Source organism: Ovis aries, chromosome 8, assembly GCF_016772045.2.
Source record: "Ovis aries strain OAR_USU_Benz2616 breed Rambouillet chromosome 8, ARS-UI_Ramb_v3.0, whole genome shotgun sequence".
Lineage (NCBI taxonomy): Eukaryota > Metazoa > Chordata > Mammalia > Artiodactyla > Bovidae > Ovis > Ovis aries.
This window is the reverse complement of record NC_056061.1, coordinates 71085521-71373878: the sequence shown is the minus strand read 5'-3', so window position 1 is coordinate 71373878 and position 288358 is coordinate 71085521. Positions and strand designations below refer to the sequence as shown.

The window sequence follows — 288358 nt, the reverse complement described above, 5'->3', positions numbered from 1 at the left end:
TATCAGGGATCTTAAATTTGAATTCAGAGGCTCTTGCAGAAGGGATATAATACATCATTATCTGCCTCTAAACTCTTGTAGGCCAAATCCCTCACCTTGCTCCCAGAGCTGTTTTTCTGAAACACAGGTCAGCCTGAGTAACTTTCCTCCTCAAAAACCTACACGGTTTCCCACTGCTTTGGGAGTAAATTTCTAGCACAATGTTCCAAATTCTCTATAATATAGCAACGTTTTGTCTCCCTTGGTTCATCACCCAGAGGCTCTCTGAATTAATCATTTACCTCCCTCCAGAGCCTTGCTCAGGCTGTTCCTGTAGCTTGTTTTGACTTCCTCCTTGCTCTGCATTTTAAGATTTGTTAGTCTTCACTCGAACACACCTTCCCCTTGAAGTTTCTATTAACGCTCCAGTGTGAAGGGTCCGGTCCCTCTCTGGAATGTCCAAGCTTTGTCATACTCACGCAGCTGCTACACTGCTTTGTGTGGTTGCTATTTGAACTCTTCCTAAGCTTCCCTGCATTACAATCAGCTTGTTTAATATTTTAAAAATATATATAGTAATTGTTTAAATCTTTGGCTGCACTGAGTCTTCATTCCTTCTCTAGCTGCAGTGAGCAGGGGTTAATCTTTAGTTGAGGTGTGTGGGCTTCTCATTGTGGTGGCCTCTCTTGTTGCAGAGCACAGACTTTAGATGTGTGGGCTTCCGCAGTTGTGACTCACGGCCTTAGTTGCCCCATGGCATGTGGAGTCCTCCTGGACCAGGGATGAAAACCATGTCTCCTGCATTGGCAGGCTGATTCGTAACCAGTGGACCACCAGGGAAGTCCTTTAATACTTCTTTCACTATGGCAGTGATTCTCAAATGTTAGCAAACTTCAGAATTACTTGGTGGGCTTTTTGAAATACAGATCGCTAGGACTCCAGCATTTTTGATTCAGTAGTTCTAGCATGGGACCCAGGAATCCACGTGTTAAATAAGTTCTCTGGTGATACTATTGATAAAAATTTAGTAGGTGTTTTATTAAGATGTTTAGCATTGTGTCTAAGAATATAAATGATCATGGTTTTCACTTACACATATGGAAAAGAATGGACTTTATACAATCTCTAAGAGTTAACAAATTTATGTGTTAGTGTCATCCAAATAGTTCTGATGTGTACTAGGACCTTTGAAACAGGCTGATAAAGCTCATGGTGAACAAAGATCTACCTGTAGGGAATTGAAAGGAAAGTGCAAATTTTCCTCCAAGACTCATGACAATTAAAGTAGTTTCTGTTTTATCCTCCAGGAAATGGGAGCTCAGAAATGTCCCAGAACAGAGGTGTAGCAGGACCTGGGCTCTGTCTGGTCTTAATCTCCCGTGCTCATCTGCTGTGAGTTTCCCCCAGGGCTCAGTGAATAACGAATCCACCTGCGATGCAGGAGACCCAGGAGATGTGGATTTGATCCCTGGGTTGGGAAGATCCCCTGGACGAGGATATGGCAACCCTCTCCAGTATTCTTGCCTGGAAAATCCCATGGACAGAGGAACCTAGCAAGCTACGGTCTATGGGGTCAAACATGACTGAGTGAATGAGTACGTATTGCGTACTCATCTGCTGCGCTTCCAGCTCCCCACCAGAAACAGCACTGCCTTTGAAAGAAAATATTAAAGTCAAGCTCAGGACATGGCGTGAGTGCTCAGTCATTTCAGTCATGTCCGACTCTTTGCAACCCTATGGATTCAGGATCTCAAGCCAAAAAGTCCCTGTTTATTTTAAATGAGTTGTAATGGGTACATATATGGCACCAAGCATGTGTTCTCTTCCCTCTCAATATTCCCTGGAGGCATGGACTCTACTTTTTCATGTCTGCTAAATCAGGACATCCAATTGCCTGGTCATGACCTAAGTCTCAGTGGTATTAACTTTTTCTTTCTATTTTTTGGATAAATGTACACATGACTCTTTTTCTCTCTTTGGGGAAATCTGAGAGATTAGAGCTACTGCCACCCAGAGGTCAGAATAAGTCAGTGAAATTGATGATTTACCAAAGAATGAGTGTATATGTGGATGTAGGGAGCAAAGTTTCATGAGAGAGTTATGAGTTTCTAAACATTATCTGGCTGCTCTCAAAGATTAGGAAAAAAAACCTAGACAGATGTGTTTCCTCTATGACAATCAAATGGGGGTATTCCCGAGCTCAGACAATCTTCTATTGTAGAGGTGGTACAGGTTGGAGGAGGTATGGGGTAGACTTGTCTCTGGAGCAGGAGCTTCAGCATCATCTAGGAACATATTCCAAATATAAGTTCTCAGGGTTCACACCAACATGCTGAACCAGAAATTCTGGGGGTAGTGCCCAGAAATCTGTATTTTAGCAAGCCTTTCAGGTGATTCTGATTCAGGCTAAAGTTTAAGAATAACTGCTAGTGTTTAGCTATCAGTAAATTAGGCTGCCCCCCAAACTATAATTTTTTTTTTTTCAATGACTGTCACCGAGTCATAAGCAAGCTGCACTTTGGGATAAATTCTCTAGATACTCCAAAGTGGTTTTCGATAAGGAAGATCATTTTTGGAGAGATTTTAGGAGAATGTAAAAGCTTATGTATTTTCTCTTGTGTGTTTGTTATTGTAAAATTTTGTTTTCCATTGACTGTGCATTTGAGAACAGACATTTAAATTATAGTATGGAAAAAGGCTTTGCTATGGAAGTTTATAGCTGAAAGTTCACTTGAAATGTTGTCAGATCAAGTCCTTAGAGTTGAGCTAAGAGGCTTAGAAGGTTTCCATGCCTCCCTGAATCTCACAGCACTGTTAATCCTATTGCTTTCTCTCTGTCCTCCATGAGCCACTCTACTTTCACTTGGTTTGTGCATAAGTAAAGGTGATATAAAAATAGTAGTCGTAGTAATGATAAGTAAATAGTACCTTTCATTTACTTTGGCCATCATATACCATACCTCTATAAATCAATGTCTAGATACAATATTTCCATACAATAGTTCAGAATGTCTCTCTCTTTGGGTCTTTATAATGTTTAATTCAATTTTATAATTGTTTTGCAATTATGAACTGTTCTTTGAGACTGAGAACATTTAAGAGTTCTAGTCTTGAAGTAGTCACACACAGTATACATACCTTGTCATTCTGCATCTAATTGTAGAAGACCCCCAGGAACTTTTAGGGTTTCCATAGAGCCTGAATTAAGCATTTCTGCTTAAAGAAGCTCAATTTAAAACTGTGCATGAAGAAATATCCTTCCAATTATTATTTTTAGCTAAAGATTTTCTTTAGAAGACTACTTTGCTTTACCACGAATCCCATATAAATAATCGGCACCTGGTTTTCCCCACCTTCACCTTTGTTGCCCCAAACTCAGCCCTGCAATTGTAAACATGCAGAGTCTAAGGGGTGAATCCTCCAGTTTGCCTTCCATAGACATTCTCCACAAGGTCCCCTGCCCTGCCACCCTCCATTGGCACTGTCAATATTATTGGAGGGAGGGGGCAAGTTCTGGAGACAATTTTTATATGCTTCACTGTACCAGAGTGGCTCAGAGGGTAAAGAATCCGCCTGCAATACAGGAGACACAGGAGACGCGAGTTCAGTCCCTGGGTCAGGAAGATCCCCTGCAGAAGGAAATGGCAACCCATTCCAACATTCTTGGCTGAAAAATCCCATGGACGGAGGAGCCTGGCAGGCTACAGTCAAGGGTCAAAAAGGTTCGGACACAATGGAGTGACTAAGCACACCATAGGTAAGCAGAACATACAACTCACCACTGCGTGCTAGACGTGCAGATGCCACCAAAATTTTATGCACATTTGGAAAGCTGGCTTATTTTAGGATTTTGTTCAGAAATGAGTGCCTGGAGCTTCTGTTTCTGTCTCTCCTCTGTGGCTCTGTCTCTCCGAATGATGAAATTCCCAACCAGCAGCCACAGAGAGCAGATTAGTTTAAAATTTGTTCTAGTAAAGAAGCTGGTCCAATCAAAGTGCCAAAGGACATGCCGCAACAGATTTACAGTTTGCACAATAAATAAAGAGCCAAAGAGCCCGAAGGGAGGCGAGAGCCGAGGATGCCCTGGAGGGCCCAGGACTGAGGCAGCCACAGAGTCAGTCAACACTGAGGCAGTTACAGCGCCAACAACCTCTGTTAGGTACACAGACATTTGGGAATAAGACAGCGGCTTCCCTGGTGGCTCAGAAGGTAAGGAATCTTCCTCCAATGAGAGAGACCCGGGTTCCATCCTTGGGTTGGGAGGACCCCCTGCAGAAGAGAATGGCTACTGACTCCAGTGTTCTCGCCTAGAGAATCCCAAGGACAGAGGAGCCTGGCAGGCTATCGTCCATGGGGTCACAAAGAGTAGGACATGACTGAGTGACTAACACTTGATTCTCATGATAAGGCGGCCCCGGGTAAGCATGGGACACTGTTCCTTAGGTCTTAGTTACTCTAGAATTCACTAGCATAGATGACTGATTGACCACATAAACCACAAAGAAAAATTTGAGATTCATCATGGTTCCAGGCATTTAAATTGGGGTTGATCAGTTAAATGGAGGGGCACACAGACAGTGGGGCTCAGCTGGGAGAAGTACATTGGGTAGGTGTGCCAGTGGGTGGGGTAAATGGCAGGGACAGGAGGACTTAGAAGATCCAAAGCGTGGGTAGAACTTCATGAACTGGGTTTATTTATTTTTTTCTTAATATGCTCTGCAATTTTCTTAACTAATTAAGAAGGAAAGTTCATTACTATCTAGGCTGAAAAAAAATCTGGCCCTATTTTAAATCCTTTTGTGAAAAGCTCAGCATGACCTACGGATGACAAGAGACCACGTAAGATGGGATCTTAAATAAACAGTTAATCCTTTGAAACATGCAAATTATTTTAAAATCTATTGAATCTAGAATATCGTTTTTCAAAAGGGCCTTCTTTTAAGTTGAACCAGCATCTCATAAAATGTCATGAGTTTTGCGGTTGATAAGCTTCAAAACATATGTTTGGGATAATGATGTAGAGCGAATGTGTTCATTATTCATGACAACAGTACACACACCATTTTAATCTTCATTATCCTCTGTAGACAATAGCTAATTTATCTGCAGCAGGACTCTGAGCAGTGCAGTGTTATTTCTGTTATTCAGTAGGCAGAGGGATTAATGCAAGGTGAAAGACCTTGATTCTCCAAGGTCCTATTTCTCAGCACTGATCCAGCAGAAATATCGAAGATAAACTGTTGACTGTCAGCAAACAGAAAGGTAGAATGTTTGCCGGTTTGATTGGAAAGCTGTGCTGGTGTTTACTTACCCTAGAAGGCTTAAATGAAGCAAGAATTTGAAACACTTAAGAGCCCATATGCATTTCTACCTAAATGCTCCAGTTACAATGGCAGACTCTTTGCTACCTGTAGGTTCCCCATGTCCTTCCCTCTAGGGAGACACAGGCAGTTTTGCTTGGCTGTCCTTAGAGCATCCTCTTCTCTTTCTGACTCATTCGAATGGACCTCCTCAAAGTGAGCAATTTCACCATCAGGCAATCTGCAATGCTTTCTCTTTCAGTAGCAAACAACCTTTAGCTATTCTCCCTACGCCTGCCCCCTGTTCCCCCACCTCACATGTGAATCTCTTTTGTCAAGTACATTCACAGCTATGAGAGAACAGCTGGCTAGCTTTCTGGCTTCCTAGGACCAATAAAACTCTACTGCCCTTTCTTGATTTTTTTTTTTTCTGACATTTTTATTCAATTTGCCTAAAAGTAGTTCTGATGAAATTAACCAGAAGTTGATTTTAGAGGATCTGGTAGCGCCAAAGGTTATTTTAAGATGGTGTAACTCTTGATCCTCCATGGTCCTGGATCTTTCTTTTGATGTTTTCCTGTGTTGGTGAATCCAGCCTCAAAATAAGGGGTCTCGAGTAGTTGTGGTAGTTCACACCATTTCACTACTTACTAATTATGCAAATTTGGAAATTTGAGCACATTGTTTTGTTTAAATTTTAGTTTCATCATCTATAAAATAGAAGCCATCCATACAAGGCACTTACATAATACCTATCTCATACCAAGCATTAAAAAATTGTGAACTACTATTTATTATTTGAGAGCAGTTGTAACTTGAGAATTAAATGTACAAAAGAAGTTGGACCTTTTTATCAGGCTAATGGAGTCCTTTGAAGGTTTTTGAAAAATGTTTTTAATTTGTTTTGTTTCTTACTCCTAGAAAGGAAAATAGACCCTTCCTTAAGAACAAAGAAATGGCTTACCTGTGGCTCCCTGGAACCATTTAAATTTTGTTAACAGCAGCAAACCAGCATCTCTCCAGCTTTATGCCCGCTTTGCCTGTTCTTACTCCCTTTTCCAAATTTCCTCTTCAGAAGAACAGCTGACACTTTCCTATATCTTCTTCTCCTCCATATTTCAAAGTCATCCCTCTGGATGATCCTGACCTTTGTCACCATGCTCTTTCTGCCATTTCTTTTGAGTCCACATAGTTTCAGGAAGCTAGACAGAGATAAAAATGAAGCCGATCTGCCCACAGGAGTTTATAACAATGATTAGGAGAGGGGGGCACTGCAGGGGGGAATAGTTCACTTGATCCTAACAAAGGAGAGAAGATCTTCAAAAGAGAGAGTGACTTACATTTAGTTTAATTCTCCTTGGCTTTGCTTCTTTCCCTCTTCAGAACAGTTCTTGTCTGAGTTATTTCTCCTGAGATGGTGTGAGCAGAGGTGCACAAAGATAGCGAAACTTTTATTAACTCTGGCTCAGTCCCAACCACAGAGCAAAAGACTCCTTCAAATCTAGGAAGCAGTCAGTGGTTGGAAAAAGTAGAGATATAAGCACAAGGAGGGGAGGGGAGAAGGACAGTTGGTTATGGACAGGCTGCAGAGAACAAAGCAAAGTCGTCTCAGAGTGGTACCTCTCAGAGCTGTCCAGTCAGAGCCAGGAACCTCGTCCCTTTCCGCACGTGGTGTTTGCTCCCCTGTGACAAGCTGATGGAGTAGCCTATCGGAGAATCTTTTGTAGTCTTTTCCACTCCCAAGTAGAATACAGAAATTGCCATGCTGTTCTCAAATCCAAATCAATAAAAAGGTTGTATGCGAAGTGGACTGAATGCTTCACTGACTGATGATCCACAGTTGGACAGTATATAAGAAAAGTCTGGAGTAAGTGGTTGCTTTGGGAAAGGTGGTTTTCTTGGGAACAGTTCCGATTTGGGGAAATATTTTGGCAGTATCATTTGAATAAAACATTAATAGTTAACACCCACAAAAGTCTCCATAGATGTGTATACAAAGTTTGAAGTAAGCATAGAATTTTCCTGAAGTTCTGATGTCTTCCCCTGTATTTTACTCTTTGTGGTCAAAGAAATAAACAAATGAACAAAATAATCTGCTTGAAAAATGGCTAATCTCATAAAGCATTCTAAAAATATTTACAAAATTAAGACAACTATTGCAGATTCTATCATCTTATATGTCTTTCTTTTCTCATATGTTAACAAAGACACAGTGGAGATATTGACTTGGGGATATTCGGTGTTTCTCTCTGCTTACAAGATCCTGTCTTGATTCTTTCAAAGGCAGAAAATAATTCTTTTAGCTTGATTCTGAGCCCAAGTACCTATATTTACTCTTTTATATGCTCTATAAAATGTTTCTCTTTCTCTTATTCTTTTTGTATGTACATGTAAGGGCCACTTTCTTCTGTGGGAAAAAATAACTCCAGATACAACCCTGAGTCAGTTATTATACGTCTGAAACCCAACGCTGTACCATTTTTACTGATACTGTCAACCGCTTGCCATCTTTATGGTGGCTAATTCCAATTAATGTTTTATCTCCATGAAAACTCAAAGGCATATAAGCCTAGACACTGGCTTTAACTTAAGGCCTTATTTGGTTGATTTTCCTAAGATATCATATAACAAGATTTCCGCTCCTCCTGCCTCCTCCAGTCCCTCTCAGAATAACTGAGAAAGATCTGAAAGCTGAAACAGTGATCACGTTTTGATCAGGTGTAATTTAAATCTTTGTCTGAGTCTGAATGAACATTGGGAAGCAGGAATAGCAGAGTTTACTGTGAGGCTTGGGGAGTGCTGACTTGTTCTCCATAAAAGTGAGAGGGAGTTAATCTTTGTGTTCACTTGAGGACTAATACAGAGAAGCTGGGGTGGGTGATGCTAGGGACATGGGAGCAAGACAAGTGACTTTTAGGCTAGAAATCGCTTTTATTCGATTCTAGATTTTTGGTGAAGAGGCAAAATCAGTCTTTTCCTTTCTTTTAACATCTCTTCAGTCCTTCAGTAAAGTCTGATGCCCACTCAGAAGATTTTTTTGTATAGAAATCAAGGGAAGAGACTGAGACTGGACTCAGCCTTTGGATTAGTGTGGCTCAGGAATCACTGATTCATCTGGGCCAGAAGGCTGGAACCAGGAGTATCCCTTAGAGTGTGAGCCCCAGAAGCAGTTACAGGAATCTTTAAAAAGACAATACATTTTCTCTGGGTTATGGTATAGGAATTGGGGCCAATTTTTACCAACATCTTATTGAGGCAGTGTGACCCCAGAGGGAAACTGATTATGAATCTGCGGCCGTGGGTAGATTTGAAGCCTGATTACTATTAGCTAGCTAATCCAAAGTTAATATAAAGAGGGTAGAGCTTGGTTTTTTCAATGGTAAAATTGGAATAATATTTTTTATAATTCAGTGTCATCAATTGATACTTAAGATGGTTAAATGGAACCTTGTTGAAGAAAGGAATAGTCTCAAAGTAGCACACCCCCCATATTACATTGGAATGTAAGGAAAAATGTATCTTTACAATCGAGAAATTAGAAACAATCTTATAATTGAGATGCATCCAAGAGATCAAACTTAAAATGGCCAATGAGAGTGAATGCGATACAGAGATTTGTGGAAGAACACCCTTGGTTTTGAGAGATGCGTGCTGAAGTAGAGGCAAAGTGTCATGTATAACTTACTTTAAAATGTACCCTATTCTGCACATGTCTGCCATATGTATACATATATGGACACATGGGCTTCCTTTGTGGTTAAGTGGTAAAGAATCCGCCTCCCAATGCAGTAGATGTGGGTTAAGTCTCGGGGTTGAGAAGATACCCTGTAGAAGGAAATGGCAACTCTCTCTAGTTTTCTTGCCTGGGAAATCCCATGGACAGAGGATCCTGGTGGACTAGTTCATGGGGTCATAAAATGTTAGACGTGACTTAGCAACTAAACAACAACATATAGTGTTAGTCACTCAGCCGTGTCCAACTCTGTGACCCCATGTATTGTATAGCCTGCCAGGCTCCACTGTCCATGGGATATTCCAGGCAAGAATACTAGAGTGGGAAGCCATTTCTTTCTCCAGGGCATCTTCCTGACTCAGGGATTGAACCCAGGTCTCCCACATTGCAGCTGGATTCTTTACCACCTGAGCCACCAGGGAAGCCCCTAAACCACAACATATATGCACATAGATAATATGTGTATGTTTGTGTGTGTTTCTCTCTTTCGTAAATATATCAGTCTCTCTCCCTCTCTCTATATATATGTCATATAATACATATATGCTGTGCTAGGCTTAGTCATGTCCAACTCTTTGCGACCCCAGATACTGCAGCCTGCCAGGCTCCTCTGTCCATGGGGATTCTCTAGGCAGGAATACTGGCGTAGGTTGCCATGCCCTCCTCCAGAGGATCTTCCCAACCCAGGGATCGAACCAAGGTCTCCTGCATTGCAGGGGGATTCTTTACTAACTGAGTACCCAGGAAAGTGAAAGAATACTGAAGTGGGTAGCCTATCCCTTCTCCATGAATCTTCCTGACCCAGGAACCATGCTGGGGTCTTCTGCATTGCAGGTGGATTCCTTACTAACTGAGCTGCCAGGGAAGCCCGTAATACATATATACACCTCTCTATATACATATATATCATTCTCTCTATATATATTGCATATTATGTAGATTTAGCATGCAAATTGGGCAAAATGTTAGCAATCGGTGAATATAAGTGAAGAGTATATGTACTTATTTTACTGTTCTCTCAAAACATTTTTCAAAATAAAATGTTAACTGTGTAAATAACTGACGTAAAATACCTAGCATCGCACCAGGCATGTGCTTGTTTTGTATTGATTACCTTTCCCTTTTCTTCCTTTCCCCTCTACTACCCGTGTCCACTTTCCTCCAATTGTGATTAGCCCTCATGATGCTTGTTTAAATAGGTCTAGTTGCATTACCCTAACATGAAAAGTAGTTTCTGAAAAAGCAAAGGCACAAAAAAGGTAGAGTGCTGTAAAAATGCCCGGAGTAGTACTAATTGGCAGCTCCACAAGGTTGTTCTGTTTTCTAAAAGAAGTGTCCCATGGTGCAGCATGTTAAACACTTGGCATAATTAAGAAATCAGTAGTTTAGAAAAAACAAAAGATACTCAGAATATAAACATTTCTCAGTACTGAAATAGACCAAACGTTTTATTTCAGAGTGCTGATTCAGTAATGCAAAACCAAGGTTATCTTTTCTTAGAGCTTTTCTCCCCAAAGTATTACTGATCGGTAGAAATGATGAACATTTATCTGGAAGTTGCCTCAGGGCCCTGAATTATGTGCGCGGTTAATGATATACCGTTGAAAGATATGTCTGCCAAACCCACTGGCCAGCTTCACTAGTGGGTAGTGTTCTGGGGTAGCTTTGCTTTCTCTGTGACAGCTTCATGCCCTTAAAGTTGGAATGGATGTAGGGAGAAAATGGAGTCTGAGTGACCCTTTGGGCCAAGATTCTCTTGAATTCCACTTCTTCTCTTGGCCCCTTTGTAAAATGAGTCCCCAGCCTTTTTAAAAAAAAATAATTCTACCATTAATCCTTAAGCTTCCCTGGGCAAGAGAAGAGAGTGGCAAATCATCTACCACAACTTGTAGAGCAAGGAAACAGGAGGAATCGTGGGGAAATTATTTTCTAAAACCGTGCAGTAAAAGCTCGGTTCTCCTTCTAGTTTTCTTTCACTCCATGTATGCGAAGCAGTATGTGAAATACGGAAAGATGGGAGGAAGAAAAGCATTTAGGGTATAGTTTCTGCTAGCTAAATAATTATGACAGTAACAACAAAAATATATGATTGTGTGACATCACTGTGCTAACTGAAAAATTCAACCCTTGCGTAGGCTGCTATGATTTTATTCATCAAAGTCATCATCATCTTCTTCTTCCTCCTCCTCTGTGTTTATATAATAGAATTCTCGGAAATTGAGGAAGAGAGAAAAAACATTATTTACTGTTTGGGAAAACTAATTATAAGTAACTTCTGAGTGAAATCCATCATACTGAAGACTTTTAAAGACATACTTATGCAAAGGGTGGGACAATTGTCTTCAAAGGGAAGATGTTGCTGGTATGATGAGGAATGAGTTCAGTTCAGTCACTCAGTTGTGTCTGACTCTTTGCAACCCCAGGGACTATAGCACTTCAGGCCTTCCTGTCCATCACCATCTCCTGGAGCTTGCTCAAACTCATGTCCATTGTGTCGGTGATGACATCCAACCATCTCGTCCTCTGTTGCTCTCTTCTCCTCCAGCCTTCAGGCTTTCCCAGCATCAGGGTCTTTTGCAATGAGTTAGTTATTCTCATCAGGTGGCCAAAAGTTTGGAGTTTCAGCTTCAACATCAGTCCTCCCAATGAACACCCAGGACTGATCTCCTTTAGGATGGACTGGTTGGACTCCTTGCAGTCCAAGGGACTCTCAAGAGTCTTCTCCAACACCACAGTTCAAAAGCATCAGTTCTTCAGCGCTCAGCTTTTTATAGTCCAGCTATCACATCCATACATGACTACTGGAAAAACCATAGCTTTGACTAGATGGACTTTGTTGGCAAAGTGACATCTCTGCTTTTCAATATGCTGTCTAGGTTGGTCATAACTTTTCTTCCAAGGAGCAAGTGTCTTTTAATTTCATGGCTGCAGTCACCATCTGCAGTGATTTTGGAGCCCAGAAAAATAAAGTCTGTCACTGTTTCCATTTTTTCCCCATCTATTTGTCATGAAGTGATGGGACTGGATGCCATGATCTTAGTTTTCTGAATGTTGAGCTTTAAGCCTGCTTTTTTTTTTCCACTCTCCTCTTTCACTTTCATCAAGAGGCTCTTTAGTTCTTCTTCACTTTCTGCCATAAGGGTGGTGTCATCTGCATATCTGAGGTTATTGATATTTCTCCCAGCAATCTTGATTCTAGCTTGTGCTTCATCCAGCCCAGCGTTTCTCATGATGTACTCTGCATGTAAGTTAAATAAGCAGGGTGATAATATACAGCCTTGACGTACTCCTTTCCGATTTGGAACCAGTCTGTTGTTCCATGAGAGGGAAGATGAAAAACTAACTCTAGGCAGCAGAATGGTAAAGTAGCAAGAAATATGGCAATCAGGGTTGGAATAAAATGTAAGAGAATGGGAGGACCAGCAGTTGGAAGGCAATGAAGCCTGTAGTCTTAGATTTTAATGGGATTCAGTTCAGTTCAGTTCAGTTGCTCAGTCATGTCCAACTCTTTGAGACTCCATGAGCCACAGCACGCCAGGTCTCCCTGTCCATCAGCAACTCCTGGAGTCCACCCAAGCCCATGTCCATCGAGTCGGCGATGCCATCCAACCATCTCATCCTCTGTCGTCCCCTTCTCCTCCTGCTCTCAATCTTTCCCAGGATCAGGGTCTTTTCCAATGAGTCAGCTTTTCACATCAGGTGGCCAAAGTATTGGAGTTTCAGCTTCAAGAGGCAGGTAAAGAACAACTCTAGTATTCTAAGAAAGCAAATATTGTGATAAAATGATGCTTGGGAAGATGAATTATTTTCAAGTGTTTTGCTACCATTGCATTGCTGACAAAGGTCCATCTAGTCAAAGCTATGGTTTTTCCAGTGGTCATGTATGGATGTGAGAGTTGTACCATAAAGAAAGCAGAGCACCAAAGAATTGATGCTTTTGAACTGTGGTGTTGGAGAAGACCCTTTAGAGTCCCTTGGACTGCAAGGAGATCCATCCCGTCCATCCTAAAGGAAATAAGTCCTAAATATTCACTGGGAATTTTCATTGGGAAGGACTGATGCTGAAATTGAAGCTCCAATACTTTGGCCACTTGATGTGAAGAACTGACTCATTGGAAAAGACCCTGATGCTGGGAAAGACTGAAGGCAGGAGGAGAAGAGAGCAACAGAGGATGAGATGGTTGGATGGCATCACTGAATCAATGGACATGAGTTTGAGCAAGCTTCAGGAGTTGGTGATGGACAGGGAGGACTGAAGTGCTATAGTCCATGGTGTTAAAAGAGTCAGACATGACTGAGCAACTGAACTGTACTGTGGACAGTTGAAACCAGAAGAGGACGAAGGTTCTTAAAACAAAACTAGTTCAATGAAATAAAGATCTTGCTCTGATCAGCTATGCTAAGATCAAAACAGTGAATGTTTTGAGAATACACCTGGCACAAATTGCTCAAGAGGTATGGTTTTGGCTAGACCTTAGGTGTGTGGGAACAAAAGCTGACTATAAAGTATCTAAAGTCAGAAAAGATTCCCTTGGGAGACTGGAAAGAAAGAGGGACCTAAGTGAAAATCAAGCCTGTTGTTAGATGAGAACTGGAAACCAGATTAGCATTAAAATTCGGTGCAAGGAAGATCTTGTCTCTCCCAGCCATCATCTGAAATCTGCTGATCACTGGCTCCCTCTCTCTAGTTCTCTGTGTCTCCAGAGTTACTGTGAAAGAATCTCCTCTCCATCTCAGAGCTCCAGGGCTCCAGACATCCTGTTGTGGTCTCCCATTACCGGGACAGAGCAGTGATCATCAGCTTGCCAATGCATGTGTGTGTTTCTTGCTGTTGCTGTTTCTTCTTGTTTTGTCTCAGAGAATTTCAAATAACACATGATTTAAAAAATTGATGTCATCTCCTTATTGCTGACTTGTATACTCTCCTTGCAAAGAAGGAATCGAGTCATCTGCAGTGTTCTCCCTCAACTCAAATGTGCTGCACGGCACAACCAGTGGGTGTACACACACAGACAAGACGCAGAGGATGCTATGATGGTCTGGAACCATGTCCCTGTCTGGGGCTCCCGTTCTCCTCACAAGGTCCCATAGTTTCCTCTCCCTGCTGTCCAGTATTGTGGGAAGAAAGAAATTCTAGAACCATGTCTTTTAATTTATCTTTTTACTATATATTGTTCTATCAGGACGCCCAAGAACTCCTCATACCATCATATGTGTGTGTGAGTTGTTCAGTCGTGTCTGACTCTTCACAATCCTGTGGACTATAGCCCACCAGGCTCCTCTGTCCATGGGATTCTCTGGGCAACAATACTGGAGTGCGTTGCCATTTCCTTCTCCACATACCATCGTATTATATATTAATCATGAAAATGGCTAAGTCCACAGGGACTTGGGGCTTCCCGGGTGGCTCCGTGGTAAAGAACCTGCCTGCCAGTGCAGGCAACATGGGTTTGGAAATATGCTCTAGAGGAGGAAATGGCAATCCACTTCAGGATTCTTGCCTGGAGAATTCCATGGACAGAGAAGGCTGTCAGACTGCAGTCCATGGGGTCAAAAAGAGGCGGACATGACTGAGGAGACCGAGCAAGACACATGCATAAGGCAGATATGATCCTCCTCCTCACTGTCTTTGTGTTTTGTGTTTTTAATGTTCGTTTGATGGGGACCATTTTTAAAGTCTTCATTGAACTTGTTAAAGTATTGCTTCTGTTTTCAGCTTTGATATTTTGGCTGTGTCATCTGTCATATCATCTTTGTTTCCCTTGGGTATCATATGGCCAATCTTAAATTTCAGAGGCAGCTGGTATACATAACTCAGAACTCTCATTTTTATCATTCCAGGATACCACTGTGGTAGCTGATGTGGTTGTTCTTGAGTCACTAGCCCCAATCCAGCTTTACCAGTGACTGTTCATCCATGCAATTAAAACATAAAGAGAGGGTGGTGGTGGTGGTGGTGCAGGGGCTTCTTCCTTGAGCAGAAGGCTGTGGCCTGAGCAGTTTCTAGTGGTAAAGACTCTGTGTTTCCACTACAGTGGGCATGGGTTCAATCCCTGGTTGGGGAACTAAGATCCTACATGCTTGTGGCAGGGCCAAAGAAAAGAAAAGAAGGGGTCTCTGGGTATGACAAGCCTTATGACCTCTATATGCAAACACCTCCATTCTAGCCAATGTGTGTGCTCACTACAGCCCAAACCTATTTTATGCTTTATGCTTTGGTTTTGGTTTATGCCTTTTCCTCTTTCAGTAGTATCTCTTCACTTTATTGGCCTAAATCCTTCCTATAATTGAAAACTCAATTGAAATTGTCCAAGAAGTCTTCCAAGCTTATCCCACCTGGAGACTGTTGCTATCATATTTTAATTTATGTTCCATTTATTTTGCACACATCATTTACCACTTTCCATAGCTTACTCATGAGTCAATGACTCATCTCCCCAATGACATTATATGCTATTTCAGTCTACATAATAGATATTTAATAAAAGCCTGTTAATTGAGAGTCACTTCAACTAAAATCTCTGGGAGCTCACTGGGGTCTTAATTCTCTCTTGTAAATCAATATCCTGAAGGGCTGCCCCATTCCCCTGAAGTACTAATGTTACAGAAGTGTGTCAAGGACAAAAGCAAGAGTAGAACGCTGTCTGTTAACCAAAGGGAGGGAAGAAGTATCAGAGGAGGCTCTGACAAGGAGATTCAATGACCTTGACTACCTAATTTTAAGGCAGCAAGGATTTTAGGCTCCCAGAATCTATCCCATCTCAAGTAAAGCCACCCGAAACAATGGCACTAGATGGGTGGATTATCAGACTCATTTCCAATAAGATCATGCCATCCTGCAAACAAATATAAAAGAGGAGATTCATGAACTAGAAAATCAATTTAAAATCTATGGGAAAGCCAAAGGCTATCTTGGCTTGACCTTTAGCACACAGTTTATTTCAGACTAAATTTTATTATGGAGGCACATTCCACAATAGGCTTGTAGTGAGGAATAGAATCTAATCAGAGCTGACAGCAGCTCCTAGCCTTAGCAGAACTAACAGTCTGAATGAGAATTTGGCTAGGTGGGAATCGGAAAGGAAAACAGGGTAAGATTATAGACAAGTATCTCCATGAAATCCGAGGAGGGGCTAGCAGGGACACTAGTTACATGGATTAGACTGGCAATGGTTAAAAAGTTAAGTAACTTACTGCACTGAAGACAGGAGCTAAATAAGTGCTGTTTTTGAAGCCTGTCTGTCAGCAAAAATTCAAGTGAGAACAGAAGTAGCTAAAATATATGAATGCAAATCAGAGGAAAAACACCCACAAGACAAAGAAATGGTTTAGGAAAATAATTCTTTGAATTTAAAGGATTAACATGTAAATATTCTACTCTTTCTTTATGGATCCTAAGGAAACAATTTTTAGAACCATTGTGCATGTTTGCTAAAAAAAATTCAAATCTGTGGTTTATTTTTTAGCATTACACTTGATTTGCAAAGAAGACAAAAGTCTTACAATCATTTCACAAAGAGTTAGATATAAAAATATAAAAATGACTTCCTTACAGTTAGGCAATGAGTCAGCATGGGTCCAAGTTTTGGATAGATCTTTTGGCACCAAATCTGGAAGAATGCTTTCAAATTCTAAAATCCTATACAAAATGGATATAATAATTACCAATAGCTTTCTAGGTGCCTAAGTGGTAAAGAGTCTGCCTGTCATTGCAGGGGATGTAAGAGACATGAGTTTGACCCCTGGATCGGGAAGATTCTCTGGAGAAGGAGGAAATAGTACCCTCACTCCAGTATTCTTGCCTGGAAAATTCCATGAACAGAAGAGCCTGGTGGGCAATAGTCTGTGGAGTCGCATAGTCAGACATAACTTAGTGACTTAGCCCAGTGCAGCACAATTACCAATAAAGACCTATTGCTTTTCACGTAGAAAGCACTTTACAAATCATGTTAAATTGATTGTACACAGAGTATTGTTTTTATGTTATTTCTTTCTCTCTTGAATTGTTTTATTATCCTTTTTTCTTTCCTTTTCTTTTTTTAATTTCCCCTCTTGGTAACACTTGTGCATGATATAAATAAAAAGTTCCCCCACTTTTATTACTATAGGCAGTCAATAGTCAGTTTTGTTCACTTCTTATGTATACTTCTAGAGTTAATCTATGCACTGATAAGCATATATGGACAAATAGATTATATATTGCATGTTATTCTGCATTTTGGTTTTGTAATTACATTTGTACCATATGAACTTTTACATAATTATCTGCCTTATCTGTGTTGGATGCCATATAACATTTCATTGTACATATTTATAAGTTAAAGATATATATTTAATTACTCTCTACTGGTGCACATTTAAGTTGCTTCCAATTTTTATTGTTTTTATTTACAGCAGGACTTTAATTACTATATTTGTTCAAAGACATTTTGCATGAGTGGGAGTATATTAGTAGGATCCATTCCTAAAATTAAAACTTTCTGGGTAAAACGGTAGGGTGCATCTGTAATTTTGATGGATATGGCTAAATTGTTCCTTATAGGATTTATACCAACTTATATTCATAACAACAAAGAGTGAGAATTGCCAGTTTTCCCACACTCTGGTCATGAGCATGTTCAGTTCAGTCACTCAGTTGTGTCTGACTCTTTGTGACCCCATGGACTGCAGCACGCCAGGCTTCCCTGTCCATCACCTACTCCTGGAGCTTACTCAAACTCATGTCCATCAAGTTGGTGATGCCATCCAATCATCGCATCCTCTGTCACTCCCTTCTCCTCCTGCCTTCAATCTTTCCCAGCATCAGGATCTTTTCCAATGAGTCTGTTTTTCGCATCAGGTGGCCAAAATATTGGAGTTTCAGTTTCAACATCAATCCTTCTAATGAGTATTCAGGACGGATCTCCTTTAGGATTGACTGGTTGGATCTCTGTGCAGTCCAAGGCACTCTCAAGAGTCTCCTCCAACACCACAGTTCAAAAGCATCAATCTTTTGGTGCTCAGCTTTCTTTATGGTCCAACTCACATCCATGTATGACTACTGGAGCATGTTATTTAAGTTAAAAAAATTCATTGGCAATTTAACCCAGGCAAAATGTTATCTCCATATTTTGTTTTTCACTTTTCTTTTTTCATTTCTTTTCTAGAAGAGCTGCATCATTTAAAAAATATTTTTAATATCTATATTTTAATTTAATTGTTAAATACATTTATTAAAATTTTAACAATTTAACACTTAAAATGTATTCATAATTTACATCTTATTGATATAAAATGTCACATTTGCACTTTACCTGTCATAGTTTTCTCTGAGCTTCTTCATTTTCTCTTCTTAAAGTGGAGAAGTGTATTATCATCAAGGTGGCTTTTATTTAGCACATCACTATATCCTTTGGCAAGCTTATACATCTGTTCCTTTGTTATCTGTCTTTAAATGTCAAAATATTCACGAGTACAATCTATCTGGTTATATTAGCCAATAAATGACTTGATTGGCATCAATGAGGGAAAGTGTCAGAATAAAACTGAGAGTTTCCATGTTTCTCCTTTGAAGATGATTATGAAGTATCATTAGAGTCTTTTTCTTGCAGTGAGCACATTTTGAAAATTCTTTATGTGATTTCAACTTCGAGTTAAACCCAACTCCCCTGTTTCATCTTCGAAATTCTTCTTGAGTCTCAGGAATGGAAAGGAGATAAGATATTTGAATCTTTTAGGAGGTTAGAAAGAAGCCCCGCTAGAGGAGATGACTTTTACTAGGAATGGAATGGACTGCATTTTTAGATACACAAATAAAGTCTATACTATCAATGAAAACCACCCATGTGAGACCTTCTGGTGAATGATTGATGCCATCCGTTATGTCTGCTGAAAACCTCCCTGGGAGTGTGCAAGCTCCATTTCTCTAATCTTATTTCCATGAAAACACCAGCAGAGAGTGACAGCCTACATCTGGCAACACTCGACTGTGTCACATGACTCAACAGAGCAACTCGGAGGTGGGCAAAGGAACTGCACTAGTCTCTGTTGTCAATTTTATTGACAGAAAAATGAGTCATTAAAAAAGGGCATCTGAAATTATAGACCTAATTTAGTTCCTGTGTCTTAACCAGCAATTCAATAAAGCTTGAGAGCAGTTTCCATGTACCTAAGTGGCTGAGTGTACCTGGTTTAAAACCTGTTGAGTCAAGTGCCCCGAAAAGTCATAGATCTGATTTCTGTCCCCTTCTCTAAAACATATTGCCTGCAAACCTGGAAAATATTCAGCCCTCTGCAAGATGGCATCACCTAAGAAGTACAGTGTACACAGCCAATAAATATTTGATGATGTATTTTTGAAAATCATTACTCTTACTCACTTGCATTGCAGAAATCTTGCATTATTGATTCTGACAAAAATAATAATCGGAATTTTAAAGCTATCATTTATATGTAAGTCACCCGAAAGTTAGGGTTTATTCAATGTTTTTTTTTTATTTCATAAATTAGATAAGAAAGATTTAACCTTTGGAACCATATATAAAAGGACAGTCCTTGTTCTAACTTGCTTCGATAGCACTCTTTGAAGTAGAGTGTGACTTTATATGTTCATAGGTTTGGGGAACTTACAAAATTTAATGATCCACTGGGATTTATGTATTGTTTTCAGAATAGAATATTGAAGTCTAATATTTTCAAGGGAAATAATGACATTGACAAGGCATATTCTTATTTAAAGCTTGAAAAGGTAAAGGCAACTAACTGAGTTTAAGAGAAAGAGAAAGAGAGTACTGTAAATGTCTTAAATATTTAGGAATATCTAAATATTTCTTATAACTCAGGGTATTCAATTGAATAAAATTGATGAAGGATAATGTGCAGTTTGTAGTATCTTTTCCTTAGTACTGAATACAGCCTAGTGACTTGCTGTAGCGTTTACAACAGAGAGCACATCCGTGAGTTTGTGGCTGAACTTGAACCTAGAATGAACTTGTAAAAGGCATTGCTGACAAAAGTCGGAGAGGCACCTTAATGGATAATGTGTAGTGTTCCATAGAGTGAGTCACTAGGGTTTCAAGGCAACATCAATTTGGCCATAATATGTTTCCATGGTTTCCACACTTATCACTCTCTATCTTGGTAATGAGCCCCAATAAAATATGACCTGACTGGATTATAGCAATAGGAGAATGTGAAGAACTCTTTTTATAGTTTCCTCTCTTATAAAACACTTGACTGACTCCTTTTGCTAAGGCTATCCTAACTTTCACTGCACATTGTTGTATGAGGTCACCAGCTCTCAGCATTTCAGGAGGATTCTATGTTGCAATCAGATCAATATTGTGTGTCTTGCCTGTGGTCTTAGAAGAAAAATATATCTGCCTAAGAACAAGAGTAAAAACAAATGCTGGACGGGGTGTAAACAAACAAAAATACTCAGTGATGCCAGTGACTATAAAATACATGAAATTTACAAAAATCTGCATCCCTTATGGCTAAGTAACAGAGCTGGCAGGTAAAAGTTTAAAAAAAACCCAACAATCTGCTGTAATATAAATGTTCTTGCAGAGTTGTCTGGAGAATAGACACAGTGCATTCAACTTTCCCCTCATTAGGTGATGAGCAATGCTTAGGTGATGGAACCACGTGGGAGCAATTTGTCATGTGATGGTTTAAAGGTCATGGCATCACCAACTCAATGGACATAAGTGGGAGCAAACTCTGGGAGACAGTGAAGTTCAGGGAAGACTAGCATTAAAGTTGCTCAGTCGTGTCCGACTCTTTGTGACCCCATGGAATATACAGTCCGTGGAATTCTCCAGGCCAGAACACTGGAGTGGGTAGCTGTTCCCTTCTTCAGTGGGAACAGCTTCCCAACCCAGGACAAAGTGCACTACAATTGGGAGGAAGGAGCTTGCTCTCTGTAGTACTGAACCCAATAGGCTCCCTCTCCCACCTCCGTCCTCTCTGCCTCTCTCTTCTCTGGCACTTGGCTTGACTCACTGAAAGTGACAGTGAAAGTCACTCAGTCGTGTTGGACTCTTTGTGAACCCACGGACTATACAGTCCATGGAATTCTAAAGGCCAGAATACTGGAGTAGGTAGCCTTTCCCTTCTCCAGGGGATCTGCCCAACCCAGGGATCGAACCTAGGTCTCCCACATTGCAGGTGGTCTCTTTACCAGCTGAGCACAGGTAAGCCCAAGAATACTGGAGTGGGTAGCCTATCCCTTCTCTAGCGGATCTTCCCAACCCAGGAATCCTACTGGGGTCTCCTACATTGCAGGTGGATTCTTCACCAACTGAGCTACTAGGGAAGCCCCACTTGGCTTGACTTGTACTTGCACTTGACCTGTACTTGGCTTGATTCACTACTGCCTCTCAACTTCCGTTTTTGGATGAGAGGCTTTACTGATAGGCTTTGGGGTGCTTAAAACCCATCAGGTAGGGGAAGTGGCCCTGCTGACAAAGTCAGAGAGTTACCTTAATAAGGAAAGGGGCATGATGGACCTTATCTCAAGCATTTGGCAGCCCAGGTGTACCTGTAGAACACCGAGACAGTGTTGCCTGACAACAGGCATCCTTGTGCTTGGGCAATGATTGCTGCTGACACCCGAGTCATGCCTGAAGAGTCCCTGGCCAAAGGTCATAGACTGTTTCTCCCGAGCTTTGGGAAAGCCCTTCTAGTGACCACTGATGAAAACCACTGGAGACCAAGTTTCTTTTCTTTTTTTTTTTTTTTTCCCAAAGAAAACCAGAGTGAGAGAAAGAGAGTAAGAAATGTCTCTCTGTTCAAGGCTAATTAAATAGGGGTTGCACAGTGACCATGAAAACTCCTATCCATTTTCATGTTCCGATATCTTGGAGACGAGAGGTTAAGAGTCTCAGAATAGAGAGGTCATCTTGTTTGGAAATTCCTCAAATGTTTACATCCGAGTAGAAAGCTCTGGTCGTGACCAAGTTATCTGTTTCATCCCATCGCTAGTGTGTAACCTTGAGTAACTGATTTGCCATCTCTCTGTCATGAGTTCCTTATTTGTAAGATGGAAATAGGAATGATTTCTACAATATTGTCATCATGAAGCTTAAATGAGACAATGCCTCTGATGATGGAGTGTATGATAAAAACCCAATAAATATCACTCAGCAGTATTATGATTTCAGAGGAACAGAAAAGATGTATTTTTTCTAATTACTACATATTTTCTAGCTGTTCTTTGCACAGACTACTTTTATTCAGGAAAAAAATAACCTTCCAGAAGTGCTTTTATATCCCCAGGGGCTATTAAAATGTCTAGTTCTATTATAAAGACTTCTGCTTTAAGCCCAATAGACATGCTCAGAAATGGAATGGACTCCAGGGCAGACGGGGTTTCAGGTTTAATGACATCAGGTACAAGGCAACTCCCACCTTAGGTAAGTTTGAAAATACCCTCTCTGCCCTTCCTAAGCTAAATAGCAAGCCAAAATCAAGCAAGCTACAGAGTCAACAAATAATTTCTGGGCTCATGGGTCTGTTTTCACTAATTCTTTGTTAATTATGTATTATTTATTGAGTTCTATATGTGAAAGTGTAAGATAGATGGCTTTGGGACTGTATGTACCAAATATATCACACATAGTATATTGACCTTCAGCAGCATATGTATAGTAAAAAAAAAAGTCATATTTTAAAATTATCATAATAAAAGTAGGTGTGGAAAGTCTTATGGGAGTTATGTAAACACAGAAGCTCAGAACATTCACTTTTTTCCTATTGAAAATTTTGGATTTTGCTATATAATTATGCTTTGAAGCAAAAGGTACTTAGCGGGGAGAAATGACATAAACAAAGGTGTGGAAATGCTAAACATTATCATGAATAATGAAAACTACTAATTTGCATTTTCTACTGTGTGCTAGGCTAGCAGGTGTGTGTGTGTGTATATATGTGTATATATATATATATATATATATATATATATATATATATATAACCAGCTCCCCTGGTGGCTCAGACGGTAAAGCATCTGCCTGCAATGCGGGAGACCCGGGTTCGATGCCTGGGTCGGGAGGATCCCCTAGAGAAGGAAATGGCAATCCACTCCAGCACTCTTGCCTGGAAAATCCCATGGATGGAGGAGCCTGATAGGCTACAGTCTATGGGGTCACAAAGAGTTGGACACGACTGAGCGACTTCACTTTCACTTTCATATATAAAGTCAAATTCAGATTCTAGAGAGTATGTCTTAGAGTAAGCAAGAGATTAAGCTGCAAAAATAAGCTAGGATAAGAACAGGGTTTCTAATCCTTCAGTGATGCCAGCTCTCCCTAACAGGAATAAAGCAGTTTCTGACCTGGGGTGGACTTCCGGCTGTGGTGCCCAGTGGAAGGTGATCAGGTGTGTGTAGGTCTGGCTTGGTGGGGCAGCTCCTGGGATTCAGCTCTTCACAGCCATCCTATGAGGCAGGTCCTTGTCCACTTTCAGGTGGTGAGAATGAGGCTCACAAGACCTAGGTAACTAGGTCAAGGGCATTTAGACAATTTCAGAATGGGAACGAGTATCCCATACTTGCTTGGCTGACTTCCAATACAAATTCTCAAATACAGGTTGTCCATTCTCAAATACAGGTTGTTATCCTGTGGCCCTGAAACACCTCATATTGTTGATTTTAGAGAGAAAAGCAGAGCCTTTATGCACAGAGATAACTGTAGCAGGTTACAATAAGTGGCAGTGAGCCCAGTATGCTTGGCTTACTTGAACAGCATGTAAATTGTAGAAATGCTAATGGTTATAAATGTGTTAATATTTATTTGCAAGGAGTTATAGAGGTAGCTCTGGAAAACTTGGGAGAGTCCCAGGACCTGAGGATTCAGAATTCATAGGACTGAAAAGTGAAAAGCTTTGAGACCATCTAATTTGATTTTATCAGTAAGGAAACTAAGGCTCAGAGAGATCAGGTGAATTATCAAGATCATATGGACAATGAGTGAGGGAGGTCTAAGTCTCTCTATCATATATTAATTAATTATTGTCTTATGAGGAATTGGCTTACATGATTATGGAGGTTAAGAAGTCTCATGATCTTTCATCTGCAAGCTGGATATCTAGCTTTACATCAGTGGTATAATTTGGTCTGGATATGAAGTTCTGAGAACCATGGGAGCTAATGGTACAAACCACAGTCCAAGGACTAGAGAAGATGAGATGAGATGAGATGTCTCAGCTCGAGAGGGAGGCAGAGAAAAATGATCCTTCATTCTGGGGGTGTTGCAGCCAATTTTGTGTATCTGATATCCAGATCAGAATACTCGTGATACTCAATGCATGGTTCTCCTATGCTCTCCATGCCTGGAGCTGTGTCATTCTGTTTAACACATAAATCCATTTTCTGAAGATTTAGGGACACATGCTATAACACTTTGGGCTTCCTAGATGTTCAGTTCAGTTCAGTTCAGTCACTCAGTCATGTCTGACTCTTTGCGACCATAGGACTGCAGCACGCCAGGCCTCCCTGTCCATCACCAATTGCTGGAGTAACTCAAACTCATGTTCTTTGAGTCGGTGATGCCATCTAACCATCTCATCCTCTGTTGTCCCCTTTTCCTCCCACCTCCAATATTTCCCAGCATCAGGATCTTTTCCAGTGAGTCAGTTCTTTGCATCAGGTGGCCAAAGGATTGGAGTTTCAGCTTCAGCATCAGTCCTTCCAATGAATATTCAGGACTGATTTCCTTTAGGATGGACTGGTTGGGTCTCCTTGCAGTCCAAGGGACTCTCAAGAGTCTTCTCCAACACCACAGTTCAAAAGCATCAATTCTTTGGATCTCGACTTTCTTTATAGTCCAGCTCTCACATTCATACATGACCACTGGAAAAACCATAGCCTTGACTAGACAGGCCTTTTTTGGCAAAGTAATGTCTCTGCTTTTTAATACACTGTCTAGGTTGATCATAACTTTTCTTTCAAGGAGTAAGCGTGTTTTAATTTCATGCTGCAGTCACAATATGCGGTGATTTTGGAGCCCAAAAAAGTAAAGTCTGTCACTGTTTCCATTGCTTCCCCATCTATTCGCCATGAAGTGATGGGACTAGATGCCATGATCTTCGCTTTCTGAATGTTGAGTTTTAAGCCAACTTTTCCACTCTCTTCTTTCATTTTCATCAAGAGGCTCTTTAGTTCTTTTTCACTTTCTACCATGAAGGTGGTGTCATCTGTATATCTGAGGTTATTAATATTGCTCCTAACAGTTTTGATTCCAGCTTGTGCTTCATCCATCCCAGCGTTTCTCGTGATGCACTCTGCATATAAGTTAAATAAGCAGGGTAGACAATATACAGCCTTGACGTACTCCTTTCCCAATTTGGAACCAGTCTGTTGTTCCATGACCAGTTCTAACTGTTGCTTTCTGACCTGCATACAGATTTCTCAAGAGGCAGGTCAGGTGGTCTAGTACTCCCTACTCTTGAAGAATTTTCCACAGTTTGTTGTGATCCACACAGTCAAAGGTTTTGGCATAGTCAGTAAAGCAGAAATAGATGTTTTTCTAGAATTCTCTTGTTTTTTCAATGATCCAACAGATGTTGGCAATTTGATCTCTGGTTCCTCTGCCTTTTCTAAATCCAGCCTGAACATCTGAAAGTTCATAGTTCACGTACTGTTGAAGCCTGATTTGGAGAATTTTGAGCATTACTTTGCTAGCAGGTGAGATGAGTGCAATTGTGTGGTAGTTTGAGCATACTTTGGCATTGCCTTTCTTTGGGATTGGAATGAAAACTGACCTTTTCCAGTCCTGTGGCTACTGCTGAGGTTTTCAAATTTGCTGGCATATTGAGTGCAGCACTTTCACAGCATCATCTTTCAGGATTTGAAATAGCTCAACTAGAATTCCATCACCTCCACTAGCTTTGTTTGTAATGATGCTTCCTAAGGCCTACTTGACTTCGCATTCCAGAATGTCTAGCTCTAGGTGAGTGATCACACCATCGTGATTATCTTGGTCATGAAGATCTTTTTTGTACAGTTTTTCTGTGTATTCTTGCCATCATTTCTTAATATTTTCTGCTTCTGTTAGGTCTATAGCATTTCTGTCCTTTATTCCTAGATGGTGCAGTGGTAAATAATGTGCGTGCTGATGCAGGAGACCTAGGTTTAATCCCTGGGTCTGGAAGATCCCTGGAGGAGGAAATGGCTACCCACTCTAGTATTCTTGCCTGGAAAACTCCATGGACAGAGGAGCCTGGCTGTTACAGACTATAGGTCACACATGACTGAGCATGCACGCATATGGGCTGTAACTCTTTAGAGTCCCTGATGACTGGTACAACTTGAGTAGGTGCCAAGCCCCACTCTGGGGCAGAGGGCAGGGTGTGGAGTGAGGAGCAAGTCCCAGGTGCCCCTCTTGTAACTGTGATTTCTTTCTCATATAATGACTGTGTCCGTGCCAAACTTGGACCTCTGATGGTCAGCTTTTTTCACTGGTCAGCCTCAGGACAGCACAGGATAATGTAGCCAGGAGATACACCACCAGTTCTCATGCAGTTTGTCTGTGTCCTCATTCCACACCAACTGAATGGAAACCAGGAACTCACCTACTCTTCCCAGGAGCTGACCTTGTGCCGCTTTCAGAGGGGCTCCTGTGCATGTTGCTGGGAGGCTCAGGGACACAGAGGTCCAGTCTGTGGAGCATAATCAGGCCCTCAGGCTCCTTCCCACAGACACCTACATTCTAGAGGCCAAGAGTGTCTAGATAGGTGTCTAGCAAAGCCAGAGTCACTGTTTCTAGGCTTTGGATCCCTGCCAGTATCTCTAAACCCAAGTGAATGTGGGATTATGTGTTCATTCTACCTTTCTTAGGCAAAGCAGGTCGTAGAAATTAGTTGATGAAAAGTACCTGGGAGTTTTGCCAAGCTCATTTTTAGTTCATTATGTCATCTATTATTAATACATTATTGCATAATGATCACTTGGTCTGATTTCCTTGCCTTATGTGCAAGGTGGTGGTTTTCCCCATTTGTGCACGTAGACACTCTAACAGAACCATGTTCAAGGCTGAATTTTCAAATCTGATTATTTTAATACTGGGAAATTCTTGCTGATAAATACAGGTCTTTTGGGAAGTTCTTAACTGATTTTGTCATGAGGCTCACATTTCAGAATGTAGAAAAGAGAAAAAGAATATTATCATTGTGAGTTGAGCAACTGGGAAGAAATGCAAGATGAAGTGAAATGGTGAAGAATGTGGGAAAAAGCAACACAATTTCAAAAGAAATGAGATTCTCAAAACATTCTGATGATACAATTTTGGAAGACCTTGATAGCAAGGCTGTTTAAGAAACTAGTGCAGCAGGAGAAGGCTCATTGTCTACCTTTAGGATTTTGACTAGAAAAAGGAAGGACCAGGGCATAACAAAGACAAATTTTTATAGACCTATAAGGGTAAGTGTCCTCTTCGAAAAGAAGGTGTGTCCCTACTTTATTCATCTTCATAACTTCAGGACTTACTGTAATACTAGGGTCTCCAGTACTCTTGCCTGGAAAATTCCATGGACGGAGGAGCCTGGTAGGCTGCAGTCCATGGGGTTGCTAAGAGTTGGACACAACTGAGCATCTTCACTTTCACTCTTCACTTTCATGCATTGGAGAAGGAAATGACAAACCACTCTGGTGTTCTTGCCTGGAGAATCCTAGGGACGGGGGAGCCTCGTAGGCTGCCTTCTATGGGGTCGCACAGAGTCAGACATGACTGAAGCAACTTAGCAGCCGCAGCAGCAGCAAGGTCATTAACATTTCTTTCATTGATTCTGCATTTTGAAGAAATTTTATCTCAGGTTCTTAGATTAAGATGCTGATACGATCTCAGCATCATGGTAGATAATCATAATGAGCTACAGAGAATAAGACAGATGTCAAAAGATGCGAAAATATTGTGGCAGAGACACCTAGTTGACCACCCTAATAGCTAGTTTCCTTTTTCTTTTTTGGTAATGGAACTCATTTCATCTAGGAATGATGCATTCCATAAAGGGCATACAAGTCTCAGCCTGTCTTACAGCTTGCTATCGCCATGTGAGTATATTCTGGCCACAGGAGTATAACAGCCAGTGTTAATGTGCTAATGTGAAATGTAAGAGCCAGTATAAATGTGATTTCTGAGTTGACTGAGATCACTTAGCTGGGGTTTGTGCTCAGTCATTCAGTCATGTCCAACATTTTGAGACCATGGACTACAGCCCATCAGGTTCCTCTGTCCATGGAATTTTTCAGACAAGAAGTACTGGAGTGGGTTGCCATTTCCTATTCCAGGAGATCTTCCTGACCCAGGGATCAAACCCTTGTCTCTTGAGTCTCCAGGATTGGCAAGTGGCTTCTTTACCACTGCACCACCTGGAAAGTCCCTTAGTTGGGGAGAGTGGTCCTTTTGTCTTTTTGCTATTCTAACTACTGCCATCCTGTAGTGATGCCATCTTAGACCTTGAGGGAAGTTAAGTGCTGACAAAAGTGAAGGATAAAAATTGGAACCTGGATTCTTGATGGCTCTGTGGAGCCATCATACCTAACTCTGTTTACTTCTGGATTTCTTTTATTTAAGAGGGGAAAAAAATACTTTTATTTGATTATGATTATGTTATTTCGGAATATCTCTTACACAGCTGACCCTAACTAATAAAATTTCCAGAGACTACAAATGGTTTTCAGAGACTAGAGATGTAAATTCCAGGAAAAACCCTCATGACACATTCAATAATAATAATTCTTGTCAAATTACCTTAAGTTTTTTGGCCTTGTTATCAGAGTAGTAGATTTCACTCAATAACAAAAATTTTGGGAAGACTTACTGCTTACTGTTTTAAATCCCTTACATATATTATCTTTTATAATCATCACAACAGGTACTTTGAAAAACCCCATAAAGCAAATGATGAAACAGAAACAGAGGTTTAGAAAACTGATCCAGTGGAACACAGTTGATGAAGACAAGATACACACTCAAGGAGTCTGAGAATAGAGGCCACTATCTTAGCTCGCTTACTGTACTGTCTTTCAGGGGCAAGACACAGATAACAAGTGAATTTTAATTTTAGTGCGTTGGATACAATCTCATAAAAGCAGGGTGGAGAAATGATAGATTGCCATTTAGATAAATTCAAGATGCCCAGTCAATGTCATTCTGGAAGGAAGTGTCCCGGTCCTTGTCAAGTTGTCTTAATGTACTTCTGTTTAAGAATTTTATTAATGCCTAAGGCCATATCAGGTCTATTTATCAAGTGTGCAAGAACTAGCCTGGAAAGGAGAAGATTCATGAAAACATGGGGGTCTCATCAAATATTTATTTTATAATTTTAGAGTTTTAGCAGCCTCAGAATCACCAGTTTAATGCCTTTCAGGAATGGTAGGGATGCAAAGTGGGTACAGGATCTATGGGGACATTCTTTTGAAATTCTGCAATATTTGACAGTATTCTGATAAGTTATATATTTACCCTTTGACCCAGAAACTCCACTTCTATATTACTAACAAGATGCACTGGTGAAAATGAAAAACAACCAACCAACCAAACAAACAAAAAACCCAAATAAGTTTAAGGACACAAATTCACAAAGCTATACTTTGTACACTGGTTACATACAGCCTAGTTTATTTGATGGCTCAGATGGTAAAGAAACAGCCTGCAATGCAGGAAACCTGGGTTTGATCCCTGGATAGGGAAGATCCTCTGGAGAAAGGCATGGCAACACACTCCAGTATTCTTGCCTGGAGAATTCCACGGACAGAGGAGCCTGGCAGGCTACAGTTCATGGGGTTGCAAAGAGTCAGACACAATTGAGAGACTAATACTTCAGTTAATTTAAGAAATAAAATTGTAAGGAAAAAATAAAAATTAGGTGGGCAGGGGAATCTGTAGATTAAAAGAGACTTAGTCTATTGTAAGCATAGGCTCTCATTTGCTTTCTGATTCAAACAAGTAGAAAGAAAGAGGGGAGAGAGAGTGGGGGGTGGGGAGAATGCACAGGCTGGTGAAATGTGAGCAGTGTATAGTTTAAGATATTTAGGAATTAGTTGTTGTTACAAAGTCACAGTCTGTATATTTTAGAGAAACTGTGATTCATTATGGATAGTTTTATATGATGTTTGGGATTTGCTTCACGCAAATCCAGGGAAGAGGGAAGCTGGGTGAACACAAAGATGAAATAAGATTGATCGCAGGTTGGGGCTATATTTACAGCCTGATGTTAGTTATGAAGGCATTCACTGTTCTGTTACATCAGCTCTTATACATGTTTGAAATTTTTCATAATGTAAAAGTTAAACTATATTTCTCAATTTTAAATAAAATATTTTAATGTGCTAAAACTTTTCCCTCTTGAAATGTACAGATGCAGCTCTTCAAGAAAAGAGACTTGCCAAAAGAGAAAAAAAAGAAATCAAGAGCAAAAACACATTTGATTTGAAGCAGAGCTAAGGAGAAAATTTGGGGGCTCCAGAAAATTATTTTAGTGCTCTTTTTATTTTATGGATGACTTTCAGTCAATGGGCAGTGATGTCAAAGGGAGCATACTGTTTTCTGATTGATTACTTATTGAAGTAATCAATCAAGGTTATACAAAGGTATATTTTGACTCTAAAATAACAAAAAACTTTCCTCCAATTGAGGCTATTGAGAGGAAAATTTTCTCCAGGTTTTGGCTAGCCCAGGTCTGGTTGAATACACAGGTTGAGACTTGTCCACCCGTTAGGGATGCTATAAAGAGAATTCCTGTATCAGCTTGGAGGCTACATTAGATGAATTTGAAGATCCCTTCCTACTTGGTGATGCAATAATTCTATAATGAAATGATCCTTCTTGATTCAACACATAACTCATAACTCTTGCTGGAGGGCTGGCATGTGCTGTGGGGAGCACTGGTTCCTGATCGGAAGGAAAAACACTTGATTTTCAGGTACAGACTGATACAGTCCTTCACAAATCAAAAACTTAAAGACTCAAATTATTAATGTGAATAGCAATTTTAGTCATTTGGGTTTTAATACATATATTTAATTCCTAAAAAGTATAAGGTGTTTGGCCATAGATGAGAAAGACCCTGGTTCAAGTGCTGAGTGCCCAAATGGGTTTGATACCTATGGCTTCTCTTCCCCCTTCCCATAACTTGTTTTACCTGCATGGAAATCTGCTCAGAGACAAAGTTCTATTATTCACCTTGAGTGCCAAGTGTGAGTTGAAAGCAACATGTCACCATTCCCAACCAGTTTTAAAGCTTTATTTCTAACTGGAATAAATATACTTATTTAAAAAATAATTCCTGATAAATCAGGAATGAAAGAGGAAATATTACAACGAATGCCACAGACATATAAAGGATCACAAGAAACTGCTACGAACTATTATGTGCCAGCAAACTAGACAAGCTAGAAGAAATGGAAATTTCTAAGAAATGTAAGGCAAATTTCCTATAAATCTACAAACTTCCAAGGCTGAACAATAATGAAATAGAAAATCTAAACAGAATGATGATTAGTAAACAGATTGAATCAGCAATTAAAAACCTCCCAACAAACAAAAATCCATGAATGAATGGCTTCACTGGTGAATTCTGCCAAGCAGTTGAAGAAGAATTAGTAATAATTCTTCTCAAACTCTTCCAAAAAATAGAAAAGGAAGAAACATTTCCAAATTCATTTTAAGAAGCCAACATTACCCTGATACCAACCATACAAAGATATCACAAAAAAAGGGAAAATTACAGTTCAGTATTCCTGATGTCCACACTTAGCCAAGGTAATCTACAGATTCAATGCAATTTCTATCAATATTCCAATGGTGTTTTTCATAGAATCAGAACAAACAATACTAAGATTTTTATGGAACCACAAAAGACCCCAAAAAGTTAAGGCAATCTTGAAAAAGATGAACAAAACCAGACGTATCACACTGTTTGATTTCAAACTATATTTCAAAGCTATAGTAATTATAAACAATATGATATTGGCATAAAAATAGACACATAAATCAGTGGAACAGAATAGAGACCAGAAATAAATCCATGCATATATGGTCAATTAATTTATGACAAAAAAGTTAAGAATATACAATGAGATATGACAGTCTCTACAATGAATGGTGTTGGGAAGAACGGACAGCCACATACAACAGAATAAAACTGAACCAGTATTTTATACCATACAGAAAAATTAACTCAAAATGGATTAAAGACTTGAACATAAGACCAAAACCATAAAACTCCTAGAATAAAACAGGTGATAAGCTCCTAGACACAGGTCTTAGTGATGACTTTTCAAATCTGACGCTAAAAGCAAAAGCAACAAAAGCAAAAGTTACCCAATGGAACTATATTGAACTAAAGAGCTTCTGCGCAGTAAATGAGATCACCACCAAATAGAAAAGGCAACAATGAATGGGAGGAAGTTATTGCTAATAATATATCTGATGAGGACTAATATCCTAAATATATATATATTTAAAAATACCTCACACAGTTCAATAGCAAAAATCCCCATACAATCTGATTTTTAAAATGGGCAGAAGTTCTGAATAGACATTTTTCCAAAGGAGACATATAGATGGCCAATGGGTACATAAAAAGATGCTTATCATCACTAATTATCAGAGAAATGCAACTCAAAACCTCAATGGACTATATCATCTCACACCTGTTAAAATGGCTATTATCAAAAAGACAAGAAATGACAAGTGTTGGAGAGGGTGTAGAGAAGAGGAAACCTTTGTGCTCTGTTGATGGGAGTGCATATTGGTGCAGCTGATGACAAAAGCTCGCTCCTCTGTGTACTAGTGCCAAAGTGAATCTCAGGGACAGAGTTTTGGGTAAAGTAGAAGAGAACAGCTTTATTGCTTTGCCAGGCAAAGGGGAACACAGTAGGCTCCTATTTTGAAAAAGTATGTGTCCCAATTTGTTAAGGATAGTGAGCAGTTTTCCAGTAATCATTCAAAGAGGGTGTGAAAAGCTTGTGAACATTCTTCTGATGGGTTGGTGGTGAAGTAAGTAGGAGTCAGCATCATCAACTTCAGGTTCCAACTGGTCTGGGGTCTGTAAGCTTGTGGGCAGCATACCATCCTTAATCATTAACTTTTCTTTCTTGTGGCTCAGCTGGTAAAGAATCTGCCTGCAGTACAGGAGACCTGGGTTCGATCCCTGGCTTGGAAAGGTCCCCTGGAGACGAGAAAGTTTACCCACTCCAGTATTCTGACTTGGAGAACTCCATGGACTGTAGAGTCCATGGGGTTGCAAAGAGTCGGACACAACTGAGTGACTTTCGCTTTCTCCCACCTGTAGGAGGTTTCAGTATCTGAAACCTCAAAGATATTGTTGTATATATCTGTTGATGGGGAACCACAGCCTTGTCTCAAGGCTGCACTGCTGTTTCTCTTGACCATTTGATTCCCTCCCTTCCCTAATTAACCACTGCTTGAATCTGCCCATTGAAACTCAGGGGAAGTCATGGAGGCTGAAAGAAGGCTATTTCCTGTAATCAAAAAAATGGGGGATGCAAAGGCTTTGTGCCCAGGAGCCCCCCAGTGTCCTGCTCAGTATCACAGCCACTATGGAAAATATTAGGGAGGATCCTCAAAAAATTAAAGATAGAATTATAGTAAGATCCAGGAATTCCACTTTGAGGTATTTATCTGAAGAAAATAAAAACACTGACTCAAAAGATGTATGTACCTGCCTGTTTATACAGCATTATTTACAATAGCCAAAATATGGGAAGCTACCTGAGTGTTCATCAATAAATAGAGTGGGTAAAGAAGACGTGTGTGTGTATATATATATACGTACATATACACACACAAAATGGACTGTTATTCAGCCATTGAAGTCCTCATTAAAAAATAAATCTTGCCATTTGTAGCAACATGGATGGATCCACAGTGTTTATTTTGCTGCTGCTGCTGCTAAGTCGCTTCAGTTGTGTCCGACTCTGTACGACTCCATAGATGGCAGCCCATCAGGCTCCCCTGTTCCTGGGATTCTCCAGGCAAGAACACTGGAGTGGGTTGCCATTTCCTTCTCCAGTGCATGAAAGTGAAAAGTGAAAGTGTTTATTAGGCTAAATGAAATATCAGAAAAAGACAGCTGTATGATCTCTCCTATATATAGAATCTAAAAAAATAGACAAAAAAAAAAAAAAAAACCAGAAGGTCATATACAAAGAACAGATTGCGTGATATGTGCTATGTGCTATGTGCTAATTTGCTGCAGTCACGTCCAGTTCTTTGCAATTCTATGGACTGTAGCCCACCAGCCTCCTCTGTCTGTGGAGATTCTCCAGGCAAGAATACTGGAGTGGGTTGCCATTTTGCCCCCCAGGTGGTCTTCCTGACCCAGGGATCAAAACCACTTCTCTTATGTCTCCTGAATTGGCAGGTACGTTCTTTACCACTAGCGCCACCTGGGAAGCCCAAATTGGTGGTTGCCAAAAGTAGGGGGTGAGAAGTGAGATAAATGGGTGAAATTTTTTTTTCAGTTTAAATAGAATAAAATTTTATTATTATTTTATTATTATTATTTTTTAACTTTACAATATTGTATTGGTTTTGCCACACATCAACATGAATCTGCCACCCCCCTCCCACCTCCCCCCACACACCATCCCTCCGGGTCATCCCAGTGCACCAGCACCAAGCATCCTGCACCCTGCATGGGACCTAGACTGGTGATTCGTTTCTTATATGATATTATACATGTTTCAATGCCATAAATAGAATAAAATTTTAAATAATAATTAAGAATTCCTCGTGTCAACAAATTAACAGGGTGAGGGTTGAGGTGGATGTTCTGAAATGACACAGTATAACTAATCCAGCTGTTTGGTGATTCCAGAAACTAACCACATGGTCTATATCAGAGATGATCAGGAGTCCTGCTGCTCAGGCTGAAGGTGACTGCCATCCAGGAACTCAGAGTTAGCCTTGGTTGAGGGAAACCTGAATGAATGGTTCAGGGAAAAATAAGTGCTGGACTTCCAAAGATCTCTGAGTCCCTCCTGTCCCTAACATTGCTATTAGCATCTCTTTCTGTAGTTGTCAGTGACACTTTTGCTTATTGATTATGCCAAAGCCTTTGACTGTGTAGATCACAACAAACTGTGGAAAATTCTTCAAGAGACGGGAATACCAGACCACCTTACCTGCCTCCTCAGAAAGCTGTATGCAGGTCAGGAAGCAACAGTTAGAACCAGACATGTAACAAAAGACTGGTTCCAAACAGGAAAAGGAGTACGTCACGGCTGTATATTGTCACCCTGCTTATTTAACTTATACGCAGAGTACATTACACAAAATGCTGGGCTGGGTGAAGCACAAGCTGGAATCAAGATTGTTGGGAGAAATATCAATAACTTCAGATATGCAGATGACACCACACTTATGGTAGAAAGTGAAGAGAAACTAAAGAGCCTCTTGATAAAAGTGAAAGAGGAGAGTGAAAAAGCTGGCTTAAAACTCAACATTCAAAAAATGAAGATCATGGCATCTGGTCCCATCACTTCATGGCAAATAGATGGGGAAACAATGGAAACACTGACAGACTTTATTTTCTTGGGCTCCAAAATCACTGCAGATGGAGACTTCAGCCATGAAATTAAAGATGCTTGCTCCTTGGAAGAAAAGCTATGACCAACCTAGACAGCATATTAAAAATCTGACATTACTTTGCTGACAAAGATCCATCTAGTCAAAGCTATGGTTTTCCTAGGAGTCATGTATGGATGTGAGAGCTGGACTATAAAGAGGGCTGAGCACCAAAGAATTGATGCTTTTGAACTGAGGCGTTGGAGAATACTCTTGAGTGTCCCTTGGACTGCAAAGAGATCAAACCATACAATCCTAAAGGAATCAGTCCTAAATACTCATTGGAAGGACTGATGCTGAAGCTGAAACTCCAGTATTTTGTCCACCTGATGCAAAGAACTGACTCATTGGAAAAGACCTTGATGCTGAGAAAGATTGAAGGCAGGAGGAAAAGGAGATGACAGAGGATGAGATGGTTGGATGGCATCACCAACTCAATAGACATGAGTCTGAGTTAGCTCTGGGAGTTGGTGATGGACAGGGAGGCCTGGAGTGCTGCAGTCCATGGAGTCACAAAGAGTCAGACACGACTGAGCAACTGAACTGAATGGAACTGAACTAAGTGACATGAATCTCAGCTCCATTCTACATGGATTATTTCTGATCTAGTTCTCATAGCCCCTACATTTCAAGAGATAGATATAAAGATCAGATGGATATTACAGGAAAATTGGATTGTTCTGCAGTGAGTGAGATATGAAAAAGCCTTTTCCCAACCAAGCAGTAGACAGAATTGTCATAGTAACTTGTGTTTCAAATAAAGTGGCTCATAGATCAGAGGTGACATTGTCTTTTGTAAAGTGTGAAATTGGTCATTCCGTCGGGCAGAATGAGGATCAAAAAAGGAAAAAGAAAGAATCCACATAGTTTACTGTCTATTTATTATGTTATGATCTGTCTCAATTCAAAAATATCTACCAATAACAGTATCTATAAATACAGTGATAAGAGTCTTCAAAAGGCTACATATTTACTATATTTTCATGCTTGGTCCAGAGCAAATCTGGTTTGAACCTGCAGACAAATCATCTCCAGTTCTAGATTGCTAAAGGGTTGACTTAAAATAGGCACCTGCTAGATTTCCAATGTGCCAGATGAAAATGTCTTGCACTTATTACTCAGTTATATCTCCTCTTTTACACTTGAGACTATATACTGTTGCGCCCTTGACATTGTTTTTCAGTTCACTCCTCCACCTTCCTTAATCATTTTGGCACCTTATGTTCTGCCAAGATCCGTGGTGTCCCAGTCAAGTCTATGACCATTCTAGCACCTTACACTTTAGCATGTAACACTTTGTATTGAAGTTTTATAATATATAAAATATTACATAAAATTTTATACAGATATATAAAAATAATTTTTATCCCTCTGAACATTGTAACTATAACAAACTTTACATTTCCCATACACAGACCATAGTGTTGCACTGCAAAAATTTAAGCATAACCAATATTTGCTGTGACCCAATGTGTGTTGGGGGCAGCTTTTATCTCACTTTCAACCTTCTCACCATCCCTGTCACCTTTAATCCTCCCTAGAGTCTAGTATCTATCAAGGCTATGATGGTAGAAGAGAGCTCTAAAAATGCAATCAGGCTGAAAAGAAGATGCACTTTTAGGAAAATTCATGAGAAAACTGTCAGGGAGCTCTTCTCAGTGCAAAATATCTGCCTATCCCTTTGTCTCTACAGACCAGATCACTTCAAGGGATCCACCCTCTTTGCCAGTGTCTCAACTTTCAAAGGCCTCTCTCCAACAGTAGACCAAATACCCAGTAACTCACCCAGGGGCAGAGGTAAGTAGAGGAAGTCATGATTGTTATTTACTTATTTTTGAAAGGCTATAAAAGGCTTCTAGAAAAGGGTTTGCAGTGTGAAGACTGGGGGTGTTCTCTGTGAAAAAAATGGGGCTCAGTAAGGCCCTTTGACTGTGGATGGAGCTAGAGGGCAGGTTGGAATAAGTAAGAGAAGCTATTTCCAAATTGCCATCATTTTGTGGACTTTGAATGTATTAGTAAATATTATTAAAGATCCTCTCTGATTCCACATAAATGCTTAGCCAGCTAGCAGGTGAATCTTTAAGTCCCACAGCAAGTGGTGAGTGCTGACATTATACTTAGGAATGGTACAATCTCAGGGTCCAGGTGAAGTACAACTTTGGATGAGAAAGGACAGAAAAAGGGAGAGGAGTCATTTCCAGAAGAAGGTGCTGAAGCATGGCTCTGGGCCAATTTGTTGAGAACCAGTTTACTAAAATTAACTTCATGAATGATCTCCTGATTCATGAGGGCTTTGTTTAAGTTTTTTTTTTTTTTTTTTTAGTTTTAGTTTTTTATTTTTTAAATTTTAAAATCTTTAATTCTTACATGCATTCCCAAACATGAACCCCCTCCCACCTCCTCCCCATGCACCAGCCCCAAGCATGCTGCATCCTGCATCAGACATAGACTGGCGATTCAATTCATGATAGTATACATGTTAGAATGGCATTCTCCCAAATCATCCCACCTCTCCTCTCCTCTGAGTCCAAAAGTCCATTATACACATCTGTGTCTCTTTCCCTGTCTTGCATACAGGGTCGTCACTGCCATCTTCCTAAATTCCATATATATGTGTTAGTATACTGTATTGGTGTTTTTCTGGCTTACTTCACTCTGTATAATCGGCTCCAGTTTCATCCATCTCATCAGAACTGATTCAAATGAATTCTTTTAACGGCTGAGTAATACTCCATTGTGTATATGTACCACAGCTTTCTTATCCATTCATCTGCTGATGGACATCTAGGTTGTTTCATGTCCTGGCTATTATAAACAGTGCTGCGATGAACATTGGGGTACATGTGTCTCTTTCAATTCTGGTTTCCTCGGTGTATGCCCAGAAGTGGGATTGCTGGGTCATAAGGTAGTTCTATTTGCAATTTTTAAGGAATCTCCACACTGTTCTCCATAGTGGCTGTACTAGTTTGCATTCCCACCAACAGTGTAGGAGGGTTCCCTTTTTCTCCACACCCTCTCCAGCATTTATTGCTTGTAGATTTTTGGATCGCAGCCATTCTGACTGGTGTGAAGTGGTACCTCATTGTGGTTTTGATTTGCATTTCTCTAATAATGAGTGATGTTGAGCATCTTTTCATGTGTTTGTTAGCCATCCGTATGTCTTCTTTGGAGAAATGTCTATTTAGTTCTTTGGCCCATTTTTTGATTGGGTCGTTTATTTTCTGGAGTTGAGCTGCATAAGTTGCTTGTATATTTTTGAGATTAGTTGTTTGTCAGTTGCTTCATTTGCTATTATTTTCTCCCATTCAGAAGGCTGTCTTTTGACCTTGCTTATATTTTCCTTTGTTGTGCAGAAGCTTTTAATTTTAATTAGGTCTCATTTGTTTATTTTTGCTTTTATTTCCAGCATTCTGGGAGGTGGATCATAGAGGATCCTGCTGTGATTTATGTCTGAGAGTGTTTTGCCTATGTTCTCCTCTAGGAGTTTTATAGTTTCTGATGTATAGTTCCTACCACTACCTCTGCCTCTCCTTGACCCTGCCTCTGAACTTGACCCTGCCTCTCTAACAAAGCAGCCTGGGTAAAACTCAGACAGGGCAAAGGAAAGCACAGCTGATGATAACAACGAAAACTTTTTAAATATTCTCCCAAATTTGGCCAACTGGGCATTTGACAAGCTGTTTTGGATAAACTGCGTTTCAGTGCAAGTTGGTGGTTCAGTCAATGAACTTGCTTCCCCAAAGTAGGATTATTTCTTAATTGTCCCTTTCTTTCCTAGCACGGCTTTCTGTCTCTTCCATATTCAGTTAAAATAAACAGAGATGAGATCTGCGAAGACACGCACACCCAGCTACACACACACGCACACCATGAGATGACACGTGCACGCCTGGATGTACAAACCAGTTATAAAATCTGAGTCCTGAGGTGAAGAAAGACTTCTCAAAGGCCATCGTTTTCCCCACTGCTACCATCTTGCCTGATTGTGATGCAAAAATTGCCAGAATTCTTGTGTTTAGTCTTTCTGACTACGGTGGGATTTTAGTTATTAAAACCGTGTAATCGAATTTAAGAATTATTCCAACCTGGATCCCCAGGCACAGTTCCTGTCTAATTTTCCTGGTTGTGAATCTTTCCTGCTAAGGATCCTTAGTCTCTATCAAAGCATCTATCTATGCAATGTCATCAAGTCTCACGTGTCTTAAAGGCCAGTGTCTCCCACTGCATGTTCCTTGATTATTCAGCCTCTATACACTCCTTTGTTGCTTCCACCAGACCCTAAGTCTGTTGGAAAGGTCCTTCAAGGAAATCTGAGAAATTCAAAAGAAAGTGGCAGAGAAATGCCAGTTAGAAAAAACAACAAAATACTACTAGTAACCTGTATACCTGGCAGAGCATAAAAAGGAACTATATTTGTGTTGGCTCATAATTGTTGGTAAATGTACACATTAGCATCATGTTTCTGGAAGGCATTTGCAAATACACAAACTGAGTGTCTTAATATATCCACTGATCTTCAATTTCTCTTCCAGGATTTTTCCTAAGGAAATACGAATGTACATAAAGAGTATTATCCCAGTGAAATATACCATTGTAAAGCATGGAAATATCTTTAATTTCCATCCCTGTGGGATTAACTGAATATATTAAACTACATTTATATGATATATGATAAAGAATACTATGTAGGTATCAAAAATGATCACAAAAATTAAATAAGGAAAATAATAGATTTTTAACCACCATGTATAATATTATAATGCTTTGTATGATAGCATACACAACATTAAAGGGGAAAAGACAATTAATTCATATACTGAATTAAATGACAGCATTTATCTCTAGGTTAAGGGAATATGGGTGAATTTTATCCTCTTTATTTCTAGACCTATATTTTCCAAACTTTCTACAATTAAGATGTTTTCAATGAAGTAAGCTTGGTTTTGATCTCTTTCTTGTTTTTCTTTAAAAAATAATTTCATGGTTTTCCTATATGGAAATAATTAAGAAAAGAAAGAGATTAAAAAGACGGCTCTAGTTCCCTACTGGAAAGAACTACATAATACCTTTTCTCTCCCTTTTAACCGGTATTTTTTTGTAGAATACAGTATTAAAAAAGATCATGACACATTTGAGGGAAATTTAAAACAAAATGCACGTGCGCACACGCACACATACACGTGTGTGTGCATGTTCACCTTAGGTGGTAAAATAGCAACAAGATGCAACCGATTTCAGAGGAAAATCAACCGATATTCAATTTCCTATTCCTTCTCTAAACTGCCTGATAAGCCCAGTAAATTTGAGAAGCGATGGATTTCCTCTCTCTTTCCTATCAAAAAACAAGTTGTACCTATGTTTTATATTATGTGAATTTTTACCGCAATAAAAAACATTCAAACAAACACACCAAAAAAAAAAAAAAAAGCTGTATTTGACGCAGCAGCACGGTCTGAAGTAAGGCGCTGATAGGACCCCTCTGGCTGCTGGATGAGTGGAGAGAAAACGCTGAGCAAAGCAACATTGCTGCACAGCGCACATCAGGCGCCTTGCTCGCTTGAGATCAGCGCAAGGAGAAGCTGCTTACGGAAGGGTCCTATTATAACTCTTATCATTTGGTCTTTAAAAAAAAAAAATCAGGACAGCCCTTTTTGGAAAACAAACAGGAACACTGAGCTCGTGTCACCGGTTCACAGGCAGCTGACAGCTGTACGCAGCAGCAAGTCAACCAAAAGAGCTACTGAGCCGTTTCCAGGGTTTCATGGGAAGGGGGATGAGTCCCGAGAGTCCGTCCTTCCCCCTGGGGAAATGGGCGGCTGGGTCCCCAGATGCGCCTCTCTCCCGGAGTCAGACCCGCGTCAGCATCGCCAGGGCGGGCGGTCAAGCGGCCCGACCGTGAGCTCTCCCGGTTGCATAACCGTCCCGCGGCGGTCTCCCGCCCGCGCGCTTGTCGGAGGCGCCCCCTGCTGGACAGACAGGAAAATGACGCTCTCGTTGACGTGCCCTCTTCAGTTCAGTTCCGTCGCTCGGTCGTGTCCGCCTCTTTGCGACCCCATGAACTGCAGCACGCCAGGCCTCCCTGTGGACGCCCCCTGGCCCCAGGCTTTCTCCACCTTCAGGAGACCGCGTTTTCTCACTGTGCTCCACCACCAGTGCGTCGACTGCGGAGAAAGAGAAGCGATGAACCTTCATCCCGCAGCACAAACATCCCCTGAAGCATTAGTATCTTGACAGATTCCGTGGGAGGAAGAGGTCATTCTCAGCAGTTTCCTCACAGGGCTTCAGCTCTCGCCTTCAGCTGGAACACTGGAGGACCGAGAGGCCGGGCCTCCCTCTGATAGAGCCTAGAAGGGGCCAGGCAAGATTTCTTAGTGTCCAGGGGAACTTGAACGGGCAGAGTTGCGGCTGAAAACGCCACTCCAATCTGGACAAACTGTCCCTTCTGTCAATCACAAAAGTCTCTCTAGAATTTTAAGCTGTTGCCCTCACCCAGGTATAAGAATATCAGAGGAATTCAGTTTTGCCTCTTAATCATCTCTTTTAAAAGTTTTATGACTACTAACTTGGGTGGGCCGTTGTTCGGGCGCTAAGTTCTGTTGGATTCTTTGCAGCCCCATAGACTGTAGCCTTCCAGGCTTCTCTGTCCATGGGATTCTCCAAGCAAGAATACTGGAGTGGGTTGTCATTTCCTTCCTTCAGGGGATCTTCCTGACCCAGGGATCGAGCCCACGTCTCCTGAGCCTCCTGCATCGCAGGCAGATTCTTCACCGTTGAGCCTCTGTAACAGCACACAATTTCCCATACCCTGTATGCTTTCCCTAGAGGAAGGTGGCATCGTTATTGTTCAGCTGAGCAAAGGCTAATGATATTGTCATCTGCCCTTTGCTCAGCTTGTGATTGACGTGACTCGCCTCTCTCCGCAGCTGTAGCTAAAGTGTGGCTGGGCTGATCAGAGATGGTGGGACCAGCAGGGTTGTGCCAGAGCAAGACTTGGGCCCCCAGAGTACTCTCTGAATTTTTAGGCAATTCTTGCCATTTAATCTTGGTCCAAGTTATTTACGCTCCTGTCTTCTCATAGTTCTCAATCATGACTGCACTTTAGAATCACCCAGGGAGTTTTTAAAAAGCACTGACACTCAGCCCTGAAATGATTTAATTAGACTCTCTGGGAAGTAGAACCAGGGTATCTGTATCATTTTTTTAAGATTCTCAGATGACTACAAGGATCACTAAGGCTGAAAACCACTGCCTTAGTCTATATCTTCCCAGCTTGTAGGACATGGTGTTATACAAAATGGGAACTCAGCAATGTTTGATGAAAGTGAGTGAGTGAGTGAGTGAGTGAATGAAGTCTGAGAAGGGCAAATACAGGTGAATATTCCTTTATGACAAATATGCTAAAATGTTGTGTTTACTGAATTATACGGATAGTAGATCAAACAATAAAGGCAGACCCAAAACCAGGTGTGAAAAGCTCCAAAGACAGGCTTAAGAGGATGGGTCTGGTGGTTAACGCTGAAGAGGAAAGCCCTGAAAGTGTATATTGTCTGTATTTGTCTAGTAAAATCCTCCCTTTCTCCTTGGAGGGTAAGGATGACAGGACAGGAACTTTCTCACTTGTTCGGAAAAGTTTCTAATTTCTCAAATATGTGGGAAATTGGCTCCAATGTATGGAAGATATGAGTGGACTTGGCTTCTCAAGTGAGTGCAAGCAATAGGGGAACATACTAAAAAATTAAGGACAGAATTAAAATTTAGTGGGATTGTGTACTGGTTAAAATTCAGGCAGCAAAGGGTGGGGCAGGTTCATCACTAGAGAAGAGCCAAGTGCTTAAGAAGGAAAATGGGTCTCGGGCTGGACACGGATGGTCCTCAGAAACTACATCTCCAGGCTGGAAGCTGATCAATTTTCCTAAACAACCAAGGCTATTTCTTTTTTTTTTTTTTTTCATTTTTAGATTCTTCATATTCAAAATAGAATTAATAGCTTAGAGTTTCTCTTAAGGGTTGGGGCAGAGCAGTGTGTCTTGCTGCTAAGTAGCTTCAGTCATGTCCGACTCTGCAACCCCAGAGACGGCAGCCCACCAGGCTCCCCCGTCCCTAGGATTCTCCAGGCAAGAACACTGGAGTGGCTTACCATTTCCTTCTCTGCAGTGTGTCTTAAGACTGACTTTAGAATGCTCTGCTTCATAATTCTGAGGAATTCATTCTTTTCCAGAGAATTCCAAATACATCTGGTTTATTTAATGCAATGGAGTTGGTAGGTAAATGGGGAGACTTTTAGGTAAAAGTGGAAGGAAAAAGTTCTCATCCCATTCTGGGATGAGGGAGGGCGCTTTGGTCAGGTCTTGGACACACAAACATTCTCTGGCTTGGCATTCAAGAGCCTTGTCCAGTCTAATCATGACGCGATCCACTGTATAATACAAACGTGAACACTCAAAGCACCTTTTTTCTCCCAGCTTGGGCCTCAGCCAGGCCTGGAAGAGCCAGAGGGACAGCTGAGAACTTTGCAGCCCTCTCACTTGCTAGCTGCTCTTATTTCAAGCCCACTGAGTTTAGGGGAGAATGGATACATATGTATGTGTGGTTGAGTCCTTTCGCTGTTCACCTGAAACTATCACATCATTGTTAACTGACTATACCCCAATACAAAATAAAAAGTTTTAAAAAATAAAATAATATTTAAAAAATTAAAGTCCACTGAGATTGGGTCCAGGGGAATAGATGGATGAATAAGGTTGGGGTGAAGGGTTAGAAGCTGGCACAGTTGTCACCTCTGGTCAACGCTAGATGTTTGAAGCTCTCTTGGGGCATGTTTGTGAGTCTTTGGAGGTCGTTCCTCTGGAGACCCTGACCTGAGCTCCCTAGAAATGGGCAAAGCCTGTTATCTCTCATCCGGCAGTCAGCTGTGACTCCCAGCTCCGTCCCTGGAATGAGGCAGGGGGGACTTGCCCTGCTTAAAAGAGGGGGAACTAGTTTGAAATGAGGTCTGGCCTCTTCTTCCACTCCTGAGGCTTATCACATCACCTCTGACTTCAGTCTTTTCAAACATATTTCAGAATTTAGACCTTACATTCTAGCACATACTTGTCAAACTCTCCTAAGAGTCCCCATAAATCCCCGCTCATTTGGGCTTAAAATATGGGGGCATCCATCCTTTTCCCCATGTTGGAAGGACTCAGGGATCATAATAACTAACTCCAGATATGTTCTCTGGGCACTTCTACCGTAATCTCTTATAAAAGTTGCAAGTGAGATCGAGCACCTCCCTTTAGAATACAGGAATGCTTATCACCTCTTACAGTTTTAAAATATACCTATAAATTCTTTTGGACTTCCCCATTGGCTCAGCAGTAAAGAATCTTCCTGCAGCCTAGGAGCTGCATGAGACATAGGTTTGATCCCTGGGTTGGAAAGATCCCCTGGAGGAGGGCAGAAACCCACTCTGGTATTCTTACCTGGACAATTCCACGGACAGAGGAGCCTGGCAGGGTTGCAAAGAGCAGAAGCAACATAGCATGTCTGCACACATAAATTCTTTTATACTCCTCCCTTTGAGAAATGGAGCCTAGTTCCCCTGCCCTTGGGTATGGGCTGGACTTACTGACTTGTTTCTGGTAAATAAAATAAAGAAGTGATGTTATGAGAATTCCAAGATAAGGTCATAAAAAGGCACTGTGGCTTCCTGCTCACCCTCTTCTTCTCCTTGGATCACTTGTTCTGGGGGAAACCCGCTTCCATATCGCGAGGACATTCACACAACCCTCTGGAGAGGTCTGTGTGGCAAGAAGCTAACCTTCCTGACAATGACCACCTGAGTGAGCCAAGGAATAGGCATCCTCCAGCCCTGGTTGCCTCCAGGAGCAGCTCTCCTCTAAAGATGGAAAAGGTTGGTGGGACCATCTCAGCTGCTTCTCCTAGCAGGTGGGACAGCTTGAAGACGTGCTCTACTCAGTATCTCAGGGTCTCCAGCGGGATGGGGCCCCATGTCCACAGTAGTAACTAGCCCATTTATGGGCTACACTGGCTTCCTCCCCTTCTAGGTCTCACTTTCTCACTCCACTGCCAGTGTTTCCTGAGTCATTTTCCCAGAAGCATTAATTATTTGTACTCAAATTCTGTCTCAGGGTCTGCATGTGAAGAAACCTTAGTTTTGTTTCTTCCACCCCTTTCCTCTTTGTCCCCTCCCCCGGCCCCCATACTCTCTTCCCTTGGAGAAGATGGACTGAACTGATTGGTGAGTTTTAGAGAAGGTGTGGAGAGTGGATATCTCAGCCAAGACTAGGTTGTCTCATCAGAGATAAATGTGTCAAGGTCAGTGTGTGTCCTGTCTTCTTGATGCCCATAGTCTCTGCCGCCAGTGCTCCGATTATCAGGATAGACTCTGCCTTTGCATGGAGTATCTGAGACTTGAGGTTTGCAAGTTCAGTGGGGATTAGATATTTTAGATAACTTGATTGTGGATAATAGATCAGTCTATAATTTTCAATTCAGTCCTCTCTCTAATAAACTACTCTCATTCTCTTTCCCAAATTATTTTAGTATTCAGGAAGGGTAAAAAAGACTGTTTTTTATTTGTGCCCTAAAACTTCAACTCCATGAAAAATATAGAGGGGTGAAATGTCTTACTTAGGAGCATTTTCAAATAACTTGCAAAATTAATTGTAGAACATTATACCAACTAGCTGTTCTTTGTTTATTAAACAAGCTCAATCTTTAGTAAGCCCCCATTGTCAACTGTTTATCTCAGGTAATCAGACCTTTCAAAAGTCTGAAAGGGGAAAACAGTGTGGCAGGAAGCAAGTTTCCATCTAACCCTGCTGTAGGGTTCTAGAATGATGTGGGGATTTTAGCTTCACAAAATGAAATCTCTCTTTGCTTACCGTGAATTTGTTTCTGGCACAGTTGGAACTCCTTAGTCATAAGCTTCTGGGTATTTTCTAGTCAAGATGGTATTTAACATTTACTTTTTAGCTGCATTAAGCTGAATTCCATTGCACCCACACACATCCCTACCATTCCCTAAGAAAAAAATAATTAGAAAATGATAATTTTTTAATAAAAAGGATGTGGCCCACTCAAATTTTAAATTTTTTTTGAGAACAAAAACAAAAAAGGACAGAAGCACACAGTAGAAAGTAGAGCTAAAACTGTGGATGTATCAACTTGCAGGAACAGAAACAGGCATTTTGACTTCTGTAGGATGATGGAAACCAAATATATCCCATAGACCACAGGATGAACCAGAGCCAGGGTCAGGGTGTAAAACTGGTGCCTAGGGTGGTATTCTCCCTCCAATAAAAGGAGACAATGAGTCTGCTCACTGTCAAGTGCTGTGACTTGTCTAAGCTGCACAGGGGGAAGAAGAACACAACCCGTGCTTGAGCCAAGCCACCTATGAGCAAATACGGAAGCCAGAGGTCAACGATCTTTAAAATGCTATATGGATTTAACTGTCTCCCCAGAGCTCCCTTTGCAGTCAAACTCTGCCAGTGGTGATAAATGCTCTAAGAACATTTGCCATTGTGGTCTCCCACTCTAATTTTTAAAGGATGTATTTATTACTACAAGAAAAAAATCAGCCCAGAAGAAATAAGCAGAATTCCAGACAATGCAGCCAGTTTAGAAAAACTGTTAAAGTCTGTTCAGGAAAAGTTGAGCTGTCTGTGTTCATGAGTTTTGTTAGTCTGATAAAATGATGTGTGACAGATAACCTTCATTTATATATCCCTGGGTTTTTTTGACCTTCCCAGGTGGCTCAGTGGTAAAGGATCCACCTGCCAAAGCAGAAGATACGGATTCGAAACCTGGGTGGGAAAGATCCCCTGGATGCAGAAATGGCAACCAACTCCAGTATTCTTGCCTGGGAAAGCCTATGGACAAAGAAGCCTGGCGGGCTTTAGTCCATGGGGTTGCAAAGAGTCAGACATGACTGAGCATGCACAAACCTCCAAGTGTCTTTAAGAAAAGGAAGTCAGTCCCTTTGATTAAAATGATAATTCATACAGGTGGCTGAGGCTATATCAGGAACAATAGTGACAGAGAATTACAAGCCTATTTGTGCTTCTATTTTTAAGAAAAAGAGAATAATTTTGTCCTACAGTTGTGCCATTTCCCCCCTGTAATATGAAAGACCATAGTGAATTTAAAAAACTTAGAAAGTGTATTTTACTTGGTTTGTAATTCCTACATTTGCAAAAAAAGAAAAACGCATAAAATATTTAAAATTTTGGAGAACAAAATTTTAAATGAATGTGGTTTAATGGTAATGAATCTCCCAGCAGTGCAGGAGACCCGTGTTCAGTCCCTGGATCGGGAAGATCCCCTGAAGGAGGATATGGCAACCCACTCTAGTATTCTTGCTTGGAGAATTCCATGGACAGAAGAGCCTGGAGGGCTACAGTCCATGGGGTTGCAAAGAGTTGACTGAGCAACTAACACTTCAATTTCAAGTTTAACTAAATTTATGTGTATTGACATACATACGGCATACATCTGAGTGAAAAAATAATTTTGTAGAATATTTAATAATGACATCATATAAATTCAGTTTTAAAACCATACTGAACATAGGCTAATACTCATATGATCATCACTTATGTCCAAAGAGATTAATGTATCATCTCACAATTTCTTTTCTTGTCCCCTGACAAACTCCCTTTCCTAAAGGTAACAACTATTCTAATACTACAGTTTTGTTTTCAAACATTATATTAATGAAATCACTTAATATTCATTCTGTTATATCTTCATTCTTTTGTTCAACATTGCTTTTATGATATATTTGATTTGGGTTTAATTATTTATTTGGAGGAAAATTCTATGTATAATCTGTTCATTCTGAAGTCGTAGTATATCACATTCTATTAGTTATGATACATTTTGCTTATGTTAGTAACAGTAGTAAAACACCCATAAAGTCTCAGTGGATTAACACAAAGTGTTTATTTTTTGCTCCTGCAAAATGCTCTGCAGGTCAGATGAGATGAATCTCTGGAACTATCTTCCTCTACACACAACTCAGAGACCCAAGCTACTTGGGACTTTTGACCCTGATATTTCAATACATGGCTTCTACACTTGCTACCAACAGGGAAGCAAAGGAGGTGAAATCACAGAGTGCCCGTTTTCTATTCCAGCATGGAAGTGACATATCGGCGCACATCCATTTGTCACAACTAGTCATAAAGCACTTCTCACCTGCCTGAACCTGGAAAGTATCATCTTCTGGATGCCTAACCAAGAGAAGAGAACCAGATAATGGTGGGCACTAATGAAGTCTATCACATATTCCTGATTAAAATAACCTTTTAGATATATCTAACATAAATTATATATTGTAACTATGATAGAAGAATTTTGGCTGTTGTTTGTAATACACTAATGATGGATGAAACTTATTTAAGCAAGAGAGGAAATTCAGCTTCAATAAAGGAAAAAGTGACAAATTTAACTACAAAATATGTTGAAATTATTGTGTATTAAGGAACATAGTAAATAAATTAAAATCTAAACAAATTGAAATGTAAGTAGCAAAAATGTTCCATTAAAATTGTTTGGACAGAGGTTTGTGACACTGTACAGGAGAACAGGGATCAAGACCATCCCCATGGAAAAGAAATGCAAAAAATCAAAATGGCTGAGTACAGAGGTCAAACAAATAGCTGTGAAAAGAAGAGAAGTGAAAAGCAAAGGAGAAAAGGAAAGATACAAGCATCTGAATGCAGAGTTCCAAAGAATAGCAAGGAGAGATAAGAAAGCCTTTCTCAGCAATTGGTGCAAAGAAATAGAGGAAAACAAGAGAATGGGAAAGACTTGAAGAGATCTCTTCAAGAAAATTAAAGATACCAAGGGAACATATGCAAAGATAGGCTCAATAAAGGACAGAAATGGTATGGACCTAAGAGAAGCAGAAGATATTAAAAAGAGGTGGCACGAATACATGAAAGAACTGTACAAAAAAGATCTTCACGACCAAGATAATCACAATGGTGTGATCACTCACCTAGAGCCAGACATCCTGGAATGCAAAGTCAAGTGGGCCTTAGGAAGCATCACTACGAGCAAAGCTAGTGGAGGTGATGGAATTCCAGTTGAGCTCTTTCAGATCCTGAAAGATGATGCTGTGAAAGTGCTGCACTCAATATGCCAGCAAATTTGGAAAACTCAGCAGTGGCCACGGGACCAGAAAAGGTCAGTTTTCATTCCAATCCCAAAGAAAGGCAATGCCAAAGATGCTCAAACTACTGCACAATTGCACTCATCTCACATGCTAGTAAAATCATGCTCAAAATTCTCCAAGCCAGCCTTCAGCAATACGTGAACCGTAAACTTCCAGATGTTCAAGCTGGTTTTAGAAAAGGCAGAGGAACCAGAGATCAAATTGCCAACATCCGCTGGATCATGGAAAAAGCAAGAGAGTTCCAGAAAAACATCTATTTCTGCTTTATTGACTATGCCAAAGCCTTTGACTGTGTGGATCACAAGAAACTGTGGAAAATTCTGAAAGAGATGGGAATACAGACCACCTGACCTGCCTCTTGAGAAACCTATATGCAGGTCAGGAAGCAACAGTTTGAACTGGACATGGAACAACAGACTGTTTCCAAATAGGAAAAGGAGTACGTCAAGGCTGTATATTGTCACCCTGCTTATTTAACGTATATGCAGAGTACATCATGAGAAATGCTGGACTGGAAGAAGCACAAGCTGGAATCAAGATTGCTGGGAGAAATATCAATAACCTCAGATATGCAGATGACACCACCCTTATGGCAGAAAGTGAAGAGGAACTCAAAAGCCTCTTGATGAAAGTGAAAGAGGAGAGTTAAAGGGTTGGCTTAAAGCTCAACATTCAGAAAACGAAGATCATAGCATCTGGTCCCATCACTTCATGGGAAATAGATGGGGAAACAGTGGAAACAGTGTCAGACTTTATTTTGGGGGGCTCCAAAATCACTGCAGATGGTGATTGCTGCCATGAAATTAAAAGATGCTTTCTCCTTGGAAGGAAAGTTATGACCAACCTAGATAGCACATTCAAAAGCAGAGACATTACTTTGCCGACTAAGGTCCGTCTAGTCAAGGCTATGGTTTTTCCAGTGGTCATGTATGGATGTGAGAGTTGGACTGTGAAGAAAGCTGAACACCGAAGAATTGATGCTTTTGAACTGGGGTGTTGGAGGAGACTCTTGAGAGTCCCTTGGACTGCAAGGAGATCCAACCAGTCCATTTTGAAGGAGATCAGCCCTGGGATTTCTTTGGAAGTACTGATGCTAAAGCTGAAACTCCAATACTTTGGCCACCTCATGTGAAGAGTTGACTCATTGGAAAAGACTCTGATACTGGGAGGGATTGGGGGCAGGAGGAGAAGGGGATGACAGAGGATGAGATGGCTGGATGGCATTACCCACTTGATGGACATGAGTTTGAGTAAACTCCGGGAGTTGATGATGGACAGGGAGGCCTGGCATGCTGTGATTCATGGGGTCACAAAGAGCTGGACATGACTGAGCGACTGAATTGAACTGAAGAACATTAAATATGCTTATATATAATGATATGCAAGGTTTTCTATGATTGCTAAGTGAAAAAAGCGAAATTACTGAATATTTTATGTTATTACCTCTGTTTGGCAAAATGATTGGGAATGACACTATGAATAGCGATTGTGTCTGGGCTCATACAGCACACTAATTACTAGTTTTAAGATCCTGAGACAATGCAAAGGATCACATCCCAGCTCCACAACTTACTTTAAAACTTTGGGTAATATAATCTCCTCCTTTTTAGTGTTACATTTTTAAAAAACTTAATATCTAGGATGCTAATTATTCTATTTCACAGGGAGGTTGTTATAATTAAATAAATAGACTAATTGTCAGACAGTATATAAACTACACACTGCAGCTCTTGTATATGTTGTTAGTATCTGTATCATTCAAATTTATTTTAAAATGACCATGTATTAGCTCTGTAAAAATTAGAAGAAATCTGAAACTTGCACTGAACTTTTCGAATAGGTTTTACTATACTACATATGACTGCTCTTTCCTGAATAATTTGAATACATGCATAAATTTGATTAAATCTGAATGTTTATAGGTGCCATCCCTTGATTCCTGTGGCTAGTACTGGCTCCATTTCCACCTTCCTGCTACTGACTGATTGAGATGCTTCTCTAGTTTTTGACTCCTAGATAAAGCAGGTTTTTTCATTTTGAGTACCATAATCAAAAATTTTTATCATCTTTACCTATTTCTCCTATTCATTTGGAGCACTGTAGTTTTAAATAACAAATGAAATATATATATTTTCACTTAAGGTATAAATAGCCACCATTCTTTTGTCCTTACTTCTGTCTTGTTGCTTTTTGTTTTCATTTTTTGAGGGGAGAAGAGACTTTAATGTAGAAACCCTGACTCCATGGTTCCCACTTTTGGGGACTGAAGATTGGGGCTGGGAGAAGTTAGGGAGCTCCTAGCAATGTGATAGCAAACTTTGAGGATTAAGGAAAAGCAAAATCCTAGACTCAGGCTATCTACCCAGTGACAATAGTTTTCAGAAGAGTGTGGTCTATGTATGAAGTATTCCGAGCATGAACAAGCCTTCTTTCCCTTAAATTATAACCAAATGCTTTGTTGTTGTCATTCAGACACTCAGTCGGCCCCATGGACTCTTTGTGATCCCATGGACTACAGCTTGCCAGGCTTCCCTGTCCTTCACTGTCTTCTGAAGTTTGCTCAAACTCGTGTCCATTGAGTTGGTGATGCCATCCAATCATCTTATCCACTGTCGAACCCTTCTCTCCTGCCTTCAATGTTTTCTAGCATCAGACTCTTCCTTTGAGTTAGCTCTTCGCATCAGGTGGCCAAAGTATTGGAGCTTCAGCTTTAGTCCTTCCAATGAATATTCAGAGTTGATTTCCTTTAGGATAGACTGGTTTGATCTCCTTGCTGTCCAAGGGCCCTCAAGAGTCTTCTTCAGCACCACAGTTCAAAAGCATCAACTCTTCAGCACTCATCCTTCTTTATCGCTTGTCTCTTAGCGATTGTGAGGTGGAGGATGGATGGGAGGTTGAAAACTAAAAAAGGTGAAGACTATGACAAAGCTGAGGGAAGGACATTGAATCAGTGTAGATATATAAAGATGTAATTTTTTCCCCTCTGCTTCATTATGAGAAAATTTACATAATGAACTTTAATTTTGTTGGAAATTGAAGCGAATCAGTTTGAAACATCAAACTTCCTTCCCCTGGCCTTCCTTAGTTTTAGGTCATCCCATATTAGGAGTTATTCTGGGTGCTCTATTATTCAGCCTTGTATCTGAGGCTTGGGAATCATTTCACATTTCAGCAGATCTTTAAATGTGGCATCAAGTTATCTCATAATTGACTCGTAGCCACGTGGTGTTTTAACACACAACATTTCAGCCAAATTAAAGTACAGCAGATGGGAAAAGTCACTTGGAAAGGAACACTAGTGAATCAATTTAACTTGCTCTTGGCAAGCTAGGATTAATATACTGATTTCAGATACCTAAGGATTCATTTCAGATCCTTGGTGTTTGGAACATAGGTACGTAGGTTGAAAATCCAAGCAACATGTAATGCTTATTTTGAGCCTGTAAGAAAATCTCCCCATTTCAGCTGGTTCTTTATCATAGTCATCTTGTATCATTGTCACCACCACAGGTATGGAGCTCCTGTTTGAGCATTGCACTGCTTCTCACTGCTTGTGAGATCAGCCAACACTACTGGCATCAGCTTGGTGCTTGTCAACCCTGTTCACAGACAGGAATAAAGCAAGAAAATCAGAACTAGTCAGGACAACTCTAAACAAAGCCCCAAACACAAAGCTCTCAATGGCATAGTCTTCTGCTATAATAGAATGTCCCATTTAGGATATTTGCCCTGATACAATTCACCAGTCTTATTCAGATTTCTGTAGTTTCATTTGTAGTCATCTCTCGGTGTGTATTTATTTTTATGAAATTTTTTCACTTGTATAGCTATATGTGTCTATTACTGTAGCCAAGATGCTGGGTACTTTCCACACAACAAGAGTACCCAGTGTTGCCCTTTTAAAATGAAACCAAGATCCTCTCTCCAAATCCTGGCAACCATGAATTTGTCCTCCACTTCTAAAATGTTGTCATTTCTACAAAGGTATATAAAGGGAATCATATAGTATGTAACTGGGGGATTGTTTTTTTTCACTGATTGTCATTCCCTAGAAATTTATCTGCATCATTGTGTATGTGTTGTTTTCAATTGCTGAGTAGTATAACCATGGTATATGACTAGCACCATTTATTTGCTTAATAATTTACTTATTGAAGTACATTTGGGCTGACTGTAAATTTTGGCTATTGTGAATAAAGTTACTATGAACACTCATGTAAAAGTTTTTGGGTAAAATATAAATTTTCATTTCCTGGGATAAATGCCCAAGAGTTCAACTGCTGGATTATAAGCCTGGGAATTGAAGCACGTCAGTTTGCAACATCATTTCCTTCCCTGCGGCCTTCCTTAGTTTTAGGCCTTTACAGATTAGGAGTTATTCTAGGTGCTTTCTCATTCAGCCTGTAGCTGAGCTTTGAATGATTTCATTTTTTTGAGAAACCACCACATCGTTTGCCAAAGTGGCTGTACCATTTTATATTACTACCATATAAATATATGTGTGATCTAGTTTTTTCTTATCCTCACTGGCATTTGGTGGTGTCAATATTTTTAATTTTAAGCATTCTAATAAACTATACAGTGGTATCTTATTGTGGCTTTACTTTGTGTTTCCCTGATGGTTAATGATGTCAAACAATTTTTGTTGTGTTTATTTGGTATCTCTGTTCTCTTCAGTGATATCTCATGTCATTTGCCCATTTTCTAATTCCTACTGCTGAGTTTTGAGAGTTATTCATATAAATACTAGTTCTTTGTCAGGTATGAGGTTTGCAGATATTTTCTCCCAGTGTGTGGTTCGACTTTTTCTCCTCTTCATATGATGCTTTGCAGAGCAAGTTTTAAATTTTGATGAGGCCCAATTTACTGATTTTTCCCTTTAATGGATTGTAATTTTGATGACAAATCTAAGAATTCTTTGCCAAAGATCCCAAGGATTTTATGTTATGCTTTTCTAAAAGTTTTATGTTTCCAATTCAAATCTATGATCCATTTTGAGTTAAATTCTGTTTGAGGAAAGAGTTTTAGGCTAAGATTCTTTTATCTTTTTCTCTTTTCTTTTTTCTCTTCCTCCTCCTCCTTTTTCTTGTCTATGGATATGCAGTTGCTCTGGCAACATTTATTGTAAGGCTATCTTCTTTCCACTGCACGAGTTTTGCATCCTAGTAAAAAATTAGGTAGGCATACTTGTGTGGGTCTGTTTCCTGGATTCTTTATTCTGTTCCACTGACTTATTGCCTATCATGCTACATATATCATATTGTTTTGATTATAATAGGTCATTAGTTAGCCTTAATATTGGGTGGAGTAATGCCTCCTTTGTCAATGCTATTTTAGCTACCCTAGGGCTTATACCTTAGAGAATCTTTGGTCCCTGGGGACAACAATGCTTCTTTGACCAGGTACCAGCTGAAGCTGGGTTTCTCCTGATGGATCACTTGACCTGCCTCAGTATCTCAGTGAAAAGGGGGAGTTGCAGACCTGGCAAGGAAGCAGAATGCTTTCTCTAGCTGCTTATCTGTGGTAGGGCTACCATTTGATCATCCTTTCCTGTGATGTCAGCTTACCTGATATTTTCAGAAAGATTCCCATTCTAACTGGGAGAACATCAACCTATTTGATTGCCTTCTTTTGCTACTTTCGTGATCAGAAAACAATGAGTCCAGGTGGTCTTCCCTTGTTGTGTGTGCATTAGTTGCTCAGTCATGTCCAAGGACTCGACTCCAAGGAGTGTAGCCTGCCAGATTCCTCAGTTCATGGAATTCTCCAGGCAAGAATATTGGAGTGGGTTGCCTTCCCTTCTCCAGGGAATCTTCCTGACCAAGGGATCTAACCCAGGGATGCAAGGGATCTCTTGCATTGCAGGCAGATTCTCTACCATCTGAGCCATCAGGGGTGGTTTCTTTGTTGTGTGGGGAGGAGAACTATGGCCCTGCTTCTGTGTTCTTCCTGCAGTCCTGGCATCCCAAACCAGCTCACTCTCCTACAGTACTCCAGAAGTCTGCTTTGGTTGTCTCTGCCATCATTTCCAGATTTTATGGGTCAGCTTAGTGGGGAAGACCAAGGATAAGACTGTAAGTCAGTGTCTATCAAATAGATATTTTAAAAAGCAAATAGATAAACAACTGCTTATTTAAATAAAAAAAGATGCTGGTGTGTCAAGAGCAACACTTTGAGCTTTATGCAGAATTAAATAGACATCTCAGAGTTTGGAAAACATGTACCCTATCCCCAATCAACCAATGTTCTTGTGCTTTATTAAAATGCTCAAACTTTTATTCTTTTCTCTTTTTCCTTTGACAAAAATAGAGTCTGGGCTAAATTCCAATTTGAATAAGTATACTGATCTTCCAAATTCCCCTGGCAGTGTAAACCACATGCAGTTTTCTTCGTGTTCTGTCTTTAACTAGTGAAACAAGACGGCTCTGCACACTGAGATAGATGCCGGGTTCCACTGAGAGCTGCCTGGAGATGAAACATCTTTTAATTAATTATCCCACCAGATTTGCAATAACACCAAAGCCCACCAAGATGAGTATTTGAATCAGCACTCTTTCTCTCAAATTGAAACCCTCTTATTTTTCTTGCCATTGTTTTTGAACCTGATTAATGCTTTTATGAAAATAAAGAGATCTGTTTGCTGAAAAAATAAATCATGTTGACATTTTCAAGTGCAACATTTGGATGAATGTATTAGGTCCTGCCAATGAATCTGTACACAATCCAGTTATTTTCCTTCCCACATGATAATTCTGCTGTGGGAAGAGTCTCCAGCACTATGTCATAATTGAACATCTTCCAGTTAAATCTCTTTGCTCTTACTTCCTTCTTTTATAGCAGCTCTGACATCATATAGTAGTTTGTATTAGATGTCATTCTTTTTTTTTTTTTTTTTGAAAGACAGAATCTTATAAAATTAGGGTTGGAAAAGTTTAAAAATTCACAAGATGTCCAACTCAAATCTTTATAAGGAAGATACATTTAAGCTAAACAATTTACACTATATTTAAGAACCTCCAGAGAAGGCACTTTCATGATACCTAGTGCAGACCCATTCTAATATTGAATAGCTTTGCTTCCAAATGAATGTCTCCAAGTTGCCTAGATATAAAGCCATTCTTTAAAGAAAAAATAGTTTGCACTAAAAGAACATATTTAATTATTTTACTATCCCTTATGCTAATTGAAAACTGCAAGTGAATTTCTAGAGCAGTAGTTGTTAGAATTTTATGGGATATAGGCTTCTTTAATAATCTGATGAAGTTGTAGATTTCATCTAAGGAAAATACATATAATTGCAAGAGGCTCAGGAGTCACCTAAAGTCCATCCAAAGTCCCCAGGCTAAAGAACCCTTACTCTGGAATGTAAGTCATTGTTTTTTAAAAACTTCTAAAGTGTATCTTCTAAATTTCAGAATCTAGCTAATTCAGAGAGTAGAACCCCAAATGAGCTTTAAGTGTATGAGTTATCGTCCTTCAGTTATGTATAACAGAAACAAACTCTGGTTAACTTAAGAAGAAAATCGCTGGAGTGATATTTGAATAGCTCATAGTTCTGAAGAAAAACCCAGACCAGAAAAGGTACCAAGTGAGGTAGCAGATACTAATATAATGGACAGTCCTTCAAGATGCTCATGACTCAGCTTTAGCTTTTTTATTGATGCTAACACACACATGCACACACACACACACACACAAACACCAATAGAGGAGATTTGGGGCAGGCAGGAACAAGAAATTAAATGTACATTATAGTATCCACAGGCTCCTAGGAAGATAAGAGTGGAAACTATTGCTATCTCTTATTTTACTGCCTTATTCTATTTTTATTATGGCCACAATTATTCTATTCTCAATAATTTATACCTACTTACAAAATATCTATAGGAATTTTGAGGAACCAGGATACAAACACTGGTCAGTTTTCAAGAAGGACATACTTTCAAGCAGCTACTTCAGATATAGCTAAAGACTATAGTAGACAAGAAGAAATTCAGAGACCTTGGAGCTCAAATGAACAGATAGGTGTTCCTAAAGTGCAAAATCAGACTTGATCAAGGATCTTCTGCACTGTTTGGTGGAGGCTTCACAAGTCTACCCAGAGGAATTTCAGAGTTGATATGATACAGTGATGGGTGTGTCTCCCATTCTTCCCCTTTCATTCACTGCTTATCCTGTGATTCACACTTGTATATACTTGTATATTAGAGTTGTCAACTACGAATTGGCACTTGCCAAGAGCACTGCCAGGTGGCACCAGTGGTAAAGAACCCACCTGCCAATGTAGAGACATGAGATAGAAATTCGCTCTCTGTGTTGGAAGACCCCCCAGAGGAGGAAATGGGAACCCACTCCAGTATTCTTGCCTGGAGAATCCCGTGGATAGAGGAGCCTGGCAGGCTACAATCCATAGGGTCGCACAGAGTTGGACATGACTGAAGTGACTTAGCACAACCAAGAGCTCTTTGGAGTCTCTTTGGAGCAGTCTCTCCTAGCTATCTGAGGTGCTGTCTCCTGGGCTACAGTCCTCATTTTGCCCCAAATAAAACTTAATTCACAGCTCTCAAGTTGTACATCTTTTTTAGTTGACAGAGTTGTGCGAGGGAAAGGGCCAAAAATCGAGTAAAGGGATGCTCTTCTAGCCAAAGTCATCAGTAAAAGGTATATGCTGTCATCAGACTGGAATGTTCTCATTTCAGTTGCATGGATCTGAGCTCTCTGGTTGCTTTAATGGTATATAATTTAAGATCCTATCTGGAGAATGAAGCTGTCTCAACTAGACTATGATACATGTCTCCTGTGAACATTGCAAAATACCATTGTTGACAACCTGCCATCTGGTGTTATCACAGTCTCTTAGTGGTGTAAATCCTTTTTTAAAGCTCTGTAGATCGTATTTTTCAATATTTTCACTTGAAGGCCAATACATTTTTGAAAATGATCATAAGCATTTATATAAGCCTATTTTCACATCAGCTTAATAACCCAGATAATACAAATCTATTCAATATAATCTACTGAGAGCCTACTCTGTGCAGTTCTGTGCTATAAACTGAGGATAATTAAGATGCATAAGATATGACAATTTTAATGAGGCCCTGACACTCAAGTAGACTATAAACCATTACATAACAGAAAAAGTCTTCATACAATGCATTATAAATTATTCTAATGTGACAAACTAGTTAAATAGTAATGAGACAGCTGACGAGATCAAGTTCATTAGCCAGACTGGAAGTATCCAGGGTACTGAAGGGCCAGGGTTATTGAAATGTGCAGATGATAGATGAGCTTCTCATGAGGAATCTTTAGTTACCTTCAGGAAATTTTTAAATCATTTCTGTAAACCACACATGAAACTGTTTGGTTTTCTATTGCTTTCTTCTTCTTTGCCAGGGACGACTAAAATGTTGATAAATGGAAAAGGAAGAATAAATAGAAGTCTGAATGGATCATAAATTGGAAAGTGTCTTTAGATTTCAAGTTGACTATTCTAAAAACTATTTTCATAGAGTGTTACTTTAAAAATTTGATGACTTCCAATGATTTGCCATGGAAATGAGGGTCCTTATACAAACTTAAGCAAAGTTTAAGTCTATTTGCCAAAGGTTGTTTTCCATACATCTTAATGTAAAAATATGCAGACTTTGGGCACATGCTCCTTTAGAAGCAATGAGTTAAAAGTTAGCTGAGTTCATGGAGAAATACATGAAAACTTCAAAGGTCTTTGAAAGAAAAATATATAATCATGATTTTTATTAATCAATGGAATAGTCTTTGATGAAGTTGTATTTAATATAACTTTGACCATTTGCACAAGTTTGACCTAATCTTCTTGGTGAAAGCAGCATGTAAAATATTTTTCAAATCCATAAAATGGTATAAATATGTTAACTAACATAGCCCAATTTCACCCAAGAGCTACAATCATGGTATATATTAGTTAACCTTTTAAAGATTAACTGATAAGCCTTTAGTGAGTGAAATTTGCTCAGTTGCATCGGACTCTTTGTGACCCCATGGACTATGTCCATGGAATTCTCCAGGCCACAACACTGGAGTGGGTAGCCTGTCCCTTTTCCAGGGGATCTTCTGAACCCAGGGAGCAAACCTAGGTCTTCCATATTGCAGGTGGATTTTTTACCAGCTGAGCGGAAGGGAAGCCCAAAGACACTGGAGTGGGTAGCCTATCCCTTCTCTAGCAGATCTTCCCGACCCAGGAATCAAACTGTGGTCTCCTGCATTGCAGGCAGATTCTTTACCAACTGAGCTATCAGGGAAGGTCATAAATATTGATTTATTTGTCTGTGGCAGGTCTTAGCCGCAGCATGCAGGATCTTTAATTGCAGTATCCAGGATCTAGTTCCCTGACCAGGGATGGAACCTGGTCCCCCTGCATTGGGAGTTCAGAATCTTAGCCACTGAACCACCAGGGAAGTCTTTACTATGTAACATAATTTGAGGGCTTCCCTGGTGGCTCAGTTGGTAAAGAATCCACCTGCAGTGCGGGAGAACTGGGTTTGATCCCTGGGCTGGGAAGATCCTCTTTCCTGTGGCTCAGGCGGTAAAGAATCTGCCTGCAGTGTGAGAGACTTGGGTTCAATCCCTGTGTCTGGAAGGTATCCTGGAGAAGGGAATGGAAACTCACTCCAATATTCTAGCCTGGAGAATACCATAGACAGAGTCACTTGGCAGGCTACAGTGCACAGGATCACAAAGAGTGGGACACAACTGAGCGACCAACTACCACTTACTTACTTACATTAATTTGATATAGTTTTCACTATAGCAAACATCATTTTTTATGAGTTCTTTTGTGCCAGTCTAAATATATCAACCACCTACAGTGAATGAAAGAGACAACCATGTGCTATCTGAATTGGTGATTCTGAATCAACAGTTTGATAAACATTGAAAATAAAGATGGTCATTATATTATATACCAGATAGGAAAGTGATTTACAGGTTAGTGAATTTTTATAATTTACAAAGTGTATTAGAAGTGTTGAGCTTATTTGAATAAAGTTAGAATCTTTTAAGGACTTCCCTGGTGGCTCAGGCAGTAAAGCGTCTGTCTGCAATGCAGGAGACCTGAGTTCGATCCTTGGGTCCGGAAGATCCCCTGGAGAAGGAAATGACAATCCACTCCAGTACTATTGCCTGGAAAATCCCATGGACAGAGGAACCTGGTAGGCTACAGTCCACGGGGTTGCAAAGAGTCAGACGCAACTGAGCGACTTCACTTTTGTTTAAAGAATTGTTCAAAGAGAACTGTTTAAAGTTACAGGTTGAATATATGTACCTATGTATATTACATATATACACATACCATATACATGGTAGAGTGATTATACAGGTTCATTTCAAAGCAAATCATATCATTCATGTGGTGATGATGCCATCTGTGCTCATACCAAAACCAAGGATGTTAGCCTTAAGTTCCAGGCACTTGCAAAACCTTCCATATGTAATGAAGCTCTTACAAGAAAACACACCTGTGGCTAGAAACTATTTTATCTAAATTAAGATGAATAAAATCTGTTTTATAATTGAGTAGACAAAAAATACAGTGAATGGAGGCTCAGTCAGTAAAGAATTCACCTGTAATGTGGGAGACCTGGGTCTGATTCCTGGGTTGGGAAGATCCCCTGGAGAAGGGAATGGCAACCCACTCCAGGATTCTTGCCTGGAGAATCCCATGGACAGAGGAGCCTGGTGGGCTACAGGTCATGGGGTAGCAAGAGTGAGATATGATGTAGCAACTAAACCACACAACCACCACAGACAAAAATTATTATAATGATCTTTTTGAAATAAAGTTCTTTTATAATGTTAATTTCAGAAATGTTCTGTAAAGGTCTTTGAAGGTTTTCATTAGGCTGGTATAAATAATCCCACCCGAGATATGGTCCAAGCTAGGGGTTAAGTGTGGTATCAGTGTTTCTCCTTTGAGGTAAGGTTCATTACTGCCTGGCTCTTCCTGCCACATCTCCCCCTGTTTTTCCTTTTTCAAGAGTCAGTGGATGCAAGGATTTCTTTTGAATGAAGAGACACAAGGTAAATATCAGTTACTATATCAGGCTATATGCAGAATTTCACATGCAGAATATATCTTCAATGTGCAAATAGTTTATATTAACAGGGAGCTTGAGACTAAAAATCAATGTTTTATTGTTTTGGAAACTTGATTTCTAGAAGGCAGTTAAAAGTTTTTTGAAGTTAGCAATTTTCTGACCCATTTAAATGAAGGCTATCTTTTGTTACATTTCAAATAACACTTTAGCGGACACTTTGATTTTGCAAATGGAAAAATCACAATTCTATTTTTCAGTGGAGGTGTTGGAGGCACTGAGGAGTTAAATTGCTTTTGTAATGATGTTTCATTATCACCTGAATTGCACCCTGGGGATTTTAACCATTGACTCAGAGTTGAACTTTGGGGGTAATAACTATAGACTCAGAGGCAGGCCTATGACTGCTGAAGAGGAAAACTAAAGCTGTCTTTTCTGCCTTTACAAGAGACCCTGAGAAAGGAAGAGTTTGTTGACCTTGAAGTATTTGGTAGGGGATGGGTTGGTTGTAAAGAGGTAGATAGTAGGAAACTAAGGAGGAAGAGATTAAATGGTAAACCATATACTTTATCAAAGACAACAGCCTAGGGACTGTAGGAGCTATGATACGCCTTATATTAATAGCTCTACCCTGGTTAACTCAGTCAACACTTTGGAACATGTTTGTATGCCCCTGATGGCTCAGCAGGTAAAGAATCCTGCAATGCAGGTGACGTAGGAGACCTGGCTTGATCCCTGGGTTAGGAAGACCCCCTGGAGAAGGGAAAGGCTACCCAATCCAGCACTCTGGCCTGGAGAGTTCCACAGACAGAAGAGCCTGGCGGGCTACAGTCCATGGGGAAAGAGTCAGACATGACTGAGCACAAGGCACATGTATTCTTAGAGAGTTATTTGTTAACTATGATCCACAGATATAACTGTCTTTAGCTTCCTGGCCATCTGCACTGTTTTTCTACATGAGGGTGATCTCAGTATGGAAAACACCACCTCTAGAGAATATTTAGGAAATACCTGAGGGTGGAGGGCATTTCAGATGGTCCCAAAGCAAAGGATGTTAGACATCTTTCAAATTTTTAGAGAGTTTCATGGAACAAAGAATTACCTTTCCTCCTATAAACTATTTGAATGGTCCAACATTCATGTAGTCTAAAGGCAAATTGGTAAACCAAGAACCTAACTTGGTAAGATATGAAAAACCTGAGTATAATTTGTGCAGGTATGAAGTTCACTCTTCAGTGAACTTTAGTGAATTTCAGGAATACAATCATTGTACACAATAAGGGCAGAAAAAGCCTCTTGATGAAAGTGAAAGAGGAGAGTGAAAAAGTTGGTTTAAAGCTCGACATTCAGAAAATGAAGATCTTGGCATCTGGTCCCATCACTTCATGGGAAATAGATGGGGAAACAGTGGAAACAGTGTCAGACTTTAGTTTTTGGGGGCTCCAAAATCACCACAGATGGTGACTGCAGCCATGAAATTAAAAGATGCTTACTCCTTGGGAAAAAAAGTTAGGACCAATCTAGATAGCATATTCAAAAGCAGAGACATTACTTTGCCAATAAAGATCCGTCTAGTCAAGGCTATGGTTTTCCTGTGGTCATGTATGGATATGAGAGTTGGACTGTGAAGAAAGCTGAGCACCAAAGAATTGATGCTTTTGAACTGTGGTGTTGGAGAAGACTCTTGAGAGTCCCTTGGACTGCAAGGAGATCCAACCAGTCCATTCTGAAGGAGATCAACCCTGGGATTTCTTTAGAAGGAATTATGCTAAAGCTGAAACTCCAACACTTTGGCCACCTCATGCTCAGAGTTGACTCATTGGAAAAGACTCTGATGCTGGGAAGGATTGAGGGCAGGAGGAGAAGAGGATGACAGAGGATGAGATGGCTGGATGGCATCACCCACTCAATGGACGTGAGTCTGAGTGAACTCCGGGAGATGGTGATGGGCAGGGAGGCCTGGTGTGCTGCGATTCATGGGGTGGCAGAGTCGAACATGACTGAGGGACTGAACTGAACAGAAACATTGTTATCTTTGAACAGGGTTATTCACTGTTAAGGAAACCGTGTCACTAATGGCAACCTCATTTCAAATATTTGAGTCACAGTTACAAACCATCTGTACATAAGTCTGCAGTTGTAACGGTTGCATTTTCAGTGACTTCAAGTATAGGTATGAACATCAGTAAGGAGTGTCCCATGTACCATATATTTCTAGTGTAGTCTCTCCAAGCATTTATACATTGATATTCATATCTTATTACAAAATATTTTGGTTTTGGTTTTCTTTTATTTTAAAGATTAGGCTGTGTAATTATTTTTATTTATTAAAAATACTCTGTTTAAACTACCATCTTGCCATTTATTCTCTGTTCTTACCAGTTTTAAAATATATTTTTTGATTAATTGAATTATTTTTATTATTTAATTTCAGTAATAACTTATTATCTTTGTTTTATTTTTTATTTAAAGATTTAAAGTTAACAGTATACCATGTGGACTTGTTGGAATCTTCATTCAAATAGTATTCTAACAGTTTGAGTATTATTTAAGACCATCACATTAGTGCATTTTATCTCCCTGTCATTTATGATGATTATATATATGTTCACATATAGTGAAATGAAATGATAACCACAATCAAGTTAATTCATGTATCCATCACCTCACATGGTTACCTTTGTTTTTTTGTTGTTTGGTGAAAACACTTAAGATTTATTCTCTTATCTCTTAGTAAAGTTCAAGTAGGCAATCCAATATTATTAACTATAGTCACCATCTATACATTAGATTCCCCAGAACATATTCATGTTATAATTAAAATTTATATCCTTTTGATCAACACCTTCCTTTTTTTTTTTTATCTTTTGCCTCCCAGCACCTGGTAACCACAGTTTTACTTTCTGATTCTATGAGTTTGGCCATTTTATATTCCACATGTGAGTAAGATTTTGCAGTATTTATTTGCCTTGCTATGTCTAGCATAATGTCTTCTAGGTTCATGTTTTCACAAATGGTAGAATTTCCCTTTCTTTAATGGCTGAAATATACCTATTACATGTATTTTCTTTATCTGCATGTCCTTGTATCTATCTGTCCTTTATCTATCCATCTGTTTATGAACACTTCAGTTGTTTCCTTATTTTAGATATTATGAATAATACGTCAATGAACAAGGGAGATGCAGATATCTCTTTGAGATTGTGATTTTGCGTGTTTTGGGGGAGGATATATACCTCCGAGGTGGCTTATTGGATACCATGGTAGTTTAATTTTTAATTTTTTGGCAGAACCTCCAGAATGTTTTCCATAGTGGTTGTATCAATTTACATCCCAATCAACAACGCACAATGGTGGGGGATCCAGAGTACCATAGCAGCAAAATGAAATATCTAAACATGAGAGTTCTACCTTGAAAACCAAGGTCTATAGAGAATTAGGCAACAGAGGTGTATTGGCAAAAACCGAACCAAGCCAAAACAAAAAACTTTCATGAACCAAGATTATCTTTGAGACAGAGAAATATGGCTGGATGAAAGGCCATATTTGATTATTACAATAGGGGAGGGTATCCTTCATCCATTAAGCTGGGTAAGTTATTCTTTACTATTCATCATACATGGGCTACTTTTATTAGCATTTCATAAGAACAAATCTTTTTAAAATAGTGAGTAAAATCTGTCTAATGCCATATAAGTTATTAAAGGTAATGAGAGGAAAGTGAAGCAAATTATGTTTAGATAGAAAATAAGAACATACCAGACAAGTGTTCATTAATCGGAAGAAAAGTGTTGCATAGTAAAAAGTTTTTAAGTTTCAGAGCTTTGGAGAAATCAGAAATAGAAAAAAAAACAGAAAAGCTCAGAAAAGTAATAGGTTTAAAAATATATCAGAGAAGTAGAGAACAAGGAAGAACAAAGGCAAAGAAAATTTAAAAAATCAAACAAATGACAGCAATAAAAAATATTTGACAAAAGTGATTGATGATTAAAGATACATATTTAATTTATAAGGACCAGATATGCTTGCAGGTGAATTTCATCTAACTTGAAGATAACTTACTACAACTGAGCCTTGAACAATGTGGGGGTTAAGGGCACCAACCTCTACCCATTAAGTAGAAGTAGATTATCACAAAGGTCTTCATCCTCATCATCTTCGCAATGAGCAGCCTGAGGAGAAGGAAGGGGGAAGATTGGTCTTGTGTCAAAGGTGGCAGAGGTGGAGAAGGTGGAAAGGAAGGAGGAAGAAGAGGAGGGGAAGCAGGCACACTCGGTGTAGTGTTACAGAAATACATCATAATTTTTCTGACGTTTTGCTTTTTCATCCCTTTAAAACCTTCTTTATGGTTCCAATCCTTCTTCCACTGTTCCCGCTAGTTTCAGTGGCTGTTATTATAGAAAGGTCCACGTTGTAAAATAAATCAGAAGCCATCTTGAATAATTGGAGACCTTCCACCAGATTGTCTCATTTCAGTTCAGTTCCGGCACTCAGTTATGTCTGACTCTTTGTAACCCCATGGACTGCAGCATGCCAGGCTTCTCTGTCCATCACCAACTTCCAGAGTTCACGCAGACTCATGTCCATTGAGTCAGTGATGCCATCCAACCATTTCATCCTCTGTCATCCCCTTCTTATCCTGCCTTCAATCTTTCCCAGCTTAAGGGTCTTTCCCAATGAGTCAGTTCACATCCGGGCGCCAAAGTATTAGAGTTTCAGCTTCAGCATCAGCCCTTCCAATTAATATTCAGTACTGATTTCCTTTAGGATGGACTGGTTGGATCTCCTTACAGTCCAAGGGACTCTCAAGAGTCTTTTCCAACACCACAATTCAAAACCATCAATTCTTCGGCGCTCAGCCTTCTTGACTGTCCAACTCTTACACTGATACATGACTGCTGGAAAACCCATACCTTTGACTTGATGGACCCTTGTTGGTGAAGTAATGTCTCTGCTTTTTAATATGCTGTCTAGGTTAGTCATAGCTTCTCTTTCAAAGAGCAAGCATCTTTTACTTTCAGCTTGTCTAGTGTCTATCTATTTTCCAGCACTGCTTCTCTGTCTTCTTCCTCATCATCTGGCACAGGTTTGGAAGCTCTCATCTCCTTCAAGTTATCGTCTCTCAGTTCCTCTGGTGTGTTGTCTATTAGCTTCAGAGTTTCTCCAAGATTCTTATCTTCGGACCCTTCACTCTACTCCACCACTTTGCTTTTCTTTTTTTTGCCGTATCCACAATTTCAAGATTTTCTTGATTGACGCCACAGTAAATCCTGTGGAGTCAGGCACACCTTCTGGATCTGGACATAGTTTTCTCCAGTAGAAATTTGTTGCATTGGGTATCACAGCCTTTCCCTATAACAACGATGGCATATTCAATGGTGTAATTTTTCCAGACTTTCATAATGTTCCTTAATTGGTATTCTTTTCCATAGCATTAATAATCCTTTCCCTAGTGTTCTGTGCATAATAAATCTTAAAGTTCCTTATTGTTACCAAGTCTAAGTTAGTACTACTCGCTTCATGACAGGCCAATAAGTTGAGAGACAAGGTACTGGGGCAAGACATAGTGACTTTATTTGAAAAGTCAGCAATCTGAGAGGATGGCGAAATAACGTCTTAAAGAGCCACCTTCACTTGGAGTAGATTCAGGTTCCTTTTATGCTAAGGGGAAAGGGGAAGTGGGAAGGTTCAAGATTAAAGGGTAAAGGCAGATTGTAGGGTTTGGGGAGTCACTTGTCCTCCAAGGGAAGCATAACATTTGTTGGTTCTACTTGCTCATATAGGCAGGATCACAAGGCTCCTGCAAAATGAGGTGTTAGCAGTTATTTTTACTTTATCATTCTTTTCTCTACTTACTTGTAAGGTTTCTAGGCTGAAAGTGAGCTTATCTACACCATGTAACTAATAAGGACAATGGGATGGGAACTTCTCAGAATTTAGTGAGCTATTTGGGCACAAGCAACATTTCTCTGGGGTTTCCCACGTGGTGTTAGTGGTAAAGAACCCATCTGCCAATGCAGGAGATGTAAGAAACATAGGTTTGATCCCTGAGTCAGGAAGATCCCCTGGAGGAGGGAAAATGGCAACCCACTCCAGTATTCCTGCCTGGAGAATCCTATGGACAGAGGAGCCTGGTAGGCTTCATAGGAGTCCATAGGGTTGCAAAGAGTTGGGCATGACTGAAGTGACTTAGCATGCATGCATGCCCAACAATCCTCTAATGTTTGACATTCAGGGTTAAAGTAATAGAATAATTAGGGCTCAAGAATGAGGAATGGAGTTTCAACATGGTATTAGCACTGCTCTTCTTCTGTTACATTATGACCCTCTGATCTAGAGGCAGCAGTAGAGCTGTTGTGTTTAGGGGCAAGTAGGCCATTTGTACCTCTTCCATGCTAAGCTCAAGGGATTCTGGGTGGCCAGGATCATTGTCCAATATGAAAAGAACTTTAAAAGGCAGCCACTAACTGGCAAGGTATTTCCTGACTGACCAATGCAGAGAATGGGTTCCGTTGTCCAGACCTTCCTGTGGTACAATCAAGACTGGCAACTGGTGCTGATCTTTTCATTTCAAGACTTACAAGTTAGCAGCTTTATTGTTAAGGGTTGTTCTGATCATAAACCTGACTGTATTTGCACAGAACGATAGTGTTAGCCTGTTCCTTCCTACTTTAAAGCTTGGCGCTTGCTTCTCTTCCTTACTAGTAAATGTCCTTTGTGGCTTTATTTATTTATTATTTTTTTTCTAGAATAGGCACTTTTGTCTGCATTAAAAACCTGTTCAGTAGGATACTCTTTCAGAAATATTATTCCTGTTCAGAAAGATACCCTTTCTCATTATTTTCTTAATGGCTTTTGGGAAATTGTCTGCTGCCTCTCAGTCAGCAGGAGCTGCTTCTCCTGTAATCTTGACATTTGTTAGGCCAAATCTCTTTCTAAAAATTATCAAACCATTTTTTTGCTGGCATTAAAATTCTCTAGCTTTAGATCCTTCACCTTCCTTTTGCTTTAAGTTGTCACTTAAGGATTTTGCTTTTTCTTGAATAATATTAGAGTGTATAGATATGCCTTAGAGCAATCCTGTGCCCACAGAAAAGCTACACTTTCAATACAAGATAAAATTTTGTATTTCTCACAAAGTGCAAAGTTTTCCCACCTGCTGGCATAGTTCCAGTGATGGCCTCATGATTTCCTTTTCTTTTTCTACTATGGTCCTTATGCTAGATTTATTTATCTTGAAACATTGGGCAATCGCAGAAGCAGACCTCAATCTACAGCACCCATCAAGCAATTCAGCTTTTTCTTGTCATGTCAGGACTTTTCTCTGTGTCTTGGGAACACTTTCAGCATCATCTGTGATCCTTCATATGGGTCCCCTGGTGTTACTCAAGATTTTCAGTATTGCACTGAACACAGTGAAAAATAGTTGAGTACCACAGGAGATCATTTTTTTACTGCCATACGCATTTTACTGGAGAGGTGATTGTTCACAGGGAGATGATTAGCATCGCATGGCGTTTTAAGCAGGTATTTATAACACTTGCGTGGGTGCTAAGTTGTTCCAGTCATGTCTGAATTGGTGTGACCCTGTGGACTGTAGCCTGTCAAGCTCCCGTATTCATGGGCTTCTCCAAGCATGAATACTGGAGTGGCTTCAAAATTATTACAGTAAATACTGCAGATAATTTTACTGAGTTGTGATTTAATGCTACCTCTTTATGTTTGTTTATATTTCTCTTGATTGCTGATGGTACCACATATGATGTTCATGTGTTTGCTTTGATACATTGTAGCTTTTTATAATGAATTTGTGACATTTTCATGGTAGTAAATGATAAAACAGATTACGATCTACATGTATTTTATGCACTCATGACATATCTGGCTTTTAATCTTTTTTTTTTTTATTTCTAGGCTACATAGTTCATCTGTGAACTTTTTAAATTATTGCAAATCTCCAAAATTTTTTTCAAATATATTAAAAAATGATATTTTTGTGTAAGTATGCCTGTACAGTTCAAACCTGTGCTGTTTAAGGGTCAACTTGAATATCCTGATCCATACCCATACATACAGATTTTCCAATAGATAGCTTGTATAGCAAATATCTAAAAACAAAGTAATTAACTGGTTAAATTATGGTATATTTATGCTGTGGAATGTGCTGTGCTGTGCTCTGCCTGGTCACTCAGTCGTGTCCAACCCTTTGTGACCCAGACTATAACCTGCCAGGCTCCTCTGTCCGGTGATTTCCCAGGCAAGAATACTGGGGTGGGTTGCCATGGCCTCCTCCAAGAGATCTTCCCAACCCAGGGATCGAACCCAGGTCTCCTACATTGCAGGTGGATTCTTTATAGTCTGAGTCACCAGGGAAGGCCATACTATGGAATATTGCACAGCAATTAAAAAATAATACATTACTTTTGACTAGATTTTTTATTATATAGTGAGAAAAATCAAGATTTTAAATGTATAATAAAATGTCAATTTATAAAACAAGCCATAATATAACATAAAATATTGATATATAATTATAGGAGATGAGTCAAAAATATGGTAATATCCACACTAGATTATTCCCATAGATTATTTGGGAGGGAAGATTGGTAGATCATAGGGTTATAAAGGGAAGTGTAGGCAAAGAGTAATAGAGAAAACATGCATGTATTTGCATATTTAATTCAGTAAATTTACAATTCATATGTATAAAGAATTGTATACAGAATTATATGTATTCTGTATACATACGCATATAAAGAATTACATTTTTAATAATACTTAAATGAAAAATATAAAACCATCTATTGAGGTGGAAGGGCTTCCTTGGTGGCTCAGAGGTAAAGCAGCTACCCATAACCCAGGAGACCCAGGTTCAATCCTTGGGTTGGGAAGATCCCATGGAGAAGGAAACGCAACCCACTCTAGTATTCTTGCCTGGGAAATCCCACTGACAGAGGAGACTGATGAGCTACTGTCCATGCGATCGCAAAGAGCTGGACATGACTGAGCAGTTGAGCAGACAGGCATTGAAGTGGAACAATTTTGACTGGTTCAAAAATACTGTGGGAGTCTTTTATCACAGAAAGCCATGAATTGGAAATGTGTATTTGGGAAAGTCAGTTTCTAGTGTGTCTCAGTTAAGGCATTCACTATTTTTTGGAAACTAGCATACAAGAACATGTTCTGTGTTACAAAATCTGCAATGCTGGTACACAGAACAAGAGATGAGTGTGATCACATTCTCTATGCCTGGGTTCCTCTGACTCATTATTAAGTGTCCAAACTCCTAACACTCTGAGTTTGTGTTTAACCCACAAATGTTCTTGTCCAATGAAGGAGGTTTGTTGATGTTCTGCTTTGAAAGATTTTTAAAAAGGTACAAGTCTGAAGCAAATAGTTTTATTAAAAGTTTCTTTTAAAGTTTCATTTATTTGGTGAGTTTCTTTCTTTCTTTTTTGAGTGTGCTTTTTCATGCTTGCATCTAGACTCATATATTGTCATCTCTATCCTATTCAATGATTTCAAATCATATTTAAAAAAATTTTCTATTTGAAAGTCTTTAAAATTACAGAAAAACAATAGCCATTTTTCTCCTTGTTGAATTTTTCAAAGACATTACAAGCCTATTCTAGTACTAACTCAAAATGAAGCAAGTCAGGGTGAGACACATACATTTTATTACATTCCAAATATTCTGAGACTATTTTTTATTGAAATTAGAAAATTTTAAACTCAAACAATATCTTTCTGGGAAAAACCAATAAATTAACATCAAAACACAGAAACTACGTCTAAGGTGGGAAAATGTCTATTTTTCAATTGACCTAACCTCTTATTTTTATCAACAGGCAAACTTAGAGATAATGAAAAATAGGTTTTCTTCTCAAGAAGAAAGGTGGTGTTGCGCATGTCCTGGTCACTTTTTCTTCTCTTTCTTTTTTTTGTGTGTGTCGGGAGCTGGGACCTTCTTTTCTGGCTCCACTCTGCTCGCGGCTTCCTCCGCAGCCTGAGCCTCCAGCCTTAGGCGCTCAGCTTCCAGTAATTTGTTCCTATATTCTTCCCGGATGTTAAAGATCTTCTGCCGGGCTTCGTCTAAGGAGTCCTATTCCAAAATGAAACAAAATGAAACGACAAAAACAACAGCATAAACAAAAACAGCACCCAAGTAAATAAGATCCACGGGTAGAGCCTTATTAAGGTTCCAGAAAAAAAACCCAAAAAACAAAACACTACCCTCCCTTTCCTCATGCCAATAGAATCATGTAGGAACTTACTGAAGGAAGATGAAAGTTAGGGTATGATCTCAAATGTTTATTAACGAATAAAACATGAGATAACAAAGAGCACGTGAGGTTTTACAGAATGGTAAATAAAAGCACGAGTAGGAGAAAAATAAAGAGAAAAGTGAAGAAAGAAAGAGATTTTGACAAAGCAACTGCTGCTGCTGCTAAGTCGCTTCAGCCGTGTCCGAATCTGTGCGACCTCATAGAAGGCAGCCCACCAGGCTCCCCCGTCCCTGGGATTCTCCAGGCAAGAACACTGAAGTGGGTTGCCATTCCCCTCTCCAATGCATGAAAGTGAAAAGTGAAAGTGAAGTCGCTCAGTTGAGTCCGACCCTCAGCGACCCCATGGACTGCAGCCCTTCAGGCTCCTCCATCCAAAGCAACTAGCTGCTTTAAATGAGTTTAGATATAATCTGTATAATATATGCAGCCCAGCGTGTCTCTCACAGTAACTGTGCTCAGTAGATGACTAGCTCCCCACACATACTCTGCTGCTGCTGCTGCTAAGTCGCTTCAATCGTGTCCAACTCTGTGCGACCCCAAGGACGGCAGCCCATCAGGCTCCCCCGTCCCTGGGATTCTCCAGGCAAGAACACTGGAGTGGGTTGCCATTTCCTTCTCTAATGCATCAAAGTGAAAAGTGAAAGGGAAGTCGCTCAGTCCTGTCTGACTCTTCGTGACCCCATGGACTGCAGCCTACCAGGCTCCTCCGTCCATGGGATTTTCTAGGCAAGAGTGCTGGAGTAGGGTGCATTACTCTAGCCCTGATAAAATGTCTGAGTTGTACTTGGGGAACTTCCTAATAATACCACTTCTTTTCTTCCTCTTCACTTCTTAAGGTGGATGGTGCCACCAATTTCTGAGCTTTTGAGGGATTCTGTGGAGCAAATTAGACTGATTCTTTGTTGTTGTTGTTTATCTTTTAATTTATTTTTTAATTGGAAGAAAATTGCTTAATAATGTTGTGTTGGTTTCCGCCTTATGACACAAATCAACCATAATAATACATATACCTCCTCCCTTCTGAGCCTCCCTCCCCTCCCCTCATCCCACTTCTCTAGGTTATCACAAACCACCAGGCTGGGCTCCCTCGGTTATGCAGCAGCTTCTCACCAGCTATCTATTTTACGCATGGCAGTGTATATATGTTGACGTTATTTTCTCCATGCCTCCCACTCTCTCCTTCCCCCAGCATGTCCACAGTCCATTCTCTACATCTGTGTCTGCGTTCCTTCCCTGCAAATATGTTCATCGATACCATTTTTCTAGATTCCAGATACATATGTGTCACTATATAATACTTGTTTTTCTCTTTCTGACTTACTTCACTTTGTATGACAGGCTCTAGGTTCACTCTTAAGAGTTTTTGTACAGCTGGTTGAGGATTTGGCTGCCTCAAATCTGTTAATGCCATCTCCCTTCAGCTACGTTCCAAATTCACAGTTGTTTTGCTGTTGTTTTCTCTCCCATTCTGCCCATTTTTGTGGGTAAGTTTCTAGTACTGTATTTAAGAGGGATTTCAGGGAATGAGTAAATTAGATGTATAATTAATTTGCCAATTTTCTGAGAAGTTGGGAATGATTTTTCAAGACTTCTTTCTATCTAGTTAAAATGTGATTCTATGATATCATTTTAATGTTACAAAAGAATCTGTCAACCGTGATCCACGTGTATGCCCTCATACACTCACCCGCATTTCTCCATACATTTCCAGCACTCTATCTTTCTCTTTAAACCTTTCTTCTTGCTCGATATCACGAATGCTAAGGAGTCTGGCCCGATACTGTCGAAACTGGTGGACTTCCTCTGCCTTCTGCATTGCCTGTTGCTGGTTTAGCTCATCTGTTTGCAGCAGAGGCTCAATATTTGTTTTTCTTGATATAAAAAAATCAAAAGAAAACATAAGTCATTTGAGAACTCTGGAATGACCTTTAGCACTCAAATAATTTAAAATCTTATCAACAGAGTAGTGATCTGAATCAAATCAAATATCAGAAACAGAAAGAATAAACCATTATTTTTTCATGGACTAGGCTCCATTTATTAAATCACTAATATTTTAGAAAAATAAATTAGATGTACTATTTGAAGAGGTGTTTGTGGAATTGGTGTTTGAAACTATGAGAATATTTTGTAGGTTTTTTCTTTTTAATTTATAAGCTAGGTTTGAAAGTGTTTGTGCTTTATAAAACATAAATGTGCTTGTACAATTACCTATATTAATCTTATTGTTTGGTTCCTAAGAAAATTCAATCTAATTAAATAACAGTAGCATATATGATGGGGTTTTTCCATAGCTCAACTCATCTTAACCAGGCTACAAATTAAGTCCTTACAGAAAATATTTAAGTCCTTCTATAACTGACTTACTAAAACATTTGCTAAATTTAATATATAAGCTATATATTTCAAAAAATTCAAATGCACTGAAAATATATTAAGCATTTAATTTCAAATTTTCAGTTGTTTAGCAATTGCCTATTGACAATATGTTCAAAATTCTATGAACATAGGTGTCTACATTAATCAAATTTATTAAAACTTACCGTATATATTGATTTATGTCTACACATTCTAATTTCTTTCGAATAAGCTGTGGAGACATTTCCAAAATTGTTGGGGATCGTGAACGAGGTCCTATTTAAAAAAAGAAAAAGTCCTGGGCTTTCAAGAAGGAACCAACAATGACTAAGTAAATGATTGTATGCTGCTGCTGCTGCTGCTAAGTCGCTTCAGTCGTGTTCGACTCTGCGCGACCCTATAGACGGCAGCCCACCAGGCTCCGCCATCCCTGGGATTTGCCAGGCAAGAACACTGGAGTGGGTTGCCATTTCCTTCTCCAATGCATGAAAGTGAAAAGTCAGAGTGAAGTCACTCAGTCTTGTCTGATTCTTTGCAGACCCCATGGACTGCAGCCTACCAGGCTCCTCTGTCCATGGGATTTTCCAGGCAAGAGTACTGGAGTGGGGTGCCGTTGCCTTCTCCAAATGATTGTATATATTATTTAAATTGAAATATGTTGGGCTTACCATGTTTAATGTGATTTAATGACTTTATTGAAGTATAATTATGTTTTATGCTTATCCTCTAGCTGGTGTTACCATACTTGTAGTTAAATAGTGATAACAAAATTAATATAGAAAAAAATGAATATGCTCTACAAGAAGAGTTACAAAATCACTCTATTTTAATTAAATGAAAACAGAGACCAAAGAAGGTCATACTGTGTTACAAAATTTCATTATAAGCAAGTTAAAAAAGTGTGATCTATTCGTGCAAGCTATACTAAGCACTATGGGGGTAGAATACAAAACTGTTTTTAAGACAGTAGCCAGGAAATGGAAACAACTGAAATGTCCAATGGCAATTGAATGATAGAGATGATGTGGTGTGTGTGTGTATATATATATATACACATATATATACACACACACACATATATATACACACACATATATGTATACACCACATCATCTCTATCCATTCAATTGTCATATATATATATATATATATATATATATATATATATATACACACATGGAGAAGGCAATGGCACCCCACTCCAGTACTCTTGCCTGGAAAATCCCATGGATGGAGGAGCCAGGAAGGCTGCAGTCGATGGGATTGCTGAGGGTCGGACACGACTGAGTGACTTCACTTTCACGCATTGGAGAAGGAAATGGCAACCCACTCCAGTGTTCTTGCCTGGAGAATCCCAGGGATGGGGGAGCCTGGTGGGCTGTCGTCTATGGGGTCTCACAGAGTTGGACATGACTGAAATGACTTAGCAGCAGCCTATATATACACACACACAATGGAATATTACTCAGTCATAAAAGGAACATAATTGGGCCATTTGCAGAGATGTGGATGGACCTAGAGTCTGTCATATAGAGTGGAGTAAGTCAGAAAGAGAAAAACAAATATCATTTATTAATGCATATACGTGGAATCTAGAAAAATGGTGCAGATGAACCTATTTCCTACTCCAGAGCAGGAATACGGATGCAGACACCGAGAATGGCTACGCGGACACAGATGGGTAAGGGGAGGGGGTAATGACCTGGGAGATCAGGACTGACATATATCCACTGCCACGTGTAAAATAGACAGTTAGTGACAGCCTGATGTATATATAGCACAGGGGCCCTAGCTTGATGCTCTGGATAATCTAGAGGAGTGGGGTGAAGGGTGGCAGGGAGGTACAAGAGGGAGAGAATACACTTATAAATAGCATAAACATGTAACTGATTCACTTCTTTGGATGGGTGGGAATGCTTTGGGCTATAAGTCTCAGTATACTAAGAGAGCTGCTGCTGCTGCTGCTAAGTCGCTTCAGTCGTGTTCGACTCTGTGCGATCCCATAGATAGCAGCCCACCAGGCTCCCCCGTTCCTGGGATTCTCCAGGCAAGAACACTGGAATGGGTTGCCATTTTCTTCTCCAATGCATGAAAGTGAAAAGTGAAAGTGAAGTCACTCAGTCATGTCCGACCCTCAGCGACCCCATGGACTGCAGCCCACCAGGCTCCTCCGCCCATGGGATTTTCCAGGCAGGAGTACTGGAGTGAGTTGCCATTGCCTTCTCTGGTATTATGAAGCTAATAATAATCAAAACATTATTACTTGACAGTTTCTTAAAAATTTAACCATAATTTTTGACCCCTGTTTGCATAAAATATCCAGGGATGGCAAATCTACATAGACAAAAACACTGAGGCTGGTGGTGGGAATGCAGAGTGACTTTAAGAGGGCACAAAAGAATTTATTTGGATAAAAGGAATATTTTGAAACCATGTTTGGTACTGGTGGCACAACTCTGTAAATTACTAAAAGGTGTTGAATTATACTTTCAAAATGGGTAATTTGAAAGTATGTAAATTACACTTCAGTATTTTTTTTAAAAGAGATTAAATGGTCTGGAAAGGCTGAATGGTTAATATCTTAGTGTGTAAAGTTTCTTTCTTGAATCTATTCTCGTGTGTTCACATGAGTCTGTGGGGGTAAAAAAAAAACAGTTAGTTTTGATTTTCAGTGTTCACTTGTTATACATTATCTACTCTACTGGACTAAAAGATACTTTATCTTTTTTTGTTTTTCTTTGAGAATAATTGCTTTACAATGTTGTCTTAGTTTCTGCTGTACAACAAAGTGAATCAGCTGTATGTTTATACTATTTATATATGTATTCTCTCCCTCTTGTACCTCCCTGCCACCCTCCATCCCACCCCTCTAGATTATCACCAAGCTAATTTCCCTGTGCTATACATCAGGTTGCCACTAACTGTCTATTTTGCTCATGGTAGGGACAGGGGAGCCTCGTGGGCTGCCATCTATGGGGTCGCACGGAGTCGGACGCGACTGAAGTGACTTAGCAGCAGCAGCAGCAGCAGCAGTGGATATATGTCAGTCCTAATCTCCCAGTTCATTCCCCCCTCCCCTTACCCATCTGTGTCGACATGGCCATTCTCTGTGTCTGCATCTGTATTCTTGCTCTGGAAATAGGTTTATCTGTACCATTTTTCTAGATTCCATGCTGCTGCTGCTAAGTTACTTCAGTAGTGTCCGACTCTGTGCGACCCCATAGACGGCAGCCCACCAGGCTCCCCTGTCCCTGGGATTCTCCAGGCAAGAACACTGGAGTGGGTTGCCATTTCCTTCTCCAATGCATCAAAGTGAAAAGTGAAAGTGAAGTCACTCAGTCATGTCTGACTCTTAGCGACCACATGGACTGCAGCCCACCAGGCTCTTCCGTCCATGGGATTTTCCAGGCAAGAGTACTGGAGTGGGGTGCCATTGTCTTCTCTGATTCCAGGTATATGCGTTAATAAATGATATTTGTTTTTCTCTTTCTGACTTACTTCACTCTATATGACAGACTCTAGGTCCATCCATATCTCTGCATATGACCAATTATGTTCCTTTTATGGCTGAGTAATATTCCATTGTATATATGTGTATATACATACCACACCATCTTTATTCATTCATCTGTTATTGGACATTTCAGTTGTTTCCATTTCTTGGCTACTGTCTTAAAACATTTTTATATTCCACCCACATAGTGCTTAGTATAGCTTGAGCAGATAGATCAAGTGCAAGGATAGCTCCCCCTCCCCCCAAAAAGAGAAATTACACTGAATTTATGGGTAAATTTAGGAAGAATTGGTATCTTAGTATATTGAGTCTTCTAGCCCAAAGAATTCCCACCTTCTAACCGCCCCCCCCAAAATACCTCATGTCTAAAGGCAAAGGAGAAACCCCAGTAAGATGGTAGGAGGGGCAAAATCATGTTTAGAATCAAACCCCAAACCCATCAGAGATGCTCAGAAGGCTCAAACAAAACCTTGGGCGCACCAGGATCCTGAGACCCCACAGAGACTGAGCCAGGCTTGTGTTTGAGTCTCTTGCATAGGTACAGGTCAGCAGTGGCCTACCAAAGGGGCAGCGGCTCTGGGTGCAGCTACCTGGTCACACAGGCTGCGGCATAAGCCCTCTTGGAGGAGGTTGCCATTAACTCCACCATAGAGCAGCTGAGCAGACGACCCACAAACAACAGAACAATTATATCAGAGAAATTCTCGCACTGTTAAGAAAGTTCTAGGGCCCACAACAGATTTCCCAAACTAGGGATCTGGCAAAGGAACTGAGAACCCCCAGGGAATTTGATTTTGGAGGCCAGTGGGATTTCATTACAGAAAGTACACAGGACTGGGGAAACAGATGCTGGAGGGCACAAACGAAACCCTGTATGCACCAGGACCCAGGAGAAAGGAGCAGGGACCCCACAAGAGACCAGACTCGCCTGCGAGTGTCCAGGAATCTCTGGCAGAGACATGGGCTGGCAGTGGCCTGCTGCAGGCTCGGGGCACTGAGTGTGGCAGTGAATGCAGGGGACCTTTTGAAGGAGGTTGCCATTATCTTCATTACCTCCACCATAGTTTGGTCTCAGGTCAAACAACAGGGAGGAAACCCCACGCATCAACAGAAAACTGGGTTAAAAATTTAGAGTATGGACCCCATCAGAAAGCTTCCATAAGCCTCTTATTCTCATCCATCAGAGGGCAGACAGACTGAAAACCACAATCACAGAAAACTAACCATCTGATCACATGGGCCACAGCCTTGTCTAACTCAGTGAAACTATGAGCCATGCCATGTAGGGCACCCAAGACAGATGGGTCATGGTGGAGAGCTCTGACAATATGTGGTCCACTGGAGAAGGGAATTGAAAACTACTTCAGTATTCTTGCTTTGAGAACCCCATGAACAGAATGAAAAGGCAAAAACATAGGACACTGAAAGATGAACTCCCAAGGTCAGTAGGTGCCCAATATGCTACTGGAGATCAGTAGAAAAATAACTCCAGAAAGAATGAAGAGATGGAGCCAAAGCAAAAACAAAACACCCAGTTTTGGATGTGACTGGTGATGGAAGTAAAGTCCAATGCTATAAAGAGCAATATTGCATAGGAACCTGGAATCTAGGTCCATGAAGCAAGGCAAATTGGAAGCGGTCAAATAGGAGATGGCAAGAGTGAACATCAACATTTCAGGAATCAGAGAACTAAAATGGACTGGAATGGGTGAATTTAACTCAGATGACCATTATATCTACTACTGTGGGCAAGAATCCCTTAGAAGAAATGGAGTAGCCATAGTCAACAAGAGTCCAAAATGCAGTAATTGGATGCAATCTCAAGAGTGACAGAGTGATCTCTGTTCATTTCCAAAGCAAATCATTCAATATTATAGTAACGTGGCTCAGAGGTTAAAGCATCTGCCTGGAATGCAGGAGACCCAGGTTCGATCCCTGGGTCGGGAAGATCCCCTGGAGAAGGAAATGGCAACCCACTCCAGTACTCTTGCCTGGAGAATCCCATGGAGGGAGGAGCCTGGTAGGCTATAGTCCATGGGGTCGCAAAGAGTCAGACACGACTTCACTTTCACTTTCACTTTCATAGTAATCCAAGTCTATGCCCCTACCAGTAATGCTGAAAAAGCTGAAGTAGAATGGTTCTATGAAGACATACAAGACCTAACATCTTTGGGGGGTATTATAGAACTAACACCCCCAAAGGATGTCCTTTTTATTATAGGGGACTGGAATGCAAAAGTAGGAAGTCAAGAAATACCGGGACTAACAGGCAAATTTGGCCTTGAGTACAGAAGGAAGCAGAGCAAAGGCCACTAGAATTTTGCTGAGAGAACACACTAGTGTTTGCACTAGCAAACACTCTCTTCCAACAACACAAGAGAAGACTCTACACATGACATCACCAGTGGTCAATAACGAAATCAGATTTATTATATTCTTTGCAGCCAATGATGGAGAAGATCTATACATTCAGCAAAAACAAGACCCAGAGCTGACTGTGGCTCAGATCATGAACTCCTTATTGCCAAATTCAGACTTAAACTGAAGAAAATGGGGAAACCACTAAACCATTCAGATATGACCTAAATCAAATCCCTTATGATTATACAGTGGAAGTGAGAAATAGATTTAAGGGCCGAGATCTGATAGATACAGTGCCTGATGAACTATAGACTGAGGTTCGTGACATTGTACAGGAGACAGGGATCAAAACCATCCCCAAGAAAAAGAAATGCTAAAAAGCAAAATGGCTGTCTGAGGAGGCCTTATAAATAGCTGTGAAAAGAAGAGAAGTGGAAAAAAAAAAAGAGAAAATGAAAGATATAAGCATCTGAATGTAGAGTTCCAAAGAATAGCAAGGAGAGATAACAAAGCCTTCCTCAGAGATCAATGCAAAGAAACAGAGGAAAACAATAGAATGGGAATGACTAGAGATCTCTTCAAGAAAACTAGAGATACCAAGGGAACATTTCATGCAAAGATGGTCTCGATAAAGGACAGGAATGGTATGGACCTGACAGAAGCAGAAGATGTTAAAAAGAGGTGGCGAGAATGCACAGAAGAACTGTACAAAAAAGATCTTCACGACCAAGATAATCACAATGGTGTGATCACTCACCTAGAGCCAGACACCCTGGAATGTGAAGTCAAGTGGCCTTCAGAAGGATCACTACAAACAAAGCTAGTGGAGCTGATGGCATTCCAGTTGAGCTATTTCAAATCCTGAAAGATGATGCTATGAAAGTGCTGCACTCAATATGCCAGCAAATTTGAAAACTCAGCAGTGGCCACAGGACTGGAAAAGGTCAGTTTTCATTCTAATCCCAAAGAAAAGCAATGCCAAAGAATGCTCAAACTACCACACAATTGCACTCATCTCACACGCTAGTAAAGTAATGCTCAAAATTCTCCAAGCTAGGCTTCAGCAATACGTGAACCGTGAACTCCCAGACGTTCAAGCTGGTTTTAGAAAAGGCAGAGGAACCAGAGATCAAATTGCCAACATCCACTGGATCATCAAAAAGCAAGAGAGTTCCAGGAAAACATCTATTTCTGCTTTATTGACTATGCCAAAGCCTTTGACTGTGTGGATCAAAATAAACTGTGGAAAATTCTGAAAGAGATGGAAATACCAGACCACCTGACCTGCCTCTTGAGAAACCTATATGCAGGTCAGGAAGCAACAGTTAGAACTGGACATGGACCAACAGACTGGTTCCAAATAGGAAAAGGTATATGTCAAGGCTGTATATTGTCACCCTGCCTATTTAACTTAGTACATCAAGAGAAACGCTATGTTGGATGAAGCACAGGCTGGAATCAAGATTGCCAGGAGAAATATCAATCACTTCAGATATGCAGATGACACTACCCTTATGGCAGAAAGTGAAGAAGAACTAAAGAGCCTCTTGATGAAAGTGAAAGAGGAGAGTGAAAAAGTTGGCCTAAAGCTCAACATTCAGAAAACTAAGATCATAGCATCTGGTCCCATCACTTCATGGGAAATAGATGGGGAAACAGTGGCTGACTTTATTTTTGGGGGCTCCAAAATCACTGCAGATGGTGACTGCAGCCATAAAATTAAAAGATGCTTACTCCTTAGAAGGAAAGTTATGACCAATCTAGACAGACAATGAAAGAGAGATTACTTTGTCAACAAAGGTCCGTCTAGTCAAGGCTATGGTTTTTCCAGTAGTCATGTATGAATGTGAGAGTTGAACTATAAAGAAAGCTGAGGGCCAAAGAATTGATGCTTTTGAACCATAGTGTTGGAGAAGACTCTTGAGAGTCCCTTGGACTGCAAGGAGATCCAACCAGTCCATCCTAAAGGAGATCAGGCCTAAACATTCATTGGAAGGACTGATGTTGAAGCTGAAACTCCAATACTTTGGCCACCTGATGCAAAGAGCTGACTCATTTGAAAATACACTGATTCTGGGAAAGATTGAGGACAGTAGGAGAAGGGGATGACAAAGGATGAGATGTTTGGATGACATCACCGACTCAATGGACATGAGTTTGGTAAGTTTGCATTGTTTTAGGTCACTAAGTTCATGATTATTTTTACAGGGTAGGAAAATGATACAATTAAGTTAATTTGTTTTTATTTTTGTTAAATATTTTACTTAGTTGTACACCTTCAGCATTTTGAAATGTTTCTTAATCAATCTTTTCCATTTTTATCATTGCTTTTTGGGAGAGTCAAGTTTTCACTGTGCCACGCAAAAAATCCCAATCTCCCATTGACCATTTAATCTTGATTTTTACATGTGGTTGTAAAAGTCTCCAGGAATATTGTAAAGTTATTAATTCATAAAAACTTTTTAAAGGGATTATTCATTCATAAATATAATCTGATGCAAAATTTTATAAGCATAAAAAACAATATCATCAAGTTAGTTTTTCATTTTTCAAAAGTATGCCTTTATCAGCAGGATACAAGTGAGAAAAAAAAAGAATACCATACTACAAACCCCAACTTTGCTCCATCAATAAAACAGAAATTCAGTTATGTTTTTCACTTTGTAACATTAAATAAAATATTCCTAAAATATTGGCATCTTATATACAACAGGACTCTTCTAGAAACCAGTGGTTAATAACTTATTTTTTCATTATGGTTGCTCTGTGATCTTAGATTTCTAAAGTTCAAGTGTTTTTCTTAGGAACATATCTACTTTTGTTATATGTATTTTTGGCATTCAAACTTGAATTGTTTCTATGACACCAACTCTGCTCACTTTGATGGGAAAGAAAATGTTTTTGATTAATTAGATGTTTGTGTCCTTTTACATCCTGCCAAATAATATATATTTTACAGAGAGTGTGTAAAGGGGCCAAGAAGGTTAATCTTCATGTTAATCTGTAAAACTGTTGTATCAGAATAAAGTGTATCCGAATAAGGGGCTTCCCAGGTGGCGCAGTGGTAAAGAATCCACCAAACAGTGCAGGATGTAGGAGACATGGGTTTGATTGCTGCATTGGGAAGACCCCTGGAGAAGGAAATGGCAACCTACTCTAGTATTCTTGGGTGGAAAATCCCATGGACAAAGGAACCTGGCAGGCTACAGTCCGTGGGGTCACAAAAGAGTTGGGCACGACTGAGCATGTGTCCACAGAATAAGGTGTAAGAGAGTATGGGCTTGGACCTCCGTAACAGTGTAGGTCAAAGAGAGAGAGAGAGAGAGAGAGAGAGAGAGAGTGTGTGTGTGTGTGTGTGTGTGTGTGTGTGTGCGCGCGTGCGTGCATGTGTGTGCTATCATGTCTACAAACAGGTACTCTATGGGATGAGTCCTGAGAGTATACATTTAGAAATATTTTTATAGCAATTACTCATCACTGGATCATTTTACTGTATCCTATAAAAGTTTCAGTTTGCAACAGAATCAGCAGAAAACTTTTCATTGTAGATAGTAAGAAAATAACCATTTAAAAGGCATGGTGAAGAATGAGTGAGTGAAGTCGCTCAGTTTTGTCCGACTCTGCAACTCCATCGACTGTAGCCTTTCAGGCTCTTCCATCCATGGGATTTTCTAAGCAAAAATACTGGAGTGGATTGCCATTTCCTTCTCCAGGAGATCTTCCTGACCCAGGGATTGAACCCAGGTCTCCTCCATTGTAGGCAGACACCTTACCATCTTGAGCCACCAGGGAAGATCCATTGACTTATTGTAAAGCCTAGAGAAAAGTTTGGGAATAAAGACCAAGGCACTTTCCAAGTCCCCCAGAAATAATAGGGAAGTTGAAAGCCAAGTTGGCAGTCGAACTTGATGATGGCTTGGTGTTGCAAAAAAAAAAAAATGCTTGGATGTGAAATCAATAATGATATTCTTTACATGTCCTCTGACATTATGGAGGAAGTTGTTCTAAGTTACCTATTATATATGAAGATAGTAGCAAGAGTAGGGTAGTATTTAGAGAGTCACAAACAAATGAGTAAATAAATATACATATATGTATATGTATGTTGCTATTTGGGGATTCCCAGGTGGTGCTAGTGGTAAGAACCTGCCTGCCAATGCAGGGGACATAAGAGATGTGGGTTTGATCCCTGAGTTGGGAAGATCCCCCCAAGTAGGGCATGGCAACCTATTTCAGTATTCTTGCCTGGAGGATCCCATGGACAGAGGAGCCTGGTGTGCTATAGTCTACAGGGTTGCAAAGAGTTGGACACAACTGAAGCAACATGGCACGCACATATATTGCTGTTCAGTCGCTAAGTCGTGTCTGACTCTTTTGAGCCCATGGACTGTAGCCCTCCAGGCTCCTCTGTCCATGGAATCCTCCAGGCAAGAATGCTGGAGTGGGTTGCCATTTCCTTCTCCAATGTATGTGTGTATAGTATACAAATGTAAAGCCCAGAGCATGTAAAGCTGTCACAGGGTCTACAATCTCCTATGGGTAAGGTGTCTTCAGGAGTGAGGGCCAATTTGTGATGCCCCACCAGCAGAGGTGGGAGCAACACACAAAGTTCTAGAGAACAGCTAGATAACTGGACCTGTGATTCTCAAGTAGGATTGCTGCTACAGCGGTAGTATCTGGGGTATCCAGCAGAGTTTCAGCGCCATATGATGTACTAGAACCACACAGTACTGCCATATAATGTAGTGGAACCACACATCCCTTTTTGGTGGAAGGGTAAGTAAATTTCTTTTTGATGGTACATAATTAAACTTATTTTATATTAAAATAAAATGATAATAAGACATATTTAACAGTGCTTTGAGGAATTTTTTGCTTGAGGACAGGCTGCTTTGGTTGCTTCCTATATTTTGACTATGGTAAATAGTGCTTCTATGGAACATGTGCATTTGAGGTGCATGTATCTTATTTGAAATAGTGTTTTCATTTTCTTCCATCCCTACTCATTTTTACCTGTCCTCTCTGTTTTTGTGACCCCTCCTTATTACTGCAAACCATACCCTCATAAGGGGTTAATATCTAAAATATATAAACAGCACATACAATTCAATATCAAAAAAATACCAATCTGAATGGACAGAAGACCTGAATATACATTTTTCCAAAGAAGACATACAAATGACAAATAGGCACATTAAAAGATGCTCAACGTGCTAATCATCAGAGAAATGCCAATCAAAACCACAATGAGGTATCACTTCACACCTTTGGAATGACTATTGTCAAAGAGACTATAAATAACAAATATTGGCAAGGGTGTGGAGAAAAGGGAACCCTTGTACACTGCTGGTGAACATGTAAATTGGTGCAGCCACTGTGGAAAACAGTCTGGAGGCTCTTTAAAACACTAAAAATAGAGCTACCATATGATCTACTCCAGGGTATATATCTGAATTCCACTCTTGGGTAGATAGCTGAAGAAAATGAAAACACTATTTCAAAAAAGATACATGCACCTCAAATGCACATGTTCCATAGCACTGCTATTTACCATAGTCAAAATATAGAAGCAACCTGAGCGCCATCAGCTAGGGAATAGATGAATAAGATATGTTGTGTACACACACACACATACACACACACACACACACACACACACACACACACACATATATATTTGGCCATCTGATGCAAACAGCTGATTCATTGGAAAAGACCCTGATGCTGAGAAAGAGGGCAGGAGAGCAGGAGAGCATGGGGTGACAGAGGATGAGATGGTTGGATGGCGTCATTGACTCAAAGGACATGAGTTTGAGCAAACTCCAGGAGATGGTGAAGGACAGGGAAGCCTGGCATCCTGCATTCCATGCAGTTGCAAAGAGCTAAACATGACTTAGCAACTGAATAATCAATCTATCTCTCTCTATATATATATAATATAATGGAATATATTGTATATATATATATCTATCTATATATATATAGTGGAAAAATTTGTGTTAGAATAGAGGAACACAAATATTTAACATTGGTTATAAAAGATGTAGGACACTATAGATAAAGCAAAAAGAATCTATATTTAGTGACAATTGTATATGCTATCACTGCAAAAAGAAATTCTCACTTTTATCTTTAGGTTAATTGTTTATTAATCAGGTCCTTGAGCAGATTACCACTCTAGTAATTAAAATGAAGACCTATGAATCCTGTATACATATTTTTCTGTGTTCAACCTTAGCCATCATATATGTTAAAATAATATCTTTTCCAGAATCTCTATTTCAAAATATGGATTTATCTTACCAATAAGGGCAATACTTACTGATATTTTCCCTCCGTAAGCTCTGATCTCGCTCTTCCTTCCCTGCTGGGGAAGATCCTCCACTTTCACTGTTTGTTGACTTTGCTAGATCCTTCATGCCCTTGCCTGCTTGCCACTTCTTCCACAGCATGCTCCCTGATGGGTACAGACTCTTTGTTATCAAAATTCATGGAACTCTTTTTATCTGACTCTTTTATGGCACTCGAAGATGTTACTACTAAACTTTATATGACATATGCAGCACTAAAAAAAACCTTGCATTCTATGAAATCACACACACAAAAATAACAAGACATATAGAATACATAAATATGTAAAGTTCAAGAATGGGAAAAATTAATTCATTGTGACAGAGATCAGACGAATGGTTTTTTGAGGAAGGAAAAGTCTGGGAAAGAGAATGAAGAGGACTACTGGGATGTTTTGTCGTGATCTGAACAGTGGCTCCTGTGTATACATGTATGTGAAAATACACCAAGCTGTTCAATTAAAATATGTGTCTTTATTAACTGTAGTTTACATGATAAGGTCAGCCTTCTCTGAGCTCTGTTCTCCACTTGGCTTTGTCCTTAACTGGTGGTGAATCCCAGTTTTAGCAAGGAATCCAGCTAAACTAGTTTATTGAGAATCTTCCCACCACTGATATCCAATTAAACTTCTTATCTTCCTCACTTGATATTTAATCAAATTTCTCTTCCCTGACCCTTGATACCTAGCCAAATTCATAGAGGTATTTTTCATTAGTTCCCTGCTTGTTATAAATGTTCGCTCGTTTCTGTTGTGTTCAGAATTGAGTTCAATCTCTCTCCTCCTACAATGTAATGGCTTTCTGGGTAGCCAGGCTTCCCTGTCCTTCACCATCTCCTGGAGTTTGCTCAAACTCATGTCCTTTGAGTCAATGACACCATCCAACCATCTCATACTCTGTCACCCCATGCTCTCCTGCTCTCCTGCCCTCAATCTTTTCTTGAATAAAATCTTCTTTGTCATTTTTAATAAGTATTCAGTGCAGTAAATTTTCTTTTACATAAACTTAACATAACTTTTAAAAACTTAATAATAAAACCTAGAACTTAATAAACAAGGACTGTATTATATTCACCTTTATATTCCTAACATTATATTGAAAAAAAAAAAGTGAAAGTATTAGTCACTCCATCATGTCCAACTCTTTGTGACCCCAAGGACTGTAGCCCACCAGGATCCTCTGTCCATGGGATTCTCCAGGCAAGAATACTGGAGTGGGTTGCCATTCCCTTCTCCAGGGAATCTTCCCAACCCAGAAACTGAACCCAGGTCTCCTGCATTGCAGAAAGATTCTTTACTGTTTGAGCTACGCAGAAAGCCATTACATTAGACTCTACTTATTACAGGAGCGACTACTTTAAGAGTTAGAAATATTTTAATTTTTAGATATATGATATAGGAAGAATAAGGTGACCTTCTGAGTTTTTGTCTCTAAATGCTATAAAATAGGAATAAATAATAAGGTCTACCTCATAGTTGACGTAGGTTAAAGTCAGGTAGTGAACAAAAGCACTTTTTGCCCACCCCAGAAAAACAGGATTAGGATGAAATTCATTGTTTATACTTTTCATATGAAAAGTTACGGAACTTTACTTTTATAACAGTTGAGTTATACTCCTGAAGATGTGCAAGTGGAAAAGCACAATTTGTGAAGTGAATGTCTTTAGCCTCCCTGGACAGTGCAGTGTGGCGGGTAATGAAGAGCACTGTCTGCATGCTGGCTCTGTTTCTCGGTAGCCTGTAAATTTAGAAAATTATTCTGGGTCTGTGTCCTGGTAAGTTGGAAATAATATTATATATCAGTGAGATGATATGAGTATTAGATGAGATAGAGGTAAAGAATCTGTCGGCCAAAGCAGAAGACCCATGTTTGACCCTGGCTAGGGAAGATCCCCTGGAGAAGGAAATGGCAACCCATTCCAGTATTCTTGGCTGGAAAATCCTATGGTCAGAGGGACCTGGTGGGTTACAGTCCATGGGGTCACAAAGAGTTGGACATGACTTAGCAACTAAACAATAGCATAGTATTTCATAATCCCAGACCCAAGCAAGTCACTCAATAAAAGTAGTTAACTTCATTACTATGATTCTTATTGCTATTATTTATTGTTATTGGGATTAAAAAAGTGCCAGATTTATAGTTGTATCCCTGCCTCCAAGTTCATATACTGCTACTTTCTAACCAGACTGCACCCTTATTTCTGGTTTCATCTTTTCTTAAGTGGTGAAAATCATATCTACTTGGGGACAAAGTGAACATCTGCTTGGTAAAAAAAAAAAAAAAAAAAAAGGCTTCAGAACTTATTTTCTTATTGAACAGTCCATGACTTTACAATCCTATAAGGAAATAGATTCTGATTTTTTTTTTCTTTTTAGCAAGCATAACTTGTTGACTAGCTATTAAGAAGTGCAGGTAACGAGCTCCATGCTTGGGGCAGCTGAGACAGGGCCCACTGACCTTCTTCCCCTGCTTTGGTTTGGCTTTCAGACACAGGCACGCACTCAGCATCAGGCGTTTTCCTAATGAACTGGCTGAGATAATGGAGACGAGCCTGGGCAGCCTAAAAGACAGACAGCATCAACACACAGTCCAGGAAACACCATCTCAACAGTACTCGTGATAAGGGGAAATGTCAATGAATATGGCAGTCTGGTCCAAGCCAGCTGTTACGAATCATCAAAGAAAAAAATTCTGAACCGTTCATGATTTTGACAGTGATTTGTGAGAACTAGAGAAGAAGCAGTCCTAAAACTTAAACACTGGGCAAGCCAGCTTAGATCCAGTTGCTGCTGAACTGTTTTCCTCTGCCTCAATAACCCTGAGTTGGGGATATGAAACATATATAATAACAATGTTTCACTATGACAATGACTCATATAAAATAGAGAGAGGAGGAATCATGAAGTACATGTATTTCACAAGGGCAGTGCATGCTTCTTCTTTATCTAAGGCATGTTCAGAATACTTGAAACCATGTATTAGACATTTTTATGCTTTTTTTAGTTGGCAGTGTTAAGGACACAGAGTGTTAATCCCAGATGATGTGTAAGAACAAGGTGACCTAAGGTTTGGGCCGAAAGTGTTACCATAACGTGCTTTGCTTTCACAAGTCATCTGGGTATCCAGATAGTATTAATAACATTTCATAATGTGTCCAAATGTGGTCTTAACATTTAGTTAGTTGATGTCTGACAAAATTTCAGATATTTCCTAAAGTAAAGACTACGTGGTTTCACTAATATGGCTCTTCCTTCAGACCACACCCAGGAATGAAAGGTAAAGGACAATTTTTCAAACTCAGATAACCTTGATTGATCTTCCTGGCTCCGTCATCTCCCAGGCTTGCTTCATGGCTCGGATTTCATCTGTGCGTTCTGTATCTTTTTTCACTTCAAAAAATTCCGCTTCATTGTGCTCAGTGACCAGCCTCAGAATCCAGTAGGGTTTATTTGGGTCTTCTTGTTGAGGGTGGGCAGCGTACATCTGACAAGGCACAGTAAAAAAGTTTGGGTCAGATGCTTTCTTCCTTTCAAGAGGATCTAGATTTTACCTTATGATCCATAATTTTGCTATAAAGTATTTTACCCAAGAGAAATGAAAACATGTACTTGCAAAATGACTTGGAAAAGAACATTTATGATAGCCTCATTCATTACAGCCAGAAAATGGAAAATGATATAAACACCTGTCAATTGATGAATGGATAAACCAACTGTAGTATATTACTTTATTGTTGTTGTTTAGTTGGGAAGTTGTGTCAGACTCTTTGTGACCCTATGAACAGTAGCCCACCAGGCTCCTCTGTCCATGGGATTTCCCAGGCAAGAATACTGGAGTGGCTTGCTATTTCCTTCACCAGGGGATCTTCTCAATCCAGGGATCAAACCTATCTCTCCTGCTAGGAAGGCAGATTCTTTACCACTGAGCCACCTGGAAAGCTCACATGGACTGCTACTTAACATTAAAAAGTAATAAACTATTAATGCACCCCATTGTGTGATTGAAGTTCACACAGACAATATACTGAAATAAAGAAGGTGAACATGGAAGAGTACATCTTGTATGATTCATTTGTATGAAATTCCAGGACAGGCAAAACTTGCATCGGGGAGAGGTGTGGGGATGACAGAATCCACTGTGGAGAGCTTTAGGGGAATTGCTAAGCTTATGGAAATGGGCTATAACCTAAACCTTGACAGAGATATATGGGTTACATGATGAGTGCACTTGGCAAAATTCATCTCACTGAAGTGTATATTTAATATTGCTGTATTTCACTATATGCAAATTTCAACTAAAAACTATAAATAATTCTAAATTCCACTTAGGCTCATTCATACCACCTGTTTACATGAGGGCAGAAATAGTTATTTCCAAGTCCATATATATTGATATACATTTGTTATGAAAGATGACATTTTGATGTCTTGTAGGATCACTTTCATGCACCTTAGGCTGGGAGCTGATTGTCTTAGGGCTTGAAAATGTCTAGAAAATTGAGACTTATGGGTAGCAATCTGGTAGGGAGAGGAGCTTGAATCTGATGTGGTTTCTAGCACTTTCCATAAGCCTGCTGCTGCTGCTGCTGCTGGTAAGTTGCTTCAGTCGTGTCTGACTTGTAGCGACCCCATGGACTGCAGCCTACCAGGCTCCTTCATCCATGGGATTTTCCAGGCAAGAGTACTGGAGTGAGGTGCCATTGCCTTCTCTGCCATAAGACTGAGACAATGGCAATTATCCATATTACATAACGCAGATGGGGAAGTGGAGATTGGGGGCGCCACTGAATAAAGTTTTCATAAGCAGTTTGGTTTTAATGTTACCAAAAAGATCTAGCTTTCTACAATATTCCCTTACTACTCTGATGAAAATTTAAATCTCACAATTGGAAATTCTTTTATTTGTTCTTTCTAAAGCACAGCACATAAGCTCTTGCCATCTTTCATACTGCTTGATAAATAAGTTTTTAAGAAACTTCTCCAGGATAAAGTTTTGATTAGGGAATGGAACACTTTGAAGCACTAAGGGAAGGCCCCATGTCTGTAAGAATTTATGGATTGAATTTAGCTTAATTGCTGTAACTTGGAATAGTTTCGTTGTAGTTGTTAATGATAGGACTATTTTCTCAGAAAATTCAAATCATTGATTGTATATCAGTGAGTGATAAACTGGAGCTACATTTAGAAAAGTTAACACTCAACATTATCTTGAAGTTTCAAGGCAAAAAAAGTGGTTGACTGGAACTTCATCTATATTTTTGAGCCACACAATGTTGCAAGGAACACATTTTGAATAGAAAACATCATCTGATTCTTTCACATTTCAAACATAATTATAATTTGATAGAGAATGTACCATTTTTCTGCATTTTTTAGATGATATTACACTAAAAGGCAACACTTGGACTGTAGAATACAGCTAGTGAGAATGTAAGTAACGTAAATTTAGGAAGAGATTAGCTTCTTCAAATGAAATAAGATCAGTGATCAAATAAATTCAACCTGATTTTGGTGACTAAAGCAAAAATGCAAAGTATATGATGTTTGGTTCATATGTTAATAAATTTTCAAACCACCAACAATATCATACCAAAAGCTATTAAAATCAGCTAGCATGATATTGAGATTCCTAAAGCTTAGTTCATTATTAATGTCATAAAACCCAACTCCCATATGAATTCTGAAAGCAAACATACACTTTGTACTTTGCATGATGGTCTAAACATCATCTTTTTCAGGATTCCCTAGAACTTTTGGGTGTTTGAAAGTTAACTTCATGCTGAATCCCACAATTCCATACTAAACTTGATATATCTTCTGAACAGACTTTCATTTTGGAGAATATGCACGTATTCCTCACAGTTTGGAAAAGAACAGAAGGCTTTCACACATGTCCATTTTTAGTTTTACCCAATCATTAGCTTTCTGAATAAATTTTTTGGACAATATTTTTGCAAGTTTTTCTATTTTTTTCCTTATTTTCTTTCTATGGACTTCAACCCTTTTACCTGAATATTATCCAGCTTTTTGTTTCAGCTTTCATCTGGAGTTAAGTGTTTACACATTATGGGATTGAATCTAAAATAGGTAACAGGAAATAACAGAACATCAAGTATTATGTGGGTTTTTTTCTGTATCTGCAGCACTGTTGATAACTTCAGTTTGGTTTTCAAGAGTGTGTATGTCACAGTGTTTCTTACATCACTCTCATAATGTCCAATGCCCAATATTCAATGTCCTAGGCATGCTAATGGGATGTCTGACCAAAGACATTTACACTCATTCATCGCTAATACTGAGGGGTTAGTTGTAAGCAAACTTCCTTCTTGATGAAGATCATTTTCCAAATGCATGCTTTGCAAAGTAGCCTGGAGCAGCAGATGCAGCTCTGGTGGCCTACCACATCTTATACTGACAGCCTCCCAACTACTAAGAGCTAGTAATAAAAGCTGTTGGCATTATCCCTCTGTTTACCATGGTACCTACTGCAGCTACCTTAAGACTTCTGGGATTTCTTGCTATTCCTATCATCAGTGTGTATCCCATTTTATCCTTAAGAATATTTCCCAAAGTTTGACTATCATAAAATGCTGGGCTCCAATTCATTTGGACGGTTCCAACAATGACATTTTGTGAAAACACATCTTATCTTCATTTTTGACAGGGTTCCTTACATTCACCCAAGGACATATGAAACGATTCCAACATGAAGCTAATATGGTGCTTGTACTTCCACCGCAAATGCAGTCAAAGAACTGATAAACTGGCTGTGTGTGAGTTCAGCTGATTTCCATAATGTCTGATGAGTTGTCACATCCCTTATTCCTCCATCACCAATTGTGCAAAGTCTTCCTTTCACTGGATTCATGTAGCCAAAGTGAAGCCAACATTTTTCTAAATGCAGTCTGAAAAATGCCATCTTCAATTTGTCTCAGCCCTAAAAAATATGGGATAATTCTTTCCTTGGCAGCCACTCCTTTTCCCTCAGGAAATTTCTGAAGATGAAAGTCATTTCTTCAATCCATTAACGCAGAGCTTTGGGTCAGTTGTTCTTAATGCTTGAATGAATGCCCAGGTTCTGTCATTAATACTTATCCTGGCAGTTTTTCTTGTTGAAGAGATAAATGTTTTTTCTGCTCTCCATTTTTGTCTTTGCTCCTAGTCTTGCTTACTTTTAACTGCCTCTTCCTGAAACTGAATCATACTTTAATTTGGTAACGAGTACACCAATATAACTACCTACACTAAAGCTCATCCACCTTCATTGAAATGAGTAAGAGAGTTTGCAGTACTTTGTTTAGTATTAATAGAAACTAGAGGAAGCTCAGGTGACCCACTTGGACTTATAGGCTTGTCCACAGCATATAAAGAAGATTCTGAGTTTAGCTTCTTACAAGTCAGGACACCAGTAACTGAAGAACTGTATTTTCTCTTTTCAGTGTTTCTACTTTCAATTTATGATTTGTCTTGGAAATGTCTATTTCCTTTTTTGGAGACTTTCCCTCTCACCTTTCAGGTATGAATTAATATGATTTGATAAAAGTTAGAATGACTCTCCAAATTTTGTGGTTAAACCATTTGTGCCATGAAAACGACTTTGTTTACTCTTCCTTCATCTTAATACCCTGACTTCTCTTTTCTGCTGATTTAACACTGTTTTTTCAGAGATTTGGCAGTTTGCTTAACATTTACCTGTTTTCATCGGCCACTGTAGGATACTTTTCTTAATATTTGAGAACTTGCCTTATTGAGTTAAACATGAAATCATTTCATTCTGATTGCCAAAACAGCGTTTGAAACAAAGTTCAGTGGTGACATATGAATGCTCACTTTTCTAAGTCCCTTAGGAGCACAAATGCTAAATTTCAAGATTCGAATATATGAACCTTGGTTGTTTGTAGAGTAACCGGTGTTACTTGAAGTATGTGCTTCATTTTGGTCTGTTTACACTTCATTTTGCTTATACGAAATCCTCTTTGTAGGCTGATGTGGCTTACCCTCCAATAAAGCTGAGGTGGGCCTAAGAAACACAGTTGCTTGCTTCTCTACTTCTTCAAAAGACCATTTGCATTATGGGATGCAGGCTGAAACTGCTTCTGTAACAGTGGCAATTCTCTTCTTCCTGGCATTGACATTGGACTGGAGCTGGCTTGCAACAGCTGAGCTTTCAACACAAATAGAAGAGCAACACCCTAAGCACCACCAGCCCCTCAGTTTCCCCTTGCCACCAGTGGGAGTTAAGTTAAGGTTATTTACCTTTCAATGTTTCCAAAGGTATACTCCAAGAGCTAAGAAATTACATCTTGAAAATGCAAGTGGACAGGTATTTCTCTGACTGGAGTATGGGAAAATGGAGTCATCATCTTTGAATCTGTTCATTTTTCTTCAGTGTCTGTTTTACTACCAATATACTATTTGGTTAACCAAGCTGGGAGATATCCTTTGTTCCTTCTTGCTGTTTGTCATCCCCTTTGGATTAATAACTACATACTGAGTTTGTTCTTAGCTAGTTCTTTATTTGTCTTCTTCTTCCTTTCTTTGACCTGTATCTGAAACAGCTTGTACCCTTTTGTCTGGACTATTGCACTGCTTTCTGATGGTCTTCCTATCTTGTCTTTTGCCTTTAATTTCATACCCTTAAAAGTCATCAAGGTATCTGAAATGTAAATCTCATCATGTCAATACACTTCTTAAAGGCCCCACCTCCCACTCCCAAGTCCTGCATAGCCTAAGCTGCAAGCACCAATGATGAGAAGATTTTGTCCTTACAGATAATTTGTCTCGAGTTCAGTGTTTAAACAGCTTGAATCTGAGTATCTTTAGGATTGTACTTGTACTCCTCAGATTTCCCACCCACATACTCCTCCTTACCCCTAATCATTGGGATTACTTAACTGGCAGTGAAAAAATTTGGAATCAGGATCCCTGGCTTATATAGTCCCACCTTTCTAACCAGGCTTGAAGGCTCCTCTCCACTTGACCCGTACTTAACCTCATAACTTAGTGACTAAAAAACCAGATTGTGTTGGATTTTGCCTCAGCGTCTTTGATCACTGACTCAGTTCAGGATTCCTCTAGGCAGAGGTAACTATCCTTTCTACCACTGTGTATATCATATGTAACATCACAACTCTCTTTTTACCTTCAGTCTCCTCCATTAGACTGTGAGTTTTTTGAAGGTAAGGGTTGTATAATATTAACATCAGAAATCCAAGTCCCCAAAACATCTTACATATTAAAAGCTCAATTAATGCTTTTTGATACTAAACTAAAGAAGACTGCTTACAGAAGATGTCCAAGGAATTGGGCATTTAAAGTATTTAAAGTATCCAGATGATTGCTGGACACAAGGAGGTGGAATTTTTTGATTTTTTCCTTAAAAGATATGGTATTTAACCAATGACCCAATGAGCCTAAAGCTATTAAGCGATTCTGATAAGAAAGATAAGAAAGAGCATCACACCCACCTGAGGCTCAAAGCGAGGTGCTTGTTTTTCTTTGGCTGTCCTTTCTTTCTCAGAAGACTTTTCTTTACCTTTTCTTGTTCCTTTGGAAGTTCCTGAAGATTTTTGTCCCTCACTGATGGTGTGGGAATCTGGACTTCCTAAGGTAATTAATTCCTCGTGTTTCTCCCCATGTGCTAGTGGAAAAAAAGGAAACCAGTGAGTCATGATATAACGTATCATATAGGAAAAAGGGAATAAGTCAAAGAAAACTGTTTAGTACAGACCTTTGGATTTTTTTTTTCTTTTTTTAAACAAACAAGCAAATGAACAGAATTTTTATAAAGACCTATGAGACTCACTTTTATACAATCGAGAGATGATTCACATACTATAAACTCCCCATTGAAATTATAAATCTGTAGTTTTGGTTTATTCATAAAGTTATGTAATGATCACTACTATCTAATTTATTCCTGACTGGATGTTCTTAGGTCCTTTTCTTGCCTAATTGCCTTGACTAATATCTTCAGTACAATGTTGAATTGATTTATCTCTGTTTTAATATTTATTAATCCCTTCCCACTGCCTATTTTGGGTTTAGTTTTTTAGTTCTTTTCCAGTTTTCTAGCTTTTTATTTTTTAAGGTGGAAAGTTAAGTTATTGATTTGAGATCTTTGTTCATTTTAAATGTAAGCATTTATAGCTATAAATTTCCCTCCTAGTACTGCTTTCACTGGGCTTCTCAGGTGGTGTTAGCGGTAAAGAACCCACCTGCCAACGCAGGAGACATAAGAGACATGGGTTCAATCCCTGGGTAGGGAAGATCCTCTGGAAGAGGGCATGGCAACTCACTCCAGCATTCTTGTCTGGAGAATTCCATGGACAGAGGATTCTGTTGGACAATGGTCCACAGGGTCACAAAGAGCTGGACATGACTGAAGTGACTTATGGAGAAGGCAATGGCACCCCCCTCCAGCACTCTTGCCTGGGAAATCCCATGGACAGAGGAGCCTGCAGTCCATGGGGTTCTCTAAGAGTCAGACATGACTGAGCGACTTCACTTTGACTTTTCACTTTCATGGATTGGAGAAGGAAATGGCAACCCACTCCAGTGTTCTTGCCTGGAGAATCCCAGGGACGGGGGAGCCTGGTGGGCTGCCGTCTATGGGGTCGCACAGAGTCGAACACGACTGAAGCGACTTAGCAGCAGCAGCAGCAGAAGTGACTCAGCACTCATGCAGGCACTGCTTTCATGGCATCTGGTATGTTTTGCTATGTTGTTAACTGTTTTTCATTCATCTCTAAGTACTTTTGCCTTTCCCTTATAGTGCACTTCGTGTGGATATGAGTTACTGCCTACTATCCTTTGATTTCAGCCTGAACGACGTCCTCTGGTTTTCCTCATAGCAAAGATTTGTTGGTAACATTTTTTTCAGTTTTTGTTTTTCTGGAAATGAGGCTTTGAAAGACATTCAGTCCCATTTTCCTGTACCAGGAACACAGATTGTTAGATTTCAAAGACACTGCTTTGCTGGAGATCATCAGATGAGACTGGGGTAAGTAAAAACCCTATAAACCTTCCTGTCCTTAAAGAGATACAGTCATTTTTCTGGAAAAGAGCCTTTGGTAATTTCCAGAATTCTAAAAGTTGATTCTGATAATCTCTGCTAGTTTTTTTTTTTTTTTAATTTTATGGAGGATTTAATTTTTTGAATCATTTTTTTCTTTTTCTGGTATTTCCATTGATGTTCTGCTGGATTTCTTTTCTTCTTTTAGGCTTCTGAGTTATCTCTGCACGATGCTGGTCTGGAGCAGAATCCTGAGAGAATGGAGATTTCACACAGGCCAGATTTCTCACAGTGGCCTGGAGACCTTGTCATAAGTGCATGAAATAGCAAAAAGCTCTGTGGACGCAGGTGAGATTCCATCCCAAACAGCTCAGCTCTTGAATGTGATGAGAAGGCAAAGCAAAAAATGGACTGATTTAACTTGTAGTGCAGAAAAGTGAAAATAATAAGACCACAGAAAGAAAATAAGGTTACTAAAATGAGAGTAAGAGTGAGGCACAAGAGTAGAGAAATGATAGATCATGGTAACTGAACCAAGGGACAAAGAAGACAGAAAGACAAAGACTTTTATAGGCAGCCACACAATAAAATCATCTTTTATCAGAAACCCAGGAGAGAAGGCGGAGCCACTGCAAAGGACATATTTTCTCTTTGGTTTTTTGAGCCCCTTTGTTTAGCCAAAAACCTTGAGGGTGAAAAAGCACTACTTGCCCAGAAATGTGAGCCCATGTATTTCAGCTCTGCTTCCCTGCAGAGCTCCTCATGGTGCCTTTGGTACACACAGACGGTGCTGTACCAGCTCTCCACCTGTAGCCCAGGTATGAGAAAACTGGGCCTTGACCAGCCTCATCGGCTACAGCTACCACCTTGGTTTCTTACCCCAGTAAAATGCAGGTCCCAGAGGTCTCAATGGCAGCAGAGTCAAGATTTAGCTATATGTTAGAGATCTCTCTGTGGCCAGTGCTACATAACAGGACTTCATAAAAGCTGGAGTAGAGGAAGTCATTCTTTTTACCTAGCGCTGCCAGACAACTCTGTTACCAGTAATGCTATGCTTATCATAAACCAGCAATTCACAATTGTAACAAATGTATGAATTACTCAGTTCAGTTCAGTTCAGTCGCTCAGTTGTGTCCGACTCTTTGCAACCCCATGAATCGCAGCATGCCAGGCCTCCCTGTCCATCACCAACTCCTGGAGTTCATTCAGATTCATGTCCATCAAGTCAGTGATGCCATCCAGCCATCTCGTCCTCTGTCGTCCCCTTCTCCTCCTGCCCCCAATCCCTCCCAGCGTCAGAGTCTTTTCCAATGAATTACTCAAGAAGACTGAAAAATGTACATCTTGAAGCCCAAACCTCAGAGAGTCAAACCCTTTAGAGTTTAATATTGTTGTTGTTCACTTGCTCAGTTGTATCTGACTCTTGTGACCCCATTGGACTACAGCACACTAGACTTTCCTCTCCTTCACTATCTCCTGGAGTTTTCTCAAACATATGCATTGAGTTGTGGATGCCACCCAACCTTTTCATCCTCTGTCACCCTCTTCTCCTCTTGCCCTCATCTTTCCAAGCATCAGGGTCTTTTCCAGTGAGTCAGTTCTTTGCATCAGGTGGCCAAAGTATTGGAGCTTCAGCTTCAGCGTCAGTCCTTCCAATGAATATTCAGGATTGTTTTTCTGTAGAATTACCTGCTTTGATCTCCTTGCAGTCCAAAGGACTCTCAAGAGTCTTCAGTCTTCTCCAGCACCACAGTTCAAAAGCATCAATTCTTCAGTGCTCAGCCTTCTTTATGGTCCAACTCTCAAATCTGTACATGACTACTGGAAAAAACATAGCTTCGACTATATAGACCTTTGATGACAAAATGATGTTTCTGCTTTTTAATGCACTGTCTAGGTTTGTCATAGCTCTTCTTCCAAGAAACAAGTGTCTTTTAACTGATATGGAGCCCAGGAATGTACAGTTTTAAAACTACCTCAAGTATTTCTGAGTCAGACTTGAGAGACTTTTAAGCAATATATACAGCTTTCCCATTCCATCGAAGCAAATGCTGCAAAGAGTTGGGCTGAATGGAAGAATACCACTGAGTGAGAATTCAGTGAAGCTGAAGGTACCTTTGGTTTTTATTTTTTTAATTCTTTATTTTTTTACTTTACAATACTGAATTGGTTTTGTCATACATTGACATGAATCAGCCATGGGTGTACATGTGTTCCATATCCTGAACCTCCCTCCCACCTCCCTCCCAATCCCATCCCTCTGGGTCATCCCAGTGCACCAGCCCTGAGCACCCTGTCTCATGCATCGGATCCTTTGTATTTTTGTGTTGTCTGTTGTGATTTCTCCATTTTCATTTCTAATTTTGTTGATTTGATTCTTCTCCCTTTGTTTCTTGATGAGTCTGGCTGTGGTTTGTCAATTTTATTTATCTTCTCAAAGAATCAGCCTTTAGCTTTGTTGATTTTTGCTATGGTCTCTTTTTTTTCTTTTGCATTTATTTCTGCCTTAATTTTTAAGATTTCTTTCCTTCTATTAACCCTGGGGTTCTTCATTTCTTCCTTTTCTATTGCTTTAGGTGTAGAGTTTGGTTATTTATTTGACTTTTTTCTTGTTTCTTGAGGTAAGCCTGTATTGCTATGAGCCTTCCCCTTTGCACTGCTTTTACAGTGTCCCATTGGTTTTGTGTTGTTGTGTTTTCATTTTCATTTGTTTCTATGCATATTTTGATTTCTTTTTTAATTTCTTCTGTGATTTGTTGGTTATTCAGAAGTGTGTTGTTTAGCCTCCATATGTTGGAATTTTTAATAGTTTTACTCCTGTAATTGACACCTAATCTTACTGTGTTGTGGTCAGAAAAGATGCTTGGAATGATTTCAATTCTTTTTGAATTTACCAAGGCTAGATTTATGGCCCAAGATGTGATCTATCCTGGAGAAGGTTCCATGTGCACTTGAGAAAAAGGCGAAATTCATTGTTTTAGGGTGAAATGTCCTATAGATATCAATTAGGTCTAACTGGTCCATTGTGTCTTTTCAAGTTTGTGTTTCCTTTTTAATTTTCTGTTTAGTTGATCTATCCATAGGTGTGAGTGGGGTATTAAAGTCTCCCACTATTACTGTGTTATTGTTAATTTCCTCTTTCATACTTGTTAGCATTTGCCTTACATATTGTGGTGCTCCTATGTTGGGTGCATATATATTTATAATTGTTATATTTTCTTCTTGGATTGATCCTTTGATCATTATGTAGTGTCCTTCTCTTTTCACAGCCTTTATTTTAAAATCTATTTTATCTGATATGAATATTGCTACTCCTGCTTTCTTCTGGTCTCCATTTGTGTGAAATATCTTTTTCCAGCCCTTCCTTTTCAGTCTATATGTGTCCCTTGTTTTGAGGTGGGTCTCTTGTAGACAGCATATATAGGGATCTTGTTTTTGTATCCATTCAGCCAGTCTTTGTCTTTTGGTTGGGGCATTCAAACCATTTACATTTAAGGTAGTTATTGATAAGTATGATGCCATTGCCATTTACTGTGTTGTTTTGAGTTTGAATTTATACCCCCTTTCTGTGTTTCCTGTCTAGAGAAAATCCTTTAGCATTTGTTGAAGAGCTAGTTTGGTGGTGCTGAATTCTCTGAGCTTTTGCTTGTCTGTAAAGCTTTTGGTTTCTCCTTCATATTTGAATGAGATCCTTGCTGGGTACAGTAATCTGGGTTGTAGGTTTTTCTCTTTCATCACTTAAAGTGTGTCCTGCTATTCCCTTCTGGCCTGAAGAGTTTCTATTGAGAGATCAGCTGTTATCCTATGGGAATCCCCTTGTGTGTTATTTGTTGTTTTTCCCTTGCTGCTTTTAGTATTTGTTCTTTGTGTTTGATCTTTGTTAATTTGATTAATATGTGTCTTGGGGTGTTTCGCCTTGGGTTTATCCTGTTTGGGACTCTCTGGGTTTCTTGGACTTGGGTGACTATTTCTTTCCCCATTTTAGGGAAATTTTAAACTATTATCTCCTCAAGTATTTCCTCATGGCCTTTCTTTTTTGTCTTCTTCTTCTGGGATGCCTATGATTCAAATGTTAGGGTATTTAACATAGTCCCAGAGGTCCCTGAGGTTGTCCTCATTTCTTTTAATTCTTTTTTCTTTTTTCCTCTCTGCTTCATTTATTTCTACCATTCTATCTTCTACCTCACTTATCCTATCTTTTGCCTCCTTTAGTCTACTGTTAGTTCCCTCCAGAGTGTTTTTGATCTCATTTATTGCATTAGTCATTGTTGATTGACTCTTCTTTATTTCTTCTATGTCCTTGTTAAACATTTCTGGCATCTTCTCAGTTCTTGTCTCCAGCCTATTCATCTGTAACTCCATTTTGTTTTCAGGATTTTGGATCATTTTCACTATCATTATTCTGAATTCTTTTTCAGGTAGACTCTCTATCTCCTCCTCTTTTGTTTGGTTTGGTGGGCACTTATCATGTTCCTTTACCTGCTGAGTATTTCTCTGCCCTTTCATCTTGTTTAGATTGCTGTGTTTGGGGTGGCCTTTCTGTATTCTGGCAGTTTGTGATTCCTCTTTATTGTGGAGGTTCCTCCCTGTGGGTGGGGTTGGATGAGTGGCTTGTCAGGTTTCCTGGTTGGGGAGGTTTGTGTCAGTATTCTGGTGGGTGGAGCTGGATTTCTTCTCTCTGGAGTGCAATGAAGTGTCCAGTAGTGAGTTTCGAGATGTCTATGGGTTTGGTGTGACTTTGAGCAGCCTGTATATTGAAGCTCAGGGCTATGTTCCTGCATTGCTGGAGAATTTGCGTGGTTTGTCTTGCTCTGGAACTTGTTGGCTCTTGGGTTGTGCTTGGTTTCAGTGTAGGTATGGAGGCTTTTGGATGAGCTCTTATGGATTAATGTTCCCTGGAGTCAGGAGTTCTCTGGTATTCTCAGGTTTTGGACTTAAGCCTCCTGCCTCTGGTTTTCAGTCTTATTCTTACAGTAGCCTCAAGACTTCTCCATCCATACAGCACCAATGATAAAATATCTGGGTTAATGTTGAAAAGATTCTCCACAGTGAGGGACACCCAGAGAGGTTCACAGAGTCACATGGAGAAGAGAAGAGGAAGGAGGAAGATAGAGGTGACGAGGAGGAGAAGAGGGGGAATCAAAAGGGGAGAGAGCAATCTAGCCAGTAATCAATTCCCTATGTGCTCTCCACAGTCTGGAACCCTCAGAGAGGTTCACAGAGTTACACACAGAAGAGAAGAGGGAGGAAGGAGATAGAGGTGACCAGGAGGAGAAAAGGGGGAATCAAAAAGAGAGAGAGACAGATCTAGCCAGTAATCAGTTCCGTAAGTGTTCTCCACAGCCTGGAACACACAAAGAGATTCATAGTTGGGTAGAGAAAAGAAGGGGGAGGGAGTAGATAGAGGTGACCTGGGGGAGAAAAAGGAGAGTCAAAAGGGGAGAGAGTAATCAAGACAGTAATCACACTCCTAAGTAAAAATGGGTACTGAAGATTGGATTCTTAAAGGTGCAAAATTGATAACAAATACCAAAAAGTAAAGGTGAAAAATCTAGAGTAGAGGTTAGACTCTCAAAAATACAATATTAAAAAAACAAAATGTATTAAAAAAATATATGAAGTTTGCCTTAAAAACAGGGTCTTTTTTTGCAAAGTAATAGTAGGTTATAAAAATGAAAATTAAAGGAGTAATAGAGGACTTAAAAATTAAAAAAAAATTAATTAAAAAAAGATAATAGTAAAAATATATCTAGGGATTTCTCTGGAGCTGTTGCAGGCAGGGTGGGGTCAGTTCAGTTTCAGTTCTTTGTTCCAGCTTGTACTTCTCAAGGCCCCTTCCAATATAGTTGGTACTAACTACAGGGTTTTAATCTGTTGCACCTGTCACTTCCAAAGTGGTTCCCTCTGTTTATTTTGGCTTTTTCTGTTTGCAGGTCTCTTCAGTGCCTGATTTCCACCCTGACACAAGGGGGTGAAGGTGGTCACTTATCTAGGCTCACTTGTTCAGTTGTGCTGTGGGGAGGGAGGAACACTGCAAGCAAATTTCACTGGCATGTGTTGGGAGTGCTTGCAGTGTCTCGGCCACACTGGGTTTGCCCCCGTTCACGGCGTGTATGCTTTCCCGGTCTACTCTGCACAGGCTCCAGATTGCTCTGCAGAGGAACTGTCTAAAGTGGGCCCTGGGTTGCATGCACTTCCCAGGTCTAAACTGTTCAGGTTCTGGTTCTCGGGTACTCCACACAGGTGCAGACTCAGTTGGGCCTGCGTTTTGTGCCCTTCCTGGGTCAGAGCAGCTCAGGTGACCAGGTGCTTGGTAAGCGCACTCTCCCCAGGTGAGGGGTGCATCTTATTGCTTCTCCTATCCCAGCCGCTCTGTTTCCTGGGTGCGCAGTGGGTGCGCCGCCTCAGGTGCGCAGTGTGTCTCTACTGGGGAGCTGACCTCTGGCTGCGATCCTCCCAGAGGATGTCAACAGTCCAGAATCCCAGGAAGTCTTGGTTAGCAACTCGGAGCTTGCTCGCAGTTTGGTGGAGGATACTGTCTCAGGGCCGAGATGGCCCCTTTCTGGTTCTGGCTGCTGCCTGCCTGCCTCCCTGCCTCTGGCGGGGGATGGGCTGGTCTGTAGCTGGCTAGCTTTCCTCTGGTATTCGCTCAGTCCTTTGTTGTGTGAGCAGGCCCAGCAGTGCCTTATGTTAGAGCTTTTCACGGGATAGTTCTCTCTCTCTCTTTTTTTTCCCTTTCTCTGGCTATCCCGCAGTTTGGGTTTCTATCTCACCTTAGCTCCCTCAGATTGCCCTCAAGGGCATTCAGGCCTGGTTCTTACCCTAAGCAGTGCAGCCTGCGCCTCCCTGTTCGGCCCATGCTTGCTGGTGGCAGATATGAGCATCTGGGCTACTTCTCTGCTGGGAGTTGCTGTTAAGGCACGTAATCTGTGGGGTTTATTTATTTATTTATTTTTCCTTCCATTTATGTTACCCTCTGAGATTCCAAAACTCCCACAGACCCGCTGGTGAGAGGGTTTCCTGGTGTTTGGAACCTTCTCCTCTTTTAAGACTCCCTTCCCGGGATGGGTCTCTGTCCCTAACTCTTTTGTCTCTCTTTTCATCTTTTATATTTTGTCCTACCTCCTTTCAAAGACAATGGGCTGCCTTTCTGGGTGCCTGATGTCCTCTGCCAGTGTTCAGAATTTGTTTTGTGGAATTTTCTCAGCCTTCAATGTTCTTTCAATGAATTTGTGGGGGAGAAAGTGGTCTCCCCATCCTATTCCTCCACCATCTTAGGACTGCTCCCCTATATTTGGCTTTTAGTCGTGTCTGATTCTCAGTCGTGTCTGACTCTTTGCAACACCATGGACTGCAGCACTCACTGATACTCTGTCTATGGGATTTTCTGGGCATGATTACTGGAGTGGATTACCAGTTCCTACTCCAGTGGAACTTCCCAACACAGGGATCGGATCAATATCTCTTAGTCAGTTCAGTCACTCAGTCATATCCAACTCTTTGCTGCCCCATGGACTGCAGCACACCAGGCCTCCCTGTCCATCACCAACTCCCAGAGCTTATTCAAACTCATGTCTGTCCAGTCAGTGATGCCATCCAACCATCTAATCCTTTGTTGTTCCCTTCTGCTCCTGCCTTCAATCTTTTCCAGCATTAAGGTCTTTTCCAGTGAGTCAGTTCTTGGCATCAGGTGGCCAAAGTATTGGAGTTTCAGCTTCAGTATCAGTCCTTCCAATGGATATTCAAGACTGATTTCCTTTAGGATGGACTGGTTGGATCTCCTTGCAGGCCAAGGGACTCTCAAGAGTCTCCTCCAATACCACAGTTCAAAAGCATCAATTTTTCAGTGCTCATCTTTCTTTATGGTTCAACTCTCACATTCATACATGACTACTCATTGCAGCACTGTTTATAATAGCCAGGACATGGAAGCAACCTAGATGTCCATCAGCAGATGAATGGATAAGAAAGCTGCGGTACATATACACAACGGAGTATTACTCAGGCATTAAAAAGAATACATTTGAATCAGTTCTAATGAGGTGGATGAAATTGGAGCCGATTATACAGAGTGAAGTAAGCCAGAAAGAAAAACACCGATACAGTATACTAACACATATATATGGAATTTAGAAAGATGGTAACAATAGCCCTGTATGCGAGACAGCAAAAGAGACACAGATGTATAGAACAGACTTTTGGACTCTGTGGGAGAGGGAGAGGGTGGGATGATTTGGGAGAATGGCATTGAAACATGTATACTATCATGTAAGAAATGAATCACCAGTCTATGTTCGATACAAGATACAGGATGCTTGGGGCTGGTGCACTGGAATGACCCAGAGAGATGATATGGGGAGGGTGGTGGGAGGGGGGTTCAGGATTGGGACTCATGTATACCCGTGGCAGATTCATGTCAATGTATGGAAAAACCAATAGAGTATTGTAAAGTAAAAAAAAGAAAAGAAAAGAAAAGAAAAACCATAGCTTTGACTAGATGGACCTTTGTTGACAAAGTAATGCCTCTGCTTTTTAATGTGCTGTCTAGTTTGGTCATAGATTTTCTTCCAAGGAGCCAGCATCTTTTAATTTCATGGCTGCAGTCCCAAACTGCAGTGATTTTGGAGCCCAAGAAATAAAGTCTCACTATTTCCATTGTTTCCCCATCTATCTGCCATGGAGTGATGGGACCAGATGCCATGATATTAGTTTTCTGAATATTGAGTTTTAAGCCAACTTTTTCATTCTCCTCTTTCACTTTCATCAAGAGGCTCTTTATTTCTGTCATAAGGGTGGTATCATCTGCATATCTGAGGTTATTGATATTTCTCCTGGAAGTCTTGATTCCAGTTTGTGTTCATTCAGCCTGGCATTTCTCATGAGGTACTCTGTATATAAGTTAAATAAACAGAGTGACAATGTGCAGCCTTGAAGTACTCCTTTCCCAAAATGGAACCAGTCTATTGTTCCATGTTCAGTGCTAACTTCTGCTTCCTCACCTGCATACAGATTTCTCAGGAGGTAGGTCAGGTGGTCTGGTATTTCCATCTCTTTCAGAATTTTCCACAGTTTGTTGTAATCCACACAGTCAAAGACTTTGGTGTAGTCAACAAAGCAGAAATAGATGTTTTTCTGGGACTCTTTTGCTTTTCCGTTGATCCAGCAGATGTTGGCAATTTGATCTCTGGTTCCTCTGCTTTTTCTAAATCTAGCTTGAACATCTGGAAGTTCACGGAAGCCTGGCTTGGAGAATTTTGAGCATTACTTTGCTAGCATGTGAGATGAGTGCAATTGTGCAGCAGTTTGAACATACTTTGGCATTTCCTTTTTGGGGATTGGAATGAAACTAACCTTTTCCAGTCCTGTGGCTACTGCTGAGTTTTCCAGATTTGCTGGCATATTGAGTGCAGCATTTTAACAGCATCATCGTTTAGGATTTGATGATTCCAAGTGGAATTCCATCACCTCCAATAGCTTTGTTCATAGTGCTGCTTCCTAAAGCTCATTTGTCTTCACATTCCAGGATGTCTGGCTCTAGGTGAGTGATCACACCGTCGTGGTTATCTAGGTCGATACGATGTTCTTTGTATATTCTTCTGTGTCTTGCCACCTCTTAATACCTTCTGCTTCTGTTAGGTCCATACCATTTCTGTCCTTTTTGTGCCCATCTTTGCATGAAATATTCCCTTGGTATCTCTTATTTTCTTTAAGAGATCTCTAGTCCTTCCCGTTCTATTGTTTTCCATTTCTTTGCATTGATCACTGACTAAGGGTTTCTTATCTCTCCTTACTATTCTTTGGAACTCTGCATTCAAATGGGTATATCTTTCCTCTTCTCCTTTGCCTTTCACGTCTTTTCTTTTCTCAACTATTTGTAAGGCCTCCTCAGACAATCATTTTGCCTTTTTGCGTTTTTTTTTCTTTGGGCTGGTCTTGATCACCACCTCCTGTACAATCTCACAAACCTCCATTCCTAGTTCATCAGGCACTCTATCAGATCTAATCCCATGAATCTACTTGTCACTTCCACTGTATAATCATAAGGGATTTGGTTTAGGTCATACCTGAATGGTCTAGTGGTTTCCCCACTTTCTTCCATTTAAATCTGAATTTGGCAATAAGAGCTCATGATCTGAGCCACAGTCGGCTCTGGGTCTTGTTTTTGCTGACTGTATAGAGCTTCTCCATCTTTGGCTGCAGAGAATATAATCAATCTGATTTCAGTATTGACCATTTGGTCATGTGTAGATGTCCATGTGTAGAGTCTTCTCTTGTGTTGTTGGAAGAGGGTGTTTGCTATGATCAGTGCATTCTCTTGGCAAAACTCTGTTACATCTCTAGCATAACATGTTTTTACATCTCTTTTATTGGCAGGAGAATTCTTTACCACTAGTGCCCTCTTGGAAGCTCTGACACCATTCCCATAGACTTTAAATAATCAATAAAGAACATATGAAATAAGATTATACCTATGAATAGTATCATACACTCTACGGTTTTAAGATGTTAACAAATGTCTGATGAAATGGAATCTCAAGCTGCCCCACTAGGTATTTCTGGGGCATTCTTTTCTTACCACTCATAGTTCTGAGTGAGTCATACAGTAGGCATATTTGATTCCACTCAAATGAGCATATTCTAAGGAGGAGGGCATGGCAACCCACACCAGTATTCTTATCTGGAGAATCCCCATGGACAGAGGAGCCTGGTGGGCTACTGTCCGTGGGGTAACAAAATCTGAAACGACTAAGCACAGTACATATTCAAGTTGACATACGTGAGCATTACACAACTATATATATTTATATATTCATATATATATGTATGGTATTTCTATTTATATATACCAAGTTTGATTGTAATTGTATTGGTGTCTGTGTGCTACATATATATATATAGATAGATAGATAGATAGCTTGATCGATCTACAGCATTTGGTTTCTTCAGACTCTGAACTGAAAATATACCATGCATGTAGGTTTTTCTGTTTATATTTACCGTGTGTGATTGTAATTATGTTGGTGTGTGCATGTGCTACATACATATATGAATATATAAATATATATAGTATCTACAACCTTTGGTTACTTCAAAGACCCTGAACTGGATACACCATGCATGTATTGTGCCTAAGAAAAGGCAACAATAATATTTATTTGAATTCAGGAAATTATTTTATATTCTGCTAATAAAATTAGCACTGGGACATGAAATCAAATGCTTTTGAGAATAATAAAGCTTATGCTTAATGCAAATAGATTAGAACTTCAAATATGTAGGACAGGAACACAAACAAAGGGCTTCCCAGGTGACTCAGTGGTAAAGAGTCTGCCTGCCAATGCAGGCCATGTGTGTTTGATCCCTAGGTCAGGAAGATCCCCTGGAGGAAGAAATGTCAATCCACTCCAGTACTCTTGCCTGGGAAATCCCATGGACAGAGGAGCCTGATGGGCTATGGTCCATGGGGTCAGAAAAGAGTTGGACATGACTTAGTGATTAAACAGCAGCAACAACATAAAGACTTTAAAATAACAAGACTGTTAATTATTATACATATAAAGGCAGACAATATCACTAAATATTACCTGCTCAGGATTCTCCATTTTCTATTTTCTTAAGTGAAAGTAAGCAATTTTCACTAAAACGTAAAGTACTGAAATATACTAAAGGTGGCGCTGTTGCTTCATATTAACCAGAAGCCAAGCTTTCTAAAGTTTTGTAATAGTTTCAGGCGTTACATTTTATCATGAGTTGCAACAAAGTAAATCTTTGAAAAAAATTAAATTAATATATTTTATTTCTCATATAAATTAGATATTGAGTTTAAATCAATTAATGGGGCAACATTTACATTTAATTTACATATAATTTTAAATTGGGTCACCAAGGTATTAATGAAAGAAAAGTTTGACCAATTTATATTTGGTATATTTATCATTGAAAAGTAAGCTAATAGTTTTGAGACATTGATAACTTAATTACTCAAAAATATATCTCACTCTTAAGGTTTTAGTTTGTAGGCTATGGGTTGTAAATATAATTGACAAATGGAAGTGGACACATTGGCATTTTTAAATTTTAACTAATTGGCTACCCAAAAAAGCACATTTATGAGCATGAAATTACAGAATGATTATTCTGCATTCAAAAGCTATGTAACTTTCAAAAAAATTGTCCTACATATTTTTTCAAATAAAAAATTTTCCTAGCTCATTTTAAATTACAATTCAATCCTGAATTTCTTTGCTACTTTCAGCAAAGGTGACACAAGGTGTCATTTAATTTTAGCAGCTGATCATTCACACTTAAAATTGTCAAATGTGATGTCAAAAAAGAAGACATGTAATTACTCCTAAAGACATTTTCTAGTTGAAACACACAACAATGATAAAACCATTTTTTGAAGTGCTGCTGGGTTCTAGGAACTTTATATATATATTATCTTGGATCTTCATAACAACTCTGAAACAGAGGAGTTATTATATAACACAGAAGTTGTTCTAATTTTCCAGGTGATAAATAACCCAGTTTCTACTACTCAGATGTACAGTAGCTTAGCCACTTTACTGTATTTCCTTATTTAATGTTAACTTCATTAAAAAAATTTAATTCATACTATTAATTTGTACCATAACCAAGATCTACATTTTACATTATTCTAGTTCTTAAATTATACTACTGTGTTCAGATACTGAAAATCCACCTGTGCTGGATTTTGAACTTAAGAAACATACACACTGTACATTACATCCCTGGGGGTTATTTATCTTATAACCGGAAGTTTGTGTCTTTTGACCACATTTGCTTATTTTATATATCCCCCAGCCTCCTTTTGGCAACCACCAATCTGTTCAATGTTTCTGTGAGTTCTCTTATTTCAGATTCTGCATACAAGTGAGTTCATATAGCATTTGGCTTGCTCTGTCTGAATTTTTTTCCACTTATCATAATATCCTCAAGCTTCATTCAAGTTGTTGCAAAAGGCAGGTTTTCCTTATTTTCATGGCTGAATAATATTCATATATATATATATCACTATGTCTTTACCCATTCATCCAGCAATGGGCAATTAGGTTGTTTGCGTGTCTTGGCTATTGTAAATAATGTTGCAATGAAAACGGAGGTACAGATATCGCTTGATGATAATGATTTAATTTCCTTAGAACATATACTCAGAAGTGGAATTGCTAGATCTTATGGCAGTACTATTTTTAATTTTTTGAGGAATCTTCATCCTCCATCTATAGTCGCTGTACCAATATACATTTCCATTAAGTGTAATAATGGTTCTGCTTTCTCCATATTCTCTCCAATACCCGCTATCTCTTATCTCTTTGGTAATCAGTTTAGTTCAGTTCAGTCGCTCAGTCATGTCCGACTCTTTGTGACCCCATGAATCGCAGAACACCAGGTCTCCCTGTCCATCACCATCTCCCGGAGTTCACTCAGACTCACATCCATCGAGTCCGTGATGCCATCCAGCCATCTCATCCTCGGTCGTCCCCTTCTCCTCCTGCCCCCAATCCCTCCCAGCATCAGAGTCTTTTCCAATGAGTCAGCTCTTTGCATGAGGTGGCCAAAGTACTGGAGTTTCAGCTTCAGCATCATTCCCTCCAAAGAAATCCCAGGGCTGATCTCCTTCAGAATGGACTGGTTGGATCTCCTTGCAGTCCAAGGGACTCTCAAGAGTCTTCTCCAACACCACAGTTCAAAGGCATCAGTTCTTCGGCACTCAGCTTTCTTCACAGTCCAACTCTTACATCCATACATGACCACAGGAAAAACCATAGCCTTGACTAGATGGATCTTTGTTGGCAAAGTAATATCTTTGCTTTTCAATATGCTATCTAGGTTGGTCATAACTTTTCTTCCAAGGAGCAAGTGTCTTTTAATTTCATGGCTGCAGTCACCATCTGCAGTGATTTTGGAGCCCCCCAAAATAAAATCTGACACTGCTTCCACTGTTTCCCCATCAATTTTTCATGAAGTGATGGGACCAAATGCCATGATCTTCGTTTTCTGAATGTTGAGCTGTAAGCCAACTTTTTCACTCTCCTCTTTCACTTTCATCAAGAGGCTTTTTAGTTCCTCTTCACTTTCTGCCATAAGGGTGGTGTCATCTGCATATCTGAGGTTATTGATATTTCTCCCGGCAATCTTGATTCCAGCTTGTGCTTCTTCCAGTCCAGCATTTCTCATGATGTACTCTGCATATACGTTAAATAAGCAGGGTGACAATATACAGCCTTGACATACTCCTTTTCTTATTTGGAACCAGTCTGTTGTTCCATGTCCAGTTCTAACTGTTGCTTCCTGACCTGCATATAGGTTTCTCAAGAGGCAGGTCAGGTGGTCTGTATTCCCATCTCTTTCAGAATTTTCCACAGTTGATTGTGATCCACACAGTCAAAGGCTTTGGCATGGTCAATAAAGCAGAAATAGATGCTTTTGGGGAACTCTCTTGCTTTTTTGATGACCCAGCGGATGTTGGCAGTTTGATCTCTGGTTCCTCTGCCTTTTCTAAAACCAGCTTGAACATCTGGAATTTCATGGTTCACGTATTGCTGAAGCCTGGCTTGGAGAATTTTGAGCATTACTTTACTAGCATGTGAGATGAGTGCACTTGTGCGGTAATTTGAGCATTCTTTGGCATTGCCTTTTTTTGCTAATACCAATTCTAATAAAATATCTCATTGTGGTTTTGAATCACATTTCCCCAGTGATTAGTGATGTTGACCATCTTTTCATGTGTCTGTTGGCCATCTCTATGTTTTCCTTGGGAAAATGTTATTCAGATCCTTTGTCCATTTTTTTAATTGGATTGTTTCTTTTTTTGATACTGAGTTACATGATTTCTTTGTATATATATGTTTATATATGTGTGTTTTATGTTTATATATATATGTTTATTAACCATCAGATACCTGGTTTGCAAATATTTTCTCCCATTCCATAAGTTGCTTTTCATTACGTTGATGCTTTCCCTTGACATATTGTCAGTTTACACAATCCAGATCTAAGCATCATCCTAGCCCTTTGCACCATCAAGAAGGAATGTCATCTTTTAGGAGCTGTCTTATGGATGCTTAGCAGAATGTTGTTTTTTATGGCAGAGCAGGTATTTCTGGTGATGGAAGAAGCTTGGTAGACACATAATGCAGATACATAATGCACAGCAGAGGAGAGTCAGGAAGACACAGGACAGAGAAATCTTTTTTATATTTCAACTTATCTAGTCTTGCCATAAGTTGTGAACTTTATTTCACAGTAGTAAGTGCATTTTTAGTTTTGTAAGAAATTGAAACTCTTTCAACTTGACTGCACCATTTTGTATTCCCGTCATCAGTGTGTGAAAATTTCTGTTGCTCTGCACTCTGACTTGTATTATGCTCTTTTGTAGTGTACACTTTTATTTTTGAAATAATGTACATAGGTTAATTTTATGATTGGGTAATCTTGCTTGAAATTTGAAAAGAGTATACATTGAAAATATTCATTCCTTTAGATTTAATTATTATACTTCATCAGGGTGGCTTAGTGGAAAAGAATCTGCCTGAAATGCAGGAGATGCAAGTTCTATCTCTGCACCAGGAAGATCACCAGGAATAGGAAATGGCAACCCACCTCACTATTCTTACCTGGAAAATTGCATAGACTGAGGAGCCTGGCAGGCTGCAGTCCATGGGCTTGCAAAGAGTCGGACATGAGCACGCACACATACAATATATGTTTAAGAGTAGAGGCTATTTCAGATTTTTTAAAAATCTAAAGCATCAATCTATTTTTTCCTGCTCAGAAATATTGAGAATAGTTTACTTTTTGAAAAAATAAACCTGAATTCTCTTTCAGTGGAAGATTCTTTTTCTCTTAAATATTTTAAAAACATATCTTTAAAGTTATATATTTTAGTAACTTGGATGAAAATAATTTATAATTAGAAAAGTTTAGAGTACCTTTGTTAGATAATCATCAAGTCATTTTTACTAACTGGACAAAATTTATTTAAACTTGACTAAACAATCATATATTTTTTGGTTTTCATAACCAAATAATGAAAATGTTGAATCATATAATCAGTTGATAGAACAGGAAATGCCACTGGATTAAAGCATAAATTGTAAGCAATAATGTTTTAGTAATTACATGACAAATTTACTCTTAAATATGTATAGATTATATAAAATGCAGGAATAATATTTGGAGTGACATACCTTTGTTATCATTTTTCTCTAAGTCTTTGAGTGCTTGAACAAACATCTGTTGACTTTCAGTGAGAGGCCAACTGTTATATAACACCAAACACTGTATAATATACTTGTATACCTGGAAAAATGCAATATTTAAGTATAGACAATAAAAATAAACATAGTATACGCTTAATCATTTATTATTTTAGGCACATAATAAATGCATTTTTTTCTGGATCATACAATAATGATTTAATTAAATACTGTTAGATGTTCTCCAAAATTCTGTAATACCACAGTCTATAATATCCTCATATCCCCACCAATACTATCATATATTTTAGTATTTATAATTTTTGCATTCATATTTATAAGTTAAATTTATTTTACTTTTGTCACTCAGTTTTGGAATCTGAATTACATTAATCTCTTAAAAAATACTGGAAGGTTTGTATTGTTTTTCTACTTTCTGGAATAATTTACTCCTCAAAAGTCTGTTAGATCTCTTTTGTAAAGCTGCTAGGCCTATGCTTTTTGGAAAGGTATGGCTTTGATTATTATTTATTATTCTTATTATTTCATATTTTCTGCTTTTTGTGGAGCAGCTAGTCTCTTCTTCCTCCTACCCCAGGAATTTTATATTTTAAACAATTTTTCTAAGTTTTAAATTATCTAGTATGTGTGTGTGTGTGTGTGTGTGATCAGTTGCTCAGTTGTGCCCAATTCTGTGGCCCAATGGACTGTAGCCTGCCAGGTCCCCTGTCCATGGAGTTTTCCAGTCAATACTGGAGTCAGTTGCCATTTCCTCCTGGAGGAGATCTTCCCAACCCAGGGACTGAACCTGTCTCTTGTGTCTTGCATTGGCAGACAGATTCCTTACCACTAGCACCACCTGGGAAGCTCTAGCTAGTATAAAGTTGTATATAATACTTAAAAAAAATATTTAAACCTGTTGTTTGCATTTATACCTTCATCCTATTTTTTGCTCTATATTCAATTCATTTATATTTTCTTTCTTTTTTCTTAACTGATTGGTCTTACAAAAAGCATGTCATTTTTATTAATCTTAAAAAGCTTAGAGTTTAATTGTTGTAGACTTTGTTCCCCGTTTCTTAAATTTTATTCTCATTTTATCAATATTTTTTCTTCTTATTTTTGAGTTATTATTTTACTTGTTCTCTAACTTTTTTGTTTCAATAGCTTAGTTCATTTGTTTGAATTAATATTTTCTGATGAATTAATTTAAAAAGTCAACATTCCACTGAATGCTACTTTAGATGTGGTTTACAAATTTTGATTTGTAGTTTTCATTTTTATTGAGCCCTTTGTATTTAATACTTTCTTTTTAAAGGATTTTTAAGCTACAAATTATTTAGTATATTTACATGTTTTCACATTTATGTGATTTTAAGCTGATAATTATTAATTTCTATATTATTAAAGTATGTTCAGATAACAATTACACAATATAGTTTGGGTTTTTTTGAGGCTTCTTGTGCGTTCTATGAAAAAGTATATTTACTTTTTATGAGGTGAAGTGTTCTATGTAGATATCTGAAAGATTAAGCTTATACTTAATGTTTCAGATCCTAATGATCAAACATATTTTGTTTTTCAACTTAATTTACTCTTTCCTGAAAAGTATGTGTTAAAATATTCAAGTCTTAATTGCTAATTGATTTTTCTATGTAATTCTGTGTATGCTCAGTTGCTGAGTTGTGTCTGACTATAGTCATGTCCCATGGACTGTAGCCCACCAGGCTCCTCTGTCCCTGGAATTCTCCAGGCAAGAATACTGGAGGCTTGCCATTTCTTTTTCCAGGGGATCTCCCTGATCTGGGGATCAAACTCTGGTATCCTACATTGGCAGGTGGATTCTTTACTGCTGAGCCACCAGAGAGGCCCAATTACTGTCATATTAGGACTTGGTTTTGACATTTTGTTTTTATTTATTTTAATTAATTTATTTTCTTGATCTCCAATGGGTAAATCATATTTTTTATTTGCTGCCTTACATTATGTACATTGTTCTTTATTTTTTCAATTTTAGGAAAATACTTGTTATGATTTATGTTAAGCTTTTAGGAGTAGTACAATTGAATAAATCTTCTAAATGTTAATTACCTGCTGTGGTGTGCTAGCATTTTCATCTATAGTGGGTATATAACTGGTTTCTTCATCCATAATAGGCTGACCAGTGTCTACTATTGCACTTCCAGGCCTTTTATAGGATTTCTGACCTCCTGCAGATTTTTTCTTGATGTATAAATCTTGCTCTTTCTTTAAAGTAGCATGAGTTGAAAGAACTTGCTTGCTGGCTGAATATGAGAAATATTGTTTATGTTGAAATATGTGGAATACATAATCATTACCGTGTTATTTATTATATCCTTATAAAACACACTCAAAGGGACAGGTCAATTTATTTTTTCATGAGATAAAAAACATCACTGGCTTCTAGGAAATATCCTGGTCTTAAAGAAACATTGTAATGGTATATGACTTGGATAGAACAATGCATTTTCTGAGCAACCACTGACTGCTATAAGAATGTACAATTCAACAAATTCTCATTCATGTACCATTTGAATGACAATAAACTAATACCTCATGTTCTGACTACTTCAGTGTTTAATACTATGCAGGTGCATGTTATTATAATTTTTAATGTCTGTATTATTTCATAATTGACAAATCATATAAGTACCATTACATACTCACATGATTTGTTAATTAAATACAGCTATCAAATGATATAATTTACATAAGTTCTTAGTCTTAGATGGAGTTCCCATAAAAATAAATTTCTTACATAGAAATATAATAAACTAGTTGTAAAATCTGTACATTGAGGATATAAAACATTGTTGAGAGAAATTAAAGATATATGTTCATGAACCAGAAAACTCAGTTTTGTTAAGATGCCAATGCTCCCCAAGTTTAACAAAGTTCCAATAAAAATCTAAAGCTATAAACCGTATGGTATACCTATACAATGGAATAACACTCAACAATATAAAAAGGAATGGAGTAGCAACAACATAGATGTATCTTAAAAACATTATGTTGAGTGTGCTAAAAGAGTATTTACTTTTTATGAAGTTTTAGAAGATGCAAACTTATTGTGATGGGAATGTGAACAGTGCTTGCCTCTTTGGGTATTGGGAAATTGAATAGAAATAGCCTGAGAGAATTTTTCTGGGTAACAGAAATTTTCCATATCTTGTTAAGAGTGTAGGTCACACTGATAGATAAACTTATCAAAACTCATCAACTTAGATTTATTTTTTTGCTCTATGTAGATTATACTTCAATAAAAAATTAAAAATGAATCACACAAACTCCCTATCCTTTCCTTCATTAATTCCTTCGAATATGTACTTAATCATTCATAACCCACTGTTATGAAAAATATTTGAAACAAATATAAAATAAAGAAAACATTTTCCTTAATATATGATAGTCTACACATAAATTAGAAAAAAACAACTAATTCCAATTAAAAAATGGGCAAAGCACTCAAAATTGTTTTCAAAGAAGAAAATATTAAAAGGTGATATATAAAATATATAAAAGTATGCTTAAACCACCCTAATGGTAAGCAAAATATAAATAAATTTTTAGCATTCAAATTGAAATCAGAAATATGAAGAACCAAAAAATATGATAACCCTGTCATTCAGGGGAGTGGGTAAAAGAAGATAAATTTATGCAAACTCAATGGAGGGTAATTTGACAATATATACAAAAATCACTACTGTCTGTACCCAGTGACTCAACAGTTCTACTTCTAAGCATTTATCTAATATATGCATATTACATGTTTAGAAAAATGTCTATTCAGATTTCTTTAAAAAATTAAGTACTGTTTATATAAACTAATGATTAGAATGATCACACATCACTATCAGTAGGAGACTGCTTGCATTAATTATGATAAATCATCAACAAATTTGAACCTTATACAACTATACAAAATAAAATGTTTTACTACTACTCATACATATTTCTTCCTCAAATCCTCAATTGCTAGGATTTGAAGGAAAGTTGTGACTAACCTAGACAGCATATTGAAAAGCAGAGACATTACTTTGTCAGCAAAGGTCCGTCTAGTCAAGGCTATGATTTTTCCAGTGGTCATGTATGGATGTGAGAGTTGGACTGTGAAGAAAGCTGAGCATCAAAGAATTGATGCTTTTGAAGTGTGATGTTGGAGAAGACTCTTGAGAGAGTCCCTTGGACTGCAAGGAGATCCAACCAGTCCATCCTAAAGGAGATCAGTCCTGAATATTCATTGGAAGGACTGATACTAAGCTGAAACTCCAATACTTTGGCCACCTCACATGAAGAGCTGATTCATTGGAAAAGACTCTGATGCTGGGAAAGATTGAGGGCAGGAGGAGAAGGGGACGACAGAGGATGAGATGGATGGATGGCATCACCCACTCAATGGACACGGGTTTAGGTAGACTCCGGGAGTTGGTGATGGACAGGGAGGCCTGGTGTGCTGAGGTTCATGGGGTTTCAAAGAGTTGGACACGACTGAGTGACTGAACTGAAGAAAATTTTGTGGAAAATTATGAATTTTATATTACCTTTACAGCATGAGTACTGATGTAAAATATTATTCCTAATAGGTATATGAGATATATAGACATGCTTTAAAAATTTCCATGAGATAGCAAAAAACCTAAAGAGGCTCAAGATTTTTGTTCCTAGCTCATTTCAAAGCCGTCAATATCTTTGCAATGGAATTTATTCCTTCTTTAGTACCATATAATGTTTGTTTACAGGCTTCCCTGGTGGCTCAGATGGTAAAGAAACTGCCTGCGATGTAAGAGACCTGGGTTTGATCACTGGGTCTGGAAGATTCTCTGGAGAATGGAATGGCAACCCACTCCAATATTCTTGCCTGGAGAATCCCATGGACAGAGGAACCTGGAGGGCTATAATCTACGGGATCTCAAGAGTCAGACACAACTGAGCGACTTAACACTTTACTTTTCCGTGTTTGCTTATAGAATATATAGCTTAATCTGTCATGTCCCATTTCACTACAAATAAACACATTTTTCGCATGTATTTTTGGTGGGGGCCTTCCAGAAGTACATACAGCAAAAAATTCATAAATGGATATGTTTCCAAGAGAAGCACCTTAAAAAACGTTTAGAAAGGAAAAGAAATTTCATATCTGCTTATATGATTCATAAACATAAACTAATAGCATTCTTTAAAAATAAGAGTCTGTCTGACATCTAAATAAAGAAAATATCTAATTTATGATAGCTAATCTATCAGCTTCTATGGAGAAAATTTTCAATCTTTTCTGTGAACCATAAAAGAAGTCCTGAATAGATGGAAATAAATAGCCTTTACTTGCATAGAAATTCAATACTATGAAGGTATAATTAATCTATATATTCAAAGCAATCAGAAGGAAAATGCCATTTTTGGTTTCAGGGGAAATTTAAAATTTAAATTTTAAAGTTTAAGCTTATTTAGAAATACATTTATGAAATAGAAGCATCTTGTAAAAGAAGAACATTCTTGGATAATGGCTCGAATTTGGGGTCAATTTCTGAATTATGTTTTCATTATCTTTCTCCTCCATTGCTGTCACTTTCTTGGCCGGAAGTAAAAAAATACCATTGTGTCAAATGTTTATGTGTGATTCTCTTGCTAAAGCTAACTTTTAAAGAAATTAATTTTTTTGAAGGATAATTGCTTTATAGAATTTTGCTGTTTTCTGTCAAACCTCACCATGAATAGGCATAGGTATACTTATATCCTCTCCCTTTTGAAACTCCCTCCCACGTCCCTCCCCACACCACCCCTCTAGGTTGATGCAGAGCCCCTATTTGAGTTTCCTGAGCCATACAGCCAACTCCCATTGGCTATGTATTTTACATATGGTGATGTAAGTTTCCATGTTACTCTTTCCATACATCTCACCCTCTCTTCCCCTCTCCCCATGTCCATAAGTCTATTCTCCATGTCTGTTTCTCCACTGTTGCCCTGTAAATAAATTCTTCAGTACCACTTTTCTAGATTCTGTATATATGTGTTAGAATACATTATTTATCTCTCTCTTTCTGATTCACTTCACTCTGCATAATAGGTTCTCGGTTCATCACCTCATTAGAACAGACTCAAATGCGTTCCTTTTTATGGCTGAGTAATATTACTTAGTCGCAAAGAGTTGGACAAGACTGAGTGACTGGACTGAACTGAATATTACTCAGCCATAAAATGCTAACTTTTAAAGTGAAATAATGATAAGCTATATGAACAGGAGGAGAAGGTGACAGCAGAGGATGAGATGGTTGGATGGCATCCCAGACTCAATGGACAGGAATTTGAGCAAGCTCCAGGAGCTGGTGATGGACAGTGAAGCATAGTGTGTTGCAGTCCATGGGTATGCAAAGAATCAGACATGATTGAGCAACTGAGCTGAACTAAACTAATATAATAAATTACAGTGTTTATCATATAGTGTTTATCATTACAGTGTTTATGATACATGATAAACTACATTACAGTGTTTATGATACATGATAAACTACAGTGTTTATCATACAGAGTTTATCATTACAGTGTTTATTGCCTCTATGAATATAAATAAAAAACTTTGGAGAGTAATGTTAAGGACAACTAGTTACTTAAAGAAAAGATGTTAAGGCTGTAAACAGGATAGGAGAATCGCCCACAGGACCTGGTAAAGTTTTGGAATCACAGTATTCCTACATGAAGTAAAGCAAAAAAAAAAAAAAAAAATCTGTACAACGTGGATTAGAGAAAAGAAAACAAAGTCATTTTCAAGAGTAAGAGTGGAATTTGGACCAGCAAAACCTAATAGTACCCTTACTGGTCTTAACATACTTGAAGAGAAATATGTATAAATATTATATTTTGTTATTTGGGCTTATCCAAATAAGTATATAGAGATGGTGCAGGCAGACTGGCATGAAAAGCCACAAAGCAGAAACATGAACTAGTACTGAAGACGATCCAGAGGATGTTCAGGGCTAAAGGGGAAAAGGTGGGAGGAAAGGAGACATGATCTGAATTAATTTGCTGTTTTAACTAAGTTCATTGTATTACTGATGTAATAGGGAATTTCCCACCTTCCTGTGTCTAAAGCATGACATCTGTGCCCTAATTGTGTCATTACAAAGTAGTGTCTTCTCAATTCTCTGCTCCTCCAGATTTTCATTCATATTGGAAAGGAATGCCCCTGGGCTGCAATAACAGTTTCCAGGGTCAATAACAGAGGAGAAAGAGTCTTGATTTGGTTGCATTTATTTTAAAAAGGAGAAAGAAAAGAAACGTATGAATATTAGGAAATAGGCAACAGGTAAATTCTTTTTAGTAATTTGCTTATATACTTGAGATAATCAGCATAAATGCTATTGGGAATAATGCATTGGGAATAATGCAGGAAGTATGCCAGCCACCACATAGTTCTGCAAAGATCAGCTAGACAGTATAATCAATTTTAAAATAAAGCATGAAGGCAGAAATCAGAAAAAGCAAGCTTATCAAAAGAAATGTAAGTGGATTACATCACCCCATTTCAGAGATTAGAATCTTAGATTTAGTGGAAAAATTACTCATTTATAAGAGAAAGGTTGAAAAGCTAAATGTGTGAACCAAAATGAACAGGCAAATGATAACAAATGAAGAATCAGCATTACTATCATAAAATCTATTAAAGTTGAAAAAATACTGCTTTATATTCATTTAAAAAATACAGCATATCAATAAATATAAAGCAAATGTATAACTTTTTGCAACTAACAATGTAACATATAGATATGTAAACTGGAAAATATTAGAGATAAATTTGTACACAGTTTACAATTAAAATAGATCTTAACATACTTTTTTCAAAAAATTACAAGCCAATAAGATAAAATATAAATGACAATTGAGATTTTAAATATTGCAACTAGCAAGTTTTCTTTTTATTATATACACATAGCGAGAATGTGTGTGTGAGTACACATATATTTAGACATCAAATCATTTACCTCTAAAATTAGAGAATAAGTGTTCTTTATAAACTTTAATGTAATACAAACCAAAACTGATTTGAATTAGGTTGCAGTGAAAAAACCTATCCAATGCTCAAAATGAAAATATATAAATCACACTAACTCCAAAAGTTTAAGTAGATATTAACAACAGAAGACCAGCTAAAACAGTTATTTGGAAATTATAAAAATATTATAATAGTTAAAAGTTAAAGGGAAAATATAATCTAACAAACCAAATAAAATAGTATAGTCAAAACATATAGGACTGTATTGAAACATCATGGATAAATAAGTTTTATTTCAAGAATGTATTCCAAATTAAAAATTAATTTATGAGATGCAAAGGGATAAAATTTGATGATTTTTATAAACAAAGAAATAACCAATAAAGTTTCAAACCTATATTAAAATCCTTAGTTATCAATAGAGAAAAACTTTCTTAAATACTATAAAGGGCATTTATCAGAAGTCAACAACAATCATACTAAATGGTAAATGCTCTAAGCCTTCTTATTTAAGAATAAGAAGTATATAATCATCACTCTTATTTAACATAGGTTTGAAGACTCCAACCAATGTCACAAACAAGAAAAACAAATATCAGTTACCAAAACTGGTAATATTCTACTTTTATTTAAACTGAGAATGTAAAAATGGACAGTAGAGGTGTAAAAGCTAATATGCTAACAGTATTTCTATTTTCTGGGTTGTATGATTACAAAGGATTTCTTGCTGCCTTGTTTATAATTTTCTATTTTTCAGCTTTCTACATTGGGCAGGTGTTACTTTTATAGTCATAATCAAGTTATTAAAATAAATGAATATATCTTACAGTATCACTGTTATCCCTTATTTCAGAAATAATTTTATTAGGTAAAAGCTCTTGTGAATATTACATTGCAGGTAATAATTTCAACATTTTTATTAATTTTAATAAGTAGAATATTTTCTAAAAATAATGCATTTGGAATAAAAGTAAAAAAAAAAAAAAAGAGACACAGATGTAAAGAACAGTCTTTTGGACTCTGGGAAAAGGCGAGGGTGAGATGATTTGAGAGGGTAGCTTTGAAACGTGTATATTATCATATGTGAAGCAGATCGCCAGTTCAGGTTCGATGCATAAGGCAGGGCACTCAGGGCTGGTGTGGGGGGATGACCCTAGGGGATGGGATGGGGAGGAAGGTGGGGAGAGGGTTCTGGATGGGGAACACATGTGCACCCGTGGCTGATTCATGTCAATGTTTAGCAAAAACCACTACAATATTGTAAAGTAATTAGCCTCCAATTAAAATAAATTAATTAATTAAAAATTATTTCAAAATAATAAAAATCTATTTCTTATTTGAAAATTTGATCGGGCTCAAGTAATAAAGTCTTTAAAGTGCAATTATAACAAATCTATTGCTCTTCAGGGATTAATGTCATGCACAAATGCAGTAGTTTTCTAAAAATACTATGGTATCAAATTTTACTGATTTTACTTGCTATTTTATCTTAAAATATTTTTTAACCATCAGTTACATAAATATCTGTTTATGAATCTATATATGACCAATTTTAAAAGCCAAACTTACACTGGGAGCTTAAGACTTTTTCATTCCCCAAGAAGTTAATTGCTGGTATGATAGCTTGACCCTTCCCAGTGGAGCTCACGATAACTTCTTCATTTTCTAAGATCTGTAGCTTGATGAATACATCTGGTTTGGATGTGCGTACGTGTATTGTAACAGGATGTGGCAATGCAACTTTAACTGAATACCTGTAAAGAAAAACATTCATCTTTATCAACAGTCTTTTCTTCAAATCACTAAGGAAATTGTATTATTTACTGATATGATAATCTACAAGTAAACCTACTTTATACAGTCAGTTAAAATCCTGGAAATATTAGTGCTGTTATAGACTTTGGCAAAAGATCCCAGTATGCTCGAGTAAAATGAAATTACGTATGAGGTGTTTATTACTATCACATCCCAAGCAGAGATATATAACATTTTATTTAGATATGACAATTGCACTCATCTCACACACTAGTAAAGTAATGCTCAAAATTCTCCAAGCCAGGCTTCAGCAATACGTGAACCGTGAACTTCCAGATGTTCAAGCTGGTTTTAGAAAAGGCAGAGGAACCAAAGATCAAATTGCCAACATCTGCTGGATCATCAAAAAAGCAAGAGAGTTCCAGAAAAACATCTATTTCTGCTTTATTGACTATGCCAAAGCCTTTGACTGTGTGGATCACAATCAACTGTGGAAAATTCTGAAAGAGATGGGAATACAGACCACCTGACCTGCCTCTTGAGAAACCTATATGCAGGTCAGGAAGCACAGTTAGAACTGGACATGGAACAACAGACTGTTCCAAATAGGAAAAAGAGTACGTCAAGGCTGTATATTGTCAATCTGCTTATTTAACGTATATGCAGAGTACATCATGAGAAATGCTGGGCTGGGAGAAGCACAAGCTGGAATCAAGATTGCCGGGAGAAATATCAATAACCTCAGATATGCAGATGACACCACCCTTATGGCAGAAAGTGAAGAGGAACTAAAAAGCCTCTTGATGAAAGTGAAAGTGGAGAGTGAAAGTGGAGAGTGAAAGTGAAAAAGCTCAACATTCAGAAAATGAAGATCATGGCATCGGGTCCCATCACTTCATGGGAAATAGATGGGGAAACAGTGGAAACAGTGTCAGACTTTATTTTTGGGGGCTCCAAAATCACTGCAAATGGTGACTGCAGCCATGAAATTAAAAGACGCTTAATCCTTGGAAGAAAAGTTATGATCAACCTAGATAGCATATTGAAAAGCAGAGACATTACTTTGCCAACAAAGGTCCATCTAGTCAAGGCTATGGTTTTTCCAGTGGTCATGTATGGTTGTGAGAGTTGGACTGTGAAGAAGGCTGGGCACTGAAGAATTGATGCTTTTGAACTGTGGTGTTGGAGAAGACTCTTGAGAGCCCCTTGGACTGCAAGGGCATCCAACCAGTCCATTCTGAAGGAGATCAGCCATGGGATTTCTTTGGAGGGAATGATGCTGAAGCTGAAACTCCAGTACTTTGGACACCTCATGTGAAGAGTTGAGTCACTGGAAAAGACTCTGATGCTGATAAGGATTGGGGGCAGGAGGAGAAGGGGACGACAGAAGATGAGATGGCTGGATGGCATCACTGACTTGATGGACGTGAGTCTGAGTGAACTCCGGGAGTTGGTGATGGACAGGGAGGCCTGGCGTGCTGCGATACATGGGGTTGCAGAGTTGGACATGAATGAGTGACTGAAGTGAACTGAACTGATGCACTCGCTGATAAAATTTGATAGATTGCAAACTACTGCCACATCGCACCTTTCCATCACTCCCTCCTCTCCAGTGGAACAAAGAGCACAACTGGCGATAGCTTTCAAAACTTCACTGTCAAGTGTTTTCTTCGAGCCACAAAAATAGAAATCAGAACTATTACTTATCACCTGTGCTCTCCCCCTTTAACCATGCTGGTTGGGAACCTCTTGGAGAAAGAATGAAAATTCCTGACTCTGTCCCTTAATGCAGTCTAAGATCGCTCGACCTTTTGTTGGAGTTCTTTCCTACTTTAGGTGAATCCTTGCAAATGCTCAGGATTCTATAAACTTTCAGCTTCTCTACAAATTTGCCTTTCTCTCTTCTCTCTTCTGTATCTTGTTTCCTCACTTTACTACTTCTTGATTTTGGCTTTTGTACCCATGGAGGTCTCACCTGTTTAAAAACAGATCAAAACAAGACAAAAACCAAACTGAAAAATGTCTTCAATCAACCCTGCTGGTCAGCCTCAGCTCTATTTGACTCCCCAGCTTATAGTCTAAGAAGAGTCGCCAACTTCTACTGTCTCAGCTCATCACCTTCTACTCACTCACAACACTTCACTCTGCCCCCAACAAGGCGCTAAACTTGCTCTTGCTATGGTTTCAAGCAGCTTGTCACTACCCTACAGAAATCTCAGTTCTCATCCTCCTTGATCTCTCAGGGGAATTTGACAGGGTTGAATCAACCCTCATTTCTTCTTTCTTCAAAAACCTTTCCCCATGGGCATAACAGTTTTTGTAACTCCTAATTCAGGGGTGTTTTTTTTTAGACTTCTGTCACATCGACATTCTCATAAATACGACATTCTCATAAATACGCGGACAACTGGCCAGAGTGCCCTGACCGGTAAGGAACAAGAGACTTTATTGACCTTTCTCCCCTTCCCTCTCTCTTTCCTCTCCTTAACTCTTCCTATCCTTCCCTGTTTTTCTAGTCCCCCAGTCCTGGACGCAGGAATCTGGTCAAAGGGCCCTCAGCCTGAGCTGAGGATTAGAGACTGATCACCTCCTCTTGGCAGAGAACTCGAATTCTGGTTCTGGTCTGGTCTGATTTCTGGTAGGGCCGAGTTCCAGTCCTCCCTTCTCTGGAGGCCCAGGGAAAAGTCCCATAACGCCTGGGCATCTGTAGGTGGCAGGAGATGTCTGTAAGGCCACCCCTTCCCCCCCCCCCCCCCCGCCCCTTCTTCTTTCAACCTGGCTGCCTTTCCTCCCTTGAAATTCCCTGGTGGTGCAGAAGTTAAAGCGTCTGTCTGCAATGTGGGAGACCTGGGTTTGATCCCTGGGTTGGGAAGATTCTCTGGAAAAGGAAATGGCAACCCACTCCAGTATTCTTGCCTGGAGAATCCCATGAATGGAGGAGCTTGGTGGGCTACAGTCCATGGGTCGCAAAGAGTCGGACATGACTGAGTGACTTCACTTTCACTTTCACATTTGATATATTCTGTCCAGTATCTGACTCTTTTTGTACAAACTTCCCCAGCCACTTTAATGGGCAGAAATAGAATGATCATTTCCAAATCCATGTTTCCAACCCAGCAACCCTATGCAATATCTCTCATACATTTCACTGGCCTACCAAGTGTAACATGTAAAAATGAATTAATTGTCTTTCTCTTGCCCAATCAGCAAATAGAGTCCTCTTCCTGAAACCTCTATTTAAATAAACAACACTTACTCTCCAACAGTTTCCCAAGTCAAACCATAATCAACCAAGATTGTCCATTTCACTTCCTTGTCCTTTATTTTCCCTCTATATTCACTGTCACTGTTTGTTATAGGTTAAATTGTTTCCTCTCAAAAACCTGCTGGAGTCCTAAACCCTAGCACCTCACCATGCCACCATTCTTGGAGATGTTATCTCCCAGAAATCATCAAGTTAAAATGAGGACCTTATGAAAACGAGAAATCTGGAAAGAGAGAGACACAGGGAGAATGATGCATGAACAGGAATACAAAGACCAGGGTTATAAATCAACAAGCCAAAGAATGTCAGTGACCAGCAACCTCTAGAAGATGGAGAGAGCATGGGATATTTCCTCCCTCCCAGCCATCAGCAGGAATCAATTCAGCTGACGCTTCGATCTCCCAAATTTCAGTGAAAGGGAATCACGTATTTAATCATGTGTGTTAGGTAACTATTCCAGTAGTAAAGCATGGGTGTGTAATGAATAGGGGCTTCCCTGGTGGCTCAGATGGTAGAGAATCTGCTTGCAATGTGGGAGACCCAGCTTTAACCCTGGGTCAGGAATATCTCCTAGAGAAGGGCATGGCTATGAACCCCAGTATTCTTGCCTGGAGAATTCCATGGACAGAGGAGCCTGGAGGGCTACAGTCCATGATGGTCGCAAAGAGCTGGACACAACTGAGTGACTAACACTCATGTAATGAATACGGTGGTAGAGAAAGAGAGGGAGAAATAGAAAATATAAAGAAAAAGTGAATGTAATGGAGACATGTATTCCAGAAACACAGTGTTTCTGTAGATAAAATATAATGAGACTGTGAAGTAGTGGAGGACACTGAGAATAAAGAGGAGGGCACAAAGATGAGAAGTGTGTGGGAATTAAAACCAAAAGCTCTGATAAATGAAAGGGAGCAGAGTCATGATGAGGACTACTTATCTATGTATTCTCAGGGAGATATGAGAATGTATAGATAAGTATGAAAAGAAGGATGAGTTGGCAGATAAGGAGAAATCTACACAAGAGAAAGTGAAAGAGGAGAGTAAAAAGTTGGCTTAAAACTAAACATTCAGAAAACTAAGATCATGGTATCCGGTACCATAACTTCATGGCAAATAGATGGAGAAACAGTAGAAAGAGTGGCTGACTTTATTTGGCTGGGGGTGGGGGTGGGGGCTTGAAAATCACTGCAGATGGTGATTGCAGCCATGACATTAAAAGACGCTTATTCCTTGGAAGGAAAGTTATGACCAAGCTAGATAGCATTTTCAAAAGCAGAGTCATTACTTTGTCAACAAAGGTCTGTCTAGTCAAGGCTATGGTATTTCCAGTGGTCATGTTTGGATGTGAGAGTTGGACTACAAAGAAAGCTGAGCGCTGAAGAATTGATGCTTTTGAACTGTGGTATTGAAGAAGACTCTTGAGAGTACCTTGGACTGCAAGGAGATTCAACCAGTCCATCCTAAAGGAGATTAGTCCTGGGTATTCATTGGACGGACTGATGCTGAAGCTAAAACTCCAATACTTTGGCCACCTGATGCGAAGAGCTGACTCATTGGAAAAGACTCTGATGCTGGGAAAGATCAAGGTCAGGAGGAGAAGGGGATGACAGAGGATGAGATGGGTGGATGGCATCACTGACTTAATGGACATGGGTTTGGGTGGACTTTTGGATTTGGTGATGGACAGGGAGGCCTGGCGTGCTGTGGTTCATGGGGTCACAAAGAGTCGGACATGACTGAGCAACTGAACTGAACTAAACACAAGAGAAGCACCAGAGATGAGATAGAACAAGGAGAGAGCAAAAAGAAGGAAGAGTGTTATGAAGGATGTTTAATGAAAGTCAAATAGGATAACTAAGAGCCTCTCGAGGAAGGTGAAAGAGGAGAGTGAAAAAGTTGACTTAAAACTCAACATTCAGAAAACTAAGATCAGGCATCCAGTCCCAACACTTTATGGCAAATAGATAGGCAACAATGGAAACAGTTCAGTTCAGTCTCTCAGTTGTGTCTGACTCTTTGCAACCCCATGAATCACAGCACGCCAGGCCTCCCTGTCCATCACCAATTCCCAGAGTTCACTCAGACTCACGTCCATCGAATCAGTGATGCCACCCAGCCATCTATTCCTCGGTCGTCCTCTTCTCCTCCTGCCCCCAATCCCTCCCAGCATCAGAGTCTTTTCCAGTGAGTCAACTCTTCACATGAGGTGGCCAAGGTACTGGAGTTTCAGCTTCAGCATCATTCCTTCCAAAGAAATCCCAGGCCTGATCTCCTTCAGAATGGACTGGTTGGATCTCCTTGCAGTCCAAGGGACTCTCAAGAGTCTTCTCCAATACCACACTTCAAAAGCATCAATTCTTTGGTGCTCAGCCTTCTTCACAGTCCAACTCTCACATACATACATGACTACTGGAAAAACCATTGCCTTGACTAGGCGGACCTTAGTCGGCATAGTAATGTCTTTGCTTTTGAATATGCTATCTAGGTTGGTCATAACTTTTCTTCCAAGGAGTAAGCGTCTTTTAATTTCATGGCTGCAGTCACCATCTGCAGTGATTTTGGAGTCCCCCTAAAATAAAGTCTGTCACTGTTTCCACTGTTTCCCCATCTGTTTCCCATGGAGTGATGGGACTGGATGCCATGATCTTCGTTTTCTGAATGTTGAGGTTTAAGCCAACTTTGTCACTCTCCTCTTTCACTTTCATCAAGAGGCTTTTTAGTTCCTCTTCACTTTCTGCCATAAGGGTGGTGTCATCTGCATATCTGAGGTTATTGATATTTCTCCCGGCAATCTTGATTCCAGCTTGTGTTTCTTCCAATCCAGCGTTTCTCATGATGTACTCTGCATATAAGTTAACAGTGAGACTTTATTTTCTTGAACTCCAAAATCACTGCAGGTGGTGACTGCAGCCATGAAGTTAAAAGATGCTTGCTCCTTGAAAGAAAAGCTATGACAAACCTAGACAGCATATTAAAAAGCACAGACATTACTTTGCCATATAGGTGTGTATAGTCAAAGCTATGGTTTTTCCAGTAGTCATGTATGGATGTGAAAGTTGGACCATGAAGAAGGTTGAGCACTGAAAAATTGATGCTTTTGATGTGGTGTTGGAGAAGACTCTTGAGAATCCCTTGAACTGCAAGGAGATCAAACAAGTTAATCTTAAAGGAAATCAATCCTAAATATTCATCATAAGGACTGATTCCAAAGCTGATACACCTAAAGCTTTGGCCACCTGATACAAAGAGCTGACTCATTAGAAAAGACCCTGATGCTGGGAAAGATTGGAGGTATGAAGGAGAAGGGGATGACAGAGGAAGAGATGGTTGTATGGCATCACTACATGGATGATGATGGACATGAGCTCAAACTCAGTGGACATGAGTTTGAGCAAGGTCTGGGAGTTGGTAATGAACAGGGAAACTTGGCATGCTGCAGTCCACGGGGTCGCAAAGAGTCAGACACGGCTGAGTGACCAAACAACAACAAAAATAGGATGAGAACTAAGAAACCACACATGCAACATAGGCTGGATCTTACATAACATTTATACAATCATATTGCTCTCTGTTTTCAAAAGTATAAAACTGAAGTTCAAAATTATGATTTTACCAAAAGATTTATTATTTTTGATAGTATCAATATTTACATAAAATATTTAAATTTAAAGTCAACTATTTAATACACTATATTGATACTTTACAGGAATGCATTTCCTTTCTATTACATACCTGAATATAATTTTCTTATCATTGGGTATGTAATAATCTCTGATTTCCTTTATGGCAAAGGTATTACATGGAGGGTCTCGAGACAGGCACGGGAGTGGATGATAAGAGCCAATGAGGCGCAGTTTCCATCGTGAGGATGACACATACATGTCACCAGTATATGCTTCAGCCACGAATGTATAGCCTTTCTACAACAAAGAAGAATTACACTGAAGTAAGTAATATTGTTACTAGTTTTCAAAGATACAATGTATGCTTTCACTAGGGTTGGTAGTATAGTGGTGAGCATAGCTTCCCTCCAATATATGGGTGGTGCTAAGTCGCTTCAGTTGTGTCTGACTTTGTGCGATCCTACGGACTGTAGCCCCCCAGGCTCCTCTGTCCATGGGATTCTCCAGGCAAGAATACTGGAGTGGATTGTCATACCGTCCTCCAGGGGATCTTTCTGACCCAGGGATTGAACCCATGTCTCTTATATCTCCTGCACTGGCAGGCAGATTCTTTACTATTAGTGCCACCTGGGAGGCCCCTTCCTATATATGGCTTCACAGTACTAAAATGCTTTATCTTAATATACATAAAAATCTTCAAATTTCTTAACAAGTGACAAATCACTTAGTATTATGTTTTGAAATCCCTCTTAAAAACTTCCATCTTACATGTTTTTGGAGAAAATGGAACAGTCTAATATTTCTGTTTGTATGTTTCCCTAGCCATTAAAAAATGCTTAACTGTGGTAGATGATTACTACATTTCCTTCTAATTCTTCTAATTCTACCTAAGGCAAGTTATTATTATTATTATTTTATCATTGCCTCCTGGATTAGCCCAATAGCTTCCTACTTGATTTTCTTGTCTTTTCAGAATCACCTTTCTAAATATGAGATGAAGAAAGCAAAAGAGTTTATGGAAATATTGTTCCCTTGGTATGATGAGTGGCAAGTAAAGCTACTGAATTAGCAGAGGTCTGGTTCCATGGAGCCCAGTTGTGAGCCTGGAGATGAGCTCTTTAAGTTGGAGAAAAGAAGCAATTAAGGAACCTGGGAAAGTGACAACACACAGAAGTTCAAAGCGATTCTGAGTTTATAATTCCAGACATTTCTAACAAGGCAGGAAAATACAGGTTTTGTATGCTAGTTGCTCTCTGATGCAGAGAAAACTCTCTGATGTTTACGGTGGTTTAGTTGCTAAGTTGTATCTGACTCTTTGCAACCCCATGGACTGTAGCCCACCAGATTCCTCTGTCCATGGGATTCTCCAGGCAAGAATACTGGAGTGGATTGTCATTTCCTTCTCCAGGGGATCTTCCGGACGCAGGAATCAAACCTGGGTCTCCTGCATTGCAGGCAGATTCTTTACCAACTGAGTTTGAGGGAAGCTGATGTGTTTAGATTTCCAGAAACAAAAATTAGATGTACACAAGAGAGAATGAATTCATAACACTCCAATAAATGTCTCCAAATAGTAACTAAAATCCCAATACCTGTAATGAGCTCAGAATTGCAACACCTATAAAGACTTTCGATATTATGTTTGGGGCAAGTAGAAAAGGGAGATAAATTATGTATGCTAAAATATTTTTACCTGCAAAGATTTACTGTTGCTTTTATTATTTGAGCTTATGGGACTAATGTATTAAAGAAGTCAAACAAAATTACATGACTCATTTCATGTTTGTCTAGACTCAGAGAACAATTTTGAGAGAGAATAAAAGATTTATAAAATAGTAGGATAGATATATTGATAAGTGATAATCTAAAGCTAAACTAGTGATAGGATTTGAAGAGAGAATTTGGCAGTTTTAAAGGATCTCAAGACTCTGGAATAAAAGTGTAACATAACAGAGTACCAAATACTGAGAAACCACGCAGATTAAATACTTCACATCACAGGTTATGGTCTTTGAAAAATTATGAAAAAAATGTCAAATTATTCTGAAGGATTGACTGTGTACCAGATTTTTTTTTTAATTTAGACCCTAGTTCTATGGATATACATTAGAAAAGGTTGACCTAAAATGGTCTACATATATGTCAAATGCCTTTGCAGTGCCAAAATGCTATTGCAATCATAGACTAAAAACAATGGGGCAATCATTATCCTTTAGGTGGGTTGGAAGTCTTTTTCAAGGCTGTTCTGTTCAAGGAAGTTCTGGGAACTACATTGTAGAAAAGCTGAGTAACTTGGAGAAATATTTGAAGACCAAGAATTGTGATGAAAGGAAAACCATGCCACAAAAAGGATGACAGAAGCTATTTTGCTATTCATACAGCTCTATATTTTCCTCCACATTCTCTCTATTTTGTTCTAAAACAAACACAAGATGAAAGGGTAGAAGACAGGAAATATTTGAGAGAGGGAATGGCTATGTTTGTTGCAAATTTTGGAGAAGGCAATGGCACCCCACTCCAGTACTCTTGCCTGGAAAATCCCATGGACGGAGGAGCCTGGTGGACTGCAGTCCATGGGGTCGCGAAGAGTCAGACACAACTGAGCCACTTCACTCTCACTTTTCACTTTCATGCATTGGAGAAGGAAATGGCAACCCACTCCAGTGTTCTTGCCTGGAGAATCCCAGGGACGGGGGAGCCTGGTTGGGCTGCCATCTATGGGGTCTCACAGAGTCGGACACGACTGAAGCAACTTAGCAGCAGCAGCAGCAGCAGTGTGTTCTCCTGAATAGTGACTCAACGGCATTGTTTAAACCTACCCCCAAAGTTTGTTTACTCAAGGAAGGGAGGTTTACAGTGGAGCTACTAAGCAAAGCTAAACCAAACCCAAAGTATGCTACATGTGAATAAGAATCAGAGTCTTGTGCAGTTCTAACTAAATACCCAACTAAAGATCTCTACCAAAAGTAAGTATCAATGACTAACATGATCAGTATTAGTATACTTATCTGGTGAAGTAAAGAGCTCATCTCTAGAATTTAATGACATCTGTGAACTGAGTAGAATCTCCCTTTGAATGAAATCACCTTTCTCTTATGGATCTTTGAGACCTTTGATTTCCAATTACACATGTAAGAAATTTTTACATTCAAAGGAAAATCTAGGCCAAATTTGGTGAGTGGCTGTGTAAACACAATCTTCAAACATATTTAGGAATCAAACAAAAAACCCAGTGGGAAACTGAGGCAACCTGATGATGATTTGGTTTAGAGATAAGACTAACTGTACTCTTTACCTCCATTTTCATTTTAAGGGTTTGTATGATTTTATAATTTTAATAATGGAGATTTATAGCATTTTCCTTTCGTCATATTTTCTTTGGAGAAAAGATAAGAAGGGGACTAAACGGTGAATGTTCTGGCACTCACATTAAGTACCTATTGCTGTCAAATACACGAGACTTCTCTGCAGAAAGACCAGGGCCTAATTATGGACTGAAAACACATCTGTTCTACCTTCTGCTGGAAACCCTCAGGGTGCTGGCTTCTCACTGTTATTCTTTCAAATGAGGAGAATCATTTTAAACCTACCTTATTTTTGGTATAAAGATAAGGCACCACTTTTTGGAACACTTTTGGCACTTGTTCCATTGTGTCATTGTTAACGATGTGGAGCATACAGACTGGAAGTGTAGTATATACTTTGGGAACCAAAATCATATCTTGAGGAACCAAAAATGTTTCTCTGTAATTACAAAAGAGTGAAGTTTCCCTTGGGATGAACATCATAAAGAAAGTTTGAAATTAGGTTTGAAGCCAAGAAATAAGAAACAATAAGTTTAAAGTTGCAAATAACTTAAAGGTACACATATTGTTTTCCTTTAAAATTCTAATTAATACATTATTTTTTCATGCAAATGCTAACCTTTTAAGAAATCCTATTTATAAATAATTTGTGATTCTAACATGCTATTGCTTGGAAATTAAATGATTCATTTCTATATTGAAAGCATATCAGTTTAATTATGTGTGCATGCATAGTCGCTCAGTCGTGTCCAACTCTTGAGACCTCATGGACTGTAGCAAACCAGGCTCCTCTATTCATGGGATTTTTCAGGCAAGACTACTGGAGTGGGTTACCTTTCCTCCTCCAGGGGATCTTCCCAACCCAGGGATTGAACCTGCATTTCCCATATCTCCTGCATTGCAGCTGTATTCTTTACCTGCTGAACCATCGGAGAAGCCACATTCATCAAAAGATCTAATAGCTAACTTCATATTCTTCATATTTTGTTTAATGAAACATGGATAAAGTTTCTATAATAACTCATTTATGCACATCACATATGGAACGAATTTTAACTAAGTTCCAAAAGCAAGTTAAACGTTCATGCTATTACTACTATCACAAATAAAACTCTCTTTATATGAATATTTTATACCACTTAGGGATGATATTATTTGCCAATATATGATCGCCTCACCTGAAAACTATAAACCAAGTATTTGGTGGCTGGTCTGTGTAAGTCACAGTATAGTCAGCAAAAGCAATCTTAGTTTCTTCATCTTGATAGCATGGATAAGATTCCATAGATTTGCACTTGCTTTTAAACATAAGCCTGGAAAGATAAAAATAATTTAAGTATCAATGGCAAAGCAATTTTTGAAATAAATTCTATTTATAAATCCCTCCTCCAAAACAAACCCAGCATAAAATATTGCAGTCCACTGTTGGATGGATTAAGTACTTCATCAAATGAAGGCTCGTTGTGTGTGGCTCAAAGGCAGAGGTGACCATTTCAGGTCAACCAGGATGTCTCTCAAAAGTGCCCAAAGTTATCTGAAGTTTTTAGTTGAAGGAGAACCTAATTCATGACTCTGGGAGTAATAAAAATTTACAGATGGGAAATCAGCACCTAAGATCAAGCTATAAGGGTGAGAAAATTAGAAGCAGGAAAACTAGCAATAAAACTGAATAGGAGCCACTGAAAGTCTGGGGATTCAATGTAGAGAATAAATATAGAATGTAGTTTACAGTGAGGAATTGATTTCCAAAAAAAAAAAGAAAAAAAGATTTTAAAATAAACCCTAAAAGCAAAGGCCATGAACAAGGGGAGAGTGCCAGAGTTTTCCTTGTACGTGATTTCTAGTGCAACTAGGTTTTTCCATGATTGCCCTGCTGGAAGGCTGTGGTATATTCCAGAACACAGTGGAAATGATCAGGGAGATCCTGGGTCCTGTAGCTCCCACCCAGCCAGGAGCCAGAACCAGCCTCAGTAGCACTAGGAGCCTCAGGAGTCAGTTCAGTTCAGTTCAGTTACTCAGTTGTGTCCGACTCTCTGCGACCCCATGAATCGCAGCACGCCAGGCCTCCCTGTCCATCACCATCTCCCAGAGTTCACTCAGACTCACATTCATTGAGTCAGTGATGCCATCCAGCCATCTCACCCTCGGTCGTCCCCTTCTCCTCCTGCCCCCAATCCCTCCCAGCATCAGAGTCTTTTCCAATGAGTCAACGCTTCGCATGAGGTGGCCAAAGTACTGGAGTTTCAGCTTTAGCATCATTCCTTCCAAAGAAATCCCAGGGCTGATCTCCTTCAGAATGGACTGGTTGGATCTCCTTGCAGTCCAAGGGACTCTCAAGAGTCTTCTCCAACACCACACTTCAAAAGCATCAATTCTTTGGTGCTCAGCCTTCTTCGCAGTCCAACTCTCACATCCATACATGACCACAGGAAAAAACCATAGCCTTGACTAGACAGACCTTAGTCGACAAAGTAATGTCTCTGCTTTTGAATATGCTATCTAGGTTGGTCATAACTTTTCTTCCAAGGAGTAAGCGTCTTTTAATTTCATGGCTGCAGTCACCATCTGCAGTGGTTTTGGAGCCCCCCCAAAATAAAGTCTGTCACTGTTTCCACTGTTTCCCCATCTATTTCCCATGGAGTGATGGGACCGGATGCCATGATCTTCATTTTCTGAATGTTGAGCTTTAAGACAACTTTTCACTGTCCTCTTTCACTTTCTTCAAGAGGCTTTTTAGCTCCTCTTCACTTTCTGCCATAAGGGTGGTGTCATCTGCATATCTGAGGTTATTGATATTTCTCCCAGCAATCTTGATTCCAGCTTGTGCTTCTTCCAGTCCAGCATTTCTCATGATGTACTCTGCATATAAGTTAAATAAGCAGAGTGACAATATACAGCCTTGACATACTCCTTTTCCTATTTGGAACCAGTCTATTGTTCCATGTCCAGTTCTAACTGTTGCTTCCTGACCTGCATACAGATTTCTCATGATGCAGGTCAGGTGGTCTGGTATTCCCATCTCTTTCAGAATTTTCCACAGTTTGATTGTGATCCACACAGTCAAAGGCTTTGGCATAGTCAATAAAGCAGAAATAGATGTTTTTCTGGAACTCTCTTGCTTTTTCCATGACCCAGCAGATGTTGGCAATTTGATCTCTGGTTCCTCTGCCTTTTCTAAAACCAGCTTGAACATCAGGGAGTTCACGGTTCATGTATTGCTGAAGCCTGGCTTGGAGAATTTTGAGCATTACTTTACTAGCATGCGAGATGAGTGCAATTATGCGGTAGTTTGAGCATTCTTTGGCATTGCCTTTCTTTGGGATTGGAATGAAAACTGACCTTTTCCAGTCCTGTGGCCACTGCTGAGTTTTCCAAACTTGCTGGCATATTGAGTGCAGTACTTTCACAGCATCATCTTTCAGGATTTGAAACAGCTCAACTGGAATTCCATCACCTCCACTAGCTTTGTTCGTAGTGATGCTTTCTAAGGCCCACTTGACTTCACATTCCAAGATGTCTGGCTCTAGATTAGTGATCACATCATCATGATTATCTGGGTCGTGAAGATCTTTTTTGTACAGTTCTTCCATGTATTCTTGCCATCTCTTCTTAATATCTTCTGCTTCTGTTAGGTCCATACCATTTCTGTCCTTTATTGAGCCCATCTTTGCATGAAATGTTCCCTTGGTATCTCTAATTTTCTTGAAGAGATCTCTAGTCTTTCCCATTCTGTTGTTTTCCTCTATTTCTTTGCATTGATTGCTGAAGAAGGCTTTCTTATCTCTCCTTGCTATTCTTTGGAACTCTGCATTCAGATGCTTATATCTTTCCTTTTCTCCTTTGCTTTTCGCCTCTCTTCTTTTCACAGCTATTTGTAAGGCCTCAGGAGTCTTTTGTATAATGTTGGGTATTAGCTGGGACAGAAGGTATAATGATCATAGACTGTTTTCTCTGTAGAGATCTAGACAGAGCTAGAGTTGCTCTTGGCTTCCACATGGTAGATGGCTTGACTGTACTGTCAGTGGGAAGCAAAGCCATAGAGATCCTCAGGGAGGACAGGATTCACCTGCTGTTTCTGATGGCTGGTCTTCGGTAGTGGAAGGAAAATGGTAGGTTTATATTTGCACACCCGTGTCTTAGTTGTGTCCACTCTTTGCGCCCCTTTGGACTGTAGTTTGCCAGGCTCCTCTGTCTATGGGGTTTTCCAGACAAGAATACTGGAGTGGGTTGCCATGCCCTCCTCCAGGGCATCTTCCTGACCAAGAGATTGAACCCGCATCCCCTGTGTCTCATGCATTGCTGGTGAATTCTTTATCCCCTGAGCCATCAGGGAAGTAGGATATTAAAAAGCTTTTAAAAATAATTATAAGAACAAAGACCAGGTTGGTTATATCTTCTGGTTCATGTGGCATTTTTTTGGTACTTTCTATATAAACAACCATATTGCCTGTAAATGGTGGTTTTATTTCTTCCCTTCAAATTCTACTGACACTTAAATTGCTTTATTACCTTTTTGCCCTTTTCAGAATTTCAGGATTACCTTGAATAGAAGTGTTTGGGCAGGCATCTTTATCTCATTCCCCAACTCAAGGAAAAGCTTTCAAACTTTCACCACTAATTATGTTTACAGTAATTTAAAAAATATACTAGGTTCCATAACACATAAAGGAAAATCTTCTCTAAACTTAGTTAGCTAAAAATTTTTAAATTTTGAATTTGTGTTGCTTTTTTTCAAATGTTTTTTTCTGAACTTATCTGAAGGACCAAATGATTTGTTCCTTTTCCCTGTTAATGTGCCTAATTAATGCATTTCCTAATGTTAAACCACCCTAGCATGTCTCAGAGTGGGAAACCCACTTAATTAAAAGATATTATCTTTTTATATCATTCCAATTTTGATCTGCTACATTTTTTCATCTAATTTCAAGAGGGTGACTGGTTTGCAATTTCAGTTTTTTGTTTTCTTTCTTTCTTTCTTTCTTTTTTTTACTATGTTTGCTGAGATTTTAAAATCAAGGTTTTGAGTTGGTAAATGTTTCCTCTTCTTTTCTGTTCTCTATAAGATGTGTAGTATTAATCTTATTTCTTAAATTCACTAGTTGATCCACTTAGCACATTGCTAGAGAATATATTATGCATCCTTGCCTTATTAGCATTTCATCTAGATTATTACTTTTACCATTTCTGCAGTAATGCCAGAACTTTAGATCTCTGCAGCTCCATTTACCCAATTTCTGCATTTTGCATTGCTAAGGTTAAGATTTTACTCCTACATGTAGCTATTAGTCTAATTGTCCTTTGGAAATAATATGTCTTATTTCTCTGGTAACGTTGAAGATTGTTCTTCTGGCCTTTGGTTTCTAGCAGTTTGACTATGATAAGTCTAGGTATGGTTTTCTTTGTGTCCTTCCTGCACAGACTCTGCATGCAGAACCTCTTGAAAATGCAAGTTGATGTATTTTATCAGTTTTAGAAGTGTATCAGCTATTATATTTTTATATTCTGGTACTATAATGATATAAATATTGGACTTTCTAAGCATGCCCCACATTTTTCTTAGTTCTTTCCTTATTTTCCACGATTTTTCTATTGACCTGTCTTTCAGTTCACTATTTCTTCCTCTATTCTGCCTGATATGCTGTTAAACCAAAACATTTTAAATTCAGTTGTTAGAAATTGTATTTATGTAATCTCCATTTAACTGTGCTTTATTAATCTAAACTTTTAATTTATTTTCTCTTTATTCTTTATTTTCTTGAGCATTTCCATAATAGTTACTGTTAGAGATTTGGTCTGCTAGCTCCTACATCAAAATGGTCTGTTTCTTTTATATAATTTGTTGTTGTTCAGTTGTTAAATTGTGTCTAACTCTTTACAGTCCCACGGACTGCAGTGTGCCAGGCTTCCCTGTCCTTCACTATCTCCCAGAGTTTGTTCAAACTCATGTTCGTTGAGTCAGTGATGCCATCCAACCATCGTATCCTCTGTTGCCCCCTTCTCCTCCTGCCCTCACTCTTTCATAGCATCAGATTCATTCCAAGAAGATTAATGGTTAAAATGCAGTTTTCCTAAGGCCCAATTTATCTCACACTTGTCCCTGTTTTTAGAGTGCTGTTCACCAGGGATTTCAAGTGATGGCTTGCACTGCTGAAGTCTGGTGTGCTACAGTCCATGGGATTGCCAAAGAGTACGACATAGATTAGCAATTGGACATTAAAAACAACAATAGTCTCCCCTGGCAGGTCCTAAACTTTTAACTTTTGTCTCCTGAGCACCAAAAGACTTCAAGAAACTCTGCTTTGCTTCTCAGAGTTTTCCTGCTTAGAACATTAGATAAGTGTAGTGAAGACAAATAAGAAGTAGTAAGTGGGGAAGTTCAGAAGCAATGGTATGTTTCTAGCTGTAGTGATTAGGGGAAAATCCTACAACCCTACAAATATGGTGGCATTTGAACTGGAACTTGGAGGATACCAAGATACTGCAAAAAAAAAAAAAAAAAATCATTACACTGCTTTACCTTAAGAGAGAAATGGCATACTGTTCCATATTCTGTTCCAACACAGCCCAAACTTTCTGAAGAGTATCTGCAACACTGGCATTTTCCTTTGTATCTAAAAATAACAATATAAAAACTGTAAGGTGCCTGAAAAATCATCTTGTTCTAAGCCCTCCTTTTATAGGTGAAGCACTTGAAACTCACAAGTAAGGTAATATCCAGAGTCAGAAGCTTTACTAGCAATAAAACCATGTTTAAAATACAAAGCTATGAACCTCTAGCTGAGAGTTCTGATCATCATTTTATGCTGTTTCCCTTCATCTCTAGTTAAAAAATCATAAAATGCTCTTTGATCTAATTGAATATACTCATCAAAGAGTTTACAACAAAAGACCACTTATCACAGCAAAAAAAGTCCTTATGAATGCTCTTGTATTAGAAACTATAATCCATCCATTTTTTTTCTAAAGAACAGTGGCTAATGGGATCTCACTGAAGCTTAACCTAAAACATAATCCACAAAAGGCTTAAGAGGAGATGATCTGACAAAAAAATGTGAATACATCATAAGCGTGTCAAATTTAACATGTCAGAAACTGACTTTTTTTTTCTAATTATCTTAATTTCTTCATAGAACTTCCTGGTATCTGAGATCGTTATCTTAATATATTTACTTTCCATTGCATGCCTGGGACCACTATAACACAAGATTCATCAGAGCAGAAACCTTGGAAGTTTTACTAATCTCTTTAAGGCCATAGCATAGAATAGTTCTGCATACACAAGAATTATTCAATAATTATATGTTGAGTGAGAACACAAATATTATTAAAAAGCTGCTCATTTTTGTCTTTATAAAGAGAAAAAATTATTATATGAATATACTTTTTACAGTATATATGGACAAACAACAGGGATATTTTTCTATCACAAATCTACGCAATGCAGCTTGTTTAACATTTATGGATCTATAGTTTTTACTGCTTTGATGAACATTTTGATATTTCTCATTGTTTCAGATACCTTTACAACAAAATGTTTCAAAATACTCAAAGAATTCTATAGGAGGCAAGGCTTTTCACATAAATATGTCAACAAAATTTACAGAATGAAAATAATTGAATATAATTTTTTTGCCTTTTGCAGTGTTTTATTTTGAGCTGATAAAACAGATATTTTCACAAACAGTTTCATATACAAAAACATATTTGATTTGATAAATATAATAATACATTTTGAATGTGTTTTATGCTAAGTGTATGATACCATGGACATATGTGGAAACGTCTTCATTTAGTTCATTCATGCATTCACTTTGAAAAATGGCCTAGAAATGTAAAATTATCAATGACTTAGCTGAAACTGACTGCTGTGCATTCGGCTAGGCACTGGGGATGAATGGGAAAAAGGCCAGTTTCCTGTTTTTGAAGAACTCACAAAAGATTGGGAAAACACAGCTGATCATTCATTCAGCCAGTATTTGCTGTGTGCTCAGTCTGTGTCAGACACAGACTAAAGCCACATTGCACTAAACTGCAGGAACAAGAGCTTGAGCATACCTACCTACACCCTGAACTCAATAAATTTCAATATTTATAGAATTAAAAACAATTAGCTGAGCCATAGAGTTGAATGAACCTAAAATACTTTTTGTTAGCATGTAAACAAATATTCATCTTTATTTATGCAGGGGCTTCCCTGGTGGCTCAGATGGTAAGGAATCCTCCTGCAATGCAGCAGATCTGGGTTCAGTGCATGGGTTGGGAAGATCCCCTGGAGAAGGGAATGACTACCCACTCCAGTATTAAGGCCTCCATGGACAGAGGAGCTGGGCAGCCTACAGTCCATGGGGTTGCAAAGAGTCAGACACGATTGAATGACTTTTACTTCACTTATTTATGCAAGTTCATTTTATAAATGATTGAAAGAGCATACCTGGTGTTCTCGCTTTCATAAGCAATCTGACATATGTTCCTCTCCACATGGCTTGAATTTTAATTGCCGCTGCTACTTCCTCTGGAGAATAGTCTTTATCGCTTGTTGGCACACTGTACTTAGCATCTACCCATTCCGCTAGAAAGAGAAAAACAAACTTTGGACTGAAAGGTAATCTAATCTCTACTTCAGTTTTCACTGCCTTTAGCTTTCGAGGCCATCTGATGCGTCTGCCACAATGATAGGTTTGTTCTTATATATTTAACGTTGAATTCTGCAGGTGGTTCCTTTTTAGAATGTAAACATTCTGGAGAAGGGAAATGCTAAATATTGACACTTTAGTGAAATACTGTTGAATTCCTCTGTGAAAATAGCAAGAAGGGTCTCTTTAAGTTGAAAAAAAAAAAGTTAAAATCGTGGGAATAGAGCATTGGAAAAGGAAGAAATGAGGGGTACTGAGATCAGAATATCTTCAGAATCCCTCAAGTCGTACTATATAGATAGGTGACGGTCTGCTTTTTAAGGTCAGGAACAAATAAAACTGGGATATTCTGGGCTTCCCTGGAAATACGTGGAACAGGGGACACATGTCAGATCTTTGGAAACTTTTGAGCTTTCTCAGGGCAAAACTTGAACCCTACAACTGTCAATACTGACATATTCTACCTAGGTCACAAAAATGTTGGGTGCATTTTCCTCAAATTATGTATCCTTTATAAAGCTAGGAATTTCTTGGTCACATAAACACCTAAAATTAATTAGTACCTAAAGAAGCTTCTTCCAAAGAAGAATCGAGTAAATCCAAGTCCAAAACCACAGCGCGGAATGCAAATTTGGTGTTGGGTGGAGGTTTTGTTATTTGAGCTTTTTTCATTAAACGCCATAAAGAAATATGAAAAACCTGAAAAAGATTAAATGTATTAGTATATTTTCTAAATCAAGAAAATACTCTTACGTAGTCAGAGAGGCTCTGAAAAACTTTCTGTTTCTCAGATATACACACCATCTAACAGAAGACTCTTTGAAGACTCCCTCATCTGTAAGAGACCAGATTTATTTAACATCTGACAAATTTTAACTTAATAAGATTTGGCTTCCCTAGTGGCTCAGAGGGTAAAGCGTCTGCCTGCAATGCAGGAGACCTGGGTTCGATCCCTGGGTCAGGAAGATGCCCTGGAGAAGGAAATGGCAACCCACTCCATTATTCTTGCCTGGAGAATCCCATGGACAGAGAAGCCTGGTGGGCTACAGTCCACGGGATTGCAAACAGTCAGACACAACTGAGCTTAGAATACCGCCAGGGCGACATTAGCATGACTGGACAACAAGAGACCAAATTTATTTAACATCTGATAAATTTTAACTTAATAAGATTTAATCAACACAATGTTTATAATATATATTTAACCAAAATTAATATTAAATTAATTGAGGTGATACAGCGTAAGATAAAAAATAATGTTCTTATGCCTAAGCAACTTAAATACCAGGTTTCTCTTATTCTGAGATGCCATTTATTGTAAGATACACTATTAATTCATGTGCTTCAAGAAAGAAAATATGCCATTCAAGATTTTTATCACTTTCTATCACCTGTGAGTATTTATTTCCTATTCAGAAACCTCTTTTAAATTTATTTAGGCATAACTTTTTCATCACATGTTACATTTAAACATATATGAAAAAATAAAATAAACTACATATATTGATACCGACCCCTGGTGGCTCAGACGGTAAAGCATCTGCCTGCCATGCGGGAGACCCGGGTTCGATCCCTGAGTTGGGAAGATCCGCTGGAGAAGGAAATGGCAACCCACTCCAGTAATCTTGCCTGGAAAATTCCATGGACTGAGGAGCCTGGTGGGCTACAGTCCATGGGGTCGCAAAGAGTCGGGCATGACTGAGCAACTTCACTTCACTTCATTGATCCAAGTATTCAAAAAATGTATTCATACTCAGACTCCTACTCTTGCAAATCACTTTTTGCAAGCACTTAACATGTGTGTTTTCTGTACAGTTATGTTCTTTGCGTTGTTGAAAGATGCACCAGGGTCTAAAGAGCATTCTTCTTTTGTCCCTGACTATTTTCTTAAGACACTGACTCTCATTCGGGAAGTGTTGATGCCAATTCATTCTTTATTTCACCAAAGAGGACTGATGGAAGGTTTCTAGACTACAACCAGAACACATATGCCTTCTTTCAAGTTCTTTTTTTCATGATTTTTATCCTGAACTGTTGACAGATTCCACATATCCAATCATACTATCGGTGATGATAACCATAGCACATTTCTGCTTGTTTACTTGTAGCTATTTACATGTTCACAGGGAGTAAAGCACTTGATGGATTAGGTAGGGCTGAAGTGAAATGAAGTGAAAGTTGCTCAGTTGTGTCTGACTCTTACTGTACAGTCCATGGAATTCTCCAGGCCAGAATACTGGAGTGGGTAGCCATTCCCTTCTCCAGAGGATTGTCCCAGCTCAGGGATCGAACCCAGGCTCCCACATTGCAGGCAGATCCTTTCCCAACTGAGCCATCAGGGAAGCCCTCAGTAGGGCCCGCTGGGCACTATTTGTAGTGACTTTCACCCAGTCATACTTCTCCCTCTCCATGAGCTCTTAGGAAGTCATTCTGGTCTCAGGAAAACCCCTTTCCCTTCATGCACATGGTCACCCCAAATGCCAGGTGAATTTAGGATTCACTATGTGTAATAAATGGTGCCATCAAATCCCTTTACTTAAGCACTATTTATCATTTATCTTGAGAGTATGTATGTAATGGACTCTATCTGATGAACTATACAAAAGAGAAATTTCCTTGGGTCCTTGCAATCTCTTTAGCAGATTGCCCTTGATGTGTATCACATTCTAGTTTAAGGTTTATGCAATGATTTTCTTTTTCTTCTCCCTTTGTGGAGTTTTTCTCGGTTTGAAGATTGTTCTTAATTATCTTTCCTCAACAACACCTTATGCTCAGTTAAAGTGGAATAACAGGGAAATTAAATTTCTAGTATAAATAATTTCTAATATAATTGTATCTTATAGATTGTACATACTGTTTTTCTTATATGAAATTAAAAATTGGCTGAGTGAAATGATTCTAGACAGAGACCATGCACCCTTCACAAAAGTTAACTCAAAATAAACAGTAAAATGTACAATGTAAAAGTATAACGTTTCTAGAAGATAAGTTAGGGGAATATCTAGATGACCTTGGGTAGGGCAGTGCCTTTATGTATTCATCACTAAAGCCATGACACACAAGAGAAAGAATTGATAAGCTGGACTTCACTAAAATGAAAACTTCTGCTCTGTAAAGAAAATGCCAAGAGAATGAGAAGGCTTTGACTTCTCTAATGACTTCATAGACTGGGAAAAAAATATTTGCAAAAAGAATACTTAAAACGCAATAATAAGAAAACAAACAACCTGATTAAAAATGGGCCAAAGACTTTAACAGACACCTCACCAAAATAGATATACAGATGGCAAATAAGCATATCAAAAGATGTTTCACATTGTATGTCATCAGGGATATGCAAATTAAAATGACTTACCACTGTGCTTTAGAAGAGCCCAAATCTGGAACACTGACAACATCAAATTCTCACTAGAATATGGAATATCAGAAACTCTCAATCATTTTGATGGGAATGAAAAATGGTACAACCACTCTTGAAGAGTCTGATGATTTTTATAAAGCTATAATACTCTTGTTATATGATCCAGCAATTACACTCCTTTGTATTTACCTGAGGGAATCGAAAACATACGTCCACCCAAAAACTTGTACATAGTTGTTTATAGCCACTTCATTCATAAATGCCAAAACTTGGAACCAACAAAGATGTTCTTCAGTAAGTGAATAAATTAACCGTGCTATATCCAGACAATGGAATATTGTTCAGAACTAAGAAGAAATGGGACTTCCCGGGTGGTGCTGGTGGTAAAAAAAAAAAACCCTCCTGCCAATGCAAGAGGCTTAAGGGAAGTGGGTTCAGTCCCTGGCTGGGGAAGAGCCCCTGGAGTAGGAAATGGCACCTCACCCCAGTATTCTTGCCTGGAGAATCCCATGGACAGTGGAGCCTGGTGGGCTACAGTCATAGGGTCTCAGAGTTGGATATGACTGAAGCAACTTAGCACACAAGAAGAAATGACTTATGAAGTCATGAAAATACAGGGAGGAAACTTAAATACCTATTTCTAAGTCAAAGAAGCCAATCTAGAAAGACTACATTGTGACATTTTGGAAAAGACGAAACTATGGAGACAATAAAGAGATCAGTGTGTGCCAGGGCTTGGGGGAGGGGAGGGATGAGTAGGCAGAACACTTTGGACTTTTAGAGCAGGGAAATTACTATGTATGATACTACAGTGATAGGTCTATGTCATTATACATGTGTCCAAGCCCATAGAATGTATGCCAAGAGTGAATTCTAATGTAAATTGCGGACTTTGACTGGGCTCATCGGTTGTAAGAAATGTACGACTCATGGGGGAAGCTGGTAAGTAATGGGGGAAGTGTGTGTGTCGGGTAGGGGATATATGGGAAGTCTCCATGCCTTCTGCCCAATTTTGTGATGAACCTGCAACTACTCTAAAAATCGTCCTTAATAAAACAAATTTTAACTGGGTATCCTGTGTTTTAATGTCTAACTCTAGCAACACTACTCCTCAGGGGCTATTTGACAATATCTGAAACCATTTTTAGTTGTCACAACTAAAGAGGTTTAGTTTATAAGGTTTAGAGGGTATAGGCAAGCCATGATGCCACTGACAGTTCAGGACCACAACAAAAATCCACTGAAGCGTCAATAGTGAGCAGGGGTACCACTCCCTGTTTTGTATCACTCCTTTAAGGCTTTCAGTAAAGGAGGCTGGCAAAAGTAGGAAGCCAATAAATACCTGGAGTAATGGGCAAATTTGGCCTCGGAGAACAGAATGAAGCAGAGCAAAGACTAACAGAGTTTTGTGAAGAGAATGCACTGGTCATAGCAAACACCCTCTTCCAACAACACAAGAGAAGACCCTACATATGAACATCACCAGATGGTCAATACCGAAATCAGATTGATTATATTCTTTGCCGCCAAAGATGGAGAAGCTCTGTACAGTCAGCAAAAACAAAACTGGGAGCTGACTGTGGCTCAGATCATGAACTCCTTATTGCCAAATTCAGACTGAAATTGAAGAAAGCAGGGAAACCAACTAGATCATTCAGGTTTGACTTAAATCTAATCCTTTACGACTATACAGTGGAAGTGACAAATAGATTCAAAGGATTAGATCTGATAGAGTGTCTGAAGAATTACTGACGGAGGTTCGTGATACTGTAGAGGAGGCAGGGATCAAGACTATTTCCCCAAGAAAAAGAAATGTAAAAAGGCAAAAAGGTTGTCTGAGGAGGCCTTACAAACAGCTATGAAAAGAAGAGAAGTGAAAGGGAAAGGAGAAAAGGAAAGATATACCCATTTGAATGCAGAGTTCCAAAGAATAGCAAGGAGAGATAAGAAAGCCTTCCTCAGTGATCAATGCAAAGAAATGGAGGAAAACAATAGAATGGGAAAGACTAAAGATCTCTTCAAGAAAATTAGAGATACCAAGGGAACTTTTTACGCAGAGATGGACACAATAAAGGACAGAAATGGTATGGACCTAACAGAAGCAGGAATACACAGAAGAAATATACAAAAAACATCTTAATGACCCAGATAATCACAATGGTGTGATCACTCACCTAGAGCCAGACATGCTGGAACGTGAAGTCAAGTGGACGTTAGGAAGCACCACTATGAACAGAGCTAGTGGAGGTGATGGAATTCCAGTTAAGCTATTTCAAATCTTAAAAGATGTTGCTATGAAAGTGATGCACTCAATATGCCAGCAAATTTGGAAAACTCAGCAGTGGCCACAGGAGTGGTCAAGGTCAGTTTTCATTCCAATCCAAAACAAAAGCAATCCAAAGAATGTCCAAACCACAGCATAATTGCACTCATTTTCAGTTCAGTTCAGTCGCTCAGTCGTGTCCGACTCTTTGCGACCCCATGAATCGCAGCACACCAGGCCTCCCTGTCCATCACCAGCTCCTGGAATTCACTCAGACTCACATCCATCGAGTCCGTGATGCCATCCAGCCATCTCATCCTCGGTCGTCCCCTTCTCCTCCTGCCCCCAATCCCTTCCAGCATCAGAGTCTTTTCCAATGAGTCAACACTTCGCATGAGGTGGCCAAAGTACTGGAGCCTCAGCTTCAGCATCATTCCTTCCAAAGAAATCCCAGGGCTGATCTCCTGCAGAATGGACTGGTTGGATGTCCTTGCAGTCCAAGGGACTCTCAAGAGTCTTCTCCAACACCACACTTCAAAAGCATCAATTCTTCGGCGCTCAGCCTTCTTCACAGTCCAACTCTCACATCCATACATGACCACTGGAAAACCATAGCCTTGACTAGACGGACCTTAGTCGGCAAAGCAATGTCTCTGCTTTTGAATGTGCTATCTAGGTTGGTCATAACTTTTCTTCCAAGGAGTAAGCATCTTTTAATTTCATGGCTGCAGTCACCATCTGCAGTGATTTTGAGCCCCCCAAAATAAAGTCTGACACTGTTTTCACTGTTTCCCCATCTATTTCCCATGAAGTGATGGGACTGCATGTCATGATCTTCGTTTTCTGAATGTTGAGCTTTAAGCCAACTTTTTCACTCTCCTCTTTCACTTTCATCAAGAGGCTTTTTAGTTTCTCTTCACTTTCTACCATAACGGTGGTATCATCTGCATATCTGAGGTTATTGATATTTCTCCCGGCAATCTTGATTCCAGCTTGCGTTTCTTCCAGTCCAGCATTTCTCATGATGTACTCTGCATATAAATTAAATAAGCAGAGTGACAATATACAGCCTTGACGTACTCCTTTTCCTATTTGGAACCAGTCTGTTGTCCCATGTCCACTTCTAACTTTTGCTTCCTGACCTGCACTCATCTTACATGCTAGCAAAATAATGCTCAAAATTCTCCAAGCCAGGCTTCAACAGTATGTGAACTATGAAATTCCAGATGTTCAAGCTGGATTTAGAAAAGGCAGAGGAACCAGAGATCAAATTGCCAACATCCATTGGATCACCAAAAAAAACCAAGAGAGCTCCAGAAAAGCATCTACTTCTGCTTTATTGACTATGCTAAAGCCTTTGACTGTGTGGATCACAACAAACTATGGAAAATTCTTCAAGAGATGGGAATACCAGACCACATGACCTGCCTCTTGAGAAATCTGTATGCTGGTAAGGAAGCAACAGTTAGAATTGGACATGGAACAACAGACTGGTTCCAAATCAAGAAAGGAGTATGTCAAGGCTGTATATCGTCACCCTGATTATTTGACTTATATGCAGAGTACCTCCTGAGAAATGCTGGGCTGGATGAAGCACAAGCTGGAATCAAACATTGCCAGGAGAAATATCAATAACCTCAGATATGCAGATGACACCACCCTTATGGCAGAAAGTGAAGAGGAACTAAAAAGCCTCTTGATGAAAGTGAAAGAGGAGAGCGAAAATGTTGGCTAAAACTCAACATTCAGAAAATGAAGATCATGACATCTGGTCCCATCACTTCATGGGAAATAGATGGGGAAACAGTGAAAACAGTGTCAGACTTTATTTTGGGGGGCTCCAAAATCACTGCAGATGGTGACTGCAGCCATGAAATTAAAAGATGCTTACTCCTTGGAAGAAAAGCTATGACTAACCTAGACAGCATATTGAAAAGCAGAGACATTACTTTGCCAACACAGGTCTGCCTACTCAAAGCTATGGTTTTTCCAGTGGCCATGTGAGAGTTGGACCATAAAGAAAGCTGAATGCCGGGGGCCAGCGTGAGGAACTCTGCCCATGGCAAAGGTCTTGAGGAAGGAGGCTTGGCATATGCAAAGGCATGATCAAGCCTCAGGAAAACCCCTGTTCCCAAGCATCTACCCCATCTATGTGTTTTATGCTCTCACCTACACCTCTGACTTTAGGGGGTGCTCTCCCCCATAGCCGTTTCTCTCGGAGAAGGAGAAAACGTGCAGCTCCAAGGCAATAAAAATTCCTGGGCATGACAAGAGTATTTCAGCTTGACTCCTCTGAAGGTTATCTAGCCCAACTGTATAGGTTCATCCGGCCACATGTGATTGTTTACAGCCTCCCAACCTGAGAGGCACGAGATATTTTAGACTTGCTAAAGGCAAATTCCTTTGGGAAGTTGGAAATTGTCAGTATAGTGGGTTGGTTAGGAATTATACTGGTGAAGGGTTTTTTCATTTGTTGTGCCAATAATTGCTGCTAATTCCCTGCCCTGGGTGGGACAAGGGTGTCTCAGGTCAAACCTCTCTACTGGCAAACTAGCTTGTGTGACAGGATTATCCATACTCCTGCCACTACCACATGATTGTTTACTACCTCTCAACCGTAAACAGCACAGAGAGTTTGGAGTATTTTGAAAGTCTTAATTAGCATAGGGCTTTTCTCATTGTTGAGTCAATGATTGCCGCCAGGCCTCCATATCCTTAGGCACCTGGGAATATATTAATCAATGTATTTGGAATATAGAAAAGGAAATATAGTAGTTTTTAAGGTTAGCAATACTAGACTTTTTGAGTTAATGAATTTTCTCTTTTGTAATAGATCACTGTACTTTGTTATAAATCACTGTGTCCTTGCTATGTAAAAATGTAACTTTATCACTATCTTAAGACTAAATAGATCTTAAGGGAAACATTGGGGAAAGGATTTTCATTTGTTGGGCTGATGTTTGCTGCTAAATCTCCATGTTCCCTGCCCTTATAATGAATATAACTAGCATACAGGAGAAATAAGTATTAACCTTTAAGATTAATCATGTTAACCTTGGGTTAAATAAATTCCTTTCTTGATTGTAACTCGCTACACCCTCATCCTATAGTAATGTAACTTTATTTGGAGGGTGGTGCCTGGTTTAAGAAAAAACACCCTTGGAAGAAATAAGTTTTTGGTTATCAGAAAGAAAGGATCATAAAATGTCAGCAGGTCTCATAGCCAGAAGATGATGTAAAATCCTCAAGACCTTTTTTATGTGAAGCACCTGATTTTAATAAAGGTCAGGACTGCTGACCCCCGCGTGACTCTGTATTCATCACTATGTGTAACAAAAGATATAAGCAAACCCAAAAATAAAGAAATTGGATCAGTTTCCAGAAAGACTGATTCCCCCATGTCGTTTCTTCCTTGCTCCCCATTTTTTCTGGCTGAATTCCCATCTGGAGCATGGATGCTATTCCACGTAAACCAAGTTATTCAGCCTCTTTTTCTCCACTAATTTTCCTACTACACTATCCATTTCTAATCTCTCTATATATCTGTAATTAAATATGTATTTTTCCAAGGACGCAGACTTCGTCCCCACCTTTGAATCACCCTGGATCCACCGGGGCTGGACCCCAGCAGCTGAATGCCAAAGAATTGATGCTTTTGAACTGCGGTTTTGGAGAAGACTCTTGAGTGTCCCTTGGACTGCAAGGAGATCCAAACAGTCCATCCTAAAGGAGATCAGTCCTGGGTGTTCATTGCAAGGACTGATATTGAAGCTGAAACTCCAATCCTTTGGCCACCTGATGTGAAGAACTGACTCCTTGGAAAAGACCCTGATGCTGGGAAAGATTGAAGGCAGAAGGAGAAGGGGACAACAGAGGATGAGATGACTGGATGGCATCACTGACTCAATGGACATGAGTTTGAGTAAAGTCGGGGAGTTGGTGATGGACAGGGAGGCCTGGCGTGCTGCAGTCCATGGGGTCGCAAAGAGCTGGACACAACTGAGTGACTGGACTGAACTGAACTGAAAGCTAGGAAGCTGCTTAGCCCTAAAAGTGTGAGGAAATACTGATACCTGGAGAGCATCCACATATCAGTGGGGAAGGAGTGGGTGGATAAATAGTACAGTCACCTCATCCTTTAGTAGGATGCTTCTGAGGGATACCCTCCACAGTTCACCAGGATCCCCTGGAGGACTGAGCCCCAGTAACCCATAGCAATCATTATCACATCCTTTAACAAATATGCTTTTCTTTCTCATTTCATTCTTCCTAATCTCTCATTTCTGCTTGCTGTCTTCACTTTCCAAGTTGTCTTCATCCAAAACATTTTCTCAGCTCTGATTTAGGGGATCTTATCAAATGTGAGATATATTATTACAAATAGAACATGTTCTTCCAGGAACCGTACAGCCTGAACATACTTACCCTGAAGTGCTGTGCAGTTAGTTCTTTATCCTGGAAGGGGATAGGGTAGTGAGCTGTTTGCAGATCCTTCAGGGCTGCAGGAAGTTTAGCCTTATCTTTGAAATTAGCAATCACATGTCCAACAGCTTTCAAAATTGTTAAAGCCTGCTCTGTAAATCGGTAGCTTTCCTGTGAAGACCAAGCATAGTACTCAGCTTCATTTTCATTTATTTAGGTGTAATTAGGTTTACAAAGATTTAGTTTCTGTTAATATATTAAAAATCTGTTATGTGACTGACTCAACAGTTATTTATGGAGGGTTTACTTGATCAAAGTATTTCACCAGGAGTCATGATCAAAGAGATGTTAAGCAAGGAACCTGATTCTTGCTCTTGTAGGAACACACAGAAAGAGCACTAACCCCACTGGGGGCCAGGGACAATTCCTCCACAGTATTAATATCCAACCTTTGTTCTGAAGAACGTCTAGGAATTAGTCTGACAGCTGTGTGGTATCTGATGGCTGAAGGGCAGAGAAGAGTTCAGGGAGAGAGCAATTAAAAAAAAAAAAGAAAGAAAAGGCAAGAGGGTGAACTAGCACGGGCTTCTGACTTCCTTCTGCTATAAACTCTGAAGAAACAGTAAAGCAAGAAGGAGACAGGGATATCAGGAAGGAACTTATTTTTAAAGATGGAGAAAACCCTGAGGTGTTGCAGATGACGGAGAAGTTGCAGAGCAGAAGGTGCTTACAGGCAGCCTGAAGAGGGTCATGCAGGAGGAAAACTTTGCAAGGTCTGTTTTTGCCCCTTTCCTTAGGGGCAATATCATCACTCCACAGTTCCCTGTAGAAATTCTAAGGACTAGTCCAGCAGGAATAGTATGAGAATGGAGTGAGAAGCTGATGAAAACAGAGGCAATTGACTTGCCATATTAATATATTTACTTCCCCCTGACCTTCTCCTAATCTCCTCAAAGCTTTGGAAAAATCTCTTCTTAATAGTTTCTCCCTGAAATGAAACCATGACCAGAAAAGTCACCTGGTTAAGTAGTAGCACTGGGAGTGATCAAGGATGGCTCTCAGAAGCTTGAGTCTCTCTGCTTTTGAACCAATCTATATCCCCCTTTCCTTCTTGATTACAAGTGAAGACTACTGGGGCCTAAAAGTCAGCCCTAATAACTTTTATAAGATGGAGGAGTCAATAATCCCAGGAAAATATGAGTTCACAGACCCAAATAGTTAATTAGGGAATTAAATCACCTAAAGATACAAACTGCTTCCATTTCCTGGCTATTGTAAACAATTTTGCTATGAACATTGGGGTACATACATCTTTTTGAATATAAGCCCAGGACATATGTCCAGGAGCTGGATTGCTGGATCATATGGTAGTCCTTTTTTTAGTTTTTTAAGAGCTTCCCTCGTAGCTCAATTGGTAAAGAATCTGCCTGCAACAGGAGACCCAGGTTCAATTCCTAAGTCAGGAAGAACCCTTGGAGAAGGAAACAGGAACCTATTCCAGTAGTCTTGCCTGGAGGATCCCATGGACAGAGGAGCCTGGCAGGCTACAGTCAATGGGGTCACAAGAGTTGGACATGAATTAGTGACTAAAGCACCACCACCATGGACCCTCCATACTGTTCTACATAGTAGCTGTATCAATTTACATTCTAACCAACTGTGTAGGAAGGTTTCCTTTTCTCCATACTCTCTCCAGCACTTATTTTTTGTAGATATTTTGATGATGGCCATTTTGACCTATGTGAGGTGATACCTCATTGTGGTTTTGCTTTGCATTTCTCTAATAATTAATAATGTTGGCATCTTTTAATATACCTGTTAATCTTCTGAATGTCTTCTAATGTCTATTGAGGTCTTCTGCCCATTTTTTATTACGTTGTTTTTTGACAGTGAGTTGTATGAGCTGTTTGTATATTTTGGAAATTAACCCCTTGTCAGTCACATCATTTGCAAATATCTCCAATTCCATAGACTGTCTTTTCATTTTGTTGGTTTCTTTTGCTGTTCAAAAGCTTTTAAGTTCCCTACATGCACCCCAGTGTTCACAGCACTATATATAGTAGCAGCTTAAATGTCTATCAGTCAATGCGTGGATACAGTACTGGAATATTACTCAGCCATAAGAAAGAATGAAAAGCTGCCATTTGCAGTAACATGGATGGGCCTACAGAATATCATAGTGATTAAGTACATAAAGACAAATACTGTGTGATATCACACGTGGAATAAAATAAATAAGTACAAATGGATCTATTTACAAAACTGAGAGACTCATAGGCATAGAAAACAAACTATGACTAACCAAAGGCAAACAGGTAGGGGAGGGAAAAATTAGGAGTATGGGTTTAACGGATATACACTGCTACATATAAAAGAGATAAGAAACAAAGACTTAGTATATAACACAGGGGACAATATTCAATATCTTCTAATTAACCTATAATGGAATATAATCTGAAAAAATATATATTAAAACTGAAACACTTGGCTGAACAGCTGAAATTAACATAATACTGTAAATCAATTCTACTTCAATTCAAAAAATAAAAAAGAAACCAACTAGATAAGCCATACTATGTAAAAAAATTTTTTTTGTTTATTTGTTTGGAGTTTGAAGCAGAGAAAGGTTTATTTCAGGGCCACGCGAGGAGATGGTGGCTCATGTGCTAAAAATCCCCAAGTTCCCTGAAGGTTTTTTAAAAAAATATTATAATATCATTATGCATGCTCAGTCACTCAGGCTTGTCTGACTCTTTGAGGTCTCATGGATTGTATCTCACCAGGCTCCTCTGTCCATGGAATTTTCCAGGCAAGAGTACTGGTGTGGGGTGCCATTTCCTTCTCCAGGGGTCTTCCTGACTCAGGGATTGAACCTGCGTCTCTTGTGTCTCTTACATTGGCAGGAGGATTCTTTACCACTTAAGCATATTTATTATTCATCTAAATCATATGATGGTGGCAATTAAGTTGGCTGCCTTTATTTTATAGTTATCTTGAAGAATCTGACATGACTGAGCGACTAACACTTTCACTTTATACAGTTTTATTTAGTACAATTTCTTTTAGATAACACTGATTTATTCAAGTAAAAATACTTTTTTTTTAAGAGAAAAAGCAAGAATTTAAAATAAGCAGGGTAAATCTAATCAAGGGTTTAAGCGACATAGAAGATGGGCTGGATGATCATCCTTCTGTGTCTACTGAGCAGGAGTTAGGTCTGATGAGAGGTGGTGCAGAAAGAGAAGAGGCAGCCATAGGGCATCCTTCAGGACCACTGCCTGCAGAGGGAAGAACGCGTGACTGGAGCGTATCTGGGCCATGAAAACATGAGCACGGAGTTGGTTCTGAGCCATCCTGCTACTGCTCTGGACAAGAGGTTTACTGACTGGCTAAGTGAATCTCATCTCACTAATACGAAGTTGTGATATATGGAGATAGATTGGAGGAGCAGGTAGAGCTGAATTATGCAGTAGAAAGGCCCTATAAATACTTATCTCCCAAAATGCATATGTCTAAAGATGTCCTTGAGAGGACGTCTAAACCAAGACAGGACCTGAAGGAAGATTTATTTATCTCTGTTTTCTTTCAGACCCTGTCAGAGCCAAGGAGCTAGAAAAACCAAGAGGTTAAAAGCAGATGAAGAAATGACTGACCCTTTTGTGGATCCTCTCTCCCTGAATCCAAGTCCCTTCCTCAGGACAAAGAAGGAGGAAAGGAACATATAAAATATCAGAAATTTAACCTGCATTGAAAAAGTCTGTACTGATCCTTTATGTTTCTCAGTGGAACAATACTATTGATACTATGGGATCTGCCTTATGTGTTAACAGATGTGTAAGGGAATTCACCAGAGCAGAGGTGAGTAAATAAAATTAAATGAAATAAAAATATTAATTATTTTTAAAATAAAATGATTTTATTTGTATCCCCACAGAGTTTAGACTTCTTATTAACATGTCATATTTGATAACTTCTTACAGAATATACTTAATAGTTTTAAAAAGTAAAAAAATGAGTAAGTTGAATAAATAAATAGAAATATGATTTAGTTCAAGATCTTTGAAACTAAAGCACGCACAAACAAATCACAGTTGCTAACCAATTTACCGGCTCAAAGTTGGGGAGCACAACATCTTCATCCCCAATGACGAAGGTCGCCATGCTGCAGATGTGTATGGAGTGGCCCACGGGGGAGTATGCAGTGAAGAGCAGCATGTGTCTCCTAAAGAGAGTGGACACTAGATACAGATCGAGGCTCTCCTCTGTTGTAGTCCTTGCCTCTGCTAGCTTCTTGATGATACTTTGTGCTCAAATGAAGTCAGAGGTTAGTATGGGCTGAATTTTGTAACACAGATGAGGTAATGACCGATGAATTTTTACTCTGAAAGAACGCTCAGAGAGCATGGAATCTACATTTCACCAATTATGTTGGATAAAAGTGGTCACACTAAATGACAAAGTTGTACATGTTAGAGACATCTCCCATGCACTGCAGGCATATTGCAAAACACTGGTCCCGATTTCCCCCTCACAACAGTAATAATTCACATTGGCCAAGTGCTTTGTAGATTTCATAGTCATTTTCTCACAAATGCATAGCTTCATGTATGTTGCTTATGTCCCTCCTACCAGGTTGTAGCACCATGGAGAGGACTGAGAGCATGTCTTAAACCTTCCTGGTGGCTGCTTAGGTCCCTGTTGGGGGGAAATGTAGATAGGAGTAGTAAACTGTGAAAGTGTTTAGCTGCTCAGTTGTATCCTACTCTTTGTGACCCTATCGACTGTAGTGTAGTCAGCCAGGCTCCTCTGTCCATGGAATTCTCCAGGCAAGAATACTGGAGTGGTTTGCCATTCCCTTCTCCAGGGGATCTTCCTGACCCACAGATTGGACCCAGGTCTCCTGCACTGCAGGCTGATTCTTTGCTGTCTGAGCCAGCAGGGAAGCCCAGATAAAAGTAGATTGTCTATCAGTTCTCCATCCTTGGTCATCTTGATGAATGAGCACTCAGACAGAATAATGATTTTTGGAAGAATCTTTCCATACTAGAGTTTTTAGGGGAGATGTAAAAAATATAGTATTTTAAAAATTCATTATTCCTCTAGGAATATTTGATGCTTGCCATAGATTATTTTAGCACTTTATTTTGTTGCTTGGGTTTTGCTTTTTGAATAAGAGCCATAGCTTTTCATTAATCATAGAATTATCATGATTGATCTTGGGAAATTCAGCAAAATATTTATCTTATCTGAAATATGATGTAATATTTTGAACTTTACTTATCAAAAATCATGAAAACTTTTCAATTATATATCTTTTCTTTAAAATGGAAAATGTGATGTGTTTAACCTATTATATCTTAATTTAAAATAAAGCTACAGGTAAAATTAAAAATAATTACGGTTAAACTATAGATTTATAGAAAAAATGCTGTTTTTCAGCCTGTTTTTAAATAAAGTCATGGTCCTTATTAAGAACTATGGCATAATAAAACAAAAAGATCATTTTAATAAATTAATTTTAGGAAATACTGGGTTAAACACATTTAAAATGTACTCTTTACTAAAGACGTTTCAGATTCTTTGACAATTATGCATCTTCCAAAAGGTACAGCGTTTCTTCAGTTTATTCATTCCCAGGATTATTTTTCTCAAGAATCATGATGATAGACCTATACTTTGTGAAATCACTGTAGGAAACAACATATTAGATTCCATATTGTTTCATTATCTAGTAGTCAAAAGTTTACAAGTCATCAAATAATTCTTAGTATGGGAAAAATAAAGTCATTCCATACCCAACAGGCAGGCGAACCACTGTAGCCTTGGTAGCATAGGTGTGAATTGTCACAACAAGATCACGTGGCTTCAGAGATTTCCAAGAAACCGTCTCAACTGTAAGTAGGCCAGGCTCTATGGGAGGGCTGTTCTTTGTTAAAGCTTTAGGAAAAGTTAAAAAAATTATATATATATATAAAATTCGATTGTGAGAGTATAGTTGGCCATCACTAGTATTGCTTTTTATCAATATGACATTAATAATAATAACATAATGATAATAATATTAACAACAACCAACAATTAGACATATTCTGAAAATGCTCATAAAACATTAGAAATTACGCTGGGTAAATAGTTATGGGAAATAATACTCGAGAGGAAGCAAGATCTTCATTCCTATTCCTAATTTTCTCCTCGTAGTCATTCCCCCAGGTGAAGAAACCAGGAATGGAAAAGTTAGGAAAAAAGAGGTCAGCCAGGGATATTTCACTGTAGTATACCACTGCTTTTCTTATGTAGAGCAACAATCACAATATCCTGCTGGATGCAATTTTAAAGGAGGAAAATTACTATTTTCCTAAGAAAGATTTAGGAAATTAGAGATTTTCCTAAGAAAGTGTCAAAACAAGGGCAAAATATGCTACATTTTGTCTAAGTTTTTTACCTTTGATTCTTAGCTTTAAGTGTGTGGAGAAATAACATAATTAACAAAACTTTCATTTCAATTAAATTAACCTTTTAAATTTAATTGTATTTTGTAAATTAATTAAAACAATCTAATTAAACTTTAATTAACTTTTTAAAATCTGAAAATGGGTAGAAAATATTATTCTTCATTGGTAGCTGAGGGCAAAATACTTCTTACCTTGTTTTGCAGCTAACCCTCAAGCTAATGTTACAGGCCACCACGTAATCTGAAACACTTCCATGCATTTGGAGTTTCAATGTTCTAGGATGTGGTGCAGCTTAGGAACTGTTGGTTAGGTAGACATACTAAAATCACACCGCTGAAGTCTCGAAAGTTTATTCAACAAATATTTATTGCCTACCTGCTACACATCTGATACCACTTAAAACATTGGGTATATCTCAGTAGGAAAACCATAGTCTCTGCCATCAAGGTAGGCAAGAAATTCAATATTAAGCATGCAGCAAATATTTATACCTGTGCAGGGTCAGAGCTGTTCATTTGAGTTACATATAAATGCTTTAGTAAAACAAGTCAATCAAAGAATACTGTTTTGTGTATTTGTGCATGTGTTCACAAGAAACCGGCCTTAGAGAAGAAAAGAAACAGTCTCTCTGTCAGAACAGGAAGCAAAGGTGATTAGAGCTTCAGAGAGTTCAATATGAGGAGAAGAGTAGGTCATTTCTGATCTCTTCTATCTCTTCAGTGAGGAAGGATGGACTGGGAATTGGAGATTTGAAGATGGAGAGAGATCTGCAGGTTTGCAATAACCATCCATAAGAATGAAAGTTTGGAGGATGAATGAACTTGGGGAATGTTGACAGTGCTTAGGTCATTTTTTTGTTCGTTCTTTTTGAGGTTTGTGGTCCTCAATTTAAAATGGGGCTAGGTAGTAGGAATTTTTTTCTTCAGTTACACTCAGCTGCTCTGATGCAACCCCAGGTCAGGCACAGAGATATTTTCAACCAGTATTAGGGTTTTGTCAGGAACATAACTTGAGAGGGTAAGAATGCACTTGTGTTGAGGGCACATGTGAAGAAACACCAATAAATACAATGAGGGCCCATGGAAACTGTGTTGGGACTCAGAGAAATAAGGATCTGATGAGGGTGGACACAGAGAAAGTTGTCAGGTTGATGAACGGTGGTCCCCATTCAGCCCAAGAATTGTAGGGATGGGAATTCTAGAGAGAGTGAACTGGAGCTTCAGGTGGGGGTCAGAGAGCTTAAGATTGATTGAGATAATACAGTTATTAGTACAATAAAATCTAAATAAAACCATGATAGTAGGGGCCCAGGGCAGGGTGGAGACAAAGGCCTTTGGAAGAGTCAAATCGAAGAAGAAAGAGCTTGTGATTTTTAAAAGATTTTTAAAGAATCAAGAATGATGACATGTATAAGGGGAAAGAGAAACAGAGGGACTAGATGTGCATAAAAGGTGATCATATGACCAGAACAAAGAGAGATGGGTGGCAAGAGTGAGCATACTCCTTGATGTCAGAGGAGCAGGAAGATCTTAGGAGGTCTAGAGAGGGAATAAGGTCCTTCATTCGGTGTCTAAAACTTGTAGTATACATTTCCCCTGAATAGAAAGTGAGCTGGGCTTTCAGACTGCAATTTTCTCATGGCCCTCTTACCTCCAGATTCTCCCCAGCGTACCAATGCAGAAAAGCAGATCAGCAGTTCAATGGGCTTTAAACTGTCCATGAATAGGTGATAGGACACACGTTCATCTGAAAACTGCAAGAAATAGACTAACTGTTGCATTTCGTATCGGCCTGTTCCTGCTGGTATTTCCCAATTCTAATGAAAGTACAATATCTGACATTCATAGAGCATTTAGTGTGTTCTAGACACCACAACAAGTACTTTACAGATTTAATGAAAGGAAGAAAATCACACTGGTGCATGCTGGCAGCAGTCCATGGAACCCATGTCTGCAGACACTGAGACTGGCCACCATATCAGAGAGAGCCAAAGCTTTCCTCGGTGAGTAAAGAAAGGGGGTATGTTTGTTCCAGAAACGACAGTAGGGGAAGAAATTGAGCCTATAGCTGAGCAGTGCTCAGAAAATAGGTCCCTGATAAGTAAACAGGGTGAGAATAGAAATGTATTAATGTAGGCTACTTGGGCTTCCCTGTCTGCTCAGATGGTAAAGAATCTGCAGGCAATGAGGGAGACCTGGGTTCAACCCAATGGTTGGGAAGATCCTTTGAAGAAGGGCATGGCAACCCACTCCAGTATTCTTGTCTGGAGAATCCTCTGGACAGAGGAGCCTGGCTACAGTCCTTGGGGGTCACAGAGTGACACACAACTGAGTGATTAAGCACATGCTGCTTGGTGGTTTTTGCTATTCCTCCTTCATTCTACAAGGTCTTCAGAATTATGCCCATTGCATGCTAATGAACCGAACTGGGGGCTTCCCTTGTGGCTCAGCTGGTAAAGAATCTTCCTGCAATGTGGAAGACATGGGTTTATTCCCTGGGTTGGGAAGATCCCCTGGAGAAGGGAAAGGCTACCCACTCCAGAACTAAGCTGGATTTTTGCTTGAGGCATGCAAGAAAGTATTGAGCAAAACTGGAATATCTCTTAGTGGACAGGCACATAAGGATTACATGAATATGATTTCAATCCATCTTTGGTAGGTACTATTAACATCTATAATTATGGATGAAGAAACTGAAATACAGAGAGGGTAAGTAATTTGTCAAAGGTCACGGAGCTTGCAAGTAGCACAGCTTAGATTCAAAAGTAAGTCTGTCTATCTACTAATACCTAACTCCAATGTTGGCCTTTCAATTATTGTGCTATTACTGCAGTTCAATTTCCCAGTGCTTCAACATAATTTTGACTGATGGTGTATGGTAAATGTGTTAATTTAATTGTCATTATACTTTAAGGCAATGGCACCCCACTTCAGTACTCTTGCCTGGAAAATCCCATGGACGGAGGAGCCTGGTGGGCTGCAATCCATGGGGTTGCGAAGAGTTGGACATGACTGAGCGACTTCACTTTCACTTTTCACTTTCATGCATTGGAGGAGGAAATGGCAACCCACTCCAGTGTTCTTGCCTCGAGAATCCCAGGGACGGCGGAGCCTGGTGGACTGCCGTCCGTGGGGTCACACAGAGTTGGACACGATTGAAGTGACTTAGCAGCAGCAGCAGCATAATTTAAAGGCTTTCTATATTATTTTACAACAATATTTAAATAACAAGTTGAAATGCAAAAAAAAAAAACAAGCTATATTGTGAAAAAGAAATCCTTAATAATCAAGTATAATAAGATTCCTAGAAATGTTTGATGCAATTTAACTATTTAAAATGATTGCATCACTCAGTTTTCCAATAGTTGTTAGCATTTGACACTTTATTTTAATTTTCTTTTGTTTTCTTTTGTCTGCTACATGTTGGTGATAGAGGCAGTTGTTTCAAATACTCCCTGTCTAAAACTCTGAAAGACCTTGGATTTGCCAGTGTAGCCTGTGTGAGCAAGGAGGAGGCTCTACCTATAACTCATTTGCCATCATTTTAAATTGTCTGAGAATTTGAAGATGAGGTGGCCCTGGAGGCCACATGAAGGGAATCTTCCCTGGTGCAGACATGAGACGTCTTTGCAAGCCCCTGCCAGCTCCCATGACATCACCCATGAGGACAGCTAAAGGGTGTGCACAGGACAAGCCTCAGACTCTGTGTTCCTAGCTCAGCAGGCAGTGCCTGTGGCCACTAAAATCAGGACTAAAAGTGAAAGTGTTAGTTGCTCAGTCGTGTCTGACTCTTTGCCACCTCATGGACTGTAGCCTACCAGGCTCATCTGTGTGTGGGGTTCTCCAGGCGAGAATACTGGAGTGGATTGCCATGCCCTTCTCCAGAGGATCTTTCCTACTCAGGTATTGAATCTGGGTCTCCTGCATTGCAGGCAGATTCTTTACCATCTGAGCCACCAGGGAAGCCCCTAAATCATGACTGCCTAGCCTCAGACCATAGGCAGTCCAAACTAAAGGCCGTTAATTTTGGGTACTAACAATATCCTCTAAGTCATCATTTTCTCAGACCATTGATGTTAAAAAGAAAAACTTCAGGGGGATGAAGGGACTCATAATGGATGCTGTCATTTTATTTTGCCAAGCTGGAACTTTAAAAGGAAAATAAAACTCTGTATTTACCATCACTTCATAAAAATGTCCAAACACACACACACACACACACACACACACATATTAGGGTGGCAATGTATAACAAAAACTCATGTGCCAAATGCTCTCGGTAATAATAATGACAGCTAGCATTTCACTTACTAAGTATTAGGTATTCTTCTAAGTGTTTTACACAAATTCTCTCATTCCTTTCTCAACTCTGATATAGGTCTCTCACTGCCATTGTATAAATAAGTAAACTGAGGCAGAGTCTTATCCCAAGTGAATCTGCATTCAAAACCAGGCAGTCTGGCTCCAGAGCCATGGATCTGCTTCCTCCGAAGGTACAGTAGTGAGAAAGGCACAGGCTTCACTGAGGACAAATCTGGTTCTCCTGACGTTTGTGCCACTTACTAGTTTGGTGGTCTTGGGCATTTTACCCAAACCTGGTCTGCCTCAGTTTCCTAACCTTAAAATTGATAATAATAATAGTCTTTTCATTGGGTTTGCCTTGAAGAGTTGATGCAAAAAAGAACCTAGTTCAAGGCTGGGAACAGAGGGGGCACCTATAAATGACTATCATTTAATTGTTGCCAGTAATTTGAATCTGATGACATTCCTAAATTAACTGTAAATGGTAAATACAGAGCATACCACACACTGGGTTCTGCTATTCTTAATGAACAGTTTGGGTTTTGTTTGTTTGCTTTTGCTTTGTTTGTTTTTTGATCTTCATAAAGTCAAAGCATTCCTCTGGGTATATTTTGTAGACAGATTACCGAGCCAGGTCAGTCATTCTGCCGGCCCCAGTCACTAGTACAGAACTGATTCGTACTTTCAGAGCAGGCAACCAGCTACAAAGTACCTCTTGAGGGATGCTCAAAAAGGTTTTTTTTCTCTGTCTGCATTTTCATTTAGTACAAGTGCAAAGGAAGAAGTCATCTCCAAGCCTTCTTACTTCCCCCAACTCTGCATTAGCTCAGCGAGATGTTAAGTTATCACTGGGGGCTTGCATGGCCCCATACAAGCAACAAGCACGCTTCAGTGTAATTTAGTTTCCCAGGATCCATTTCATCATCTTCTCCAAAATTCTACTCCATGTGAGACTTGTTCATTAATTCATTCAACAATTTTTTTTTTAAAACCAAGTTTCTACTTCATGCCAGGGCCTGTACTGCAACAGTAAAGACAAGGACAGAGTCCTCCTTAAGATGCTGACATGAAGTGGACGGGTAGGTGGAGGAACACGGAGGAAAGACCATACAGTCAGGATGGAGGGAGGAAAGTGTTTGAGTGTGGACAGTCACACGGAATGCTTGGAGAGAGCATACTTGACTCGGACTCTATGGCCAGGGAAGGAGGTCTCATGGCATCCGTGCTGCTCTGAGGGACTTGTAGACACTGGCCAGAGGAAGGGGAATGAACTTCAAGCAGTGGGCAGGACTAACGTGAATTAATTTCAAGCAGAGGCAAGAATGTGGGCTGATATAGCAAAAATGATAGTGAAAATGTGCTTATGTTTTAGGAATTGTGTGCAAGTTAGTGAACATTAATTAGCAGAAGACATATGAGATGTCGGTTTGATCCCTGGGCTGTGAAGATCCCTTGGAGGGAGGCTTGGCAATCCACTCCAGTACTCTTGCCTGGAGAATCCCCTGGACAGAGGAGCCTGGCGGGCTACAGTCCATAGGGTTGCAAAGAGTTGGACATGACTAAAGAGACCTAGCATGCAAGCATGCATAGTGAATTTGTTGTGCTTTTCCTCCCTTTATTTATAAGTTAAAATTTCCTTAGTGTGAATTTATAGAATAATGCATCTCAGGGTTGAACTGCTGCAATGTAATCAGATGGACCACAGTTGGAAATACCAGGTAGCAGAATTTTGCTTATTGTCTGGGTAAGCAATTAGTAGAAGACTCTAACAATTTTTAAAATACAATTATATTAGAAGTTTAGAAATGCTTGATAAATTTGAAAGTGTTTTTCACTAGCATGATTCCATCAAAAATTTAAGAAGTGAAAGAGAAGATATCATAATGTATTTACCTTGAATTCTGATTTTTGAAAGTTAAGGCAATATGAACTTGGTTTGTGGAAAATATATAGAGTCCTGAAAAACATTTATAACAGGTTATTGTCATTATATGCAACAGACTAGTACTACATATTAAGTTTCTCAGACATGAATAATTATAGGCAAAACAGGTAAAGATAGATGACAATTACAAGAAATGATAACAACTCAGAGAGGGAAAACATGGTTGCCAGGGCTGAGGGTGGGGAAAACAAGAAGAGATTGGTAAAAAGAGTACAAATTTTCTGTTACAAGATGAATTAAGGTTTGAAGATCTAACGTAAAATATGGTGAGTATTGTTGATAACACTACATTGTATAATTAAAATGTGCTCAAAGAACAGAACGTATATGTTCTCACACAAAATAAGAAGGTAAACATATGCGGTGATAGATACGTTAATGAAATGGATGGGGGGATCTTTCATAATATGCATTTGTTTTAATTCATCACCATGTACACATTTGTGTGTGTGTGTATAATTGCTTTACAAAGTTGTGTTAGTTTCTGCTATTACAATGAAGTGAAACAGCTATATGTGTACATATATCCCCTCCTTCTGGAGCCTCCCTCCCACTTCACCCCTCTAGGTCATCACAGAGCACTCAGCTAAGCTCCCTGTACTATATAGCAGGTTCCCACATCTAGTTTACATATGATAGTGTATATATGTCCAGAGAAGGCAATGGCACCCCACTCTAGTACTCTTGCCTGGAAAATCCCATGGAAGGAGGAGCCTGGAAGGCTGCAGTCCATGGGGTCACTGAGGGTTGGACACAACTGAGCAACTTCACTTTCACTTTTCACTTTCATGCACTGGAGAAGGAAATGGCAACCCACTCCAGTGTTCTTGCCTGGAGAATCCCAGAGACGGGGGAGTCTGGTGGGCTGCCGTCTATGGGGTCACACAGAGTCGGACATGACTGAAGTGACTTAACAGCAGCAGCAGTGTATATATCAATCTTAATCTCCCAGTTCATCCATCCTCCATGCATACTAAGTATTTATAATTTTATCTGTCAATTGTACATAAATAAAGCTGAGAAAAATAATAACTAGTTGCCTGACAGGGACGCAAATGATCTCTCTCAGTGAATAAACTTAAACAAAAAATAAGTCTTTGAGAAGAGGCTGAAATTGGCCTGAGACTGGTTTGGCTACTCATGCTTTGTGTGGACAATCAACTCATCCATATTTCCTTCTAATATTTTTGTTTACTATTAGATCAACACCAGACTAACACTGGTTTAACTCTTTTACATGAAAGCTAAAAATCAAAGGCTTATATATTTATTATATTACACACACTTATAAAATTTATACTTACTGAAAGCATACACAGAAGTCTTCAAAATCCAACCATATTTCTTTAGAAACACTGTTATTTATTGTTGTAAGTTCCTCCTGTGATTTTTCCTGTGTTGCTGTTGTCTGGCTGATCAAATCTTTTTCCAAACTGACTCCTTCAGCTGGATGGACTGTGTCATTGACTCCATAGTCTGCTGTTTCATCTGTGCAGAGCAGAAGACAACAGTGTCAAACACACCTAAGGTGTGAAATACTAAGTTATTAAGATATGGAAAACAGTAGAGGGGAGCTCACATACTGAAGTCTGTTTTTGAGAAAATATTTCCTGAGATAGTCATTTCCATGCAGGCCTCAGATTTGTAGAGGTCCATGCAGAGACCTATTTTCATACGCTCAGGAGAATTTAATCCTACCTTGTAAGCAGAGTGTCCAGAAAATCTGCAAACCCTTTTATAAATTTGTGCACACATTCTTTAGAGATTGTAAAGTTATAACAGGATTTAGCTGCTTATGCTTTATGTATGATCAAACCAGTCACTCTTAAAGGAAATCAACCCTGAATATTCACTGGAAGGACTGATGCTGAAGCTGAAGCTCCAATATGTTGGCCACCTGATGTGAAGAGATGACTCACCAGAAAAGACCCTGATGCTGGGAAAGATTGAGGGGAAGAGGAGAAGGGGACAACAGAGAATGAGATGGTTGGGTGGCATCACTGAGTCAATGGACATGAGTTTGAGCAAACTCAGGGAGATAATGAAGGATAGGGAAGTCCGACATGCTACAGTTTATGGGGGCACAAAGAGTCAGACACGACTTAGCAACTGAACAATGCATGTAAAATCTGCTATAAACTGACATTAAGCGATGGGATGACCCAGACAACAGAAGAACAAAAACTTGAAAGATCTATGGTGACTGTCATCTTTCTATAGGACAATTGATCTCCATAGTCAGTGATTCTGCAATCTTATTTTATGTTTATCAAGGCCATAAATTTCCTGTACACTTTCTGGAACCACAATGTTATATATACACATGCCACACAACACTGTTTTTGGATTTGAGCCTTGGGAGTTCGCTCCCTGGGTCGGGAAGATCTCCTGGAGAAGGGAATGGCAACTCACTCCAGTAATCTTGCCTGGAGAATCCCATGGACAGAGAAGCCTGGTGGCACTCCATGGGGTCACACAGGGTCAGGCAAGACCGAGCAACTACAAGTCCACGGGGTCACAGAGTCAGACGTGACTGAGCAACTCACACTTTCACACACACAAGTCATTATTCAGGAACTGAGGAATCTGCAGTGGTTTTAGTGCTTTGATCCAACATGCATGCATTAAAACACATGAGCATGACTCATGGGGCTTTAATCAGATTGTCTTTCATGTTGACTTTAAGCTTGAATTTAACGAGTGTGATCATCTGATTTTTCTAGCCGGGAGCAGATTAGACTCTACACATCAGAGGAGACCTTGGGGTGAGGGGAGGGGTGCTGGGAACAGGAGAAGGGAGAGCAAGAAGCTGTCAGGAAGCAGAGACCCCTTTGTATTGTGATATCTGAGAAAAAAGTCATGAGGAGATTATTGATTTACCTTTTCCGAGTACAGGTTGTGAAGCAACATTTCCCTGTGAATTGAAAGGAACACACTGAGAAATCATTTATCAGTTCAACAAAACATGACTGCTCTCTAAAGCACCACGGTTTTTAAAAGGTTTCATACAGTCTTCTAAACACTGGAGAAATCGAAATTTCTCTAAATCCTTACTAAAACATACAGCAAAATGGAATTTTTTTTCAACCTTAAAATCCAAAAGATGTGAATTTGAGTGAGAGTTTACATTTGTGACATTAAAATACTGCTTGTATGAGCTTATTACATGTTTGAATCTTATAAGAAAATTTAAATTAAAACAACAATATCCCTGAGTTGATATGTTAGATGGTATGAGGCACTGATAATTTATAACTTATACACCAATAATTTATACTGACTGACTAAAATGAGATTATGATTAATGGTTACTATACAGAAACTAGTGGGCCTTCCCTTGTAGCTCAGTCAGTAAAGAATCTACCTGCAATGCAGGAGACCTGGGTTTGATTCCTGGGTCAGGAAGATCCCCTGGAGAAGGAGATGGCAACCCACTCCAGTATTCTTGCCTGGAGAATCCCATGGACAGAGAAGCCTGGTGGGCTACAGTCCATGGGGTTGCAGGAGCTGGACACGACTGAGTGACTAAGCACACATACAGAAACTAGAGAGGATTATTTCAAAGTATTAAAAATGGTTTCTCAAACTTTTAACAGGGAAAATACACTGAATGCACATGTAGTACTCTGCTATTTCTAAAACACAATGAAAATAATTTAAAAGATAAAATTGTATAAATTTATACAGACTAGTGGTGGGTGATGCTAACAATATTTTGGATGATGTAAAGTGGGTGGAGAAGAAAACAGAGTAGAGATAACTGAATATGAAGTGTTAGTGAGAAGCAAGCCCATCCAAGCCTTAAAAGCCCAGAAACAATTAGCAGGCATCTGAGAAGGAGAATACTCCAGTACTTTGGCCACCTGATGTGAAGAACTGACTCATTCAAAAGACCCTGATGCTGGGAAAGATTGAAGGCAGGAGGAGAAGGGGACACCAGAGGATGAGATGGTTGGATGGCATCACCGACTCGATGGACATGAGTTTGAGTGAACTCCAGGAGCTGGTGATGGACAGGGAGGCCTGGCCTGCTGCAGTCCATGGGGTCGCAAAGAGTTGGACGCATCTGAGTGACTTAACTGAACTGAAAAGGAGGAAATGAGATACAGGCTGAAAATAATGGGGTGGGTTGAATGTCTATATAAGGAACAGACAAGTCCCCACTTCTCCCTAATCCCTTCTGGTTTAGCATCTATCCTTCTTCAGCCTAAATAGGACATTGGAGCTTGATTTAAGTGGAGAAATTAAATGAAAAATCTCCAGATCTGGGTTCACAGACAGCGTGGGAAGCAAGAAAGGCTACTACAAAGAGAGGAGAGGAATTAAGTGAACATCCACATGATGAATTTTGAGACTCTCAGGAACTCTGCTGCTTGGCTTTAATAACTCTGGTGGATAAAAGTATGACAATCCTTACCACCACATTCCACCCCAGCAGGGAGATTAGAGAACCCTTAACCTATGAAACTGAACAGAGCTGGAGGAAAACCTCAGGGAATCTCATATTTGGAGCCAGTCCCACCCTTGAATGAAGCTCATTTATCCCCAATTATCTCAAGTTAAAGCTACTAGCTGACAAGCTCTATCCATGCCATAAAGCTTCTTCTAATCAGCAGCCCTTTAATGTCATAAACTCCTGATATGTGTCTAACAAAGTGCTACCAGGCAGTTGAGGAAAGAGCCCCATATAAAAGAAAGAAACTAATGGATGTGCCTAGAGAGATTCATAGGAACCAGAAATAATCATATGAGGAGACATTTTAAAAGTTAGTATTATCAGAAAGTTAAGAAGATAGTCATTTCTCAAATAGTAAACTTCTATAAAAATACATCAAGAACAAGGTAGAGCTCTTAGAATCTAAAAATAGGAAAGTGAAATAAATTCAACGGGAAGTTTGAATGTAAAGCTGATTTTAAAAAAAGAGACTAAAACTGAAAACAACTTTTCAAAGAAAACATAGGTGAAGAGCTTCGTGACGTTGGATTTGACACTGGTTTCTTAGATTTGACAGCAAAAACAGACAACAAAAGTAAAAAAAAAATTGGACTATGTAGAAAATCTTCTGTCATTCAAAAAGAGCTAATCAACAGTGAAAATGCAGCCTACGGAATGAGAGAAATTATTTCCAAATCGTATGTGTAATAAAGGGTTAACCTCAAGAATATACAAATAACTTCTTGTTCTCATAGTCTTCACTTTCCATGCATCTTCTCTCAGGGAGTATTAGAAGATGCATGCCATTGAAATTAAAGTATAAAGTAGGAGGACAGCATAGTTTCCAAAAACTAGAAAATGCATCAGAGGAGAGAGAGAAGAGAAAGTCCCAGGATGACAACTGCAGGTTTCTATCAGTTTGAACAAGAGCAAGAAAGCAAAGTATCCCAGGGGTGATGTTTCCAGGAAAATAGTCGGCATTGATAGAGTTATCTCACATGTTTGTGTGGTGAAGGTGTTCAGAGGGTGTTTTTTTAATGGTGTTTCTTTAAAAAAAAAAAAAAGTTGTTTGGGACAGCTTTCTAATGTGTCATAGAAAAAATAAGCAAGCGAGAAAAAAAAATGAAGCAATTAGTTGTACATAAAGTTGTATAAGAAAAAATACCTAATCCTTCCACAGCTAGAATATTTTTAAAGAACGAATATTTTTACCCCTTATCATCTTTCTTCCATTACAGCTGGAAGTAAGGATGAAGGTGGAAGAAGAAACAGGTAAATAATTAATTCCTGACTTGTGCTAAATCTTAACCTTTAGGGAACATCTGAAAACAGTCATGTTTTCCCTATCATAAAATTTATATCTATTTTAAGAGGCAAAGGTAAGGCAGTTTTGCTGTTTAAAAACATGAACCATATAAGGCTGACTAGTCTGTGATAACAAACCAGTCCTGAAATCTCAATGGCTTTAACACATGGGGTTAATGTCTCTCTCAGGTTCAGTTCATTTGGGGCGACCCGATTTAAAGGGTTCCTTTCCCAGTTCAGACATACCAATAAACCCTTGTATTGTGTAGCCCTGCCCCTGGGACACATACTTTCCTGATTACTGTGGGAGGAGCAGAGGGGTACCTGTGTGGGGTACCTGTGGGGGTACTGTGAAATAGGTACATAAGAAGCTCATTTTCAGTATTATTTATTGTGCTCAAATACATTTATATACATTTCACAGTTTAAGGGGAAAAAAAACCTTTCATTGTTAAGAACTGGGCTAATAATAAGAGTAACATAGTTACCTGAGACATAATTTTTGTCAATTGGTTTAAGTCTATCTGGCTAAAGGTTGCAGTTTCATCATTTTCAGTAAGGGAAGATAAACCAGATCCTGGAACCTGCCCTTTCTTAATAAAAGATCGTACAAAATGACTAAAAAAAAAAAAGAAAGAAAGAAAAATTTCTGTTAATCTTAACTTCTTGTTTAAAGGTACTAATAAATAAGTGCAGTTTTTATTGAGATATAAGTGACATACAACATTATTATTAGTTTCAGGCATTCAACATAACAATCAGTATTTGTATACATGGCAAAATGGTAATCAAAACTCTAAGAAATGTACATCACCACACATAGTTACAATTTCTTCCCCTTGTGATAAGAACTTTTAGGGCTTATTCTCTCAGTAATTTTCAAATATATAACACAGTATTATGAACTATGGCTTCCCTGGTCACTCAGCAGTAGAGTCCACCTGGGTCGATGCAGGAGACACGAGTTCAATCCCTAGGTTGGAAAGATCCCCTGGAGGAGGAAATGGCAACCCACTCCAATATTCTTGCCTGGGAAATCCCATGGACAGAGGAGCCTGGCAGGCTACAGTCCAAGGGGTTGCAAGAGTCAGACATGACTTAGGGACTAAAGCATCATCATTAATAACTATAGTTCCCATGCTACACATTGCATTCCCAGGACTTATTTATTTTATAACTGGAAGTTTGTATCTTTTGGTTTCCTTCACCCACTTCATCCACCCTGACCTCCTGCCTCCGGCAGCCACCAGTCTATTCTCCTGTATCTACGAGTTTGTTTATTTGCTTAGATGCCACAAAGAAGTGAGAATATATGGTATTTGTCTTCCTTGTCTGCCTAATTTCACTTGACATGATGTCCTAAAGATCTGTCTATATTGTCACAAGTAGCAAGATTTCCTTCTTTTTATAGTGATTGAATAATATCCCTTTAATGTTTTGTCAACAATAGAAAGTCCTGATTTTGTTCATTTTATCAATCTCCTTCTTCCACAACCAGTAGTATATTTTTTTTTAATTTGTGTTAAAAACATTTAATTGCTTTCTATACTACTGAAGCACTAGTCTCTGTCAGTCAGTGCAATGCTGTAAAACTTTCCTGGAACACAGTTTATTTTAAAGCTATGGTGGTCATCTTTGTTGATGATCAGAACACACAGGAATCTTACATTAGGAATTGACTTAACTGAGTATCAGAGCAATGTATCAGTGAAATAGAAGTCAAAATTTTAATTATGGGTGTGTGATATTTATAGTAGCTAGCCAAGTACACTGTATTTTCTTTCAGGTTATTACTGACATGACCCTCAAATCAACACTGCCAAAGCTAGAAGTTTATGGGTACAATATGATAGCATCACTGATTCAATGAACATGAACTTGGGCAAACTCTGGGAGATGGTGAGGGACAGGGAGACCGGGTGTGCTGCACTCCATGAGGCTGCAGAGTTGCACACGACTTAGCAACTGGACGATAACAACAGAAATAGATTTGTTATAGTACAAATATTTTAAGTATGTGTGTTTCAAAGGTAAAATTAATTTTCATGTATATAGAACTTCCTTTACTTTTGGATTTTTCCTTGCTGCTGCTGCTGCTGCTAAGTCGCTTCAGTAGTGTCCGACTCTGTGTGACCCCATAGATGGCAGCCTACCAGGCTCCTCTGTCCCTGGGATTCTCCAGGCAAGAATACTGGAGTGGGTTGCCATTGCCTTCTGTTTGGTAAAACTTGCTTTACCTCGTTTTAGCTTTTGTCTCAGATTTACCTGAAACTGCCACTAGAGGGTAGCACAAACACTTGTGAAGCTCTGATTCTTGCAGACACGGCCAGGAGCCAGGAACAGGCGAACCAGGCATATGGTTGCTACAACGACAATGTTTCAAGGAAAAGGAATTGTGTAGCAGTCACACTCCAGGGCTCATCAAAAACAAACCAACCGACCAGCTTTCTTTTATGCCGACCTGAGAACTCTGACTATCTAGCAGTCAGGTAGGATGAAATGCCATTCACACATGTTTTTGCTTTTGTCTAGGCCAGTTACAATGGATATACAAGGAAATCCCTAACAGGTTCAAGCAGTGAATATGTTAACTGAATCCAATCAAGTGTTGAAGTCACCTAGACCCAGGTTACAGAATTTCATCCACCTTAATTAGGTAAAAAAAAACTGAAAGGAGGAATAAGAAAATCAAGTAAGGGAGTCACATGGGAAGTTCAGGCTGTGAAACCAACCGTTTGTGGTCCCTCTTAGCATAGAGATTCTAGAGGTCAGTGTGTGACACTTTGAATCCTGGAAAACTTAGTCCTGATGGTCTGCAACTCTGGTTCATACAGTCCATAAAATATTTGAGAAGTATGCAATCTCAGTGAGTTAATAGACAATCAAAAACTATTTGGAATGATAAAATTATCATAGTGGGTAACACTAACTATAAAATTAAGTAGAAAAATTACAAGGTTTACTATTTTTATGTTTAAGAAAATTCTGTCTCTACATGGTATTTTGTGTTTGCAACAGATGAAAAAATGTAGCATGTTACATAATCTAACAAATTAGGCCATAAAATATAGCTTTATATTTAATTTTAGGCTTATAATGAAGTTATGGAGGCTTCCCTGGTGGCTCAGTGGTAAAGAATCCGCCTGCAATGCAGGAGACTCAGGTTCGATCCCTGGGTTGGGAAGGTCCTCTGGAGAAGGAAATGGCTACCCACTCCAGTATTCTTGCCTGGAGAATCCCATGGACAGAGGAGCCTGGTGGGCTACAGTCCAAGGGATTGCAAAAGGTCGGATACGAATGAGAGTTATAGGTATGAGAGAATTTTTGGTTTGTAAAATCTAATAGTTCAATTCAGTCGTTCAGTTGTGTCTGACTTTTTGTGACCCCATGGACCGCAGCACACCAGGCCTCCCTGTCTATCACCAACTCCCGGAGTTTACCCAAACTCATGTCCATTAAGTCAGTGATGCCATCCAACCATCTCATTTTCTGTGGTCCCCTTCTCCTCCTGCCTTCATCTTTCCCAGCATCAAGGTCTTTTCAAATGAGTCAGCTCTTTGTATCAGGTGGCCAAAGGAATGGAGTTTCAGCTTCAGCATCAGTCCTCAATGAACACCCAGGACTGAGCTCCTTTAGGATGGACTGGTTGGATCTCCTTGCAGTCCAAGGGACTCTCAAGAGTCTTCTCCAACACCACGGTTCAAAAGCATCAATACTTATGCATAGGAAAAACCATGGTTCCCCAGAAACATCATTTTGATTATTTGAATTTTTAATGATGATTTATATAATTGGTAAGGGATGACCCTGGTGGTTCAGACAGTAAGGAATCTGCCTGCAATAAGGGAGACCTGGGTTCAATCCCTGGTTCGGGAAGATTTCCTGGAAAACGGAATGGCAACCCACTCCAGTATTCTTTCTTGGAGAATTCCATGAACAGAGGGGCCTGGCAGACTATAGCCCATGGGGTCGCAAAGAGTCGAATATGACTGAGTGACTAACATTTTCTCCTTTCTCGTATAATTGGTAAGAGTTTATTTATTATTCTTTTTGGCTTTTAAAGTACGTAAAGAAAAATCAAATATGCCACTGTTGTAAATGCAATTTAAAATGTTTAAATAAATTCAGCTAACTTTTAAAACTTATTTAAGATGTGTATAGAAATTAATAATTTATTTATATGATTTTTTACAGGTTAAAATGAAAGTTTGAGGAAAACTAGATTTGCAAATATATAACAGAACAAATCTTTCAAACCAAGGTAGCAGCAAATTGAATTTTCTGTGTATAAGATTCCCATGGCTAACTATGTCTGCTTTGCAGCCTAGCAGTCTCTCCTCACCCGCTTTTCACTGTTTAATCGTTGATGGCACAGAGCTGCAGTGGCCTTAAAAGTAAGATATTTCAATAATATTCCTAATATCTTCAACTTAACTAGAATCCAAAAATTGTAGATTGACTGGCTATGATGCAAACAGGCTCTGGAAGTAGGAAAGTACAATGAATAGGCTTCTGATCTAAATTCTGACTGCTTTTATTCATCAGTTTATACTCTTAGCATGGATTTTAATATATCCAAGGGAAGGATAAACCATACCTAGCGGTAATTGTATTCATGACATATATAAGCCTATCATATATATATAAGCCATTCACAAATTTTAATGATTTAAAAAATTAGAATAAAGTACACACATCATAAATGTAAAACCTGATGAAAACCTACCAAGTGAACACGGCCATATCACCATTATTCAGATCAAGAGGTATTATCAGGCCCCACAAATCCTGCCCTTGCCCATCACAGCCAACACTCCTCCCCATGGGTAACTTCCCGACTATTGAGTTCCAGCACCATATATTGCTTTTATTAAAAAAAATCTGTATTAGTAAAATAATTAAAAATAAACCATATACATTTTGTACCAGATTTCTTTGGTCTAATATTTTTGTATGTGACATTTATCCATGCTGATTTTTGTTGGAGTATTTTTTCACTTTATATCTATATATTATCATATTATCAGTCTTAGGTTTTACTATAATATCCAGCTGCAGTTTTCTCTCCATTTATATTATGTGACGTTTCTTAGAAATTCCTAAATCTTGATTTAGTTTTTTAACTTTCTGGAAAATTTTCCCACTATATTTTTATTTCATGATTATTCCCCAAACTCTATCCTGTACTTCTAAGGACCCATATACAAGTATGTTGATCTTTATCAACTTGTCTTATAAGTCATTTACTGTACTTTCCCTCTTTTTTTTTTTTTTTGTTTTAGTCTCTGAACATCAGTCTGGATGTTGTCTTTTGACCTGTTTTTCATTTTTCTAACTTGTCTTTTTCTTGTTTTACCTAATCTGTGATTAAGCACATCCATTGAATTCTATATATCAGTTATTTTGTCTTCCTTGGTTCTAGAACCCCATTTTGTAAACCATTTTACATATTATTACTATTGAATATTATTTATTTTTATTTTTTACAACTTTATTGAGGGATTATTGAAATATAGTTAACTGCACAAAAAATTGATAATCCTTGATATATGTACATATCCATGTGTTAGTTATCAATTGCTTCATAATAAACCACCACACTTTTAATGGTAAAATCATATCACCCACTGCTCCTTTTCATTTCTGCTATCTGTAGACTTCATTTTCGCCACGATGAACTTCCCAGGTGGCACTAGTGATACAGAATCTGCTTGCCAATTCAGAAGATGCAAGAGATGCCGACTCAATCCCTGGGTGGAGAAGAGCCCCTGGAGTAGGAAATGGCAACCTGTTCTTGCCTGGAAAATTCCATGGACAGAGGAGCCTGGCAGGCTACAGTCCATAGGTTCACAAAGAGTCAGACACAAGTGAGTGACTGAGCACATAGACATGAACTTGTTAAAAACATGAGATCCAGGATCACAGGTTTTATTTCTATCCCTACTGTCACACTCAAATATTAGTAAATTTGGATTCTTCCTTCCCTTCTTTCTTTTTCTTCTTCATTGTCTTTGCTGTTATATTTAGTTAGCTCTTTTTGTTTGTTTGTTTCCTTCTAAGAGTGACGGACTTCATCTCCCAGGTATTTATGACAATCATTTGATCTTGTGATATAATTTACCAGGTAATAAAGAGCTGACTCATTTGAAAAGACCCTGATGCTGGGAAAGATTGAGGGCAGGAGGAGAAGGGGACGACAGAGGATGAGACGGTTGGATGGCATCACCGACTCGATGGACACGGGTTTGGGTGAACTCCGGGAGTTGGTGATGGACAGGGAGGCCTGGCGTGCTGCGGTTCACGGGGTTGCAAAGAGTCAGACACAACTGAGAGAGTGAACTGAACTGAATCAAAAACATTTCCCAATGCTAACTTTTAAAGTAAAACAATACTGTAAAGTAATTAACCTCCAATTAAAATAAATAAATTTATATTTAAAAAATAAAGTAAAACAAAATACTGTGTCTCAGTATATGGCTTCTCAGACAGAAGCCAAAGCTGTAAAACCTGACATATGTAGGCCTTATTTTAACCAATTCAAAATTTATCTTAAATGTTTATTACTGTGAAATAGAACCTACATTTTTGTTTTCCTATAATCACTGCATTTACACAAACTTAAATACATTTGCCACCAAACCATACATTTTTAACTACACAAAATCACAAAATACTTTATCTGTTAACAAGAGGTATTCATGGGAAAGACTGTTAAATACTTACGTTTCTGTTGGAATGGTAAATGGAGTCATTCTATAATTCAAAAATGGACTTGAAATCTCAAGAAATTGGTCAGGCTTCTTTATTACTATTTCTAAAAAGAGAAAGGCAGTGTTCTACACTTGTTAAAAGAAATATTCCAAGATTATACGTAGAATTTAACATTTAATGCAATACTGATTAGATTATCCATTTACTCAGCAAATTTCAGTAGACTTAAATAGAAATGTACGTGATATATAAAGTTTCGTACTAAAAAGGCTTTATAGATCCTGCCAATTTGAGATTTCTTTAGTCTTCCTTCAGTTGCTTTCCAGATTTACAACATGAAACAATGAAATCTCAAGGGAGAAAATCAGTCATGTCTTCTAGAGTTATTACTGTATTTGGCATTCACTGCTTTTTCAAGTACAAGAAAGACTTTCTATAAAAGTCTTTTACTAAAAAATGTTTTCGTTTAGTTAACCTCTAACAACACAATTGCTCAAGACATGAAAAAAAAAGTGGGCTAAATACATGAAGTTAGTAGTAGGAAGAACAGAAAATGTAACAAGTAAAGGTCAGAAATAGAAAAGAAAGCAATAGGCCAAGAAATTAGTTACAGGTATTCCTAAAGGTGTCTGAAGATGACAAAGAAGTAACTTCTCAATAGAGAAGGCACACAGCCCATGCACAAATATGGTGAACAGTAAATTAAACATTAGGCATGATTATCTTAACAAAAGCTCCTATAGCAGTGAAAAAGATGCCCACAGGATGAAAAGAAGTGAGAATATGACACAGTGCATTTGACTTTTCTGTGCTTCTTCTGTGATCATCTCTAAATTGATCTCTTTCTCTGTTTCCTGTTATTTTCACTTGAAATACTAAACCCAGTGGAGAGAAGACAGCGATGTGGTAAGCCTCGAAGTGGAAGACCTCAGTTCTGGAATCCCATCAAGCCTGAGGTTTTCTTCCACAGCTTACAACAGAGACACAGAGTTATACAACAGTCAGTAGCAAAATCAGAAAATAGCTGTAATATTTTTCAGCTATTTAAAATGTTAAAAAATATTTTAATATTTTTCCTTTCCTTCATGTATTTCTGATATTCTGAAAGAACTGTTTTAAGTGTGCCTCTATGCATTTAGGGTTTCCCAGGTGGCTCAGCGGTAAAGAATCCGCCTGCCTTTGGAGGAGATGCAGGAGACAGTTTCGATCCCTGAGTCAAGAAAATCCCCTGGAGGAGGAATTGGCAACTCACTCCAGTATTCTTGCCGGGAAACTCCCGTGGACAGAGAAGCCTGGCGGGCTACAGTCCATGGGGTCACAAAGAGGAAGGCACAACTGAGTACAACCATCTTCGCATTTAATTAAAATATAGCTTTTAATTAAATTAAAATATAGCAAGATTTTTCTCTCAAGCATCATGTGAATTCTGATCTTTGGAAAAACGAAAGTGGACAGGAAGGAAAGAGGGAGGGAGGAAAGTTGGAAAGTTCCTGGAATCAAAATCAACAGTTGGCACTGGAGTGGCATCAACAGCCTGTTGCAGAAACTCAAGGAATGTAAGGAAATAACTGAAATAATGAAGCAGGTGGGAGAGAGGCAGACAAGGTTAGTAAAAAAAATAAATAAATAAAAATAAACTGACCATTTCTCCTTTACATCTAAACCAGATATTTCTTTAATCTTTGTTCTTTTCTGGCAAGGATAAAACATGTTGTGCTAGAAAATTTTTGCCACCAGCTGTACTGGTTGTATCAATGTAGGCAGAAAGCAAATGTGAGGAAAATTACATGGTTAACAGTTGTTATTTATATCTTAAAAACATGTAAATTATGGTTGGACGTAGGAGGCAAGGAACAGGTAAATACTCCAATCTCTGTGGCTATTGTAGTTTTAGGATCCTGAGTACCACTGTACCAGTGGTACCGTAAGTACCACTGAGACTTATGTATTACTCTGTGGCTGAGATACAGTTCTTTTGTCCCATGCACTGAAGTATCAGCAGTACTTGAATTGGTCGCAGGAACACAGCAAGCACCATCATTAAGAGTATAAGACATGGTTCATGGGACCAACCACTTAAAGCTTATTTACATGCTTCTTAGGGATGCCTTTAGTAAACTGGCACTAGGTATGTTCACTGTGGCTTTGTCTTCATTGTTCATTCAAGGACAGGCCTAATGCAGTAACCTCTAGAATGTGATGACCTGTTACTGGATCAATACAATTAGAAGATAATGAGGTACTGGAAAAGAAAAAGGAAGAAAATGAGAAAGCAAGGAAAAGAACACAAAGATAACAAAAAAGATAATTTAAGCTTTTTGGAATAGGAAATACACACACACACACACACACACACACACACACACACACACACACATATATAAACCACAGCACTCCAATTCTTTATCATCATTCATTAAAACCTACAAGTGTAAATTAGCTACAGAAAGGCCATATGTTTACTTTGAATCAACATAAACAAACTGAGCTATTCTGCTAGGCCATAATTTTTTAATTTTTAGTTTTTGTTTTCTAATCCCCTCTGCTCATGATTTTCCATTTATGGTCTTGCTCAACTCTTCTCTTGCCATGTTGGTCTCTCTTCCATTCAAACATGGTGCTCACAGAAGGAGTGTAAATGAAGACATAGAGAAATGATAAAAGGAATAAAAATTAGACTTGGATTATAAGGAATTCAGAAATAAAAGATAGGAATAAGAACCAAATGGGAACAGACTCCTTAGCATATTCTCAGCCTGTGTGAATCTGTGTATTTCCAAGTACAATTGCTGCTCATTGGCTACACGACGATATTGACAGGAGCCAGCCCAGGCAGAAGTCTTACTCCTATAGCAGTTTTAAATAAAATTCAGTCAATTAAAGATGATGTCCTACTGGGCAGCACAGAATGATCCCCATGTTTGAAATCCACACCAGTGGGTTAACATATATGCTGTTTATGTGCTCCAAACCACTTTTCTATCACAGTTATAATCATAGTGCCATCACCCAAAGAATGGCCTGTATTTATCTGGTCAGTTTAGATGTGAAAACCAAACTAATCAGAGTCTGAGATGTGCAGAAGTCATCCTTTCAGACATAAAATTAGATGAAGGCTTTAAGTGTAATGTTGGATTGCTTTTTTGATATATCTCTCATATTACAAATAGAACTATTAGAACTTCATAGAGAGAAAGTTGATTAGATTTTTGGACAAGATGAACCATACCTTGAGCTTCATCTGTTATAACAGCTTCTTTTTTTGGACGAAAGAGTTTCCAGGGAGGTACAGGAGGTGGTTTTGGCGGTGCTATAAGGGGGCAGGATCTAGTTCTTGTGACCAGCACAGGATGGCTACAGATATGGGAAAGCCCATATTCTCTAAGCTTCTCAGCAGAATCAGCCTAAAAAGTGGAATGCAGGGTTAAAAGGAGTTTTGTATCTGCTTTATGCATTAAAGATAACACTTTCCATCATTATATAAATATTATCACCACTATTCTAGAGAGATATAGTGGTAATATTTCCTCATCCTTTAGCATAAGCACTAGGGCCTCCCTGGTAGCTCAGGTGGTAGAGAATCTGCCTGTAATGCAGGAGATCCAGCTTTGATCCCTGGGTCAGGAAGGTGCCCTGGAGAAGGAAATGGCAACCCACTCCAGAATACTTGCCTGGAGAATCCCATGGACAGAGGAGCCTTGTGGGCTACAGTCCATGGGGTTGCAAAGAGTCCAACATGACTAAGTTACTAACACACACACGTAGTGTAAGCGCTATTACTCTCTGTATTTCTTTCAGTCTTTTAGGGTATGTGGGGCTCCCTTTCTTTATTTACAAAATGAGGGACTAGAGCTAGGATTTTAAGATTCTATGACATTGCAAAAGTCTCAGAATATCAGTTTTGGTTCTAAGATTTTAAGATTCTATGACATTGCAAAAGTCTCAGAATATCAGTTTTGGTCCAAAATTAATCAACTATTATTTTTGTTGGGCTTCCCTGGAGTCTCAAATGGTAAAGAATCTGCCTGCAGTGTAGGAGATCCAGGTTTAATCCCTGGGTGGGGAAGATCCCCTGGAGAAGGGAAAGGCTACACAGTATTCCTGCCTGGAAAATTCTATGGACAGAGGAGCCTGGTGGGCTATACAGTCCATATGGGGTCACAAAGAGTTGGACACAACTGAGCTACTAACACTTTCTTTAAAGGTTAAAGATTTGATACAAGTACTTAACATATAAAGTCTTTGTCAGTTTTTTTTTTTTTTTTTTAAGCACTAACAATTGCTCGATAGTTTTCAAAAAACCCCACTGCCCTTAGTGTGTTGGGTCCATGAGGGTAAGCAGTTGCCTGGTCTACAGTTTATGTCCTCAGGCTTCCCTGCACAAAATCCCCATGATCACTCCTGACAAAGGAGGCATTCACAGAAGGGCAGATGGTCCAGGCAAATCCAAATCAAGTCATTGGAAGAAATTCAAGTCATTGTAGAAATTCAGCTACCAACTGATGGCTGAAAGACGCCATAAGAAACTGAAAGGTATGTGAAGGTTAAAGTAACATACCCTGTAGTCAAATTCTGATATTATGGTCTAAACGCTGACACAGTTAAAGTAAAATAAAACATTAACTACATTAAAGTCAGTTTTGCCAATAACTGTTTTTCTTCCTCGTGGTTTTATATCATCAATTTCTATGCAAATAGCAATGTTTGAAAATGAAAATTTACAAAGTAGTAATTTGAATTAGGATCAGAAGCTCACCTACTAGCCTATTGGAAGTTATTGCCTCAGCTAGAACATGTATTAAGTTCAGTAGAGTCATTTAAAAGCTTTATAAATATATGGAATAAAGAGAAAAGTTGCTTCAATGTTTTAAATTTTTTTTAAAGCACTGATTTAAGGAGAGGAAATTGTCATGCCCCTTTTATCCCATCTATATGTTGGCAATTCATTGAAAAAATTCAGAAACCTCTGAAATTATGCTTTAATAATTCAAGGTCAACTCTTTGCGACCCTTTGGACTATAGCCTGGCAGGCTCCTTTGTCCATTGAATTTCCCAGGCAAGAATACTGGAGTGGGTTGCCATTTTCCCCCTCCAGGGGATCTTCCTGACCCAGGGATTGAACTGGCATCTCTTGTGTCTCCTGCATTGCAGGCAGATTCTTTACCCACTGAACCACTGGGAAAGCCCTAAGTAGTATTTATAAGTTGAATAATTTCTGGATAGTTCATACATTTGCTCTATATATCTCAATTCCTTCTTATAATTACAACCAAAATTATAATCCACCTGCTTTCTCTTTTGAACAGTGGAACACCAAAAAACAAAACTATTCAAGGCATTCAGAAGATCTAAGATATAGTATTAAATAATTATGTATGGTATTTTCATCTATTTTATTATTTAAATAATTCACAAAAGTATTAGCTTGATGTGGAAAGGATGTGGAAAAGACTCTGATGCTGGGAGGGATTGGGGGCAGGAGGAGAAGGGGACGACAGAGAATGAGATGGCTGGATGACATCACTGACTCGATGGACGCGAGTTTGAGTGAACTCCGGGAGTTGGTGATGGACAGGGAGGCCTGGCGTGCTGCGATTCATGGGGTCACAAAGAGTCAGACACGACTGAGCAACTGAACTGAACTGAAAGTATGTAAGCCAGTTTCTCATACTTCACTTTATTTCCAACATACTACACAATACTTCTGAATAAGGTAAATTAATGCTTAATAATTTTCATAGTTTGATATTGGGAAACTTTGTTCAAGGGTTCCAGATTTCCTTATATTAGAATTAGGGACAGAGAGTAATTTAAAATAGTGAAATGTTCTAGTGAAATACTTACTAGGCCTCTTCAGGAAATATTTTTGAATAATTCATGTTTTTGTTGTTGTTTAATCACTAAGTAGTATCTGGCTTTTTGCAACCCCATGGACTGTAATCTGCCAGGGTCCTCTGTCCATGGGATTTTCCAGGCAAGAGTACTGGAATGGGTCGCCATTTCCTTTTCTAGGGGAATCTTCCTGACCCAGGGATTGAACCCGCATCTCCTGTACTGGCAGGCGGATTCTTTACCACTGAGTCACCAAGGAAGCCCAAATGTAAGACAAACCAGAAGTTTCCTTGCCCATAACACCCTTTCACTCCCTTAGTCAGTCCACCTCAGATATTCTAAAAGTAAGGGTTTGAGAAGGGAGAGGAGGCTTTTTTAGAACTCCCAGTTAACCCATTTAAATAAAAAGGAAATAATAAATAAACAAATAAAACTAAAATTTAGAAGACCCAGAAGTAACAAGATGGGGGGATAAGATAGAGTAATTTGTGAAACTGTTTCTTTCCATGTTTTGCTTTGTTTTCTTGCATTCTTTGCCAATTCCTCACATAAAGGTAAAGTGTTGATTTTATTTTACATGTTGCTCTTCTTGTCTTTGGGGCTAGAATTTTTTGCTATGTACTCCATTTAATAAAATTCCATTAGAAAGAATTTTCTTCTGTAGATTTATCTTCAAAACATGATATCATCTTTATATTCTGATCTCTACCAAGAGACCCTGCTTATCCTAATAGGTAACGTAAAAGAAACAGCAGGAGACTGTAATGTTGGAGGCGGTTCATTACAGCTTGGAAGCTCATCTCATTACTGTTACAGACACTGGGCCAATTCCTGAACCACTGGACCCTGTAAGACATTTCAACCCCCACAGTGAGGATTTATAACACTCTGCATGTCCAGGCTCCCCCCTACACCTCAGACTGCCTCTAAAACTTCTTCTTTTGCAGTCTGTTCAAACTCCAGTAGTCCCTTGAACCCAGTGGGTTATCCTTCACCTCCAAACTTTCCAACATAAGCTTCCTTCTGCTTCACGCATATGCTTTTTCCTACTTTCCAGGCTAACTTTAAAGCCACTGCTTCAACAATTTTCTTTTTTTTCCTTTGGGAAGACTTCCCTCAGTTCAGTTCACTTGCTCAGTTGTGTCTGACTCTGCAACCCCATGGACTGCAGCACATCAGGCTTCCTTGTCCATCACCAACTTCGGGAGGTTGCTCAAACCCATGTCCATAGAGTCTGTGATGTCATCCAACCATCTCATCCTCTGTTGTCCCCCTCTCCTCCTGCCTTCAATCTTTCCCAGCATCAGGGTCTTTTCCAGTGAGTCAGTTCTTCGCATCAGGTGGCCAAAGGATTGGAGTTTCAGCGTCAGCATCAGTCCTTCCGATGAATATTCAGGGTTGTTTTCCTTTAGGATTGATTGGTTTGATCTCCTTGCAGTCTTCTCCAACACCACAGTTCAAAAGCATCAATTATTTGGTGCTCAGCTTTCTTTATGATCCACCTCTCACATCCATACATGACTCCTGGAAAAATGATAGCTTTGACTAGATGAACATTTGTCAACAAAGTAATGTCTCTGCTTTTTAATATGTTGCCTAGGTTTGTCATAGCTTTTCTTCCAAGGAGCAAGCGATTTATAATTTCATGGCTGCAGTCACCATCTGCAGTGATTTCCTTGGTCACCCACTAGACAGAAAGATATGTCTCTGCTATGTGTTCCATATACATTATTTCACTCCTTCATTAATTCATTTATTTGGTTACTCAGTCAATGCACTTTATTTAAATGCTACATCTACCATATTCCAAGCAACTTCTATTATGCTAATATTCTAACTTTATTACTGCTTGCTTGCCTGCTTTTCTCATCAACTCTAAACTTTGTGGGGAAAGTCCTTATTAGTCACGCTCAACATGGTGTCTTCCTCAGATTCCAGCTAGCTGTTTAGCAAAGAATAATTAATTAACATCTGTTGAATTAATGAGTCAACATGTGCTTTTTTTTTACTTTTAAATTTAAAAAATTTTGTTTCCCGGTTTTTCAGTCAGAAAGACAAAAGTTCAAGTGAATTTTTCTGTGCCTTCTTTTTTGTGTAATTACGATGTCAATCTTATCTTTTTGTGTTTCAATTTTTAAAAGTATTTAAGTACTTCCCATGGAACACTCCACAAAGCATGGCTCATGGTCTTTTGCAGTCCACAGTATTAGAGGGTTTAATATCTCGGAATAGCTAAGGCAATGGCCAATGTCAGGTAGTAAGATTAAGAAAAAATAAAATCAGGGCTGATGCAGCCATCCTAAAAAGAGACTTAAGTTGAGGGGGGACCCTGAGAAGCACACTTGAATTTAGCCATGACCAAACTTGAACAACTTTTAAATGAAAACAGAAGAACTGCCCTTTTCTCTACATTCATAATAGCACATTTTGTCCTATTGTCTTGACAATATTACCCTTCTTACATTGCAGACTTTTGCAGTAAGGAATGTTTCCTATCTAAAAAAGAGAAGGAGAAGGTGGAGGCACAAAGAAGGAAAGAAAAGGAAGAAGAAATGATAACATTTAAGCTCCTTGGTCAAATCATCCAGAAGACAAATATAAGTGCAATAATCATACAATTGGTGTATTTACATTTCAACCAAATTTCCATTCAATTTTTAAACAGTTAGCTTTTTCTAATTAATCAAATTATTTATTACTGTTTTCTTATACTTTAATGTAATGATCAGTCAATTCAGTCGCTCAGTTGTGTCCGACTCTTTGTGACCCCATGAATCACAGCATGTCAGGCCTCCCTGTCCATCAGCAACTCCCGGAGTTCACACGATTTCAGACACATGGAATTCTAGCAATAAAGTGTTGGATGTTTAAAATTCCCCCTAGAGGGTTAGGGATCAATACAGATGCAATAAGATGTTTGTCTAAATAGATTAAAGAGTAATTTAGTGAGCTTTACCCTTTAAAAGGGAAGGAGAAAAGAATGATTTTTTATGTCCAAAACCCAAAAATAACATAAAATTATGGCAAATCCACACATCTCATGTAACTATTAAATATTATGTTATCAAATGTTTAACATCACAGGAAAATGTTAGTGATACAGTGTCAAGTGAAAAAGCTCATTTCAAAACAGAAAGTAAAATAGAATTTCCCTGAGTAAAAAGTTTATACACATATACATGTAGGAAATATGCAGAGAAGAAAAAAAAAAAAAGGCAAAGTATATAGGCCAAAATGTTAACAGTGCCTATGACTAAGCATTTATATTACAAATATTTAAATTTTAAACCCCTTTGTCCATATTTTCTAAATTTTCTATAAGTTGTTAATTTTCTAAGAAAAGAGCAATTAACATTTTTGTGTGTATTATTTTAAGGCATTCATAGCAGTGGTTTACTAGATATGAATTCATTTAATTTGTCTTAGGTTAAGAAAGTATGTATGATCTGTTTATAGAAAAGTGATGTACTATTACTTAGAAATGATTTATACAATTCTCACTAAAATACATGATTTGATGCCCTTTGTTTACAATGAAGAGAACTGATAAACTATATAAAACTACATCTTTTTTTTTTTCTTTTAGATTAAACTATTGCAATCATCTGGGCTTCCCCAGTAGCACAGCTGGTAAAGAATCTGCCTGCATTGTGGGAGACCTGGGTTGGATCCCTGGGTTGGGAAGATCCCCTGGAAAAGGCCATGGCAACCCACCCCAGTATTCTTCCCTGGAAAAGTCCCATGGACAGAGAAGCCTGGTGGGCTATAGTCCATGGGGTTGGTCTCAGAATGGGACACAACTGAGGGACTAAGCACAGAACAGCATTAAGAAAACTTTGCCTGTACTGAGTCCCTGTACCGAAGTGTTTAATTACAGAGACAAGACTGAAATTCAAGAATAAAATTGTAATTGAATAATGGTATATTTTCTACTTTCATTGTTGCAAAAGGGTGTTGACAAACTTTGGAAAATTCCTAAAGAGATGGGAGTATCAGACCACCTTACCTGTCTCCAGAGAAATCTGTATGAAGGTCAAGAAGCAACAGTTAGAACTGGACATGGAACAACAGACTGGTCCAAGATTGGGAAACGAGTAGACAAGGCTATCTACTGTCACCCTGCTTATTTAACTTATATGAGAGTACATCATGCAAAATGCCAGGCTGGATGAATCACAAGCTGAAATCAAGATTGCTGGGAGAAATTTCAACAACCTCATATATGCAGATGATACTATTCTAATGGCAGAAAGTGAAGAGGGGCTTCTTGATGAGGGTGAAAGAGGAGAGTGAAAAATCTGACTTGAATCTCAACATTTAAAACTAAAGATCATGGCATCTGGTCCCATCACTTCATGACAAATAGAATGGGAAAAAGTGGGAGCTGGGACAGATTTTCCTTTTTTGGGCACCAAAATCACTGCAGACTGTGACTGTGGCCATGAAATTAAAAAACGCTTGCTCGGTGGAAAGAAAGCTATGACAAATCTGGACAGTGTATTAAAAAGCAGAGACATCACTTTGCTGACAAAGGTGCATTATAGTCAAAACTATGTTTTTTCCTGTAATCATGTATGAATGTGAGAGGTGGACCATAAGGAAGGCTGAGTGCTGAAGAATTGATGCTTTTGGATTGTGGAGCTGGAGAAGACTCTTGAGAGTCCCTTGGACAGCAAGGAGATCAAACTAGTCAATCTCAAAGGAAATCAACCCTGAAAATTCATTGAAAGGACTGATGCTGAAGCTGAAGCTCTAATACTTTGGCCACCTGATGTGAAGACCAACTAACTGCAAAGAACCTAATGCTGGGAAACACTGAAGGCAAAAGAAGGGGATAGCAGAGGATAAGATGATTGGATGGCATCTCAGACTCAATGGACATGAATTGAGCAAACTCTAGGAGATAGTGGAGGACTGGCTTGCTTCATTCCATGGGGTTGCAACGAGTCAGACATGACTTGGTAACGAAAAAAAACAACACTTTTCTACAACAAAGGACCACAGACACACACAAACACCATAAATTATACCAAGTTTCTTGGCCTTAGTGCTTACCATCTTCTCTAATAAAAATATCTTCTTTTCAAACAAATAGAGAGGTGTGAAGGTTGCATATACTACCATCTGAGGGGACTGTATTGCTGAAGAACCTGTAAATCCAAACATATGTTGTGTCATGGGAATTCTAGCCAAAATGGGTCTGGCAGGTCATGGTAGACCATTCAGATTTCTTAATGACCTTATCTTTGCTGATGAAAAATAGGTAAACGACTTGACATGCATTTTAAAAATGCTAACTCTCAAATGTACATCTATAGTATAGAATGTCTCATTAGTTTTGCTTTCATAATAGTACCATATAATTCATTAAGGAATCATTTTATTTCAATGTAAAAAAGTTATTACATAAACTCACTCTGGCTATTAGCCTATGTAACTTAACTTTCATAGAATCTTTAATTTGAATTTAAAGAAGTTTGGGAGTTTCTATGTCATTTCAAGGAGAAAAAAACCACAAATTAATCCTCTCATGAGAAAGGGAAACTAAGAAGGTAACTTAGTTTGAAATGTATAATGCTTGTAGATCTGCTTCTGAGAATCAATATTTATTCCCTAATATCCCTGAAATTACTACATTTGATTCATCGTGTTTTTGTCCTTTAAAGATTCTGGTCAAAACAACAGAATTTACTTTCTTCTTGTTTTTATTTTTAATTGAAAAGTTTTGTTTTATTCCTTTAAAGTTTAAGCAGTTATATATAACTGCACTAAATAATGTTTATTGAAGAATAATATCTTTAAAGCCACATTATGTAAATTAGATGTGAGCCCTGGCTCACTCCAGAATGGATTAAGATGTGAAATATGCCAAACTTATAAAAATACGTTTTCACATTTAAAAAGAAAATTTGTATATGTACAGGAGCAAAATTTGTCACCCCAAAATGTATCTCCTTGGCATGAGGATTATTTCAGCCTGATGCTTTTTAAGAACTTACCACCCCTCGTAACTGTCTAAAAGAATTTAAAGGCCTGGTCCAGGCAGAGTACTGTCACCAAAGAGACTATAAAGAATGTGGGCCAGGTGTGTTTGGGGGGCACTCAGCATGGCCTGGAGACCAGAGTCCTCTCTGTATTCCACTGTCTCTGCCTGGCAGAGCAAACATTACATTTGTTTTCCCATCTCCAGTGAATTGTTTTCCTCCCATTTGAAGTCACAACCCCTACCCCCTTTCTCCTTCTCTCACATGGTAGGTAAGCCTCAATTATCTAACATGTCTTTGGGTCTTATTTTTCTTATAAGGTCCCATACGTAGTAATACATAATGATTATTATTTTTTTCTTCTGTGAATATGCCTCATATCAATTTGATTCTTAGACCAGCTAGAAGAACCTGGAGAGACTAGAGGGAAATTTTTTCCTTCTCCAATACATATTTTTCATGGAGCAGAGATCTGAACCCAGGCAATTTTAGTCCACAGTCCAAACTTTGAACTACATACTGTTTCTTGAGGTTGACCTTAACTATGAGTTTGGTAGAGAAAAAGGCATTATTACCTTCATTTTTACAAAGAAACTCAAGAAACGGTTTTGCAATCTCACAAATATGAATAATTATCAGTAAATTGGGGGATGTTATGTCATCGACTATCAAAAAAGATTACTTAAGATATCAATATAAGAAAAAAATGTTTAATAGGAAATTAAAAATACAAAAAAATGACTAGTGTTTGTATTTTCTTTACCAAACCACCAAATATCTTTCTGCAAAAATGCAAAGCCATAGCTATGAAGCTATTCTCACAAAAATCACAGCAATGTATTCAGAAAGAAGACAAAATGAAAAAAAATGATACAGCATAATACTGGGCGTAAATGGACATGTTTTCATGTAAAGAGGAGTGAACTGAGAATTATGCATTCTGGAAGCACCAAGATAGATGACTCAATGTTAGGACTATAAAGTTTTTTAGAAAAGATTTTATATATACATATATATATAGAACCTATATAGAAGAGGACATATACTAATATATATCAATATCTAATCAAATATTTACATAAATATACTTATATATTTTATAATGTAAACTATGTTATATACACTATAATAATATATATTAGTATATATCTTCATTCATGTAAACACTTTTGTGACTGTTGTACCATAAGTACTTTGATAATTTTGGCTTCTGTCTCATATGTAAGATCTTGCTTCATTATGCACAACCATCTGAGAGCTTAACAATTATGGGCAACTCTGAAAAGCTCATTTAGATATATCTGAACAGGAAATACATTTCTGTGCTCCAATGCTCTCCAGCATTTTAGGAAATGTGTACAATAACTATTATTCTAGGAGACTGAGAGCTTACAATCTGACAGAGACTGTAGAGAATATTGTACATCTGATGAGGGTCTTGAACCATGTATTGACCATTTGAATTTTTCCTTTTCTCTTTCCTTCTCTCCGTCTTTGCTCCTCTTCTTTCCAAGGTCTTTTGCATCTGCTTTTTCTGACATGTTAAAAAATACAATAAATCCTTTAACTACAAAATCTCAATCTATATTGCTTACTCAATTAGTGTTGAAAAAGAAAGCTAAAACAATAGTATTATTTAAGTGTAAAAAGAAAAATAACCACAAACTTCCCCAAACACTACTCACCTCGAATTAGTAACATCAAAACAAAACAAAAAGCTTCAAAAATCAACATATATTGTGAAAGACATGTCATTAATGACTACAAATAATTTTATGCCAAATGTAATCAGGTGAATATAATTTATCTGTATAAAGTCATGGTGTCAGGCTAGTCTTATTTTGAAAAGAAAAAAAAAATCAAGAAAAAATGTATTTAAAGTTGAGTCCTAAATGTGGAGCCCTCTTAGATTTTATTTATTTTGGGGTCTGCATTTCAAGAAATTCAGCTTTCTTCCTCTAGAATATCTTCTGGTGGAGACTGGCCACCAACCAACATCCACACCAACATCTTATTGTCAACAAGATGTGCATAGTAAACCCAGTACCCAGGACCATCTGCCACTTGAATTTCCATCCATATTTACATTTCTGTGAAACATGTTTTCCTTCACCTTAAAAAATCCCCTGAGATTTTTTATTTCCTAATATATCCCTTCCAATTCTAAAATAGAAATTTCAAATTTCTGCCATTCATTCTTTTGTCATTTGCTAAATCTATAATCAATATTGATCAGGTTGTGTTTTAAAAAATTTGTATATATAAAAAAACTATAATATTAACATCATGTGCAGTTTCTCAGCCTCTAAAATAAAACTATCTTGGCTTCTAGCTTTATAGTAGATTTAACATCTATGTTAGATACAAAGGCAAAGATAACTATAAGTGTAGGATGAAAATTTAATTTGGAAACAAGTATAAAAATAGACAATCAGAATATTATTTTGTGGTGTTGACTTAAAACTAGTTACAGGTAATAATATATGACTTCATGTATGATTTTTAAAATAGGCTTCCTTGGTGGCTCTGACAGTAAAGAATCTGCCGGCAATACAAGATACCTGGGTTTAATCTGGAGTCCAGAAGAGCCCCTGGAGAAGGGAATGGCAACCCATTCCAGCATTCTTGCCTGGGAAATCCCATGGACAGGAGAGCCTGGTGAGCTACAGTCCACGGGGTTGCAAAGAGTCAGAGACAACTGAGAGACTAATACTTTCACTTTCACTAAACGCCTATTCAAAACCCATAACTTAAAATAATATATAATAAAGTCTGTAAATAGGAAAAACACACTAAGTCACACAGAAATTCGGAAAGTATGCAAAAATGTGTACCAAAATGTGTTTTTGCCAATACATGAATAAATTTATTGTTCCTCTGTTGCTTCATTTCACCCATCTGGCCAACCCCTCTGAGCACAATTAGCAGCTGAGTCCTACGTCCTACTGGGGACAATCTTCCTCTAGTTCTGCAGGCTTCTGCCCTATTTTAAGTAATCATGATCTGTATCATAAAATCTAACAGAAATTTGAACTCCCATCATATTTCAATTCTCAGCACTATCTGGAACAGACAATCTCTCCGATTCTTGAAACATTCTTTTCCTTTGATTTCCAACAGTGACCTGCTCTGCTGATCTTCCTGTTTTCCTGGCCATTCTTTAACCTTATTTGCCAGCTCGTTATTTTGTACCAGCTCTCAGATATTTAGCTTCTTTCAAGCTTAGTCTTAAGGTTCCTAATCTTCTCACTCTACACCATCTCATTGGGAATATCATTCATCATTTAATGTAGCATGCATTTGTCAGTGATTCCCAAGGGTATATCAACAGCCTGGAACTCCTGACATGAAAAGTACACTTGATTTCTTAAAGGCACCTCAAATTCAGTATGCTCTAAATCATTTTGTGGTCTCTCCTCATAAAGCCATTCCTTTTTTTCATTACCCATTAAACATACTACCATCTATCCAGTTCTGCAAGTAAGAATTCTACAAATTATCTTTGCCACATTCTACTATTTTTCACTTCATAAGTATCTCTCAATAATTTACTGTATCTGCTTCTCCACTGTGAGAATCCTATTAACCTACTCCAAGCGACTGTCATCTCTAACATGAGCTGATACAACAGTCATCAAATTGTTTTTTTCTGTGACTTCTCATGCCACTGACCTTCCACCTCCACCTGACTTCCATTTTTTTTTTTTTTCCAGAGAACCAGACTATCCTTTTCAAAATGTGAAATCGATCATGATTCAACTCTAAACTCTTCATTAGCTGTCAATGGCTCTTTGGTAAAGATCAAATATCTTAGCATGACCTAGAAGTTTTAACATGATCACTCTCCTACCTACTTCTTCAGGTTCTTTTTAAGCCACTTCCTTCCTCACATCCTCTCTTCCAGCTGAGAACATCTACCAGGTCTTCCAAGTCACTGTCATTTCTGCTGCTGCCCCATAATACTTATATAAGCCCTCTCTTCTACCTAGAATTCTCTTCCCTCCACAGTCCATCATCTTCCCCCAGATATCCTTCTAATTTTTGTGAACACAGCTCAAAATTCCTTAAGGAATCCTTCCCTGGTGCCCCAGACTAGGTCTCCCATGTGAATGACTTATAGTTTCCTGTATTTCCCTTCAAGACTCATGTCTTAGCATGTATTTATGATTTTTAAAATTAATGTCAGCCCTTCTCACATTACCTAAGCTCTAAGAGGTGAGATCCACATCTGATTTTGTTCAGGTTACTGCTAATTCCTGGAACACGTTACGGGTATTCTCAGCAAGTAGTACATTGATCTTTGTGACTCCATGGACTGTAGCCTGCCAGGCTCCTCTGTCCATGAAATTCTCCAGGCAAGAATACTGGAGTGGTTTGCCATCGCTTTCTCCAGGGGGTATTTCTGACCCAGGGTTTGAACCCAAGTCTCCAGCATTGCAGGCAGACCTTTACTGACTAAGCCACCAGGGAAGCCCAGGTACATTGAATGAACGGTTAATTGGATGGATGGATGCTGCTGTTGTTAAGTTGCTGCTGCTGTTGCTGCTGCTGCTGCTAAGTTGCTTCAGTCGTGTCCAACTCTGTGTGACCCCAGAGACGGCAGCCCACCAGGCTCCGCCGTCCCTGGGATTCTCCAGGCAAGAACACTGGAGTGGCTTCTCATTTCCTTCTCCAATGCATGAAAGTGAAAAGTGAAAGTGAAGTCACTGAGTCGTGTCCAACTCCCAGCGACCCCATGGACTGCAGCCTACCAGGCTCCTCCACCCATGGGATTTTCCAGGCAAGAGTACTGGAGTGGGGTGCCATTGCCTTCTCCGTGTTAAGTTGCTAAGTCATGTCAAACTCTTAGCAACCCCATGAACTGCAGCCCACCAGGCTCCTCTGTCCATGCGATTTCCTAGGCAAGAATACTGGAATGAGTTGCCATTTCCTTCTTCAGGTGATCTTCCCAACCCAATCGACACAGGTTCTATCTTCCCAGGGATTGAACCTGTGTCTTCTGCATTACAGGTGGATTTTTTACCACTGAGCTGCCTGGGAAACCCAGATAGATGGAGGATAGATAGATGTTAATTTGTGATACATGAGAAAGAGATTCCAGGTTCAAATTAATTTAGGATACACCAGGTAAAACAAATTTAACCTGGCTATTTTTTCATTTTTGCTTTCTTTTATAAACTAATGGACATTAGATTATTTCAAGAGGGATCTATGATGGGGCAGATATCACACATACTTAATTTTTTTTTGCTTATCTTTGAGGAACATTTACAGTAGTTATTTCAGGGCAGTATATGATTGGAAATGCTGATGTGCAAGATCTAAATAAGAACAAAACATCAATATCTTATAAAGCACAAATATCTGAAAGACCATTATAAATGTCATCACAGTTATACAAAAAATTTAGTATTTTCTAGTATATTCAACTCTACTTGCAAGCATTATTGTTCATATGTACGGCTATATGAAATATTTTAGAAAGCATAAAATGACCACTTATTAAATATATTTCTCACTTTAAGAGAAACACTTCTACACTTTGTAAAATAACTTGAAAAATATAATTTCTAGATTTTAACTTTTACCTTATAATAAACAACCTGCAAATCACTGTCTAATCTGTGTCCATTTCACATTTTCTGAAATAGGACCACTTTTCAGGTTTGGTATTTTGGCCCATTCCACTCTACATATGACATAAAAGAAAGATGTGTTTAATGAAGGGAAACTGAAAACTTAATGTCTTTTTTCTATACTAATACTATATTAATTTAATATCATTAAAATATATAATTACCTTTGATTACAAGGAGAGCAAAATATAGTGAAATAATTAAACACCACTGCAAGCTGTAATATCCAGGAAATAGAGAAACTTGAATGACTGTTTTCACAACACATAATAAATGACAATGCTTATAAATAGTCGTTAAATTCAGCAATGATTATAAAGCATTTACATACAATATCCATACTGAATAATATTGTGATATAATTGTCTTACCCTTTAAAGCCCTTTCACCTTTCTCAGGCAATTTGAGTGCTGTTGTTGAATTTTCAGGCTTGAATTCCTTGCCATCTTTCACTTCTTTCCCATCCTTCACCTCTTTCCCATCCTTCACTTCTTTTCCTTGTTCTTTTAACTTGGCATCTATGTCAGTTATTTTGCTTTCAGAGCTGGACTCAGCTGACAGCTTAAACTCGGGCAATATTTCTCTCAAGAGCTCCCAAACTTTGTCCGTATATCCTGGGCTTAGGTGAAAAACAAAATTAATTTCCAAATTAAACTTTTTGCTCCACATTAAGAAATTACTGACAGAAAAAACATGAACTTGCAATTTCACAAGACCGATCAATAGTTACTTCACATTTTAATTGGAAACACCTTTATGTATTCATTCATTCAACAAGCATTGATTAAGTGCCTACTTCATGCTGGGCTTTGCTGATGCAGAGACCAAACACAGAGTTCCAGTTAAGGTGGTGATACAGGAGGATTCTAAACTCACTCCTTCCTAGGGACACAGAAAATTTACAGCTACATATAGAACAGTTTTCTTGTGCGGGGGGGGGGGGGGGGGGGGGGGCAACTAGCTGAGGAATTCCCACATATATGGCACATGAGAATGGATAGGAGAAGCTGAGACACAGTCTTGCCATAAAACCCAGCCAGTGCAGTGACCCACAACTTGGAGAGAACTCACATTCTGAAGATTTTCCCTGAGGAGGCAAGGGTTTGCACCCTGCATCATCTGGCATTCTAACTTTTAAGACCTGCAGATCAGAGAGAAGTTCCCCAAACACACAGTTTTGAAAGCCAGCAGGGTTTGCATCCATGAGGCCCACAAGGTTATACAGCAAACTCAGAAAGTGAAAGTTTTAGTCACTCAGTCATGTCTGACTCTTTGTGACCCCATCAATTCTGGCCTGCCAGGCTCCTCTGTCCATGGGATTCTCCAGGCAAGAATACTGGAGTGGGTTTCCATTCCCTTCTCCAAGGGATGTTCCTGACCCAGGGATCGAAACCAGGTCTCCTGCATTTCAGGCAGATTCTTTACTGTCTGAAACAGTTCTTAAAGGGCTTTCATGGACTCACCAATCCCAAGGCCAGTGTATAGAAGAGCACTCAATAGGAGACTTTAATACCCCACTTTCTTCAATAAATAGATCTTCCAGACAGAAAAGCGATAAGAAAACATTGATCTTGTGAAAGTCGCTCAGTCATGTCTGACTCTGCAACCCATAAACTGTAGCCTGCCAGTCTCCTATGTCCATGGAATTCTCCAGGCAAGAATACTGGAGTGGGTAACCTATCTCTTCTCCAGCGGATCTTCCCAACCCAGGCATCAAACCGGGTTCTCCTGCATGCAGGCGGACTCTTTACCAGCTGAACTACCAGGGAAGCTCATTGGTCTTGAGAAACACATTAAATAAAATGGACTTAGACACATACAGAACATTCCATCCGAAAGCAGCAGAATACACATTTTTCTACATGGAGTATTCTCCAGAATAGATCATGTTAAGTCACAAAAAATATTTTAATGAATTCAAGAAGATTGAAATCATAGCACCCACCTTTTCCAACCACATCTTTTCTAGTATGAAACTAGAAATTAATTACAAGAAGAAAACTGGGAAATTCACAGCTATGTGGAGATTAAACATCATGCTACTGACCAACCAATGGGTCAGAGAAGAAACCAACAAAATGCTTTGAGAAAAATCAAATGGAAGCACAACACAACACAAATACAACAGATACAACAACAGCACAACAGATGTAACAAGACAAAAGTAGTTCTAAGAGGTACATCAAGAAACAAGATCTTAAAAATACTACCTAACTTCACACCTTAAAGAACTAGAAAAGAAGAACAAATGAAGCCTAAAGTTAGCAGGAGGAAGGTAATAATAAATGTGGTTCAGTCATGTCTGACTCTTTGAGACCCTATATGGACTGTAGCCCACCACGGGATTCTCCAGGCGAGAGTATTGGAGTGGATTGCCATGCCCTCTTCCAGGGGATCTTCCCGAATAACAAATATCAGAGTGGAAATAAATGATTAAGAGACTAAAAAGACAACAGAAAAAATCAAAGAAACTAAGAGCTGGTTTTTTGAAAGGACAGACAAAACTGAAAAGCCCTTAACTAGACTCACCAACAAAAAAACAAATAAATAAAATCAGAACTGAAACAGACATATTGTACTTAACACACAAAATACAAAGAACCTTTAAAGACTATGAGAAACAGATATACAACAAATTGGACAACCTAAAAGAAATGGATAATTTCCTAGAAACATACCACTTAGAAATACAAAGAAACAGAAAATCTGAACAGAGGAGCTTTTAATTTTAACTAATTCAAATTAAAATCTGAATTAACCAATAAAAAGATAATCCAATTAATAAATGGGCAGAGGATCTGAACGGACATATTTCCAAGGAAGATAAACCGATGGTCAACAGGTACAACAAAACATGCTGAACATCACTAAGCATCAGGTAAAACGTAAGTCAAACCCACAATGAGTTACAACCTCACAGGCATACTAGTTATCATCAAAAAGACAAGAAATGACAAGCACTGGCAAGGATATGGAGCAAGAGGAACCCTTGTACACTGGTGGTAGGAACATAAGTTAATATAGCCAGTATGGAAAACAGTATGGAATTTCCTCAAAAAATTAAAAATAGAACTATCATATAGTCCCACAATTCCACTTCTGGGTGTTTATCCATAAGAAATGAAAGCACTAACTCAAAAAAACAGAAGTTTGTCAAAAAGAACAATCTTATGTTCTCTGCAATGTTATTTACAATAGCCAAGATGTATGTGTCTATGGATGGATGAATGAATAAAGTGTAGTATTCATATGCACAATATAACATTGTTTAGCCATAAAAAAAAGGAAAGAAATCTTGCCATTTGAAACAATGTGGATGGATTTTGAGGATATTAGTAGAGGTGGTTTAGTTGCTCAGTCATGTCTGACTCTTGCAACCCCATGGACTATAGCCGGCCAGGCTCCTCTGTCTATGGGATTTCCCAGACAAGAATAATGGAGTTGTCATTTCCTTTTCTAGGGGATCTTTCTGAACCAGGAATAGAACGTGGGCCTCCTGCATTGCAGATGGATTCTTTACTGACTGAGCTACGAAGGAAGCCCCTTTACTAAGTGAAATACATCAAAGAAAGACAAATACTGTATGATTTTTTTCACTTATATATGGAATCTGAAAACATACACACTCATTGATATAGAGAATAGATTTGTGGTTGCCAGAGGCAAAGGGTGGCATTTGGGCAAAATAGTGAAGGTATTCCAAAAATACAAATTTCCAGTTATACAATAAATGAGTCAGAGCATTGTAATGCACAGCAGGGTAACTGTGGTTAATAATACAGTAGCATATAAGTAGATCTTAAAAGTTTTCACCACAAGAAAAAAAAATTATAACCATGTGTGGTGATACCTGTTAACTAGATCTGTGCTGACCATTTCTCAATATATAAAAAACATTGAATTACTATGTTGTATGCATTCATGCTAAGTTGCTTCAGCTGTGTCCAACTCTGACCACTCTGACCGCAGCCTGCCAGACTCCTCTGTCCATGGGGATTTCTCCAGGCAAGAATTATTGCAGATGGTGACTGCAGCCATGAAATTAAAAGAAGCTTTGCATCTTTGATTACACAAAAAGCTATGACAAACTTAGATAGCATGTTAAAAAGCAGAGAAAGATTTTCTTTTCTTGGGCACCAAAATCATTGCAGACTGTGACTGCAGCCATGAAATTAACAGAAGCTTGCTCCTTGGAAGAAAAGCTATGACAAACCTAGACAGCATATTCAAAAGCAGTGACATTACTTTGTCAACAAATGTCTGTCTAGTCAAAGCTATGGTTTTTCCAGTAGTCATGTATAGATGTGAGAGTTGGACCATAAAGAAAGCTGAGCGCTGAAGAATTGATGCTTTTGAACTGTGATGCTGGAGAAGACTGCAAGGAGATCAAACCAATCAATCGTAAAGGAAAACAACCCTGAATATTCATTGGAAGAACTGATGCTGAAACTCCAATACTTTGGCCACCTGATGGGAAGAATTGACTCATTAGAAAAGACCCTGATACTGGGAAAGATTGAAGGCAGGAGGAGAAGGGGATGACAGAGGATGAGATGGTTGAATGGCATCACCGACTCGGTGGACAGGAGTTTGAGCAAGCTCCGGGAGTTGGTGATGGACAGGGAAGCTTGGCATGCTGCAGTCCATGGGGTCACAAAGAGTCGGACACAACTGAGCGACTGAACTGAACTGAACTCCATAGTTCTCCTCAGTATGCTCTTGCTATCTGATATCCTTTCCTCAGTGAGTGAATAAGCACAATCACATTTGGGGTTCATCTGTATGTATATGTAACCCTCAACTCATAAGCTCCAGTTCAAACCTCTCTTCAGATAACCAGGCTCATGTGTACAACCATCTAATAGACATCTATCCAAAAACAAATCAATTGATCAACCAACAAAAACATCCTGTTACCAGCTTCTACTTTTCAGTCAACTTAGAAAAGTAAGAATGATCAAGTCTCCTTCCGTGAAACTCTCCTCAAATAAAAATATATATCCCATTGATCCTTCCTCCTCCTGCAGTAGACAACCCTTTCAACATTCTTTTTTTTTTTGAACGTTTTCTTTTATCTTTTCTTTTTAAACATTTATTTATTTGGCTGCACCGGGTCTTCGTTGCAGCACTTGGAATCTTCCATCTTCATTACGGCATGTGGGACCTTCAGTCGTGGCATATGAACTCTTAGCTGCAGCAGGTGGGATCTAGTTCCCTGACCAGGGATCAATCCAGGGTCCCCCTGCATTGGGAACGTGGAGTGTTAGCCTTAGGACCACCAGGGAAGTCCCCCTTTCTCCATTTTTATCAGTTTTTTTCCATAGAAGCCCTTCTGCAATACTGCACAAACCAGTTTCCCTGCTCCAGTCCTCATATCTGCCCTCCTGCTCTGAGCAAGCCTCCAAACTCACAAGCCTGAGCGAGATCATCCTCCTGTATAAAATCTCTCAGCAACATTCTGTTGTGAATTTCTTAACTTCGTCTGTTTTGTTCCCATACACTTCTCCACCTTCTACTCATCTCTCCTCTAGAATCCAGCAGCCATAATCCACTCCTGCAGGTCCATGTGCTTTTCTGGGAGTACACCATGCTGTCTTGCACTTCCACGCTATTCTTTCTTCTCTGAGTTGGCTTCCCTGCCCCAAAAGCCTCACTAGTTTCCACTAACTCTTTGAAATCTGTTTAAGCATTGCTTTCTGGGGAAATTAAGCTATATGTTCCTGCACTGAATTACCAAAGAATCTTGTGCACACTTCTAGTTTAGTCTTTTAAAGTATTTTTTAAATTACTCTATCAACAAACATTCATTCAGATCATACTGTGTAACGGTCGTGCAGTGTCATTTTTTCTAAGCACAAGAAGTCTCAACTTTGAGAAAGACAAAAAAGAGTTCCTATTCTCATACACTGTACCATCTCAGTGGAAGATGGAAGGCAGTGATAACTTCTCAGTGGAAGGTAGTGATAACTTTCCTAATGAAAATAAAATAATAAACAATGGGCTATGGAATCATTTGGGAAAGGAATTATTTAAACCTAGATGGCTGAAAAGGTTTTTCTGAGGAGTTGATATTTAAGCCTGGTGAGATCTAAATGTTATGACTTATCCAGCCAAGTAAATATCTGATGGAAGATCATTTAAGGCATAAAGAAAGAACAGTTCAGGTTAAGACCCTAGGGGATAATGATTTTAGAACATTTGAGAAGCAGAATGAAGATGTGGGTGGCCGGGTAGGGTTTTTTTGTTTTGTTTTGTTTAATGCATTTAATCCCCCAAAGGCTCTGCAACCTAAGTCGTGCAATCATAATTGAGGTATAAGAGAAGGTTGCAAATTTTATGTAGTCACAAATGATAGACTAGGAAATACTAAAATCAGGATTAAAACGGATCTTTCTGAATCCAAAACCATGTGTTTTTCCCACCTACAGTGTAACAAATGTTATACTGTGAAAAAGAAATATTCAAACTCCACTGGATGAGACTATACAACTTCTTGGACAGTTAGAATTAAGTATGGGATGGTGGAGTGTTCCATTCTCAAATGAATTACATCAAGATCAGACAAATTTGTGGAGAAAAACATCATCTCTTCATCTGAAATTGCTAGACTTCTAACATCCATTCTGTGTTTCTAGTATAATACAGAGAGTTACAACTTTGTGTTTCTTGTTTTCAAATGATAAGACAGTGCTAACTGTAGGAAAACATAAGGCAAGGTCAACAATTGCAAATCTAGCAATGTCTCCCTTTGGTGCTTCTATGTGAGAGGGAAGGGAAAGGGCTGTCTGTTGAAGACATCACAAAACACTTTTCACCCTATTGATTTTCATATGGGAAAAGTCAGTAGTGAACACAATTTGAAACTTCAATATTCTGATTCTCCTGGAATGATCAATGAAGGCCCTTAAGGGCTGTCTTGGCACACGGAATCCTTCGTAGTAACAGAAACATCCAACTTCTGAACAGATCATGGCTTTGATCTTATCATTCTCTTGCTTTCCATGCCCTTTTCCTCCCTTCCTTTCAAATCAAACCCAGCCAACAGTAGAGGCTCTGATCAAATCAGAACTTTCTCCAGGAAGCCATGCCGGACCTCTCCCTGGATCCTTGGCAGACAGTGATTTCAAATTAAACTGTTTTTTAACAATCATTATTACAGTTCCATGACATTCTTCTCATTTAAAATTATACACATTTATACACATGAATTAACTTTGTGATTTTATAGTGTAATTGCAATTTTAAATTATATGAATAATGTGGCAGAGTATTCATAATAAAAAATCCTACACATTATGACATAAATCGAAGCGAGTACATATCTTTTACTTTTCGATTATATTTAGAAGTAAAATGATAAACTTGAACATCTGAGTCACTCTCACTTATTTGTTTAGACTTTTCTCTGCTTCCAAAGGTTGATCATTAGCTATCATACATATTTCTATATAATATTAAATAATCCAGTGATATGCATGAGGGGCTTCCCTGGTGGCTCAGAGGTTAAAGCATCTGCCTGCAATGTGGGCGATCCGGGTTCAATCCCTGGGTTGGGAAGATTCCTTGCAGAAGGAAATAGCAACCCACTCCACTACTCTTGCCTGGAAAATTCCACGGACTGAGGAGCCTGGTAGGCTACAGTCCATGGGGTCACAAAGAGTCAGACATGACTGAGTGACTTCACTTTCACTTTCAGGGATATTCATTAGGAGAAAGAAACTAGCACTAATTATGTCTCTAGCACACATCAGCTACTTTTTCCAGTACTCTCACCATTTCAATCCCCAGAGCCATATAGGATAGGTAATTTTTTACTCCTATTTTACATATGGAAACTCTGGGCCCCCAAAATTATATTACTTGTAAAATTTACATAGCTTGAAGTAGGAAGTATAAAAACATAAATCTAGATATACAGTTCTGAATGCAAAGTTCAAGCTTCCCTCCCTTATATCATTTTCATAGACATTTTATAAGCAATCATATACTCATGCAAATTGAGCATCTAAAATACTGCAATTTAAAAATTTAATTTAATTATTAAACTGGTCTTATTATCATGGAAGTATATGAACACTGTTTTCAATTTTCATGCATAATTTCACTATATGATTCTAGCAAGAGACTATTCACATTTTTTAATTTAATAATTTTCTAGTCAAGAATTATTTTGATCTCCTGTTTCTTTACCACCCTCTGATAGATGTCTGATGTTTTCATGTCTCTGGTATCTTTATTGCAGGAAAAATTAATGGGAAATTATAAGTATTCCATCAACACTGAAGATAAAAAATTAGTAAAGTCTGTTTATAAACCCCACCCTCTCTCTACTTCTCCTTACTAACACTGACAATATTATGCCAACAAATACTCTGTTAGGTATCAGAAAATAATTTTCCATGAGAAGATATAAAAGGCTGCCATCTGGCCCTTTCTGAAGGCAAAAAGCAAGGTCAGTTCTCTACCAAGAAAAGGCGTCAAGGAGCTTGTCTACCCTCCTAATTTTTGCCTACAAATATTTTTATTTGAGCTAAGCAATGGCTAGCTTACCCAGCTGAAAGGATGTTTTAAATGATGGAATCCAAGTGACTAGAATCTGTCTTCATCTTCTTTAACCTGGACCCTGGAAATGCTAGTTTTCTAACATCAAAGATCAGAGATGATCCAAATTGATAACTGTACTATGGATTTGATCTTGTAAAAATCAGCATTCTGATTGATGGTATGTTTAGATCTATTGATATAATTATTTTCTAGCACCTTAGTCTGATTAATTTTCAGTGTCAATGATACCATGATCAAATCATATGTCTACAATCTTTATGTATGAGACAAAAAATATTTGTGAAATTTTAAGTAAGCTTTGCATTAAATACTCTCTCTTTATACATAGGCAAACAATTTTTATATATCTAGAATCATATGAGAGAAACACTATATGCTTTGACTCCAGAAATATTTAGATTCAAATTTTACCTCCAGGTACAATGTACACTGCTTTAGGGAATTCAGCCACTATGAGCTTCAGTTTTCTCATTTCTAATGATATGCAACACTGAGCTGATAAGGTCATATGGATGATCAAATAAGATCATCTTTTCAGGACTGTGAGTTTTAACTGGAATAACATATTAAAGTGCCTAAGGTCTAATAGGCATTTTAGTGTTATTTCTTCCCTAGTGAAGTGAAGTGAAACTGAAGTCGCTTGGTTGTATCCGACTCTGCGACCCCGTGGGCTGTAGCCCACTAAGCTCCTCTGTCCATGGGATTCTCAGGCAAGAGTACTGGAGTGGGTTGCCATTTCCTTCTCCAGGGGATCTTCCTGACCCAGGGATCGAACCCAGGGATCGAACCCAGGTCTCCCGCATTGCAGGCAGACGCTTTAACCTCTGAGCCACCAGGGAAACCTTGGGTAGCTAATTAAAAGTTGCTTTCATTTTTCTGTACTGAATAAATGTATGAGTATAAAGGGGTCACCTGTAAATATTTTACCATATAAATAATTAACATTGTTTTAATATTTGTAATTCATATATTTAAGGATTAAATTTACTATATATAAGGAAAAAATTAATCCTGCAATTCTCAATAAGTTTTATATAATACTATACCATGTTATTTTCCAAACATTTTGTAAAATGTGGCAATTTTTGAAATTTTCTTTAAGACTAAGAATATTTTAGTTAAAGAAACTTTACTGGGGAAGAAACAAAAAAAATATATGAGTAATTTAATGGTCAAACATACTGGAGAGAAATGACTTCTGGTAACCAACCCGTGAGTGCATGAATCACTGTGAACTCTCCCAGTTCTCTCCTCTCTGCCACATGGATGCTGAAGAAGCAAAAACACAATATTACAGTCAATAACATTTGAAAACAGGGAGAGGTCTATAAAAGACAGGAATCTCTAACAAGCAGTAATAAAAGAATTAATGGGCTCTCATAAACGGCTACCCACTCTAATATTCTGGCCTGGAAAATTACACGGGAGCAGCCTGGCAGTCTACAGTCCATGCGGTTGCATAGAGTTGGACACAACTGAGCTTCTCCTCACTTCACTTCGTATATATAGATAATACACAATCTCTTCTGTATATTCAACATATTATCATGTTCTTTTAAAAACAGGGCAATGTTTTTCCTCTTTCAAGTTTCAGTAATTATAATACGATTCCTATGAGTCTGTATATTAAGCCAGTCTCACACATGGCAGGGCAAGAAGGGGATCAGATATTTTTGATAAAATCCTTAGATAATTTTAGAGAAGCTGGAAACATCCATTCTATCTTGTACAAAAGAGTGGATCTGCCACTATGGCATAAAGTCAATGAGACTGTGATTGATTAAATATCACTCTTCTTATTTTAATCCTTTACTTTTAATATTTTTCTGAAGTGATTAGTTTATTTTCAGTAACACACACAAATGCTATATCTATATTTTGCCCAGGAACCAGAGCTTCAGTTCCACCTTATGCCAGTGGTGGTGACTGATGGTATTGATTGGTATACATGTTTTTTAATTCAGAAAGAAGTGTTAGTCACACACTCCATCATTTAGAAATTTATATTGGTTTTTTTGTTTGCAGATTATAAACTGTGATGTGTCCACATATCTCCAAGATAACAAATATCTACTGGAAGAGATATGAACAGTCTAACCTCCTCTTTGAATAATCATATTTAGGAGGTGACTGTGTGAAGCTCATAAAAGTAATGTTTTTTCCTCTGCACATGTCAGAGTGATATGTAAATAACTACTAAACATTAATTTTTAGTGTAGAAAGCTAAAACTCACATTAAGAAATTCACTATCTACTGTAAAATCTGAGACAAACTTTTGGACAAATATAAATTGGACCACATAGTGATTTCCACTTCAAGGTCTAAGAAGCATCCTGCATTAAGCCTGGTCCTTTATTTATAAGTTGGATTTGTTTGTTTTTCAAAAATAACCATAATGCCATTTCTCAAGTTGCTTTAAAATTCTACTGTAGCTTTAAGAAAGATAAAAATGCCACTCCAATTATCCGGGTCATGTATTTACTGCTTCACTGGCCTGGCTGCTCTCATTCTCAGGACTTCAAGTTAGATCTGAGAATTAGGAACGCTATTTTCTTTCAAAGATAAACAAACATAGTTGTTACCATTTTAAATACTTAGTAGTATTCATCTATCTAAATGCTCTGAGCTGAGCTTTTTAAAATGATTGAAATTAAGGGTTGCAAACTGGGTAACACAAATTCCGGATAGAAAATTGAGGGTTGGTAACAGAAAAGAGAGATGAAGAGGGTGGCAGTAGGAGGGGCTGCTTTTGTTTGTGTGGCTTTGGGAGAGAAAAAGGAAGCTGAGCCAAAAGAAAACCACAAAAAAACAGACCAGGCTTCTGACTGACATGGCTGTGTATAATAATAGAAGGGGAGGGGGCTGAGCTTTGAGCCAGTGGCTGGAGTGACCTGTTAGAGCAAGTGGGTGTGTTCTGCTGAAAAGGACCTGCTGTGATAAAGTGCAGGAGGGGGAAGGGTAGCAAATTCAAGCTGGTGCATTGTGTGTGAGAATTCTTCCACAGATTGGAGACACACAGTCGCCTTGCATTGGCAACTCAGGTATCAAAGCTTTTTTTGCATCACTCAGGCCTGAATAAAGCACTAGTGGTAAAGAATGCGCCTGCCAAGGCAGGAATATAAGACATGCAGGTTCAATCCCTGCCTCAGGAAGATCCCTTGGAGAAGGAAATGGCAGCCCACTCCAGTATTCTTGCCTGGAAAATTCCATGGACGGAGGAGCCTGGTGGGTTACAGTCCATGGGGTTGCAAAGAGTCAAACATGACTGAAACAACTTAGCAATGGAACAAGGACCAGAACAGAAGGACCACAGTCTGCAAGTGGAAGCTAAGACATGTCTCGCATAGGTTGGTGCAGGAATATAAGACACAAGCAGATTTTCCAGGAATATTGAAGGAAACATGATAGTTTTCATTGTGAATGTATAAAAAGGACCAGTGTTACCTAAACCATGAGGAACACATGGACATTTTTCATAAGAGATCAGATTTTCAAGATTAGCAAATGATGGCTGCATACCCAAAGCCTAAGACTTTAACTGGATCCAGGATACACTGGAGTAAGAAATGGCAACCCCGCTCCAGTATTTTTGCCTGGAAAAATCCCACGGACAGAGAAGACTGATGGGTTACAGTAGAGTTGGACATGACTTAGCAACTAAACAGCAGGACATATATTCAATAATTAGATGAACCAGTATTTTCCTCTACAAAATAACTTCTTTCTTTCCTTAAACTGAAACTTTACTTCCATGACTGACTTTTCCATTCATCATAAGAAAACACTGGATACAAAATCAGTTTTGAGCATTTTTCTTGGGGGAGTTTTGTCTCATTGCTAGCTAACACAGCACTTCAAACCAGTGGCTTTGGAATGTGTATTGTTATATTAGAAAGTTTATACTGTTTGGAGAAAATGCTTTTTAAAAATGATTTTTTGAAAAATAAACCTATGCAATATTGGTGCATAGCTGTTGCTGCTATTTGCCATTTTGTCTTTTTACAAGTGAGTGATAAGTCTTTATTCTACTTACTCAACATTTGCCAGCTTAATGATAGCTTTACACAAAAGCATTGGCCAAAGTTCAAATTCATAGGTTGTAGCTGGAAGCAATAGATTATTTTCTTCATCAAAAGGCAGAAAGTCATCAATAGTTATCTTTCTCCAGCAACCCTAAAGATGAGAAGAAAGGAATATACCATTAGTGATTTACATTATTTTTCACACACATTCTTATATACTGCTGACATTATTATTTATAATTTTTACAATTTTATTTTATAAAATTTATGATTTTATTTTATAATTGTTATTTTATTTTAGCATCTTGTGTCTAATGACTGACCTACTAGTATTGTATACTACTCTGAGAATTTTAGCTTATTATTTTATTTATTGTAATTAAAACGTGTATATCTATATCTACAGTGTCATTATTTATGAGGTATTTTAGCATATTCTTGGATGCCTCATGCTACATAATTGAATAAATTGAACTATTTCAAAAAGCAAAACCAAAACATCATGCAATCATGGATAAGCTTAGGCACAATTAAATAACTTATTTGTAGTCATAATGCAAATTCTCCGAAAGTAACTTTAGTAATAATTTTTTATCCTCATAGGCTCAGTGAGTTATACTTCCAATTACCATATTACTCTTACTCCTAATTAAAGATCTATTTTGAACTTAAAATTAGTTAATTCTTTATCTAATAAAATCATGATATATTTACATATATATATCACTTCATAATTAAAAGTTTGAGATAAATGATAAAATTAATGATTGTGAGCTCAAACTCCTTTAAAGTTTGGTTTTACCTGTGAGATTTATTTTTCGGCAGTGATGCAAGCCTTGTGAACTCCAAGATCTGCATAATACATGGCTTATACCTATACCATTGAATTGTTTATAGTCTAGAGAGGGAGGGCATATAGGAATATGCAAAATACAAAATGTAATATGTTTCAAATGCTCTGGAATAAGAAAGGAAAATGTGACTAATTTGCTCAGGGGATGTCTTCACAGGAAGTTGACATTTGAATTCAAGCCTCAACGAACAGTATACTTGTCCTAGGTGGATAGGAACAGTAGTGTGAAAATGTCTTTTTTTTTATGACATGTGTAACTGAACTCATACTACATTATTTAGTGGTTATGTGACTTTTTATTTCTTTCTTTGTGGATAATGTAGGGCAAGACAGGTTTGAAGGAACAGGTATTTAGCTATTCTCTCTTCTAACTTTAGGTGAAAAAACTCAAAATAATACACAGTAAAATTGACTGGTTTGATCTCCTTGCTGTCCAAGGGATGAATACATAAATGAAATGTTATGTAATATAAATATAAATAGTTTTTGCATTTGGTATTTTTGGATCTAACATTTTTGCATTTGGTAATTTTTGGACCTAACAAAAGCAGAAGATATTAAGAAGAGGTGGCAAGAATACATGGAAGAACTATACAAAAAGGATCTTCATGACCCAGATAATCACGATGGTATGATAATTCACCTAGAGCCAGACATCCTGGAAAGTGAAGTCAAGTGGGCCTTAGGAAGCATAACTATGAACAAAGCCAGAGGAGGTGATGGAATTCCAGCTGAGCTCTTTCAAATCCCAAAAGATGATGCTGTGAAAGTACTGCAATCAATATGCCAGCAAATTTGGAAAACTCAGCAGTGCCCACAGGACTGGAAAAGGCCAGCTTTCATTCCAGTCCCTAAGAAAGGCAATGCCAAAGAATGCTCAAACTACCGCACAATTGCACTCATCTCACATGCTAGGAAAGTAATGCTCAAAATTCTCCAAGCCAGGCTTCAACAGTACATGAACCATGAACTTCCATATGTTCAAGCTAGATTTAGAAAAGGCAGAGGAACCAGAGATCAAATCGCCAACATCCGCTGGATCATGGAAAAAGCAAGAGAGTTCCAGAAAAACATCTATTTCTGCTTTATTGACTATGCCAAAGCCTTTGACTGTGTGGATCACAAGAAACTGTGGCAAATTCTGAAAGAGATGGGAATACAAGACCACTTGACCTGCCTCTTGAGAAACCTGTATGCAGGTCAGGAAGCAACAGTTAGAACTGGACATGGAACAACAGACTGGTTCCAAATAGGAAAAGGAGTATGTCAAGGTTGTGTATTGTCACCCTGTTTATTTAACTTCTATGCAGAGTGCATCATGAGAAACGCTGGGCTGGATGAAGCAAAAGCTGGAATCAAGATTGCTGGGAGAAATATCAGTAAGTTCAGATATGCAGATGACACCTTATGGCAGAAATCGAGAAAGAACTAAAGAGCCTCTTGATGAAAGTGAAAGAGGAGAGTGAAAAAGTTGGCTTAAAGCTCAACATTCAGAAAACGAAGATCATGACGTCTGGTCTCATTACTTCATGGCAAATAGATGGGGAAACAGTGGAAACAGTGAGAGACTTTATTTTTGGGGGCTCCAAAATCACTGTAGATGGTGACTGTAGCCATGAAATTAAAAGACTCCGTTCCTTGGAAGAAAAGTTATGACCAACCTAGATAGCATATTAAAAAGCAGAGACATGACTTTGCCAACAAAGGTCTGTCTAGTCAAGACTATGCTTTTTCCAGTAGTCATGTATGGATGTGTGAGTTGGACTATAAAGAAAGCTGAGCACCGAAATATTGATGCTTTTGAACTGTGGTGTTGGAAAAGACTCTTGAGAGTCCCTTGGACTGCAAGGTGATCAAACCAGCCCATCCTAAAGGAAATCGGTCCTGAATGTTCATTGGAAGGACTGATGCTGAAGCTGAAACTCCAATACTTTAGCCATCTGATACAAAGAACTGAGTCATTTGAAAAGAGTGTGATGCTGGGAAAGATTGAAGGCAGGAAGAGTAGGGATGACAGAGGATGAGATGGCTGGATGGCATCATCGACTCAATGAACATGAATTTGGGTAAACTGTGGGAAATGGTGGTTGATAGGGAGGGCTGGCGTGCTGCAATCCATGGGGTTACAAAGAGTTGGACACAACTGAGCGACTGAACTGAACTGACTAAATTTTTGTCATTGCATGTAAATGATGTATATAGGACATTTTTTATTGAGTTTACTCTGCTAGTGCTACATAATTTTAAAAGACCATCAAAATGTTTAATTATAGAATCCTTGTACAGAAAGATGCCTTTTTGTTAAGATAAACATAAGTTAATAAACCTACGTTAGAATAGTCATGCTCAAATTTTAACATTTTCCATAGTTCAATTCCAGGTCATGATAACTATTGGCCATATATATTTATACCCTCTTTCTCCTATGACCAAGCTGAATAGAAAATTTAAAATATGTTGTATAAATAATAGTTCAAATCACAATTATGAAAAAAATCAAGCAAAGTGTAATCAGAGATGAGAGATTTCCAAAAAATCTGAGTGGTCATAATTATATAAATGAGACTATTTTCCCCTATTTTCATATTTTCTCCAGTTATATAATTTTAGTTTCCCTTATTTCTACTCCAGTAACAGGTGTGCGCTTCCCACTCAGGGCAGAGCTCTGACTTCCACACTTGATCTGAAGTAAACAAAGCAGTTTCTCTTCCCAGCTGAGTCAAAGAGAAGAACTGACTTCCATCCTCCTTCAGGAAACAGGAGATGTCTGGCCTGGAAGAAACTATTATTTCCACCTCCTACCCATGCAGCAGCGCACACCTCCCCCTCCTCCTCAGATGGTAACAAGCAGATTGTGAGATGGTTAACACAACAGCACTAGTCAGGTTTTATAAATTAAACTGAGATTTGGAAAAAAGCTCACAAAAGTGATCCAGGGTGTACATTACAAACCTAAACAGGTTGGCTACCTTCTAAAACAGAAATTTCAATTAGAAACCAAAGTCATTAAGGTATAATAGTGATAGCATCCAGGAAACTGTCCAAAATGTCTCCTCATACCAAAACCCAGGAATATTTTAATTTCAGTGAGAAAATACAATCTACAGACCAGAAAGTCAAAATGACAGAGAAACTGGAATTTTTAGGCTTGAACTATAACTCTGCTGTTCAAATATGCTCCAACAAGTAATCATGAACACTCTTGAAACAAAAAAGAAAATAGGAAATCTCAGCAAAGAGATAGAAAATATAAAAGAGGACAAAATAGAAAATTTGAACTTAGTATTAAATAATAAACAAACCTGTTAATATCAGAAAGCAAATTTCAGAGAAACTAGTGAACAGCAAGTTAAATCAATAGAAATTATGAGCAATAAGGGAAATAGATTTAAAAATTAATATGAGCTTCAGGGACCTGTGAGATAATGGAAAATATATAACACGCTATTGGTGTCAACACACACACACACACAGTACAAACAATATGAATATGGAGCTGCAGTAGGTTTGAGAAAAAATTGAAAACTTCCCAAATTTGTCATGAAATAATCTTATAGATTTAAGGGGCTCAGAATGTCCAAAACAGGATAATGTCAAAGAAATCAACACTGAGGAATCTATACACATCAAATTCGAGCTTCTAAAAACTCAAGAAAAAGGCAAAAGCTTGAAAGCAGTCTATGAGAAGACATTGCCTGCAGGAGAACAGCAGATTGCTTTCCAGAAACAAGTGGCCAGAAGAAAGTAGCATACTTAACGCTGAAAGAAAAACAATTGTCAACCCCAAATTCTGCACTGAGTGGGAATATTTTTTAAGAATAAAGGTGAAATAAAGATGATTTCACATAAAGGGAAGAGAGAATAATTTGTCACCAGGCACCTGGCTGAAAAAGAATGGCAAAGGAAATTCCTCAAAGGTTAAAAAAAAGAAAAAGAAAATGGAACATTAGAAATGAAGAAAGAGTAAAGGAAAGAGTAAGCATATGGCTAAATTATGAAGTATTCTTTTCCCCTTGAGCTTTTAAAATTATATTTGACATTTAAAAGCAAAAGTTTTCATGAGGGTCTCAACATATGTAGACGAAACATTTAAGACAACTATGTTATAGATAGAGAGGTGTAAAGGAGTCTAAAAGGTAGGTAAAATTATATTCCAATTTAAGCGGTAAAATGATATTACTGGACTGTGATAAGCTATGTGTGTATACTTTAATCCCTAGTGCTATCACTACAAAAAAGAAATCCTCAAAAACACTAGGGATAATAATTTTAAAAGACATGCAGCCCAATGTTCACAGCAGCATTATTTATAATAGCCAAGAAGACGTGAAAATAGTCTAAGTGTCCATTGACATATGAGTGGCTAAAGAAAATGTGGTATACATATATGCAACACAATATTATTTAACCATTAAAAATGAAATACTGCCATTTGCAGACATAGATGGACCTAGAGATTATTATACTAAGTGAAGTAAGTCAGACAAATACAAATATCACATGATATCACTTATATGTGGAATCTACAAAATAATATAAATGAACTTATTCATAAAACAGAAACAGACTCACAGACACAGAAAAAAAAAAAAAGCAAAAAACTTATGGTTACCAAAAGGGAAAGAGGGTGAAGGATAAATTAAGACTATGGGAATAATAGAAACACACTACTGTATATAAATTAGATAAATAAGGATTTACTATATAGCACAGAGAACTATATTCAATTTCTTGAAATAGCCTATAATGGGAAAAAATCTGAAAATTATATAGATATGTATATATATATATATATATATATATATATATATATACATAAAACTGAATCACTTTGGTAAAACAGTGGTCATAGCCTGAATGTCTGTCAATATGAAATTAGCAACATATGTATCCAATTGTCACCTGCTATCTGTAGGGGAACTGGTTCCAGAATCAGTCACATGTACCAAAATCTGGACATACTCAAGTCCTACAGTTGGCCTTCCTTCCTTATCTGAGGATTCAACCAATAGCAGATCATAAATATATGGCTATATTTATTTTTAAAAAGTAGACTTTTAAGTGGACCTGGACAATTCAAACCTATCTTATTCCAAGATCAACTGTAATTATTGTTATGTTCAAGCAATGGAGTACAAGGTAGACCAACAAATATTAGCATGAAAATGTCCATGGTTAAGGAAAACATACAGAATGATGAATACTGTATGATTTTACTGTTGGTACAGATTATATATAGTGTGTTTACATATATACTTTTAAGAAAAAGGTTTAAGAGGATAAACAGAGATAATTTACTATGATTGTCTGGGTAGGTAGACTCATAGGGACATTTCATTTACTAATTTAAACATTTTAATAGTGTTTGAATGTGTTTTACTAAAAGCATATATAGAGTTAATAATGGGTTTTCCTGGCGGCTCACTGGTAAAGAATCTGCCTACAATGCAGGAAACCCAGGTTTGATCCTTGATTTGGGAAGATCCCCTGGAGAAGGGGATGGCAACCCACTCTGGTATTCTTGCCTGGAGAATCCCATGGACAGAGGAGCCTGGTGGGCTATAGTCTATGGGGTCGCAAAGAGTTGGGCATGACTGAATATGTTTTAATAAAAGCATGTATAAAATTAATAATGATGAATCGAGAATGAAAAATTTCCATTTTGAAAATAAAAGTAATTGAATAATGGAAAAGTAATTTGTCAAGGCATATGCCTTGAAAACACTGTTTAAAGAACAAAAATGTCACTGGGTGTGAGAGACTTTGTTTCAAATGCTGACTGCAAACTCTACCCAGACTGTGGGTTGGGATATGAAAAACGCAATAGACAGGGTTTATGCAGGTGCGTCCTGCACCCACAGTTGAATAAACTCCAAATTCTATAATAATATTGTGCTTAAAAAGTATAAAAGTTAATCAGAAATAAAAACTAGAATGCTTTTGTATGGAAAGATAGATGATGATTGGGGAAAACCACTGGTCTCAATGTGTGTGTTTTCTTCCTTATTCAGAGCTAAATGAAAGCACTCAGAGAAAGACTGCAAAGAGCAATACATATTTCAAGTGGAGAGCAATAATGTAATTGCTTTTTTCAAGGAGCCCAAGGAATGCTGACATTGGAAAGTACCGAGGAGACCATATGCAGCTCAGTAGCAGTGTTATCACTGCCAGGTGAAAGGAAAAAGAAAACTCTGTTTTATGATACTGTTCTTCATGCTACCTAATAAATTTTTATCTGGTTGATGTCAAAGAACTTTGAGGCTATTCTCTTAGGATCCAAACTGGAAAAAAATCGGAATATTTTATGGGAGAAACAATACACTGGTATAAAAACCTGAAGTTTAAGTGTCATGCCAAAAGGTTCTCATTGGTTAGTTTACTTTGAAGAAGTGATTAAAAGAGAAAGTGTTAATCACTCAGTTGTGCCTGACTTTGCAACCCCATGGACTGTAGCCTGCCAGGCTTCTCTGGCCTTGGGATTCTCCAGGCAAGAATACTGGAGTGGGTTACCATTCCTTTCTTCAGGGGATCTTCCCAACCCAGGAATCAAACTTGAGTCTCCTGCATTGCAGGCAGATTCTTTACCATCTCAGCCATATAAATGCTTCAAGGGGCAATAAGAAAGAGGAAGGAGAATACATGTAAAAAGGCAGAAGGAGAAATCAACGTCCAGTAAGAAACAAATAAGAAAGTGTCTACAAATGGAAGGGGGAAAAAAGGCAATTTGGAGCAGCCTTAAGGTGTACAGGACTGCACAGGGGAAGGAGAACTGAGGTAGGGCAGAGGATGCATCTCCAGTAAATCATCTTGAATCAAACAGTAGGAGGTAATAGAGAATGTATGTATGAACACGTTTCTGAAACATTTGCAGTGAAAACTGAAGGATAGACACATAAATACTGAATTAGAATTGGAAGAGGAAAAAGCCAGAAATTAAACTGTGTATGTCCGGGAAAGGACATACATAGTGAAAATAACAATCCATTTTACCTTTTCAGAAATAATTTCCTCTAGTTCTGTACTACACCTCATCTGGAAAGAGGTGTTGGCTCAGCCCTACCACCTGGGAATTAGGGGGAGAGAGGCAGAAATGTTTGCTCTTAGCCCAGATAGAACTACAACTAGAAAATCAGGCGGCCATCTCTATTCCATGGACATGGTCTCTCAAACAGCAAAGTTCTTGTTTCTGTCTCTTTAAAAATTGCCTCTGTCTATCTATTCACTTCGCTGGTGGCTCAGACTGTTAAGAATCTGCTTGCAGTTCGATCCTGGAGAAGGGAATGGCTACCCACTCCAGTATTCTTGCCTGGAGAATTCCGTAGACAGAGGAGCCTGGCAGGCTACAGTCCATGGTGTCACTCACATAGAGTCAGACATGACTGAGAGACTTTCACTTTCATCATTCAGTATTTTCCTATACTCTCTAGGGCTACAGTCCAATTTTAAAGAATGGATCAAAGTAGAAGAGAACTAGCAAGCGGTTACTGTAACTTGGCTTCTGTATTTACTTTACCAAAAGAACTGTAGATTGGGCCAATGGTGAAAATAAGAATATGTGTATGAACAAAAGCCCTGGGAAAAGCATCAAGAAAGCAATAGATTCATATTCATATATATATATACACACACACACATATATATCCTTATATTAATGAAAGCGCTAAGTGGATACTTCATACTCAGCGCTATAGAGAAAAGTGAAGCAGATTCGGGGAAGATGGTATCAGGGTTTCAGGTAGGGTGGAGAGTGCTCAGAATGAGTGCCAGAAGTGTGAAACATAGGAGATACTCAGGCATTGGCTGTTATATTCTAAAACAGGTTATCAGCTACTTTTTCCATATGTAAGGAAATGATCATTCACATAATCATGTATAAAGGAAGATAGACCTCAGTATTGTTACCCCCAAAATCCACATATATATTCTAAGTAAATAAAATTTTGGAATGCATATTCCTTCTGAATGAAAGATGAATCAAAAGAAAATGTTCAAAAGAAGGGAAGCTGTAGTTAAAAAAAAAAAAAAGATGAGGATTAAGGATTAACCCTTTTGTATGTAGAATAAGGAATAAACAATTATGTGTTCAAAGATAAATACTAGTGCCGGGAGCCGGAGTGAGGAATTCCACCCGTAACAAGGTCATGCAGCAGAGCTCTGATGGCAAGGCTAATCAGACCTCAGGTTTTCCCCCTGGTATTTCCTGAGCATGTACCCCAAAAAATAAGAATCTGCCTGCTTTTCCACCCTTCTGATATTCTCTGGAAAAAGTCAAATCAGGGCTTTAGTCTTCTGCATTTGAAAGGAATGTTTCAGTTAAACCCCTCTGATAGCTCTCTAGCTTGCCTAACAGGTTCCCCCAGACCTCTTACAGCTTGTGAATTGCTTGCAGCCCCCCAACTGCGAGAGGCACAAAGCTTAAAAACATCTTAAAGATACAGAGCCTTTTCTTAAGAGCCAAAAATCATATTGGTGACAGGATTTCACTGTTGACTCAACGATTGCTGCCAGGCCTCCATATTCTGTGTCTTTTAGGCACCTGGGAGGATGTTAATCAATGTAAATGGGATATGGAAAAAGATATATAATAATTTTGATGTTAGCAACACTAGACTTTTGAGTTAATTACTTTTCTTTTGCTATAAATCACTGTACTCCTTTTACTTATTATAAATTCCTGTATCTTTGCTATATAAGTATGTAACTTTATTTAGTGTTTGCTGAGAGTGGCACCAGACTTTGGGAAGATCGGCACAAATAAGTCTTCTGGTTGAAAAACCCTTATCAGAAAAAAAAGGCTGTAAAATGTTAATTGGCCCTTTTGGCCGGAAGATGATGTAAATCACCTAACACTTGCGTATACAACTAGGTATGCAGAGAGAAAAGCCTGGTTTTGATAAGAGTCTGGGCTGCTAATGCTGCATAACTTTGTATTACCCAATTGATCTCTATGTATAATCAAAAGTATTAAAGGCCTTGAAGGACAATAGAGGGGGGCCAGTCATTGGAAGGACTGGTTTCCCCCGTGTCTCCTCTTTACTCTAATTTCAGGCTGAATTCCCATCTGGGGCGTTGAGGCTCGCCATGTCTATTTACTTGTCCTGGCTTCTAAGATCCATAAGAGAGAGAGCCCAAGGCGGGGCACTCTCCGATATTCAAACGGACGCCGGTGGACTAACATAGATGGTGCAAGCTCCTTGTCTGGAACTTTATTGGCTTTCCATGTAAACCAAGTTATTCAGCCTCTTTTCTCCACTTAATTTTCCTACTACACTATTTCTTCCTAATCTAATCTCATATTAATAAATAAATAAGGTTTTTCCTGGCCTATTCCGTCTCCCCTTTGAATCACCCTGGATCCACCGGGGCTGGACCCTGGCATACTAGTAGAAATGTTTACCCAGAAATGCTAAGAAAACATTGAAATGAAAGTAAGAGATGAATTTTATTCTAAAAAATCAAAACAAATTTAATTCATTATAATTAAAGTAATACGGTATCTGAAGAGAACAAGGAAAATAGTGAAAGAAAAGAGAGCCCCAAATCCAAATCAAACATAATTTCAAATTGGAAATTAGTGTATGATAAAAGCAGCTTTTAAAATCAATGGGAAAAAGTAAAACATTGACATAAAATGCTGGGGTTTTAAGTAAAATGAGGTTGTTAAGTAAAAAAAAATAAAGCAGTTCTTCATTTCTCACAGTAGATAAAAGAAATGATAGATCTAAACATTAAAATAAAACTAAAGGGAAATATTTTTTCTATTCTTGAAGTTGTACCTTGTTTAAATGACAAATATCCTAGACTCTGTAAAGAAATATAATGACATACTTGACTACATAAAAATTACAAATCACAGTCAGGTGGAGGCCACATAGCTAAAAAGACTAATTTTAAAAGTACTTCCTTTACATTCACATTTATTATTACCTATAATGTATAAAGCCTTCCCAAGCAGCTCAGTGGTAAAGAATTTGCCTGCAGTCAGGAGATAGAAGAGATACAGGAGACACAGTTTCAATCTCTGGGTTGGGAAGATTCCCTGGAGAAGGAAACGGCAAGTAAAGTTGGGATGTAAATTGCCTAGGAGAGGAGCCTGGGAGGCTATAATCCATGGGGTTTCAAATAGTTGGAGACAGCTCAGCAACTATACAATAGCAATGTATAAAAGAATACACTTTCATAACAAAACTTTAAATAACCTGTTTTATAAGTAGGCAATAGGGGGATACCAGAGGAACTAAGCAAGTTTGGGCAACTGAACCACAGCAAGGTCATATTGTGAGAGAATCGGGTGGAGAGTTGCCTGTGATCATTACATCCCCTCTATTTTTGCACCTGGACTCAAGATGGGCAGGAGAGCATCTGGGAAGCTGATCATGTGCTTCTCCCCCTGACTCTACCAAGGGGTTGGAGGAAGAATGATCCATTCCTTTGGCTTCCACAATAGGAGGCAGCAGTGGGGAAAGAAAGGAGCAAAGAAAGAATACAGGAAAGAGGGGAGGAAACTAACAGTGTTCAGAATCTACTATTTGTCAGGACCTTCAGAATCCTCTAAGCCAGGCTTCAGCAATACGTGAACTGTCAACTTCCTGATGTTCAAGCTGGATTTAGAAAAGGCAGAGGAACCAGACATCAAATTGCCAACATCCGCTGGATCATCAAAAAAGCAAGAGAGTTCCAGAAAAAACATCTATTTCTGCTTTATTGACAATGCCAAAGCCTTTGACTGTGTGGATCACAATAAACTGTGGAAAATTCTGAAAGAGACCACCTGACCTGCCTCTTGAGAAACCTGTATGCAGGTCAGGAGGCAACAGTTAGAACTGGACAGAGAACAACAGAATGGTTTCAAATAGGAAAAGGAGTACGTCAAGGTTGTGTATTGTCACCCTGCTTATTTAACTTCTATGCAGAGTACATCATGAGAAACGCTGGGCTGGAAGAAGCACAAGCTGAAATCAACATTGCGGGGAGAAAGATCAATAACCTCAGATATGCAGATGACACCACCCTTATGGCAGAAAGAGGAATGAAAAAGCCTCTTGATGAAAGTGAAAGAGGAGAGTGAAAAAGCTGGCTTAAAGTTCAACATTCAGAAAACGAAGATCATGGCATCTGGTCCCATCAGTTCATGGGAAATAGATGGGGAAATGGTGGAAACAGTGAGAGACTTTATTTTGGGGGGCTCCAAAATCACTGCAGATGGTGATTGCAGCCATGAAATTAAAAGATGCTTATTCCTTGAAAGGAAAGTGATGACCAACTTGGATAGCATGTTGAAAAGCAGAGACATTACTTTGCCAACAAAGTCCCATCTAGTCAAGGCTATGGTTTTTCCAGTGGTCCTGTATGGATGTGAGAGTTGGACTGTGAAGAAAGCTGAGCACCGAAGAATTGAGGCTTTTGAACTGTGATGTTGGAGAAGACTCTTGAGAGTCCCTTGGACTGCAAGGAGATCCAACCAGTCCATCCTAAAGGAGATCAGTCCTGGGTGTTCATTGGAAGGAATGATGTTGAAGCTGAAACTCCAATACTTTGGCCACCTCATGCAAAGAGTTGACTTATTGGAAAAGACCCTGATGCTGGGAGGGATTGAGGGCAGGAGGAGAAGGGGATGACAGAGGATGAGATGGCTGGATGGCATCACTGACTCGATGGACATGAGTTTGGGTGAACTCTGGGAGTTGGTGATACATAGGGCGGCCTGCCGTGCTGTGATTCATGGGGTTGCAAAGAGTTGGACATGACTGAGCAACTGAACTGAACTGAACTGAACTATCCGGTTCTTTTACGTAATTACCACATTTTATCATTCCCTGTATTTGTTCCAGGACATATTGCATGCCTATTCTCTTGAGGGAGATGGTCTCTTTGCCTTTATGTGCAAGGGACCCTGAGGGGCCCATGTGGCCCTAAGAATGGATTTGGAGATACTGAAGATGAGAAAAGCTTTCCGTCAAGTCTCAGTGAGCACAAATAAGACCATGCCCTTCAGAGATGAGTGCCAGCAAGGGGCCTACAACATAATTCACATGGAGCTAGTCATATCTCGGTGCTCAGCAGTTTAGGATCATTTCCCACATGCCATTCCTCAGCTGAAACCAAAGAGGGACCAGAAGTCACTGAACATGGGGTTGTCTTTCTGATTCCTAGCCCTCTTTCCCAAGAACTATACCATCTAAAGAGACAGGTTAAATGACTGTCAGACTGACATTTCCAAATTGGACTAAATCCATTTTTAAAAAGTTTCTGAATTCAGGAAGGTGTAGGTTTCTGAGGAATCTGTACAGTTAAATAGAAATCACATTTTCTTTGCAAAATGGTATATAGTGTTAAAAATAAACATTGACCCCTATCCAGGAGGAAGTTAGAAAAGATGGGAGGATATCAGTGAGCAGAGAGAGAAAGAAGCTAACAGGGTTGGTTTAGTGTTCTGCTGACACTGTTTTGAAATTCTTGATAATTTTGAACTTTGTCCCAACTCAAGTTTAGGCAAATGTGCAGAAGTGGGGCTAAATACTCAGGCATCCGACCTCCTAACTCTTCCCGTGTTTACTTTCTTTCTATTATCCTACACTGTACTCCCCTTTCACTCCTCTGTACACATGTAATACTCTGAAGTCTACTCTGTCCAATCTGCCTCCTGATTGGTCAACATAGAAGGATAAAGGAATTTAGGAACTTATTTTCTCTAATAACACTTTATCTTTCAAGGTCTTGAAAAAAAGGTCTTATTAAAAAAAAAAAACAAAAAAAAACCTTAAACTCCCATTTTGGATATCAAATGCTAAGCCTCCCTTAAACCTTCATACTGTGCATGCTCAGTTGCCAGGTCATGTCTGACTGTTTTGCAACCCCATGGACTCCTCCATCCATGGGATTTCTCAAGCAAGAATACCGGAGTGGGTTGCCATTTCCTTCTCCAGAGAATCTTCCCAAAGCGAAAGTGAAGTTGCTCAGTTGTGTCCGACTCTTTGTGACCCCATGGACTACAGCCTAGCTGGCTCCTCCATCCATCCATGGGATTTTCCAGGCAAGAGTACTGAAGTGGGTTGTCATTTCCTTCTCCAGGGGATCTTCCTGGCCTAGGAACTGAACCTGGGTCTCCCACGTTATAGGCAGACGCTTTTACCATCTGAGCCACCAGGGATCAAACCCTCATCTCTTGCACTGGCAAGCAGCTTCTTTACTGCTCAGTCACCTGGGAAGCCCCTTCCTATGTAATGATCCTATTGATTTCTGAGCATTGGCCTTTCAACATTTCTCATCCCAGGAAGAATAGATGGCTCTGGTTCATTAAGGAGAAAGCCATGTTCTTAGAAAAATATAATAGCATGATTTACTTTCCTCATTGCCTCAAATGTTCAAGAATACTTTTCCTCTGTTACCAGGCCCAACTTCATGGGTATGTGACCTGTGCAGTCACATGGGACCCCACACTCTGAAGGACCTCATGCTTTGCTTAAAGTGCTGATATCACCATCTTGAAACGGCTAATAACTTTTGAACAAGAAACTCTACAGTCCCATAGCTGGGCCTGCCTGTGGCTCTGGGCCTTTAGAAAAGAGCATTCCACCATGATAAACCCAAAGGTGTTTAATATAATCTAGCATTGCTCAGTGGGGTGTGAGTCTACTTTGTTGTGTTAATTAAGGCGGTTTGAATTCTCTACCTGTGCTTCCTACTTTCCCATTTGTTTCTTTTCAGGTGAAGGTAAAATATTTCCTGTGTCAAAGTGAGATTTGTTAACATGAAAACAGATATCAAGGTCAGGGCAAAAAATGGATCAGATCAGGCCCTTCAGTAGTAGCAAAGAGAGGACTGGATCAAGAAAGGACTGGATCACACTTAAGCTCAAACCCTGTTTCCTGCCCATGACCCTGATACCACGTCAGAGAGGGCAGAGCCCTATCTATGCACGCACCTGCCTACCCAGTGTGCCTTCCTGGAAGGTCACAGGCAGCAGAGGACTGCCCCTCAGCGGTCCCAGCAGCACTAGTTTTACAGAGTGAAGTAAGTCAGAAAGAGAAAGACAAATATCATATATTAAAGCATATATGTGAAATCTGAAAAAAAAAAAAATGGTATAGAAGATCTTATTTACAAAGCAGAAACAGAGACACAGGCGTAGAGAACAAACGTATATATATCCAGGGGGAAGAGGCGGGGTGGTGAATCGGGAGATTGGGATTGGCATACATGCACTATTGGTACTGTGCGTAAAATAGATAACTAGCGAGAGCATACTGCACAGATCAGTGCTCTGTGATGCCCTAAAATGGGAAGGAAATCTGAAACAAAGGAGATACATGTATATGTATTGCTGATTCATTTGGCTATACAGTGGAAACTAGCACAACATTGTAAAGTAGCTATACTCCGGACGCCTGGCTCTCAGTTTGCAACCGTTCTGGGTAGGATAGGGCTTCCCTGGTGGTGCAGAGGTTAAAGCGTCTGCCTGCAATATGAGAGAACTGGGTTCGATCCCTGGGTCGGGAAGATCCCCTGGAGAAAGAAATGGTAACCCACTCCAGTATTCTTGCCTGGAGAATCCCATGGATGGAGGAGCTTGGTGGGCTGCAGTCCCCAAGTTGCAGAGTCGGACACGACTGAACGACTTCATTCCACTTCACTTCATAAACATTTAAAAAATAAAAAGCACAGGGAACTGGTATCACAGAGGATGCAACTGTGTTCTTTTAAATCTCAAACTAAATATGTAAGACTTTTCCTCCAGTAGGTACACAGTTGACAGCCTTTATAAACTGTCTCATCTTCTATTAGCTTCTTTAAAAACAGGTAAGAGAAACATATTGCAATATGAAAGACACACAAATGGTAACACACGTGTATAAGAACTTACCATCCAGTAAAGCTTCACCACATACTTTCCATAGCTATTAAACAAGGGCATGTGGCCCTTCACAGCCTTGCACAGAGAGTATATGTGTTCCCAGGGCTTCCAGACCAGAAGAGGGGGGTCCCCTGCTGTTCCTTTAAAATAATTGGCCAAAGCACTCCCATTGAATATCTTCCACACGGCATAGATTTCGCTGATAATCCATCTCATTAGCTAGAGGTAAAAACCAGTAGTGTTCATTAGTTATTCTTCAGTTGTTGGCACTGTAATTTTGGGAGTGGGTGGCAGTTGAAAATCTACTTCCAGGAGTACGATTAGATTCTACGTGTAATATATTCTACATTTTTATTTCTGACCTACAGATTAAAGTCATGTATCTTGCTTTTGTTCTCAGAAAATATAATCATAATACAAGCTAAAAATCTTTAGCTAAGAGCTGTCTTTCAGAGTAAATGGTCAGTGATTTGACACTGATCGCCATTTTAGCTGTATGTGTGTGTGTGTGTGTGACAGAAAAGGAGAGAGAAAGGAGGAAGACTGAATGCTTCTGAGAGCAACGATGGCTTTATTTTGGAAGTTCTATAAAAGACTGAGCTGTGAAAGTGAACGCGTTAGCTACTCAGTAGTGTCCAACTCTTTGTGAGCCTATGGACTGTAGTTCCCCAGGCTCCTTTGTTCATGGGAATCTCCAGGCAAGAATACTGGAGTGGGTTATCATGCCCTCCTCCAGGGGATCTTCCCAGCTCAGGTATCGAACCCAAGTCTTTTAAGTCTTTTGCATTAGCAGATGAGTTCTTTACCAATAGTGCCACCTTATTGAGCTGCTATTCTGTAAATGTGAGAATTTGAGAAGAAAATGATCCTTCTATCTCAATAAGATCAATTAGACAAGCAATGAGACATGAGAAAGAAGTAAAACTCAGCACACACTTAAATACACTAATTCCCATATTCACGTATTGATCGGCAGGTACAGCAGTGCTCCAAGTAAAACTCCCACCTGCAAGGTTTCCATCAGGCAGCAAGGCACAGTGAAGAGTTGAACTTCAGAGTATGTTTCACTGCCTGGTTTGTAAGGAGATTAAATATTTGAGTCTGAAGTCATAAGATTTATATTTTTCTTAATTTGATTATCTAGAACTTGGAGAAGGCAATGGCAACCCATTCCAGTACTTTTGCCTGGAAAATCCCATGGACAGAGGAGCCTGGTAGGCTGCAGTCCATGGGGTCATTGAGGGTTGGACACGACTGAGCGACTTCACTTTCACTTTTCACTTTTATGCACTGGAGAAGGAAATGGCAACTCATTCCAGTGTTCTTGCCTGGAGAATCCCAGGGATGGAGGAACCTGGTGGGCTGCCGTCTATGGGGTCGCACAGAGTCGGACACAACTGAAGCAACTTAGCAGCAGCAGCAGAAAGCTTCTTAAAGGTAGGTTAAGTTGAAAAAGGCAAATCAGATATCCTCCTATGTACCTGGAGATTTTACTATAGAATTATTTTATACTTCCTTTGTGGAATCCAAAATATGACACAAATGAACCTATCTACGAAACAGAAATGGGGTGATAGACATAGAGATAGTCTTGTGGTTGCCAAGAAAGAAGGTGGGGGAGAAATGGACTGGGTGTTTGGGATGAGCAGATGCAAACTATTGTGTATATAATGGATAAATAACAAAGTCTTACTGTATAGCACAGTGAACTATATTTAATATCCTGTGATAAACCATACAGAAAAAACATACAAAAGAATGCAGATATAATATATATGTATATATGTAGAATTGAATCACTTTGCTGTACAACAGAAATTAAAACAACATTGTAAATCAACTACACTTCAATAAAAATAAATAAAACACTTTACACATCCATGGAAAATATGCTAAAGTCTTTGGAATTCATAAAATATAAAACAATTCAGAGATAATTTTATACTACTCAGTATAACCTGACCGAAAAAATAAATATTTTGATTTTAGTATTGGCCAAGATGTTAAAGATAAGAAAGACAAAATGTTTGAATGGATAATAACTACACCCCTATGACTGGGCCTTCAGAGACAATAATAAAAAAATCCCTGTTTCTGATCTAACTACCTTAGGGAAGTGGAACAGGTCTACTTATGATGGATAGAACCCAGGGTGGAGAAGGAGAAGGTGAGTTCCCACAGGCTGTAGGACTGCTGTGCTGAAAATCTGTCTTGTATAGGTGAGGTATTGCATTTGAAATGAATCTCCTGATTCCTCCACATTGGCAAGTCAAACACCACCAGACACCCTACTCTTGGGCATGATGTAGGCTCAGACTGGCAACAATGTTATGTTAATTGCCAGTTACATGGATCCAGAAGAGAAATGCCCAGATGGTGAGAAGCTGACTACCCTGGTCCATGGCACAAGCAGTGCTAATATTAACATCTCCTCCACTGACTCTCTTGCTAAACTCAATTAAAGAACTTCTCTTCCTCTTTGAGTGTCTGGGCATGAAATATTCAGTTATACTAAAATTTAAAGGTGAGCAAGAGCACTGAAATTGACCACCCAGGAGTTGTTTAAGTAGGTCCAGAAGGCATTCTTCAAGGAGTTTTTTGGTTCATACTCCCCCAGCCTACCTCACTGCAGAGTAAATGCTCATTCGCTGAAAACAAGTCAAACAGGATTTCACTTTTCACAACCACCGGAGCCTGAAATAAAAATATATAGAAAGAGATATTGCTCCTTGGGATAAAGGAAATTTGGTTTACTGATATAATTCCGTGTGCTACATACAGGCCAAATTTGATTTCTTTTCTCACAGAGGAATTGGAAGAAATAAAAAAATAAACATTCTATAAGATAACCTCTGATAGAGCTGTGACATTAATATAATAATATAATACCTATAAAATACAGTATTTTAACATAATAAAATGTTGTAAGATGTAACATATGCAGATAAATTTAGCATGCATACACACACACAGAGTTTAAAACCCGATTTGAAATTTAAATAAACCACTCAAGTTAAACCTGAAGCTTAGTTAACATCTGGTAGCTAGAAAAATCTCTTCATCTTGGATGAAAAATATTAACTGAGACAGCTTTTAAAAATCTTGTTTGACTTCAAATCTTGTAATTTTGCAGTCATTATTTAATTTGTATATATTTAAAGTTGCATTTATATGTTAAGGTCAGTAAAAGAAAAAGATAATAGGGAAAAATATGACTTGTAGCAAATTTTTTAAATTAGTTACAATTAATATCAACTTTACATATTTAACATACCAAATTAACATGCAAATGACTTTGATTAGCAAAGTAGATTTTTATAGAAACTCAATCATCTGTATAACTAGCACCTTGAAAACTCTATAAAATACTTTCAAATGTCTGAGAGAAATTTACCTATAACTACCTGGAATTGACTCTTAAGTTCATAATTTACAAGCACAATTTATAAAATTACATACATATAATGTGTCAAGATCATATATATATACACATATATTCAGTGGCTTCCCTGGTGGCTCAGCAGTAAAGAATCTGCCTGTCAATGCAGGAGACACAGGAGATGTAGGTTCGATCTCTGGGTCAGGAAATGGCAATCTACTCCAGTATCCTTGCCTGGGAAATCCCATGAACAGATGAGCCTGGCAGGCTACAGTCCATGAGGATGTAAAGAGTCAGGTATGACTTGGTGACTAAACAGCAACAATATATATTCAGTAAGTTTTATATAGAAAGGTCATTATTATTTCACAATATTTTTGTCTAAACTTTATGTATGTCCATATTTATTGGCTCAGATGGTGAAGAATCTGCCTGCAATGCAGGAGACCCAGATTCGATCCCTGGGTCAGGAAGAACCCCTGGAGAAGGGAATTGGCACCCCACTCCAGTATTCTTGCCTGGAGAATCCCGTGAACAGAAAAGCCTGATGGGCTATAGTCCATGGGATCCCACAGGGTTGGACACAACTGGGTGACACTTTCACTTTTTCTTGTCCATATTTAATATCTCAAAATCAAATGTGTTTATCACTGTGGACTCAGACAATACAACTTGGCCAACACTATTCTAAAACTTTACTGCTTGGCTGGACTTTTTGTTCTGGCTGTTCTGGTCCAGTCCCAGCACGACAGACGGAGAGAAAGGGTCAGTGCAAAGGGAGAGAGGTATGGAGATGGATGACAGTATTTCAATAAGGCGGAAGCGTCATTGTCAACAATGAATTCATTTATTTTTAGTACAAGTGTATCTCTCAGACGTAAGGTATGCTAAAAGGATAAAAAGGTAGAAAGCTTTCTTACTTATCCAAACTTACAACACTCTCACTTCATGGAATTTATATTCTTCATTTGCTTAGAATGTAAATTTCTGTACTTAGAGTGAGTAGAGCCTGAGTATTACTAATAATACATACATATGAAGTGATTGTATTAACATCACAGAATTTGCATTGTTCATTTCAAAGTCACCTAACAATATAACTAATTTAAAAATACAGTTTGTATAAATTTGATTTATTTTATTTAAGGTGTTTTACAGACAGGCATTGAAAAAGTACTCTGATGGACAAAGATGTACTTTGTTATTTTCTTATTTTTATAAATATTTAAGATTTATTGTTTCTGACTTTCTTAACTAATAACAATAATTGAAAATATGATGGATAAATTATATTTTCTTCATTAGTAGCAGTGCTTCTAAAAGCTAAAACTCAGGAATAAAATCACTTTGCATAGAAACAGAGATGCAATGAATTCCATAATCACAGAGGAATCTGCTCCATTTTAATCTTTTGACTAGCATTAAGTACCTAATTTAGCCTACTAGTTTTCTATGCATTAAATGAAAGTGGGAGATTTGAGAAGGGAAAAAAGATATTAGTGATAATTAAGCCCTTAAAAATACCAAATATATTCAAACTAACACAGCTATTAATTAGGAAGATTGATCAATGTGTCTAAAGCTTTAATGTATATAAGCACTATTTAAAATGAAGTGCTATTTAAAATGAAGTTTTCTTGTGTGATGTCCACATCAGAAAACAAACAAACAAACAAACAAAAAACAACAAAAAAACAAATGGAGTTAGATATGAAAGTGGCCCTTGGAAAATGCTTCAAAAATTCCTGGAACAGACAAATCCAAGTGCTATTCTCTTGGACTGGAAAATTAATGCGAATGAACTCTAACCTAAAAAGACCTTTACATAAGAAGCAGAGAGGAGAAAGCGTGTCAAGATTTAAGGAAAACTTTGTGCAACATTTTAGGTTATAATCATGCAGAGAAGAAGGAAACTTGAGGCCTTAAACAAAATGTCAATATTCTTTTGGAAACCAGTACAAACTATATTGATAAATATTTATTTCTAATATAAATGCCAAAAAGTAATTAAATTTTCTTACTAAATACCACAGGAAAACTATCTTAAATTGTTTTTAAAATGCAAATTTTCAAAAGTAGGATATTATATCTCATAGCTAATACAAATTTTGTTTAATAGTAAAGTTATCTCTTACCCGATTGATTAAAAAATCCTGTGGACGTTTCCAGGAATAAATTTTCAATGATGGTGGTAACTCAATTTTTCCTTCAGGGTCTTCAAAAAAATGCTACATAAAAAAATGTGTTAAGTTTTTTCTCTATATAGCTTTATTAAAATAAAAACAACTCTATCCCAATAAAAATGAATATATCAAATGAACCTGAACAATAAAGAAGCATTTATAGAGGAATTTGTGTGACTGTTCTCACAGCTAGTTCATAAAGTACCTAGAGAATATTGAATTAACATTGCTGTAATTAATTAATGAAACCTTGGTTATTAAATAGCATTTTGATTGCAGAGGAAGTAGTCTGAACAAGCATGAGCTGCTTTGGAGTGTGAATTAGGTATGGTAGGGAAACAATTTTGAATGGGCCAGTAAGGCCATTTTTTCCACTGAAAATATTGTTTTTTTTAATCTAAGTAAAGAAGATTTAAAAAATATTTACTTATTTTTAAATGGTTAGAATCATAAAAAGGATTGCATGTAAATGAAATTTGTACCTTTGACCTGACTTTGATTTATTAATCATTTTAATTAAACTTGTTATTTTGGTGTAATCATGATTCATAAACCATTGTATGAAATGATACAGAGAGTTCCTTGGTTCTCCATCCAATTTTTCCAGTAGTAACACCTTAAAAAACTGTAGTACACAATCAGGATATTGACACTGACACAGACAAGATTACAGAACAGTTCCACCAGCACAAGGAGCCTTGTTACACCTTTGTATAGCCACAGGGACCCTCCAACTCCCCAGTCTGTGTTTAATCCATACCAGTCGGCAATTGCTAGTTTAGTCTTGACCTTTATAATTTTGTTATTTCAGTAATGTTATATGAGTAGAACCATATAGTCTGTAACCCTTTGGATTTATTTCATTTCTCTGCCTAATTCCCTGGAGATTCAATCCATTCAAGTTTTTGCATGTGTCAATAGTTGGTTGTTTATTGCTGAGTAATATTTCATGCTACAGAAATTTGTTTGTTTACCATCTGCCCATTGAAGGACATCTGAGCTGTTTCCAGTTTCAGGCTGTTACCAATAAAGCTGCAATGAACGTTGTGTACAGGTTTGTTTTTTGTGTGAACATTAAGTTTCCATTTTTCTGGAACAAATGCATAAAAAGGCAATTAATTCATTAGTTTTTGACCCCCAACTATGGATCAATTGGTGAATTCTGGAGAAAGAATGGTGCCCAAATGCAAGCAGTCTAGTAAGTTAGAGACACCTCAAGTAACTGCTATGTGAAAATTCTTGGCTTATGAGGTGGTGGGTGATGGGGAATCTTTATGAGAAATAAAAATTTATTGAGATTTTTATGAAAAAAAAGATATGAAAATTTCTAGGAGTACAAACAAGATGCTAAAGCAACATAATCTATCTGTGGTGTGGGCAGAGAGTAAATTTCCTCTCAGTTAATGGGGAAAGATCAAATAAATACTGTTTTGATTTTCATTATATGTTTACCTAACACTCATGTGTCTTGAGAAATAGGTTATATTTGAGGACATTGTCTGAGAGTTAAACCTAATACATTTCTGTGTATCTGAAGCATGTGGTTTATTGTCACACTTAACATACTGGAATAATTCAAATGACGACAAAGGCAACTCAGACATCTAGTCAAAATGATAGAAGAATGAGTTTAAAAGATAGACTGATGTTTTTCCAAGAGAAGTACTAGACTTCTGGGGTTCCCTCACTTTGCTTTTTTTCCCCTAAAAGTATTAACTTCGAAATTTTAAAGTGCCCCATCTGAAAATTCTCAAAGTTCCTTCTAGATCTGTTTCTATTATCTGTTTTTTTCCCTTGATTTTTAGTCACTTGGTTCTGTTTCTCTTCCTGTCTGGTAAATTTTGAATCTATGCTATATACTGGATATAAAAACATATACAGGTTCTAAATGGTGATGTCTTCCTCCCAAGAGGAGGATTTTATTCCCTTCTGACAGAGTGCAAGATAAATTTGACCTAGTCAGCATTGGGTCTTAGGATTTGGTAGGGCTGGTGTACTTTTTCCATACTTATTATGGAATGCGGTAGCCATGTTGGGGCACTAATGGAAAGTCTGGAGTGTTTATCAAGCTAACTTGGTGTACATGAAATTCCAATCTCTAGCTATCATTATGAAATCTGTTCTCAGTTATTTAGCTTCCAGAATGCTGTTTTTTTTTTTTATTCATTTGCTCTGCAGCAAAAGCTTCACATTCATAGCTTATGAGGCACATAGATGTCTCAAGATAAAATTATATGCAAAATTTTGAGATCACTTCTCCATAATTAGCCCTGGGATCTGGGTTCAAGGTCTGCTTTGGCACCTTCAGACAATATGCTACTTCATTTCAACCCAGAAAAACTGACACAACCTCCAGGACACTGCTTTCTTCTTGGTCTCTACTTTCCATACCTTGAATTAATAAATGATTTTGAGGAAGAAATTAGTGGGCCTCATCCCATTATGATTCCCTTTTCTCCAGGATTTGAGCCTCTCCTATTGTTAATGGTACTCTTTTCTTGTCATGTTGCTTTAGGTATATTTCTTACATCTACCTTACAGTACTTTATCATATAGTTCTCCATTTGGTTCACTCACCATATCCTTTCTTTGTCATCACTTAGGTGAAGAATTGAGACCTAACTCTGGACTTACAGGAAATGGTCAGATCATCTGATACCAATTTCCTGATCACTAGCCTCACATTTCAAGAAGTGGCCTTCTGTAACAATCCAAGGAGAACTGCCAGGGTCATATGCATAAGGCAGTTTCTTCTGGTAAAACCTGTAAGAGTTTAGCTCAGTTCAGTCGCTCAGTTGTGTCTGACTATTTGAGACCCCATGAACTGCAGCACTCCAGGCCTCCCCGTCCATCACCGACTCCTGGAATTTACCCAAACTCATGTCCACTGAATCGGTGATGCCAACCAACCATCTCATCTTCTGCTGTCCCCTTCTCCTCCTGCCCTCAATCTTTCCCAACATCAGGGTCTTTTCAAAAGAGTCAGCTCTCGCATCAGGTGGCCAAAGTATTGGAGTTTCAGCTTCAACATCAGTCCTTCTAAAGAACACCCAGGAATGAACTCCTTTAGGATGGACTGGTTGCATCTCCTTGCAGCCCAAGGGACTCTCAAGAATCTTCTCCAACACCACAGTTCAAAAGTATTAATTCTTTGGTGCTCAGCTTTCTTCATAGTCCATCTCTCACATCCATACATGACTACTGGAAGAACCATATCCTTGACTAGACAGACCTTTGTTGACAAAGTAATGTCTCCACTTTCTAATATGCTGTCTAGGTTGGTCATAACTTTCCTTCCAAGTAGTAAGCGTCTTTTAATTTCATGGCAATTACTGCAATCACCATCTGCAGTGATTTTGGAGCCCCCCCAAATAAAGTCATCCATTGTTTCCAGTTTCCCCATCTAATTGCCATGAAGTGATGGGACTGGGTGCCATGATCCTAGTTTTCTGAATGTTGAGCTTTAAGCCAACTTTTTCACTCTCCTCTTTCACTTTCATCAAGAGGCTCTTTAGCTCCTCTTCACTTTCTGCCATAAGGATGGTGTCATCTGCTTATGGCAATCTTGATTCCAGCTTATGCTTCATCCAGCCCAGCGTTTCTCATGATGTACTCTGCATATAAGTTAAATAAGCAGGGTGACAACATACAGCCTTGACATACTCCTTTTCCTATTTGGAACCAGTCTGTTGTTCCATGTCTCACTGTCGCTTCCTGACCTGTATACAGATTTCTCAAGAGGCAGGTCAGGTGGTCTGGTGTTCCTATCTCTTTCAGAATTGTTCACAGTTTATTGTGATCCACATAGTCAAAGGCTTTGGCATAGTCAATAAAGCAGAAGTAGATCTTTTTCTGGAACTCTCTTGCTTTTTCAATGATCCAGCAGATGTTGGCAATTTGATCTCTGGTTCCTCTGCCTTTTCTAAAACCAGCTTAAACATCTGCAAGTTCATGGTTCGCATATTGCTGAAGCCTGGCTTGGAGAATTTGGGGCACTACTTTACTAGCATGTGAGATGAGTGTAATTGTGCGGTAGTTTGAGCATTCTTTGGCATTGCCTTTCTTTAGGATTGGAAGGAGTTTATGTGCCACCATATTTCAGAAATGCAGTCACAAGGCTTGGAGTGTCCAGGACTCACTCCAGTGGGAAATTGTAGCTCCGTGAGCCATGAATGCTGAGCTTGTGGAATAGAACTGGGGGTGGGAAGCAGGGTTCTATCTCAGATGGCACCACTTTGCATTGCCATGACAATTGAGATTTGAGCTGTGCTTTCCTACCTTCTGAAAGTTGCACTGGAAGAATGGGGTATTGGCTAGGTTCTGAAATGTCAAGTTCCAGTGGAATAGCCTCTATTCACAGCAGTAGTATGAGGGGAGTGCTTCCCAAAGCATGCAGTTTCATACAGCAATAGCCCAATGTGTTACCCCCAAATAAAATGAACATCAAGTGACCAGCACCCTTATTATCACTTGAGTCTCAGTGGTTTTCTTCCAATAAATATCCTTCCAATAGACTTACCCTTGTTTCAACATCATTGTAAAGTTCCAGAATTTGATACCCAACCTTCCAGAGATTTACAAGAACTTTTCATAATCATCTGATAAAAGCATGCTTGGATTGTAAGGTCCTTAAAATATTATTTTGTATCTCATTTCCTATTTCAGAGTTTTCAGGTACTCTGTTCTTCTCTTCCCAGTTGCTTCTTTATAATTTAAAGTGACTTGTCTCTGAATCTTTTCCAGAGCTCAAATGCTCAACTGAGAATTTGTAAAATCTATTTTTTTTTTTTTTGCTGATGAAAATTCCCAAACAATCCCTATAAGATCTGAATTTCTCTTAAAATATGTAAAACATAACCATTTTCATTTGAACCCAGAGAGTTCAAAAGTCCCTTGCATCTAAACATTTCATAATTACCTTAGGTATGGTACGAAGATTACATTGTCTCACATATTGTTATTTGAAATTGTTCAAATACTAACAATGTCAGAAATTAATTATACTTACTGCCTTTTGTGTAAACAAATTACTGATACAAATCATGCAGCTTGTGATTTTGCACTTTGTGAACAAAATGCAAATGCTAATAAGTACAATTTCTGACAGTTCTTTGCAAATAAAGACAATAGAGTTCAACCTAGCCATTACGGCAATTTTGTGTTTTGAAAATTGTACTGTGTTCTAAAAGTACTTCTGTTGAATGAATTACTGCATCAAATAAATGGGCCATATTTACAATGAAACCCAGACTAGTATTTTCTACAAAGAGGTTTTTGGAAATAAATATTCTTAAGTAAGCAATTTAACTGGAAACTGTAGGAACTCAGTTCTCAGCTTCAATCTCAGGGATGCACCATGTTTAAAAGTCACAGGTAGGAAATTTACTGGTGGTCAGGGGTTAAGACACTGCCTTCTAATGTATGGGGTACAGGTTCAATCCCTGGTTGGGGAGCTAAGATCCCACATCTCATGGCCAAAAAAAAAAAAAAGCAAAAAATAAAACAGAAGCAATGTTGAAACAAAATCAATAAAGACTTTAAAAATGATCCACATTAAAGAAAAAAAAAACTTTTATAAAATGTCACAGGTAAATGAAGAATGACAAAGATTTTTATCGAAATATCTTGGGGTACAGATATAACAGGGATTCAATTCTTACCTCGTAACATCTCTTAAAAATTTATCTTTCCTATAATCTTTAAATAACAGCTCACAATTTTGTGGAGACTTCTCATTTCCTAAACCAACATCTCTAAATACCTGGTTCTCAATTCTCTCGAAATCTATTAGCTAGCTTTTTCTATCCCTTTCATTCTTATGAAGTTTTGGTCATTTCTCTCCTCCCATTTACTTAAATGCAATTCATCAAAGCTCGGGACTAAAGACTTGGAGAGACAAGGTAGGATGAGGGAAGTTAAGGTGGACAAAGGCAAAATTTCTCTTTTTAATGGAGGCTGTGGAGAAGAGTGAGCACGCACACATGTTAACAAATCCTATTCCACTTACAATCAAAAACCAAACTGAAGTCTAGTCACATTCAAGCCTACTTACAAGTACAGGGCTCTTCCCCATTTTGTCCTTTTCTTTCGCGCCTTTCCCTGCATCCCACTTCTCAGCATTTATGTCTGCTTCGCTCCATTCTGGCCAGATTGGAAATTTCCCCTTCTTCTGTTCAGACGGTTGTACATTACTGCCAAAAGGGTACTGACTAGAGACAGACAAGGGAGGTGGTTTGAATTCAAATCTCTGAGGTAAAATACTAGATAATTTCATGAAATAAATTTAATTATCTCATTAGCAAATGTATCAAACATATTTTTCAATATAGTCATACCTGTAGATAGACAACTTCCACATGTTAAGGTTTTATAGACTGAAATACCACAAAGAGATTATTCTGTAAGCAAATTTTGAGCATTAGCTCTTATATAGCATCACTGACTCAATGGCTATGAATTTGAGCAAACTCTAGGAGATAGAGAAGGACAGGGGAGCCTGGTGTGCTGCAGTCCATGGAGTTGCAGAGTCAGATACGACTTAGCAACTGAACAACAGGTCCTTACTTTCTGAGGCAGGACATTCATCATCAACATAGAAGGGGAATAACAGTGAAGGGGAATGGTGGTTGTTTAGTTGCTAAATCATGTCTGACTCTTGCAACCCCATGGACTATAGCCCACCAGGCTCCTCTGTCCATGGGATTTCCCAAGCAAGAATACTGGAGTGGGTTACCATGTCCTTCTCCAGGTAAGCTTCCTAACCCAGGGATCGAACCCAGGTCTCCTGCATTGCAGGCAGATTCTTTATTGACTGAGCCATCAGGGAAGCCTATCAAGGGGAATTTTTATATATAATTCATACCCCCCAAAATCCTTTACTTGTATAATAGTAATACATTAGCTATGGTAATAGCTTTCTGAAGAAGAGTGCAATTATAATTTGGATTTTTCCCAATATAAAAAGTCCACTATGGTCATCATTTTAAAAGAAAATTTAGAAATACAAATCAGATAAATAAGAAAGGCATACTCATATCATTCTAGAAATCACATCATTAAAAATTATTCATCCCCTTAGATTAATGTATAAGGATATACATCTTTCTTTAAAAATGACATTATTCATCATGTTCTCTTTTATAGATTGCTTTTTTCCACTTATCAGTACACTGTTCATAGTTTCCATGCAAATAAGTGTTTATAAATCTAAATACTAATTTAATGATTGCATAATATTCCATTGTATGATATATTGTCTTTCATTTAACTAACTTTCTGTATTTGGAAATTTGAGGCTTTTAATTTTTAAATTATTCCCAATTATAAGCAAGACTGTGATGGCTGCCTTTTTGCCAAATCTTTGCATACATTATCATTTCCTTGGGGCAAATTTTAATAAGGAAACTTACTGCATCAAAATACTTGCATGTTGAAAATTTGTGATATATATTTTGACTACTTTTCTACAGGAAAGTTGGATTTACACTCTCATCATTAGTATACTGGAGTTTTCCTATCTCTAAACCTCTGGTTTTGCTTTTTCTACATTTTAATGAATTGTAAAGTCTAAAAAAGGCATCGCTTTATTTGAGATTTAGCTACTTGTGAGGCTGGAACCCTGCTCTGGACCCTGGGATAAGCAGTGAACGAACCAGACTTAAATCTCTACTCTTATTGAGTTCAGACTCTCGCAGTGGAGATACATAATAAACAGTGTAAATTGAGTAAAATAAATAGCAAAGTGAAAAACACTAAAAAGAATTATAAAATAGGAAAGGGGACCTGAAGAGTTAGCTTGCACAATTATTAATATGGTGGTTATGTAAAGTGTCTGTATTATAATGTTTAAGAAAATAAAGGATCAAGCTATGTGGATACCCATGGGGAAAATGTTCCACAAACAAGGAAGAGTATTCCAGATGCAAAGAGCATCCCAGTTTATTTGAAGAATAATGAGATCAGTGTGACCGAAGAGGGATTTAGAAAGAGAAGGTTTCTGAGCCGTCACAGGTTGGGCAAAGATGATAAAGGGGATCCAAACAAAGGTAAGTGCATGGGTTTTTAGTCTGAATGAGGCAGGAAACCAAAGGAGGGCTTTGAACAAGGGTATGACATGACATAACTGAAATTTTCTAATCACTCTCGTCGCTATGTTCAGAAAAGACTAAAGGAGACAAAAGAGACAACTTGGAAGGCACTGTAACAGGTAAGAGCTGGTCGTGGTTGGGACCAGGTTGGTAACAGTAAAGGAGGCAAGAAATAGTCCCTAGTGTGTATTTTAAAAGTGGAGCAAGCTGACTGAATTGATATTTCCTGAAAGACAAAAGACTATGGGATGGGACAAAACTGGGGTAGGAAATAAAGCAATATTTCACTTTTGAATGAGTTGCATTGTAGACGTTTATCATACATCCATGGAGATGCTGAATAGGTAGGTAGATATAGCATTCTGAAGTTTGGGAGAGAGTAAAAGTGAAAATTTGAGAATCATTAGCATTTCCTTGATATCTAACGTTTCAAAACTTGGTGAAATTACCAGATCATACACAAATAAGAGGCACTCTCAGGAATGCTATTCAAAATGCCTAACAATTGGGAAGGAAATGAGCATTAACTGATCTAAACAGATGATCTCTGCACTGCTGGATCAGGGTCTTCAAAGCCAGCAGCTCTGACAGACCTTTATTCTTTAAGTAGAAGAGTGGGGGACACAAAGTCCACAGGTGGGACAGGGACCCAGGGCAAGAATCAGAGAAGTCTAGGGATCAGGGCTATGGGTGAGGTTATTGCTAAGGCTATTCACCAATCAATACAAAAACATTCCAATATTCTATCAGTTACTGCAGCTGTATACCTGCCCTAGTACTCCATGTACAGGAAAAAAAAAAAAAAAAAAAACACCAGAAAACTGAGAAAAGCAGTCAGTGTGTGTGGTTGTTGTTCAGTTGCTAAGTCATATCCAAGTCAGCACCTCCACGGACTGCAGCACATCAGGCTTCCCTGTCTTCACTGTCTCCTGGAATTTTCTCAGCCTCATGTCCATTGAGTTGATGATGCCATCCAACCATCTCATACTCTGTTGCCCACTTCTCATCTTGCCCTCAGTCTTTCCCAGCATCAGGGTATTTTTCCAGTGAGTTGGCTCTTCACATAAGGTGACCAGAGTATTGGAGCTTTAGCTTCAGCATCAGTCCTTCCAATGAGTATTCAGGAATGATTTCCTTTAGAATGGACTGGTTTGATCGCCTAGCAGTCCAAAGGACTCTCAAGAGTCTTCTCCAGCACAGCAATTTGAAAGCATCAATTCCTTGGCATTCATCCTTCTTTATGGTCCAACTCTCACATCTGTACATGACTACTGGAAAAACCATAGTTTTGACTAGACAGACATTTGTCAGCAAAATGATGTCTCTGCTTTTTAATAAACTACCTAATTTTGTCACAGTGTTTCTTCCAAGGAGCAAACGTCTTTTAATGTCATGGCTGCAGTCACTATTTGCAATTTGGGTTGATGCAGATGAACCCACTCTTTATGTTAATTAAAGTTAGTAATCAGCACTAGTTCTCTATATCAGTCTCTCTGTGCCTGGGTGGATTTTCTCATTCACCTTTTTACAGAGGATTAAACTGGAAAGCCATGCCTTTATCTAAGGTGGGAGCATTTCCTTTCCTCTGGGGATCAAGATCTTACCTTATATCTTTTTAAACAAAGGGCTCCACTTTCATAAACTGATAAGCCTTCCCTGGCAATCCGGCCATCATTCTGACTTTCAGTTCCCTTCTTATTTCTGGATCCTGAACATTTTTATTTCTTTATGTATGTGTTTCTAGGTGTTATTATTTTTATAAATTGGAATCCACCATCTTGCTGGAAAAGAAAGTCTGATAATACGTACCTTGTAAAGGGGTGGTTCTAGGTAGCATGTAAGAAAATATAAAAAGGATGACTAGGATAGTTATCAGGGAAAAGGGGCAATTTTTCACAATATTAATTGTTAAAAATCAAGGTATAAATTAGTGTATTATAGTACCTGTTTTACTCAGTGTTGGTATAACCTTACAGATAAAAAGAAATTAGCAATTTTTTATCCATTAAAACCATGGTAAAATTACTTCATTTAAGAAGTTAAAAAACCCTAAAAACTCATTTTGTAAAAGGAAGATTTAATTTACAAAAATAAGTGTTCTATTGAGACTATGTTTTGCTTTCCTCTTCATTCTGTCAAGTGTGAGTAAATATATACTGGCTTCCTCCCTTAAGCTGTTAAGCCTTATCACTAATTGGCCTACTTTCCTTGTAACATGTCAAATTTATTTCCATCTATATTGAAGATCACTTAGAAAGAATCTCATTAGAGATATTTTATACCAGCTCAGTAGCTCCCCTATTGTGCTAAACACACAGTACAAGCAGTGGTCAAATACAGCCCAATGTCAAATATACCATAGACTTTGAATGATTGCGTACAATTGTTGCTTTTGAAATTTTCAGCACAGTGTGCCTTTGAATATCATTGCCAGAATGTACCTACTGTTCTAGCATAGTTGGGATCCTTTAAAATATTCAAAGCCCATTATTCCTGACTTCATCATTTCTGAGAATAAGATAATCCCTCTCCAGTACTCTTGCCTGGAAAATCCCATGGACGGAGGAGCCTGGTGGGCTGCCGTCTATGGGGTTGCACAGAGTCGGACACGACTGAAGTGACTTAGCAGTAGCAGCAGTACACACAGAAGTAACCCAGGACTTTTGAAGATTTAGGAATTGATACTTTTGTGAAAAAAAAATTGAAACATGCAAAGAAATCAAACCTGCCCCTGAAAAATCAGGGGTATATGCAGGGTTATTCTATTCATATAGTAATATACCCAATACTAGTAAATGATTTAATTCACTAGAATTACAAGTTGTATAAAAGATTTTGAAGGTATTTTCTCTAGTTATATGACTAAACGCTTTCTTCTACACAGTTAATCTAAACATGCTATTGAGATAAGTGAACCATCCTGACCCTTTTAGGAGAGGCTAGCAATTTATAAACAAAACATATCTGTGGAAATTTATTGTTTTAAAAAAATAAACTAGTAAAAGTCAACAAGGATTGTTTATAATATAAAATATGCTCAGACACTTAGTCGTGTCTGACTCTTTGGTACCCTATAAGGAAATGGCAACCCACTCCAGTATTCTTGCTTGGAGAATCCCATGGACAGAGGAGCCTGGCGGGCTACAGTCCACGGGGTCACAAAGAGTTGGACACGACTGAGTGGCTTCACACACATATATTCCAAATGCCAAATGATATTCCAAAGGAAACCAATGTTTAGAGGGAAGAAAATTCTAGAAAGCCAGGCAAGGGACTGGTTTCCAGAGCAGAAATACAAAATGTAAAGGTTCTCCTGGGGAAAACAGAGAAAGCACAAAAGAAGCAAATTTACAACAGAAGGCCAAGTCAGACATCTGACATGAAAATGATATATAAAGTGGGAAACATATAGAAAGGTGTTAAAATATTTATATATTTCATTACTAAAATGAATTGATCACAATTGAAAGTTATTAAAAATGTGAGTGGCTGGTTGCCAGAGGCAGAGCATGAGGGATAGGCAAAATGGATGTAAAAGATCAAAACGTGCAAACTTTAATGATTAACATAGTGACTGTAGTTAATAATACACTGCTGTAGCTTTAAAAGTTACTAACAAAGTAGATCTTAAAAATTCACATCACAAGGAAAAATATGTGCAACTCTGTACTGTGACATGTTAACTAGACTTATTGTGGTAATCATTCATAATGTATACAAATATCAAATCATAATGGTCATAGCTGAAACTAATATAATATTATATATCAGTCATATCTCAATTTTTTAAAAAAGTTAATGGACTAATTACAGAAAGAATTTCTAGTGGTGGTTTGGGGGCTGGAATAGTGTAATCCACAAGCAAGTGCTGGGAACTGGAATTGAGTAAGCTTAAAAGTTTATTTTGGAAAAAAAGCTGAATTCACCGTACAAATGTCAGGAGACCAGAAATGAGCAAGTGGCTAGAGTGGGCTTCCCTGGTGGCTCAGTGGTAAAGAACATGTCTGCCAATGCAGAAGACGTGTGTTCGATCCTTGGGTCAGGAAGATCCCCTGGAGGAGGAAATGACAACCCACTCCAGTATTCTTGCCTAGAGAATCCCATGGACAGAGGCACATGGTGGGCGACAGCCCATAGGGTTACAAAGAATCAGACACGACTGAGCAACTAAGCATGCAGGCACAAGCGGCTAGAGTATTCATGAGCTCCTAGCTTTGAACTAAGTCTGGAATAACTCCCCTACAGTTTATGGTGTAAGAGGCAATACATCAATTTCCTGTGATTCCACAAGGAAATAGGCTGGCCAAAAGGGAAACAAATGGGGATGGAGTGGCTCTCTACCTCTATGGATGGCGTACTAGGAATAGCACTTCATGCATGGGAGAAAAGTCTCCCTATGTTAAGACTTGACTGGAAGCAAGGGTATTGTAAAAATGTTCCCACTGATCAGAAAAGAGAAATATTCTTCAGGGAGTTCAGAAAAGCAGCTACTTGCCAATTGATGGAAAGTAGTTTAATAATATAGCAACTATCCTGTCCTTTTCACTAGAGCATCCCTGCAGAATGTTAGAACGGGTAGGAAGAGACTCATCCTAAAAACCATCCAAACCTAATGGCAGAAAATAGCATGCATGAGCTTAAAATATCTACAAAATATGGACATTACAAAGCAAAGAAAAAAAAAGAAGAAGGAAACTTAAAACTAAAAGGACAGTCAGGAAATCACACTCAAGGAAAGATAAATACTGTAACAGATCTAAAAGATATTTAAAATGAATATATTTAGAGTTACCAAAGAGATAAAGGAAGAAATGTTTTTGCTTTACAGTAAGAACAAGAAGATAATAAACAAGCAAACAAAAAATAAGACCAATATAAAAAATAGACATTGGAAAATTTTAGTAATGAAAACTTCAGTTATTAAAAGAGCAGACTAAATAACGCTGAAGAGGACTAATGATTTAGAAGGTAAAATTTTAAAAAAATCAAGTTTTTGCATAGATAGATAAAGAGAAAGTGTGAAATGACAAGTAGATCATTCTCAGAAGGATGAAATGGTTAAAATGGTGGGGGCTGGGGGAGGGTGTTTGGGAGAAATGTTTTATGATATTACTACTGAAAAATGCTCAGAATTGAGAAAAAACATGTCTTCAGATTGGAAAAAGCACATCAACCAATAACAAAGCACAAGTGAGAGGTCAGGAGATAGAATTCTGAATCTAGGTTTATCAGCTGGAAATTATAGGTCAATACTGAAAATGAGAATCTGAAGAACTGAGCAGTTACCTAAAAATAAAGTACAATCAAATTGACAGCAAATAGTAGACAATATAAAGCAGTGAAGTGATGTCTTCTAAGGTGAGGTAAAATAACTGTCAACCTTGGAATTAAGACCCAATTAAGCTCTTAGTCAAAAGTGAGAGAGAAACATTTATTTCAAATCAGATAAAAACATTTTTAAAATGTGAGTTTACCATAACAGACTCTTGCCCCCCCCCCCAAAAAAAAATAATGAAGGATTTATCTTCAGGAAAGTAGACACGAATCTAGAATTAAAGTGTGGAACACAAGTTTGCAATGGAAAATAAATGAATCACTGTTAACATTTTGGTAAAATTCTACAAAGTTATTTCCTGTGAACAAATAATGATAATAACAACTTCATGCTTTTGAAAGTATCCAAAATAAAAGAGATGGGAAAGGGAGGGAATTCTGACAGACACCAGTGTGCCTGAATGTTCTTTAGGAATAATACTAACTGTGGACTTTGTAGGAAAATACTTAAAAATGAGTGTATTTTAAAAGATCAAGTATTGTTGGGATTTCCCCGGAGGTCCAGTGGTTAGGACTCTGCCTTTCCCTGGTAGGGGAATTAAAATCCTACATGCCATGCAGTGTGGGGGAAAAAAAAAACCAAATTGAGTAATGTCTTAGTCAATTTGGGCTGCTATAACATCATACCATAGAATCAGTGATTTATAAACAATAGAAATATATTTTTCACAGTTCTGGAGTCTAGAAGTCTGACATCAAGGTGCTAGCATGGTCAAGTTTTGATGAGAGCCTTCTTGTGTTTTACAGATGACTGACTTTTCATTGTGTCCTCATATGGAGCAAAGAGGTAGATAACTCTCTGGCCTCTTCTTATAAGGGCACTAATCCCAAGCATGAGAGCTTCACACTTATGACCTTATGCCCAAAGCCTCACCTCCAAATACCACCACACTGGGATAGGGGTTCCAACAAATGAATTTTGGGGTACACAGACATTCAGTCTATTGCAGGGATATTTCAAGGAATAAAATATAAAACTTTCAAACTAAGAAGAGAACAGGAGTAGATCCGACATTAGGGAACAACTCACTATGCTTTGGGCAGAAGGGAAATAGGGAATACAGAATTTTAAAAACTAAGATCAAATGAACAAATATGACTGGAGACTAAAACGTTTTAGAAAAGTCACTATTTGAGGATGAGAAAGGAATCTCAGCCAACAGTTTGCTTATTTTTAACTCACATTTATTGAACACCTGCTGTATGACAAGCACTAAATGATGGGGTTACAGACATGTAAATATATATCTATGTTCTTGAGTTTATTTTGTAAGGCAAGCAGGTAAACAGTAAATTTCAGAATAATGTGGTATGTGCAGAGATGGAAGTATTCACAGGTGGTAAAAAACATGCCCAAAATGAGGCAATTAGGAGAAACTTCCTGCAATAAATAGTATCTAAACTGTCTTGAAAGATAACTACAAATTTTCCAGATTGAAAAAGGAGAAAGGACATCACTGTGAAAGGAAAACAGCAAAGAAGACAGAGGCAAGAAATAGCAGTGTGGGTTTAGGAGAATTACAAACTCTTAAGTATCTGCATGAGCATGTAGCACAAGGCAATGGGAAATCAGGTGGGAGAGAAACACAAGGTAAGCAGGCTGCCTCCATTAAGGATTTTGTTGAGGCACTTGAACCTTAGTTTGTAGTTTTTGGCGAGTTGGCCCACTATACCAAGAAAATGCTTTATTTTAGAGACACATTATTTAGCATTTACTCATAACAGACCAGTGTATAGGACAGGAAGTTTAAGGAAGACTGAAGTAGCAATACAACTCAAAAGTGAGCACAATACAATTATGAACGTCTTTTTTTGAGATAATCTCCATAATATCTGGAAGTTGCATTCTTTCAATTAAAACTTCTGTATCGTGATGTCTCCATTGGTCTCAAAAACCAATTTTAAAAAATATAATATCTTTGTGATCCAATGGACTGTAGTGCACCAGGCTCCTCTGTCCATGGAATTTTCCAAGCAAGAATACTGGAGTGGGTTGCAATTTCCTCCTCCAGGGAACTTCGTGATCGAGGGATTGAACTCACGTCTCTTGAGTCTCCTGCATTTGCAGGCAGATTCTTTGCCATTGTGCCCCTAGGAAGCAATATACACTGGTAATTATAGTCAACTTGGAATATTATTTTAAAGTAAAGAATTCTATTCACATTTACAATATATTATTTGTGGATATATCTCTATCAGTTCAGTTCAGTCGCTCAGTCGTGTCCGACTCTTTGCAACCCAATGAACCATAGCATGCCCAGGCTCCCTGTCCATCACCAACTCCTGGAGTCTACCCAAACCCATGTCCATTGAGTCGGTGATGCCATCCAACCATCTCATCCTCTGTCATCCCCTTCTCCTCCTGCCCTCAATCTTTCTCAGCATCAGGGTCTTTTCAAATGAGTCAGCTCTTCACATCAGGTGGCCAGAGTGTCAGCTTCATCAGTCCTTCCAATGAACACCCAGGACTGATCTCCTTCAGGATGCACTGGTTGGATCTTCTTGCAGTCCAAGGAAACCTCAAGAGTCTTCTCCAACACCACAGTTCAAAAGCATCATTTCTTCTGTGCTCAGCTTTCTTTATGGTCCAACTCTAACTCCATACATGACTACTAGAAAAACCATAGCCTTGACTAGACGGACCTTTGTTGACAAAGTAATGTCTCTGCTGTTTAATATGCTATCTAGGTTGGTCATAACTTTCCTTCCAAGGAGTAAGCATTTTTAATTTCATGGCAATTACTGCAATCACCATCTGCAGTGATTTTGGAGCCCCCCCAAAATAAAGTAATCCATTGTTTCCACTGTTGCCCCATCTATTTGTCACAAAGTGATGGGACTGGATGCCATGATCTTAGTTTTCTGAATGTTGAGCTTTAAGCCAACCTTTTCACTCTCCTCTTTCACTTTCATCAAGAGGCTCTTTAGCTCCTCTTCACTTTCTGCCATAACGGTGGTGTCATCTGCATATCTGAGGTTATTGATATTTCTCCTGGCACTCTTGATTCCTGCTTGTGTTTCTTCCAGCCCAGCATTTCTCATGATGTAATCTGTATATAAGTTAAATAAGCAGGGTGACAATATACAGCCTTGACGTACTCCTTTTCCTATTTGGAACCAGTCTGTTGTTCCATGTCCAGTTCTAACTGTTGCTTCCTGATCTGCATATAGGTTTCTCAAGAGGCAGGTCAGGTGGTCTGGTATCTCCATCTCTTTCAGAATTTTCCACAGTTTATTGTGATCCACACAGTCAAAGGCTTTGGCATAGTCAATAAAGCAGAAATAGATGTTTTTCTGGAACTCTTTTGCTTTTTCGATGATCCAGCAGATGTTGGCAATTTGATCTCTGGTTCCTCTGCCTTTTCTAAAACCAGCTTGAACATCTGGAAGTTCACGGTTCACGTATTGCTGAAGCCTGGCTTGAAGAATTTGGGGCATTACTTTGCTAGTGTATGAAATGAGTGCAATTGTGTGGTAGTTTGAACATTTTTGGCATTGCCTTTCTTTGGATTGGAATGAAAACTGACCTTTTCCAGTCTGTGGGCACTGCTGAGTTTTCCAAATTTGCTGGCATATTGAGTGCAGCACTTTCACAGCATCATCTTTTAGGATTTGAAATAGCTCAGTTGAAATTCCATCACCTCCACTAGCTTTGTTCATAGTGATGCTTTCTAAGGCCCACTTGACTTCACATTCCAGGATGTCTGGATCTAGGTGAGTGATCACACCATCATGATTATCTGAGTCGTGAAGATCTTTTTTGCATAGTTCTGTGTATTCTTGCCACCTCTTCTTAATATCTTCTGCTTCTGTTAGGTCCATACCATTTCTGTCCTTTATTGAGCCCATGTTTGCATGAAATGTTCCCTTGGTATCTCTAATTTCCTTGAAGAGATCTCTAGTCTTTCCCATTCTATTGTTTTCCTGTATTTCTTTGCATCTATAAATATTGTTTTAAAACTTCTCATCTTAATAGTTAAAAATAAAATGTAGAATTTAAGTAATAAACCTGAGACATATGTCCACTTAAGTTGGAGTAACAGACTTCAAGTTTGCAATATTATTAATTGCATTAAATGTAAATAGTCTAGATACCAAAATTAAAAGGGACAGATTATAAGATTAGATAAAAATCAAGATCCTACTATATTTATAAGAAATACTTTGTATATATATAAACAAATAATAAAGGGATGGATGAACATGTTCACATTACTAAAAACAAATGCTTTAAAAAGATTTCAGAAAAGAGAATATTATCAGGGATTGAAATTTTAATTTCATAATGATAGAAAAAGAAAATTCATTGAGATGATGTAATAAACCTAAACTTTTGTTAATACATGAATCAAAATCAGATAGACCTATAAGAATCAAAAGATAGATTCATATAGTGGAAATTAGAGCTATCATTCATAATATCTGATAGAACAAGCTGATCAAAAATCAGTGGGGCTGTAGAAGATATAGAATATAGAATACTATCAATTGAAATTGGCTTAATTGACATTTATAGAACACTTCATCACAACAGACACATAATCTTTTCAAGAAAATATCATTTGTCAAATCAGACCATAACCTGAGACATCAAACAATTCTCAATAAATTTAAAAGAATTCAAGTCATACAAAGTATGCTGTTTGGCCAATGGAAATTAAAAACCTGGAAACTTTGAAGATATTTGGAATGCAGATAAAATGTTTGTGGTTAAGCAATGTGTTGGAGAAGAAATCAAAAAGGTAGTTATGAAATATCTGGATTGAATAAAAATGAAAATATAACACATTAAAATGTACAGGATGCCACTAAAGCAATAGGGGAAATTTATAGTACAAAATATCTATGTTAGAGAAGAGTTAAATCTTGGAACAAAGTACTATTTCCACCTTAAGAAATGGGGAAGAAGTAGGCAAGTTAAATCTAAAATAAATTAACAAAAAAACATGAGAGCAGGTTAATAGAATTAGAAAACAACAAAATGATCAAGAAAAATCAGCAAATCAAAAAGCTAATTTTTTGATTGATTAAACTCTAGTCATATTAATCAGGAATATAAGAAAGAAGATACAAACTACCAATCAGAATTGGAAAAAAGGACATAACTACCAACCCACAGACATTTAAAAGATAATAAGGAAATATTACAAACAACTTTATGTCCATATGTTTGATAACTTAGATGAAATGGATCAGTTTCCTGAAGAATACAAACTAAGAACACTCTGTAAAAAGAGATAGATTGGATTGGAGATGTTGAATATCCCTGTATATATTTATTAACAAAGTGAGTTTAGCATTAAACATGTTCCCACAAAGAAAACTCCAAACCCAAATGGCTTCACTGGTGAAGTCTATGAAATATTTAAGAAAGACATAATATTAATTCTGCATTAATTGTTGCCAATGACATAAATGAATATCAGAATAATTATGATGAGTGAAAGAAGCCATACAAAAGCCACACAAAAGGAGCTTTATAATTCCATTTATATAAAATGCCAGAAAATGCAAACTAATTGACCCTGACAGAAAATAGGACAGTGATTGCCTGGGGACTGAGGATAGGGAAGGACAGAAGGAAGGAATCACCAAGAGATCAAGGAAAGCTTTTCAAATCATAGATCTGTTCATTATCTTGACTGTGTTGATGCTTTCATATGTGTGGATGTATGTCCACATTTAGCAGAATGCATTCTTTAAATATGTATGTCAAATACAGTGCAATTTATTAGATGTCAAGTTATATCAATAAATCTGTTTTTCAAACAGAAATAAAAAGAAAAGCCTGGGAATTTTAAAAGGTAAATTTAGGAAAATCCAAACATCACTTTGTAATAGCAATATTACCTGTTATTATAGTCATAATATATAGTTAAATTAAATCTTGATTCTGTGATATATTTGACTGCCAAGTCACATGCAACCAAATATATTTTGTCTACATATTCTGTCTTTCATGTATACTGTTCCTGGCAAATTAAACCTTATATAATTTGGAGTTGGGGAAAAAGTCAAAACTGTCCTTATATGTAATAGAAATAGTTCATACTTGCATTAATATATATTTGATAATCTGGTTATTAACAAAATGCCAATAAAACAACTTTTTAAAACTTAGAAGCACTTGTTAATCACCTACCTAGCAAAGATGGCAAAATGATTAAAAAATTCCTAGGTCACTTAACAAGATTATTTAATATAATGAAACATGTATTAATACATGAGTTGAAAACCAAAGAAAACTTTAGCTGACACAAAATCATTAAAGACTTCTAAGACAAAAAGTTTGAAAAGAAGCAGTATCTTCTTTACACGCAAGAGGATACATTCTCCTATATGTGTTTTATTTAGATTACTTCCACTGTAAGGATGTTAAAAGTTCAATAACGTGTGAGTCTGGAATTTTGCTATTATTTTCTTTGAGCATGCTGTTCAAGGTAAAGACATGATTTGATTCATACTGGGAGGTAGTTTATTTATGCAATGTGCAATCAGCATGCCTTATTAAGTAGGATCAGGTAATACCCTGAAGAAATCAGAATATGAATAGAATACACAATTGACTTAATTTGCATTAGGGGCATTCTGAGCCATATTCTTCAGAAATATTAAATATATGAAGAAATAAATTGCAACCTCTAAAAATTTTTTAAATTAAAAATAGTTGAAGCCAGATTTTTATGTCATCTTTAACTCACTTGATTTGATGAAAATTATTTAATTGGACATTTAACCTTAAAAGTTCAACATTTATCTATTTTTTAATACACTGTACTTGTGTGTATATGAAAATAAATAGATGAGGGAGATTGAGATACAAACTTTCAATTACAAAATACATGAGTCAAAGGTAAGAAATGTATAGTGTAAGAAATATAGTCAATAATTATGTAACAATAATATCTCTGTATGGTGACAGATAGCAACTAGACTTATGGTGATCATTTTGAAATATATAGAAATAGCAAGTCACTACTTTGTATACCAGGACCTAATGGGGGTATTGCAGGTCAATTATACTTCAAAATCAAAGAAACAAACAAAACTCATAGAAAAAAGGTCAGATTTGTAGCTACCATAAATGGGAGTAGAGAGGTAGAATTGGATGAAGGTAGCCTAAAGTTATAAACTTCCAGTCATAAATGAATACTACGGATATAAATTTCAACATGATAAATATTCTTAATGCTGCTATACATCATATATATGAAAGTTGTTAAAAGAATAAATCCTAAGAGTTCTTATCACAAGAAAATTTTTTTTTCTATTTCTTTACTGTTGTGTCTACATGAGATGACAGATGTTCACCAAACTTATTGTGGTAATTATTTCATGATGTAAGTAAGTAAAATCATCACAAAATGAATGCTGAGCCAAGGTAGAGAAGCAATTTGAAGGGAAAATCAAAATAATATGGAAACCAACTAGACATGATGGGCAAAGGTGGGTGAAGATCAAAGATGACTACTCCTGAAACTCAAGGTCACACAGAGGATGGTAATAAGATTCTCTAAAATGAACGGGGGAAATCTACACATTTGGGAGAGATAAAGATGACCTCCATCTTGGACATATTTAACGTGGAGCAAGAGAATACATCCAAGTGGATTTGTCCCCTTGAACTTGAGCTCAATTACATGATAAGAACCACAGGTGTTAATTCAGTCATCATTAATCATCATTGTTTTAGATGATCAAAAGGGATAAAGGAGAAGAGACTGAAATGAGACCAGAGGAGAATGACTTAATTTGGGGGCGGGGGGCGGTGTGGAAGAAAGAAAACAGCAGGTCAGAGAGAAAGGAGAACTCTGGGAAGGGATAAGAGAGGATAGATTTAGGTGGAGGGACAGATGTTCCTATGAGCCCTCTTAAGCGATGGGGAGAAACAAAGGGAGAGAGAGAATCGGAGGGGGCTGCTTCTGCTCTTCTGATCCCAGTGTGTACACAGGATCCCAAGCTTCTGCCACTTCCCAGTATCTAACACGGTTGAGCAGCAAAGCTGATATTTTAAAGAGAAAAGACAAAACATGGTATGAAAATACATGAAATAACGTCCTTAATGACTTTAGCCAAAATCCATGAGAGAAATGACAGGTTCCTAGTACCCATGGCCTAGTACATGCACAGGCTCCAGTGAGCCTTGTTTTTTTCCTTCCCTTTTAAACAACTCCAACTATTTTCTTCCTGAACTCATTCTTTGTCTGTGGTGCAAAGCAATCCAAAATCCCTCCTAGACTTTGACCCAGGGTGGAGCGAACACGTGCTGTGTCCTCAATTTATAGTTAATTCATTACAACTGTGAGCAGTTTGTACAGTACAGCCTTCACCTTCGACTGTGACCTCACCTGGTTAAACTCTCACTGTGTTTCTGGCTCAGACCTGGGGCAAAAGCAGGCAAAACAGAACATAATCCTTCCTGCTTCCTCTCCTTTTGCCTGTGTATCCACAAGGTTTGGTGAACTGTAGTAATCTTTTACATTAATTTATAACTAAATAAGACACATGTTCCTCCTGAACTCAAGATTGAGTGGTAAAGAAATGGGAACAGAAAGGGCCCATTAACTGAAGCAAAATATGTAATTTTGATATTCATCAGGTCAGAAGAATGAAATAAAAACAATCACAAAATATTTGGACTATGGTATTCATTTGGCATCAGAAAAAAAGTATGATTATATATATATTCACTTCCTATAAAAAGTTTACTTTTAATATGTACTGTATGTTAATTAAGCCATACAAATCAGCATAGCTATAACCCTAAACCCTTGAATTAACTAGCCTGAACCTACCTTAGGGAAGAATATAACAAAATTTCAAAGCACCTAGTTGAATACCTCTGACAACATATACATGCCTTATTTGCAAAGAGTCACAGAGAGAAAGATTAGTAATATTTCTACCCAATATTTCATACTATATAAATTATATGAATTACACAAATTATATAAAAGTTTTATTTCTGATGTCTTAGATACAGATTTTAGTCATTTTTATCTCACATTAATAGTTTATAGATTATTTAATTCCTTAATTTCAATAATCTTTTACCTGTAAATGTCAAAATAATAGTAAAGCCAACTAAAATATTTTTCAATAACCACTTTTGATTGAGGTAATATTACTTTGCTCATTTAGAAACACTAGCAACAGTGTTGTAAGTCTCAAAGTACAAATTTGATCTTGTTTTTAGGTAACCCTGAGGTACAAATTCCATGAGTTTGTACATTTAAAATCTTTTCAATCTAACATCTTCTACTCCTCTAATAATGGTATAAACTGAGAAGGAACAATTTCTCCTCCAAAACTAAACAAAATAAAAACTGATTGATAAAAAAAAAAAAAAAAAAGTTTCATTGCCAGAAATGATTGTTAACCCATGTCAAGTTTCAACAAATTATTCAACAAATGCTCAGATTAATATCATTCAAAGGGAGAACTAGTGGCAGATCCCACTAAAACTAACAGGGTATTCCTATCCTCATTGAGCAGGGCTTTTTAGCTGAGATACTTATATTTTAAAAATATACAACAGATATGTATATAGTACCCTAATCTGTGCCAAGGGAGTATTGCCCTGTGTCCCTGGGATAATTGACAAGGCCTCTTCCCTCTGGGTCTCAGAGCCTCTGATTTTGAGTCAGAGGCTTTATGGCCAAGCGGCCACAGCAGATTTCTATTTTAACTAAAAGTTCACTCACGAGTGCTGTGCTGTGCTTAGTCACTCAGTCATGTCTGACTCTTTGCAACCCCATGGACTGCAGCTCATCAGGCTCCTCTGTCCATGGGGATTCTCCAGGCAAGAATACTGGAGTAAGTTGCCACGCCCTCCTCCAGGGAATCTTCCCAGTTGAGGAATCGAACCTAGGTCTCACTTATTGCAGGCAGATATTTTACCATCTGAGCCACCAGGGAAGCCCCCTGTCACCAAAGGTCACCTTTTAAATTGCGAATCCTTAAAACATTAGCTGGTGAGGTCCTCAGAGGTGACCTGGGAACCATAAAACTCACTGTGAATCTTGAGCTGTTTTCTTATCTGCTTCTCTTCCATATCTGCCCTTTTCTGTGGAGCTATAGGACCAGACCTAGAGTTATAAAAGCCATCTCTCTCTCTCTCTAGTTCTCACACAAGCATTTTTTTTTTCTTTTTGATTTCTGGTGGTAGAGGAATAGGTTATCTATTGTATATCAACCACTATTGCATGGTTTAATTTAAGCAGCTCTTTCTTGGACTTGGTATAACCAATAATTCACTTAATTTAATCCTCATAAAATATTCTATTTTATGTTGCTTTCACTGTATTAATCATAATTCCACTCTTGTAATAGTCTTGTTTTCAATGTTTTCCAGGCAAGAATACTGGAGTGGGTTGCCATTTCCGATCCCCTGGAGAAGAAAATGGCAACCCACTCCAGTATTCCTGTCTGGAAAATTTCATGGACGGAGGAGCCTGGTAGGCTACAGTCCATGGGGTCGCAAAGAGTCAGACATGACTGAGCAACTTCACTTTCGCTTTCACTTTCATGGTATTAATCATAATTCCACTCTTGTAATCGTCTTGTTTTCAATGTTTTGTATAAACACATATGTTGATCTTTTTTTGAGAATTCTATGAAATTTAAATGCACACTTCTGTAAGTATAGAAAAATTTGAGCTTTTGAAACATATTTCACCCTGTTTTGAAAAGAGGTCTAACTATATTCAATACCCTATGATAAACCATAATGAAAAAGAATGTGTGTATATATATATATATATAAAACTGAATCACTTTGCTGTACAGCAAAAATTAATGCAGCATTGTAAATCAACTATACTACGATAAAATGCATTTTTTTTTAAGAAAGGGGTCTAATGATATATCATCATCTGTAAGAATCTGGAAGGTTGCGTAATTCTTGTTACTTCAACAAATTTTGTTGGCTTGATCTTGGTTTTAGTGTTCTATTGGAAGTGGAACAAAATTATGGAAGTGTAAACATCAAGTTGTATCCCTATCTCAAACTTCTCGTTAAAGTTCTAAATATATTAACATTTCAAGTGTAAGCATTAACACTTCTAATAACTTTTAATACTTGAATTGCATGGCTTTTTTTCCTTCTTTTCAGTTGTCTGTCATGTACACCCAGACTTACATTCAGTACTTCTAAGAAGATCAAATGTTTGGTTTCTGTCACTACAAATCCTTCCAGTGGCATCTAAGCAATGAAAGTAACTTTGCAGGGCATACTAGTTTTCATACTAAGCTTCCCAGGTGGTTCTATTAGTAAAGAATCTCCCTGCCAATGCAGGATACATAAAAGATGTTGATTTGATCTCTGGGTCAAGAAGATCCCCTGGAGATGGAAATGGCAACCCACTCCAATATTCTTGCTGTAAAATCTCATGGACAGAGGAGCCTGGTGGGCTACTGTCCATAGGGTCCCAAAGAGTCGGACACAACTGTAGTGACTTAACACATCACTAGTTTTCAAATTGATTAATTTAAGTTGGTTTGTAATTTCAAATTGTTATTAGGTACTAATAATGAAAGACATGGAAACCACTCCAGTGTTCTTGTCTGGGAAATCCCATGGAGAGAGGAGCCTGGTGGGCTACAGTGCATGTAATCGCAAAGAGGTAGATATGACTGAAGTAAATTATCATGCAAGCACACAGAGTTTTAAAAAATCTGAAAGAATCATAGAAGTTTGGAGTTAGAGAAGAAAAAAGAACAGGGAGGACAGGGGATGTTGAAATGGGAGCAATTTCAAGTAGATGGCCCTTCACGTAAAGGAGAAAAACTTGAATACTGGAAGAGAAAAATGACACATCCAATGTCAGAAAAAAATGGTCCAAAGGTGAGTCTTATATCAGAAATTTTATTCTTGCTGATACAAAGAAAAGGGGAGTACATAAAATAGAAATAAGTTAATCTAATGTAAAAACTGACAGCTTAGTTACCTGGCATACTTATTCTTGGTGATTCAAAGTCATATTTAATGAATTTGGTGACAACTGGACATACAATGTTCTGCTTTTACAGTTGAAACTTTTCAGTTTTTGAATTTTGCCAACAGTGAACCAGATCAGAAAGGGAGGGAGAATTGGGATTCAATCAAATTTAAAAGGAATGAAACCAAGCTAGGTAACTGAACAATGAGCTCATTAATAAACAAATGGCAAATGGTTATTATGTGCTAGCCACTCAGCTAGGCAAAAGCCAGATATGGTCCTGTCCCCCGTTTGACACATAGTTTTAGAGAATACAAGAAATTTGTTACAGATGGCAGCTGTAGGACAATAAGGTTTAATGGGACAGCCATTTTCAAAGCTCTGAATACACCTTCTCTCACTTTTGTGCTCGGGACCATGTCAGAGTTAGTTGCATTTATTGGATGTATAACCATATGGTGTGGTGAAATAATAGCATATAAAAACTTACACTGTCACCAGTATATTTCAAGTGACAGTCACATTGGAGCCTTGCTAGACTTTGATCCCTGGGCTCCATACTCTTGTGTGCTTAGTCGTTCGGTTGTGTCTGACTCTTTGTGACCCCATGGACTACAGCCTGCCAGGGTCCTCTGTCCATGGGGATTCTCCAAGCAAGAATACTGGAGTGTGTTGCCTCTTCCAGGGGATCTTCCCAACCCAGGTCTCTAGCATTGCAGGCAGATTCTTTACCAATGGAGCCACCAGGAAAGTCCATGCTAGGTGACACCTAAGTCTATGACTTGTCTTGATGTCTATCATTAGTTCTTCAGTAAAACTTAGAGGATAACCATGATTTACAATGGACTTCACATCCTATTATATAATGTTATAGCAAAATCTAATGATTTAATGTTTAATACACGATAGCTAGTTTCTAGCAATGCCTAGATATTGTATAACTATTTGCCCTTACCATTATTTTCATAAATATATATATTTATGAACTTTTATTGCTATAATTCAATTCAGATATATTCAGGAAAAAATAAGCATCATCTAAAAAAGAAATGGGATGCCCCAGTAAGGAAAGAGTTAACAGGTTATCTGCAGGGATCTTATCTCTATCACGCGATAGAATCACCACAAAACAAGGCCAGGTACTGTGTTTTATGACATCTGGTTTGAACAGTTTTTTTGTTTTTGTTTTTTTTTAATGGGAGTTAACAATCTCATCTCTTTTAGCATATAAACTCTCTAAAATCAAAGCTCCTTAAGAGCTGTGAGCCTTTAATGTGCATTACTCCTTGGAAGAAAAGTTATGACCAACCTAGATAGCATATTCAAAAGCAGAGACATTACTTTGCTGACTAAGGTCTGTCTAGTCAAGGCTATGGTTTTTCCAGTAGTCAGGTATGGATGTGAGAGTTGGACTGTGAAAAAGGTGAGTGCCGAAGAATTGATGCTTTTGAACTGTGGTGTTGGAGAAGACTCTTGAGAGTCCCTTGGACTGCAAGGAGATCCAACCAGTCCATTCTGAAGGAGATCAACCCTGGGATTTCTTTGGAAGGAATGATGCTGAAGCTGAAACTCCAGTACTTTGGCCACCTCATGTGAAGAGTTGACTCATTGGAAAAGACTTTGATGCTGGGAAGGATTGGGGGCAGGAGAAGAAGGGGATGACAGAGGATGAGATGGCTGGATGGCATCACTGACTGGATGGAAGCGAGTCTGAGTAAACTCTGGCAGTTGGTGATGGACAGGGAGGCCTGGCGTGCTGCGATTCATGGGGTCAAGGAGTCGGACACGACTGAGCGACTGAACTGAACTGAACTGAACTGAATTATAATCATCACTAAGTTTGCTTTCTTTTTTTGGTGTATTCAAAAACTCATTTGGAATCCTGTTATTGTTTCTTATTTAATCACTGCCATTTACTCATTCATTAAATATTTTTGAGTGCCTACTATATATGACCCAAACATCAGTCTAGGTACTTAGGATTCAATAGTGTATAAAACAGAAGAAAAATTATTGCCTTCAGGGAACTTCTATTTTTATTAGGATGACATATGAATAACCATAATTTTAAAGCAAAATATATAGCATGCTAATTAGAAAAACAATGACAAAATAAAGCACAAAGGAAAAACAGGGAGTTCTTGGTTTTGTCAGAAAAGTGGGGATTGCAACTTTACAGCTGGCCAAAGAAGCTAACATGAACAAATGGCACTGAGCTAGATATCTAAAAGACATGAGGGAGAAAGCCATAAGCAAATGGCTTTCTAGAAGAGGAAATAGCCAGAGCAAAGGCCCTGGGGTACATATTCCAGGATGTGAAAAGGACAGGATGTGAACAAGGGGGAAGTAAAGTCAGAAATGAACAGGGCAAAAGGGAAAAGACCCTGATTCTATATATAACCAGTGTAGGACTGTCCTACACTGGTTATGTATCATGAGAGCAATTCTGTTAAAAATGACTTATGTATGTCAAATAATAACTGAAATTTAAGTTACTAATAAAATGAATGGATTATCTACCAGGAAGCTGGAAGCCTGCTTATGAGAGAGAACAGAACTAGGAACTAGAGGATCTCAGACATGGGAATGAATGTGGGAGAGGAGTTCAGGGAGAGAAAAAGTTTAAAGAGAATGCATCGGTGAACAGAAGTTCAACGCGGGATTCTTCAGGTGAAGACAGAGATGAAGAAGTGCTGCTGCTGCTGCTAAGTCACTTCAGTCCTGTCCAACTCTGTGCGACCCCATAGACGGCAGCCCATCCATGGGACTCTCCAGGCAAGAAGACTGGAGTGGGCTGCCATTTCCTTTTCCAATGCATGCATCCACGCTAAGTCGCTTCAGTCGTGTCTGACTCTGTGCGACCCCATGGACAGCAGCCCACCTGGCTCCTCTGTCCAGGGGATTCTCCAGGCAAGAATACTGGAGTGGGTTTCCATTTCCTTCTCTGAGATGCAGAACTAGGCATCCAAAATCTAAGAGTCCAAGTAAAAATAATCTACAGTCCATCTCTCACAGGCACAGTGGGGAAAACATGAATGATCCCCCTGAAGTAGGTTTAGCAGCTGGCGCTCTCATAAATTGTGTAAGTTCAAAGGCGGGGGTAGGGGGAAGGGGTGGGGGGGGGGGGACCAGAGCAGGGAAAAACATAATAAGGAGGTACATACACAGCAAAAACCACCCCAGATCAGAGAGGGATCATTTAGATTCCAAGAACCAGGGTCTGTATACTTTATCGGAGTAAACGTTAGTAACGTGAATTAAATATTTACATAGTTTTAACTTTTGAAAACCATTTCATGTCTGATAGAATCTGACTAAAGCTCTTCAGTTGTTAGATGAGGCAAATACGAACTAAGGATTCATCAGTGAGGTGAAAGGTCTCTCTGCTGAGACTGGGCCCATGCAGATGTGGTCCTAACCTTGAGCCTCGCCTCTCTGGTAAGGAAGCCCCAGCCCTTCCAAGTGCCAGGGTGGAGCCTGGAGGAGAGGAGCAGCAGGAAAGGGTGGGAGGTTCGTGGACTGGAGCAGGAAGTGCAGCCACCCCGCTAAGCAGCTGGGAATCAGGGAAATCAGGGGCTCTGGAAGTGGATCCAGGCAGGCATGGACGAAGAATGAGGGCAAGAGTCTCCCAGATCCGGGTTCTTGCAGACGGTAAAGAAGATGGAGGAGGCCATCTAAACTCCTGCCTTGGCAGAGTTTGCTACAGGGAAGCAGAGTCGGGACAAGGGGAAAGGACAAAGGATCAAGCCCGCGGTGGAATGGCCAGACAGAGTTCCCTTACTCTTTAGATTTATCCGATCCGTGCGCCGAGTTGATACGATGCACTTCTTTCTTCTTGGCTTGTTTGGTGGTCATGGCAGAGGTAGCCCCAGGCAGGAGCTGAGCTCTGAGCTCTGAGCCGCCTCTGTGGCCCTGGCTACGCGTCTGCCGTTGCTAGGAGACGGCCAGTGCGCGTCCTGAAGCCGCGGTGCAGGTGCTGGGCAGGTTTTAGCTGGGGCGGCCCTAGCGAAGGCAGCTCTGAGGTTGCAAAGGGACTGCGAGCGCCTAAGAGCTCAGGTCTTCCCAGCGGGGTGGAAATCTAGGGGTTGGGTGCCCGGAGGAAGCCGGCCCGGGCGTGGATTTGACTGTAAGATTGGTAGGTTCTGATAAACTGGAGTTTTTCTATCAGGCTGACTCTGCCAGGCTTTGCTCTTCGGAAGCATATACCTCGATTAACTCTTTTGGATTTGAAGACATATACTATAAAAGTCTTCCAGGTGGCGCTAGTGATAAAGAACCGGTCTGTCAATGCAGGAAACTTGAGTCCAGGGTTCCATCCCTGATTTGGGAAGATCCCCTGGAGGAGGAAACAGTAACCCGCTTCAGTATTCTTGTCTGGGAAATCCCACAGGCAGAGGAGTCTAGCAAGCTACAGTCCATGGGGTGCCCAAGAGTGGGACACAACTGAAGTGACTGCAAATTAGCACACACTGCAAATCCCCTTTCCCCAGGTCTTTTCTCCTTTGAACAAGTTCCTCTACTAATAATTAAGGAGACATTATGAACACAGTGAATTTGTCAATGGCTCAGTCAAGGTTTCAATAATGAATACAGTGGGTGCAGGGGGATCTCTGCAGGGAAGGCAAGATTATGATCTTAGTCACTTAAGGTTTGATGACGATGTCTGTGATTGAATAAGTTGGGGGTCTTGTGAGAGTTGGACTATAAAGAAAGCTGAGCGCAGAAGAATTGATACTTTTGAACTGTGGTGTTGGAGAAGACTCTTGAGAGTCCCTTGGACTGCAAGGAGATCCAATCAGTCCATCCTAAAGGAAATCAGTCCTGGGTGTTCATTGGAAGGAGTGATGTTGAAGCTGAAACTCCAATACTTTGGACACCTGATGAGAAGAGCTGACTCATTGGAAAAGACCCGGATGCTGGGAAAGATTGAGAGCAGGAGGAGAAGGGGACAACAGAGGATGAGATTGGTTGGATGGCATCACTGACTCAATGGACATGGGTTTGGGTGGACTCCAGGAGTTGGTGTTGGACAGGGAGGCCTGGTGTGCTGTGGTTCATGGGGTCACAAACAGTCAGACACGACTGAGTGACTGGACTGAACTGGGTTTTTCACATGAAAGAATAAATTCAGGTCATGGAATGGAGTGGCTTTTGATAATTTATTTGAGAAGATGCTGGAGCCAGAAGACCCAAATTGAAGCAAACCAAGATCAATTAAGTCTCTGGCTTAATGGTCGTTCAGTCCTGCTGATATTTGTAGTTATCTTGCCTTGGGCAAGTTCCTCCTTTTAAGCCTCCAGTTTACTTACTTGTACTTACTTGGGTTTCCCTCATAGCTCAGTTGATAAAGAATCTGCCTGCAATGCAGGAGACCTGGGTTTGATCCCTGGGTCAGGAAGATCCCCTGGAGGAGGAAATGGCAACCCACTCCAGTAGTCTTGCCTAGAGAATCCAACAGAGAGAGGAGCGTGGAGGCTATGGTCAATGGGGTCGCAAGAGTCCACGAGTCAGACATGACTTAGCGGCTAAACCACCGCCATATTTTCAGGCACTGATTTACTTACTTGTAAACACTAGATGCTAATACCTAACACAAGTCTCTCATGAGCATAAATGAGATGTATTTAAAATGCTTAGCACACAATGAAAACACAGAAAATAGGGGCTCCTGCTTCAAAATGCCTTCAAAGACCAGGCAGATAACGTGAATGAATGAAACTGAGAAATGCTTAGACTGGAAACACTTTTAAGGGCATTAAAATAAAACCAAATATTACTCTGACCCAACATACTTTCAGTTTAGAGAGATTTAACCATCCACAGGCCTCAGTTTTAGAGCCCCTCATATTAGATGGCCTCTTCCATTAACCTAGAGATAACTGTGTGTGTGTGTGTGTGTGTGTGTGTGTGTGTGTATGTGTGTTTAGTCCCTCAGTCATGTCCAGCTCTTTGTGAACCCATAGACTGTAGCCTGCCAGGCTCTTCAGTCCATGGGGATTCTCCAGGCAAGAATACTGGAGTGAGTTGCCATGCACTCCTTGGGGGATCTTCCAGACTCACAGATTGAACCCAGGTCTCCCGCATTGCAGGAGGATTCTTTACTGTCTAAGCCATCTGCAGTTCAGTTCAGTTCAGTTGCTCAGTCCTGTCCAACTCTTTGTGACCCCATGAACCACAGCACGCCAGGCCTCCCTGTCCATCACTAACTCCCGGAGTTCACCCAAACTCATGTCAATTGAGTCAGTGATGCCATCCAGCCATCTCATCCTCTGTCATCCCCTTCTCTTCCTGCCCTGAATCCCTCCCAGCATCAAAGTCTTTTCCAATGAGACAACTCTTCACACTAGGTGGCCAAAGTATTGGAGTTTCAGCTTTAGCATCAGTCCTTCCAATGAACACCCAGGACTGATCTCTTTTAGAATGGACTGGTTGGATCTCCTTGCAGTCCAAGGGACCCTCAAGAGTCTTCTCCAACACCACAGTTCAAAAGCATCAATTCTTCAGTGCTCAGCTTTCTTCACAGTAAAACTCTCATGTCTATACATGACTACTGGAAAAACCATAGCCTTGACTAAACGGACCTTTGTTGGCAAAGTCTCTGCTTTTGAATATGCTGTCTAGGTTGGTCATAATTTTCCTTCCAAGGAGTAAGCATCTTTTAATTTCATGGCTGTAGTCACCATCTGCGTGATTTTGGAGCCCCTAAAAATAAAATCTGACACTGCTTCCACTGTTTCCCATCTATTTGCCATGAAGTGATGCGACCAGATGCCATGATCTTAGTTTTCTGAATGTTTAGCTTTAAGCCAACTTTTTCACTCTCCTCTTTCACTTTCATCAAGAGGCTCTTTAGCTCCTCTTCACTTTCTGCCATAAGGGTGGTGTCATCTGCATATCTGAGGTTATTGATATTTCTCACAGCAATCTTGACTCCAGCTTTTGCTTCATCCAGCCCAGCGTTTCTCATGATGTAATCTGCATATAAGTTAAATAAGCAGGGTGACAATATACAGCCTTGATGAACTCCTTGTCCTATTTGGAACCAGTCTGTTGTTCCATGTCCAGTTCTAACTGTTGCTTCCTGACCTGCATACAGATTTATCAAGAGGTAGGTTAGGTGGTCTGGTATTCCCATCTCTTTCAGAATGTTCCACAGCTTATTGTGATCCACACTGTCGAAGGCTTTGGCATAGGCAATAAAGCAGAAATAGATGTTTTTCTGGAACTCTCTTGCTTTTTCCATGATCCAGCGGATGTTGGCAATTTGATCTCTGGTTCCTCTGCCTTTTCTAAAACCAGCTTGAACATCTGAAAGTTTACGGTTCACCTATTGCTGAAGCCTGGCTTGGAGGATTTTGAGCATTACTTTACTAACATGTGCTGCTGCTGCTGCTGCTAAGTCGCTTCAGTTCTGTCCGACTCTGTGCGACCCCAGAGACGGCAGCCCACCAGGCTCCCCCGTCCCTGGGATTCTCCAGGCAAGAATACTGGAGTGAGTTGCTGTTTCCTTCTCCGATGCATGAAAGTGAAAAGTGAAATTGACACGCTCAGTCGTGTCCGACTTTTAGCGACCTCATGGACTGCAGCCTACCAGGCTCTTCCGTCCATGAGATTTTCCTCTAGCGTGTGAGATGAGAGCAGTTGTGCGGTAGTTTGAGCATTCTTTGGCACTGCCTTTCTTTGGGATTTGAATGAAAACTGACCTTTTCCAGTCCTGCGGCCACTGCTGAGTTTTCCTAATTTGCTGGCATATTGAGCGCAGCACTTTCACCACATCATCTTTCAGGATTTGAAATATCTCAACTGGAATTACATCACCTCCACTAGCGGTGGAGCCAGCGCGTGTCCCTCACAGAAGCGTGGCTGAGAAGAGTTCCCCCTCACCCAAGTTCAGGGTTGGCAGCCGAGAAGAGCTACTCCACGTCCGAGGTCAGGCGGCCGAGAGGAACAACCCCATGTCTGAGGTCAGGGGCGGCCAAGAGGAGCTACCCCACGCCTGAGGTCAGGGCCGGCGGCCAAGAAGAGCTACCCCACGCCTGACGTCAGGGCTGGCAGCCGAGAAACAACCCGACGCCCGAGGTCAACCGCTCTCCGAGGTCAGGGGCAGACGAGAGGAGCTACCCCATGTCCAAGGCCAGGGGTGGCTGCCGGGAGGAGCTACCCCACGTCTAAGGAGCCACGGCTGTGCAGGCACAGGAGGGCCGAGAGGAGCTACTCCACGTTCAAGGTCAGGAGGGGCAGCCATGCGGAGATACCCCTAGTCCAAGGTAAGGAGCAGCGGCTGCGCTTTGCTGGAGCAGCCATGAAGAGATACCCCACATCCAGAGTAAGAGAAACCCGAATAAGACTCGAGGTGTTGCGAAAGGGCATCAGAGGGCAGACATACTGAAACCATACTCACAGAAAACTAGTCAATCTGATCACATGGACCACAGCCTTGTCTAACTCAATGAAACTAAGCCATCTTACCCATCTTTAAATAAAGACATTCCCTCTGTTCTTGGAACTGTTCATTGGCCCCGCTCTACAGGAGAGAAGCAGGTTCCTGAAAAGCAAATCTTTGATCTGCTCTGAGGAATCAATGCCTAGACTTCTTCATTCAGCGTGGCTTTGTCAGACTGTGTTAGTCTTACTGGGGTTTACATAGGCAACAATCAGACAGCAACCTCTTTGTATTCCGTCTGCAAGGTAAATGGCTTCTATCAGCTGTGCTAATATTATGAGTGCAGAAATACCCTACGAACAGCTGTATATGTGAAGAGAATGAAGACATCTTGAGCACTCTGCCTCCTTTATCACAGGGCTGAGATTTCCAGAGAGCTCTCCTGATTGAAAGCAAAGGATCAAGCTTCATGAAAATAGTATTTTAATACTAAATCTGATTAGTGTCATCCGTGCAAAGCCATAAGCATATACGAAGACTATTGGGTAAAAATAGCACAGTTTTAAGCAACCAACCCATGAATTGGCGAGTTTCCTCTTGAGCAAGGGCCGTCCCTGAAGCCATACTTAGTGGCTGCAAGATGCCAAGGTCATTACAGGAGAGTCTGTCCTTTAGTTTGAGATCGGATGATCTGCAGCCCACGCATGTTCTACAGATGAAGAACCCCAAACCAAGAGAAGAGCAAATGTCCTACAAAAAGGTGCTTGGCTTCTGGGTAGCAGAGTGTGAACAAGAGCAAATAAATGGAGGAGCCCTGGTTTAAGCCAAACATATCACTACTCCACCCAGAGACTGTTATCTTATCTATTTTGTGGATTAGTCACTCAGTCAGTCTTTGCCACCCCATGGACTGTAGTCTGCCAGCTCCTCTGTCCATGGGACTCACCAGGCAAGAATACTGGAGCAGGTAGCCATTCCCTACTCCAGGGGATCTTCCCAACCCAGGGATCAAACTTGGGTCTCCCCCATTGCAGGCAGATTCTTTATTGTCTGAATCACCAGGGAAGCCTTTTCCTATCTATTAAATTAGGATAAAAATAAAGGAGTTGCTATCAGGATGGAATGAGACAATAAAAATCTATTTTTAAAATATAAAGTTGTGCTTTACTTCTTTGTCCAACATTCTTTCTCTTTTATAATATTATGTATGCAGCAAGCAGAAAAGGAATTTTGCCTTTTTTCTGAAGCCAAACTCTGGTCAGGTCATGATTTTAAGAGGCAGATATGCTCCTCTATAAATCGTAAGATGGTGTTTGTACGTGCCAGTGCAAAAAGAACAATTAGCCCTACCTATATCTTTTTCGCAAACCCATATTCTGGTGTGTAGATGGTAATCATGTTCAGTGTCATTTTGAAATGTTAATAATACCTGTGATTTATTGAGTTCCTGTGACTTGCCAGGCTTAGGGAGGGGAGCTAGCTCCTTAGAGTATAGACAGTAGACATAGATCTGAATTTAAACACCGACTCTTCTTAGCTGACTTGCCCTGGATAAGTCATTTAAATTCCCTGAATCCCATTTTCTTCACTTACTGAAAGGAAAGAGTAATACTTCCCTGAAATGTTGTGCTTGGACCATTATCAACACTCAAGTCATGATAGGTAATGCTTCCCTATCTGACACTGAAGTGCAGAGAGGTCAAAGGACTTTGCCTCTGACACAGGGCCAGTGGCAGAGCAGGACTGGCCTGTCTCCATGGCCTTGGCCTCTGGAATCCTCTGACCAACTACACCGGCTATGGTCTTTCAGAGATGCTCCCGAAAAACAGCAAGTCCAGGCGACTGCCCTGCAGCTCAGCTTAGGGGTTTCCAAGTTCTCTTGCTGTTTAACAGCTTTCAAGAAACAGGGCTTGTATTGCATTAGAGCTACCCTTTCTTCAGTCTGCACTTAACTTTTTGAGGAAGAGTTACAACTTCAGACAACAGTAACCCTGGCTCCATAGGGAAGTGGTCAGAAATACTTACTTCCTCGTGCCTGCGGAAACAGACCAAGCAGGGGTCTCTCTTTGGACTGCATGGGGAAGTGAGTTTCAGTAACCACTTCTCTACCCCACACTGGGAGCCCAGATGACAGGAACTGAGCAGGGAGAGTGGCAGCTTTTCTGGTTCTTAGAGCCGTAGCTCTGGGCACCTTCCCACTTGGTCCCACGGCCACAGGATATGACAGAGAGGGTGCTGGTCAGCTACCTCTTTGCAATTAGGTCAATTATCAGCTTGCTCACCTTTAACCAAATCAATGAGGAAGCATAAATTCTACATGTCCTGCTTGGAATTCAGGTTAACTGCCCTTTCAAGTTCTGTCCTTCAGTAATCTCTTCTCCTTAGAAATCAGTATCCTTCTCCTTTATTTTCCACAGAGCTTTAGTATTTTTTTTTAAATATCCAATCATGTTGCATCTCATTTTTATCATTACTTAGGCCCTGGTCCTTCTCACTTATAAACTGTAAGGGCACTTGGAATTTGGTGAACCAAACTCACTTCAAACTCTGCAAACCTCTGCAACACTTCATAATCAGAATTTAACATTTATTGAGCACTGACTATATGCTTGGCACTGTACAAAACTGTTGTTCTATAATAACCCACTTAATCACCATAAACACCCTAAGAATGTGCTAGTATTACAATCTCTCTCTTGTAAATAAGAAAACAGCAGAGGCTAAATTAAGTTAGTAAGTATCAGGCAGCATTCAGGCCCAAGCAATCTGGTGCCACATGCTTTTTATAACCAAATTTTCTGCTTCAGACTCCTTCAGTAGTTGCAACCCTATGAAGTGTTGCTATCAGCCCATTTTGTAGAGAAGGAACATGAGTTTTAGAAAGCTCAACACCTTGCCCAAAGTCCAAAACACACACAGAGAGGGTGGAGCTGGAATGTAAATGTAAACAGTCTGGTTTCAGAGTGCATGCTTTTATTTTATTTCATTTCATTTCACTTCATTTCATTTATTGTTGTAAGCAAGCAATACAGAATCTACGTATCTAATAATTTTTTTGGTGCATAACATAGTGTTGCTAATGGCCCAGTTCTTTGAGCACTCTGAAGTGCCTGAAGAACTATAGGTGGAGGTTCCTGACATTGCACAGGAGGCAGTGATCAAGACCATTTCTAAGAAAAAGTGCAAAACGATTGTCTGAGGAGGGCTTACAAATAGCTGAGAAAAGAAGAGAAGCTAAAGGCAAACTAGAAAAGGAAAGATTATAGCCATTAGAATGCAGAGTTCCAAAGAATAGCAAGGAGAGATAAGAAAGCTTTCCTCTGTGAAAAATACCGTTGGTAGCTTGATAGGGATTACACTGAATCTATACGTTCGATGCAGGATACAGGATGCTTGGGGCTGGTGCACTGGGATGACCCAGAGAGATGGTATGGGGAGGGAGGTGGGAGGAGGGTTCAGGATTGGGAACACGTGTATACCTGTGGCAGATTCATGTTGATGTATGGCAAAACCAATACAATATTGTAAAGTAATTAGCCTCCAATTAAAATAAATAAATTTTAAAAATAAATAAACAATGCAGGGTTAAAAAAAAAAAAAGAAAGCTTTCCTCAGTGATCAGTGCAAAGAAATAGAGGAAAACAATAGAATGGGAAAGACTAGAGATCTCTTCAAGAAAATTAGAGATGCCAGGAGAACATTTCATGCAAAGATGTGCTCAATAAAGGACAGAAATGGTATGGATCTAACAGAAGCAGAAGATATTAAGAAGAGGTGGCAAGAATACACAGAAGAACTATACAAAAAAGACCTTCATCACCCAGATAACCACGATAGTGTGATCACTCACCTAGAGACAGACATCCTGGAATGTGAAGTCAAGTGGGCCTTAGGAAGCATCACTACGAACAAAGCTAGTGGAGGTGATGGAATTCTAGTTGAGCTCTTTCAAATCCTAAAAGATGATGCTGTGAAAGTGCTGCACTCAATATGCCAGCAAATTTGGAAAACGCAGCAGTGGCCACAGGAATGGAAAAGGTCAGTTTTTATTCCAATCCCAAAGAAAGGCATTGCCAAAGAATGCTCAAACTACTGCACAATTGCACTCATCTCACATGTTAGTAAAGTAATACTCAAAATTCTCCAAGTGAGGCTTCCACAGTATGTGAACTATGAATTTCCAGATGTTCAAGCTGGTTTTAGAAAAGGCAGAGGAACCAGAGATCAAATTGCCAACAACCGTTGGATCATCAAATAAACAAGGGAGTTCCAGTAAAACTTCTACTTCTGCTTTATCGACTCTGCCAAAGTCTTTGACTGTGTGGATCACCACAAACTGTGGAAAATTCTAAAAGAGATGGGAATATTAGACCACCTTACCTGCCTCCTGAGAAATCTGTATGCAGGTAAAGAAGCAACAGTTAGAACTGGACATGGAACAACAGACTGGTGCCATATTGGGAAAGGAGTATGTCAAGGCTGTATACTGTCACCCTGCTTATTTAACTTATATGCACAGTACATCATGAGAAATGTCAAGCTGGATGAAGTGCAAATTGGAATCAGGATTGCCGGGAGAAATATCAATAACCTCAGATACGCAGATGAAACCACCCTTATGGCAGAAAGCGAAGAGGAACTAAAGAGCCTCTTAATGAAAGTGAAAGAGGAGAGTGAAAAAGCTGGCTTAAACTCAACATTTAAAACACTAATATCATGGCATTCAGTCCCATCACTTCATGGAAAATAGATGGGGAAACAATGAAAGACTTTATTTTCTTGGGCTCCAAAATCACTGCAAATGGTGGTTGCAACCATGAAATTAAAAGATGCTTACTCCTTGGAAGAAAAGCTATGACCAATCTAGACAGTGTATTCAAAAGCAGAGACATTATTTTGCAGACAAAGGTCTGTCTAGTCAAAGCTATGGTTTTTCCAGTAGTCATGTATGGATGTGAAAATTGGACTATAAAGAAAGCTGAGTACCGAAATATTGATGCTTTTGAACTGTGGTGTTGGAGAAGACTCTTGAGAGTCCCTTGGACTGCAAGGAGATCAAACCAGTCAATCTTCAAGGAAATCAGTCCTAAATATTCATTGGAAGGACTGATGCTGAAGATGATACTCCAATCCTTTGGCCACCTGATGGGAAGAACTGACTCATTGGAAAAGATCCTGATGCTGGGAAAGATTGAAGGCGGGAGGAGAAGGGGATGACAGAGGATGAGACGGTTGGATGGCATCACTGACTTGATGGACATGAGTTTGAGCAAGCTCTGGGAATTGGTGATAGACAGACATCCTGGTGTGCTGCAGTCCATGGGTCACAAAGAGTTAGACACAACTCAGCGACTGAACTGAACTGAATGGTTTAATGGTAAAGAATCCACCTGACAATGCAGGAGACGAGAGTTTGATCCCTGGGTCTGGAAGATCCCCTGGAGAAGAAATGGCAACTCACTCCAGGATTCTTGCCTGGATAAACTCATGGAGAAAGGAGACTGGCGGGCTACAGTCCATGGGGCTGCAAAAGAGTGAGACATGACTAAGTGACTAAACAACAACAATTGTAGGCACAATGTTGAACAGCAGATTTCTAGAGCTTCTTCTTCTTATTTAAATGGAACTTTTTACCTGTGTAAGCTCTCAAGGTGGGTGTTATACTGTCTGTTTTAAACAGAATGAGTACAGAACATTCTGTACTACATGTCCTCAAAAAAATTGCTATAAATTGCAACTTCGATCCAGGTTTGAACCCTAACATCCAGTCTCTTTAAAGCCCACTAGTTCTGGAGGACTCGGAACTGGCAGAAATGAAACCAGTTGTCCCTGCCAGAGAAAGCCTCATTATTCAGGACAAACCTTAATGTATAGTTTTGATTGTCTTTGAAAGGAAATTCTGAACAGAGATTCTTAACAAAAGTGGGGTAATAAAGAAATGATATTTTCCTGAAACTAGCTGAAAAACAATTTTCATTTCAATAAGCTGTTTAAAGAAGAAACAACAGTTTTTCTGACTGTAAAAAATAAGAATTCATTAGGATGCAAACTGACCTGCATTAATATGAGGCTGCAATCACCTATTAATATGAGGCTGCAATCACCTGTGAAGGTGGTGGTTCTCAGACTGGACTGAGGCATTTCTTCCCCCACCAGAAAAAGGTCCTCACTCAGAGCATCCTGAGAGCATCCTGCATGTCAGTGGTGTGTATAAGGAGAGAGATATATGGGACAACTCTGACATCTTTTTCTCTTCAGAGCTCCCTCATTATTGTCAGAGACATATCTCACCATAGTATTTCAGTTCAACCTCTGCTGCCCAGCTCTTCTTGCCTTACCCTCTGAGAGAGGCTACTGAGAACCCTTACTAATAAACGTCATGCACACAAGTCTGAGAGTGTGGGTCTGTTTGCTGGGAACTCGCCTAGAACAGTCAAAAGCAGATATGAAAGGGAAGTCTGTAGGAAGCAGACTCTAGAATGAGATATGGGAAGCCTTTTGCTTCCAAACAAGATGAAGCAACAGGGAGTGAATTTACATTCTCACAGGCAATAGTAAATACTGAATAAAATATATGAGGACATTGACTTTGAGGCGATGAATCAGTGATCCCAGAGATGAAAAACAAAGGTGAGTTTTCCAGAAATAAACCATGCTTTTATGGACAAAGGAGGAAAGAATATACAATGGAGAAAAGATAGTCTCTTTAATAAGTGATGCTGGAAAAATTGGACAGCTACATGTAAAAGAATGAAATTAGGATGTTCTCTAATACCTATACAAAAATAAACTCAAAATGGAATAAAGACCTGCATATAAGCCTGGAAACCATAAAATTCCTAGAGGAAAACATAGGTAGAACAGTCTTTGACATAAGTCATAGCAATATTTCTTTATCTTTATTCTAAAGCAAAGGAAATAAAAGCAAAAATAAACAAATGGGACCTAATTAGACTTAAAAGCTTTTGCACAGCAAAGGAAACCATCAACAAAATGAAAAAAACAACCTACTGAATGGCATAAAAATACTTATGATATGACTGGTAAGGAATGAATATCCAAAATATATAAACAGCTCATACAACTTAAATCAAAAAGCAAATGACCAAATTAAAAATGAATAGACATTTTTCCAAAGAGGACACGCAGATGGCCAATAGGCACATGAAAAGATGCTCAACATTGCTCTTCAGGGAAACCAAATATAAATCACCATATCATTTACACCTGTCACAATGGCTTCAATGAAACAGAACAGAAATAACAAATGTTGGCAAGGATTTGGAGAAAAGGGAGCCCTCCTGCACTGGTGGTGGGAATATAAATTGGAACAGATGCTAAGGAAAACAGTATGGGGGTGTTCTCAAAAAACTGAAATAGAATTACGTTATGACCCAGCAATTTCACTCCTGGGTATATATCTGAAAAAAATAAAAAGACCGATAATTCAAAGGGATGCATGCACACCAATGTTAATGGCAGTATTATTTACAATTGCTAAGATAGAGAAATGACCTAAGTCTCTATCAACAGATGAATGGATAAAATGTGGTGTTTGTATTTATCTATCACCTATGTATCTATCTGTCATCTGTCTATCTCTATCCGCATACACATACTGGAGTACTACTCAGTCACAAAAGGGATGAAAATGTGCCATTTTCAGCTACATGAATGGACTTGGAGGGTATTATGCTACATGAAATAATTCAGAGAAACTCAGATGCTCTACAATATCACTCATATGTGGGATCTAAAAAATACAGCAAACTAGTGAATATAACAAAACAGAAACAGACTCAGATATAGAGAACAAGTTAGTGGTTACCAAGGGGAGATGGAGGGAGGTCAATATAGAGGTAGAAGATTAAGAGGTACAAACTGCTATGAATAAAGTAAGCTACATGGATATAATATACAACAGGAAAAGTATAGTCAATATGTTATAACAGCTATAGACATAGCATAAACTTGACATTGTGAATCACAATATTGTACACTGTAATTTATATAATGGGACTTCTTTGTTGGCTCAGTAGTAAAGAATCAGCCTGCCAATGCAGGAGACTCTGGTTTGATCCCTGGGTTGGGAACATCCCCTGGAGGAGGAAATAGCAACCCACTCCAGGATTCTTCCCTGGGAAATTCTATGGACAGAGGAGCCTGGCAGGCTATAATCCATGGGGTTGCAAAAGAGTAAGACATGACTTAACGACTAAACGACACAGTTTATGTGATATTGTAAATCAACTATACTTCAGTTAAACAGACAACAAAAAGATGGGCTTTATAACTGTCTCAGCTCACTGTGACGGCCTGGCACAGGGTGAAGAGCCCATGCAGAGCCCGATGGTGTCCCCGATTTGGGGAGACGAAGCTGGAATCCAGGAGTGCTAGCAGGCTGAAGCTTCTAGATGAGAGTCTGTCGAGGAGAGAGCAGTGCAGAGGAGAGCCTGAGAATGGGTCCTCAGTGTCTGTCAGAGTGCAGGTCTGACCAGCTGGAGCACAGGGGGAACTGCCCTGAGGCATGCAAAGAACCCTGTGAAAGGGTTAGAAACATGAGCTCACATGGGGCCTGTTCCCACCAGCATGACTGCACAGACCTTGGCATTCACTGGAGATGGAATATGGAGTTTTGTTCCCTCAACAGTGGTGAAAATTTCACCCTAAATGAAACTCCTCACTATTCCCACCTACCAAAACTTAAAAGCAAGACCTGAAATGATCAAACTATTTCCAAGGAGGTTAACAGCTTCCCTGAACAAATTGAAGACTATTTATAGGAGTGCAAAAATAACCAGGACCCAACAGGTAAAATTCAAAAAGATTGGTATCCAATAAAATGTACTGAGCATAAAACAAAAAGCAGGAAAATAAGTCTCATTAAAAGGAGAAAAAAAAAATCAACCAATTGAAAATGACTCAGAAAAAAAAAACATGGATGATAGAATTAGCAGACAGGACATTGAAATAGCTGTTATCATGGTGTAGCACATGTTCAAGAAGCTGATTAACTACATTGAATTCTTTAGAACCCCTAAAACTGCAAATTCAATGTCTATGTTGAAAAAATACACTGATTGGGATGAATGGCAGATTAGAGATTGACGAACAGATCAGTTCATTTGAAAACACATCAACAGAAACAATCCAACATGAAACAGAAGGAAAAAAAGAATAGGATTTCAGGGAGCTGTGGAACAACTTTACATAGACTAACACACATGCAGCAAGCATGTGTGTGTGTGTGCTAAGTCACTACAATCGTGTCTGACTTTGTGACCCTGTGGACGAGCCCTCCAGGCTCCCCTGTCCATGGGATTCTCCAGGCACGAATCCTGGAGTGGGTTGGCATGCCCTCCTCCAGGGGATCTTCCTGACCCAGGGGTCAAACCAGCATCTCTTATGTATCCTGGATTGGTAGGCAGATTCTTTACCACCAGTGCTACCTGTGAAGCCCCACATGAGACTGGAGTCCCTGAATAAATGAGCAAGGAGGGCAGGTGTGGGGATTGGGAGAAGATTCAGAAAACATTAGATGGGAAAATAATGATGAAAATTTTTCCAAATTTTGTCAAAGCTGTAAATCTCAGAAATTCAATAAACTCTACTGCAAACAAACAAACAAACCAAAAAAATTGTGGAGAAAGCTACACCCAGGGACATCATAACAAAGTTAATTAAAATCACTGTTAAAAGGAAGATCTTGAAATGGAACTTCATGGCTGAGCAACAGGTAATGTAGAGCCCGTTACTGGTGAGAACTGGCGCACTGGCAGCTCCTATGTGGGTCTGCAGTGCAATTGCTCAACATCAACTTGCAATAAACTAGGGCAGGAAAATAGTGGACGAGAATGCACCAACAGATATGTCTCAGGCCTATGGGAGGTCCAGGGAAATATTGCTTAGAAAGACTAAGAAACTGGATAGCTTTTTACCATCTTAAAAATATTACATATAGTTACAATAACTGTTTTAAGAATTTATTATTAAACTTGCCATCTATGTCATATGAATGTCATATATATCTAGGACAATTCCAGTTGACTTAATTTTGTTTTTCCTCCTAATGGGATATATTTTTCATTTGTTGTGTTTTTATTATCATTTTGTGAATTCTACTTTGTTTGGTGCTGGCAATGTATTCTCTGAAAAATAATGATTTGAAACTAATTGTGTTTATTTGGAGGTTTAATTTACCCAGACATTTCATTTTATGCATTGGGTAATGGCAACCCATTCCAATATTCTTGCCTGGAAAATTCCATGGACAGAGAAGCCTCGTGGGGTACAGTCCATGGGGTCACAAAGAGTCAGACATAACTTAGCGATTTAATAATAATAACAAATTTCTAAATATATGAAGAAAAGTTAGTTCCTCCCCTGAAAAACTAATAATCTTGTGAGGTGAACAAAAACTGGAATGATATTTATAAGACAATGCAATGAATTCTATACAAAAGTTGTGAATCAAGCATGGAGGCAACCCCGAGCAAGGCTATCCAACAGGATGTCCTTAGGAAGTTCTTTTGGAAACAAGTATCTAGCTGAGGTCAAGGCCACGTGGACTCAGGCAAAGGGCAGACACCTGGTGATAGGGGTGGAGTGACAACTGAGGTCTGGATCATGGAGTAGCCCTGGGTGACATACTGCAGTAGGAAGCTCTGGATAGTGAGAGATGACACTTGGAGGTGCCTAAGAGTGAAAGATTAGGATAAACATCTCCATTTTCTCCCTTGTGTGAAGAAATGCCACCGCAGAAATATAGTAACTATTAATATTTGCTATGAATATTATAGTATGTAAATATTACTGTAAATTATTAAATATAATATATAGTAAAATATTCTATATAGATGACTGGATTAAAAAGATGTGGTATACATATTATATATATATATGTACACACAACACAACACATACATACATACATACATACATACAAAGGAATATTACTCAGCCATGAAAAAAGGAATCCTGCCATTTGCAGTAATGAAGATGGACTTTATTTCACTTATACTAAGTGAAATAAGTCAGACAGAGAAATATTGCATGATATCACCTATATGTGAAATCTAAAAATAACATGAATGAACGTATGTGCACAACAGGAACAGACTCACAGATATAGAAAACAACTTCTTGTTACCAAGGAGAAGAGGGAATGGGGAAGGGACGAACTCGGGGTGTGAGATTAACAAATACTATGTGTGAAATAGATAAGCAGCAAGGCTGTATTGTATGTATATATTGTGTATAGCAAGAGGATTATAGCTATTATCTTACAATAATTTATAATGGAGTATAATCTTCAAGGATGGTCAATCACTATGCTGTACATCTGAAACTAATGAAATATTGTAAGTCAACTATACTTTAATAAAAATAAAATATAATATTCTGTATAAACAGTACTATGTGAGTTTATGGACGTGCAGACTTGCATTTCAACCTAGCTCCATGACCTCCTAGAGGTATGATGCTAGGCAAGTTATTTAGACTCTCTGAAGTCATTTTACTCATCTAAGCAATGGTTATAAACTGGTTTTTGTGAAGACTGATTGAGATGCATATGCTTTGAGGAAGAAAAACAAAGTAAAATAAGCATAATCATTCCATGAAGATTCACTATTTTTCTACATGAAAGTTCTAAAATAACTTGGCAAAAACTGTAGTTGCAAAGAAGAGACTAACAGGATTTCATGCTATGATGATTTATAAAGGTTTCAATTAATTTTTAGTTTTTCGGATGGTAAGAAAATAATTTTGCATAATAAGGAAGTATAATCTTTAAACACAAAAATTAAACAGAAAAAGTAAAGCTTCCTGATTATAACTAGCTATATTATTCTCCTCCCCAAACCTTCACCTTATATACCTGTTTCAAACAGTTAGAAATCATTTTCTATTTTGACCTAACTGCTAGTAATTCTATACATCTATGAAATTTGTTGAATTTTCCATACATTTATTCCTCACATATATCTTACACATGCTATTTATATAAGAAAAGTTAACACATAGACATATATTTCATTGTTTAAAAATGCACACCTTAAAGTTCACTGGATGTGTGATGCAAGGGAAAACTTCAAAATGGATTTTTATTTAAATGCATTTATTTTGAAATTATGAAAGTGGAAAAACAAGTTTAAAAAGTCTCTAATCCCATCTTCCAGAAGTAGCCACTGATATTTTTTTTTATGTGTAGAGCCTTCTCATCATTTACACAACTATTTTATATAATTGAGGTTATACTTTTTGTTCCACTTAGCTATGCTGCCAATACTTCTCATGTTATTTAATGACTTTCTACATGATAATTTTTAAAGCTGTGTAGTAAGGTATCATATGAATATGTGTCACCATTGTTCTGTTGTTGAACTTTCAGGTAGTTTCCTGTATTTAATCAACATGAATAACAGGCTGATGAAATACATTACAGTATAGATTTATAGGGGCTTCCCAGGTAATACTAGTGGTGAAGAACCCGCTGCCAATGCAGGAGATATAAGAGATGTGTTTTCAGTCCCTGGGTCAGGAAGATCCCCTGGAGAAAGAAATGACAACCTACTCCAGTGTTCCTGCTGGAGAATGCTATGGATCGAGGATCCTAGATTAATAGGAACAGGGAACTGGAGACTTGGACTCTGGGGCCATCTCTGAGTAGTTTTGGATAAGTCATTTCACTTCCCTGAGTTCCAGTTTCCTCATGTAGAAAATTGTCAGGCTGCACTAGATGAAATTCCAGATCCTCTGTAGAGAATGGCACTTCTGGGATTAATGAGCTCTTCGGTGGGGAAGGTCTTACACAGGGTGTGGCCCTGGAGAATGCTGAACAACAAGAAGGTTGTATAAGGTATATACTCTATGGTTTGTTTGTAGAACTAAAGCAGCAAAAAGTGATTAGTGCACTGGAAAAGTGGGAAAGAACTAATACATCTCTGATTCTGCCACCCTTTCCCTCTCCCATGAGAGCTAAGAAAGATCGACATCCAACCTTGCCATCCTTCTAGACTCCAAGTGTGTGTTGCTCAGTTGGAGGATGATGCTTATGTTATTGGGCATTTTACACTATTTGCATTTGTGCATATTCTCAGCTTCATTTTCCAGCTGGATTTAGAAAAGGCAGAGGAATCAAAGATCAAATTGCCAACATCTGTTGGATCATAGAAAGAGCAAGAGGATTCCAGAAAAACATCTACTTCTGTTTCATTGACTACACCAAAGCCTTTGACTGTATGGATCACAACAACTGTAGAAAATTCTTAAAGAGAAGGGACTACCAGATCACTTACCTGCCTCCTGAGAAATCTGTATGCAGGTCAAGAAGCAACAGTTAGAACCAGACATGGAACAATAGACTGGTTCCAAATTAGGAAAAGAATACATCAAGGTTGTATATTGTCACCCTGCTTAATTAACTTATATGCAGACTACATCATGTGAAATGCCAGACTGGATGAAGAACAAGCTGGAATCAAGATTGCTGGGAGAAATATCAATAACCTCAAATATGCAGATGACACCACCCATATGGCAGAAAGCAAAGAGGAACTAAAGAGCTTCCTGATGAAAGTAAAAGAAGAGAATGAAAAAGCTTGCTTAAAACTCAACATTCAAAAAACTAAGGTCATGGCATCCAGTCACATCACTTCATGGAAAATCGATGGGGAAACAAAGGAAACAGCAAGAGACTACTTTTTTGAGGCTCCAAAATCACTGCAGATGGTGACTGCAGCCATGAAATTAAAATGATTGCTCCTTGGAAGAAAAGCTATGACAAACCTAAACAGCATATTAAAAAGCAGAAACATTACTTTGCCATCTAGTCAAAGCTATGGTTTTTCCAGTAGTCATGTATGAATGTGAGAGCGGGACCATAAAGAAAGCTGAGCACTGAAGAATGGATGCTTTTAAACTGTGGTGTCAGGAAGACTCTTGAGAGTCCCTTGGGCTGCAAGAAGATCCAACCAGTCAGTCTAAAGGAAATCAGTCCTGAACATTCATTGGAAGAACTGATGTTGAAGCTGAAACTCCAATACTTTGGCCAGATGGGAAGAACTGACTCCTTAGAAAAGACCCTGATGCTGGGAAAGATTGAAGGCAGTAGGAGAAGGGGGACAACACAGGATGGGATGATTGGATGGTATCACCAACTCGGTGGACATGAGTTTGAGCAAGCTTTGGGAGTTGGTAATGGACAGGGAAGCCTGGCGTGCTACAGTCCATGAGGTCACAAAGAGTTGGACATGACTGATTGAAGTGAACTCAGCTTCATAAACAATTTTTAAAATAATTTTTGACCCCACCACGTGGCATTTGGGATCTTAGTTCCCCAACCAGGGACTGAACCCACATCCTCTGCAGTGAAAGCACAGATTCTAAATCACTGGACTTCTAGGGTAGTCCTCAAATTCAAAACAGCTTCAAAACACACATCAGTTTAAAAATAATTAACAAAATAAGTTAGGTTTATTGCAACAAATTTATAGACCTTATGAACTTACATTCTAGAAGAGGACAAACCAAAAAAAAAAAAAAGTACACAGAATATATTATATTGTTCCAGTATCTCAGGTGGGACTAACTGCTAAGCAGAAAAAGGGAAGTAGGTTAAAGGAAACAGAAAATGTGGGAACTAAAGAGGATGTTGCTATATTATATGGAGGGCACAGGAATGGCCTTTGATAATATGACATTTATGGAGAGACCTAAAGTAAGATATCAAGCCACATAGACCTCTGAGGTGATGCATATTCTAGGCAAGGTCAATAGCAAATATTTTTTTGAGGCGGGAGGGTATATATTCTCTGCCACTGTGGCTAGAACAAACAGAACAAGAAGACAAGCAGAAAAGATGAAGTCAGAGAGCCGGCTGGGTTGCAGATCCTATTGGCCTCTCTCAGAAACATGGCATCTATTCTGAGTCAGATGGAAGCAATTAGAGGAATTGGGGCAGAGAAGTGACATGATCTGGTTTAGGTTTTAAAATGATCTTTCAGGGTGCTTTATTGAAAATACACATGGGTGGGTATTGAGGGAGGGGTAAAGCAGCAGCCAGTGAATGAAAACTAGTTAAAATGTTATTGCAGTACTTCAGACCAATGCAGTGTTGGCTACACAACGGCAAAAGTGTAAGGGGTGAGAACCAGTCAAATCCTTGGTGCATTTGAAGGAACAGCTAAAAGGATTTGATGATAGATTGGATACATGGTATAAGATAAAGGAAGAATCAAGAACGACAGTGAGGATTTTAGCCTGAGCAATTGAAAAAATGGAACTACCATCCACTAAAGTGAGAAAGACTTTGAAAGCAGAAAGTTTGGGGAGAAAATTAGTAGTTCAGATTTGAACATGTTTGGTTTGACATGCCAATTAGAAACACAAATAGAAATTTCACAAGCATTTGGATAAAGGAGTTAGGGATTCAAGGGACAAGTTTGGTCTAGAGACAGAAAACTGAGGGGTTTTATCATAACTTATGCATCCCATAAGAAATATTTTTTTAATACTACAAGAAATGTATGAAAAAACTCAATGAGATCAGAAAATGATTAACAAGGATTTATGTTTGAGTCTTTCTGCAAGTTGTCACCAAGCTAATTATTTTTAAATTAAATCCATGCTGCTTAGATGAAATTCTGCTACAGAACGATGCCTGTGGCTTTAGATGATTATTCTAGCTTATAAAAATCATTGCTCTAGTGTTCTCCCTCTGCACTGTTAGCTTAAATGAAACTTGTATCAGAAAGGAATGAGGTTTTACAAGAAAACATTGTCTTTTAGAGCTGGAATGACCTTAACAACCTCATTTAATTTAGGACTTCATCTTATAGGAAGAAGAAAAAAATGGAAGTTCAAACAGTTCCCAAATTCATTCATCTAGTATACTTCTTATTTACTTAACATGACGAATTAAGTTGGGTGATATTCAATGCGTTGGAGATAAAACAGTCAACAATAAAAATAAAGACTCTGTCACAAGAATTTATAGTCCCTTTTGGGGAACTAGAAAACAAACCTGTAAATATACAATATGACACATAATTGATAAGTGCCCTGAGGAAAAATGAATCTAGGTAAGGACAGGGTGATAAATAATTTATTATTCAAATTAGGATACTTTTTACAATACAAGTGGAGAAGGAAATGGCAACCCACTCCAGTATTCTTGCCTTGAAAATCCCATGGGTGGAGGAGCCTGGTAGGCTGCAGACCATGGGGTCACAAAGAGTCAGACACGACTGAGCGACTTCACGTTCACGTTACAATAAAAGGAATTGAAAACTAGGTGGGAAGCCATCTAGTTAGCAGGCATAAGCTGGGGCATCTAGCTTGGACAAATGAAAATGTTAGGTCTCCCAGGCAGGTAGAATGGGGTGATGGTAAGTGAGTGGGTGAGTTAGGTTTATTTCGTACAAAGTGATCAGGAGTCAGGTGATACAATGACCTCTGAGGAAAGGCCTGAAGACAGTGAAGGAAGAAGCCATGAGCATATTTGGAGTAGGCTGTGGCAGACAATGGAGGAGGGCATGGCAACACCCTCCAGTATTCTTGCCTGGAGAATCCCATGGACAGAGAAGCCTGGTCCATAACCACAGACGGCTAAGGTCCATGAGGTCTCAAGCAGTTACATGTGGCAGACAAAGGAAACAGCAACGAAGCCTCTATGGAGGAAGGCATTTGGAGAAAGATCAAGGAGCTCAATGTGTTTGTTAGAGAGGGTACAAGGGGAATAATGGTAGGAAATGAGACAAGATGAACTTTTAGACTATTAAGATGACTCTGGAGTTTATTAATCTTAATAGAAGCAGCCATTTGTTTGTTATGATGTGAGGAGTGACATCTAATTTTATTTTTAATAATAATAATTTGGCTGTCCTATTGACTATAGACTGGCATGGGAATGGGAGGTTAAACCAATGTTACAATGCCTGCAAAAAAAGCACATGGTTAGTAAATTTAACAAAAGCTGTACAAGGCTCCTACCTGAAAATCTTATTGCTAAAATTAAAGAAGACCTAAACAAATGAAGAAATACATTGTGTTCATAGATTAGGAGACAATATTGTAAAAAAATGTCATTTTCCCCCAAATTCTACAGAATCAATGCTTTCCAATCAAAACTCAAGCAGGTTTTTTTTTTTTTTTTGGCATAAATTGATAATCTGCTACTATTTATAAAGAAATGCCAGTGACCTAGAAATAATTTTTTAAAATATTTAAATAGAACAAATTTGCAAGATTTACTTTTACAAATTTGAAAGAATTACTATGAAGCTATAATACTTATTGCTATGGAATAGAATAGTTTAATTAGAATAGGAAGTCAAAAATAGACGACATACACAATAAAATGCAGTAATTTTAAAGGTGTTAATGAAACAATGTGGGCAAAGAGATTATATGTGGTTTTTAATATACAGTGTCAGAAGAACTGGCTGTCTATATGAGAGAAAAAAAAAGAAACTTGAACCAATATCTCACTCCATATACAAAACTTAACTCAATATGGGTTGTAGATCTAAACATAAAAATCTAAATCTGCTTAAAAGAATATTGGCATGTTTCTTTGCAAGTTTCAGATGTTCAACGATTTCTTAAAACATAGAGATCACAAGCCATAGTAAAAATTTTAATAAACTGAACTTTACTAAAATTGAAAAACTTTTATTCAAAAATGGTCATTACAAGAAAACTGGAAGGCAAGCCTCAATGGGATAAAATCATCACAATATGCTTATGCAATGAAAGATCTGTATTTAGAATACAAAAAGACTTTCTAAAATTCAATAATAAAAAAATCGCAAACCTAATAAAAGTTAGCACAAAACATGGGCAATCACATGATAAGGAATATCAGTACTCAATAAGCAGTCATTCAGTTCAGTTTAGTTCAATTGCTCAGTTGTGTCCGACTCTTTGTGACCCCATGAATCGCAGCACACCAGGCCTCCCTGTCCATCACCAACTGCCGGAGTTCACTCAGACTCATGTCCATCCAGTCAGTGATGCCATCCACCCATCTCATCCTCTGTTGTCCCCTTCTCCTCTTGCCCCCAATCCCTCCCAGCATCAGAGTCTTTTCCAATGAGTCAACTCTTCACATGAGGTGGCCAAAGTGCTGGAATTTCAGCTTTAGCATCATTCCTTCCGAAGAACACACAGGGCTGATCTCCTTTAGGATGGACTGCTTGGATCTCCTTGCAGTCCGAGGGACTCTCAAGAGTCTTCTCGAACACCACAGTTTAAAAGCATCAATTCTTCGGCACTCAGCTTTCTTCACAGTCCAACTCTCACATCCATACATGACCACAGGAAAAACCATAGCCTTGACTAGACGGACCTTTGTTGGCAAAGTAATGTGTCTGCTTTTGAATATGCTGTCTAGGTTGGTCATAACTTTTCTTCCAAGGAGTATGCATCCTTCAATTTCATGGCTGCAGTCACCATCTGCAGTGACCTTGCTGCTGCTGCTGCCAAGTCGCTTCAGTCGTGTCCGACTCTGTGCAACCCCATAGACGGAAGCCCACTAGGCTCTTCTGTCTCTGGGATTCTCCAGGCAAGAATACTGGCATGGGGTGCCATTGCCTTCTCCAATGCATGAAAGTGAAAAGCAAAAGTGAAGTTGCTCAGTTGTGCCGACTCTTAGCGACCTTAGGGTAGTATAAATTAAAACACAGTGAGATATAATGAGTATGTATAATACAGACCTAGTATAATCCTGAAATCAAAAAATAAAACTAACAGCAGTATACTGGACTTTTTTTCTGGCAATCTGATTAAATTTAGAATGATCAGTCCCAGAACTTTCTTTTCTGTTTTAGATTTGGCCAAAGGAGAAACTTGTGTATAATTTAAGGCATATAAGTGAAGCAGTACCCTCGGAGGTTTGTTGGTGTCTGACTGAGTGTCACAGCAGGGCAGATCTGTTCACTGAGTCGCGGCATGATCTCACTTCACAAGGTTGGCCAACTCATCTTCCAAGGTGACCAACAGCAGCCCTAGGTTTACCATCAGAGGCTTGTCTCTGGACTCACAAAAATGTTAGTGACAAAAAGACAGCAAATTCCCACAATTCACCGTGAGCTTCCTGGTTGTGGTCCTACTGCAACAGCTCTTCAGTTTCTCAGGTTTCCCTGAAAACTCTAACTTGTCTTCTTGCACCTGAACTTTGGGGAGACTCATAAATGACTCTTTATGAATCTCCAACAACCCTTCCAATTCACCCCATCTACTTTTACTTTCATGCGAGGTCTAATTCCTAAAATGAATGCCTTATTCCCTTAACACTCATGCTGCATCTGTTTTCCTGACTAACTCTTGATGACTATAGTTCTTGTAACCTCATCTGTATTTGGATCTGATTTAGATAACTAGATCCTAACCTTTAAGACTGATGCCAAAACTGAAATGAAACTTTGGGAAATTCTGGAACTAGGATTATATTTTTTCATTTGAAGATGCTGTAAAGGCTTTGTGATCAAAAATTTCTGAAGAAGGCAATGGCAACCTACTCCAGTACTCTTGCCTTGAAAATCCCATGGACGGAAGAGCCTGGTAGGCTGCAGTCCATGGGGTCACTAGGAGTCGGACATGACTGAGCGACTTCACTTTCACTTTTCACTTTTCACTTTCATGCATTGGAGAAGGAAATGGCAACCCTCTCCAGTGTTCTTGCCTGGAGAATCCCAGGGACGGGGGAGCCTGGTGGGCTGCTGTCTCTGGGGTCGCACAGAGTCTGACACGACTGAAGCGACTTAGCAGCAGCAGCAGCAGCAGATTGCTAAAAGGCCTCAAATACTTCCTATTCCCACAGTAATACTCCTTTCCAATGTGATTTTTCAGTTCTTCCTATTAAACGTGGAGCGTAGTTTCTCATCTTTTAAATATGTTCTTGGCATCATGATTTTCTTTGGCTACTAGAACATTAACAAACATAAGACAAGCAGAGAATTAGAAAGTGGAAGCGGAATGGAGTTTGTTTTTTCTTGCTGGCTTTGTAACCAGCCAGCCATGTGGGTGAGTCCTGGTCAGCCTCTGAAACACACAAGGCCAAGTCATCCCTGTTAACCCAGTTGATGAAGGAGTGATCACCAAATATACAAGTAAGGCTATCCTAAGCCATTAAGTTCCAGTGAATTGGCTCAGATTGGTGTTATTTTCTGGTACCAAGTTATATAAACTGTTAGTCACTGATGATGGGAAATGACTCTGGAAAACTGTTTGGCAGTTTCTTATAAAGTTAAGCAAGCACACACCTACTGTAATATCCAGAAATTCCAGTCTTAGATATTTACCTAAGAGAAATGAAAACACACAGTCACATAAAGATCTGTATAAGAAAATTCATAGCACCTTTATTCGTGATGGCAAAAGTTGGAAATAACCCAAATGTCCATCAACAGGAGAACAAACAAAATGTGACTATTCAGTAATACCACTCAGGAATAAAGAGAAATGAGTGAGAGAGGCATACAAAGATGACTCATGAAAACTTCTGGACTTTGTGAATGGAGCAATATACAATTACCATGGAATTCCAAGTATATGAAGTGCCAAGAGAAACATACAAGAAAAACGAGGCAGAGGATTAGTGTGTATGTGACTAGAAAGACAAACCATGGAATCTAACCTGGGTGTGGAGAAAAACTGCTGCTGCTGCTGCTGCTGCTAAGTCACTTCAGTCATGTCCGACTGTGCGACCCCAGAGACGGCAGCCCACCAGGCTCCCCCTTCCCTGGGATTCTCCAGGCAAGAACACTGGAGTGGGTTGCCATTTCCTTCTCCAATGCATGAAAGTGAAAAGTGAAAGTGAAGTTGCTCAGTCGTGTCCGACTCCTAGTGACCCCGTTTTCTGTGGCCCACCAGGCTCCTCCATCCATGGGATTTTCCAGGCAAGAGTACTGGAGTGGGGTGGAGAAAAACTGAGGACAGCTTAAAACAACCATTTGATTACGCGTCATGTCCTGCCTGTTAACTGTGATTGCCTGAGTAGTACTAGGCCAGCTGTCACAGTTGGGACCACAGTTATCGGGTGGCTCTATTGGGCTTGAACATCTAAGATGATTCACTCAGCTGACTGTCAGCTGATGCTGGCTGAAGCCTGGAAGCTCAGCTGGGCATATTGACCGAAGCACTTCAGAGAGACCCTTAGGCAGCTTGGACTTTCCACGGATGGCAGTTAGGTTCTAGAAGGCAGAGTTATAGGAATGAGTGTTCCCAGAGGACAGAGCAAAAGCTGCCTGTCAGTCCCCTAAAAGGCTAAGCCTAGGTACTTCCCTGGAGAAGGCAATGGCACCCCACTCCAGTACTCTTGCCTGGAAAATCCCAGGGACAGGGAAGCCTAGTGGGCTGCCGTCTATGGGGTCGCACAGAGTTGGACACGACTGAAGCGACTTAGCAGCAACAGCAGCAGGTACTTCCCTGGTGGTCCAGGAGGTGGCAGTCTGCCTTGCAGTGTGGGAGACCTGGATTGCACCCCTCCTTGGGAAGCTAAGATTCCACATGGTGCAGAGCAACTGGGCCCATGCCATCGCAACTACTCAAGCTCTGGCTCTCTGGAATACTTCTGCCACAACTAAAGTGTCCCTGCGCCACGCAAAAGATCCCACATGATGCAGCACATATTCCCAGTGCCGGGGCTAGGGCTCGATGTAGACAAATAAATAAAATTTTAAAAACGGCTAAGCTTAGAACTGGCATGGTGTCACTTCTGCTATACTAGTTATATTATAACAGTCATGGGATAAGACTAGATTCAGGTTGAGAGAAAATAAAATCTACTTCCTAAAGGAAGAGTTATAAAGAACTTGTGGCCATCTTTAATCCACCAAAAGAAAGGGAAAATGTTAGTTGCTCAATCATGTCTGACTCTGTGACCCTATGGACTGTAGTCCATCAGGCTCCTCTGTTCATGGCATTCTCCAGGCAAGAATGCTGGAGTGGTTGGCCATTCCCTTCTCCAGGAGGAGTTTTTCTGACCCAGGGATAGAACCTGGGTCTCCCGCAGGGAGGTTCTTGTCTGAGCCACCAGCAAATCTCCTGTCAATAAAGCTATTAGTGTTAGCCACTCAGTTGTGTCTGACCCTTTGCAATTGCGTTAACTATAGCCCACCAGGCTCCTCTGTCCATGGAGTCCTCCAGAAAAGAACACTGGAGTGGATTGCCATTCTGTTCTTCAGGGGATCTTCCCCACCCAGGAATAGAACCCGGGTCTCCTGCATTGCAGGCGGGCTCTTTACTGTCTGAGCTGTCAGGGAAGACCCTCAGTAAAGTTATGGATTACACAAAAGGTGGTTTGAGGAAAAACATTGCTTACATTTTCCATTTCTTCAATCTTTATCTCAATAATATAACAAATACAGGGCAAATAGTACCACATTCATAATCAACCTATAGTTCACATTTTATGTTTTTTAAAAAAATTGGAGATTATTTACTTATTTCTGTATAGTATAACTTTAAAAGCACAACTTTAGTAACCACGTTTATTCCTTGTTTTCCCCATTTACTTTCATGAAAGTAAAGTCGGAGTTACCAGAGTTTCTTTCAGATCATAAAGCAAGGTCTCTCTACCACTAGGTTATGTTTCCCTTCTCCACCAGCTACGTCCCACACAGAGCATTAAATGTGAACCTGGATGACCTCCTTCTAAATTTATTCGCAATTTCTAGCCTCTGCATGGTAAAATTATAACTGAGTGGGAAGCAATTTCTGTTCAGTTTAAGAATCTGTGGAAGTCATTCAAGTAACTTGCCCATAGCAACAGAGAGAAGCTAATGTCATACTTACAGCTTAATACTGAGCTCTGCACAAATATAATGTTCTTTTCTTTTTTACAAAAATGAGTACTTCAAGTGTCAGAGCAGGTATGTTCATGTATGAGAAAGCTCAATATATAAAGTCATAAAATATAATTCTAAATTAAAGATTTAGTGTCTTTCTTTGCATTAACATTTACCTCATATTGGGAAATTCAATTTTAAAATGTCTGTCAAACTGTTATCGTGTTTAGTGTAGAGAAACTTATTATATGACCTGGCATCTACTCTATGACTCTGTACTGAACATATAACTGTCTTGATTGCTATAGCTATGGAGTGAGTTTTGAAATCAGAAGGTATAAGTCCTCCCAATTTTTTCTCCTTCAAGATTGTTTTGGCTATTTGATGTCTCTCTCATTTCCATATGAATTTTAGGACTAATTTATCTCTTTCTGCAGAAAAAAAAAAAAAGGCAATCAGGCATTTCATAGGGATTGCATTTAACCTGGGACCTATTGTCACTATAACAATATTAAAAATTTCAGTCCATGAACACAGGTGTCTTTCTGTTTATTTAGATCTTTCATTTATTTATTTATTTTTTAAAAAAAGGTTTCCCTAGTAGTTCAGTTGGTAAAGAATCTGCCTGCAATGTAGGAGACCTGGGTTCGAATCTGGGGTCAGAAGATCCCCTGGAGAAGGAAATGGCAACTCACTCCAGTACTTTTGCCTGGAGAATTCCAAAGAGACAGGAGCCTGGCTGGCTTCAGTTCAAGGGATCGAAAAGATTGGACACGACTGTGCAACTAATTTTCACTTTTCATTTATTAAAATAATGTTTTGTTGGTTTTAGCTTACAAATTGTATACTTCCTTGATTAAATTTATTCCTAAGTATTGTGTTCTTTTTGATGGTATTGCGAATGGAACCGCTTTATTAATTTCATTCTCAGGTTGCTCATCACTACTGTACAGAAATATAACTATTTTTTTATGTTGTGAATTGATCTTGTTAAAGCCACTTTGCTGAGCTAGTTTATGAAAAACTAAAGCTACTAGTGTTTGGGGCTTCCCTGGGAGGTCACCAGTAAAGAATCCACCTGCCAATGCGGGAGACACAGGTTTAATCCCTGAGTTGGGAAGATCTCCTAGAGTAGAAAATGGCAACCCATTCCAGTATTCTTGCCTGGAGAATCCCATGGACAAGGGAGTTTGGCAGGTGATAGTCCATACAGTCCCAAAAAGTTGTATATGACTTAGTGGCTAAATAACAATAATTAGTGTTTTAGTGAATTCCTTAGGGTTTTCCATATATAATATCATGTTTTCTACAAATAGAGATAATTTTACCTTCCAATTTAGATGTCTTTTTTTTTTCCCACCATTATGAAAAATTTTATTATTTATTTATTTATTTTCACTTACAATACTGTATTGGTTTTGCCATACATTGACATGAATCTGCCATGGGTGTACATGAGTTCCCAATCCTGAACCCCTCTCCCACCACCCTCCCCGTATCATCTGTCTGGGTCATCTCAGTGCACCAGCCCCAAGCATCCTGTATCCTGTATCCAACCTAGACTGGCTTAATTCTAGTCTTGCCACCCCCTCTGGAGTTACATGAACCTATACCTTCATGAGGCTATTTCATCAGTATTGGTTACTCTTTATAAAGAATATTGACAATGAAGCCCAATAGCTTGGTCTCCTACATGGTTCCTGAACAAAGTCTGATTTATCTTGGCTCTACCGTAGGCATACTCTTCACCAGTTCTTTGAGTTAGTGTTTCAAGGAGGATTTGACAAAGGATAAAGTAATGTTCAAAATTCTCCAAGTCAGGCGTTAGCAATACGTGAACTGTGAACTTCCAGATTTTCCAACTAATTTTAGGAAAGGCAGAGGAACCAGAGATCAAATTGCCAACATCTGCTGGATCATGGAAAAAGCAAGAGAGTTCCAGAAAAACATCTATTTCTGCTTTATTGACTATGCCAAAGCCTTTGACTGTGTGGATCACAATAAACTCTGGAAAATTCTGAAAGAGATGGGAATACCAGACCACCTGACCTGCCTCTTGAGAAATCTGTATGCAGGTCAGGAAGCAACAGTTAGAACTGGACATGGAACAACAGACTGGTTCCAAATAGGAAAAGGAGTACGTCAAGGCTGTATATTGTCACCCTGCTTATTTAACTTCTATGCAGAGTACATCATGAGAAATGCTGGGCTGGATGAAGCACAAGCAGGAATCAAGATGGCTGGGAGAAATCTCAATAACCTCAGATATGCAGATGACACCACCCTTATGGCAGAAAGTGAAGAAGAACTAAAGAGCCTCTTGATGAAAGAGGAGAAGGAAAAAGTTGGCTTAAACTCAACATTCAGAAAACTAAGAGCATGGCATCCGGTCCCATCACTTCAATGTAAATAGATGGGGAAACATTGGAAACAATGGTTGACCTTATTTATTTATTTTAGCTCCAAAATCACTACAGATGGTCACTGCAGCCATGAAATTAAAAGATGCTTACTCCTTGGAAGGAAAGTTATGACCAACCTAGATAGCATATTCAAAAGCAGTGACATTACTTTGCTGACAAAAGTCCGTCTAGTCAAGGCTATGGTTTTACCAGTAGTCATGTACGGATGTGAGAGTTGGACTATAAAGAAAGCTGAGCACCGAAGAATTGATGCTATTGAACTGTGGTATCGGGGAAGACTCTTGAGAGTCCCTTGGACTGCAGGAGATCCAAGCAGTCCATTCTAAAGGAGATCAGTCCTGAGTATTCATTGGAAGGACTGATGTTGAA

The 288358-nt window shown here is 38.8% G+C and overlaps 1 protein-coding gene and 1 pseudogene across 4 annotated transcripts; both read right to left on the bottom strand.

The window, feature by feature from the left end:
- Positions 1-71492: 71492 nt before the first annotated feature.
- ADGB (androglobin) lies at positions 71493-258288 on the bottom strand. Of its 4 annotated transcripts, XM_012183068.4 has the most exons (36): positions 258175-258288; positions 235086-235242; positions 228986-229078; positions 226094-226165; positions 223481-223690; positions 207776-207915; positions 204924-205010; positions 195548-195795; positions 190934-191074; positions 188612-188706; positions 180954-181128; positions 177737-177827; positions 171502-171631; positions 168154-168187; positions 166578-166761; positions 165222-165285; positions 160678-160780; positions 158371-158512; positions 156683-156797; positions 152579-152746; positions 143093-143228; positions 142328-142465; positions 140414-140507; positions 135075-135209; positions 134182-134335; positions 130701-130888; positions 123518-123702; positions 116032-116225; positions 113932-114043; positions 96174-96346; positions 90014-90190; positions 89165-89267; positions 86680-86814; positions 74668-74758; positions 73812-73995; positions 71493-71940 (listed from the first exon to the last, which is right to left on the bottom strand). In XM_012183068.4, the coding sequence occupies exons 1-36, from the start codon at positions 258246-258248 to the stop codon at positions 71755-71757; spliced, it is 4908 nt and encodes a 1635-aa protein (XP_012038458.1). In that variant the 5' UTR covers positions 258249-258288; the 3' UTR covers positions 71493-71754. The 4 variants fall into 4 exon arrangements, with proteins under 4 accessions (XP_012038458.1, XP_060275780.1, XP_060275779.1 ...); XM_060419797.1 differs by lacking the exon at positions 190934-191074; XM_060419796.1 differs by lacking the exon at positions 204924-205010.
- Positions 92812-95864, bottom strand: LOC114116211 (calcium-independent phospholipase A2-gamma-like; annotated as a pseudogene).
- Positions 258289-288358: the final 30070 nt, after the last annotated feature.

Bases quoted from the DNA above. Each gene is read 5' to 3' on its own strand.
- ADGB (XM_012183068.4), bottom strand. From the start codon at position 258,248: ATGACCACCAAACAAGCCAAGAAGAAAGAAGTGCATCGTATCAACTCG. The intron at 123,703-130,700 runs GTATGTAATAGA...TTTTCTTTACAG, and splicing joins GATAAGAAAATTATATTCAG to GTATTCAGTTAAAGTTGCAT. The intron at 86,815-89,164 runs GTCAGTGGGCCC...TGTACCCATCAG, and splicing joins AACCAAAGCAGGGGAAGAAG to GGAGCATGCTGTGGAAGAAG.